This window comes from Pelecanus crispus, chromosome Z (assembly GCF_030463565.1).
Source record: "Pelecanus crispus isolate bPelCri1 chromosome Z, bPelCri1.pri, whole genome shotgun sequence".
Classification (NCBI taxonomy): Eukaryota; Metazoa; Chordata; class Aves; order Pelecaniformes; family Pelecanidae; genus Pelecanus; species Pelecanus crispus.
In genome coordinates, this window is record NC_134676.1 from 44,558,925 (window position 1) to 44,847,282 (window position 288,358).

At 41.0% G+C, this 288,358-nt stretch overlaps 1 protein-coding gene across 2 annotated transcripts; it reads left to right on the plus strand.

The window, feature by feature from the left end:
- Positions 1-16,448: 16,448 nt before the first annotated feature.
- On the plus strand, positions 16,449-219,271 carry NTRK2 (neurotrophic receptor tyrosine kinase 2). Of its 2 annotated transcripts, XM_075725955.1 has the most exons (17): positions 16,449-16,657; positions 33,649-33,723; positions 33,959-34,030; positions 41,130-41,198; positions 44,954-45,108; positions 58,389-58,525; positions 61,509-61,641; positions 63,187-63,486; positions 68,412-68,444; positions 73,528-73,628; positions 74,895-74,994; positions 136,454-136,642; positions 169,781-169,911; positions 176,171-176,343; positions 179,947-180,181; positions 218,058-218,216; positions 219,086-219,271. In XM_075725955.1, exons 1-17 carry the CDS (start codon positions 16,449-16,451, stop codon positions 219,269-219,271), a joined length of 2,457 nt encoding a protein of 818 aa, XP_075582070.1. The 2 variants fall into 2 exon arrangements, with proteins under 2 accessions (XP_075582070.1, XP_075582071.1); XM_075725956.1 differs by lacking the exon at positions 68,412-68,444.
- The last annotated feature ends 69,087 nt before the right edge of the window (positions 219,272-288,358 follow it).

The following is a 288,358-nucleotide window of genomic DNA, read 5'->3' on the forward strand; positions in this document are numbered from 1 at the left end:
AATATTATTTGCCCATTTGCTATCACTGTTAAACAAAATGCCTCGAAATACAGAATAAAGGAATCAATAGGAATATGTCAGCTGTGCTCAGCTTCATCCTGGGAAATGAATGAATGAACATATCATGTTACAGAAGAGTGGTGATGTGAAAGGAGTGCGAGTACTTTAGAGGACACGCAGAAAGCCTTCCTATTTCTGATGAGGGATTAGTGGCAGCTACTACCTCTTAGCATAGTCTGGTGCAATCTGATGCAGTTTACACCCTGCTACCAGGTACCCACTAACGTAGTCTCCATGCATTTCATCCTTGAAGACTGAATAATTGGGGGTTTTTTTGTTTGTTTTTACACTATGCCAGGAATCCCAATAGCATTCTTGCACTTTCCCTTAATGATGAGAGCTTGTATCTGTGCCAAGCAATTTGTGATATCATTTGTAGGAGTGGATGCCATACAGAATGTGCTACACTAATGCCTCATCTCAAGCATACCAGTAGTACAGTGACTTTCTTTTAATTAATTATGATGTCAGCTTCGTGTAGGAGGCCAGCTCGCAGCCTGTAAGCCAAACCTCCGGGTTTCTGATCCAGGAAAGAGAATCACACCATGCACAGGCAAGCAGTATTTGATATAGTTATAAAAATTTCCATGAGTTTGCTCTCTCAAGATAGAAACCTGATCAACACTTACGGGAACTTTTATTCCTTGGTGTTACAAGGTCTGGTCTGCACAGGATAATAGGAATGCTGTGCACACAAAGCATGGGAATAAGTCATTAGAAAACCCATTCTGCTGAATGAGATTTAAATTGCCCCAAAATAATTTCTAAGTATTGAAGGTGAATGGGGTACAGGGATGGAGAAAAAAATTAACAAAGTGTTTGGAGATGTTGTTCATTTCTCATAGTTCAGGTGCATCCTACTAGAAAGATCTAAAAAAATTTAGAAATAGCATCCATCAGTCCCCCTGAAATTTGCAGAATCTCACTGGCTTCACACTGGCCCTGGGTGACTGAAGTTCAATTCTGACCCTGCAAAAGTTGGTGAAAATTTTCTCATCTGTTTCAAAGCAGTCAGAATTTCCTTTATAAAGTGTAATTAGGGATGTTGATTCTGTGGCTTCATATGCTGCAAACCACACCTCTCTAGTCTGCTGGGAGGAGTTGTAGGAATGCTTTTCTTTGGAGATAGAGGCTGCACTCATGGGACAAAATGATGCTTTTAGAAAATACTTTTATTTGCAAAAAGGAGTAAAAATTAAAAAAATAAATAAACAAGAAAACCCAACCAACAAACCAGCTCACACACCTGAGTGCAGTGATGCAGCTGGTTCTGGGTTTGTTACCTGGCTCTGAACTCAGGTATAGTTTCTTGGGAAGTTACTCAACATTGCATTTGAGTGCCTTGATGACCACTCTGAGTTTGGGAACTGGGGCCTCTGATTCTCTGGATTCAGCTAGGGAATGCTTATTATCTTGGCAACTCTTTCTGACAGGAGCCATCCCATGAGCCCCACTGGTTTTGCTCTGGTCACCCACTCCTCAGCACCATGACTAAGGGTTACACAGGTGAACCCTCAGGATCGCCTGAAACTCAGTGCCTTAAGTAACTGCCTTTCATTACAAGGGATAATCCCTACAGTATTTCTTAAGCCTCACAGGAAATATAATTACATGGCTAACACTTTTGCCTATTTTTTCCAATATCTGTGTCTCATTGTGATCCCAGAACTCCCCTCTGCTATGAGGTAACATATACCCAGGGACTTTCAGGTGATGAAATGAATGATTTACAAAATCTAGGATTACTCTAAGGCATGTATTTTGTATTCACACTCATCCTTACTTGGAGGTCTTTAAATGGCATATAGCTAACCTCTTCTTTCAGCAATCCAGCAACAATACTCGTTCCTATTTTCAGACAACTTTTATTTAGAAATGACTCCATTTTGAGACAGAAGTAAAAACTCTTCTGCAAAGATTCCTTGATTTCATATGGAGTTACAGTATATCTTCTTTTGCTTGTACACTAAGAAAAATATTTCGAAGACTGTGTGTATTGGTAGTCCCTGATGACAACTGCCATAAAAACATAATTAAGATGGGGAGGATATCATTCCTGTAGTTTGCTATGACGTTTGTAATGTAGTGTAGTTTAGAAAATGTACTGTGGAATATTGTCTGGTGTTCTATTTCAGCAAAGTAAGATGTTCTTACTAAACAAAACTGGTGAGCGGAAATCTTTGCCTTGAGATGAGCTAGACTAGCACCTCTGTTTCCCCAATTAAATCTTACTGCCTCTGCTTGTATTTAGAGGAGCTACCATGACACAAAAGTAGGGTAATTCGTGTTTGAGCCAGGTCTTTTGTCTTACTGTATCTTTTGTGACAAGCACCGTTCTTAGCGCCATTATTGCCAGACAAAGAGATACTGACACTGTCGATAAAGACAGCTTTGCAGGCTCAGCACAGCCAGACTTACTTTGGTGCCCCAGGCCTCTATTAAGAACACTCCAGTGTTACTCTTGTGTTTGCAGCTGGCATACCCTTCTTGTTATTTGCTTTGTTCTCCTTTAAGCTGGGGTTAAAAAGGTGCCGTATTTCCTTATTACTTTGCATTTCTCAATGTTGTCACACTCCGCAGTCAAAAAGCACGCAAAACCTCAAAAGAATCCACCTCCTCGGACTGAGATTGAGCTTAAAGGTCAAACGGTCAATTATGTGCCTGCAGCAACCCATTGGGCAATTTTCCAGTTAGTAGGTACATCCACTTTCACAGTGTCTGAAATTCAGCGGGGCCAATGTACACCGCATAAATAAAAAGCTAAGGGATGCTCTGGGAGATAAGAATTTGTCTTTTATAAAGGGAAGACACCAAAGAAATGGCACAGGAAAGGGAGTGGTCTGTACCGAGATAAGAATTGCTCCTTCATTTTTTCTCCCACTACTCCAGAAAGACAGAAACTTCTTTAAATGAAGGAAAAAGTCTGGAGAATTCTCATTTAGCAAAACGGCAAACAACCCTGGACCCAACCCTGTATTTATGTAAACATGGAAATGACTTGGAAAAGAAGTGTTAGGTCACAGGTTTGGAAATTAGAACATTGGATATTATGATTTTGGGCATCAGTAGGGTAGAAGATTAGGATATTAGCATGGCAGTGAAAGTAAGTCTGTTCCTTGCAGTAGAGTTTCTGGTGCTGTATTTAATGTGATTTTAGATGTGCCAAGTATTGGTGCTTCCAGCAATTTTCTCTTGGGAGACTGTTCTACAGCCTAATAATTATCACTCTGAGGCAAACAGTCTCTTTGCTCTTCCCTGCCCTTGCCAGCTGAATGCTATCTAGCAACGCACTTCAGCGAGCTCTGTGTTCTGTGTTCAGGTGTCTTTGTGGGTCCTTAAAGATGCTCTTGATTTGGTGAAGTCCCCTTGTGTTTAGGCTCAAGTAGGAGGCATTTCCAACACTTTTTTTTCTTTCCCCAGGATATGCTCTACTTACTATTTTCCAAGTCCTTTTGAATGGCAATTGAACGGCCTGCTCAGTTTAACTGAGTCACCAGCATGGATAATGCCCAGGATATGCAGACGATTGTTAATGATGTGCTGACTCCACAAAACCATTGTATCTTAGGAAGTGGAAGAAATCCTATCCCTTTTAATAAAGGGCAGCCTGCTTTTTACACTTTTGTACAAGTTGTTGATCAAGACATTGGTCTTCGTATGCCTCTGTGAATTCTCAGGAATCATCCCAGATATTCAAGAACAGGAACTTAATTCAAAAGCAAGAACAGTCAAAACACATTTTCATGGGTGCTGCTTTGCTTATAGAAGTGTGCGATTTCTGTTTTGTCAGCTTTAAATTGTTTGCATTCTTGTGCTTATGGTCTGCTTTTCTAGGTCGACAGAAATAACACACTTAGTATTAGTGAGTTGATCTTAGATAAATTTTACAGGATAGGAGCTGGACCAGTGTCTTCTGGGATACTGCTGCCACGGTAATTCTCTTAATGTCATAAATAGATTACATAGGCTTCTTAGACTATAAAGGTTTATATGCTTGGGAAGAATAATCAAATGGGTATATCTTACTGTAAACAAAAGTGGTTTACATATTTATCATAACAATAAACTATTAATAATTTAATCACAAACTCATTTTGTTACACCATAATTTTTATATCATCTGTGCTACCACTGTTTACATTTACTTCCTATGTATCTTACCTTTAAAATTAAATACAAATTTTAGAAATCCAGGTACAACTGAGGAAGCAAGGCAGACAACTTCTTTTAACATCAGGTCAAAAAAAGAACAGCAAACATCAGGCAGTCCTACAAGATTTTAAACCCTCATGCAATTTGAATGTCATCTTAATGATGATACAAGCTTTGCCTATCATCTTACTGATCATACTCTTAGTATTTCCTTTCTTGCTTTTCAGAATGGTGGCACTTTTTTCCACATGTGGCTAAGTCTGTGCTGGCCTGCCAAGTCAAATAAGCTCCTGAAGCAATATCTGAAGATATTTTTGAAGATGTTTTAACGATAATGACCTGAAAAGATTTTTTGGCATTCAGCTATACCAAATGTGTTGTGCAAATTCAGCCCCAGATTTTCATTCGTTCCCTCACCACACTGAAAGTTGCACTGAAGCTGCAGTGAACTTTCACGTGCCCAGATTTATCAAACCACAGTAATTACCACCCATGTACTTCAGTTCTTTGACCCGCACTCTGTGGTCAATTAATAAATTGACAATCTGTTAGGCTGTTTCACACTGGGATTGAGTAAGGATGACAAGGAAAGGGCCCTACATCAGTGGTTTCCTTTCAAAGTACACTTAAATACCATCAAATCCACAATCAATGGCAACACACACACATGTTTAACAAAGCTTTTAACCTTTTAACCATCAGGCCATCTGCCTTTCAAGAAATATTGCTCTTGGTTCAAACAGCAAAGCAAGGGATTGTATACATCCTACAGGCTCTTATGACTGGAATCTGTAGGTGAGTGAAGCCCTGGGAATCTCTTCAACTGCCCCATCCCCTCTCAGGTAAAAAAAAAAAAAATTGTAGGGACTACTATGCAAGAGCCATCCCATGAAACAAATGCAGTCAAGACACAGTCTGATAAATAGTGATGGGAAGGAAGGCTAAACTGGGTTTCAGTGACTCCTCCTGAGCCTCTCCAGCAGAGCTGATGTGGGTGTGGGTATATACATAGCATGAAGTCAGACGTGAGACCCTTTTCCTTAAAGAAGGGATGGAAGACAAACCACTACTGTTTTTGAACATAAGCACCTTAGCGTCCAAGCCTAGTCACACCAGCAGCAGCAGCAAAGCCAGAGACACCTGTCCCTGGCTTGGTGGAAGCCCTGTAGCAGCAGCAGGATGTAGACTGGCCTAGACACTGGGGATACCAAAAATGAAAGAGAGAGTACATCCAACTGTGAGTAACCTGTATCTGCATTAAAGGGCAAAACCAGGACATAAATTGGGTTCAGCCACGTGTGAACCATGACTATAGAAAGTTATTCTTAGCTACAAAATACCTGGGTAATCCCTGGCTGATGTGACTGCATAAAACTCTGATGAGGCACAGTTGTGTGCCAGGAAGAAGAATGTTGCAGAGGACGTGTCTTGTCCTGACTATAGGAGCTATAAGAAAATGCTGCACCACAAGAATTGTGGGATTTTGAACACTGGTGAGCAGAGTACAGGGGAAGAAGGGATTACAGGAGTGGGCTACATGAGCTTTAGGGCTAGATGCTGGATGGATTTCAGAACCGGCTTGGCTTCCTGAGGGTATATGATGTCTTCAGCCATTGATCAGGAGAGGGTGAAGGATTTGAGTAGCTGGGATTCAGCAGAAAAAATCCAATCAATTACTCCAAAAGCATCAAAGCCCCCAAGGGCAGGTACTAAAGGCAAAACCAAGGCTGAATTCAAGGGAGGTGTGTGTCTTGGGAAACAGACACTTAGTGTTGTTGTTCAACAGCTGCACAGTTGACAAAGTAGTTCCACTACACATAGACATGCTGAAGAAACAATCATCTGCTTGGATCAAGAAGAAAACTAAGTGCTACTGGCTATTAGTCAATGAAATTAACCTTGTAGATATACAAACTGTATTGGAGTATGATAGACTTGAAATTGTGGGGGATTTTGCTCACTATTGTTCTGGAGAATGCTCTTCCAAGCCTTTTACACTTAATTGACAGAAAGAAAAGATGGCGAAGGCTGGTAATCAAGAAATGTCTTTTTGCTGGACAGTCTGATCAAGGAGTCAAGGTAGTTTTGTCTGTAGTGATTGTAATCTCTAAATATTTACAGGAACATCAACGGATTTCCCCAATGGATCATTCAAAGGCAAAAATCCATCCAGGATCGGTATCCACTTAAATATACTTATCTGGAATAAAACCTTCCACATCTAGATAGTCACCTTGTAGTCAGTAGAGAGACAGACACTTTCAGGACATGATCTATCTGACCTATTCAGACATTACTGTAGGATGAGGTATGTCAGGCATTGTCCATTTCTCCCTATTAAATATAAAAGGAACATAGAGTGATGCTGTGAAAGTGTACATGTAATCAGATGAATCCTGCCACTAAAGTCTGCTTCTGTTGCTAAGGAAAATTTATCTCCTTCAGAAGATGATTGTTCTTCAGGAGAGGTCTTCAAAACAAGATTAAAATGGGCACAGTTAAGAAAGGCTGTGTTTGTTTGATATCAACAGGTTTAAAACTTCTGGCTTGCTTTCAGCTTCTTTTCTAGGTGCAGGACCACATTTCTAACAAAAACAGAGAATTCTTGCTGCAGAGGCGAGGCAAACAGAAGTAACCAGTGGTAGTTGTGAGGAATAAGTTAAACCTGTGTAATGCAGACTTCATCTCTTAGGTGTGGGGAGCAATACATCCACAGTAGGTGTTCCCATTTCCCTGTCACAGGCTGAGTTCATCTCCTGTTATTTCATCTGCTTGTATCTTCATCTGGGATGGGCTGAAATCCCTGAAATAGCTGTAGAGATAAAAGATCTGGCAAACACCTGAGAAATGCTGATGATGTGCCACTGGCATTGGCAGTTACTCCATGCATATATTCGTATTTACCTAAAAAGTTTAGGAGAAGGCCTATGACATGAGTGAGGTGTGGTACCTGACCGTAGAGGCCCAGGAAGAAAGAGAAGCCATTAAGAGGTACTTCTGGCAGGAACAGATCCCAGAGAGCATTGCCTATGTAAATAACAAGTAAAAGCACCAGTGTCTGAAGAGAGAAGGTGCTCTTCAGGTAGGATGAGTAATGAAACTGCAAATGATGGAGGAAAAACAAGTTTAAATGCTTTATATTGGCACCCTCAATAGAAGGTCCTGAATTTCCTCTGCAAGTTGCCACCAGTAGAAAGGTTACTAAAATCCATTTGGAAGGAGTGAAACATCCTAAGATGCAGGGATCCAGCCAAAGAGCTGGAGCAGCTGAGTCATTAAGTGGAAAACAGTGCTTGGAAGGGCCATTGAGGCTGGCCCATGGCAGGTTCTCAGACATCTGCTGAGTTCAATCTGCTAGTGGACAGAGAAAGACTGAGCCATCACTCTTGGTTTATGTGAAATTAGTCTAACCCAAAGACCAATGAAGTCAGGGAGACATGATGATGGAAAGATGGACATTTGGGTCTGTCCTTAAAAAAGGGAACACAATTAACTGGAATGCAGATTTTCATTTTAGGTTTTGAAAGTGTTAGCATAAACTATGGCAAAAGAAAGCAAACCTTAATCTTCAATTTGCATTGACAGAGGTGAGTAAGGAGGACCCAACCCTTTCCTTTCCTTTCTCCTTTTTTGCTCTGTAATTCTTGGATGAAATATTCAAGTGAAAAATATATTTAATGAAAGTTCAGGCATCCACATACAATTTGAAAAAAAAAAATGCAAATGGGAACCGAAAAAAATAAAATATTTTGGGCATGAATAGAGTAAATTAATGAGAATTTTCATACATTTAGAAAAGATATTCCCTACAAAAACCTCAAGCAAATTGCACTGAAAGTAGACATCTACTTTTGCTGCATTGTCAGTTCAGGCTAACAGATGGAACATAAGGCCAAGGCTAAAAAGCAAACAGCAATGCTCAAACAGCATTTAACTGCTGAGGACTAAGCTGTGCAGGATAGATAAGCTTCAGTTAAGGCAATAGGAATCTTTCACTGACTTCAGTTTCAGGACCTAGGCTGTAAGGTGAATTCACCTTAAATGAATGTGAATACTGTTAACAGTCAACAGACACTGCTTCCTGTGCTGAATTGTACATAATGTGCTTCATGCAATAAGGCTGGCTGCTTGTGGGAGGCAGCTGGACACTGCCTTTGCTAGATATTTGGAGAAGATACCAAAAATACTGAGATTAGTTTATGCTAACACTTTCAAAACCCAAATGTTCTCAGATTGTGAACTTTTAATGACATTCTCTGTGAACAGAAGGGTAAGTATCAGCTCTTTCTTTGATCCAGATGTTGCCAAGCCACAAGGCAATGCTGTTTGTTTGAACTTCAGAAAACTGACACCAAATGATGCCTCTGTCTTAGCTGGACATGACAGTGTGAAGAACCAGTGTTATCTGAATCTTGTGAAAAGGATTAAGAACCAATGATGATGGTACAGCTTAAAATGTCTCCTGCTCCGTGTGGTTGCTGTGGGAAACCGAGTGGAAGTACCATAGAAACCCACAGAATATTATGTAAGAGAATCCCTCATGCCCTGTAACCAAATCTGGGTGTTGCTGGTAGGAAAAGGCTCCAGGGGAGATCAGAAAAAGATCACAATAACTTGGTGGCCAGCAAAGGACGCAGAAAATAATCAGCAAGGGAGTGGTTTTATCCATAGTTGAGGGGGGGGAGAAAGTGAGAGAGAGCAGGGTGGGAAAAAGTATTAATCAAAGGGATCTACATAGCTTCCACTCTAGACTAAATCCTGAAATCAAGCGTGAAGAGGAAAGCCTCCAGATGATAGCAGAGTGGCTTAGCAGCAAACTTGTCAATATGTTTTCTCAAGTCAGGCCAGAGGGTGGCAAGGAATTTTGTCAGCATCAAGAGATGATTTCATAACCAGGGGGAGAAGACAGACATTTTCTCAGAATAGAGTATTTTACTGTTCTGTAAAGGTCTTTTATAATAACTCTCCTGTTTTCCTCTTGCTCATTCTTAAAAATAGTTAATATCATGTAATGTCTTCTATTGTATAGAAGCTGTCCAAGCACGTGTAGAATATCAGTGGACACAGGCAGACAAAAGGAAAAAGAAACTGCTAACAAGTACTAAATTTACATAGTATCATCTCTAGTATGAATATTCTTAATTTAACAAAAGAAAAAAAAAAAAAGAAGAATGCTCCTGTATACATGATTTTCATATGGAAGGAGATTAGATTTACCAAGCCATTCACAGTATATTATCCATAAGATAAGTGGAAGAACTACCTCCACTTACAGCCACGGTACTGACCACCGGGATCGCTCAGTCCTAAATTGATCAGTTGGAAACTATTTATTTCTGACCTTCTAGGTCTCTACTAGTTTGACTGCTTATCTCTGCTCATGGCTGTTATCTATGCCATTTTGAGAAGATGCATGCTCAGACATCGTCAGTAGTTTTGGAACAGTATTACTGTGTAGTGCCTGTGCCATCAACAATAAGCATAGCTGTACAAGCAATATTTTCCCTTGGAGAAACAAGCCTTATAATGAGATTTGACCTCAGTTTGAATGAGTCACTAGCATGGCCATGACAAGTGTATCTGCATCATAAATGAAATGATTTCTATCTTGAGCAATGAACTACAGCGCTTTCTTTCTTCAGGTCAGTGTATTGCATTCTATTGGCCTAGAAGGACAAGGAGTCAAAAATCATGTTCGCCTCTCACTTGAAATGATCTTAACCCCATAATCATGAGCAATGCACATTCATGATATGTAGTCTATGTGAATGGGGAATGATAAATAATGAGAGTAGCAGTCACTCAGTAACTTCTGATGCCAACTGAAGTTGGCTTGCAATGTTCCTATAGCTAAGTTTTCAGATTATTTCTGATCCTTTTAATTAGTGTACTGGAGACTGGGTTTCCGGTAGTCTTTTTTTTCCTTCTTTTTCACTGATTACTGTAAACGAGGATTCAGAACATCATCAGCTATCACGGCCAAAAAACTCTTACTGTTTGGACTGCTTTTCTGTCTGTCAGATTTTTATTATGTCATTTTATGTTGGCATTTTCCACCCGTTGAACCCTTGTAATCAGAAAGACAACAAAATATGTGTGTGCAAACAGGCATACAGACAGACAGCTGGATTATCTGAGGGAGAAACAATTTCTGTGAACTGAACAAGTCCATGCATTTGATACAAACTTAACTTGAACAAATACTGTTTGACAAAACCAGCAAAACAGAACATTAGAGCTGACCAGCTGGTTTGGGATTCTGGTTGCTGCTGTCTTACTGGTAAACACACCATTTACGTTTGCTGTCAGAAGGTGTCCAGAAGGCGGTAAATGGATAGTTGCAGAATCAACAAGCTGCCCTCTTTGGCTGGCTGCAGAGATACTCAGAAGAGTGGTGGATAAAATAGACTGAAGTAGGGGTAGGAGCTTGCAGTGACACAGAGAGGAGGCGATCAAGCACGGGGTGGAGGAAGTAACCCTTTTCAAGCCCTTGTTCTAGTTTTACCACCTTCGGGATGATGATTGCTCTCATAGCATTACCAGAAAGATACTTGTGGAGTCCTGCCAGCCAGAAAAAAAGACTGCTGCCTTGGACTTAGGCAGCAGAAAAGGGAGATCCATGCTCCTTGCAATCATTACTTTTACTGCACCCTCAAAAAAATTTTTTTTTATAAATGAGGAGGGTCCTTCCCTTCACCCTATGATGTGATTGCTTATTGATGAAAAGAAAGTAGTGCTGCTCTCGTACCAAACAAACATGACCGATGGCTACCAGGAACTCTGTGATTAGTATCTCCAGCCATCAGACAGACATAGACTATGGGCCAAGAGGCTGGGCAAAGTGCCTTGCCGTCATTAGGTCATGGGGGAGGCCACAGCTTTGAAACCCTGTGAGGATATGAAAAGTGACACTCTGCGGCGTGAACAGTCCCCCTGGAAGAGTGATTGTACTTGTAAGGAGGTCCCAGGTAGACATCTCAGGCAATATCGAATTAGACATCTCAGGCAATATCGAATTAGACCCAGCCATTAGACCCTCAAGCCCTCATTTAATTCCTTGTTTATTAGAAACATGGTGGTTACAGTTAACTTCTCCTTCCCCCTTCTTCCCTCTTTCCTCCTTCCCAAAATAAAGAGGTGTGCTAATTTTCTTCAGCACAAGGTGGCAGGATTCAGCTTCACTTTAAAACCAATAAGCGCTGAACAGTGCTTGAAATAGGTAAGGTAAAAACGCTTCTATTATTCAGTACTGCAAAATCAGCGATGATCAAGTAGCTAGATAAATCTGCAAATAGGTGGAACACTGGAAATAACAAAAGCCAGGCTAGGACAGTCAGAGAGTGCCTCATCTTTGGAGGAAATTCAAAAAAGGGCTCTGTGGAAGCCAATTTTTGTCATTGCGGGAAAAGATGTGGGAGCTCTGGGAGGAGAGGCAAGCACATATCATAGAATCATAGAATCATAGAATCGTTTAGGTTGGAAAAGACCTTTAAGATCATCCAGTCCAACCATTAACCTACACTACCAAGTCCACACTAAAACAATCGAGGGTAGACTAGACTAAACCATGTCCTGAAGAACAGTTATTAGCCCAGCAGATGCTGGAGATTTGAGTTCATATGCTTGCTCTGGGTCATGGTGCAGCCATGTGCCTCTGACCATAGTTCTAGCTTGAATGCAAGAAAATCTTCACGTGGCAAGTTTCATGGGAACCAGGATATTTCTCTGGAAAACAAAAGGTTTCTGATAAAAACAGGAGTTCCTGTAGCTGTCCAAGCTCTCCCTCTTGTAACAGCTAAAAATCCCCAAACTGTAAGCGAAATGTAAGCAGTTTATTTCTACACAGTTTTGGTAAGACTGGTCTTTCTGTATGCACTCCTTCGGACAGGATAGGATACCCCAGTACACACACAAATCACGTGACCCTTACCTTTTCCCAGACTCTGTTGTATAATTTCTTATTCCCCCACTGAAATAACAGTACTCTCACAGGGATTCTTCAAGTTTTGAGCTACTGCCTCTTTTGCAGAAACCCATGTTTGCATCTTTTCAGATATTTACTATAATTTTTGTGCTATGATACAAAGATAATTTATGTACAGTGTATGAGTTACAGTTTCAGAGTGATCAAACTCAATTTCAGGATAGTAATTTCAAGAAAACACTCTGAGTATTTCAGCATCTTCAGGTTTTGCTTCTAATACCTTCAGATGAACGTGCCTTCATAACTTTATCTATGGCAATAAAAAACATGAGCAAAGAAATAGTGTATTGCAAGGGAACAGAATCTCTGGGAGGTCGTTAATTTGTTTTCACCTACCTAAGGCAAATCTGACTCTACTTACCTGCTCCAGAGACATGCTCCCTTCACCTGCTCTGAGAAGGCTCTATTGCTCAAGATTCCAGTGTTCTCCAAGGTGATCTATTTATCGTGCTTAACTGTCTTTTCCATACAAAAGTTTTTGTAATGTAGAACATGAATCTTCCTTGCTGTAAATCAAGAGCATTACTTATTGTCCTATCCCATAGACAAGGAAGAAATTTATTACCTGTCCCTTTGCATACCCTTCCACATATTTCAGGAGCATTACTGCACTTCTCTTCAGTCTTTCACACACTGAAGAAAGCTAGTTCTTTCAATCTTGACTCAGAGTTCATATTTTCTAGCCCTCTGATCACACTCTGTAGCTTTATTCATATTTTCAAGTCTCTGTTCTAGTTTTGCCACTTTCCGGATGATGTTTGCTCTCACAGCATTACGAGAAAGATACTTGTCTCCATTGGTTTAGTTGTGGCTCTCCTTTAAGTAATGGTTCATAGCAAGTATTCGAGCAGTTCTTTCCTACTTTCTTTAATCTGTGAGAAAACCATAGAAGAATGGTGTTACCTTTGTAAATAAAACTTACCTATGTAGAAATAAAGTCACAACTTATCGCAGCAATTCGTTATACAGCCATCCTTTTGTAACTCTCAAATTAAAAGACTCAAAGCATCTAGCTGTGCCTATTGAAAGAGCTGCTGTTTCCCCCAGTAGGCCAGCAATGGTATTTCTTGGTGGAATATTCCCTAGCTTTCATTTTGGCAACTTTGGTTGCCTTAGCATACTACCCTTTCAGTTTGTTATCCTCCCACATTCTGCATACCCCCCACACCCCCACCCCCCCCCCCCCCCCCAGTCTGTTTCAATTATATACTAATTTTAGGGGGGAAATAAAGCTTTAACAAAATTTGGTATTTTACCAACATGTTTTCACACCTGGCCATTTTTGGCATTGTCACACAGAAGTCTATGTGGGTAAGTCCCAACCCTTCTAAGAAATGATTACTGTACAACTCACCAACACCCTTGTGAGAAATATCTTTGAGTTGCAGAAAATACAAACTGATGTTTACCGCAACAGGTGATAATACCCCTTTCCAGCATATGCTCTAGTGTTATCTAACACTTACCTGCAGCCTTATGAATTCAAGGTCTTACCTACAGAACTTTACTCTTCCAACACTTTTGAAATATCTAATTAGCCAGTCTGAAAGTTCTTTGACAACTTCTGCTTCACAGAATCACAGAAAATAGAGATATGTCTGTGAAGTAATAAAGCCCACCATGTGCCCATATATCATTAGAAAACTGTGAGCTTATTGTCATAAAATCACTAGGAGTATTATGATGAGTATTTATTGCCTGAAAGAGCTGATGTCTTTGCATTCATCGAGGAGAGAGAGAGGGGGAATTAAGCAAGTTTTTCAAAGTTGTAAGCAGACTTGGCTGGAGGACAGTAATGCAGGTTTTGCAGCAAACTTTCAAGGTTTCAAAATTTTACTTCTGTCCTGCATTAGAGACCTTTCTCAACTTTTTTTTGAAAATGGAATCATATTGCAGTTTACGCTATTAATTTTTCTGCTTCTCATTTTCTCTTAAACACTTTCCTCCAAATCTTTTAAAAATCCCAAACTATTTTGCCCCTAGAAAATTTTTCTACGCAATTTTTATCTGACTTGCTATCCTTCTATAAATATTTCTGTTCAGAGAAATATTTTATTTTTAAGCTATTAGTGCCATTTTTTTCCAATTTTGTATTACTTGTAGACAAAATGCCTTGTGCTTGAATAATGTTTTTTACGGTCCTTCCATGTTTTTATGGTGCATCATGTAGCCTTGTTATTCCTTGGGACTCTCTTGATCTCCCTTGTGTTTTATTTAGAAAGGATAAAGTGCTGAACTTGGTAAGGAGGAGACATATTCTGAGTAGAAGAAATGTATCTATACAACAATTTTACTTGAATTTCAAATAAATTTGGTTTAAATATAATAGCATGATTGACAATATTTTCAGTTGCATCTCTTTATCTAGTCTTCACTCATTGGCTTATAGGAAGGTATAAATCAGTGTGTCAGCTAGGTATGGCTATGACTTTATGAGTAGGATGATCTTTGAGAGCAAAAACAGCCCTGCCTGTGACTGTGTCAGGCCTACAAATGGACCCAGTAAGAACTGGATTTTTCTGCAGCCCAGGCAAATGCAAGAAGAACGGAGTGTGCTTTCAATTAATAAGTGCCACATCAAATTGATTCCTGAGCATTTTCTAACAGTCTATTGACAACTTGCTCTGTACCTTTGCGACAAAAATTCTGTAACCTTTCTTTAATTCACCCTCATTCACTCCTTTCAAAATAGTCAGCGCAGGTAATGAGATAAGAAAGGACGGTCAGCATCTGTGGATGTAATGGTGCAAGGGTAGGTAAACAGCCTGCCAACCCAAAACAAGGACTGCCTGCCATTTACCGGGACAGAAGGAACACGGTCTCAGAAATGGCAAGGCAGGAACATCATTTCCAGGCCCAGTTTCCCAGACCAGCCGCTCTTTGCACCTGCGAGTATGTGATGTAGGTACGTACGTAAGTCAGACCTGCCTCAACCTCGGTGCACGGAACCGGCAACCCCTTGCCCCTCCCCCCCCGCCCCCCCCGCAAAGCTGGACCTGTACTGGTGCATGGGGCGGTCGGGGGTTGATTACCCCCCCGGCTAATTGCAGGCGCTCCCCCCGGGCCGGGGCCGGGCCCGCAGGGAGCGGGGCGCGGTGCAGGGCGGCGGCGGGACGCGCGGTGGCGCCGGCGGAGCGCCCATTGCCGGGCACTGCGGCGGGCTCCCCCGCACCGCCACCGCACCGCATCCCCGGCCGCCGAGCTGTTAAGGGAAGGACGAGGCGTTTTGGGGAAAGAACAAGGCCGTTTAGGGTCGCTCATCCGCCGCCTCCCGGGGCTCTTGCAACAGCCCCGTTTACCACCCGGTGGCGAGGTCCCGCCCGGGCGGGGATGCCCAGTGCCCCTCGGCGAGGTGTCCGTCCCCGACCGGCGCCCGGCGGGCCGGCAGGTCCGCACCGACGGCGGGGCGCTCCCCATCCCGCGGGGTGCGGATCTGCGTGTGTCTGCCTGTGCCTGCGTGTGCGTGTGTACGCGCGTCTGAAGGCTCAGGCGCAGACCGCCTATTGGTATCTCCTCTTCAGCACCCTCCCTTCTCTCCCCCTCCCCCCTCCCTTGTTGCTTTTGTCTTTTTTTTTTTTTTTTTTTTTGGATTTCAGGCTCATTTTGTGGAGTTTCTGCCCCTCTCTGCGTCAGTCCCACGTCACTTCGCCGGCAGCTCCCCGGCTTGGGCTGGAGCAGGAGCCGGGGCTGCTTTATTATCAGCTGGAGGGAGGAGGAGACGGTGCGTAAAGCGGCGAGCACGGCGCCCCGAGCCCCGCCGCCGCCGCCGCCGCGGGCTGCGCCTCCCTCCCCGCCCGCCCTCCCTCCGGCGGGCAGCGGCCGCCCGAGCCCCCGCAGGTAGGAGCGCAGCCTCCGCCACCTGCCCCCGCCGCTCCCCGCGTTTTGCAGCATCATCGGGAGCCGCCGCGGGGGCAGGAGGCGCCGCTGTCCGCCCGCCCGCGGGGCCGGGGGCAGGTGCCGCGCCGCGCCGCCGGCCCGCCTCGCCCCTCGCCGCCCCGCTCCCGCCGCAGCGCCCGGCTCCGGCTCCCGCCGCCCCGCCGAGCCCCCGGGCGGGCAGCGCCGCGGGGCGGCTGCGGCTGCGGCTGCGGCTGCGGCTGCGGCTGCGGCTGCGGCGCGCCCATGTGAGCCCCGGCCGCCGGGTGCCCGCCCGCGGCGCGGAAGGCTGCGCAGCCTGCGGCCGTGCGCCCCGGCAGCAGCGGCGGCGGGAGCAGGGGGCGGCCGTCGGGGCAGCGCTGGAGTGAGCGGGGGCGGCATGGTGTCCTGGCGGCGGAGGCCGGGGCCCGGCCTGGCGCGGCTGTGGGGCTTGTGCTGCCTGGTGCTGGGCTGCTGGCGGGGCGCGCTGGGCTGCCCCGCGTCCTGCCGCTGCAGCTCCTGGCGGATCTGGTGCGCGGAGCCGGCGCCGGGCATCGCCTCCTTCCCCGTGCCGCAGCGGAGCGCCGAGGGCGAGAATGTCACCGAGATGTGAGTACGGCCCGGGCCCGGCCCGGCCCCAAGCCCGGGCGCGGGGGCGGCGGGACGGAGCGGCCGGGGGACGCGGCGGGAGGGGGCGGCGGGCGGCGGGCAGCCGCCCCGCGCCCAGAGGCACTTGCTCGGCGGGCGGGTGGGGTGGCTGGAAGCCGGAGAGCCCGCTGTGATTTGAGGCTTTCCCGGAGATGCCGCTGCGAGCCCGCGCCGGTGGTGAACCCGCGGTGCCCGCGATGCGGGAGCCGGGCAGCGGGGCGGGAGGTCGGCGCGGGGGTCGCCGCGGCCGCTGCGGGAGCGCCGGGCAGCCGGGGAGCCGCCTCCGGCCCCCGCCTCTGCCCAGACCTCACCTCTGCGGCGGCAGCAGATCTGGAAGCGGGGTGTGTGTGTTATTCTGTTTATTTTTATTTTTTTTTTTTTTTTACTTTCGCTCCCTCGGTTTATTCCTGCGAACCGAGAGTTTTGGTGGGTGGCTCCCCCCCCCCCCCCCCCGATCTCTCCTATACACTTTTTCTATTTAAAAAAAAAAAAACAAACCCAAAAAATCCCACAAACCACAAAAGCCAAAAAGGAAGGGGAAAAAAAAAACAAACCAGAGGGGATGCGGCATATTCTGGTGAAAGGGACCGCAAACTATCTTCCCTGCCCTGGCCATAGGCATGCGAGCTTGCTTTGCCCTTCTCAGTAAGGTGGCTGGAAGGAGAAAACACTGAGCCTGCAGAGGAACGAGCATTGTGCTGTCTCTAAGCAAGCGCTGGAGGATTAGGAAACCGTCATTAATAGTGAGGAAGGTGCAAAAAGTTGGTTTTCTTTTCTCCCTCTTACCCATGCGTTGCTTCCATCCGTTTGCCTGCAGACGATATTCAGCGATGGAGTTCTGTAGCTTTTCGCCTCCAATCCTTTTGCAGCTCTGTACTAGTGGCGTCCACATACGTTGCCTGAGAAAAGCTGCGAGGGCTCTTGCTGAGCAAAAAATTTTGGATACTGGTCTCGTAGATGACAGATCAGGGGAGAAAAACCTTCTAAAGCTGTTTTGTCCATCTCCATATTTCCCAGTCCCTGTTGTTTCTGGATTGTTTCCCATGAAATTTTTAATGTAAAAAGATACCGGAATATTTTCCCCAAAATCTATACAGATTTTTCACTTGTTTTCATTCTCCATCCTTCTTCTCTTTTTCAGTTTCCTTTAGAAACGGTATAAAAATAGCATGAAATACTGTGTGATTTTAGATTAAATGCTAGCCTTTGGGCTACCTGTCTGCAGTTTGATGAAGTCAATTTGCTGCATTTCCTTGCGTGTGTTTGTGGAAAAAGCTGGAGACATTCATTTCTACTGCTCATATACGGCCTACCTCTGGTAGATTTTTAGGACTTATGATAAAGAAATAGTCTTTCTGAATTGTTAGAGCAGTTATTGTTTCAGATGTTTGTTTAATAGTCTGCGGATTGCTTCATTAAAAAAAAAATTGCTTTGAGTTACGCATCTCTGCTCATTTTCGTAGGCATTGCTAGCCTTATTATCCGATACTTTCAATTTGGAGGTAAGAGAGCAATTTCGCCCTAGAATTTAAACTCTGTTTAAAAGGCCAGGGGAGAAGACACATATGTAAATACGTATTCCAGCCATGATCAACTTAAAACATGTCTAGTCATTTTGCATTGCTGCTTTTGGTTTTCATTTTCCTGTGTTTTTTGAGCATCGCTGTCTTTACAGTTCTTTTCAGTTTTTACTGTATCATTCTGTGACATTGCATGTTGTTGTGTTTGGTGATCTAAAAATAGTTTTGAGTCATGGATTTCTCAGGAGATGCTGTTGCACGTATTTAAGATGGTCTTTTCATGCGTACTTTTAACATAAAACACAGAGGCCCTTTAATTAGTTTGTAGGCATAAATTAAGTATCGGACTGCAGTAGCTGTCACGTTACTTCATTGTGGGAGCTCAGTAAACAGTAGATATGTGGGGAAGCGGTTCTAATGTGGTAGATGCAGATTGTGGAAATGTTTTTTAACACCGCACATCTTGCTTTATTCTAGCTAAGAAACAGGTTGAAGAGGCTGGGGCATTGAATTTTACTTGGGACGTTTCAGGCCTGATCTTTCTCTTATGTGCTCTATAGATACAGGAGCACAATTCCATTGGTCTCTGGTGGAATTACTCTTGGTACAAATAAGAGTGAGAAGAGCATAAGTCAATTAATTTTTGGTAATTTATTCCCATTTATTTCCTGCGTGTCTGTTGAAACCAAGCCTTCATTTGTTGCTTGCGTCCTGCTCTAGATGGGGAGTGGATCCCGCAGTCCTAGGCAAACCATCCACAGGCGCCCGGGGGCACGTGGGCCGAGTCAGGATCCTCACCTGAGCCATGTGCACTGGGAGTGCTGGGGTAACCGCGTGGTTAGGGTGGGCATGTGAAAGCCGTGGTGGTGCAGAGGGTGGGCTGCCGGCCAGGTGGATGGCACCGACCAGGCAGGATGTGAGCGGGCAGCGAAGGGCTTCCCCTTGGCGGGAGAGAAGGCTGGGGTGTCGCTGGTAGGAATAACAGAGCTGCCGTCCCACACATCTGGGCAGCCTCCACCGCTTGATACCCAGGTGCTTCAGCTCTGTTTCGGCATGTAGGTAAATTGTGGCTTAGAGCTCAATAAATACTCCTCCCAGTCCAGCTATTTCTTGATTCCTGGTTGGATCCCCCATCCGAATCTACCGAGAGCAGCAGAGAGGCTTCTTCACAGCAGCAGCAGACCACTTCTGCATCAGCCCTGTGAGGGCCAGCTGCTGAAACTTGGTGTGGGAAGGCATAAGACTATTTATGCCTGGTGCTTTTCTTAGTCATCTTCCTCACTCTTTCCCTTCCTAATTGTTTTTGCATAGTTTAAGGTGAATAAAAGACGGATTTTGAAAATTCTCTGTCTCTTACGAGATTTTAGATTTGTCCAACTGGCTAGGGTGCCGACAGGGGCTGGTCTTTATCTGGAAAGCATGTGCCAGCACTAAGATTGCTTATCATAACAGAGCTTAATCATAATAATTGTTTGGTAGTTTTGATATTATTAGAGATAAATTGAACTCTGGAGTGAGGTCCTCCATTAAAATCATGGTATCAGTCATCATCATTAAGAGCCAAGGACCAAGAGTGGTGAGAGCAAAATGAGTACGTAAGTATTGTTAAATCCGTGCATTGTAGGCACAATAGCAAATAAGTAGTCCTTGGTGAGATCACTCAAGCAAAAAAATATTAATAGGATAGTAAATGAGTCATTTTTGAAGTGTTAAGGACTTCTTGTAAAAGAACTGGTCTAATGTTTGCTCATTAAGTAAAATGTATTGTTAGTATATTTCAGTGTGTATGACTCTTCAAAGACTTTGATTTCAAAGTGTCTTCTTGCAGTGCAAGTATATTCCTGGCCTAGTTTCACACTTCTGGTATCAGGTCATTAGTATGTTGACTTATGATTATTCAGGTGAATGGGGTTTGAAATTAATTGGTGCATTTCAGGAAGAACTGCTTGCCAACAAAATAGTAGGTGACTTTTAAGCTCTTGCCTATTAAAAGAGAGGTGATTGTGTATTGCGTACATTTCAAAACCACAAAATAAATTTCTAATGCAGTTATATAAAGCACTCCAGAATTGTTAACAAATAAGACACGATAAGTAATTTACAGAGTAAATTATTTAACAAGTCATGTGAGCTTGTGCTAAAAAAAAAAAAGGCATGTTTAAATTCATAGGAAGATCAGAGCTTTCATTTTGGATTTCTAGGCTGTTGTAGATTTAATATGATATAAAACAGTCCACAAGGCCCCTCAACCCTCAGCCCCTTCCTCCTCAAAACAACTTCTGGCTGTGCAGCATTGCTATGGCTTGGCTGGACTGAAAAGTTATTTCTGGTGACTTGGAATTGTACAATAAGACACGAGGCATCAGGCTACAAATTATTGAAGGGGTTTTGGACAGTAGTGATATAATAGCTGCTTTTAGGAATTTGTCCCTTTTTTTTTTTAAATCTTCCTTTAAAGATCTGGGTAATTGGTTAAGGTGAATTGAAAGTAACAGTTATGAAAATCAGTTTTGTAATTTCTAGGCTCTAAAAATACTCCAATTATCACAAAGCATTGGGGTTTTGTATATACTGGGGTTCTTTTTTTGCTCCCAGGAAGCCTTTTGTATGGATTGTTTTAGTCCTTGCCCTTCCGGTTGATGGGGACTGATGGGGCTCCTCGGGGTCTCCATGGGGGCTGTCTCCAGCAGGCTGAGACGAAACAGCTCATGCTGGAGGAGGGCAGCATCCTTCAGGAGGTGCTCAGCGTTGGGCTGGCACAACACTGCCTCTCCCTCTACGTCTCTGGACACTCGAGTTTTAAGAGAGGTTTGGGATTTAAACACTAAAAGCCATTTGTATGAATTCAAGGATTTGGTCTTGAATACGTTGTTTTCAAGAACATTCCACTTCTTTCCATACTAATGAGAAAACAGAGGGCCTGGCAGTCCAGCCTGCGATATCTTTAGGATGGCATTTTCCAGATTTCTCAGGTTCTATTTTTTCTTTATTATTTTTATGCTGACAGCATAAGGGAGAAAGTAGCTTAGTAAGATTCTAGATCCCAAATCATTGTAAAGCAAAAACTTTTATGTAACCAAACAAGGGCCTTATTTCTGCATTTTGTATTTAAAGTAAGAGGGGACACTGCCCCTACCCCGTTCTTTTTGGATTGCAGTTCTCTCTCTCCCATTTGTCATCTGTCACTGAAAGAATGTCTAACAATATGTCAAATGAAGGTGGCCATCCAAATACCTTGTCCAAGATGGATGAGCGTAGCAGGTAATGAAGAGCAATAAAAGATGAAAAACGGAGGAGAGAACTCTAAAATTGTCTCAGTGCTCTATTGATGTTAAATGTATATTTAGCTTGTTACATCTGTTACCTCTCTTTGAAAACTGTCCTTTAAAAAGTGGAGCACTGATTGTATGACTTTATTAATTTTCTTGAATTTCAAATGGAGAAATAAATTCATAGAGATTTGAAAACCACATCCCTGTACTGCCTGGGATGTGAATACGCTCTGTTACTGGACGCTGTTTGTGTTTGCTAAGATCTCTTCATCCAAATGTATGTAGGCACATAGCTGCTATTAAAATAAAATATAATTGGATGCACCTTAGTTCCTGTTCTATTGTAAGCCTGTATTTTCAGAAACTGCATAAAGCAAGCCAAACTATTCCCGCTCCTGAAATATGCATATGGAGATCCTGTTTCTTACATAGCTACTATTAACCATAACATTGCACAACTGTAATGGACTTATGGGAAAGGAGCCATGCCATGGAAATTCTGTTGTGAATATGCAATTTTTTTTATTTTCCTGGAAGAAAATGACCTGCATTGAGTGTTGATCATCGACAGAAGTTATAGCTGAAACTTAAATACATTTAATACCAATTCAGCTATTGTTGTTTCTGGCTTGTGCTGTCATAGCTAGGATACGTTCTTGAAGATCAAATTTCAGGTCAATATTCTTTAGTTCCTAGACAAGGCCTGAAGAAATGAGATTTTTTTTCAGAAGTAAGAGAAAGTGGAACGAGGCAGGCCCAAGGCATTTTCAGAGGCAGTTTTAAAGTCATTGTAATCTCTGAATGGTGTGACTTGAACCAGCCTTTTGCTAAGCCTGCTGGTCCTGATCCAGCAAGGTACTTAGATGGCTTTTATTTCAGGGGGAAGCTGAGGCTGAGATTCTGGCCTTTTTGAAGTCAGTGGCAAAACTGCATGGAATTATCATTTCACCAGGGTAGAGTAGTTTAGAGGGCACATGTGAAGGATGAGAAGAACTTTGATTCAAGCATTCTCCTGCCTGCTTTAAGTTTGGAAGAGAAGGGGCCTGTTGCTCCATTATTTGATATGATTTTGACTTGTGGCTTTTCTTGGATCTCAGGCGTTTTCCTACTGTGTGAAGACTAAATATGTTGAGGCAAGAGGAAGTTGAGATTGAGTATTTTAGAGGGGTCTTTTACAAAATATTGGATAATTCTGTGTTGAAATGAACCTGCACCTCCACGTGCAAAACAGCAGCAGCCGCAATCACTGTAGGAGCTTGTGCTGGATCCATAGAAGATATACAGTTCACTGTATACAGTTGTCTGATGTATAAATAAAAGAAGGGCAATACATTAATCAAAGCGTGTCCATTGCTGAGGCAGAAAAGCAGTGAAATGGCAACACTTCTGAGTTCCTTATGGAAGAGTGTCGATAGAGCTCTAGTTGGGGCTGGGCAAGTTACCTATTTTTCCTCTTTGTTTCACAGGTGAGCCAAAAGAAATCTGCCAGTTTTAGATTTAAATGAAATTATTTTTACCTTTTTTATTTCCTAACCATACATGTAAAAATAAGTAAGGCCGTATTCAGCAGATATCCTGTGAAGTGTGGTGTCCCACATAGCACAGTCAGATGTTGTATTCCATATGAAGAGTGTACAGAACGTGACTTTTCCCATTCTTTTGCAACAACTGTCTGATTTTCGGAATGCCAGATGGCACAGCGAGCATATGTGGATAAATCATGTGCACATACTGGGCATGTCAGACTTCCTGGGCATGGACTGGGAGACTCTTCACAGCATGTGCTGCGGGTATCATGCACTGGACTTACTAATCATGTCTGGGACTGTCCCAGGCCTCAGCATTTAAAACCTGGCAACTCCCTATGAACTGTGTAGCGAAGGCTCTTAACTCAGCTGGCTATTCTCCTGCCAGCAATGGAGAGCCCGCTTCTTCCAGGAAGTGATTCAGGAGGCTAAATTAGGTTCCTACTGCAAATTACCTGATGGAGGCATCCCCTTCTCTGTCTGCTGAGTATAAGAAAACTTTGGGGACTTAGTTCACTGGGGTGAGTGGAAAAAGCGAGACCTTCCTTTTAGAGAGCAGCGTCATGCTGTAGAGTAAGATGTTTGTGTGGTCCCAGACGAACCGTTTCAGCAACACATGTGGGGAGCTGCTCTGCTTGAAGCAGAGCATGGGTCTGAAGCAAGGTCTTGCGTGTCAGCATCTTAACTACTATCCTGTATGGTGTACACATGTGGGCTTGCCTCAGTTCTTCCTGTCTGAGTCACCTTACTTGGTGTGGAGTATTTACACGTGCTTTTGGGTCAGAGAGCAGGACAGTCTGTTTAGCTAAGCAACTGTGATGCTTATTTGTGTAGTGAGACAGCTGGGTCCTGCTCCTACTCCACTGAGTCGTCAGTTGCAGCAAAAATTAGAACAGCACGAACAGGTAAGGTTGAGACTGCTTTCTCTGAGGTTGCTTTATAGTATGGTACTGTCTGAGAGACTGGAATCACATTCCCTTAGGGAGAGGAAGAAATTGAACCTGGTACTCCTGGACACTACTGGAGCATTATTTCCAACATTTCTTCCAAATCTGTGGTCTTCTACCTCACACAGACATGTCTTTTTCTTTCTTTTTTTCTTTTTTTTTTTTTTTTTTTTAAACAGATGAATCTATTTGGTGAATAATGGTCTAGTTCAGGAAAGTGAAATCCCTTAACCCCCCCCCCCAAGTGGGTGAATAGTCTACTGCATACTCATCTCCTACTCCCCCCTCCAGTCTTGCCTCTTCCTAATTTTTAGAAACAGGTTTTCGAACACATTATGCATACTGTGATCCTCACCTGGTAAACTTGTACACACTACTCTCCTTCTGGGAGCAGTTCTCTTGACTTCATGGGACTAGCTATGTAGCGTGCTTAAGCATATGCCAAAGTATTTACAGTTTAGAGTGGCAGCAATACAAGTATCTTTTGAAGACTGTGTATTGCACACGTATTTATACATACATACAAAATTTTAAACTTTTCAGGTTAGATTCAAATAAATTTACAAACATTTTGAATTGGCACAAATCCACATGTGACATCAAGGCACCTAAATAGAAAAATATTAATGCTGGATACTACTTCTGCACTAGACATCACTGCAGATCCCAGACCATGTTTGTATGCAGCGACTTTCTTGTTGCCTGGAGCCTGTGTCATTTGGGGGATGTGGACCTAGGTGGCACAGCTGCAGAAATAGATACTGCTTGTCCTGGAGGTGGGCATGGGTGGAAGAACGACTGTCGATCTTCCCTGCCCTGAACGTTTCTCCCAACCCTCCATGGCATTCATGTCTGCATGGAGACAGGGCAGTTGTTCCTTCTGTTTTCTTGGTCTGGTTGTATGCATAGTTTTCGCATGCTGTATAGAGCACTTCTGCATATTCTTACGACTTTTAATGAAGAGTTTAACTTGAAGCAGTTTTGCTCTTTACAGTGGGTATCTAAAATGAAAGGTTTAGGAGGTGAGAGTCCTAACAGCTGGAGGTATCATCAAAATGTCTGCCTTACCTTCTATAATTGCAGGTGAACACTTCATCACACACATCCTGGGGCGGGGGGAATGCTGCAAAGGTGTGTAGGCTGGAGGAGTGCTGAAAGGCATGTGCAGCGTTGTTGTGTGGTCATGAGAACCATAAGGAGAAATGGGCTGGCAGAGGAGAAAAATACTACTCTACTCATAAGCAGTGGTAGGGACAAAAGCTGTAAAGGTGAATGAACAATGCTACGAAAAAAGTGGTGGGTAAGGAGAATGCAGCTTTGCAGAAATAGTGGAGTTTGAAGACTACTGTTTGAAGACTACTGTAGCAAAGATTGCAAAAGAGGTATATGCAGGGTTAGAGTTTAGTTTGAAGGAAAAATGGTAGAGAAGATGATCTGACACTTGAAATGATGTTAAAATAGAAAATTAATGCTTACAAAAGAGTATATTGTCCTAAAGTATAACAATAAACACATCCATAAGTCGGTTTGTAAGTAAAGTTGATCTCACTCTAGAAGAGGCAATATGTATATGTCAGGCAGCAGAACGAACAGAAATACAAAGAGAAACCTGAAAGACAGACACAGGACACTTGTCTGCGTGTACCACTGCAAGAGAGAATTTCCCCCAAATTAAATTTGCCAAGTACAGGAACATGGAAAGTTATGGAAACAGTGGCAGCAACGTGGCAGTCAGCATGAGTATTCAAAATACTCTGGATACTAACAGATGCGCAGAAAGTGTAATAAACACATCATTATGTTAATATATGCAGTGTAAGTAAGAAACTACTTATATTAAGTGAAGAACAGGATTCCTCAAGTGAAGAGAAAGTGCCTTTTTTAGGAATGCTAATGGAAGAAGCTATAAATTCAAAAGATTGGCCAATTAAAATGCGGAGAAATGGACTGTACAGGACAGAGAACAGAATGGAAATAAATGTGATAAAAGAAAGTGAAATAGGGAACTGTGAAGAGCACATAAATGTGGAAGAGTGAAGAGTGCCTCTGAAAGCCTTTAGGAAAGAAGCAATTTTAATGCTGTTGAAATGGTCTCTGAAAAATGCATTGGTTATAAATAGTAAGATTAGTGTTGACATACAGAAGGTGGCAACCTGTTCCGGGCCTAGAAGAGTGAGGTAAACATTAAGAGAGTCAATACTATGGAAAGTCAAAAAGATAACTTGTAACCCTTTTGGAATGCTTTGGTAACATAATGTGAAGATGCATTCACGTATGTCTCCCCTTAAAAGGCAAGATACAGCTTGGAGAAGACACAGATCTGTGATCAGGGCTATACAAGATGTTTCACAGGTCTTGGGAAAGAGGCTACGAAATCAGTTGTGAACCATGGCAGCAGATGGTATCATTTGAAGAATGGAAAAACATCTGCCAATTGGGTTCTCTATGTAATAATTGCAGAGAAAAAGGGTAAAGATTATGACTATGTGTAGACTCTCAAGACTTTCTGAAAGAAAATTTTTGCTGGCTTATGGAAAGGGGAATATTGTTTCAGATGTCAGGAGTCAAATTATTCAGCAAATTTCACGCATTAACAGGATATAGATGGATTTTCCTGGATAGATGGCTTCAAGTTTTGCACTTCATCATGTGAAAGTACTACCTTTTGATCTGTATTTGGCATGAGGTGTATTGCATGCAGTGAATGAGACAGTGGACAGTATAGCAGGTATGGACATATGTCTTAATGATCCAGTGAATATCAGAGCAGATTGAACAGAGTGCTTGACATTCCAAGAGCTTGTTATTTAAAACTGAATAAAGCTACGTATTAATGTCAAACAGTGGAAATAATATATGTGGGGGGAAGACTGACCTCAGAGGGTTCTTACGTTGAATCAAAGAGTCAGGGAATATTGAACATGTCAAAACCTGGAGATAGGAAAAAGATTTAAAATGTTGTGAAGCATACTTATTTATGTCAACAAGTGCTTATCTAACTCTGAAGGATGTGCTAACTCAGTTAAGACATCCCTTCCACAAAGTCACTGCCTGAGCACAGGCGCCTGGAAAGAAGAGAATCAAAGGTTTTGGCATCAACCAAGATGCTTTAATGTTTTGATTCACTGAGGGACCTAAAAAGATGCATATAAAGGATGGTTAGGAGCAATCTTACTGTACTGTTATGGAACTGATGTTTTGCCATTCTTGTTTGCATCAAGGCCAGTGACAGCTACAGAGGTGGTATATGCAAGTGCTGAAAAAGAGAGTGGTTGTGTTACCAGTCTTCGAAGAGTCACCATGCTAGGTGGTTCTGTAGGAGAAAGAAATGTCACATATATTTGTTTATATTTATTTATTCCTTTGAGATGCCCTTTCTTCCTTGCAAGCCAAATGATAATAAAAAAAAGATTAGTCTTACGTCTGCTTTCTGTCGAGAATTAATGAAAAGCCACATTCACTACTCTCCTTTTGTATGTTATTTAATGTGTCATTTTTAGTGTATATGTTGTAAAGGGACTGACTGTACAGGAGTTTAAGCCTCTTCCTAACAGTCTGCAGAGATGATTTCATACACAGTAAATGAAACATGTTTTGTAGATAAGAGTAAGGTCAGTGATTAAGACATATCTTTTTGAATAAATAGGTTATTGTCTGGCCCACTGATACTTTTTTCTCACTATATCAAGGAATATCAACATTTCCAAAACATCTTTGCTAAGGAAAAGCTAGACTGTAGCTGTCAACTGTCCTCTGGAGAAATGTCAAAAATTGGTATCTTGGTGAAATATCAAATGTACGAAATTCATGGACCTCAAGGGGGAGGCCAGGTCTCTGAATGGAGAAAATAGTTAAAGAAGCTTTGCGTGCATTTTGGGGAAAGTAATTCTGAAGGTGGAGCTCATCAAGGGCGTGAATCTTAAATCTGGAAAGCTACATGAAACGTCTTGGAAGTTTACTTGATTTGGTAGTCTGCTATTTGAAGAGAACAGAACAAACACCTTGAAGCCAAAAAAGAAACATAAGTAAGCCCAAGGGTGCATTACGTTTCATTTCCCCTGCCTCTAAATATAGCAACTGTTTCCTTAAACTCTGCATTGCAGGCATATTCATTTATTTTTACTTTTGCCTTCATGTTTGCACACTGTAAAGAGGGAACTAAGGTTGGCTGGCAAACCGTGGACTTTCCATTTTGCAGGGACTTGTAGTCGTAAGCAAGAGTATGGATTTGCTCTTGCAGTACCAAAACAAGATTGGGATCTCCACTGAATTCCTGCTTTCTCCTGCTTTAAGATGGTGGGTTGGTGCTCATTGTTCAGGATGACAGCTTTGGAGAAGCAATGCCCGATGGCAATTGTGTACTACTAATTGGATACTACTAACTGGATAATCATAGTATATTGGCACGGAGCAGAATGTCTGAGCCCTGCCATCTCCTGGCAGTTGATGCAACCACACATCAAGAACAGGGAATTCTTGAAGGTAACAGTGATCTGTGATCTTGGCTGTGAGATGCTGAGTTCCAGATCGCCCTGAACAGTGTGTACCTGATGTGGGTTATGTGTAGTGAAGGATTTGCTCAAAAAATAGGCGTGCCTGTGGCTGTAAAGAAAGATCCCAGAGTTAATTATGTCAGCTCCAGGGCTGCTGTACTGGCACGTGGCGAGCTACCTCCTGTATTCTTCTGTGACTCATGGTTAAATACTCTAAATGGGAGAGAAAAAACCCCTAAAGGATGACTTAAGGAGCCTGTGATAGTTGCAAACCATTTTTCACTCTTTGTGAAATACAGAGTGATTCACAGTTTAAAAAAAAATACCACCACAGCACTTGCTCAGAATTTGTCAGGAGAAACCAGACAGCCAACGAATCAAGCACCTGTTTGTAAAATTGCTGAATGCTAGGTAAGTCTACAGTGGACTAACTCGACCCACTGCCTCTTTCCTGAGTTACAGCATGCTCTTTTAGCAATAGAAATTCTGTTTCTTGAGGTTGGCCTTATGAGTCTGGCACTGATGGTACCAGATGGAGACAGCAAAATAGCATAAAATAATTGGAATAAGCCTGCATATCTGTAGAGAACTTCTCGCTTGTAGGTGTCTATATCGTGCTCATTGCTTGCTGTTAGAGGTTCCTTCCTAGGGGGAGCTTGGTCCTATGTAGAAAGATTTCTTGGTTGAGCAGAGATTATATCATTGGTCCCTACATCTGTCTGAAACCTGGCATTCCTGATATGCAACATTGTGTAGCTCTATGCTTCATTTTAAAACTATGTGAGTTCACACCCCTCGAGCATTATTTTAAATTTGGTTTCAGAGGGGGGCTGCGAAGGAAACCCATTTGAATCTGCCAAGTTTCATCAAGTATTGTGTCAAGCTTACAAATGTTGCATGATTTTGACGCATAACCATAAATCAGCCCAGGTGTGCTGAAAATGTCCCTAAGTTTTAGCATACCTTTTGATGAACTTGGTCTGACACTTGAGTTTGTAAGAAAATACAGCACTAGGGAACTTTGCAGTGTTTCATTGTCCATGTTACCATACAGCTCTCACAGTAGTGTAGACTAGGGACATGTATGACCTGTCATTAAATGGCAATTCATCTACTGACAGTTCAATGTCTGGAGTGTGCTGCCTTTTTCCCTGAAGATTTAATGAAAAAAATAACTTGGAGTATAAAGTTGTCCCAAAATTAAGAAACATTTCACCAGGGAATGTTTATTAATTTTAAAAACTTTTTTCCCATCTGTACGAACTAGAGCTAAACATATAATTGATTTATTTTTTGGAGTGTTTAGAAAATATGTTTCCCATAAAGGGAGTTTTCTGGCAACAGAAGTACTTCTGGAGCTGAATTACAGTGTTACTTGCTTGCATCTATGTTGTTAAGACTAGCGTGCGCTAGTTTTCCAGCATGTCCTTATAGCTCCAAATGGACTAGTATGCCTTAACATACATTAATCCAGAGGAAATAGAGTAAATCAGATAAGTTAGGAAGGCATACTTGTGCTGCCCATTTTTTTTCAGGTTAAGGAAAAGATTTGAAAGTTAGAGTGAAATCCTTTTTTGAGCTATTGAGGCAGAAAATAATCTAGACCGCTTTAAAGACCAGAACCTGCTTTCTCTTCATGCTCTTGCAGTTCAGAGGTTGCTTCACTGACATTATAAAGACTGTATCCATAGTCTTTCACATATGTAATGAGCAGAAGTGAAGACCACCCACTTAAAGGAGAACTTATTTGGAGGAATTAACTCTTTTACGGTAGGATTTAAAAATATCCTTTCCAGAACATTACAGAAGTGGTGAAGTATGAGTGTGTGACATTATCCAATAGCTTCTGAAGTGTGCTGAGATGAATGTGTTATTCTAGGTTGCAAGGTGCAGTCAGTAGGTGTGTGATTCTGAATGCCTTTATTGGAATTAACCAGTAGTTTACAAAGGGGAGATGAAATTAAAGGCCTGAAAACAAATACTGTTTACTGATGACTCATTGAAGGAGAGGCAGAATGCTATAGTACAATCAAGCGAACAGTATTTTAGGCCGCTGAGGGTTTGGTTTAGAGGCAGCAATTGGTATTTGTGAGCTGATAAGTGTGATCCGGCTGGGTACTACCCAGCCAGGTTTTGGTGGTGCTATGCTTTGCTGCGGTGTGCTTCCAAGCTCCTCACGTGACTTCAGCCAGCCATGAGTCAGGATGTTTTTCTTCTGTGCTACAACAAAAACGTTCAGTTAAAGAACAGGGTGGATATTCTTAAGGGCAGGCAAGCAAATTACATTTCTCAGCGTCACCCACTGCAAGTCAGAGCTTTTAGAGTATTAATGTTTGATGATAAGTAACATCAAGGTAGAGTAGTTGTGAAGAAGGTAAAAATAGACTTCATTTAGGGATAGGTTTTATTTCAAACCTTCCTCTAAATTAAACAGAAGAACAACTTCCCCTTACCGTGTACAGCTACAGTCATCGTACTCCTGTATTTCTCACTGCTATGAAATAGCTGCAAAGGCTTAACTTAAAACAGACTTGTTAAGCAAGTAAGGAAGCGTAAGAGGACGTGACCTGCTTATGGTGAATTACATCTGTCCCCTCTTTCTTCAAGGATTTCCAACTGCGTGAAATTTGCTTTACTGTCATGTTCTGTACTGAGAGTGTTTTTACAAATGTATTGCAGAGCAGTTATGAGTGATCATTTTGAGTTAGTTGCACTTAGTCAGAATTTCTTCTGAGTCCCTAGTTGAAGTGTGGTTATGGAAAATCAGTGGTTTCTTTTGGTTCTTTCAGTTAGGAACCGGAATCATAAATCATTCACCATAAAGAGACTAATATCAGCTCAGAGTAAGGTATGCCCCCCCCTTTTCTTTTCAGGGATGCAGTAGGAGAAGGAAAGAAAAGATCATAAATTCTTGCTGCTTCTTATTCCCAAATATCATCCTTTTGGTTTGTTCCCTAATGGACCAACGCTGATCTTTTTATATAGATTGTGTGCTCACACTCAGATCTTTGTCTGATGTAAATTGTGGTAGCTTCATTGACTTCAGCAGAGCTGAGCTGTTTTACACTGGCTGAGGCTCACCACAAGATGTAATACACTAACATATTTCTGTGCGACACTGTAAGTTATGTCAGGGTCTGGAGCTTCTTGTAGTGGGAGGTTCTGGTTAAATGTTTTTATGATTAAAATTGCAGTGTCAGATTTGGATGGGTGATAAGTGCGTTTTACGCGATGGATTTGCATTCTGGCAGTGTTCGTCAGCGGTTTTTTGATGGCTTAATCTTCAGCTAGTACAAATGGTTGCTCAGTTTCTTTTCTTTTACTCTTCTGAGTCTCTTCTCCCTCTGTGTTTCTCTGTCCTTTTTCCTCGATTCCTGCTCTTCTGTGTTTTCCCTGTCTCTGTCTGGTCTTGACAGGATTCTAGTTGGTTGCACACTGAGGGCAGGATGAGGAAGGTAACTTTGATACCTCTTTCATAACTTTATTTCAGCATAATGAGGTCCAAGTGACAGAGAAGGTGATAATTAAATCATGAGTTCTTCAGGGCAGGTTCAGAGGAAGTATGATCATTCACTTGCAGGACTCTCAGGTGGAAGAATTGATAGTCTTTTATAAAAACTACTTCATTGCTTTTACTTGGCAAAACATGTAAATTTACCAACCAACAAACAAAAAAATAGGTTCATAAGCCCCAAGAGAGTAAATCAGATTGCCTTAAATAATCCAAGGAAGGAATAACAAAATATGAAGGACTCTATTAGCTTGTAATGTGTTAATCTTATCCTAAGAAGTCCTGCAGAGCAGTCAGTGTCGTATGATGCTGTAGTAATGTGTTTTGTCTGGAGTCATGCATTGTCTTTTTACTAAACTTCTTTTTCCCAAGGGACAATGAATCCCATTGGGGGAACTTTTTGCTTTTCCTGGTACTTGGCAAGAGCATAGCCCAAGTCAGCTTTGCAGCTTTGGAGGACAGCCCAGCCCAACTTTTGGGATTCTTAAGCGACTGTTGGGATGTGGGCATACAGTGAATTTCTCTAACACACCAGCTGAGGTAGATGGGTTGCCTTTGGGAAAGCAATACACCTTTCCAATTCACCAGAATTCCCTTCAAATAAAAAAAAATGCTTAAAATGAAGACAAATTTTAGTCTAGCAAAAAAAGTCTCTTTCTTTTTAGGGAAGCCTGCAGCTTTGGTTAGTTTTGGATGCTCATGAAAATACAGGTCCATCTCTGTTTAAGTTTTTCTGGGACTGGGGTTCTCTTTTGAAATGCATGGACTCTTTAGTAAGGCATCTCTTACGTCAGGCTTACTTTTCTGCTGATAATGTCAGTTGAATTGCCGTTTCCACTGATTGTTTCTTCCTAGACTGCATGATTTACTTTTGTGAAACTTTTTTTCTTGCTGCAGAAGAGGTAACAAATTATATATCATCCCATGAATTATCTGTAAAACATTTTAATTTCCAGTCTGTAGGATGTCACTGGTTATTCATAGATCTCACATGATGATAATACAAAGGACCGGCTTGCATGCCCACATCCTTTTGGGGTTCAGGCAGATATTTGTGGTATGTGAGTGGACTCAGTGCTTTGGTCTACTATGACAGTTTCTCTTCCCTTAATTTCCACTTGTGTATGTAACATCATGAAGTACAGCCTTCCTTTCCTCAGTTTTCTTATTGCCATACCTTGTAAATAGAACTGAAACTACTTTGTGGCAGGGAGAAAATCAGTTGAAAAAGTGATTAAGTTAACAACATGAGATAAAAGACTAGGGCAGTCCAATCCCCCCCTCAGTAAGTGGGAGTAACTCCACTGCCAGCATTAAAGTTGGCCCTTTTGCTGTTGTGAAATCCATGAGGTAGAGAGGTGTGTCCTGGAAAAAGGTGACACTGAATGCAGCTTTATTTACTGTGCCTTCAGGGTGACTTGCTTCTCTGATGAACAAGGCTTCATTTCCCCTGTGTAAAACAAGTATTTCTCCTCCAGCCCTGTCCCACAAAGTACCATTTAAATGATGGGGAAGATTTTAAGGAGCACTTTTGCTCTGCAGATGCTCTAACTAGATCTTAGCGTTAATTGTGATAGGACAGCAGTCACTTCTGACTTTCAGACATCAGTGCTTTATCTCTGAACAGTCAAAGCCATGGAAGGATCCACTTTCATATTTTTTTCTGTCTTGCTTTTTCAACAGTTACATCGCAAACCAGCGAAAATTAGAAAGTATCAACGACAATGAAGTTGGATTTTATGTTGGACTTAAAAATCTGTGAGTATATAGGATGCATATTTTATAAAGCTATTTTTTCTTTATTTCTTTTATAGAAGTATATAGAGACCTCATCAGAGTGTAGGCCTAACTTTGTGTTATAGAGGACAGTTGTAGATCTTGAGGTTCAGCCTTGCTGAGGTTTCATCCACATTCTTATTTTAACCATTATTATCGTTATGCTTTCCATTATATTTTAAATTAAATATTCTAACGGTTTTATGTATTTTCACAGGACTGTGGTGGATTCAGGCTTAAGATTTGTGTCCCGTCAGGCATTTGTGAAAAACGTCAACCTACAATACATGTGAGTAAGGATAGCATCTGCCTTCTTAGTCAAAACTGCCAACTCATGTTAATTTATTTAATTGTTAATTTATTTCTCTCTTTCACCATTTCCTTCATAAAAGATGTTTTCACAAGACAGACTTATAATGGTCTTCTGTCATTAATAGACCCTAAATAAGATATTTACGGTAAGGAACTGGCATAAAATAGGACATGTACGGTAAGGAACTGGTGGATCATAAGAACATAACGTGGCACAGTAAAAAGACTATCCAGTTCATTATCCTGTCTCTAACAATGGCTCTGGCTGTGTCTTTTGTGGTAAGTAGTGTAGCACAAAGATTGCCTCTCTCAGCTAAGTGAGCTGGTGCCGAGGTTCTGATGTCCAGACTATGCATCACACTCAGTGACATGGGTTTGACTAGCTCCAGTCTGATTCAACGGGCTGAACATGTTTTATCAGCTGCAGTGCAGTAGTGTATACGTGGAGCACATCTAATGTAATTTGACCAGTGTGCGTGCCCAGAGACTGTGGCATGACTGTGAACTTAAGTCCTGTAAGGGGGGATGGTCAGAAGATTCACTCTGGAAGATCACTCAAGATCTGAACTAATGCACCCAAAGCAGAATATAGGAATGAGGTTACTTTCACACATAAATGCAATTTGTGGTTCATGAACTTCAGGAAGCAGAGTTGGTGCCTATGCAGCTTTTTGACTGTGTTTTTCTAGATTACTTACACTTTAGATTTAGAAAAGGCTGAACTGATCAAAGTTCTTTATAAAAGTACAGAGAAAAATGATCAGCTAGAATGAAAAACTTTGTTTCTTTTTAGTATAAGTACATGTCCCTGAAGGACTGTAGTCCCTTTTGGTGGGACAGACATGGAATAGCTCACTTTGCTACTTACATGGAAAACGGTGGATCTAGTCCTACAAAACACTGCGATTATGTGAGAGACTCAGTTCCTAACAGGTACCCTGTTTTAGCCAAGTATTCAAGTGTGTGTTTCAGTCCATCCATCTTTGTTAGATATATTTAGCACTTCACTTAACCCCTTGCTTTTGTTAAAGTCCTAATGAGATCGGGAATACATAAGACCAAACCTCGGGCTTGTAAGATACTTCCTTGTGATATGGAAGAACTGTTGAACTGAGCACAGGGCTGATTGCTTTGCTAATGAAATGGAATCACTTTCTGCACCTGTGTTTTCCAAAGAATGTCAATTGATTCATGTAAGGAAGTAGATGGTGAATGTCTGTATCTGCCTAAACAGTAACCGCTGTCCTTAATGCAGAACAGTCACTGGAGGAGTGTGAACCAGATCTTGTTGGCCTATGAGGCTTGCATATTACTTCATATAGTCATTAATTAAAGTCAATAGCTTTTACTATAATCAGCTGGTGATAGATCTTCTAGAGTGAATTTGTGTGTTTACCTGTGTAAAATTGTTCAGTTGTAATGGTTGTAAAAATGAAATTCCATAAAGCCAAGTGCATATGCACTGGCTGTGGAAATGCGCAGTAAGAACTTACTGGCTGAGAGGTGCATTTTCAGAGGAAGATTTAGTGGCTGTGCTGGGACGGAATCTCAGTGTAATGTGGTAGAACAAAGCAAATTCAGTCTGGAATCAAAAGGAATTTTGTGTTAGATTTTTACATATTTTCCCAGTTACCTTAGCTGCTGGGAAGGCATCTGTCGGAATACTGTATATGGATTAGGACACTGAATCTACCCGTCTTGAAAGATACTACAGAGAAGAGCAACAGAGCTATAAGGAGCTTGTAAAGCAAATAATTTAAGGGGACTCAGAGGCTAAGTATGTTCAGTCCATTAAAGAGAAGACGGAAAAGCAACATACATCTTCTTATCTTTAAAAGAAGAACAATTATGATGAGGAAAGCAATCAGTTCTCTCTGTGACCATGAGAACAGAGTGAGAAAGAATGAGTTTAATTTGGAGCAAGGTAAATAGATGCTTGGAAGACCGTCCCAGCTGTATGGGCAAGTAGGCACTGCAAAAGGTAACTGAGACAATTGTTGGGATCCTCTTGATAGGCTTTTTTCCCTGTTTCCTTAGGGAAGTGGGGTTCATGCAGTCACAAAGTGTCTCTGTCCCCAGTGGTTGCTACTAACCAAAACTTATACAGGTAAACAGGTTTTCTGAAAATGACCATTCCACAGAACAGGGAGACCATATTACAGTTCCCACTTAAGGGAAAAGTATCATTGTGCAGGTATGACCTGCAAGGCACTACAGAATCCATGTGGACAAGATGTCTTTAAAATACTTGAGCCACAGGCAGAGCTTCAGATGGAGCATGCAGTCAAATGCGGAATATGTATCTGTTGGTAAGCAGGCTTTACTAGATCTGTAGTTCATGAAGCTGCTTGTTAGAAACAAATTAGGCTGACTGACATCTGTTTGGTTGATGTACATGGAATCCTGATCCAGAATACTTACGTTATGAATCAGGAGCTTATCCAGTCTCATAATGTGTTTTCTTTTGGTGGGCATTTAGTAATGTTAGCAGGCACAGGGTAAGCCTAGATAAGAAGGAAAATATTAAATGGCACCACCTGCTCTATATGCACATGACAAAGCAGTAAGTATGGAGGCATTTTTTGCTGAGGCCGATCTATTATCCCTGCAAAAAATGCATTTGTTTGTTTTCTCTAGGAAGTCTTGATGCACACTAAAATGTTTCTGAAAGCCCCAGTGAATCAGTGCTTCTTGTCATCAGCAATAAAACTCCTGTTGACTGCACTGGGAATGAAGTGCAGACCCTGTTGTGGCTGGGACAGTGAAAACTATTAAGAGTTGAAATAATTTCACTTTTCAAGAGTAACCTCTGAGTACAGGTCTTTGAGAAGTCTTGCATTTTATTTTGAAACAAGAGTTTGTTACTACCCCATAAAGAAAACAAAAACTTAGACACTTTTCTGAAGACTGATGTAAGCGTATAAGCTTTAATTTTGCTAGTGATACTATTACAGTTTTCTTTTTCTTCTATGAAAAATCTTTTGATGTAGTTAAGGAGCTTTATTATATGAATGTAGTATTTATTTTATGAATCATATGAGAATACCAGATTATAAGGAACTTATTAACACACATTTCCTTAAGCCCTTTTTTGTCATTACCTTATTTTCTCAGCCAAACTTCTGTAGTCCAGATATCTTTCTAGAATTATGTATGATGAGATTTGAGTAATAACATAAACAACAGGAAAATAAATGCCCTAATAGGTATTACTTAAATGTAGTTAATAGCCTTGCTCATCTAATTCTGGTATTCTCATTGACCTTAGACTCAAATTAGTCAACAGTTGCATTTAACAAGCTATTAAACAGTCCCAGTTTAGTAGTGCTGTCATTTATAAACTTATCTGCTGCTAACAGTAATTCGAATGGACCTGTGTAATAAACATGCATGGTGTACTGTCAGTACCTTTAAACATAAAATACATTTCACAGCAAGTACATATTTCCAAAAATGTTAAAAAATAGCTATTGTTACATTCCAGGCTGTGTATACTTGCATTGCTGAATCATAGATTTGTGAGTGTAGTATATATACAGCTCTAGGTATTAAAATGTGTTTCTGTCTCTGTGATGTTCAGGTGTAGGTAAGGCAGTGAAATGAAACCATTTGAGATCTTGCTGCAGATTTTCCCTTGCTTGAAGACAGGGCTGGCTCCAGCCATAGGCAGAGCAGGCAGTTGCCTGTGGAGGGAGTCTGAGCGTAGCAAAATGGCCATTTCTTCACCTCTTCCCCCCAATTCTCTTTAGATCTGTTCCCTCCTCTTCCTTCTTGCCTCCCCTTGCCAGGACTGCTGTAGGCAGTAGAGCTGTGCCTGTGTTGCTAGCTGTGTGAATATTTGTGCAGCTTCTCAGGCTGCTTTTGCACTCCTCACATTGCCACAGGTTTGCTTTTAGCTGAATGAGAGCTAGGAAGTTTAAAGTGAGCTTGATGCTTGTGTATAAAATACAGGCGCGCTTTTGGCTGGATTTGGGTCCTCTCCTTAGGTATAGCTTTGGAGGCTCTGTACTCCTGACTTTTTTAAGAAAAAAGGCTTTAGAACCCCAGATGGATCTTCTTTGGGCTGCTCACCATGATCTTTTTGTGTGTAGTTGAATTGGGGAACTAATTTATATTCTCTTTTCATGGAAGTGGAAGTGTGGTCCTTAACTACTCTATAATAAGCCTGGTAGTGATTTTTTCACTTAACATGAATTAAAGAGACCGCAGCAGGCATCTCTATAATCAATATAAAGTGCTCAGTTTATGAAAAATATATATAACATTAAATTTACTGTCAAAGTATCATTTAAGGTGATAAATCTGTAACAGTGGTCTGAAAAATTTCTATTGAATTACTTGTCAACTTGAAAAACCTTAAAGCACTAAACTACATGGGAGAAAAGGCTGCAGTCTTGGAAGCACTAAATGTTTCAACTGATGATCAAGAATATAGGCACAGGAATTTTTTTTTTACTTTTCTTACCGCTCTTACTTCCTTTTCCTGGTGTGTATTGAGCACAACTGGTAAAATCTGAAAAGACAATTAAAGATATCAAGGTGGTTTTGGTTTTTCAAAACCGGAGTTATTAAAAACAAAATAATGACTTTTTATTCGTTTGATAGTTTTACTTAAATTATCAGTCCCATTTTCTCACTGGCTCACATGGAGTCATTGGTACCTGCACAAAACGTTCAGAAAGTAACATACCTGGTGATATTTGGACAGCAAGTCTGGCTCATGAATCTAAGCAAGTAAGGGCTATTCTTCTGCCTAAAGGTTTGCAATAATCCTCCAAAAGCAATGACTGGCCTGAGGCTAAGTGACAAGAAGATACAGCTATGGTAGCACCTGATACTCACAGTCTGCTGTCTGAGTTCATAGCTCTGAAGCAGGCAGCTCAGCACCTCACAAAGAGATGGGATGAGTTAGATGACCATGAGTAAGTGGGGTAAGGAAACATGTAAGCAGCCAGGAGGAGATTTTTAGAAAAGACGGTACTTCAGTCCTGCCTGTTAAGTAGGTGGGCTGTTATGTTCATGCTGCATTGCTAACAGCAAACCCTCTCCCAAAATCAGTCCTTATGCTTTTAAGATATTTTTTAAAATTTTATTTTTAAGGTGTTATTTTCTTAAAAGAAAAAAGAAAAACTATCTCAGAGGATGGCTGGGGCTCTTACGTAAGATGGTTGTGGCCCATTTTCAGATTTGTATTGTGATACTTCGGTATTTAGAAGGTGGTGGTGGTAGTGGTAGAGGGTTTCAAATCCCCTTTGATTTGCCTTGGTCTGGAATCAGAGCTTGAGCCTAGCTCTCCCATTAGGGTGCCAGGGAAGATCACAGAAAATGAAATGGTTTCAGCTGGACAGAGACTTCCATGAAGAACCCGTTGTCTGGTGGTTAGGGAGTCCTCCTGATACAGAAGAGCAGGGTCCTCTGCTGTGTGGAAACCAGGAGTCAAACCTGGTCATCACACGACCTGGAGTATGTTACTTCCCAGTAGAGTAGTGAGTGGCATGGACACCTGTCTGGAGGTAAAACCCACTCTGTATCTGGTTGTCCTTTGGGAAAGGTAGGATTTAGTTGCTGCGCATGTAGAGGAAGCAGGTGCATGCCTTCTTTGGTAACACCACAGGGGCATCGCATGTGCTGCTTGGCAGTGTCAGAACTGGAGGGGTTCTCCTGCATGGCAAGTGAAGAGTTGCCCGTGGAAGGATGGGGCTTGATGTGCTTCACATTGCCTCGGTGCTGGAGACAAAAGCCCAAATCCATATGAGGCTCCAACTTCTTTCTTTCAACTTCCCAACATATGGCTTATCCATATTAGGGAAAAATCATACTGGCAGTTTTTACTTAAACACGTCTTCTCTCCTATGTGCAAACTGTATGTTATTTTTGATATATCCCACCAGGGTCCATGAGACGTTTCCACCAGCATCTGCCATAGGGCAGTCCAGTTCACCTGCCTAATGAAATAGTAGCTGATCTGTTTTATTCTCACACATGAGGACTAGTTACTTCATAAACTTCAGGCTGTTGTTTGTCAGAAGGAATCAACGAGGAAATACAGTAAATAAAATCTCTTAAAGATTCTGTTCTAAACGTTTGTAGAAGATCCAACCTGTAATCTCTCTGAAAATTATCTTGTACTCAGAGATCAAGGACTGAAAGTTTGGGAAGTAAACACTGTGTTCCTTAGGGGAAGAAAAAGGAGGTTTAATCCCTTGGTTTTAAATGGTTTTAAATACAATGCAACTTTAACTATGGAGCCCCTATGGCGCCTTTATAATACCACATAAAACTCATGGTACTTTGGCTCATAACACTGATTTGCATTGTACTGCTGGCAGTTGTACAGTTTACTGCTCTCACTGCCTTTAATTGGTGGACTGATAAGACTGTAGAAAAAGTCCATTATTTTGCTTTCAGGTGGAGAAAGCAATTTTGTAAGCCTGGGAGGGGAGGAGTATTCCTGATTCAGATGAACATGTCTTTGCTCTGAATAATGGGAGAGGACCTTTCACTTAATTACCACTGGAAACCGTAAATGCTTAATTGACATAAAAAAGTCCAATATAGGCATTTTACAGTTTTCCTTTTGATCTTCCATGTGGGTGCATATTGTACATGCAATTTGAGAAGAATAACTAAAAGGCTCTGATGTGGATGTGTGCTAGCATGTGAGGAGGGCTTATGTGAGTACAGAGTTTGGTGCAGCATCAAAGAAAGGGATACACCCATTTCACTTATGAATAAATTGAGCATGTAATTAACACCTGGACTTTACAAAATACTGTTGAAACACAATTAAATCTGCTGCTTTCCTGCAATGAACAGAAATGCTAAAAGTGAAAATATTGACCCCTGCTGAGTTTGATTTTGAATGTATTTGACTTTAGATGCAGACTGGATTCAAGCCCTTGTAACCCATCAAACCATAAAATGAGACTGAACACCATTTCTTTACAAGTGAAGTCAAAGGAATAAGGGCTTTTTAGAGCTGGTTTGAGTTCTGAATTTTTTTAAGAGGCAAAAACTGTATTTTCAGTATAAGAAGCAGCAATACTAATTAATGCAATCTTTCTCTTTTCCCATAGCAATTTATCCAGAAACAAGCTCTCAAGTTTGTCCAAGAAGCCTTTTCGCCATCTGGGTTTGTCTGATCTGTAAGTTGTCATTTCTTAAAATAAAGTCTATTTTTGGCTGGAACGGAAGAACAAGACTTTCAAGTTTGTTCTGTTGAAGGTAGAGGTCCATCAATGATTAGGAATGAAATTCTGATCCAAAGAAAGCAGCAATGCTGGACACTTAAATACAGAGAGATTTTCATTCCAGGGCTTCAAGAAGGTCAAGTGTATCTTTTGAAACAATGTAGAGGTCAAAATAGCTTCTTCCTTTCAGCTTTAAAATATTTTATTGTGAGATTACCTCACACAAAACTACTGGTGTTTGTATTAAATATTTGAGCTAGTAAAAATACAGCCTTCTACAGATCTTCAAATGAAGCCTCTCATATTCTTATATTGGCCCCACAGCTGCTATGCTTATGGTTGGCTATTGAAGAATATTTTTATTTTCTCAAATTCTTTGAGTTGCGTTATGCTTTATATAATCATTTGGTAATGAAGCACTGGTAAACATGTATTTGTTGATTGTTCAATAATACATTTTTATCCTCTGCTCCATCAAGCAGAATTTCTGTATTGGTGTATGTTCCAAAATTTTGGTCATCTGGTGCATTCTTTGCTAATATGTGGGACTGCAGAGATCCTGCAGGAGCTTTGGGAGGGCTGGGGCTGCAGAGGAGAGGGAGATTGCTCTCCCGGAGCCCAGAGCAGGGTCAGAAGTTGTCCAAAATGCCAGCCCAAGAATTGCAACACCAGCCTTGCAATCCTCCACCTCTTCTGCTGAGCTTCAGCATGTGAGAAATGAAATGAGCAAATCCCAGTGCCACAGTCAGAGGTTATTCCCCTTAGGTATGTTTTGTTGATAATTAAGTTGGTATAATCACTTTCTTTACAACCCAGGGAATGTTGCTCACTGGAATTTTCTGTCCTAACTTGGTGGTCACCAAGCACTCTGATGGAGAGACTAGCTAGTTGCAGAGGCACTCCCATTGCTGTATGCCCTGCACACATCTGTTGGTTCTGAACTCCCTGTTTCTTCATATACTGTATCAAGTCCCTTCCAAAAAGCCATTGTTAGTCTGTACTTGGCTGTAGGTTCTATGTTTTGTAGTTGTCATGACCTCAAACAAATAGATACAGGACTCAGACCAGTGCACAGTGTGAAGCTTGGGCTTCTCCCAGTTTCTCTAAGCAGTCAGTGGAGAAACGGAGTCATCTTTGACCCTCTCCTCGGGTTGCCAAAATGTAAGAGTGGGTATGCTCTGGCTTCGGAAGCATGCAAAAAAAGAAATGACTGCAATGTTGAAGGCGTACTCTGCTCACAGTTTCTTGGAGTTTGTCTGCTGCCAGTAACAGGTTTATTCCAAAGCACAAATCAAGCCACTCTTGAATCTCTCCATCTCAGGTGAACAGCTTCTTTTGTTCAGAAACTTTTGTTCAACTTACGTTCAGAACAGGCTCTGGGTGGAGTGAGTGCTTACAAAGATTTTGAAGGAGGACAATGTCAGTGTTGCTGATCTTCCTGAAGAATTTGGTTTGTCCTGGGCAGAAAGAAGTAAGAAAGGATTTGGGACAAAGAGTGAGAGAATCAAATGTTACAAATACGTGATAGGAATTATGGAAATGAAGTTTAATGAGGCACGGAAATAGCACTTAGATGCAAAACAACTGACCGATGTGAATTAGGAGTGAATATATTTGTATTGTTAATACCAGAGTTAAGCAATGGCCATTCAGTGTCATGGTAGTAGAAGCAGGGGAATGGTACAGGGAGTGAGCCAGACATGGAAAAACTGGATGGTGTGAAGGTTAAACTGAGTAGTATTTGAGGTATGGAGGCAATGTGCGATGGGGGATGAGTTGAGAGAGAGACAGAGGATACAAAATTGAGGTGGAGTGTTGTGGGCTTAGGAAAGGGTTGGAGTGTAAGGATAGAAGAACTGAAGTTACGCAAACAGAGATTGTGATGAAGTGAGATATACAGATGTGGGGGAAGTGAGGGAAAGAAAGTTGGTGGGGGGGAAGCAAGAGTCTGAAGGGAGGAAAAACAGTGATAAAATTAGTATCAGGTGAACAATTCTGTTGATAAGTGGCTAATACATAGGTGGAAAATCAGAAAGAGGAGAGAAAGTATTGGAAGAGGAATCCGAGAGGAGAATGATGCCATAAATAGCTTCTGAGGAGCCTCCTCTACATGTGACAAGCAAGTGTCCTGTTGTTAGCACTTTTGTAAATCAAAACATAAAGGGATGAAAAGTTCAGGATAGGGTGAAGTAGGAGATATTCACCAGGTATTGTAGAGAAGGAAATGCTGCTTTGAAAGGCTTCTTCTTTTAGAACAAACTGCAGCTGCAGCTGTAAAATTACAGCAAACATGATAAAGACATGTAATTTGCTTTTACTAGGCCCTGGTTTCAGCTGGGCCACCATGCCTTTATCCAGCATCCTGCCTATGATGTGCCTAGTTCCCTTGGTGGGTTTAACACAAAATAAAACAGTGGAAGAAAAGGACTGCTCAGCCACTGGGCAAGGGAAATTTCTCTTTTTCAGGGAAGTTATATGATGAAACAGAAGACAGGAAGTAAATCTTGCTGTTCTGAAAATGCATGTTGTAGGTTTAGACCCAAGGGATACTAATGTTCATACTCTGTCTTGCACAAGCAGTTCTTGTCCATGCTGTGGTGATGTTAAAGTCCAGCAGGTGACTTCTGTGAATATAAATTGCTCCTTCAGAGACTTGCAAGAATGATCCCTGCATTAAGCTGTTAATCCTCAAAGAACTGCAGATGGCTTTTGGGGGAACAGGTTACAGCTCCGATAAGCTCAGTTTTTCATGATTTGCACACTTCATGTCCTCAGGAGGCATTTATGAGCATAGATTCTGTGAGCAACTTGAGTTTGGTTTCTGTACACTGAAAATAGCTGTGCAATTTTGTTAAGAACAGTTGTTCTTGTAATGAGATGCCTTAAACAGTCACTTGCACATGCTTTATTGGATCTCATCTATGCCTGGGTCACTTCTTACATAGATAGTGGGATGTTTCTGTTCATATTTTACTTGGGTGCTATTGCATTACATTGTTGTGTGGTTTAGTATAATTTAAAACTAGAATTTGTTTTCTAACCTGTGGTTTAAATTCCATGCAGTATACTGTATAGCTAGATGATACATTTCTCTTTCAGGGCCATGTTTTTAGTTAGTGTTTCTTCGTGACATTACCTAGGGTTTTACTGTGAGATTTTCTAGAGTGTTGTAGCAGATGAATTTTGAAGGTTAGGTAAAATCCTTTTTTATGATTAGAGTTTGTTAGAGCTTGCCTATAATCCATGACTGTTTGGCTCTATAAAGAATTTACCACTTCACAGTAGTAAACCATTTCTGGCATGATCTTTCTGAGGTAGCTGAACAGAGTCTCAAGTGTAGAATGGAGAAATTCTGATCTCTTCTTGACTCTTACGAAATAAAATGGAGCTTGATGGAAGGCCCAGGTCTCCATGTGCTCCTGATTTACACCAGTGAATTGGAGATAGTAGATGAGCCCCCTGTGTAATCTCTCTGATCTATGAGAGTCTGGATTCTTGGTGCAAAGAGAGCTTCATTCTCTACATGGAAGCCATTATCCACTTGCAGCTTGTATTGCACTGATTACTAAGGTTGCATTCCTTATCCTTCTTAACTAAAGGGTTCAACTTCTACTTTCACCCAGCTGTGTGCTTGGAGTCCCCCTGCCCCACATTTTTTCTATATGCACAACACATTCTGTGTTCTAAATAAGTTGTTTTTTTTGCTATAGGGTATTGGTGGACAATCCTTTCAAGTGCTCCTGTGAAATTATGTGGATCAAGAAATTTCAAGAGACGAAGTTTTACACAGAAACTCAGGATTTATATTGCATAGATGACAACAACAAGAGGACAGCCTTGCTGGATATGAAGGTCCCGAACTGCGGTAATACTCTTTTAACATACAATTACTTCTAAATTATTCTGAGACAGGAAAAACAAATATGCTTTTTTACAAGATACCTATCAGGATGACAACAGCGTTACTAAAGGAAGAGATTTCAGTGGAGATACTAACCACTCAGTGGTCTTTCACCCCACATGGAGTAGTTCTGGGAGCTTCACGTAAAGTTTTTTTTTCCCCCTTGATCCTTTAAGAATGTACCATTGTTCAAGTGCAAGAAAACAGAACACCAGCTGTAGATAACATACAAGAATTACATAAAATGCATGTGCCTTTGTTAAACTAAATAGTAGCGCTTCCAAGCTCAATAGACACAAAATTCTACCTCCTTGAATTTTTTTTCAGGTACTAATGGTTAATGAAGTCTTTATTTTCCTTCAAAAATACAAACTCTAGTGCTAGGAAGAAGATTCAGAAGAGCTGCCTGCTAATAGAGATAAATTAGCAATAGCTCTGTTCGTCACATAGGTAAAGCTCTACTGAGGTCACTTGTAAAGGCTGTGCAAAAGAGTCATAACAAGCTTAGGTCTGTAGCATTTTGTGGCTTATTTTTTTCAGTTAGCTTATATGGATCTGGAGATAGTGGAAAAATGATGTAACAATAAGCCTTTTTTTGTATAAAACTTTGCTGCCTGTATATGGTCCTGGGACAGCTGGTGAAAAGTTTCATTCACTAGTTGAAGAGATTTCTCCTCCTCTGTGTACCAGGGGCAGAGGCCAGGTGTTTCTGAGACAATGTGAGACCTGCTGGAGTCTGGAGTTTCCTTTGCAGGGCAGGGAGCTGGGGTGCCCAGCAGCAGGCATGCAAGAAGGAAAGGGATCAAGTGTATCCTCATGGAGGGCTGATTTGGATTGGGAAGGCTGTAAGTGAAGGTGAATAGCAGGAGGAACACAAAAATGATACCTTTTCTCCTTCTGCCTTTGCCCATTGAGTGTCCTTTTCTCCACTGCGTGTATGGAGGGTGTGACACCCTCTGAAAGCAGGTGCCAGCAAGGAAGAGCCATCAACGGGAGCTGCTGCAGATGTAATGTGCAGCATTTAATGGCAGTAATGTGTTTTATGGCCATGTATCATGCTGTTGGTCTTCTGTCCAGCTTCCTGCTGGGGCCAGACATGGTGCTGTATTCATGACAAAAATGATGCTAGTGTCTAGCATGATCAAAAAAAAAAAAAAAGCAACCTGTTTAGGGTGTCTTGTGAGCTGCACAGTTGGTTTCGTGTGCTGCAGGATCTGACTTACCTGAAGTGGGAGATGATACCAAGCTGAGCTAAATGGACTCAACCATCTGCTCCAGCTGGATGGACTAGAAGGGAGATTAATCTGCTGGGTGTAGAAGGGTCTGCTGGTGGACTGAGATCAGTTAGCACAAACCAGGAACTCTAGCATAGTATTTTGTAACATTCTTGGCTGGCACATCTGGAAGCTACCAGGTAGTTAGGATTTTCCTTCAAAACCTTTTGTTGTTAGATACCCAGAATTAAACCTATGAGACATTATTTCTCTCTCCTGAGTTCTTGACCATCTACAGTCACAACAGACTTGTCTCTGACCTCTTGATGCAGTGTAGGTACATGTGTGTGTACACATGCATGCATCCTGTGGGCATGTCTTGACTGAAATACTTGCCATGACAAGGGAAGGTGGTACTTCCAAATAGAGCAGGAAGAGGAGGACGAAAGGTGAGTATATACAACATTCAGATTGGAATTTGCAGTTTGTGGAATTTACATAGGGGAAACGTGCATTTAGCTGAAGATCTGTGTGGATGTCAGCACATGCCTGCAAATTATTTATGTTAGTTTACAGCGTCCAAATATGACGAAACTTTACATAATTGTTTTTTTTTCCTTTTTTTTCTTTTCTTCTAGTGGGTCTTTCCCCTTAGTTTACCTTTTTCAAAATGAACCAATGCAGGACATAGGTTTTTAATAAAGATGACAACACAGCCTTTCCTAGGCACAGAATAGGGAATCCCAGGTGAAGAGGAATGACCGTCTTGGTGAGCATGGGCTGTGTTCTGGAGGATACCTGGAAGATCCAATGCATGACTCTTGCTTCCAGTATCTCTGCAGATATTTTTCTGTGTTTAAAAGTACAAGACTTAATTTCAAAAAAAAAGACTGATGAAGCTGGTTTATTTAATTCCAGAACTTTCTGAGAGGCTAATAGGTAGAACTAAAATAGAAGAACAATTCAGCTTCTGACATGTGTGAACTTTTTTTCCTTTGAACTATGTGACATTTGTAGCTCCTTTTGATGTCAAGAGAAATTTTGGGGCATGCAGGCCTTTGAATTTTGTTAATAAAACATATTCTAATTTTCTCTGCTAATGAAATGGTTTCATCCCATCTCCCTGGTTTGTTAAATTTTTTTGATTTAGAAACTAAGCAAACATGCTCTGTTCTTTGTGTGCAGGTGTTATTAATTACTTCATAATATTATAGTAAGTGGCCTGTACAGTATGTGGTAAATGTCTTGATAATAGGACATCTTGCTACTGTGTGCTGTTAATAAATCTCTTGCTGGGAAGTTGGAAGAGGCCACTGTGGTTTCTTGATCATAAGGCTTTGGTTTGTTGGTAATTGATGTGAAAATTAGTAAAGTTCTGTGGTACTTGACTTATTGTTTATACGGTGGAATTGTTCATTAATGTGCTGATTAAAGGCTGGTTGCAATTCAGATGCCATCAGCTTTGTGATTTCTTTTCCTGAGGTTTGAAGTCAGGTATGCTCACTATCTAGAGGCTCCTTTCCAGCTGCAATATTAAAAGTGTCAATGAGTTGTTATGATGTTTGCAGAATTATTGCATTTGAAATGTATTTATGTATGATGAAAATTGTCAGATTCTGTTAAGTTTTAAATTCACACTTAATTTCTATGTCAGAGGTTTTTAAATTGCATCTACCACAGTAGTGTTAGTAGAGCCTTCTGTGTAGAGGAATGGTGGAGTGTAGTTTTGCCATTTTCACAGCATTTGCTGCTTGTCTGTACAACATGGACAGCATCACCACCTAGGCCATCCTCTTTTCTTTTTTTGTTTCTATCTGGTAAATAGCATTAGAAAATCAAGAAAGACAACTAACTAAATAAATACTTTGTTCTTACTACTACTTCTGTAAGCTCTGGCAGCAATTGCCACTGGGGTATTAAGTCCTTGGAAGCGAGGCATGTCCTGTGCCTGGGGTAAGGTCACTCAAAAGTCAGTCAGTCTGCAGATCACCTGGAGGTCACTGAATGCCAAGGAGGCAAGACCATGTCTTTGGGACAGGTTATTAAGGTGTTGGTTGCTCCGTCTGGTAGGCATTTGATTACTCAGCTGCTATCATTGAACTCACTGATACCGAAAGAAGTATTTTTCTCTTGTGGTATTTTTGGGAGAGGCCTGGCTTCTACAGCGACAGCTTCTGCAGTCACGTGTGGAATTTTTGTTGCTCTGGATCTTGATCTGGTAATGGCATTTTGCCTTATGTGGCCAATTTAGTTAATCAGATTGTTTTATATATGCTGGTGTGGTGCTTGATTTGGCTTTCAATTTTGCTTACTGTCCCAGCATTGTATGCTTATTTATCATACATTGTTTCTGCAGATGTTTTCTTTCTTGTCATTGGTCATGCATGCTAGCTAAAGTCTGCTGAACAAAGTGGCAAATTAGTCTCATGTACTAATTTGTTGTACATATAACAAATGTGTGTTCAGACTGGCTGTTTGTTTACATATGCAGCCAGTCAGCGGAAATGTTGTCTGGTCTAGGAACTATGGGATTTTATGAATGCTAACATTTTCTGTCTGTCTCTTCCCTTGCACATGAAGTACTGTGGAGTTGCTCTTAGTGCTCCTTCTTGTGTATGACTGACAAAGTTTCAGAAGTTGTAATGTAGAATTACAATCTAAAGACATGAGTTGCCCATTTCTTGCTTGGTTGGGAAAGCCATGAATTTTTACAGGCAGTTGTTCAGATGACTACAAATGGCCTGGACTGGATCTGGCTTAATTTCAGCCTCTTTCTGGTGATAGATTTTTGTCCTAGAGGCAACTAAGTAAATAGTAATACCAGACTGGAGGCAGGTGGTTATAAATTCTAAGGGGGGAGAAAAGGCAAACTGAAGGATTGATGTGTTTATTTCTTTGAATTTACAGAAAAGATTTGTTGTATTAGTGGGTCAATAAAATAAGCATTAGATCTTAGGCAATCACAGTACAATGCAGTCTAAAATCACAAGCAAAGGCATAATCCAGTGGGTGTTGACATTTTTTTCCATTATCAGCCAGACTTCACAGATAAGACTATCAGAAGGAGAACATTACAGGCAGAATGAAGTGAATTTAAAAAAAAGCCTTAAACATTCTCCATGTTTACCTTTCAGAATATTCATGGGCTCTCTAGCCTGTGTTTATTTTGGCTCAAGAACTATGTTATGCATGATGTATGGTGGCAAACTGTTGTTATTTTTCTGTAAGAGTTTTAATTCTTATCTGTGATCATGGCCTACATGAAAAATGTTTTTTATGAGAGTTTTGACAGTAATGGGGTTTCACTGTTGCTCCAAAGTTGAGTTAGAATGTTCCAAACTTAATTAAAACAATTTTCAGTATTCCAGCTTTTAAGTGAAAATAACAAATAATTTGTGGATATTTGAAGAGGCAACAGGAAGTCTCATTTTCAAAGACATGTACGTAACTTCCTTGTGAGTGTGCACACTTTCATCTGTTCAGCAAGCAACCAGTAACTTTCATACAGATGTCTAGACATATGATAGATAAATCAGGGCTTGTGAATATGCTAGTTGAGTGTATGTGATGTACGTGAACGTCTCATATTTTAAAAAAAAGCAGAATTTTATTTTATAAATCTGATTCAATTTCTGCTTTAACTTGAATGAAGCAGGTTTATAATACAAAGCAGGTTAGAAATAGAAGTAAGTCACTGTCTAAGGGAAAGAAACCTGTCTTGATCACTCAAGTATTGTTCCTGAACTCAGTGCATTTTGCAGCTTTGCAGAGGTACTCTCTATGCCTGACTTGACGCGTCTGTGTAGGTGTGGAGTAATGATCTACCAAGGGAGAACGGCTATCTGACTGTTGGCTGGCAATATTCTTACTTTGCTCTTACAATGTAACTAGGTAAAGACTGACGACTAGGTAACTGTATTCTGAAGTCTAAAGAAAGTACTATTTTCACTTTAAAGGTGGAGATGTTTCATGACGGCATCCCTTCAGCTGTATATTTGGTATGCTGTATACTTGGTATCAAGATGGAACACATCATTTTACTTGTTCATGTAGTTCTCTGAAAATGTTCCTGTTTCAGGATCACATTTATCACATTGCAATATTTGACAGGTCAGCATTGTTTTCAGGCTTTCCTGGACACACATGAAATTCCCCCAGATAAAGATACAGGAATTGCAACTGCATTACATGCACTTAGTGAATAAGAAGCCATTTGTTAGAAGTTTGCATAAGCTAGTTTAGGCCTCATTAACTTGCATTACAAAGGCTGTTTTGCTCTTGGTTTATCTGTTAAGCTTGTGGCTGCTGTATTCAGCCCAACTGCACTGAATGTATTTGGTTTTCTTTTGAAAGTTGTTGTGGATAAACTGAAGCTTAAATACCAGTTAAGGACAATTTCTCCAGATGCAATTTAATTTCCTTAACTATTCAGGGAATTTCAGAGAAAACATGGCTGGGTACCTTCAGGAGACTACTAGCAAGGGAAGTGTTGATAAGGTGGATAGCCTCTATAGAAACACCTAATCTGAAAATTCTTGCAGACAAACTGTTGATATTAATATTGGGGACAAGGTCAATTAAATGATTCAGGTGCTGCAAGATCCTTTCTTATTCAGCACCTTCCTACCAGAACCCAGATCAGGCCTAGGGACCTTAAGAGAAAGTTCCTGGGCAGAACTTAAGGAGCTGATGTAAACCTTGGAAACGTAAGCCCTTCATCTGGTTTGAAACATCAGCAGCAACCTTCAAAGCTTCTGTACAGGTTGACTGCAGAAGACGGCTTGCTGTCTAAGTGAATTTGTTCTGGTTCACAGCTGTTAGTGGTTTGTGCCTGCATGGCATTCTGGACGGCATTTGAAGCCCTGGATGGAGTGACAGTTCTGTGGAGGTTGTGTTTGTTGCTGTAATCATGAAGATGAGTTAGCAAGTTTTGTGGTCTTTCCTGCAGCACATGCTGGCTCTGCTTGCAGAAGTTTGCTTCTAGTGATAATTTCAGTTAAGCAGGGAGTGATGGAGTGTTTAAAGGCAAAGTACGGGTGTATTGGGTCTGGGAAAGCATACTTTAAAGACTTACTATCTTCCAGTAGAGGCTGTACTTGTTTAATTATTTTCTGTGAAGCGGAATGTGACAATCGGGCATGTCATGATTGGAGGCAGATTTCTTTTAATATTTTAAAATATTTGGGTGGCTCAGTGAGCTGCCACATCACTCATTCTGCTTCCCAACAGAAAGACGCTCCTCCATAGACTAACGAGGTGGGTGTTGTGAGTGTCAGATCTGGCATGGTAAGAAAATGAGAGTTGGACTTCTAAGAAGGTGTGCTGAGGCAGCAAGCACATCTAGCAAGACGAGGTCCAGAATGGCTTGTTCAGTGTACATATGCCTTGTTCAGTGTACATATGCCTTCCAACTGCTCATTAGGAAATGCTGAAGGCATGGGAAAGTCCTAAACTCTGGTCTGAATGACTCTCTTCAGGGCTTTGGCAAGGAGCCTCTATGTTTGGACTCAATCTCTCCCAACAGTAGGAATTTGTGCTTTTCCTTTCAAAGGGCATAACAAGAGCTGCTTCTTTTTTTTTTAGATTAAAAAAAGAAAGTACTGGCTACAGGAAGAGAGTTTATCATCCTTCTCTGGATTCAGGTTCAGTTCAGGAATCTAACCTACAACTTTGGGGATAATGTCCTCACCACCAAGCTGTAGAGTGTTTGAGACTGTTCTAGCTTAACCCTGTGAGACCTATACAAAATACTGTGGTCATTGTGGAAAACACTCATCACGATTTGCTATTCGACATGGTGAGCACATCTCTATTCAGTGGTGTTCAGTGTTCTATTCAATGGCTATATATTCTCCTGAAGAGTTGAAGAGGTTTTGGTCTGGGACAGTTTCTTTAATTTACATTATCACTCAGTGGGCGTAGTATGCAAATATGCTGGGGAAAAGGATCATAATCCAGGATTCCTTTTCCTCTTTCCGCCTTACACCTTTCAGATTTAGTGCCTTTATCCAAGGTAAATTTCAAGTTTTGTGGTGCATGATGGCCAAGTTACAGTGGAGAAATGGAGAGTAGTGCCTGGTGGTTAGAGTAGTGAAATGAGAAGTTGCGGGCTTCTCTTCCCTGTAGCTGGAGAGAAAAGTGAGCTTTGGGCTCCAGAAAAAAGAAGATATATGAGAGGTGATAGTTTTTTTAAATGTTCCTGATTTCTGCTAATTGTGTATTTTATTTGCCTGACATTTTTTTATTTTTCATTTAATATGGTTGTGGTTGTAATCCTGGAATAACTTTTGTGAGATTTCTGCAATTATCTCTATGTATTGAGCGTTTTGATTTTGTGGTTGTGCTACAACAGGAAAGGGAAACAATGTTTTATGTTTCTTTCATTCATGATTTGCATGTAAACTTTTGGGGTGTCCTGTTTATAGTGCTCTAAAGATGCAGCCAGGCTGACTTCTGGCCCTCTCGTTCTACACATTTCAGTGGAAACATGCCCACTTAGTCCATAGCTGAAATTTGGCTCAGAGCTTGTTGGCTGCACACAGTTGCTAAGTGAAGCACAGGAGGTGTATCACATATCCAACAGCTCCTAGTTTTATAGCTAGAATTACTAGAAAGTTTTTTGCTTTGTTTTTTAAACCCATAAAAGTCCATAGGAAAAGACCTTTGGAATTTGTAAACATTCCTGTATTTTCAAACAAGGCAGAATTTAGTAGAAAGATACAAGAAAACTCTGTTTTTCTTACCTCTTACATTGATACAACCTGTTTGGAGCCAGTAAGACCTCTGAAATTTGCAGATCCATGTGCACAGTTCTTAACAAATTAAGTTAAAGTCTTAAACATCCTGTTTTCAGGCTCCAGACAGTACAAGTAGTGGGTGTTACCAACCTGTAGTGCTGTAGTGCTGTAATTAGTTGAATGTTTTCTCCCTAGAGAGAAAAAGTGAAACCAGGGGACCCAAGAACCTTGGACTGTATTGAAACCTTATGTGAGGGAAGCTGAATTTGGGCCACTGTATCTTAAGAATTACAGGGGATAGTTTATAAATCAGTGGTTCTGGTAGTCTGCTTTTATATGGTTCAGTTTGATACACAGTTGCTGGCTCACTATTAATTTAATCATTCTGGGTCTGATATTTTTATTAAAAAGATACTTAATGATTTCAGGTAATGACTGAAATGACCTTATTAAAATTCAGATGCCGTTGGCTAGTTTTGAGAAAAATATTGAGAATTTTTTCTTCGTAACTCCTTGTTCTTATCACAGAACAGGTTGACCTGCAAAAACGCACCAAGCAAAAAAGATGTCATGGGCCATATTGAAAACCATTTAGTAACACTGCATCAAGGCTAGACTCCTGGGAGTTTGTCGAGAGGCTGATGAAAATCAGGGGCTTAGTGTGCAAAGGATGGCATAAATGAATGCAATATTGGATTTACAGTGTTCTCTCAGGTGCTCATTTCTTCATCATGTCATTTCATGTCATTATTGAGGCTAATTGACCATATTAAGAGAATATTTTGGTTAAGGTTTTTGAGCAGCTGAATAAATCCCAGAACTGAACAGCTGAAAGTCGAAGCTGAAAAAGTCAAGCTGGAAATAATTTTGTAAAAAGTTTTGTAACTGTGTAGATAGTTAACCAGTGAAACAACATCTTGGGTGTGATGGTGGATTCTTTTCTCCTTGCTTAAGACCTTCTAAAAGTTGCTATAGTGTACTGGCTAGAGCATTAGCTTGGTGCTGAGAGTTGAGTTACAGACTACAGACTTTGTATTAATACTCAGTTGTTTCTTAATTAGGTCATTTCCTTCCTTTGACATATAGTGACAATCTGGCTCTACCAAGGGCAGTGTTAAGTTTTCTGTAGAAAGTAGTAAGTAGCAGCATGAAGACTTTGAAAGCCCTTTAGGAATGAGGCACATTCTTTTTATTAATTTCGATTGACAGTTGTGTAGCCAAATGCTGTAGTAACCTTTGAAAATTTTATCCAAAGTATTTGCTTTTGTGATTGCTGAAGTCCCAGCTGTGCACAGTGAAGATATGAGTCATTCCCTAGTGACGCTTGACAGTTCCACAGTCTGATGGCCTTGGGCCATCGGTTTGCACTAATGATGGTCTGTGAAGGTCAGTAGCCCCTCCCCCTGCTTAAAGGAGGGTTTGTTCCTTCTAAAACATGAGATGATATTTGGAGATACTCGGCTGACATAAAGAAGTTCCTCCTGCTTGTCTCTGTTGTGTCCAGTCGTGCTAGGGTGAGGGAAGTGACTGCTTATTCTAATCCAGAGCTGCCTATTCCCGGGAATGTTATCAATTTGAATATACGAACAGATATTCTGTAAGTGGTGACATAACATAGCTGTTATACACCCATACATAATGAAACACATGGACTTTAGTGTACGCTTTCATCTATTGAACTACGTAACTATCTATATTACAGTTTAAAATTCTCAGTAGCAGGTTCTGTCCTCCCATTTTTGTAAAGGTTGAAAAGCTTCTTCTTTGAGAAGAAAGGGGACTTGAGAAAACGAAATGAAACAGAGTGGTCTTAAGAAGATCATTCAGAAACTCTCTTTTCTATGTCCTATCAGAACAGGAGAGCACTCAATGAATTTGAGTGTCACAAATTTCAGAACTGGTAAAAGGGCATGGCTCTTGCATACAGCCTGGCCAGTATGCCTGTGAAACTTACTGCTGCAGAAGGCTATTAAGGCCAAGAATATAGCAAACTTAAAAAAGAAATCAGATACTAGCAGGGTTATTCCTGATATCCAGAATTATAATAATTAATGCTATCAAAGTTTGAAAGAGATATTGTGTTTCGAGCTTTGGGGCACAGGGTAATCTCTGTCTAACAGATATCAAGATGAGACTTGTGGAAAGATGATGTCATGTCTACCGTGCGTGGGCTCTTGTGCTACAGTCTAAACTTACTTTTCTGGCAGTATACAGACGTATTTGAACCTGTTGTCTGATTGCTTGTATCAATTACTGTATACAAAGTCCTTTAAAATGTACATCTGTATCAACAGAAGTGATAGTCATCTAAAACACTGTATTTAACCAAATTAAGTCAGGAGTAAATGCAGCATGGTTGGATATCTTTGTTTGTGTAGGTGTGAAAATGCTACTGACTCGTATAAATGGTCTCACATTACACTGAGCGTACATACTGAGCATATGTGTCTGTTAGGGTGCGTTGTGGTTTTTTAAATACAGTTATTTTTCAGTACAGGTTTTGCTGCTTAGTCTCATTGCTTTATTGGTAAGCCCAGTGTATCATGTTTTCTAGATGTGAGGTCTTATGCTACTGTCTGCTTTTTCCAAACAGAGCTACTTTTCAACTAGTGTGCATCCTGCTGTGGAGCAGTCTGGTTGCCACTGGAAATAAAAGCCAAAATGACCTTGCAGTTAAAATTCATGATATTTCGTGAAAATTCAAGATATCCAACCAGAAAAAATAAATCCCAAGGCAACTCTTGTATGTGTTTCCCACCCACCACTTATGACTGGGAAAGGGAGTAAAAGAAAACACACACAATAATGTGATTGTGATTATTCTATTCTATTCTATTCTATTCTATTCTATTCTATTCTATTCTATGCTATGCTATGCTATGCTATGCTATGCTATGCTATGCTATGCTATACTATTTATACTTTTTTGCTGCAATGTTTTCTGCTGGGTCTTGCAAGTGGTTTGTAGTGTAGCTTTAGGAATCTATAGAATAATAAGCACTATTATTTTATACCTTCTGGCAGGATACAAGTATGATGTTATCTGTTTCCCTGAGATACAACACCAACATGACATGTGCAGACTTTTGCAGATAAGCAGAACTAGGATCTAATTCTGGGTGGGAATCAGAACCAGTACCAGAGGAATTAAACTTCAGTTGCCTGTCCTGTAAATAAACACACTGCAGGAAGAAGTTGTCTCAGAACTTAACATCTACTAAAGGACGGCTCTAAGGGACCAAAGTTGGTTTTATTTTTGCTTACATGAGAGGTTTCATGTGAAATGTTGTGTTAGTAGGAACTGTGCAGGCTTGCACAGTGAAATGCTAATCTGTCATGTAGACCTTGTCCCAGGTGCTAGGGCCAGGAAGAAGTGGGGAGATTTAATCTCTTTGCACGTTTAGGTCTGGCAATAGTAGTTGGAATGGTTTTCAGAGGTGGCGTGGAAGTGTAACTTTGTAAAGCAAATGATCTCATTACTTCTCTCCTTGTTCCTTAACCAGCAAAATTAATATCCAAATGTTCCCTAAGATTAGTTTTATTTCCTGCCCAGCTAGTTGACAGACACTGCTGAGATTTGAATTCACAGCAGGCGAGAGCAGATGGCTACCTTCGCTAACAGATTAGTGCATCAAAGCGTACAAACTGTCCAGCTCTGTCTCAATAAACTTCAACATATGATTTATAAAGTGAACATAATAGAAGAAATCCATGATGCCTGTAACAGGAATCATATTACAGCACTACTTAAAGCTCTGGGAGAATTGCCTAAGCAGTTATTGTATACTTGTACTGATCTTCAAATCTTATTAGGCAAGAAAGCATTGCCTGGAAGATGATTTGTCTTCTCTTTGGTATTACTTCCTCTCATTTAATTTCTATTGAACTAATTAAACTTAAAGGGCAATTTCCAATACATGTAGCTGCTGTTGAAGTTCTAGCAAATATATTGTGTTCATACTGATTTGATGGTTAATTGTTTGTATGGGGCTTTTTACATAAGCAAAAAAGTCTCTGCTAAACTTCCGTACCTGCAAGTCCATGATGAAACTACTGTACTCTTAACTAAAAGCAAACAAAAAAAAAAAGAGAACTGTTGTTTCAGAAAAAGAAAAGTCATTGCAAGATCGTGCATACATATCCAGCACAGCAGATAAGCTTGATTATTTGAGATGATAAATTGCAAGTAAAACTTGCCTGGAACAGTCGATGAGAAATGCCTCACAAAGGAGGCCAAGGCTTTTTACAAAGCGTAACAGCTCCAAATGATGGCACAGTATCTTTTGAGAAAGGTATGATATTTCTAGCATGTTGCATAATTATTGGCTATGTAAATAAACATGAAATGTGAGGTCCTCTGTGCCTGAAGTCTATTGATATTGCTAGCATTATTTTTGAAGAGGGTTAGTCTATAACTCCTCCTGGTTTTGTAAGCATTCAGCATATATTTACTCTTCGGGAAGTTTCCATTGCTTTGGGTGCTGAAGAGTGAGGTACAGAGTGATTTATAGCTCTGTGAGATGGAGGGTGGGTCCTGATTCTTGCAAAATCTGGACTTGTTTCCTGGTGAGTGTTACCATCTCACTGCTTTTCTGCTTTCCTGAGGACAATAGCTAAGTCTGCTGAGATGCCTTGGATAGCAGCTCTGTGCAATTGCTAATTCTCTCTTCTGTCCTTTGTCTCCTCTGGTTTGATCTGTTCAGTGCTCTGTTTCCCTCACTTTGTACTTAAGATCTAGGTTTTGCCCTGCTATCTGTGAGCTGTGTCTCTGTATGAGAGGGTGGGCTGCAGTCTCTTGTGTGATATTGGGAGCAAATGGGATTTTCCTGTTAGTGTTGTGGAGAACAGTGGGAATATCACAGTGTCAGTTTGTGGAAAATAGAGGTTGCTTTGCAGCTGTTACAAGGAGACAGATTAAATTTCCTGTTTTAAAGAATAAGGGAAGGGGTTTTTTTTCATTTTGAAATTAAAAACTGAAGTTAGCATAACTTCTGTTTGCCCTCCTGAAACATTTCCCTACGTAATTAGTTTAATGTATTTCCACATGCAGTAATGTTTTCTTAGGATGTGAAGCGGAGGAGGCACAGAAAAACCTTACGTAGCAGCTTAAAGATTGTATTTATATGTTTCCAAAGATGATGTTCATACTCCCTGACTGAACAGTAACCAACCACAGTGAATATCTGATTTAGTGGTGTTTGCTTGCATTTATACAGCTTGCTTAGAATTGAGTGGTGTCTATTTCTGTCAAATACAAATGCAGGTGGGTTTTTTGTTGTTGTTTCTATTGTAGACTTGCCCTCAGCAAACTTAAGCAATTACAACATCACCGTGGTGGAAGGAAAGAGCATCACTTTGTACTGTGATACTACTGGCGGGCCACCCCCTAATGTGTCCTGGGTGCTCACTAATCTTGTTTCAAACCATGAGGTAAGTTTCGTATTCGAATACATGACGATTCAGAAACAGGAGATACCTGCTGAAGGATGGAATGAAGGTTCATGTAAACTTTAGTTAACTTTTTATTAAAAAGATGAAATAAAAAATTAATGTTGGGATTACATTTATTTCTGAGTTACTTTCAATCCAGGGTGACTGCTGCAGTGTTCTTGGACAATGGCAAACATTTGCTCCTCGAGACCCTGATTTGCACTCTGGTTTTTGGATGTTCACTTGTAAATGAGAGTACTGCAAATTTCTGGAAGTAATGTGGTGAATCGGGATACTGAAATGCAAGGGCTTTCTTATTATCACTGATACCTGCATACAGAGAATAAATCTAATCTACCCTAGGAATGAAAAAAGCTTTGTGTCTCTAGTTTTATTATATTTTCATGCCAAAAGCTTGGTGTGTTGGAATTTGTTTGTAAATACTTTGTGGCTTTTTAAATTTTCCTTCAACAAACAAAGCAACAACAGGAAGACTTGGAAATTGAAGTGCAGGTTTTACTAAAAAGAATGGCAGTTTTTTTAAATGAAGTATGAAGATGTTACCTCAATAAAATCATCTAGGCAGCGGGAATTTTGTTTTCTGAATTTCTTATTCTGTGTCCCTACTTTAGACTGTGTGCACACTGGAGGTAAAATGATTAAGTTCTTTCTGATGGAAGTGTTGTTAAGGAAAGGAATATAAGCAGATCTTCAACATGCAACTGCTGACATCTTGAACTGCAGTTATTTACACAGTGGGCAAGACCCTTTGTTATTTACAATTTTATGGCATTGGCTTTCCTACATTCATGATGGTGCAGACTGCCTAAAGCTTCCTGGTCTGTACAAAGTATGGGATGTGTACTTCCAAAACTGTTCCCTAAAACTGTTCCTGCAGTGCAGAAGAGACAGGACCTCTGGGGTCTCATAATCTTTGTACATTCTGCCTTGAGGTCATTATATTTGGCCTGTATAGAATTTGACTAGCCTGTCTTTCAGCTCTCATAAGTAAGAGCTCTGCAGAGCTCTAGTTTTATTTTTAAAATTTTCTCTAATCTGTAAAACTACCCAAAGGCATCAGTCGTCATCAAGAACAAGAAATTAAAACAGTTTGGGGAACCTATGCCAAGTTGTGCTCTTTCTTTTTTTTTGTTTTTTTGAGTTGTGAGCCAAAACAAATGTGGGATGCTGTTCAAAAAGTGAGATCACTGCATTTTTTAACCCTCCTATCTTTGAAATGCCATGGTCAGTTTGCCTCAAGCTTTCCAGAAATATTCTGTCCTGGCATAACTTTGTCTTGAGATTTCAGAGGGGCTCATAATATAGGCTAGCTAAAACCTTAGCCATGGAGCACAGTAGTCTTTTCAGTAGCAGAAGAATGAGTGCCTTTTAAACCTCATTTGCCATTCACAACTATCCTTTCCTTTTCTATGAGTGTTGTTTTTGGTTTCCTTTCTCTCACATCTCAGTTTCTGCCTCCCTTTTCTTCACCTCCTGTGCTGCTTTTGCCTGTTTTCTCTCTCTTTCCTGTTTTACAAAGAGAGACATTACCAAAAGTTAAAACTAAACTCTAGTCCTGCAAAGTTAACTATGTTCTCAGTTTCTGTGCTGATGTATAATCTCGTTGATGTTGGTTAGATTTTTCTTGCTCTAGATTTCAGCCCTGAGCCTGTGATTGAGCCTCTCTGCTTTCAGTCCAGCTTTGAGCACTGCTTACCTCTTAGAGTTGTGCATAGAGACATGTGCAATGGGGTGTTTGCTTTTCCACTCACCTCCCCTAGTGTCACACTGAAATCAAAGGGACATTTAACTTAAGTGGAGTTAAGGTGTCATCTCGAGGTTCAAAATTCTGGTCCCACAGGACTGTATGCAGGAGTGTTCCCGCATGTCCCCATTGCCTGCCACTGAAAGTATCTGTGGTTTTACAGATGCGGTGTGTTATTTGTTTGTGTTCTGTGCACCACTGAAGTGTATGTGTACCCTGAGAAAAGTACTTTAAAAGTATTTTTTAAAAATTATCCTAATTGTTGTTTATTTTCTGAATGTGTTTTGGTTCCTTTTTAACAAAATAGTCTCATGTTGTATGAAAAGTTCAAGTATGGAAATAGTAATTATTTGGAGATCATATGAAGGACCTGATTTAAGAAAACAAGAATCTTTAACAACTAGCTTTTTAGCGCTTTTTTTTAAATTCAGCCCTATTTGCTTTATTCAGTGTTGCATAGCTACATATTCAGTATGGCATTGAAGGCTGTAAATGGGTACTGAGCTTTCTAAGAATCGTAAGAATCAAGATTTCTAAGAATCATAATTCTTACCTTAATTAGCCTGTGCTTAAACACATAAACCAGTATTGGGGCAGTAACTTAGGTAGTAGAAGTTCTGTAATTTCTTGTGGAAGGTTTCATGATAAGAAGCTTTCAAGAGAAATTTGGCTAAGGAGGAGGAAGAAGACACATTGCTGTGTAGGTGCAGTAGAGCTCAGAAGGCAGCAGGGGAAGAGATGTCAAGCACAAGTGTAAAGGAAAGAGACAACAAGGAGTAAAGCAAGGATTGACCAGAATATAGGTGGAAGAAAAAGTTCAAGGGGAGCAGGGATAAACCATAGAAATCAGTCATGAAGTGTAAGAGAGGGATGAGCAAGGATATGGGTAGAGAAAAAAACATTTGTGTAGAGAAGAAGAAGTGTTTCAAAAAAAGGCAGAAACTGAAAGTGACAGGACAAAAAAATGGTTGAGTGCCGTGTTTGTAGCAGGACTTTTGGAGCTTTGAATCCACTGCCACTGACAGTTAGAATTGGTTCTGTTGGTGTTTTGTGTCTGTTTGGATAACACACTAAAGTAAGGCTTTTATTAACTGTGGACTGATACAGCTAAAAGGAAGGGAAAATGAAAAATGCCATTCTGCTGCGGCCAGCAGTTCCCCCCTTCCTTGTTCTTTATGCTGCTGTTGACACATACATGTTTTTTCTGATCGCTTGTAGAGTGACACAAGTAAGAACCCTGCCTCACTAACCATAAAGAACGTTTCATCCATGGACAGCGGACTGTGGATTTCCTGCGTAGCAGAGAACATTGTGGGAGAGGATCAAGCCTCTGCCGAGCTCACAGTATTCTGTACGTATGCAGGCCTCCACACAGCTCCCAAGGCCAAACTGCATTGGCAGCAACTGTTTTGGGTATAAATATTTTTTGGGCACGCAGGTTGGTGAAACGAAAACCCTTAAGGCATGTGAACTATCTACTGCAGTTAAAGCTGGGAGTAGCCCAACCAGCAGTCTTATTTATCTTTTTCAGCCCTGCCTTCTGCAAAAAATGTATTTCTAAGTACTTTATCTTCCAGTTAGAATGATCTGTGAGTAAAGGTCTGAAACCCAAAATACTCAATGGCACTGTCAGTGTGGGAAGGTTTGTAATGGTGTGCATGTACATAGACACTGTCTTAGGAATTAAGAAGTGTGAACACATCAAAAGGCTCATAGAACTAAGAGACTACAAATGTTTAAGTTCTTATTATCTAAAGCAACAACTGCTTTGTTCAAAAAATAACACACTTGCAACATTCGTACTGCCAGATGTAAATTTATTTGTCATAGCTTTGAATAATATATTTATTTTTCCAGGCCAAGGAAGGGGGAAGGGACATGTAGTGTAGAGGCTCTGGCTTTTTAGATCTAAGATGCAGCCTGAATTCATTTTATGTGAATTAGACAGCATGTTTTCACAAGTTGCAACCCTCTGTTTAATTGAAGATGGGAATGGAACGCTTTGTAGATGGCAAACTTTGTTCAGCATGTGCTCGTGACAGAGTGAGCTAGAAAAATCACTGTACATGTAGGTTTGTAGGTTGAAATTGGATGTATAATAGCTATGGGAAGGGACATAAACTAGAAATGTTTGAACAGTGTAAATGAGATTCTGAGCTTGGCACTGCTATGAGTGATAAAAGGGAGTATAACTAGATGAAATTGGATGCAGTTAAGAATAAGTATCAAGGAAAATTTCCCAATAGTGAAATAATGGGCAAGGTGTTGGAATAATCTCCTGAGGGAGACAGAACAAGTCTGCAAACTTGAGGCATTTAGCAGGTTTGAACAAAGAATGAGAAAATGTGTAGTAGAAAATCATCTTTCCCTGACAGAAGAATCCAGGGAATTAAGTAATCTGTTCTGGCTTTGATTCTGTGAAGAAAATAATCTGAAAGTTTGGATTCCTAGCTGAATATATTTCCAGTACTACTTGCTTTTGGCCAACTTTTAAATATTTTCAATACTGTTGTGTTCCTGCAGCACTCCTCTGCACCATTTTTTCAGTGGAGCAAAGCTAAAATGTCTCTCTGCCCCTTCTCAGTGATCCAGTAATTGAACTTCCCACACCTTACAGGGTTTAAGTGATTTAACAGGTGTTCAGTCTTTGTCTGAAACTAGTTTGTTTTGTTTCTTTCTAAAGAACGGCTTCATTTCAGTTGTGACCATAGTACCCTAGGCAGAGCAGGTGGGTTCCTGTGTGAGTATCCTCCAAATAGGTATCATTCCTACTAATAACATACTTTAGTACTGATGAATGAAAAATACTTTGCTGATAACTCTGGGGGGAGGGAGGGAAGGGAGGAAAAACATGTTCAGAATGTTCTGATCTTCTTCACTCTTTTTTCCAATATAGTTGCACCAAATATCACGTTTATTGAATCTCCAACCCCGGACCACCACTGGTGTATTCCATTCACTGTGAAAGGGAACCCTAAGCCCACATTGCAGTGGTTCTATGAAGGGGCTATACTGAATGAGTCTGAATACATCTGTACTAAAATACATGTAATCAATCAAAGTGAATACCATGGCTGCCTTCAGCTGGACAATCCTACCCACCTGAATAATGGTGCTTATACCTTACTGGCAAAGAATGAGTATGGAGAGGATGAAAAACGGGTTGATGCTCATTTCATGTCAGTGCCTGGAGACGGTGAGTATAATTTTTTTTTATGTTAGCAATTGCAAATTGATGAGACTGTGGAGACAGTGCTCCTGGCCAGTTTAACTCTATTGGAGGAAGCTTTTTATGTGCTTTTTTTTTTCTCTGAATGAATGTCTGCAAGATTAGTTGTAAAATAATGTTTTTCTTGAGCATTTTCTTCTTGTTTATTGCTTCTCAAGGGAGGCCACACTAGTGCTCTGTAAATCTTCCCTTTGAGTAACCATGCTCAATGACAGCTAGGGCTAGTAAAAGGTTGTTGTTTCTGAATTGTTTTCTCAAGCCTCAGTTCTGATCCTGGAAAGCACTCAGTGCCAGTTCAGCCACCCTGTAAGTTTTCTGCACTGCATGTGAGCGCAACTAGGCAGTGTATCCAAGGACACAGGGGATGCCTATGCAGCATCTAGTGCCTTGTTGCAAAACCAGTAGTGTAGTTCAGTGAGTTGATGATAGTATGTTCTTCAGGACACCAGAGGGAGCTGGAGAGAAAACAAGTAACCCAGAGGCAGGATGGACAAGGTCTCAGGACCTCACAGGCATTTCGATGTCCAATTCCCATTTGTTTCAGTGGAGGCTGGGCACCTACTTGCCTAGCAATATCTGCACTCAGGATGGTTGCTGTTAAATATATGCATCTTTAGTTGCTCTCAAGGCTCTGCCTCAGCCCTCCTAAATGTTATGTGAGCAGGCTCAAGGTGGACTACCACTTTGAGCTGAAGGGACTACTATAAGTGATTGATGTTCACCGTGGTTTGATCTTTTCCCACATCTTCAAAACCATATGTGAAGTGACTGTAAGAGTAAGAAGGCATACATGTAAGCATATTGCTGTATGTGGAAAAAACTCTGAGTGGACCTTGCACAGCTGGAGTGGAAATAAAGGCCTGTTTTTGCGCAAATAATTGCACAGTCATATCTGAAAATATGAGCATGTGTGTACCTTTGGCTTTTTAGCCATGGGATATAAATAGCCTTCTTTTTTGAAACAGCAATGTGCAGTGCTAATATTATCTGGCAGGAAAAAAAAAAAGCGAATCTTTAATTCTCTCTCCTACATTGCAGGCTACAGACAGTAAAAATATGTTCTGTATTTAATGTTTTTCCCTATCAGCACAGTCTGCTGTATGGAGAGAATTGGCAGGTCTTTTGCTTTCCCACCCTTAGAAGGAGAAGGTGAAGAGCTGATGCAATCAGGCTTTATTTACTCCTGCTGTCCTTAGTACTCCTCTCCTCTTTTCTCTCTGGAGTTCTTCCTTAAATAGACTCATTACAGAAACATGCCATGGTTTCAGCTAGTGGCATCCTCTAATACTGCATTATAATGGTTTAGTAAAACAGTTCACCTCAGAGATGTTCGGTGTACAATGGAGGTTCTCTTACACCCTGATTATTTAATATGAATCAGGCTTCATTTTCTTAACAGAATAGCAGTATCATTTTTTGTCTTTGATCCAAATCACTTCTACTATTCTGTTTTTCCTTTATGCTTCTCCCCCATACACTGAAAATTTCCCAGTTGTGGCCTTTTAAATCAGTAAACAGAACTGTAGGTATTCTCCAAATTAGAAAGACAGCATTATTTATTTGTTCCATCCTCTTTATACCCATAAGGAATATAAGTCTCCTAAGATAATCTGTGCTGTGTTCTTTAAGCATTTCCCAATCTCTGTGGTGGATTAAGCTTCACAAAAAGAGTATAGAGGAAACTGGACTATGTATAGACAGGATGTAACTGCATTAGAAGTCAGTTCATGCATAGTGGATGGCGCCAAACCAGTCTTAAAAATTAACAATGGTGGAAATTGCTTACCTACTTAGCCTCCTCAATATTGTTTTTATCAGTGGGGCTTTTTCCTATGAGAATTCATGGCACTGAGCTGTGGAAAATGTCACAACATTGTTGTCTCCTTCACTGAAACTGGCATAAAAGCAAATGTTAAAAAACTAGAATCCTCTGTGCATTGTATTACAATTTTTGTTTTAGACTATTACTATTTAAAGCACTGTCAGGCTTTTTCAAACCATTAAAAAGCTTTTTCAGTGCTGTCGTTACTGTGTAGTTTCTTCTTTTGGCCCACATATTGTACAATGAAGCATAAAGATTAAGGCCTAGGCCCTGGTATTACGTTCATTTCCATGCCTTCATGACTGAATTAAATACCAGTCCTGATATTTCATGGGGTGCGGTGTACTCACTGAGCTTTAAACTGATTCTCTGGTTATTGCATCACTCACGGGCAAATGCTCTGAAGGTAAAAACAAAATAAAATAAAAAAAAACACCCCTCACCTGTAATCCGTATGTCTATCTAAACTAATTAAAACTAAGTCTGAAGCATGTTCTGTCATCAACAGTGTAATACTCTACTTTTAAAGTTGCATCAGACATAATGAAGACATGATTTGTGCTAAGATGCTCTCAACTTCCAGCATGCTACTTGCAGAACATTTTTCACGGGTCTGAGGACGCAGGCATAAAGGAGAGGAAAGCATGTACCACAGTGGAATTTGGATTGAGTTAATGATAACACAGTTAATGTAGTAAATTAAAACTTTGTTTTAGCCTGGAAGAGTACATTTCATATTCTCTTAGCTAGATTTTTAACTAGCTATAATCTACTAAAGTTCTTGGATTCCTGTGAAGCTGTTCTTGCTGAGGATGACTTGATTATTTGAAACAACATTGCAGCAAACAGTAAGCAGGAAATGTTCATGTTTTATTCTGGAGGCTGTTCTCATAGTTGATCCAAACCAGCTAATGAACGCGGGAGAGGTTTTTACCAATAATAAGTATTTTAATTAAGCTTATTCATCTGCCAGTTCTCTAAAAACAAGCTGAAGGAATCCAAGTCACAATAGTATCTTGTCAAAGTGAAAGAATATGTTAAATACACCTTAGAAGGAGCATCTTTCTTGTGCGGCATAACAACATGGGGCTGTTTTGCAGAAGTATGTTTTTGGATTGAGTCTTTTGCTGCTGCTTTATTTTGAAAATGTCAACTTTATAAAGAAAGAAGCAAGTGAACCAAGTGTAGTTGATGTAGTTCATAAAAATGAGTGACTAGGGTAAGTCTCTTAATAGCTTATTTACACAACAACGTGTTCTGCCAGGGACCAAAGCAACAATGCTGTTCTGTATTTGCCTTAGAAATAATTGTGTGTAAATGTGCAAAATTGCTGTCATGAAGTTTAATGTTAAAATAGCTTCCACTGATGTTTTGATGATTGAGTAGATATGTTTTTATGTAGGGAATACTAAATAGAAATTCGGGGTTTGTCCAGCATCTTGATTTTTGCAGCTTTATTTCCAATGAAGTATTTAGTTATATAAAAGGTATTTGAATGGAGTTGATGACTTCCTAGTTTATATCTCTGGCAGGAGTTAGGGGTTAAACTAATCTGATTCCTTTATCCCAGTTCCAGTAAACAGTAACAAAAATGTTGCCATTTAACTCAGGAATAAAGGCCTGGGAATTTTTTTTTTGGGTTCCCCACCCCCTGCACTCCCCTTCATATTACAGAAGATAAATTAGAAATACTGTCTTTCAGCAGATGGATGTTTTATACTGGAAAAACTGAATCCATGAACTTTTATGGACAGAATACCCTAGTCAGAAGGGTTGAGGACAGATAGTACAAGCTTTCTTCACTTATTTCTTTCTGCAGATCGACATGACAGTTCTCATGGGGTCTATTAACCTGTATCTCTGGGTACTAGAATATCTTCAACTGCATTTAAAAATAAACCTAATTATCTGCTGCCATTCGACAAATAGGTTGCAACTCTGTTTAGTATTTTCAGCACAGATTTTCACATTGTTGACATAAGCAAAACCAATGGTGTTCTGGTCATACTTCACAGTGGCTTTATGCCAGTGTAATGCCACTGCTATGGATTTACTGTATAGTACTATAAACAGAATTACGCTTTTTGAAGTTTGATTGATCTTCAGAGATTTTAACTATCTGTTAATTTTATTTCCAAACCAACAAAAAGAAAGAGTGAAAATATGGAAGAGATGATTAGGACCCTACTGCATAAGCTATGCTATAAATATGTTATAGACTAGAATGAACGGATATGTTGAAATACAACACAAGTATCTTTCAAAGCGTGAATAGTCTAATAGTACGCTAATTTCAGTGGGCGTTCTGTGCATTATGCTCCCATATGTGCTCAGCCTTACATATGGGCAGTAATTAGAAAAAGCTGCAAACTGGAACTAGTAAAATTTAGAAAAGTGTAGACTAGACGGGTATCCATTTGCTTGTGCAAAGGCTGGCTTCTGAGACATCTGACTCTTTTGGTAAGAGTTTTGTCTGTGTATCAGCTGTGCAGCTGGCTTCTTGGAAGCATCCTTTTACAGAGCAAATGAAATGGTGCTGCTTAGGTCATTGCTACCTCTAGCCCTTAACTTGCCAGCCCACAGCTAAACTGGTTTGCTCTCACGGTGATTTAATAGCAAAATTTTTTGGCCAGGTAAAAATCAGTGATTGTTGATGCTCACTGAAGTCTGCTTCCACTTAAGGTCAGGGAGAATTTTACCATTGATTTTTCAACAGGAATAGTTATTGTTGCACTTATTCCAGCTATACACTAACAGTGGAAAGCAGAGTTTTGCCCAGTTGGGAAATTCGCCTGAGTTTGCCAGAGCTAGTGCCCTGTGCATTAGCTGTTCCATATGAAGCAAAATATTAACCTCTGGGATAGCTCTAAAATGGTTGTAAACAAAATCTGATAAAGAGATACTGCAATATATTGATGTTGCTTTGCATTTGTGTAGGTACTGATTGTTGTTGAAAATAACGTGTCAACTCTTAAAAAAATTCCTAAAGAAACTCTTATTCTTTCAGCATTTGCAATCTATTTACAAAGGCTTTTTCTTTTTTTTTTTTTTTTCTCTTCTCCATGTACAGGTAGTGGCCCAATTGTGGATCCAGACGTTTATGGTATATATTTGATTTCCTTTTTCTTTTCTTTTAATGATAGAAGTGAGAAATGAAGGAACTGAATCCATTAAAAGATTGAATGTCAGGCTCAGTTAAGTTGAAATGGCACATATTATAACACAATTCTAAAAGGTACTTTGCATTTTTGGTTCTTCTCCTGCCTTGTATTATTTAAGATAGATGAGGGCAATATGACGTTTTACTTACTCCACTGCTTTTGATTCACGTTAGGAAGCAACATAAATCCATTGCTACAAGTGGTTGCAGTTGATCCTGTAGGATGACAGCTGTCTGGTGTAGCTCACAGGCATGAGATTTGTGAACCTTTTGGAGGCATTTCTTGGAGGAAAGAGAGTTCGTGATTTCTACTTATATAACTTAATTTATTTTCTCAGGGATGATTCCATACTTGTTTTGCCTCCAAAAATGTACCCCTAAATCCCACTTAAAAATGAGGTTGGCACAAGTACGTTTTGCTGTAGGCAATTTATTTTGCTCTGTCCGCTCATTTGTACCTTCCCTTAATCTCTCTTGCATAAGCAGACCATCAGCTTCGTGATATCTGAGTGTGTGCCAGAAGATCTGATGACACAGTGTTCACATCAATTTTTTAGTTAGGCGAAATGTTTTGGTCTGTGCCTAGTGAAAGCCTGTGTGCACTAGAATAGAAGCTGCAGAATGAAAAGCAACTGGCTAGTTTTGCGTAATACTTTTGGTATACTTCTGGTGAGTAGGAAAGGCTATCCTAACCAACATACCCAAACGCCCTTTAGCTTCCAGCAGAAGCTGGATCCTGTTTGGAGTACTTTTTATTTGGATGAAATGGCCCATCACTCAAGTTTCCTTAAGCTGATTTAAATGTTATTGCTTTGATTCCATTCCATGTCATTAAACTTTAGCAAATGTGCAATTGAAGCATCAATTTGGCTTTAAGTGCTTAGAAATACTAAAGGATAGCTTCCCCTCCCTCTCTTTCCAGATTCATTTTTCTTAGGGGGGGTTGGAGGGTGGGAAGGTGGTGATGATTTGCACAATTTCTTACATGTGTTTTATTATATAAGCTGTGTGCATGAAGATTTTGATTCTGCGCTGTTTATCGAGGTCCTGATGCCTGTGTATGGCTTTAACCATGTGAGTGCTGTGCTTCCATTGACTTGGGTAGGTTTCTGCTGAGGTGTGCGCTTCAAGTTGCGCTAGCGGATCACAGCCTGCAAGACCTAGTCCTGATGAAAGCAGCCTTCCTTCTTTTTCCTGGCTTTTCTTTCTGCTCTTTGAAACTGCTGTCTTTGATCTTTGTTTCAGTGACTCAGTGCTTGCTTTGAGAAACACTTTGTAGTCCAGAGTGTTTCCCTAATTATTCCAAATTCACAAGTCCAGTTAGTGAGGTGAATAAATGAGGCTGGCTGGAGAGTCTAGGAACTGATAGACTTCTTCGGAGAACCACTGCCTGCATGGCTGACAGTGGGATGAGCTCCCCCCAGAGAATGAGTGGTTTTCGTAGTTTTTTATAGGCCACTCTATCTCTATGCTAACCTGTTTACCCAAAACTTAGGTTATGTTGGAAGGAAGATCTAAAGCACACCCCTGCCCCCGCAGCCTTCCCTTTAAAACGCATTTTTCAGAGCCCCCTGCTAATCGTGTTGCAAATGTGCCCAGTGTAGTGGGTAAAGACGGCGGCAGAGGATTTGATCCTGCTGGGCGCTGGGCCTAGCTGTGTGCCTGTCAGCCTTTTGGCTATGGGTAGAGTTAATAGGAGCTGCAAGGTACTTCCCTGCAAGCTTTGGGGTGCCGCAGGGCCAGGGGCTCCCCGTGGGTCGCAGTCAGGGCAGGGCCTGGCAGCCAGGCTCGTCCCACCAGCCCAGCCCGGAGCAGGGCAGCCGGGAGGCCCGTGGGCAGGCCACAGTCCCAGGGATCGGGCACTGCCCTGGGGCTGAGGCCGGGCCACGGGCCCACGGCTGGGCCCGGCTCAGCGCGGCTCATGGCCGGGCAGGGCCGGGCTGTGAGGAGATGGAGACGGAAGCGATGGAGGGCGGGGGACCCCGGCCTCAAGTACCCCTCTGCACGGAGCAAAGCCCTTTGTAGCTGGGTTGGTCTGTCCCTTGGGAATTGACCTTCTGTGTCCTGCGCTCCACGTGAGGCGATTTCCAAACATTTTCTGTGAAGTGTTTTGAGCGTGCAGTGGGAAACGGAAGAATTGATGAGGTCGCAGCAGGCTGCGTGACATTGTGTTTGCCGGCGGGGGGGAGTCCCGGCTGCACGGGGCACTCTGCCTGCTGCAAGTGTGGAGCAGTCACCAGTGCCTCCGGCTCCCCTCGCGGAAAAGGCAGAGGGGAGAGGCTGTCCTGGCCCCATCTGGGAAGTAACTGAGAGAAATAAAGTGACTCACTTGGGGCTGAGCAGGAAATCAAACGCAAAGCCAGCTTTGTTGGCTCTGAGTTCATGTCTTCGTGCCACGCTGCTTCTTCTAACATGGTTGTAAACATGAGAGAGACAACATGGCCTGTATCACCCATCCCCGCAGAGGACTGTGCAGAGTGACCCCCCCGGTGCTGGTGTGACTGTGCTCCTGTCTGTGTCCCAGCCGCTGTGCACCTTGTGTGTAAAACGGCTGCAAAAAAAAAAAAAAAAAAAAAAAAATACTGCCCGGCATGAGTTGCGATTCACCACACTTGGCGTAGTCACAGGTGGCTGTGTGAGGTTCGTGGCCCCGGAGAACCTGGCCCTGAAGTGATACGCGTCCCACATATCAAGAGGCGTGACCCTGTCTGTATCAGAGTGCTCGATGTCTATGTCAGGATTTCACAGTGAAATGAACAGGAATTTGTTTAACTCAGAATCGCCCAGTTTTGGCTGGATAGCTGATGTGCGTATTTACCTTGCCTGGCTCACCCACTTCAAGAGGCTTTGAAGATCTGGCACGAGTTCAAACGCAGGCGCTTCACAGTCACACAGCGGGGAATGGCAGTGCAACACCAGCGTACCGACGTGGCCTTAGCTGTTGCCCGTTTTCATATAAAAGTGCATTCAGGGAGTTTACAGACCAGACCTGAAACACTCGGCACAGTTTTCATTAGTCCTTCAGGGTGTGATTTCCAGGGGCTTGGTACAGACGTGCGCATAAGCAGAACTGCAAATAGTGTTGGCTTTTGCCCACCGCTATTTAGAGGTAAAATTAAGAGCAAAAAATTTCCCTCTTGAAAGTTTGTATAACAGAGCCAGAGCAGGAAAGACTCTAAATATTTGGTTTTTATATTGGTCTTATAAAGCTACCATAAATACAGGGCTGGTCAAAACTTACCTTTGTAAAGATTTTCCCAGCTAATTGTAAAGGAAGGCCCATTTTGTAGGTGGAGATACTTGTTCTAAAGTGGGCTCTGCCTGCAAATGAATGAAGCAGAAGTCTCCTCCTTTGCTGTGGCAAAGTGGGTGGTCATGTTGGCGGATGGTCTGCGCAGCACCTTGTCTGAGTGTCCAGGCTGCTTGCGCAGGTGAGCCATTCAGGCAGGGCTTGTGCTGCCCAGAGTACGGAGTGCTGTTTGTTTGCCTCTCACTACTGTTCCAGCCTTGCTGCATAGCAAGCTGTAGGCATAGAGGTGCAGTGACGGTAAACGACCAGGAAATTAAATTTTGTTTCTCATGAAAGCTCTGTATACTTAGTACGCATTTTGTCTTGAAAGAGTCCTGTCCTTCAGCATGCATGGTGTAGAGCCAAAATAGACTACCTGAGCTGCTTAGGCAACCTGACTGTACTGACTGTAGCACTGGTGCCAGAGGTAGCTGCGTAGCTTCATATACCAAAAAATCTGCAGCCCTGCCGAGTGCTTTGCAGAAAGCAAATGTGTTCATGTATGCATGAAGATCAAAAGCCCACTGCAGCTTGTTGCTAGCATTGCCAGCTGAGCTCTCCAAAATGGCCTTGGGAGCTAAAGAAGATAAACTCCACTGAGGTGCAGGCTCTCCCTGCCCTTGCTCAGCAGCAGCTCTGCATTCGGAAGAGTTCCTGCCTTTGTAGTTAGTGAGAGCTATGCCTCTGTGCTCAGCTTTTTCAGAGTTGCAGTTCAAATTTCATCTGTAGGCTTACAGCACTGATTTTAATCGAAATGTGTAAAGAAATACACAGTTAATTGCAAATTTAAATTACAGTGCTGGAGGTGCATTTTGTAATAGATGCAGTTATTGCCCTTGTTTGTTTCTTTCATCTGCACACATTACAGTCATAAAATTGAAACGTTATGCATATTTCCAGATGTAATCATAAAATTATGCATTTGTTATTTTAATGCATGAATCTCTAAGTTCATTTGTATATTATTTAATTCGTTGTATCTCATTTGAATAGTTTTGACAGGAAATTATGGACTGTAAATATCTGCGTTTCATTTTTAAATAATTATAAATAATTAAGCCATGTTCATTCTTTTTAATGGTTCTGGATTCACCCCTGCAGATCTGTCAGTGGAATTATTTTGATAAATCAAATTTGTTCATACCATCTCAGGCACTTATTTTTTTAAAGGTTTACCTGTATGACAGTTTATGATGCTAGCCTGTAACATCTGTGCACACAACAGTATTTTTTACTATTTTTTAAATGAAGAAAACCAGCTATTTCACATTTGATAGTAATAAACTAGCTAAAACCCCATCTGCCAAGTTCTTCTCAGCTAAACAAAAGTCCCCAAGCTAATTTCTAAGACTGTTGTATATTTGGCTGAATGCAAGGCTGGAGGAGCTCAGCGTAGAGGGCAGTCTTTCATTTTTAATGGGAAGTCAGAAGTGCATAAAAATAGCTTTATGGATGGAGTTCTTATTTAACTCTAGTTTTTCCAGTAGAGATACACATTGTGGTGTAGATCATTTCTCTTTTCAGTTTGCCAGTCATGACACATTTGTTCGATTATCTACCACAAGGATCCCCCCAAAATGTTCCAGCCATGTTAGCAATTATGTATTGTTCCCAAAGAGCTCAGAGTGCTGGGAGTTGTTAGTGGCCTTGCCATCTTACAGAGCAGAAATAATAAAGACAACCCTTTCCTCTGTAAGGTTACAAAATTATAAAAGCAACCTTTTTTCCTTTCCTAAGAGTATGAAACCACGCCTAATGATCTTGGAGACACCACAAATAACAGTAATCAAATCACTTCTACGGATGTTTCCAACAAAGAGAATGAAGATAGCATCACTGTAAGTATATACATTGTTTCCTGATCTGTAATCCTGGTGGGCTTTCTGGCTATACAACTCACAAAACTGCAGAGATTGTAATAGGACCCTGAGCCACCAGAACACTGGAGCTATTACTGTGTTGTGATCAAAACTCAGAAAAAATGGGAAAAAAAAGAAAATCAATGCTCCCCACTCTTGCCCTCCCCCCCAGTTTTGAAAGAGTGAATCACTTTTCAGTCCAAGTAGAATGGCTCGTTATTTTGTTTCATGCTTTTCCGAACAACTAACTGCTTTTTTAGCCTAAGACTTTGCTTCTAATTTTAGCCAAGGAGAGCAACTCTTTATTTACAAAACAAAGCCATCCAAGGTAATTTGAAGATTGTTGTTTGAATTCCAGTCCTGGAGTCAGCTCCTCCTTACAGAGAGGATGTGCGGCAGCGAACTTTCCAATTCTAATTGTATGTTTCTAAAACATGATTTTGTGTAGGTTTTTGATAGAATAATTTACAGTAAATTTTAGTGTAAGTAGCTGAATTGGTGGGCCTCCTCCTTTGCTGCCTTGCCTCTCATGCTTTCCTGAACTGAATTGTCAGAAACAGGTAGTGGGTGGCTAGCCTGGTTGATATTGCATCCTCCCTGCATCAGTGACTTGGTAAAGCAGCAGGCAGTGGACATCATGTGCATTCGTGAACCAGAGAGCACACTGTGAGTTTGGACACTCTGCTAGAAGATTGGGAGGATCCCAGACAGTCTTGTCTCATCTGATAACAGAATCATTGAATATCTGAGGTTGGAAGGGAACTCTGGAAATCCTCTGGTCCAATCCCCCCTGCTTAAAGCGGGGCCAGTGTGGTTGCTCAGGGTTGTGTCCACTCTGGTTTTGATATCTCCAGGGATAGAGACTCCACAGCCACTCTGGGCGATCTGTAGCAGTGTTCAACCACCCTCACAATAATTTTTTTCCTATGTGCTTTTCTTATGTGTTTTCTTATAACATGCCACTCTACTGCAAGGGAAAGGGGTGATGTGCACTACCTCCCACCTGCCTTGAATGTGTAGGATGTTGAAAAAGTTGTTCTTAGAGGTGTCTGAATCTCTGTTCTCTGCAGGACAGAAGAAACCTCAAGAAGCGGCTGTTTTCTGTACTCTTTGATCTGAGTGCAAATGTTTCCCAGTTGAAGTGAATTTTTACCTAACTCGTCTAATCTGAATGTATGCTTAATGTCTTTGAAAGTAGTTCATGAGAACAAAACAAGCAGATCTGTTTGTGTCCTCTTTTTTTAGGTGTATGTTGTGGTGGGAATTGCAGCACTGGTGTGCACTGGCTTAGTAATAATGCTCATTATTCTGAAGTTTGGAAGACACTCTAAATTTGGGATGAAAGGTAAGCAGCATTGTGTTTTATACCTTCCATAATTGTTGTGGGTTGTATGAGCTGATACTATAGGCTTCTGCACTGAGAGCAGTCAAAATAACTAGATTAGGTGCCATCACATTTAGTGTTTTGTTTATTCATCAGGTAAGTAAGGGCAGAGGCAGATGTAGACAGTGTAGAATTTTGGATCAAACTCTTCTCTTTTTTTCTTATGACAAATCCCATTTCTCTCCCTGTTGCTGCAAAGCCCCCTGGGACACTTCTTGAAGTAAAATATTACTTGAGTCAGTGTAGGTAGGAAGAAGATAAGAAATGAAATTTATTCTGATATGAGTTTAATTACAACAATTTGACGAGAATCTATGTTGTATGCTTCAGACCATACTACAAATCTCACATTAAGGTGAGAGATTCAAAGGGAAACAATGACAAGAGTGGAAGGTGCATTTGCAGTGGATCCTGTCACACTGGTGCTTTTCTTGACAGATGCATTTTCTTGGGCTTCTGTTTGTATCTTGGGAAGTAGCAGTTGGAGAGAGTGGCAAGTGCTCATGTCCCCATGGAAGGGGGAAATCTCAGCCCTTCCATTTATTCGTTTATTTATTTTACAGCCAGATGGAGGTACGTGCAACATGGAGGTACCTGCGACAACTCCATTACCATATTATTTCACTGATATCATCAGTCTGTGTCTGGCGATGTGGGTGAAACTGTATTTTAAAAAAAAGGAAAAAACCAGTGCTTTCTTGTTGGGAGGAGTAGAAGGTGCTTTGCTGTGTGCTAAAGGAGATAAGCTTTTGTTCTTAAGATGTGTAGTGGAGGGTCTGTGGAGAGAGTGGTAAGTAATCTTTTGGTAGGCTCTTGTTACCCATATGTCCTTCCTCTCAGCTGTGCTTATGACATAGCACCACATGGATGTGTATTTTGGTAACCCTTTCTTGTTCTTGACAAGTGCGCTTTTCAGAGATATCTACTGTATATTTTGTGTTTCTGTATTATGTTTAGAGGAGAGTTCCTGGAACAAACAAGATTTGAGCAGAGCAGAAAGATAGTCGGTGCAGATTAGCTTGCTGGGATGGAAACCTTTTCTCTCACCTCCTTCTGATATGACATAGTCTCTACTCTTTGTGGTAGCATTAGAAGAGGACAGTCATTGTGAAAAATCCTGAATAGCAACATGGAGCCAGCAGAATAGAGCTGCAGAGTTTTGGCCAAAGACTAGAAAAAACCTTCTGCGACTTAACAACAGTTCAGTGTAAATTTTATTTGTGTCTGAAGCTTTCTGAATTGCATTTAGAGAGCTGAAGTAGGTGGAAGCTAAATGAGAGCAACGATGAGAAATGTCTGATGTTAGCTCTTTAAAGCTGAATGCTTGTTAGATTTTTCAAAATTTGCATTAAGTATTTCAACATGACATTATTGGAGGAACTAGGAAGTAAACTCTGCCCTAAGGGAGAATGCAAAGACGTATTTTGTGTGGTAACATGTTCAGTTACCTTCCAGGAGGCTCCTTATACGACGGTTGTTTTTTAGTATCTGCAGGTACAACTTTTCCCAGGAAAATAATGCTCTTGCATGATCAGTAAGTTTGACCTCAGTAGTTTTTTGTTGCAGAATTGTCCATGTAGATCATATTTTAGTAAGGATACACTTTTGGGGAAATGACTATAAGAAATTATGAAAAGGCAGCGACCTCATATATGGTGGTTATTTTATTCTTTAAATTTGACCAGTGATGGTTAGGAAGATCAGTAAAATGAATTCACAGTTCAAGTACACTCCTTCAAAAACTAATCACAGTCGTGTTATGTGTGGTAATGGTGAAATGTCACTGTGAGCTACAAATAACTCTTGAATGTTTCATTAGAAAGAACTGACCTTCAGTTGTCCCTGAAGTGAACCTCAAACTTCTTCAGTTTGCATTCACAACTGAGCTTTGCAGTCTGGATCTATCCATAGTCCAAAGTCCCAGAAACACTCTCTCCATTTATCATCACCAGTATTATTGAATTTATATTAAAGCAATATTTAAAGACCTGAGATTAGAACACCATATTGATATGTAATAGCCAGACTATTGTTGTAATAATAAAATATTACCTGCTCTGAAAAGCCTGCAGGATAAGTATATCCTGAGAATTCATAAATGAAAATAAACAACCTGGAGTATTTGAGCATGAGAAAAGTAAGGCAAAGGTGAAGATAAATTTTTTGCAGTCAGTATTGATCAGTACAATACATTTAGAATGCGTATCTTGGAAATTCTGAATAAAAGGATCAAGCCAGCTACCTGTGAACTCCTTGAGTTATTTGCCATTGAACTCAGTGACAGCAAAGTTAGTCCCAGCTTAGCATACAGACATTGTGTTATAATTCGTGGTGTAATAAACAATCTTAGTAGGGAAGTAGGAAGGAATGAAATATCCATATTGACACTGAAAACATATATAAAATGTGATAAAAAAGTGTTCTTTTCAAATCTTCCCCAAAATATTAATGAATATTTTGCATTCATAAGAAGGAACTTCATGCGTTACATCAGGCAGAAATGTGCAAAAGGCTGTGCTTCATTTTTCTGTTACCTTGTGAGAGCACAACACAGTCACCTCAGACACCCTGTCATTAAATGTCTCCCCACCCTTTTTCGGCAAGGAGTTTGGAAAAGAACAAAGTAGTCAGTAACTGGAGCAGTCAAACTGGCACTCAATGGTATTTTTCATGTAACTGTGTAGTAAGAGGGAAAAAATGTTCAACTGAAAATCAGAAAAAGAGATGTGTAAATAGGCAATCAGCACAGTGTGTCTTGTAGGAAACATCTTTATGTAAGGGGTGAAATTTTCACCCAATTTGGGTTCACAGCAGGCATCTGTAGGTTCGTGAAGACACTGTTTTATTTTTAAATGCCAGTTTATCCTATCTTTTGCACGAGCATCATCTTCCCACTTCTTAGACTGTGCCCTTGCTGAGTCCTTCTGTGCTTAAAGAGGTTGAACATGGTTGGAGTGTGGGACTGACAGTGATAGCATCCCCAGAAAGAACTGTGGAGCGGGCAGTTGTGTCTGAGCTATGCTGCATCAGAGCTGATCGTACCTGGAAATGCTACACATGCTGAAGAGCTGCAGAGACTGCCACAGAGCTCACATGCCCCCATTGTCTTCTTTCCATTAGTGTACTGAGCAGAAAAGAGTCCACTTTATGTGATAGGGAGCACCAGGTCCTCTGGGAGCTTCCAGTACTTTGGCAGTACTGATCAATGTCTTATGAAGATCTGTTGAAGAGCTGTATAAAAATAACTTACCCTATCTTTTGGCTTCTCTCTTCATTTTGTGTATCTAAGGTGAGAGGACAACTTGGGATATGTTCTTTCACTCAGTTACCTTTCCAAATTCTAGTAATAGAGTGTTTTTGCAGGTAAGGATGACAAACAAAGCACTCCTTCACTGCCAGTAACAAAATGAAAACATTTTGTTTGTGATGTTCTGGATTCTGGTTAAAGTTGGGTTGCACCGTATGAGGCAATTGCTTTAATTCTTGCCTTTCTTTTTTTCATTCTGTCTTTTAGAGCTAGGGGAAATAGCAGGTTCTGATGATTAACTTCAGGAAAAGTCTTCGTACAGAACTGGTCTGTGATCTGTGCTACAAGAGACTTAAAATGGGGCTAGTACAAAAAAACCTGTTCTTTCTACTCTGTGGAAAACTCTCATGTTGTGCTAGACTTCCAGACTTCCATTGCAAAATTCATCAGAGTAACTGCCGAAACATAATTCTCTCTATTTTTCTGCTTGTGTACATTTTAAGCACTTTCTTACACAGGGTCTGTTGATAACAGCTTGGTGTGTGAAAAGCTGCTTTTGTTTGCTTGAATCTGGAGGTGAGTTTTTTTCACCCTTGCAAGATGCTGCAGCATAAATGGTGAAAGCTTCAGTTAATTTCTTAAGTGTATTCATTAAGATTTGTGCATTGCTCTTACAAAACACCTTGGCTTGCTTGCTTGCTGGAGGATGTGAAAGTGCTTATGGTGGGAATTCACTGAAGGCTGCCAAGACAGCTCTTATCATTTTTGTGTGTATTTCTGACTCCATCTAACCAGCTTATGAAACTGAAAAACAACAAGGGAACTGGAGTAGAGAGGCAGAGGAAAGTTTGTGAACTCCCTGAGAGGATTTGTGGAAGAATAATTCTAGTCGTGTTTTACTCTATCTCCCGTGTTGAAAAACAAATGTAAATAAACAACTAGTTGCAACATAACCAACCTGATAACACAGTTAGTAAATGTTAGTATAGCAGCATGCCACTAAGCATGAATGGGAGTATGGAGGAAACTGATGGAAGATAAATCAGTGGATAAAGTTTAAAATAGCATAATTCAGTTAGAAGGATGAAAACATTTTTGCTGATTTGAACTGTAATAAATTTTAGCACAGGGTGTCCCTATGCCAGCAACAAGGCAATATCCTTAGTGCTCCTTCCTTGCTAGGAAAGCTGGAAGTGGATAGTTACGGACAAGACATTATCACACCTGCTTTACTGTAGAGATAAATGGAGTTTCTGTAGGTTTTACCAAAACTAGAAAGGAGAGAGAACCCACTCCTTCACAACGCAGCCCCTTCTGTGTTTTAAGAAGCTAACAAATAGAGTCCGACAGAAGTAGAGAGAAACATAGGTGTACTTAATCCCTTTGGAGTGAGAGGGGTTTTTTTGAATGTTTGTATGAAGTTTCTGTCAATGCTTTGAGCTATGTGCAGTAGTGCAAAGGTAAGGGAACAAACTGAGTCTGAAACTGGCATCATACTTAGGCAGTGCCAGCTATCTTCTCCTATCTGTGGGCTTGGGTGTCACACTTTGAAAGGTGCTTCTTCTTCCTCCAGTGCTCTCTGAACTACCTACCATGTCTAAACATAAGTCCTGACCATGAATGCTTTGCCCCTTTTGTGGTCTTTCAAGTCTGTGCAGTTCAGGGTACAGAAATTTGTCTTTCTCTGATCAGGTAATGAGATCTTAAATGAGATTTAAGAAAGAAAACAGTGTCCCTTTTAGGATGAACACCCACTACCTTTCCTTCAAGCCCTTCCTAGCTGCTTGTCGTCATTTTTAAATGTAAGTTTAAAATTTGGACTATCAGTCAGGATGCTGTGCTCTTTCACCGAGCTGATTAAGTGATGAACACGCCCATGGATTTTGCCTGCCAAAGTCATAATAGGGTATTTTCTCCTGCTTCCTGATAGCTTTTTGTCTTAGGTGATTCCTGTAACTTTTGTGCTGGGCCATGAACGTCCTTGAAAACTTTTTAATTAAAAGCATTGGTTATTCCAACAGGGGCACATTCATAGTTGTGGAATATTTTTTTCCTCTCTGTGTGTCATTCACTATATTGTTTTTGCTTGTAAACTCTTGTTACATTTTGAGCTTTGGTCCAAAAGACAGTACAGGAGAGGGCAGCTTGGAGCTCATCTTCAGTTGCAGCGTATTTCATAGAATCATAGAATCATCGAATGCTTTGGGTTGGAAGGGACCTTTAGAGGTCATCTAGCCCAACCCCCCTGCAGTGAGCAGGGACAGCTTTAACTCAGTCAGGTTGCTCAGAGCCCCATCCAACCTGACCTTGAATGTTTCTAGGGATGGGGCCTCCCCTACCTCTCTGGGCAACCTGTTCCAGTGCTTCACCACCCCCACTGTAAAAAATTTCTTCCTTACATCCAGTCTAAATCTACCCTCCTTTAGTTTAAAACCGTTACTCCTTGTCCTGTCACAACAGGCCTTGCTAAAAAGATTGTCCCCATCTTTCCTATAGGCTCCCTTTAAGTCCTGAAAAGCTGCAATGAAGGTCTCCCCGCAGCCTTCTCTTCTCCAGGCTGAACAACCCCAACTCTCTCAGCCTGTCCTCGCTAGGAGAGGTGCTCCAGGCCTCGGATCATTTTTGTGGCCTCGTCTGTACCCGCTCCAACAGGTCCATGCCCTTCTTGTGCTGAGGCCTTCAGAGCTGGACGCAGTACTCCAGGTGAGGTCTCACCAGAGCAGAGTAGAGAGAATCCCCTCCCTTGACCTGCTGGCCATGCTTCTTTTGATGCAGCCCAGGATATGGTTGGCTTTAAATAGTCATGATCAGACAGAACGATAAAGCACTCTGCTTTTACCTGCACAGCACTGTATTTAAAGTTAGGTAAATATGATTACATGGGTAAATGAGGGTTAAAGACCTTAAGTCATCATGGAGGACTTGTGTCAGAATGACAATAATGCTTTGTAAGGAGGCTTTGGTCATGTAGTTGTACAGTGTTTCTTACCCAAACTAAAATACTGTAAGACAAATGAGAAATACTGAATGTGGCAAGGGATGTAAAGAATAACAAGAAGGGCTTCTGCAGGTGTGTCAGCCAAAAAAGGGAGGTTAAAGAAAGCGTACCCCACCAATGAATAAGAATGTTGACCTAGTATTAACAGACAAGGAGAAGGCTGAGGTACTCAACTTTTTTGCCTCAGTCTTCACCAGCAACCTCTCTCTTCACCCCTCCCGAGTTGATGGACCACAAGATGAGGACCAGGGAGGGTAAAGCCCCTCCCACTGTAAGGGAAGATCAGGTTCGAGACCACCTGAGGAACCTGAATGTACGTAAGTCTATGGGACCTGATAAGATGCATCCTAGAGTCCTGAGGGAATCGGCTGATGTGGTTCCCAAGCCACTCTCTATAACATTTGAAAAGTCATGGTGGTCAGGTGAAGTCCCTGGTGACTGGAAGAAGGGAAACATTGTGCCCATTTTTAACACAGGAAGAAGGGAGGACCTTGGGAACTACCAACATGTCAGCCTCACCTCTGTGCCTGGGAAGATCATGGAACAGATCCTCCTAGAAGCTACGCTCAAGCACATTTACCTTATTGCGGCCTTTCAGTACTTAAAGGGGGCCTTTAGGAAAGATGGGGACAATCTTTTTAGCAAGGCCTGTTGTGACAGGACAAGGAGTAATGGTTTTAAACTAAAGGAGGGTAGATTTAGACTGGATGTAAGGAAGAAATTTTTTACAGTGGGGGTGGTGAAGCACTGGAACAGGTTGCCCAGAGAGGTAGGGGAGGCCCCATCCCTAGAAACATTCAAGGTCAGGTTGGATGGGGCTCTGAGCAACCTGACTGAGTTAAAGCTGTCCCTGCTCACTGCAGGGGGGTTGGGCTAGATGACCTCTAAAGGTCCCTTCCAACCCAAAGCATTCGATGATTCTATGATTTATTGAGGCTTTTGCATATTCTTTTGGATGTAACTTTAGGGCCAGAAGGAGAAATCTTTTCTGTCTTATTTGTCTGTAAGTATATACCAACTGGTCATTGTATTCTCTGCTTTAATACATTCTACTTGACTCCACATTGTTGTGGGAGAGGGAGTGATTTCAAAGGATTTCAAAACAATCCCTGCTTCATTCACATTGCTGATTGAAGAGTTCAGGTTTTGGAGAGTATAGATGATTCTAAACAAGTGGTTTGAAGTACTGATATGGGAAAAGGGAGAGCTGTTCTGTTTCTTATTAACTCATGTGTTACCACATTTCTTCCTGAAGCAATTGGGTTTCTTATAGACTAAGAGAAGAATGAAATGCAGTTAGAATAGAAGAGCTTTTACTCCAAGTACAAAATAAAAGCTTTGCATCTTCAGCAAAGACCTGCAGTTTGACAAATATGATCTAATGTTCAAATTGGTCTGCAGTAAGCTTGCAGTGAGGGCTTCTTGGACAATTTTACCTTGTTTGCCAGGTAATTAAGAAGACCGGTTTGTAGCTTGGGAGTGTGCTTACTGCCTGACCTTCATCAAGTCACTGAAATCCTGAACTTTTTGGGTTTCCATTTGTACCTATAGAAGTGATTTTGTGCTGTGTTGTACCTACCCAAATGCTGATTCTGTGGGCGTCGATCCTTTAATAACTTTAGAACGTTTCATTATTTAGTCAATGAGCAGAATATAAAAGAAGGATTAATTCATGTGAGTCAGTGTCGTAAGATAAGATGTAGAATAAAATGAATGTGCTCAAATCCGCAGTATTTTTAGTGAGTAGATATGTAAAGGCAATGGTGATATTGCTCATCTGAACCACACACAAGAAGCTGTTTTTATTTTTTGACCTTGGCATTCCAGTCCCTGCAGTCATGGGCAGATCATACAAATTGTCTTTCTGAGGTGCATCACTTGTATAATGGGGGCAGTAATATTTACTTATCACATGAACATTTGGAAGATACAGTTGTTAATGCTTCTAAGTACCTTACTCTGAGGAAGCAAATTGCTATAAGTGCTTCAAAGAACGTGAGTTCTCATGAACTGATCTGCGAAAGTCATTTTGTGTGAAGGATTTTACAAAGATCTTAAAATATTTAAGCTACCATTCTCTTGTGTTCCAATAAAGAAAAGAGGTATCTCTTAAAGCATTGTTTTGGGGCCGTGGCACCCTATCAGAACACACTGTTAGGCATTTCTGTCTGTCCATTGTTATTATTTATATAAAATTTGGTCTCAGCTTTCTGTTTCTGTCTGCTACTAGTTTTCCTGAGTCTGATCCTAAAGCGCAAGATAGAAGAGAGGAATGTAGCTCTGGTTCTGTAGTAGGAACAAGCCAATGGATGACATGCCCCATATATAACAAAGGATTTAGGGGGACGTCTCAGATCTGAAGCTGGGGAATTTTTAATGATGAGATGATGCATTTGACTATGATCTCCTTTGGTTGCAAAATTCAAACTCAGTTGTAATGATTGAGGCAGTAAAGGAGTTATTAACTTGTTGAGAGCTTTCATGATTCAGACTACTATACTGATGGATATGAACACAGGAAAAATTACCTGAGGTCTTGTGTCTGTTACTAGTAAAAATATATGGAAAGCAAGTGTAAACAAGTACCTGTTGTATTCCACTTCCCCTCCCCCAAAAAGAGGTATACAAGCAGGTGATAGGATGAAGGAGTGCACATGTGTGTGGTGTGCATGAAGTGAGGTGAACTGGAGAACTAGGGTGATGCTGAATAGAGGACAGCTTGGAGATGAAATGGAAAGAGACTGAAGAGAAATGAGACTAATAATGGATGCAGTGGAAATGAGGAGAGCTGAAATCATAGTTGCCAGGGCTCTGCCATGATAGGGGCCAAGGCTCACAGGAATAGCACAGCTCCTAGATCAAGGTAGCGGCAGAAGAGAAGAGTCAGTCTTAAAGGTGTAAACTGCAGAGATCCAACCTGTGTTCAGTCCACATAAACATTTAATTTACTAGTCTTTTATTTTACAGAGCCCAGAGTTTCTCTTTTAGTTTCTTATGTGCAAAGGGTGAACACTTACCTGCCTCTATACAAACTTTTGCCCATATGCAGGTCATGCTGTTTTGGGAATGCATTAGTTTGTCAGGGCAAATTGTGGTTTAGCCCACAGAGAATTTTAGAGAGAAATGAGACTGGATGTAGGAGAAAATATGAGGACGAGAGGAATGGGAGGTGGGAGAGAAGGTGGGTCATAATAACTAAATGTTTACCTGTAATCAGAGTGAGATCAGGCACAAAGATAGGTTGGAAGAAGTATTCAGATGTGGGGAGTGAATAGGAACAAAGAAAAGGAGCAAAGAATAGCAAAGCCAGCCTTATTTATTTATTTATTTATTTATTTATTTATTTATTTATTTATTTATGAGTGGCCCCAATTCTCCAATGCTTTAAGCACCGTTTACTACCAAGTATGTATGTGCTTGGTTTTGATTGCCATTTGAGGGAATGTTGAGGCTAGATGATGCTAGAAAACTAGATGCTAAAAACCAAGCAGTTCTTAAACAGCATAAGGGGGAACATGAATAGTAGATAAATAGAAGATATTTCTGGTAGAGGTGAGGTCCATTGTATGATCTCCAGCTAGGAGAAAGGCTAATATAGAAGGGGCTGCCAGCAGAGGTGCTCTTAGAGGTTGCTCCTGGAGGCTGGTCCAGCTTGTACTGGCTCACCACGGGGCAGCTGAGGCTGGCAGGCACTCTGAGAGCGTCTAGTCCAACCCACTGCTCAAAGCAGGGGAAGCTACTGCAGGGTGCTCAGGGTTGTGGCCAGCTAGGATTGAATACCTCCGAGGGTGGAGACTCCGCAAGCTCTCTGTGCAATGTCTCCAGTGTTCAATCGCCCTTACAGTACAATTTTTTTTTCCTTATGTTTAAATTAAATTTCTTCTATTTCAGTTTGTACCCATTGCTGCTTGTCGTGTCACTGGTCATATTGACTCACACTGCAGAGGAACAAAAAAGGGGTACATAAAGGTGGCATGTGGACAGAGACACTTTCTGAGCTGTTCTGTGTTGCCTTTGAATACTGGTTTAATTGTGAAGACAGGGAAAAATGATAGGTTACAGTAGACCACATGCTATTTACAGTACAGCGACATCTTTTTCAGGGAAATTATTTGGCTCAGGTATGGGACTCTCAGCTGAATAACACCACTGGGGATTACAAGTATATGTTGCTTAGGACTTCGCTCCACTCCGTTTACAATACCTGTTGGATTTTATGTGAATTTCCTTCCATTTGTGTTCCTCAGCTTTCAAAGACTGATGCAGCATTCCTCCTCTGTTTGAGTTGCATTGATTTCTGTTAATGGCTCTGAAGTTTGAACCCTTTTTTTTTTTTTTTTCTTTTTTCCTAAGCTTGGGAAAAACCCTGTGCTTGTCCTGAATAGTAGATAATACAATTACTCTGCTTCATAAAGTTCTGGTTTTAAATGCCTAGCCATGTTAGCTACTTATCAATTCTGTTAGTAGATGCCGAGATCTTAATACAGTTGGAGTTCCCTTTTTTGTTTCATTCTTGTAAAAGAATTCAGTATTGAATTTTGCACAACAGGGGAAGATTCACCATAGGCTCAAAGCCTGGCTGGCACAGACCACTGTGCTGTAGCTCTCCTCACAGCTGTTGTCATTCTGCTTCCTGCAGTGGAGCCATGTCTTTTAAAGTAGCATGGTCAGAATCACAAAAAAATGAAGACTTGTTTAAGTATGTTCCAGGCAAATATGTGTGTCTAAAAAAGCTCCACAAACAAAAACTGCTCAGAGATTCGATACGATTTTTAAAGTCTCCTGATGCTTATTTGAACTTTCCCCAAATCAGGAAAACTGCTTGTTCTTTCTTGCCCAATTTTGCAAAAATGCATAGGAGTAGTCTTTTATCAACAGCTTCCTTTAATGCATCTGAAGATGCCTTTGTTTTGTTTGTACAGTCTCATGGCATTACACTGTTTGCATCTGAATATTTGGAAAAAGCATCAAGAATAGGGTTCTTTTTGCCAGGTTCATGGCATTTCTTCTTTCAGAATGAACAAGAAGTGCTGTAAAGCCATTGTTGCAGCAATGCTGTTGCTGCTTAGGAAGAAATGAGGAAGTACAAAAGTTCACAGGAATTAAGAAACATTAAGACAAAAGGTAGCCAAGCTGTTTGAATTTCTAGTAAAAGGAACTTTTTAGGTTTTGTTTCAATTCTGGGCAAAAGTTCAAATAAGATTGTTTTATTTGAATGAATGGGTCCTTTTTATATCTCTCACACACATGCCCCGATGCATGTTTATTAATCTCTCATGATATCTACAACCTGGTAGCAGCTTTGTATATTGGCTGTTGACGCAGCCCCACCACAGCAGCCCGTGAATTCCCCAAGGTGTTTTCTCTGTGGGTAGCTGAACACACCTTTTGCAAGTGACTCATAGCTGTTCTCAGTTGTTCTCTTCCTGGAGATACTGTACCTCCCCAGTGCTTCCTCACTAGTGCAATATAAGCATGCCTCTCTGCCTCACAGTGCCCACTGTTTTAGCCTTTTGCGTTTATTTACTTAAAACATTAGGGCTATATTAATTCCTCAGCCTGGATTATAATCCAGTGTAAGGATCAGAATAATGTATTACAAATAATGCCTTTTTTCCCCATAACTGAGTGATGAGGTGAAATGTGAATGGTCTTCTCTGTTTCCAAGTAGCTTTTTGAGCTGCCCTCAAAGCCCATTTTCTCCCAACACCTGTCCTGTATCCTACATAAAAATCAGAATTGCCTTTTTAAGCAAGAGTCTCTCATTCTCTCTTTTTTGTCCTCTGTCCTGTTTTGTCCCATTTAATGTTGTTCATTTTGCCAGTACCAGAAAACAGGAAGAATTGATGGCAATTCCAGTATGGAAATGAGAAACCAGATCTAGCAAAATGAGATCAGTCTTATTTGTTTGAGATTAAAAAAAAAAAAAAATAAGGTGGGGTTGGGAATCTTTCTGTTTTGTTCTGTTTGATTTTTTGGAGTGTCTTAAAAAAGGCAGCAGAGTGGGAGCAATGTAACAGCGTCCTTTATAATGAAGTAAAATGGACAAACTATTTAGTAACTATTTATTTATTCTAGGTCAGTTTTATTCTTAGTGTTAAAGGTTAATGCCACTGTTTCTTCAACTGCCCAGTGTAGCTGAATGCCTTGGAGCACAAAGTGGAGTAATACAAACATGAAAGAAGTATTTCTAAAAAGTCCTTCATGTATCCCTGATAGATGACAAAGTATTTGTCGTGAAGCTTGACTTCTTCCTGGCAGTTCAGCCAGCCAGTCTGACTGTGTTCCTCTTCCCTCTACCAGCCTCTTCCCTTCTTGCCTGCTCTGAGCATTGATGGTATGATAATACAGAGCTGGCACATCTGAGGACTCAGACCTTTTCCCTCAGATCCATTTTGGATTTTAATGCATCATCTTCATGGAGTAACAGGAGGGAAGAAGATAGCCTACAGTCATGGCACTTTAGCACAGCAGGGCACAGTCTCTGCAGTGCCACAGCTCTCCCGCAGACAGTACGCAGAAGTATCTGCAGCTGGAGGAGTTCATTCACAACTGTTGTGATGAGTGCCTATGTTCATGGATCTGCCTCCACATTTGACAGGGCCAGCCCCAACAAGGGCATATGCCCTATATGGCCTTGTAAAGTAGGAGAAATTTTAACTTTGGTTCTGGTCAGAAGATGTTGTGAGTAATTCAAACTTGGAGAGAAACACTCCCTAAAAATCAGTGAACTGAGTTACAATAACCCGTTGTTTCACCTGGGACGGCTCAGGGACAGGAGCTGGTAGCCACAGCTGAAATGTGTGTTACCCAAGGGCTTCCAAGGTGGGTTTGTGCCCTAATCTCTCTCTGTTTGTACCCTTTCAAAAAGTTGCATTTCTGAGATTTGTAGGAATAAGCAGCAGCAATGTACCTCACAGATATATTCCTTTTTCCACAATAGTGTCTGAATCAGAATTCCTTGACATCCCTTAATTTTTTGCAGAGGGCCATTGTAGTGTTCCATTCCATGACCTCTAGAGCTGCCCTGTTACCTGTCCTTTTCCTGTGGCACATGGGGATGTTCACTAAGAGCAGCCTATGTTTTAGGTGTTCAGCTGGCTCTGATGCAGTTGCTCATTTGTGGAATGTCTCTCATGTCCTAGCTTCTTGAGGGTCAAATTAAAACCAGCAGTCAAATTCTGTGTTTGTGGCTACTACCAGCTAAATATTTCTGCCCATTGTCATTCCCTTGGAGGTTTCCCATGAGCTCTCACAGCCCTCAATCATTTTGAAGAGCAGTAGATAGCCTCCCCTGCTAAATTTCTCTTTTTCTGTGCTTCTGAGTGCTAGCTTGCCAGCTAGGCAGGTATCATAACTGCTTCTCATGATGCCTGAAGCTTGTGCATTGCAGCTGCTCTTGCAGTGGCCTCTCCCTGCATGCTCCAGGCAAACATTAATGCAGGCTATTCTGCTGCCATCAGAAGTCATGCAACCTGCCAGTGGCACAGTAAACCCCAGGTGCCCTGTGGGTGCAGGTTGTGAGCCAGCTGAATGGCACAGGGCCTGTTTCCTGCCCAGAGGCTGTGCATTTGAGCGATACAGCTATTAAGCATGAAGGCATCACCTCTGGCACATGAAATCTTTGGGCTGCAAAGGTATTCTGGATAAGTGTGACTATGTGCTTGCCTTGTGCTTACATCAACCTTCAGGCAGATACTTTTGGCCCCTGTCAGAGGCAGAGCAATAGATGTTCATTTGGTTGGACTGACGTGGCTGTTCTTGCGTTCTACACCTGCTGCACACAGGAAGGCTGGCAAGGGATAGAAAGTTTCCTTCTTTCTGTCTCTTGAGCACCCTGTTGCTTTGCTAAAGAAGAGTATAAAATAAGTACACATGGCTTTATTTTAGCAAAGTAATAGTTTGGAATTTCTTACAGTTGATTTAGGGTGCAATTTACCAATTCATCAGGTGATCTAGCATGAGTGCAGAGGATCCAGAGGAAACATTCTTCCTTTTGCTCCTTGGGTCTTGCACGTGGCATATGCTACAGGCCATGCGGTGTGCACAAGAGGAGCATGATAGCAAACCAGCAGAGAAACTGAGGAGCATTTATACTTTCAGGCTATTGAACCATACTGTCCCGAGGCCACAGAGATACTTGGATAGTTTGAACCCCTGCTTTTCCCTTTGGTGCATTCGGACAGTTCCTGAGCTCAGGTCAGAGTCTCTGTGTTCTTGCATAGAACGGAAGCGTCTGTCCAGTTGCATGGTTCAGGCCCAAATATGCCAAATTTGATTCATTAGGAGCTGGTATTCCTGGGAGAAGGGTGAGACTGTTCTATTCTGCCTTCCTGTACCTTCCTTCTGCAGCAGCAATCCAGTGCAGTCCTGTTGTTGCCTGTGGCAGCTGTGGGCTGACAGTTGTACCCTTGTGGTGCCAAAGGGAGAGGAATTCCTACCGCGAGTTTGCAGTCTTTATGCAACTGGCTGTGACCCATCTGTGTACTTTGAAAAATGTTGATGCCACAGTAGACATTCACTATTAATCACAAGGGCATCGCCTGGCATTTAAGTGCTTAGGTACTGCAGTGATGGTAACTTTCGCAAACTGTGACTTGCTCCCAGCAGTCAGGACAACATTTTTGCTAAGAAAAAGCTATGCTTCTACAAACAGGTGCTTTGATTGCATACCATATAAAGCTGAGCACCATTCTCACTGACCACTGCCTGTACAAAAAGGATGTTCATGTGCACTGTTGTGTACACCAGCTGGCCTTGAAACAGTGGTGTTTTGCCACTGAGCTCCCATACTTTGTGCACACTAAATTAATTCCTGCCATTTATTGTTTGCCTTTTAAGTACAAGGCATAGAGCTTCTGAGAGTTTCCCTGTGCCTCTTCCAGCTGTCCTAACTCCCAAGTTTACTTAAATTTTAATTAGATACTATAGAGTTATCTACTGAAATACCCTGTCTTTTTCCAACTCAGTCCATTGCAGCTGACTATTGATAACTGTTCTCCTCTGTTACAATCCTGAAAATGCATTCAGGACAGTGAGCAATATTATGGAAACGTTTTAATTGAAATGTTTTCTTCTAGTTAAACAACTCGGTCACCAGTTTGTTTTGCTTTAGTGTGAGGGGGAGAAAAAAAGAACCTCAGCTACAGTGGCGACTTCAGAATTCAGCCTTTCTTACTGTTATGTAGTCAAAGAGCTGTCTTGTTAATGTTTAAAACTGAAGTAGTGTCCTTGCTAAGTGGGGGGATTTTAGAAAGGGGAGGAGGAAGTGGGCGGTATAGAATGGATGATTGGTATCTAAAGATGTTGGTATGCTGATGGCATCCTTCATTAAAAAAAAAAGGTCAGTGAGCCTGACTCTTTTTTACACAAAGGCCCCTTTATGCTACCCTGCTACTAAATGAGTGTAGATGGGAACTGGACTCATTTAGGTTGATGGCAGTTGGCATTTCTTTGGGGAGAGAAGTGCAGCAGGCAGAGGTCCTGCGGTTGGCTGTGTCAGCTTCCATGTGCATCTAAGAAAGTATCTTTATAGTAACATGGGAAACTAAATCCTCCCAGAGAATAGGTGGAACTTAATCTTGGCCTTTAGCTCCTCAATTAACCTTGGCACTGTAATACACTGACCTCTGGATGAGGGAGGCATCTTAGAGTGGTTCTTAAATAGCTTCTTAAATAGGGGATGAAATATCAGTGTTTTGCTAGAGTACTGCTTCCAGCCACCATGGCAGGATGTAAAAAAAAGGTAACAGAAAAGAGCCCTAGCTAATAAGGTCTCTCCTGAACCTGCTCTGGACAAGATATGGACCAGGACCAATTCTCCTAGGTGAGTCTTAGCCACAAAAAAGTTATGGAAGAGGGAGTTTAAGGAACTGAAATTTCAGAGGGTGCCCTTACCTGCCCTTCACATGTGCCTGACTGCATTGGCTGGTGTGTGTGGAAAGCACAAAAGGTTCAACAAAAAATATTTGCTGAAGTCAGTAAGAAAACTGCATGTGTCTAGTGGTAGGTATGAACGCAGGTTGTAGCCTGAACTGGTGAATCCTTTTTACACAGACTGGGGGGTTCATGTACATTCATGTTCATGTTCATGTATGCTTACATATTTCTGGTGTGGTGTATAGCCTGTCAGCTACAGGCAAATAAGTATCTTCCTAAATGTGACTCAGAATCGTTTTCTGCTTTGTTTAACACAACTTTATGGTGTTTGAATATTTTTATTTGTCCAGTATTGTCATAGTTTAGTCACTTAAAAACCAAATATATGGATTTTGGAAATACTTCATGGTTTCGCTGCTTATGATTCACCTTTTGAAATGTGATTGTAGCTCTGGCACATTTCTATTGTTTAATTGCACTGACAGGGTTGCTAATAATGGAAAATACGTCTACAATTTTAAAGATGGAAAGATAAGAAAAGTGAATTTTGCATGGTTTTGCATGATTCCTGCAGCCAGGCTGAATAGATTTGGTTTTCCTTTTCTGCAAAATAACGTTTTGTAGTTCTTTGTGTAGATTATTGTCTGTCTTCAGGAGTAGTACAGGTGGTTGGAGATTCCTTGTACTAGCATCACCTTGACCGCTACTTTGAAAAGAAAGTTACGTTTTCTTCTCTTCTTTCTGAGACTGTAAGGAATTCAAAGATCATTTTGTAAGGAAGTGTAGTGTGTGGCAGTTTGGATTGAACAAATAGCTCTAAACCATGAGTCATGCCAAACTCCTAGCACAGAACGTGAATGATGTGTTATGTAAGGGTAGTAGAAAATACAGTCATGGGTCAAGTTGACACTGAGTAAGGTCTTGGATGCAGACCAGGCAGATTGTAGCTAGAGGGCTGATAGTCCAAGAATAAGACCAGGTGAATCTCTTGCAATTCATTCAGTGAGAAATAAAGGTAATAGTTTGAGAGACAGATGGGATTACTTTTTTTTTAAAAAAAGGCAAGATCAAAGCCTGCCTTTGTTGTGGGAGAAGGTTGGGCTAAGTGAGAATCAGTAGAGAAGAGCAAGGGAGGGGTGAAAAAAGAGGTAACGGAAACTAGGAGGGGAGATCTTTGGGTCCAAGTGAGAAAGCTAGAAGTGGTGAGCAGGCAGGGAATTTCTTAAACTGTGATGGGAAAAAGGAAAAGGTTGTAGTATAGTTAAAGAAAACATTGTCATATAACTAAGGGAAAGCAAGCCAAAGAAGGCAAAAATCACACCCTTTTCCAGTTTTGTACTGGAAGGATTGATTATATTCTGAGTAGAAAGAGAAGAGCAGGAGGGGATTAAGGTAGGAGCCCAAAGTTGTGGAGAAGTTGCTGGGATTAAAGAAGCAATATTTAATTATGTTGAGGAAGGTGGGAATAACTTCTGTCAGTTGGAAGGATGACAGAAACAGGGGTAGTGTGATTTCTTGTCCAGCTGGGAGGGTCAGGGAGGTCCCAACCTGGCTTTGAAAGGGTGGCCCCTGATGTCATGGAGAGGAGCAAAAAAATCAGTGGGAAAGGAATGGAGAAAGGAACAAATTGATAACCCTGTCCTATGAAAGTAAGAGAAAAAGACAGTGAGGGGGGAGGATTAAGAGCTGTGGAGAGTGTCATCTCTGATGAACTCTGGTGAAGTGAGAGAAAGGCCATACGTTGTGTCCCAGAACAACAGTGTAAGAGTTTGTTCTAGGTCAGGCCAGTATTGGGAATGCATCCTTTACAAGTGTCTTGCAAAGTTTGCCAGACCTAGTGCAGTCACCATAACTGGGGCCAGGAGCTGCTCTGAGCTCTCTAAGCGTGGAGTGAAAGCTTGGGAAGCTGGCTTTTCTCTCCTGTCTGACTGCTGCCAACCTGAAATGAAGCTCTTGCAGTCAGTGGAACTGTATGGTTGTGAGGCTGGTTTATTAGTGTGGAATTTGATACCATAGAATCATAGAATCGTTTTGGTTGGAAAAGACCTTTAAGATCATCCAGTCCAACCATTAACCTAACATTGCCAAGTCCACACTAAGCCAATCAAGGGTAGACTAGACTAAACCATGTCCCAAAGTGCCACGTCTACCCGTTTTTTGAACGCTTCCAGGGATGGTGACTCCACCACCTCTCTGGGCAGCCTGTTCCAATGCTTGACTACCCTTTCCATGAAAAATACCAGAAGGTATGTATGTTTCAAAATATTATCATGGGACTGGAGGAAGAAATCTGTGCTTCTGTTGTGAGCGATGTTGTGCCCCTTAGCTAGTAACAGCGTCCTACAGTCACCTGTCTTTTGACCCTCACTGAGTCCACACAGTCGTGAATTCCTGTGTACCTTTTTAAGAAAACAAAACGAAAAAGAAAAAATATTTAAACTTCAACTTGGGATGACCCAAGGCCAGACCAGTGGCACTGAAAAACAGACAGCCAGGGCCAAGAAATGTGCTTCTTGTGCTGCAGCCACTGCAGAATCAAAAAGGTAAGAAGATGAGAAAGCTTGTTTTGCAAAGCTCTGTACAGTGGCACTCAGCCTGGCCCCTAGCTGGGACACCTCTGTTAGCAAAGATTTACTTAATCTGACCTGTGCTATTCACATGTGGTCACAAGATTGGATGTGAACACATCAAAGAATACCGTAACAAATGCAAGCAGCAGCCAGACTTTCTCTGGATATTTCACGGAAGACAGTACAATTAAAATCATGAATGCAGAAAAAATGAGGCCTCTCCCACCCACCATATGCAAATAATTGTGTACATAAAAGCAGCTGATTAGAAGTGTCGATCAGCTCTGTTAAATCAGAGGGATGGCTAGTTGTGTCATGGTGATGAGTGCTGCAGGGTTCAGCCAGCAGTGAGAGCAAACCTCTTTGCCCTAGCCTGGCTGCCACGTCCTGTTGCTTTTTCAGCACCAGAAATGCCACTGACGGAAATAGGAGCTACCAGTCAGTGCAGAATAAGCACTGTGATAGACTCCACAGATAATACATTTGTAGTGTGCATGGAAAAGGAGAATTTTGCCCTTGGCCTGTAAATTACAGACTTATGCATAGGACTGTATGCACCTTATTTTTTAAAGATCATTACAGGTCCTCTCTGATGTTAGGTGGCTCTAGTAGTTATAGCCACGACTGTAAGCTTGTTTTACAGGGGAATGTTCCGCTGCATTTTACTCCTCCTTGATTTTGTATAAAGTCTACGGGACTGAACAAAACTACATAAACAAAAGTGGGAAGGTTTGTAACTCTTTGAAATGTAAAGGGAACAAGATATTTAATAATGGTCTTTTATTTGGAATATTCTTTTTCTGTTTTTATCAGACAGAATTAATTTATAGGTCTTACAGGCCCTTGGATATAGCATTTAGATACTGTCCAATTCATGGCACTGAAACACCTCATTGTTCATTACCTGTATCTTATGGAACAGGCAATGGTAGAGTGAAAATGTAAACTGAACAATAACGTTATGAATGATTCTTCTCTTCCTGTATAGCATCATGTAATTCCTGATGTAAAGCTGTCCGTCGCCAGATTCTTGCTAAACTTACGGTGTGGTCATACTGCAGTTTTGGACTAACACTGAAGATGCATTTCTGGCTTTATTACAGTGTAGGTTTGCATGTTGTCCTTACATGTAGTCTGTCACTGTAGTCCACAGCTCTTCTCTTTCTCTCTTACTTCAGTGAGTGTCCTTACCATTGCCTAGCTTTTTTGTTCATTCCCTATGATCTTTTAATCTTTTTTGGATGTTTTTTCACTAGCATACAAAAATGAGAATTTCCATGGTGAGCAGGACTGTTACATTTTAGAGTTTAAGACAAAAGGAATAATCTCCTTTTGAGTGTGATTCTGCAGTATAGAATTTTTCATCACCTATACACTTTGTGTAAGATAATGGTTAGCATTTTATTTTATGACATTAATTCAGTAATCATCAAGTATAGAAGAGGCACGATTACTCTAGTAGTTTTTTTATATCCTGTTACTATAGAAGGTACCTGAATTTAGTTCTGGTAGTAGTAATTCTTGCCTTTGTCAATGTTACCATATAGTCCTTGAAAAAGAGGGTATTTCTAAGGAAGATTTCTAATCTCTAGACAGTGGAAATATGGGTAATTAAATAGGCAATTAAAAGGAAACTGATCACATGGATATTTTGAAAATAGCCAACTTCCTACATATGTGAACTCACTGTCTTTGACAGCACTGAGCACGCCTTTGTGCAGATACAGCCTATAGACTTGCGCCAATGCACTGCTGTGTGGCCGGGGGGACAGTAGTGGTGCATTTATTCCTTCCTGTAGTGGATGGTAAACAGAAAAATCTTTTCATATTTGCACCTTGTTGGTATACCTTTCTTTGTTGAGCAGCATGTCTGAGAGGAAATGTCTACAGTCAATGATCATTTGGCTCTTTGATGGTTTTCTTCAAGTTCTCTTGGTTTGATTGATTTTAAAAAAAAAGTCGGCTTAATAATTTTCCAATCTTTTAACATGGTTGATTTGTTTAATAAAGGCATTTTGAAATCAGAAGAGCAGTTCTATAACCTAGATTATGACTCCTCTATAGAAATACATTAATAGTTAGAGAATGATTTACAGTAGGACTGCTAGATGAGTCAAGACCGAAGGAGGAGCTTTCTTTGTGTTGCGGTAAGTAGCACAGTAGCTGGACCTACCCAAAGAACAGCTATTGGAGACAATTTGTAGGAAAGGAGACTTTAGAAGGAAAACTGAAGAATGTATTGAGGAGGGAAAAGTCATTAAGGAGGAGGACGTAGTGAAATGTAAGATAAATGAGAAAATTATCATACACCTTCCTATGTATCACCTAATGGTTGGCTTTCTGCTCCCTGTTTATACTTCTATATTGCTTTAGCGCTTATCAATACAAAACCGTGGTTATTTGGATTTTTTCTGCCACACAAGTTACAACTTTTCACATAATTTTATTTCATTCCATTCTATGAAAAAAACCTTTTTTTTTAGGGCCAAATGGTTATTCCTTATAGAAAGTATGCTCAAAGGCTCTTCAGTACTAGGAAAGATCCAAAGACTGGAAAATCGTGTTCTGCATCACTGGGTACTAATGAATGCCTAGGTAGAGGCACAGGCAATCAGTAGCATCTTTTAGTTGCTCACAGTAATGAACGTAATAAGTGTAAACACATACATATATATGTATATGTAAAAATATATATAACATGTATGTTATTATGCATTACATCATCTAGAGTACACAAAAAGTGACACCTTTGAGTTGTTGCCTAGAGGTACTTCATGTTGTCTTGAATGAATTTGCAGGCTTTTTCATGAATAGTTTGTAAATGTGCTGGTTTTGAGGAAGCCTGAAGAAAGATCCACTTGGAGATGTAAAAAACTGGACTTAGGAGCGTGCTGTGGGAGCTCATTAATGATTCAGGATGGTTGGTTTCAGTTTCCCCTCCTTCCTTTCACAAGGCAAAATCCAATCAATACTTCTCTTTCAAGGTCACAACTGCTGCTTGGTCTCTGTCCTTCTCACAACCCTTGCCCAACCATATGAGTGTTTTGGAGTATTTAATTACTAGTTTAATTGGGGTTGTCATCAATATCTCTTAGCATAGTCAGGCTCAGACAGAAAGCTGTATTACTACAGGAGAGGGCTCTGCCCTGATCCAAGTGCAGGGCTGCTATGCTCGTGAATGGCTTCGTCTCAGTCATGAAAAGGGCTTTTCTCCTTCCTTCCTATGCCCAGTAATCCTGTGGATGCATTATGGACAGGAAACCTGTGAAACTGTGGTATAGCATATCTCAGATATTTGATTTTGCAAGATTTGTAAAGTAGAGTTGAGTTTGAGAAAATGAAGTTTCTGTCTTTTTGAGGGAAAGGATGTTTCCACTACACGGGCGATGATACTTCTTAATGTGGTTTGGCAATTTGTTCTCCAGAACTGCAAGTGAAAGGTATATTTAAAAAAATATTAATAGGTTTTTTGTGTACTTTTTTTGGTACCTTTTTTTTCTTTATTTAGAAATTGGTTCGATGTAGACTAAGTAAACTTGTTACATACTTAATAACTAACCTCACTTCCTGAAGTTATATTGTAAATCCTAAAGGGAGTACCAGATTCAGTATTTTAATTGCAGGAAAGGAAACAATGTTCCTATAATGGGGGTGGAAACCTTTGTCCCTGTAAAATAGCTTTCCTGTTTTGAGAAATATCATAAGCAGTCACTCACAAATACAGAAGAATATCTTAGTATCTTAGTATTTTTTGTTTGGAATTCTGTTAGAGTATTCTCTCAGCCAAGCATTTCCTTTCTGAATAGGCTGCTAAAATACAGGGTTGATGTTTTGTCAAGAGGCAAGCAAGGCTGCCTTTCCTCACTTACATGCTTCAGTTTTCACATAGACAACATATTGCTGAACAGGGTCTGCTTTTTAAAATTCTATAATTTAAAAGTGATATACAAGATCTGTTAACTTGAGTAGAATGAGCTGGATGTATTTGTAGGAGCTGAAGAAGTTGGTCCAGTATAATTTTTATGTTGGCTGAAAAATAACAAATAGAATTTGGGGCATCATCTCTTCCCTCTCCTGCTTTTTAGGAAAATCTGGACAGGGTAAAGGTCTGAAGTCATGACAGAATTTGGACTTACCATAATAATTTCAGGAGCAAGCTCCTGGAGGTCAGCTTTATTGTAGAATATTATGAACACAGTTAATCATGCTTGTTGAACACAATGGATCCAAATTTGTGTGGGTCATAGTCCCTAATCAGTCAAAGAATGTCCACAGTTCACTTTGCTCATTCTGTTGACATCATATTTAATATGGCTCAAATCAGTTTTATATATATTCTATTGATTTTTTACTGTTCATAAAGTGTTAGTAATAGAAGATCTATTTCTCTTGCTTTTTTGTGTGAGACTAGTACCTTAATGTTAATATAATTTCCAAGGAAAAAGCTGTTCAGTGAGTCATGTGAAATATGTTGGAGGGAATTTGTATACACATTTATATAAATGTGCAGCTAGACACATTTTCAAGCAGTGTAATTTAAGTAGATGATTTAAGTTGAGCCCTGCCATTTGGCTGGGGTTTGCTTTTGTATGTTTTTTATTTTTAGACGTTTGTCTCTACTTTTAATTCATAATGTATGTCCAGGTCTGCTGGCCACAGATCTGTTGCCTTTGCATGTGAAGTTCATTTTTTCATGTTGCAAAGAATACTTAGCACTGATACCTGAAAACTCAGGACAGAGAGGCTTGAATTTGCAAATCTTTTGGTTTATGTTCATTGTGATGCCTCATGCTGAACCTTGGACTAGAACAGGAGGAGATGTGGAAACCTGTTGTTTTGCTACATTGGCACCACCTGCCTTATAAGAACCAGTGAGGGAACACCAGGATCTCTGGCACAGCAGACGGCAACTTGCAGAGAAGCTTTAGGCAATGCAAGTTGGTGAGAGGTTTCAGTACTGGGGGTAAGGAGTAGGGCCAGGTGCTGAACAAGCTATTTTGATAGTAGGTCTTCTGAGGATTCTTTAATGCAGTGAATTACTGACTTCGCTGTTAGTGAATTGGGTTTTTGTCTGTGTATGATCCCCAACAAAAGCAAAAACCCCAGACAAAAAACACAAACCCCTAGCACAAAAGTGCTCCATGCAGTATGACTAAGTATTGACCCTTGACTTCAGTGGGGGCTATCTGTACATTAAGTTCCTCTTTTCGGGCCAAGACCAAGAAGAATTTGGCCAGTGACTGAAGAATATCTACTCACTGCTTATCATAAAGTGTGATATTACAATTTTTTCATAAATATTTTTAAGCCATGCATATTTCTGTAGCTCTAAAACACATGTGCAAGCTGTGTCTGGTAGAGTCCAGTCCAAAAAGTATCAATTAATAGTGACAGCACTCCTCATGGTACAGATTGTTAACTGTGAAAAATGTGAACTGGGAACAATCTAGAAGTATCACAATGGATGTTTTCTCTTCCGCAGAGTAGGATGGAAAATAAAACAATTGGTGAAGAAATATAAATACAAAAAAAGAGTAGAATTGGCAATTGCAAACCAAATCCTTAACAATTGCATTAATGATAATGCATTCCATTCCAGTTCATGGTGAAGTAAAAGGAGTTGGTCTGGTAGATCAAATATGGCTTTCATTGCAAGACTGCGACAATGAAGGTGAGATGATAAAGCTATTCAGACTCCTAACCTATAAAGAGCAAAGACTGTATTGTTTTTAAATATACCTGGTGAATTTACAGAATTACTTACTCTTAGAACAGATGTCATCATAAAATACTACATTTCTTTTCAGTTTTATTTCCAGGATGTACCTATCCTGTTAGGTATATGTACATGTATACATACATTTTCGGTCGAAAAATATATATGCAGTCAAAATTGTTAATAATTAATGATGCATGTTAGGTTCCCTTATGGATCTGGGAAGTTCTTTTTGTGTCAATGTCAGCGCTTTGAACAGGGCTTGAAAGGGATTTTGTTCTAATGAAGTATTTGATAAATTGGGGTGGACTAAATAACAGTGTGAGACTGTAACTTGCTGTCTTGTTTTGCTTATTCCAACTACATTGTGAAGCAGTTGGTAAGAATCCATTTGGTGTAAGCAAACCCAGCTGTATATCTAGGGAAAAGTCCCAAATATCATGTTTAGACTAGTGTCTTTAGGTGAGTGAGGTTTGGTTTTTTGTTTTTTTAAGTTTGCTAACGTTTTCAATCATCGTCTTATTTTCCAGTCCAGACAAGAGTAAAATCACAAGAGCTCTCAAGTACCTGTTAATACATTTTTCAGAGAGAATGTCAAAAATTGCTTTCTGTTCCATCAATATTGATTCATGGCACCAAGCCTAAATAATTAGAACTGGCCAAATACCAGGCTTTTGTGTCCTACATTAACAAAATTGGTACAATTATTTTGAAAATTATTTAACCAGTTGCAATACTAGCATGCATTTCACATAACTGACTCACCTCCTCCATTGTACTTCAAGTAATCAGAAATAACTGAATTCTGTATTATCTGTTAAGTAGTCTTCCTGGAGAGTAGGCACAGTGTGTGGTTTGCATGTACTATATAATTTCACTTGGTTCTAGGGCAAAGCACAGCAGTGTTTGAGGCTACCAGTATGCCATCAAAGAAAATGGGGCTAAGGTACATTCTCTGTCCCTTAGGGAAAGGCATAGATCACGTCCATACGTTTAAAACTCTCTTCTCTCTCATCCCTCAAATAATGTGGTCTCATACGTACTGTGTATTGCAAATAATTCCTGACCCATGCTTTCCTTTGAACCGTACTGGGGCATTGTCTGGGGGACTGCTATTAATCTTACATAGATTAAATAATCGTGGCAAAAAAGAAGATACACCCTTGCTCAAGGCTGTGCTCTGTCCTTTTTTTATTTACTGACACAAATGTGCCCTAAGCCTCTTTGTCTTTGAAGTCATTAGCTTAGTAGACAGGCCTGGAAGCAACTAGTCTTGCACATCCCATTTACAGTAAAGAGTTTTGGGCTTGCTAACTACTGTTTGGATCTTGTTGTGTGTCTGTTCCACATCTGAATTCACACAATTACTGTGGTAGGGTGGAGTCATTCAAGCTCTAGTTTGCAGCAGCCTTGCTCCAAGTAAGTCTGAGTTTATTTTCTGGGAGGAAGTTGGGGAGGTGGGGGTGAGATGGGAACCCCATCTCATGAAAGTAAGGCAGGTGTAAGCCCTGTTGCTGATTTCTTTCTGCAGTGGCAGTAGCACAAGTGGAGAACGTCACCTTGGCCAATGCTGGCAGCACCATGGCCAAAGCATTGCCAGGTTCTAGGGACTCCTGACCTTTGATTGCTTCAGGCTGGGGCCTGTTTGGTTTCTGGAGCCCAAAGGTAGGCAGTCATTCTGTTTGCCTGACCAAAGAAGAGCCAGGCGTGTTGATTTGGCTGTTTATTGATTGAAAAGGCAAGGGGATTTGACTATTAAGACTGAGGACTCTGGATTTCTTAAACAGTGCCTTTGGGGGGTTTGTCACCAAGTAAAGCATCAAACTCTCTTCTTTCAGAAGAAATATCTCTCATTTCAAATGCATTTCAAGCATTTTGTTAACCTTAATATGGCTACAAGACTGTGCTTTCTGTAGAAAAAGAGAAATTCAGAAAGCACACCCTGGCAATGCTACAGAAATAACTGAGCAATAGCACCATTCCTTTCCTGGTTCTGTCCCTACAAAGTTATATGATGGTAATGTGTTTGGGAGTGGTTTTCTTTAGTTGGCTAACAGGACAAGAGCTTGTTCTACATGCACAGAGAGGGAAAGGATATTTCTATTGCTGTTCACACAGCTTGGAAAGTTATGTTGCTAGTGCATCAGTGGTAGCAGACAAATAAGATTCAAATAGGATATATAGCATATATAGCATACTGTGTAGCAGACGTGGATGAGAAACCCAGCAACTCCAGTTGCAGGAACACAGTTTCAAATAAGAGAACAGTCTTACTTGCTGATAGCCTCCCTTGGCAGTTGTGGCAGTAAGCAACTAAATGTGGTAGCCATTATAGACTCATGTCTAATTTATTTCATGTTAATTAAGTTTATAATTACATTGTATCATTTAGTAAAATTTTTTACTTTCTCCGGTAAAGTTGCTGAGTCTTCAGATGGGGCTTTTTGGCTATAATTTAGGTGCAAGTAGCCTTTTAAATATAGTATGTGTTTTCTTCTGTCAAAAAGGTGCTGTAAGAGGTAGCATTCATAAATACAAAGAGTGGGAGCTTTCCTTTTTCCCAAGACCATTTTCCTTCTCCATTCCTTGGTGTATCCTGTGAAGAGTGCTCCTTTGAATGGAGATCCGTTTTGTGCCCATGTAAAACTGAGAACAGAGTGGAGCAAACCAAGGCCAGACTGGAGTAAGTGCACATTGTTTTCACTTTGGCTCCAAGCAGCTGTGGTTCAAAAGACTCAAACTGCTTCATTTAGTACTGTGTCATGCAGTATTTTTCCTTAAAAATATTCTCCATTTTCTGTGTTTGGGAGGAATCACAGGGACATTCACAGCCAGGCAGTATCTTTGGTGTGATTCCAACTTATTGCAGTATCTGGGGAGAAAGAAAAAGTCCCTGGAGCCTTGGAAGAGATGCAGAACCTGAATGTATATAGTTCAAGCTGCCTATGAAATGTGTGCCAGACTATGGGATGACTTTTCAGGAGTGTAAATCCAGACCACAAGGCTCATGAGGAAACATCCCATGCCTCATCTTTCTCTTCCCTCAAAGCCCATGTGTTGCTGTGAAGGAGGACTGATGTAGATAAGGTTCAGTGGAAGGCAACTGTAAGATTGTCTCTTCCCTGTGCTGTAAGGATTTGTGGTAAAAGATAAATAGCAGGGCTTTTGGGGTATTTTGGGTTTTTCCCTGTGGAACCTATGTCTTAAATTTCCTATCAGAAGAGAATTTACGGGGTGAAATTCTTAAGCCAAGATTGTATCAAAAGGGGGCAGTGATCTCTGGCCCTGAGACCATGCAGTCTGCACAGGATGAATGAAAAATGCACAGAAATGATGTAGTAGTGTTCATGGAGCAAAACAGTAACTGGGCAAGCTGCGGTTTGGCTCTTCGTTGCTTGCTGTCAGTCCATTATCCTGATGATTGACCACGCACAGATCAGGTTTTTAAAGTTTTTTTAATTAATTGCTACATGGAAGTGCTTGAGTAGTAGTGACTGTAAAGGAAGGCAGTTGAGATTAATGAAGTAAAAAAAAAAAAGAATTGTTTTACTAGAGGCACTCAGTGATTAGAATATGCATCTTGTCAGAAGTATTCACACTTCACAGACTCAAGGTAAAATGTCACAGAAAGGAAGCTGGAGAATTGCTCAATAACAGCTATGAGGCCTGTAATGATCAAAGGAGTTAATATTGTTGTAAGGCAGCAGTAAGCAAAATAATCCCATTATAAATGAATATATATGCTATAGTTCCATAACTCTTACTGTACTGGAATAAGCAACATTATTTCCCTAATTTGTATATAAAAAGTGGCTTGCCAGTTCTTGTCAAAAGGCCATATATTGAAAATGTGGAATATCTATTGATGCTTGGAATTATGCAAGCTAATACGATGGTAGAGTTGGCTTCAATATTCAGATAGAGGCAGAATGGTTTCAAAGTTGACAGTGATTCTCTTTTTCAAAGGGTAAGATATAATTATGCTGTGTCCTTCATGTGCTCTGATCTTCTTTCTTGTGGCTGTAAACTGACACTTGTCAAAAGTGTATCTGTGTAGTAGCATTTCTGTATTTTACATGCATACCAATGAGTGTATTGAACACAAATGCTAGGGAAGTCATAAGGTAAACAGCCTTTTTTCTTAACAGCCTTGACTTTCCAAGTACTTGCAGAAAGCTTTGAGAAAGCCTTCCTTTGTATATTGATTGATCTCTCAGGCATACAGTGTTTCATGCAAATGAAGTGTAAAGTAACTTGCAGACGTCCATGGTTTAAAATCTGTGTGCAGATAGTAATGGCTATGCCCTTTCCTATGAACTGGGTTTCTATAAAAGTGTACTTTCTGTGGTTCTGTGGCGAGCTGCTGTTATTGCAGAGTTCTGTTTCTGAGTCTGAACAGTTGCTTATTCACACTCTTTCTTTTTCACTTTAACCTGTCCCTGAATTAGAAGCTGTGCAAAATATATGCACTGACTAGCTCTGAGCACTGGTGATTTGAGCTTCAGCTTTTAATGTCCTTGACCCTCACTAATCAATAGCAAGCAAAACAACTACTGCATCAACAGCAGTACTGTAAAAGGAAACGTCTGTTGGATACTGTGCTGGGAGAGGTGAGGGTAATGACTCTCCTTGAGAAAGATGCAATGTTTTCTTCTTAAGAATGCTGAGCTCCAATGTTTGATTTTCTGCTGCCTGCTTGGAAAATGAGCATATCTTCCAATGTATCACAGTGAGACATAAAATAAAAACTCCAAATCAGACTAAGGAAAAACAGATTAAGATATTAAATGATCCTTGTTAGCAACGTAGAGGACTGTTAGCCCACGATATTTTTGGCCTCTAAAATGCTCAGTATACAGGTCAAGTTTTACTATCTCTTGGTTCTAACTCATTTCACACTAAGAACAGCTTTATAGGGTTCTATACTAAAGTACACATAATTCTGTTTGACCCCCTTTCTCATTTTATGAACCTGTAGATCAATGAAACAAACCATTAAATAGATTGAATGCTGCCTGCAACACTAATGTTAATGGCTCCAATTTTATCAAGCCCATTTGGAAATCTCATACAGGTGGCAGCCTCCATAAAATGACAAACTATGTATCCTTATCTGTGGAGCATAAATTTAAACATTAGAGGAAAAGCTAGTGATAGTGGAAAAGAAATCTTGGTAAAATTTGCAGTATTTTGAAGTTTTGGGTTACTATAAATAGTCCTGAGGTTAATATGATATTGTGTTGTGTACTACCTTCCTGTTGTAAGCAACTGGAGCACATAAGAGGGTCAAGACTCTTTATCTTGATGTACAACTTCATGGGGTAGACTGTTTAATCTCTTCTGGTCCTGGTTTTTCCAATTACTAAGTAAATTCAGTTATAGGAAAATCTGACCTGGAAAGAGACGTCAATGTGAAACTCAGATCCAGAATTTTCTGTGAAACCCTGGCCTCTAATAACTTAAGAATGTGTCCGAGTCTGTGTATTTTTAGATCTTTGGTTTTCATTTGTTTGTCTTCTATCCATGTTTTTATCTTTAGGTAAAAAAAATAATATTTACGTATGTCATTAGAGCTCTTAATGACATGAATGCACAATACTGTCTTAGTGCCTCATGAGGTAAAAGTGATGTTTAGAAATAAAGAAAAAGTCATATTAAATGTTTATGTTACTGTGCTCTGAAACACGAGGCTATATTGAGCCTGGTGCATGCAAAATCTGCAAAATCCTAAGAAAAAGTATGGATTTCTTCAGACAACTTTATCTTCTCCTGCTGTGTAGGCATTGCTCTAATGAGGCAAGACATTCTTCTTTGTGCAATAAGCATTCTCCAGAAACCTATCCAGGAGGCTCTCCTTGCTTTCCAATAAAAATGAGGTGACATTTTGTGCTCATTTTGCCACAGTGTTAGCCAGCACTGCTCTTTGAAGCAGTGGCTCAGATCCAAGAAGCAAATAAAACTAGGAATGAATTGTTTCATTTAATTTTCTACTTGAAATCAGAAACTGACAAATTTGATAAGAACAGCTTTTTAGGTAATGCAACTACATCTTCTTTTTCCTCCGTTCCACTCAGCAATCTGAGCTTTCTCCATATAAATCAGTGTTCATTTAAAAAGACCAGAGATACATGTTGTGTTATGCTTGATTTCCTCCAAGCTGGAAAAAGTAAAAATGTAAATCGATTTTTGATTCAAAATACTCTGTTTGGATGAAGGCCTCAAGTAACATTCTGCTTAGGATAAACCGTATGTACTTGGTGAAGAGAGAAAGTGTAACTAGACTTAACATCATAGAAACTTTCAGTTGCTCAGCACTTCTTTGCTTGTGCTTTCCCTTGAATGCTTGGATTTACGTACCTGATCTCCAAATTTATGCAACTCATGTAGAGACATATTTGGAGAGTGGGATGTGAGTATATGTAACTTAGTTTTGAATTCAGTTAAGTCATCATTACAGGAAACTTTTACTTACTCTGGCAGAGTTTGGGTCAGGTTTGTAATGACCAGGAAATTTTGCCTGCAGACCTCCAATTTATGTACAACTCATCAGAATATATTATTTCAAAGCCTGTTGCAGTAAAAAGGATTTCAGACAACTAAAATTTATCATCTTGCTTTGTGAAAAAATTTTGGAAGACGACCATGTCATAACTTTTTCCTTCCTGAGTGACATAGGTGAAGGCTTGTAGGGAATATAGCCAGTGAGAAGAAGCGTCATCAAGACTGATTGGAACAGGTAGAAATGGACCCTGTGGATGTGTGACTATCCCCGTAACAGTGGTGTTCCCAAATATGGCAGTGCATTAGATGTTATGATGCCATTAACTGCTCAGCTCTTGTGTTGTGTGCTGGCTAAAGGCAGAAAAAAATTGGCTTCTTTACATATAAAAAGGATCGTGTTTATGAAAGGCTCTTCTTTCAGAATGGGTTTAGTGTGTATAGACATACAGCTTTTTCTGCTATTATACTTTTCTTTTTAGGCTTTCTTCTCTAATGAATAGAAAAGCTGAAAACAATTGGTCTTAAAGGCATTTTATCCAGCTCCCAATGAGAGTAAACTCTTAGGAAGTTACAAAACATCAAGTATCTGAGCTACAGATCTGCAAATCTCATGAGATAGTCAGCTGTGGTGCTTCCAGAAAGCCAATTGTAGGATTAAAAAAAAATCCTCACTGTTGGCTCTACTGGATCCATATTAATAACATAATTCAAACTACACTTTATGTAGCACATTATCTTTGGGGGAGAGTAGTGAGACTTAAATTTTATGTCCCCAAAATAGTGTACTGCAGAATCATTATAATGTTTGTTTTAAGACTAATAATGAATACAGCGCTCATTTCAAAACTCTCTGAAGAGCTGATATTGGAAGTAAAGTATCAGCAGGTTACATTTTAAACTACTTATTATTTTCTTTATTGTCTTGGGCACATTTGCATCTGAGAGAGACAGATACATAATGTTCCTTTAAAGGATGAATGAAGTTCTGTCATTCTTTGTACAGGGAAGATGGATAGCTTTTTTTCTCTCTTCCACTTTTATTTTGAGTTTTTTATTTTAATTCTTCAGTGTACTTTCCTCTGCAATTCTGAGTGGCAGCTTATATAACAGCAATATCTTTTTAAAACTAATATTAAACTCAGAATCCAGTGCCCTGGCCCTGGGAGCCCAAGTCAGGCTTTGCCTCAACCTGCCTAACTGACTCCTTTTGAACTCTGAGAAGCCAGGTGAGAGATTGGTAGTTAGGACATGAGAAATCATCTTCTAAATACCCACTGCCCACAAAGTTTTGCCTCTGTTAGCTCAATGACTCCAAACAGTCAGAGAGCTAGTGTACAAATTAAGTTCAGACTGCCTGCTGCTTAATGAGTTGGTAGCTTTTTCTACTTTCCCTGGAACCATTTTTTAAAAGCAGTTCAGTTTCTGCATCTTTATATTTCAGTCCTTTTTCCTTGCTCCATTTTAGCTGTGTCCTGTCAGAGCCTTCCTATCTGTTCCCCTCTCACCCCCCACCTCCCCGCAATTATTCTGTATTTCTGTGTCGTTTTCTTTTCTACGTACTTTACCTGGTTGCTTTCCATGTTTCAATGAATAAAGTCAATAGGCACTTCTTTTTTTTTTTTACCTTTTTCTTCTACTTTTTTTTTTTTTTTTTTTTTACTCCTTTCTATTAACCATTTTTTCCTTTAAAAGATGTATTTATTGTGATTAATTCTTGTGCCTTCAATAAGACTTGCAGGACTCCCTTGTGGACTTCTTGACTCCTGTAGACTGCTCAGATCCTAGGTCTGAGTATTCTTCCACATTGGTTGTTTTAGACATCATTGTTGACTACTAGAGTTACTAATATACATGCAGATGCAGCTAAGAATACAAGCAGATCTATTGTCTACCTGTGTTTTGCATAGTACTGTACACTTAGTAGTAGTTCATCAGTTAACAACTTCTGAAATGAAAAGTCAGAGGTGACTTTAAACACAGCAATGTGATTCACTGTGATTGCCGCAGATGAGGTAAGGAACCAACTAAAAGGCCAGAAAGCTTTCACTTGCAATGATTTGCTTTCTTGTTAAAAGTGTGGTGTAGATGTGTGGTTTTATGTAAATACATATATCTGTTCTTTGACTTAGTGTCCAAGACTGTATGCAATCTCACAGATTTAAGAAAACAAAATTCCACAGAAGAGGTCTGAATGGCCTAGGAAATTTGAAGGGAAGGTAGCGACCATGCAGTAGCTTTCAATTCTAGACTACCAAAACCCTGATGATACTTTTCTTTTTCTGTCTAAGCTATAACTTCCAAACACCCTTCAGAACATTACTTAGGAGATAATTATTAACTACAGTGACTCAGTAAAACTACTGCAGAAAAGCCTGGAAAAGCCTGCCACCTTTGTACCATGTACAGAAACAGATCTTCAGTCTTCCTCAAACTCTGTTAGATGGAGTTTGCAACATGCATATACAGTCATGAAGGTCAACATATTTTACAGCTGTGCATTTTTCTTGACATTACAGTAGGTTTTCAGGGCTGTGATGTTAATACACTGCGTCATGAACTGGATTTTCAGTGACACGGTTTTCCTTTTGAATTCTCTCATTGAGAATTTCATGATAAGGCAGAACGATGTTAATTCACTTTAAGATATTTTATGTATGTGAGAGCAGGCAGTAGAAGTAGCAAGGGCCTGAATGATGTAAGCTTCAGTAAGAGCACAGATTCCAACAATAATGTAGTGTTCCTTACAAATTCTTAAGATACTCATCACTGCATGTGGATATGACTGTAAGAAACTCATCTTCTCAGTGTCAGTCTAGCCTAGAGCCTTCCTCTCCAGGTAAAACAGTCTCTGTACAGAAGCCTAGCTGTTCTGAAATGATGTTTACTTCAACTGGTACTATATTTTTGTCTGTGAATTAGCCAGGTCCCTTTGTTTTTTCTTGATGCCTTGCACTAAACCTTATCAATTGTTTCAGAGAAAAGGAATTTTGCCACACCCTTTTGGAAATGTGTAGTTGCCCAAAGGTAGCATGTTCCGCTTCTGAATGTGCTATTACCTACGTTCAGCGTACAAGTACTAAGAGTGCCTCAAGGTTAGAACAAGCAAGAAAATGCAATGTAAATGAATTAGTCATTATTACTTAATTACTATCAGCCAAATTCAACTTCTCTTGAAACTGATAGCATAAGTCCCATTCATTTAAGGCAAATCAAGATTTGGCTCTGAATTGTTGTTTAAAGTGTTGTGGAATATGGGTAAGCTTTCATTCTTTATAAACATTGAGAACTTACTAAACTAAGGTAAAAAAATCCCCAAAACAAACAAACAAAAACTACTGATGAATTTTACATTTGCAGGATAATAGTACAACTCTCACATTTTTTTTTTTCAAATGTCATTAGAACAAGTAATGGTGACTGTCAACAGTGATGTACATAATAACTCAACTGCATCAGATAACAACAGACTGGGTAAGACAATGCTGTTCTAGGAAGTATTTGTGCTATAGAGTCAGATAGTTGGATTTCACAAAGGGCCAAACAGCCTTCTTTAATGTTCTTAGCCATAGACGGTCAGTTTTGGGAGATAGGTGCACAGGGTTTCTCCTTCATCTCAGAACAGAACATGACCCACGGGTTTTTACTTGTGTTTCAATGTGCCATCATATTTAGTTGTTGATTTTTACGTTCCTATTGATATTTAGAAACAATAAATTTTAAGATAATTAACTTATATTTCCCCCACCTCAACTTTTTTCTGCCATTACAAGGTCATTTAATGACAGTAAGGGCAGGAGCCTGTAAGGGCAGGAGCCTGTTTGCAGCAGGCAGAAAGGATGATGTGCACAGAGCTAAGGCATGAAACAAGGGTTGCAGAGGAACCTGGTGTTGTACTTACAGTAATTCTGCGGTATAGCGGGGTTCCCTTCGCTGAGTTGGTGGACCATACCAAAGACAGAGAACTTGTTTGTGCACCCAGGCTGTTCACCATAGGCCTTTGCGCAAGGCAGGACACCTGACTGAGGTTTTTCTGACCAATGCATAGTACAGTCCCTGTTTGGAGAATTCTAGGTTTATTGCATTACAGCTCAATATGAATATTTTGATATGTTGAAAACAAATGAGTAACACGCCTTACACATTTTTAATTAACAAATAAAATCATTGGCCACAAGACAGAGCTAATGTTGTCATTTTCATAAATTCATGTACAGTTTTTATTTAACATTTTATGTATGCTTTAAATGCACTTCATGTTTATGTGTTTGATTGTGGAGTATTCATTTGTGTTTGGACTTCTGTATTAATTTTTCTTGACTTTTTTTTAAAGCATGATTTCTCATATTTTATTTTGTTTCTTTTAGGTTTTGTTTATTTTCATAAGATCCCACTGGATGGGTAAATGAAATAAGGAAAAGATGAGAGAGGGGCTGTTGAGCTTGTGGAAGCTGTATGCTGCACGCTAGGGAGTGGACAGTGTTCTTGCCCAGTGAAGTGCCACCTCCCTTGGACTTCTCTTTTAGACATTGGTTATGTTTGGAGAACTGTAGAAGTACATTCAAATCAGTAGCTGTTTTTGCAAGAGCAGGGCAAAGCCAAGCCCTGAGGCAGCTATAAAGCTCAAGACAGTCCAGAAATAAGCTATCACACTTTTTCCTATTGCCTTGTCCTCACTGTGTCTTCCAAAATGACATTGAGATGAAATTACATTATGTTCTTTGCTCTGTCAGTTTTTTTCTGTTTGAACTTAACTGGAAAGATGTTGTTTTTTAAATAATATTTATCAAAGATGAACTGCAAAGTTGCTTTTATTTTATTGCATTAGTGGCTCTGCAAAACTTCTACAAATGCTTAATTTGAGTGTGTGTGTAAACTCATTAATTTCAATACGAATGTTCACATCCTTAAAGTTAAGTTCTTGTATATTTTCAGGATATAGCCTTAAATCCTAAAGCAGTAAATTGCAGAGCTGGCCCTGCAAATCGTATTTATTTATGTGGTTCCACTGACTTTACCAGGAAGTTGGAGAGTATGAGCTGTATACAGAAGGGTGGCAATACTGCGTTAGTGTGTTTGGGTATTGAACCAGTGCCATCACTTACACATTGAGTTAGGTCGTGCTTATTCAATAGAGCCCCTAAGTTTGGGTAAGTGTACAAATCTTTAGTAGGCTGGAATGCTGATTCTAAGCCAAGAGCAAGAATAATCACACTGTATGGTTGGTCCTTCAGACTGTATACTTACAGGCCTATTTAACTGTTCATATTTAACTCTGAAGTACAATTCAGACTATGCTTCAGTATGCTTCAGAGGAGAGCCTACTCTCTTCTGAGAAGTTTACTGTAACAAGTAAAGCAAAGCAAAGGCACAAGCATTTTGCAAGAGCAGGGACTGCATTTAGATATAGTGCTAGACATTCATTTTCGTGCTATTTACCTATCAAATCCTGAGTTTATAATTTGATCTTTCAGTTTAAGGAATCATTGCCAGAAAGGTGAAGTTTCTGGTTTTTCAACCGAGAGTTAGCTACAAAGACTAGAGGCAAAAGACTGAGATAGATTATTACATTTCTATGCATTTTGATTACATTTCTGAGCTACGGTTTGATTTAAGTTCCTTACAATTATGTTTAGTAAAAAGAAGAGATGGTATTATTTTGTGTCTCCTGTATTTGCTTTTCATTGTTTTTGCTTTTTAATTTCAGCCATTTTCATTCTTCCATTGAAACACTGTTGTCTTTTCTTTTGCTGTGGTCTTTTACAGCATACACTCTCCTTCTCTTTCTGTAATACTGGATTGACTCTTTTGTTCTGTCTCCATATACTTCCTTGCTTTTTGCCTTTTAAGACTCTTAGTCCTTTGACTTCCTTCTTGTGTTCTCTTCAGTCTCTCACATCCAAGTTCTTTAGTCCTGCTGTGCTCGTTTTGGAAATATCCCTGTTAGTCAAGAAATATGTCCCCATTTGCATTCTTATAGGCCTATGTAGTGAGATATTTCCTTTCTCTTGCCAATGGCTAGGGAAAGGGAGTTGCAGTCGCTAAAGTGCTTTCTTCACTTCTCCAAAATCTGTCCCAAAGATGTGTTCTTCTCACCACATTAAAGAAGAGGGCAGAACTGGAAGTCTACTGATGACCTAGGAATCATGGTGTCTTTGTCACCCTCCACATACTGTGGTGATTTGGGGAGGGATGGCAGCAATTAAGGGTATCCATCATAGTTCCTCTTTGAAGTTACATGTCAACAAGTGTTCTGCTGTTCCTCAGAAACAATATTAGGAATGTCTGCCCTTTTTCCTCCTTAAGTCTATGTGGACATGGTCTTATTTTAGAGATATATTAACATTTCTGCTTACTGATTCTCTTTTAACTTCCTTTTATTTTCTTCTCAGACTTCTTGCTTACCCATGAATCTCTCCTCCTGTTGAAATAATATCTGATGCCATTAGGCTGATTCTAAATCAATGGAGAATCATTTAGGTCAGGAATATTTGTACTAAAGTCAGTGGAGTTACATCAAATGTAAGTTCGATCATGAGCAGAGCTTGACCCAGTAGCCCAGATTCCAGTCTTAAGTTTTGCTGGGACAAAGCCAACATATTTCAGTTATGTATTCCCAATTTATTGCCAAATAAATGAGATGAGAATCTGAACCCTTTTCTTTTGGCAGGGAAAAGGCAAACTTGCAGAGCTGGAATTTGGCAGTTGATTTTTGAAATATTTAATTTTAAAAGGTAGTACTTTCTGACTCATAATATTTATATGCATAAATGTGCACAGTTATTGATTGGGGATTCTACATATTTTTTTGTAAGTTATTTTGTAGCACTTTGCAGTTCATCTTTATGGTATAAGAGTAGGTTTGACCTTCAAATATTTCAGCATGTACTGACACAGTATTTTGGATTTTATGTAATCATGGAGGTAACTTTAATAAACCACAACTGATTTATGCACCAGTGAAATATATATTTTTATATATATATATACATAGTAGAATATCCTTCTTACATATTTTGTACTATATCTTTTATATTATCCACTCAGTGCACTATTACTTGATGCGGATATTCACAGAACCTTTCGAATTACAGCACGTGGTTAGTTACTAATGATGTCTTAATGCAGATGTTTAATGCTTGATGGAAAAAGACTACGTGTTCCTAAAATTGTTTCTTTTCAGTGTGTGGACAAAGCCTCTTAAAAGCTAAGGGAGCTAAACTTTTAACATGGAAATTATAGTACCCACTAGCTCCTGTCTTTCAGCTTGATTGTAAGTGACATTGCTTGTAACTGTAGAGATTCTGATCTGCCCAAATGGTGTTGGTTTACAAAGGGCTCAGTTAATTACAAATTCTTGACCTCCTTAAAATAAAGTGAGACTCGAACTAAGAATCATGCAGGAACCATTAACATGGTAAAAATTGCTGAACATCCAGGATTTGACATTAAAAAGCTTTTATATTGTTTCACTGAGCAATAAAAAAGGCTTTGAAATGTCTAAAGGCAGAGTTGCTATTTTTTTCACTGTGCCAGACATGAAACTAAAATAAAAGCGTATTTCTAATGTTCTGCTAGAAGTGGTTTATTTATACTAGAATTTACTTTAAATTGAAATTTAATATACTCAGAGAAATTCTGAGATAAGCTGTTGAGCAGTTTGATGGGCAGATTAGCTGGGGGAGTGGAGAGCAAGCACTGCTGGGGGTGTTTTGGTGTGAGGCAAGGCATATCATCTGGTCTGTTAAATAAACCTGTTCATGTTGAATTTGGTGGAAGTTTGACCAGAGGCCAAGCCTATGTTGCAAACAAGCACATTGTTCCCAGGCAGAGCCCAGGGTCTGTGTTGTGCTTGCTGCAGCTGCCTGCCATGCCAGATGAGGTGGGGGCCCTCATGAAGGCTGTTTCTACAGAAAGGTGTTTGAGGACCATATCTTTTTTTGATGGGAGTCGTGGGAGCTCACTGCCAGTACAGACAGAGGCAGCACGGCAATATGTGTGTGTCTGAGTACCCTAACCTGTGCAAGACAGTTCCCAGCTTTTCCGCTGCCTTTGACTACCAGCTGGATCTCTTCCATGCAGCAGTGAAGAAAACCAGTCATTTCGGTGGGAGCAAGATCCTTGGGGGCAGCAGACAGTGCCAAGAAAACCTGTGGACAGCTAGTTGGAAACAATTCTACTTTAGATAGTTCTCGCAGTAATTGCTCTTTCTTTTTTGGCTGCCGGCAGAAGCACTAGAAATCTATTTCTTTCCTAGGGTGCAGCCAATCCCTAAGCACAGTTTTTCAAAGATTAAAAAACTTATGGAAGATTTCCGTGTAAGAATGACCGGTACACTTCATACTGGCTCTTTGCACAACAGCATTCATACAAAGATCCAGTTTCTCAGTCCCATCACCTGGCCATCCATGATAAGCTGACAATTAATCATCAGCAGGAAGACCAGCAGTTTGTTTGCAGCTGTTTGAATGCCTGAAAACTTGCAAATGGTTTGTAAAGTTGGAAGCCTTTATCAGACAGATAAAAAACCACATCCTTTCTGACATCTTTTTAATTCAGCCCTCCTTTTTCAGTAGCATATTTAACATTTAAAATAATCTGAAAGTCATTAATGGATTGGGCAGCTAAGTATTTTGTTCATGTTCATTTCAAAAGAAAACCCCAGAAGCTTACCTGAAGGTTTTTAGTATTTTCTTCTTCTTCTTCTTCGTCTTCCTCATCATCATTCTGTCTGGGTTCTTCTCTTCCTTCCAATTTTCAGTGGCTCTGTCTTTCCTTCTGTTCTTGAGAGAACTCAACATCCTCCTTTGTGAGCTGTGGTGAGCTCTCTTCTCCATGGGGTACAAAGGTGCAGAGTCTTTGAACATCCTTTTGAAGGGCTTTGCCATCATTATGTGATGGTGTAAAGTATTCCAGATTATAATGTAGGCCCACATTGTGCCAGATTTTGTCATCTGATCTCCACAGTTCATGGATGGTTGGAAGTACTGAGAACTATAAATACAGCAGCTTAGGGAGCACAGAGGATATTGGTGCTGTGTATTTCACATGTTTCACAGCCCATTTCATTGTCCCACTTCCACAGGAATGTGTATCCCCAAAATTTTGAAGCTGGCTTCCATTTGTTCTGCTTTTCTTTTGTACATATAAATTAGATCTGCTGTGAAAATAGAAATGATGGATTAATTGGAAATAAACATAGCTGTTTAGTTCCACAAGCATGTGGATTGTATGGTCGAACTTGTAGAAGATCTTACTGTCTTTTAATCAAACCTCAAGGTTAACTGGTTAACATATTTTCATCAAAAAAAGATAGATTGAAAGAGCCCACATTAGAGTGTATATTGTTTTGATATGGACATGCCATATCCTTCTAATTTTGATAGCATCCTTCCATGATTTGCTGTATTTTTGCAGCTGCAAGGAGCATGGTGGATAAGCACATGCATACTGGCCTGGAGCAGTGTAGGACCAAACTGCTTTCATTTTGAAGAGGGCAATTCCCCCATAGCCCGAAGAGGCGGCAACTCGCAGCAGTATTACTAAGCAGATTATGTCTTAATATAGAATCATAGAATCATAATATAGGAGGAAACGCCCCTCATCGCATACACATTTTCACTGCAACTTTGTTGCTCAGCTGGAATGACAAGAACAACCATATAGGATTTCACGGAACTATCTGATATGCACGCAAGTAGAGGGTGAAGTCATGGCTGCCTTGTGATGGCTTTGATTTTTCTTTGATGTAAGCAGTGTAGGGCTCACTCCTTAGGCATATCCACAAAACAGGAAAAGAAATTCTGATTTTTTCCTGATTTTTTTTCTTTTTAACACAGCTATTTCATTGATATTACTGGCTTTACTTGTGTGAGAGCAGAATTGGGCTGCCATGCCACTGCCCAAACACGAGACCAGCGTCTTTGGCAAATACATCTGAAATGTCTTCCACCGCTATTCAGAACCCTGTGTTCCTTGGTCTTCCTTAGATTTCGGGTTCAACTTAAAAATAGGAAGAGAGTCATTCTGTTGGTATCAAAATAAGAACTTAAGCATTCTGTACTAAAATCTATTTTTCATGTTGAAAAAAGTAATATTTTAAATGATAGCACAAAAACGCCTTCTACCATAACATAACATCACATCATAAAAAAAGTTTGCTGTAATCCATCAGCAAGCTGTGAGTCTTTTCTCTCTCTCTCTCCCCTCTCTAATTCCTCATGTTGAAACTGTTTTATATTTCTTGTAAATAATAGACAATCATGGTTTTTATTCCCAAGTACTACTGTAACAGTTTGGACAATTTATACTTACAAAAAATATACTCGACGAACTTACTTTTAACAGGCCAATAAAGTTTTATAATTCATTATCATTGTGTCTTTCACTCTCTGTAAATTGATCACATCCAGTATTTCATTAGAAATTGTGCAGTGTATTGGAAAATATGTGAATCTTTGAGTTCCTCATCTGTTATCTGTTGTTATAAATGCGCTTTGTTTTCTGATAAACAGTGAGATTAAACTCCTTAATTATATTTTTATGGCATCTTGAATGGTTACCCTATTTAAAAAACACCTTCTGCCCCCCCCAAAACCTGTTTGCAATAGTTTTATTTCTATTTAATTTAATTTAAATGTATGTATGTTTAACATGTATGTTCAATCATGTGTCATTCAGATCAAATGACTACATATTTGGCTGTTGGCCGTAAGACAGCAAGTTTTACATGTCAGCCCCTGCTTCATCTACTCAGAACTTAAAGTAGAAAAAGTTGGTTGGTTGACTACTGAAGTAAGCTGTGCTGATTTTCCACACTATTTTGAGGAAACATAGTGCTGTGATTTGAAGGGTGTGTTTTGCTTTGGGTGTTCTGGTTGTTGGCCTGGACCACCTGGATTTCTTGACAGACCTAATGAAACAGAGTACATAAGAATGTTGAAATGTCACAGTTTAAGCCCAAGTTTTTCCCTTTTTTGCTTTTTACTAGGGCATGCGATAGCATATTTTCTGATGAATTTGATTGCTGTATTTGGACTATAGCTGATGTGGATATTGCGTTACATGTTCATTTTCTTGCTTCTGAAATGTTTGGTCACATTTTTTCTCTTCTGGGAGCTCAGCGCATCTCTGAGCATTGTACCAAATCTGCTTTGCATGCTTGTAGGGAATTTCAAATTTTTCACCTATTGGCACAATTGTGATGTCATGTAGTGTATTTTACATGAATGCTTTTTTGTCCTCATCCATGTAAAATAAGCTTTTGGAACTAATTTGATGTGTCCTCAATGTCTAGAAGAAACAGGCTTGATGTAAAAGGTCCATTCTTTTTCTAAGAGAAGCTTTCAGTAAGACTTGCTATTACAGGTAAATTGTGATATTGATTAAGCCGGTAGATACAATTATTTTAAAGAAAGTATTCAAACAATATGAAGTATTAGATTCATGAAAATGCTTTACCAGGTAGAAGAATATATTGAAATTGTGGTGTATTGGATATTTTTTTGAGTGGTAGCAAGCTTGCCATTGAAATACTCTAATATACGGTTTGCAGCCTCAGCAGAGCATGAAGTTACTATCTAGGGAGAACAATCAAAAAAATGAAGCTGAGTAAAGGCAAAAGTGAAAGTAGCCATTTACACTGCCCAGGAAATTAGGAAGTAAACAGGATAAGAAGTAAGACATAAAGTCTTAATGGTTTTGATAATCTAAATTAGTGTAAAAATGCAAACAAGTGTTCATTTTTTAATGAACATGAATTGTAACTTAACAGTATTCTTGTACAAGTAAAGTCTTTATTTTGTTCTTTTAAATGAGAAAAAAATACAAACAGCATGTGTTGGATATTTGTATCTTGAGAAATTGTTATTTCCATCTAATTTCTCCATTAACATACTGAAAGAATAAGAAGTTAATTTCATAGGTTATTCTATAATTCTGTTACTATTTTAAAAGTAAAATGAATTTAAAGATCACCTTTCAAGTTGAGCAATTGATTTTTCTTCCCATATTATGTTAGTAATCAGTCTACAAAGCAAAAATATAGAGCACATAATAAGCAGTTCTTTATATATTGCAGTTTCATGGGAATGGCTGCAAAAAGTCACAAAATTCTTGTTTCTGATATTTAGATAATTCTATTGAAAGACCCTTTTGGCAATGTGTTTTACCTATAAAAAGCAAATAGAGTGCACGGGTTTCTTCACTACGTGTTCTCTAGTTAGTTTGCTGAAGGTGACCAATACTTTAGATTTAAATTATAATGTTTGGTTTGGCTTCCGAGTTACTATCCAGAGCTCTCAGACTTTCATCATGAGAGCAGAGTTAACAATAAAGGAGCCAGATGTCATTAAGGTATATAAACAGAGAACGGAGTTTCAACTAAAATAATCCCCTCAAAACATAAAACAGCAGTTCCTAGTGTGTAATAAAAGACAAGTGGGTAAAGAGAATAGAAAGGTGCACTTGACAGAGAGCTGAAGTGAATTCAGACTAGAGTTCTTGCTTGGTGCACAAGTTGATACTGCATTTAACATGAACAGCTTGCTCTGGTAGTTGAAAACCAGTAATTTAAAATTAAACACCTGTTTCTTTTATTTATGCAATTTGCTTTTCTACTGTAGTTTCCAAATTCATAGTCTATTCCCATTATGCCATTCTTATGATGCCATTATTGTGTCTTCATTTTTCATCATAGCAAACTTCAGATATAGTTCCTTAATACATTGCAACTGTAATAGTAAAATCCCAAACAGTGTCTCGGAATAAACTAGAATATGAACATGGCAGTGTCTTTCACAACTGCATTTACTCTTGCCGCATGGAAGTGCTGTGCTATTTACACATCCAGAAGAAGCAGAGCATTCAACTGGCTGTTACAGCCAAGACACCTTCCCGAGAAAGCTGATATGCAAAAGGAGAATGTGCAAGTGTGTGTTGGGAACGACATACCGATGACACCACAGATCATATTTCCGCAATAACTCTTAATAGCTAATACTAGGTATGAGAAGTTAAAGAACAGAAAGTGATGAAACTCTTTGCGGCCAGGTGGGCAATTGGTTGTGCAGTTTCTTGATTAACTAATGTGATTGCACTGAAGAGTCAGCACGTTTTCCTCTGGAAGGGTTTTACCACAATTTCAGTGTCTACAGCATTGAAGTTGATGGTGCTTCAGGAATGGATTCGTCATCCCTGCCTCAGGGAACATGATCCAAGAAAACATCTGGTTCTATATAAACGTTTGTCTGAGGGCTGGGTAACATTTTGTTCAGTTTGTTGCCAGCCCATGCTGAGTTTCTGTAATGTCTTTACTCCAGCAGACATCCCAGCATAGACCTTGCTGCCTAAGCCAGAATTGCCTTTTCTTTTTCTAAAGATGCATGCCATGTAACCAATTTTAATGCTTCCTCATGAGACCTAGCATGATGCTGAGGTCAGAGCTTAGAAGTTCGCTCACATTCTTCCACCCCAGATGGTCCCAGAGTGAAGGTTAATAGGGCTAGCCATGTCAGAGATTCCTGGTGCACTTGTACCTAATTAATGCACAGTGGTAAGAAGTTGTTTCACTTCTGTTAAATGTCTTAAGACTCCTAGGAAAAATCCAAGGACTGTATGTACCTGTACAGATTAACTATTAGAATTAGAACAAAATGTGAAGTCTCAGTAAGTCTGTGCTTTGTAGAAGAAAACATTTATGTAAGACTCCCATTTTCATTCACATTCAAAACGGTGTACGTTGCCTTAAATATGAGAGACAAAAGTGTGAAAGAATATCGGTGTTGGCTTCCTCATGGTAAGCCCTGCTCATTGATTTTTCTGTTAATGTCAGGTGATTAGATGAAAGTCCCAGGAAGTTAGTTTTATCTTTTATCAGCCAAAAGTAACTTTTTGGCAGTCTGAGGTACTACCTCTGTGTTGCAATACAGCTGTCTGCCTGTCTTGGTGAAGCCTGTCTTCTGGGAAGTAGCCCAGTGATAGATATCTCAGTCACTGATGGGTCTTGTGAAGGCTTTTGCCACACAAGCAGTAACTCTGTGTTATTACTAATTGATCAGCTGTCTCATTTTTCAATACATGTAACGTTTTTTAAATACAACCCAAATCATCAACTCTGCATTTGTTTGCTTATGAGAGTATGAATCCAAATCAGGTAAGTTGACTGTGAATTGCCTGAGCATTTCCTTTCTCCGGTAACCACCAGGCATTTGAGGTATGTTTTTTGAAGCAGAATGCGCAGAGACCAGCTTTCTACTTGCTGTGTGGTATAACAGGTTACCTTTTCCCATATGTCAGCATTGGTTTTCCCTTGGGAGTTGGCATAATCTCTTTCCAGGTACAGAGTCACACTTTATCACTCTTCATCAGTGTGTTAAAAAAAGCCTGAAGGGCCACGTGCCTCTTCAAGAGGAAGGCACAGATTTATCATAACTGCTTTTCCTTTCTAAAGAGGATGCCAAGTTTCCATTCCCTGCTGCTGCTTCACACTTTGTTGGAATCCAAATGTATATATAACCCTGTTGCTGTTGAACTTGACTACCCTGGGACCTGGTGAAGTTGTTACCTGTCATTAGGAGGTGATGGTGTTGCCTCTGAGGGTATTTGTTCCTAACTGTGGGGCTCTAATATTTTTTGCTCCTGGGTTCTGGTCTGAACTTTGCCCATGGTGAGAGCAGCTGTAACCACTAGTGATTTGTAGATGGCCCACATGATAGGAGTTTGATCAGTGATTGCCAGGGGACAGATACTCATGCCAGGAAAGGGCAACCTTTGGCAGACAAAGCAGAGAGGCTGAGGATTGATGGCAGAGAGACTCAGTTATCCTGTCATCAGTCTAATTACAAAGGGTTTGATTGTCTCTAGGGCGGGAGTGGAAATTCTGAAAAACTTCTGATGTCTTTTTCCCCATTTGGAGATATGCAGGTCTTGCTTTGGGTGCCATAAATCAGGCTACTGTGAGATTTATTTGTTTAATACAGACTATAAATGTAATTTTAACTTGTTGCATTCATAAGGAATTCCATCCGCATGTTGCAGGATGCAAAGAGTCTGTGCAGATGCTTGCCTGGTTACACCAGAGCCCTGGCTCTGACCCCAGATAGAGCACAGTATTGTATTCCCCTATAAAATAAATCAGGGGCGTTTATTCGTCTGAGATTTTTGTCATCACTGCAGTTACAGACAGGAGAAATCACGCCCGCGTGTGTGGTCCTGCCTGGAGTCACATCCTTCTCTTACTCAAGCAATTTGATCTGCTTCAGGATTCTAGGGAGGGCTGTTATTGTACCACATGCAATTGTTCCTGAGTAATGTGTAACTGCTTTCTTTAGCGTTCTGAAACTTTTTGTCATTGCTACCTACACATACCAATTGCAAGTGCACAGCTTGTGCAGCCTGATTCTCCCATGTCTTTCCTTGCATTGCATTTATGTTTATGCCATGTGACTGTAAAATGCTAACAGATCAATCTGTCCAGCAGTGAATATATCTGCATGGGATGCAAAACCATGAAGAACTCAAAATCAGTAGAGACTGAGAAAGGTATGAGTCAGATCCTTTAACCAATTCACATCAGCTAAGAGACCAATTTAAATATTTGCCATTCGTAAGTACTACTACTCCCTACTATTTGGGAATGGTAAATTTTAAAGCTTGAAATTCACTGTCTGTGAACATTTGTAGGAGTAAACATCTTAGGTCTTGCCAGACATTTAACATAAAAAGGAAATGCCAGCAAAGTGAAGCAATGCAATTTTAATTCCAAAACTGTAAGGTTTTTGTGGTGTTTAATCCGTAATAGCCAGATTCCATGTAAGATCTGTATTTATCTGTAGTTTCGTTTTTTTTCTACAAAAATGATCTTTCAGGAGATTATGTAGGAGTAAAATAGTGCTATATATTACAGTTTTAGTCATGTGTTACTAACAGAGTGAATAAAGTAATCTCCTTTTTTACTACTAGTATTGAATGAGTTTATGTACGATACATACTTTGAAACTTGCTTTAGAACTCAGATCAGCGAGTTTAATTCAACAGGGCTAGCTTATTTTAAATTCAGGATCCCAGTGTCTTTATGCTGGTGTTTGAATCATTAGTTCTGTATTGATCTTTATTTTGCAAGTGATGGTGGACTCTAAAGATATATTTTTTCATGAAGCATTATAAGAAATATCCCTGGATGTGAATATTAGTTAATTTTTTAGCAATAATTGCTTGGCAATTTGAAATGAAATTGGTGCCAGATGACATTGGTAGTGATACAAAAGATCAGAAATCTGTTGTAATGATACTCTTGAAAATGAAGCTTCATTTTAAAAATGACATCTGTAGTGAGATTCTACATTATTCTTGCTTTGTCGTAAAAATTTAAATGGGTGAGTAGCTCAGGACTTAACTTATGCTTCATTTTGCAGGCTCATTAGGTAAATAAGCTGTTTCAAGTTGTCATATCTTCGTTCCTTGGGTTTTGCTACGACATCATGAAAACACGGAGAAATTTGCTGGTAAAGTAAGAAAAGTTGGTACTGTCTTAACAAACCAAATTCTAATGCCTCTGGAAACTGCACTGGAGAACAAAACTATCCCAACCACTCAGCTGATGAACTCTGTACTTTTTTAAAATGAGTTTCTGTATCCATCTAAGGTAACATGACCAAGTGGAGGGAACAGCCAGCAAAACCCAAGGACCCTGAGGCAGTGCAGCATCCCCTTCCTGCAGAGCCAGGTAGCGCCCTAGGGACAACAGGCTCCTCTGGTTACTGGTGCGGTCCAGCTGCCCCCGGCAGAAGCCCAATTAAGCTGTTATGTGTTGGCTGCTTCCTGCCATCTCTTCTGAGGTGTCTTATCTCTGTGGCACTGAGCCCAGCTTAAAGCCTCCTAAAGGGGTGTGCGCTCAGGCGTGCTCCCAGTGCTGGAATGGCACAGATACTGTGGATGGCTTCAGTAGGTTTTTGTGATGATGTGTGCTGCGCTGCCTCCAACTAGTGCTGTTTGCTAAGGATCCAGGCTTGCTTCTTTGCCCCTTTCCTGCTTCTTTTGGGCCTTAAAGAGGAGGAGGGAAGGGAGATACTGCAGGAGGGATTCACTTCTGCTGGCTCCCAGCCCAGCTTTAAGCGCTCTCCAGCAAGCTGGCTTGTCCGCCTCGCATCCAGCCCTCCTCTGCAAGTCCACGTGACTGCGTGAGTGAAAGGTGAAAGACCAAAATCTTGCTAGTTTAATAATTGCAGCAGCACCATACTGAAAACCTAGTTCCGTAGCTTTTACATTTCTGCAAGCATGCAGCAAATCGTACTGTCTTTAATCCTCTCCCTGGCAAAACTCCCACTGGCTTCAGTGGGAGTTTTGTCTGAGCATGACCACAGTTGGAATTTCAGGTTTTGGTCCTATATTAATTTCTTAGCAAGAAAGAGAAATGGATTTTATAGATTTTCAGTTAAACATTAGGAAGACATGAAACTGTCATTCTCTATAATGTAGCGGTACAAATATGGGCAATTACCTTTTTGGCATTGCCTCTTGGGAATAATACTGATCTATTACTTTAACCCATTCCTAACATAATTCATGTGCAGCCATATATTAGAGATGCTGCCTTTCAGTGACACAACTGAGTGCCACAGCAGCACAAGACTTCATTTGCCAAAAAGCTTGTCATAATTCTTAATAAAAAGACAGCAGTCCTGTTTCCACTGTCATTCATAGGGATTTTGCACCATTGTCAGTCTAGTAAATGACTAAATGATATTAAGATGAAGGGAATTAAACTCTCGATACTGGTATTTCACTTTTTCTGTTCATAGGATTTCATGCTGCATGTTTGGTTTCACTCTTTCACCCTATTCGCAAATTGGTTTTTCTCTACATTTTTGATGAACTAGCTAGTTGGAGCTTAGCACATTATTTTGGGTAAAAAAAAAAAAGAAAAACCTCATCTGGCAAAGTCAAGTGAAGAGTAGAAAAATCTTTGGGGGAAATGGATTCTTTCTAAAGACTGTGAAAATGAAAAACTTGCAGTTTCCTGAAATTATGGTATAAATGTGGGGACTCCAGAGAGTGAAATACTAAGTGATTATGTTCCTGCACTGAAGTATGATTCTTGGTTATTTAGTATTGGTGTGCTTGAAGTGAGGGTGTGCATTTTCATGCATGTGGGAAGTGCATGTGTCTGCCTTTTGCAGTCTGCTCCTTTGAGACCTGTTTTTATGTGACCATTGCAGACCCCAATTTTGAATCTAGTCCAGTGCAAGAGGGGAGTGTGGCTGTGCATGGTTTGTTTTGTTTTGCGGTCTCTGAAGGCACGAAGATTGTTTTTACAGATCAAGTCAGAGATAACACTAATTAGGGAAGTTTATATGGTCTTCCACTTCAGTTGGTGCTAATGTTCTACACGTGTTCATTAGATTCATATAGAATTACAAAACCATTTTATTCTGCTTTGTAGTATTTGCTTCTAATGGTGGTCAGGAATAAGGCTATGTTATCAGCTTCCTTTAGCAGTTCCTTTTTGAGAGTATTTGATTCCCATGCAAATCTGTTCTGATAAATCTGTTGCTAAGAAACAGCCATGACTGAATTTTTGGTGAAAGAGGAAGTTACACTGAGAATAAATGAGTGTCACCCTAAAATACTTGAGTTTAACAAGTACTAATGCTATTTAAGGCTAACATATAAATTACAACATCACAGGAGGCCATGTGGACAATTGGGAACTGAATATTACAAGGTGATAGGAAGCTGCAGAGTTAAGAAATCCAGGGAGATGTTAGAAAAAGAGAGGATAGATGAGCCAGGTGGTCAAGAGAGAATCAGTTAAGAAGAGAGAGGCAAAACTCTTCATAAAGGAAGAAGTGAGTAAATAAGCAGAGGAGGCACATCAGAAAAAAGCTAGGGGAGAATATGTTGTATTTAGAAGTAGTAGAAGAAGCAGAAGTAATTTATGAAAATATGTGCAGCATCTTGAAAAAAGAGAAACACTGCTTTATTTAGAGCCCTACAGAATAGAAACAGTGATGCTTCCAGTATTTTAGTAATACCTCATTGTGGTTTTGTGACCAGTTTTGTGACCAGTTTCACAATTAATGCATCCATTTTCAAATCTGCTGTCGCAAAACTGTCAGACCTTGGTTTGTAGTGTGACCACCTCTGGGATGGCTGAGCTAGCTGCTAAGGTGCAAATAGCTTTCAGTATGAGGCATTTTCCTGCTTGCCATAGAGGCAGTTTCAAGGAAAGCTGGCAGGAGAGAGGTGACAGGAGGAATCTGCAGCAGATGAGGCATCATGTGGCAGGGAGGAGGAGGTGTCTGTAAATGGCAGTAGAGGATCAACATCTAGAGGCAAGTCAGTCAATTTGTGCAGCTAATCCCATAGCTTGTGAGTGATGCTGCTGGGACAGAAATTTGACATGTTGCCTTTCTATCTGTAAGTGTCATTTGCTCCACTGCAGTAATTTTTAGATCTGCTTTTGAAGAGGGTTTTGAGTATGTAAGGCTTCACTGCCTTAGGAGTCGTGCTTGGGGAAAAAAGGGTGTTGTTTGGAGGTAATTCTGCATCTTTGATGTGAAGTGTATTGGCAGGGATATTGCTCCAAACAGTCTATTCAGCTCCCTCCCATCTCCAAAGGTGAGTTGTTTTTTAAACAATGTCCCAAAAGATCTAATTGAGCATAATCCAGAAGTCTGTAACAGTGGAAATGGAAAGTGAATAATGGAAAGCAATTGCTTTTCTTTCCTCTATGATTTCTTAGAAGTGCACAAAACCACCAGATGCTAGAATGAGTCTGTTGCTAAGGCTATTCCACATTGGAGAACATGGCAGATGCTTCACCTGGGTATCACAGGAATTTCTAGTGACACATGATTGCTGAGCACCAAAAATCATCCCAGAAGAAGGTTCTGGCCAGTCTTTTGCCAGGCAGCAAGGTTTTCTGAGCAGGGGCTGTGATGTCTATTTGAAGGCCAGGGAGGTGTACAGTTGCTGAGTGCTCTGCAGACAGGGGCTGTAGAGAAAGGCACTGAAATGGCTGCTGTGGCAGAGACACAAAAGGAATCAGTTTTACTGTTGCTAAGTAATGGTATATAAATTGGGATAAAATGTCAGGCATTGATGCTCAGGAAGGTAAGTAAGCTGTCTCTTGCTTTGTGCTCACTGAGGGCCAGTTTTGGACAGCCTGTCTTCTGTGCTGAAGCCTCCTGCCCTTCCGGCAGCCCTCTTCCAAAGGCCAGACACTGCCTTCTGAGCACATGAAAAATTTGGGCCATCAGGACCCAAAGCTTGTTCACCAAGGAGAGAGTGAACTACTTGACAAGAAATAGATGGTGGAGTGTTAGTCCACCGTCTTCCCCTGCTCTCCTCTTCAGGTGTAGGTGAGCCTTTGAATTTTGTTTTTAAAACCTGTTTTCAAGGATGGGGAGTGTTTGGAGATGAAGAGGAGCCAGTCCAAGTCAGTGCAAGTCTAAGAAAGCTTTAGTTGGGCTGCAAGATCATCTCAGTGAGAGCTGAGTAAACAGCAAAACCAGATTTCTGCAGATGTTGTTTACAATTTTAGCATGATGTTTGGGTTGATTGTGTATAATCATTTAGTTTTGCTTCTTTGCAGATTGTCACGTTTAAGGTCAGCTAGTGCGGCTGTAAATGAAAAATGAATTGGAAGCTATTATGCTGGAATGCTTGTTGAGAACAAATTGAGAGATATATTTCAATGTAGGACAGTGTTGACTTCATAATTCATGCAGTTTTGGGGGCCTGGAACAGTCTCCCACTCAGAAAAAGTGAGAAATGATACAAGACTTTGTGTTGTAGTGTCATGTAGGTAACACTTCCACTAATGAAAACTCTTCAGAAACAATTAGGGGGGGAAAACCCACTGAAATAAATTGTATATAAAGAATGCAATTAAATAATGTGTGTTCTAGTAGAATAACCCACTGTAGACTGTGGATTCATACATCACTGGTGTGCTTCTCACCTGACTAAAGCTATCTTGATTCTGCACCCTGGAAAACTAACTTGCTAATGCATTGAAATGTATGTACTTTATTGATATATGCTATGTATTTGTTGGGCTACAGGCCTCATTCAGTTCTGAGTAGACATAAATCAACATTTGAAGAACCCAAAGTGTTTTTGTCATTATGGAAGATTATGGCTGAAAAGGGACCTTGGAGATTCTTCCCTGTCCTAAGCTTGTATCAACTATACCTGTGTCTTTTCTGACAGGTATTTTCCTGATGTGGCTTCAAGATCTCCAGAAGTGGAGATTTCTGAGTCTTGTATGAGCAATTCCAGTGCCTGAGGATGTTTTCCTAACATTTTATCTCAGTCTTTCTTGATGCACTTTTGCCATGCAAGTTTTCATTCTTATCCAGCATAGGCATGAAATAAAGGTTATTCCCTTCTATCAGAAGGCTATCCTCATGTACCTCCTCAGATCTCTGTTTAGGATAAAAAAAATCCCAATTCTTCAGTTTTTCCTCAGGTCTCTGAATACTTCTAGATTTTTCTATACCATGTTTCCTGCAGATTTGCTTGGGTGGGAGAGGCCTGTAGATAGTATCTCTGTACTCCCAAGAAATAATCAGGGAGGGTTTAAAGAAAGGAAATAGTGTCATTAGTAATGCTTTAAAAAACAAAAAAACAACACCCCACACACAAGCAACAAATACAAGTTTAATACCAGGGAGCATTTCTTCACAATCTAGTATCTGCTATGTCATCTAACCATGTCTAACTAAATGGAATGTGGAAAATTATTCAAGTTGACTACTCCAAATGGCTTTGCTGTTCTCTCAGATAAAGACTGACTGCCAAAGCAGCATGGGGAAACTTGTGTTGCTTCTGTACACATTGTATTTATCTTCTAGACAACAGAGGACCTCATTCGCAGTCCTAGAAATGGGAATGCTAACACTTAGATTATTTATGAGAAGTGTGGAGGGAAGCAATTGTTAATTAAATAGTTTTTAAATGAAACAAAAGGCAACAAGGATTTAATTTTGGGTGAATTATTCTTTTTTGCTTGATGCCAACAAGCACATTCCAGCTGGTCTTTTTTCTTATTGCGGTGATTTTTCACTGTAGTATTTCTGAAGGATTGTAATTTTACCCACGTTTCCGAGATATCCAAACCTGCAGGTGGCTATAATGAATGGTCTTGGTGATCTATATTAAAAAAGATAAATCATTTTTTCTTTTCTTCTTTCATATTTTCTTCTGCCTTGTATCCTTACTTCTCTGGCTCACATATTCATATTGATTAATACACTACATCCCTGCTAGATTTTTGTCTCAGGTCTGTGTCTCATTTGACTACCAACAATGAGAGGTCATGAATTCCTCACTCCTTATGATAGGGCACATCATCTGAGCTGCAGATACTGCAAATGTGTCCATGAAGCAGTGGGCAGCTATATAGACACCATTTATTCTACAGCTGAAGGAGAGCTGTAAGTCCTGAAGGGCTCCGTAGTTCGACAGCCTGTGCTGGCAGTTTCTCTCAGGTCCTGGTCATGACTTTGACAAAGATCCCACCTGCAGCACTGAGGAAATCAGTGAGCTGTGCGGAGCTCCTCCTGTTGTCTCCAAATTTGGAATAATAGTAGCATGTACCTCACCGGGAATGACCTGTGAGGATTTATTGGTTATGGTGCTTGAGAGTTTGAAGATATGTACCAGATTGCAGTTGTGAGATCTGTTATACAAATGCCTTCCTTTTTGGCTGAAAGGAGAAAGAAATGGGCAACCTGTGTGCCTCAGGTTGAGGCTTTGTTGATGACATCCCTGGGGAGAGCTGGCCTTGGAGTGAGGCTGGGGCAGAGTGGGGGTCACGCACCTTTTGTCCTGCACAGACAGTACTAGCAAAACCAGTATGTATTAGAGACCTCATCCTTTTTTGTACAGGGTTTTCCAGTGCTGCAAAGGAGGTTTCTTGGCTGAACTGCCTTACCAGTCTGTCCTAGACCTAGACACCTGTGTCTTTGTCCCTGGGTCCTGTAGGTCACATGGTTTTCGGGGAGTGACTTGCATTATGAAGGGGTCCCCTAGGTTATCCTAGGGAGTTCTCCCTGTTTGGAAACCTCCTTTGCAGAAACTATGACCTCTGGAATGCTCCAGGCTTGTGTGTAAAGGGATGTGTGAATGCGTGCGTACAGGGGAGTATAGACAAGGTTGTGAGAATAAAGGCAGCTGAAAGGAACTGGCTGGGATTCTTTCACAATCATGCTACAGAATAAAACCGAAGCAAACAAATATGCAGCTGTGGTTCTTATATTCAAAGCCACAACAAAAAGGCCTGATGAAATACTTGAGAGGCTAAAATCTGTGCGCAGTCATTTCAGTGGAAATTACCCAGATTGTGTGTTTGTTGCTCTCTAGAGGAGTTGCGCATTTGAAATAAGTTTTCCAGCAAGAGGAACATGCATTTTAGGGGAAAGGCATTTAAGTCAGTATGACTGACCTTTTGACACCTAGCAACACTGAAAATTTGGTACTGTAAAGCTGAATAACATACCTATTATTTCATTAGACTCAAAGGTATGCATTACTTAAATTATTCTATGTAGGAAATAAAATAATCTGGCACTGTAGCTTATTTGCTCTGTATGAAAGTGATACAGTGATTACAATGCAATTTAGTCTTCTTGTGAAGATACAACAAATGAGGAAAGAAAAAACCATTGATTTTTCACATGAAAACAAAAGCAAACCACCTTGGATTCTTGATCACCCAAAGGAAACATTACGTCAAAGTGGTGTGGCTTCATGATGATTTTCAAACAAATGTCTCCACTTTGTTTTGCAGTGGTTGTAAGTGAACAGACTCCTAACGGCTGCTCCCTGAGTTTAAACATTTCTTTTCAGCCACTTACTCCTGCAAGAAACCTCCAAGGAGCCCCCTTCTGTTATTCAGAGATTGTTAGAAGTGCATGCTGACAGGGAACAGCGGCATTTGTCTCCTGGGTGTGGGGAAGTTCTCCAGCTCTCCGTTCTGGTTCCCCTGACTTCCTGGGAGCATGCTCTTGGATGGGAACTAAACTTCTTGGGCAGTGTCAGAAAGTTTTTCTCATCTCATATATCAAGAAGCAACAGAGTACAAGCTTAAACAAGCACTGGTGGGTGCAAATCAGTTAAACAGATTAATGATACCTGTCAGAAGATGTGAAATTATTTATCCTCTAAACATCCAAGCCTGGCAAGTCTCAGTTTTCTGAGTCACAGACTTGATGTCTACAGTGTGGTTTTTGGCTCAGTGTGCTGCACTGGGGTAGAAGGACATGCACTGTTTGAGCTGTGAAGAGCAGTGTGCTTCAGCAGGATGGACTTGGGTATAATGTTGTTTGGGGTGATCTTAGTCTTGTTTTTTCTCCGCCACAAACAAAGGAGGATTAACCCCATAATACTCATTTCACAACTGAGTGTGACAGTGACTATTGAGATGACTTCACTGAGGGTAAGACTAATGGCTGTTTTCTGGGGAGCTGGCAGGGATGGGGATATGAGGCCAGAAAGGTCGTCTGGAAGGTGGGGAGAGGCAAGAAATGGTATTGCTTCGCACAGCTGAACTGCTGAGAAAGCATAGGAACACCTTGCCTGGAGCTTTCCCTCATTAAAAGCATGCATAGCAGCTGCAAAGCAAAGACCATCATTTTAATAAGCCCACTCCAGATTTGCAGAAGAGTCTGACTTTACTTTGAACAGCTTCACCAAACAAAGTGAGACTAAACTGGTTTCTCTTTGGGAAGATTATTCAAAGCTGGCTTTGAATTTTTTTCCTTGTGTTCTATTTATGCTTTTTAATTCAATTCCTTGTATTCAGCATGCAGCATTTTAAGAGACCAATAATATAAAATAATGTTTCTATAATTGCATTACTTTCTATTATGCTAGGCTCTCTTATCCAGTCTAATAGGATTGCATAAACATGATTTGATATCACAGTTGCATACAGTTGTTGAACTTAGGAATGCAAAGGAATATTCAAAGTAAAGTTTATAGCACCTTAGGCAGAAAAAAAGTATGCCAAGCCATGATTGATGAGTTGTCTTCCAGAGGGAGTGAAAGATAAGATAGCAATTCAAGAGTTAAGCTAAAAAGATGTCTGTTCTGGTAAGAAAGTTGGATCCTAGCTTGATAACAAGAAAAATTTAATATCTATTCTTGCTGAAGCATAAAACTTACCTTTTAGTCATACAGAAAAGAACTTAAAATCTACAGCAAATATGGGAGTCTCATGGGAAAAGAAATCTTGTGTAATTGCTTTTTCAGAACAAGGTATTTAACTAGTGAAAAAAAATACCCCTCCCAAAAGGAAAAAGAGAGAAAAATCAGTATGGCCTCAAAATTCAGCAGAGGTGATGCTGACTGATGTGACATGCACTCATTGTTCTGTTTTTGACTTGATGGAGTACTATTACCATGTCCTGGCGCACACTGGTCCCTGTTCCGAGAGGAAGTAAGAAGAACCAATGCTAGTGCAAGGTCAGTTGAGAAGTCTTCCTAGCATTGAACGTCATTTTTCATGGAAGGAGCCATGGTTATTAAGGCGTCACTGCACAAAATCATCTCTATAAGCAATCTTCTTTACCTGAGCTGCCTCATAACACTTGCTAAGCAGATGCGTCCTTGTAACTACACAGCTCCAACCACAAAGCTAAAATCAGCTGTTTTTTTGATAATTATTACTCCTATTGTTTCCCAGTGTGCCTAAGCCATTAGTAGGGACTTCAGGGATAATTGGATTGATGTGTGACACACAGAAGTGTGTTGCAAGGAGGATGCAGGATATTGTAGCCCCCAAGAGATCTTGTTAGAGCTTGGAGAGCAAACATGCAGAGCAGATTGCTTGTATCTTTGACACAGTAGGTGGAGGGAGAAGTAGATGGACACAGTGCTCTTGTGACCGTCTAAACTAAAGTCTGAGTATATGTGCTTGCAAGGCTGTGCCAGGTGCAAACAAAACCCATATGTTTTTTCTGATTCTGCATTTGAGAGCCTCTCCTTTTTATTTTTTGCTGGAGCCTGCTTAGCTGAGTCATGCTGTTATTCACTTTGGGACTCTTTCTGTACTTTGATACATGGGAAGGTCATGTGGATTATTCCAGTGGCAGCCGGTAGTCAGATGTGTTGCCACAGCCAGCTACCTAAGTATTAGCAGAAGTCTGAAATAATGCAAAGCAAAATGTAGCCCCAACAAATAGCAGTGTAGATAGGTCTTGGTAGCGTGCATATTAAAACTGCATTAACTCTGATGGCAATAGGAGCAGCAGGAAAGGCTATATTTTATAATCGTGAAACTCCTTCTCCTGGCCAGAAATAGCAGCACACCTTGAAAACAGATAGTTTTATTAAATTTTGTTTCTAAACCTAAGTAAACTCATGTTTGTTGGCACCACCGACATCAAGGACAGTGCAGAGAGGTACTGTTCAGGAGGTAGCACAGAAGTAGGGTATACTTCAGGGAGGGGTGCTGGCACTGGTGAAGGTAAACCATGATGCCACCCCAGCAGTATTTGATTGTCTCCAGTTTTCTGTGGGATGTACAGTAAGAGAAGTTTGCTGTTTCTGCCTGTCCCCATACCATGTGCCGAAGATCATTCACAACCTATGTATGGGAGGTATTTATTATAGCTTGTCAGGTTTTGGAAACTTACAACTGATTTTCTTATATGTCACCACTTTTTTCAGAGCAACGCTGTTTTTTGTACACAGAAGGGATTTTTCTTGGGCCTAGGTGATGCAGAATGGACAGGTTTTTAGCTCAACATCAAAGAGAGGAGGAATTCAGCCCTGCAGTGTACAGCGCTCATGTTTCTTCTCCAAGGTGGACTACCAGTTCTCATCTGGCTCTGGCTTCTATCTTCTTAAGATAAGAAATATGGTCTAAAAATGAAATCAAGTGAAGGTGTTGGGTAGCACATTTGAAGGCGGAGAAGGCCTCTGGAGTTTTCTTACAAGCTCAATATGGCTGTGAGTCAGCTATTAGCAACAGCTAATGGCTATTGACAACCCATGATTTTCACACCCACCAATGACATTTTGTCTAAAATTTTCAGATTTCAGGTGTGAAACCAACAACAATTTTATAAAAACCAGAATCAGTAATAGGTGACTGAGGGTAATTATCATACTCATTCTGCCTTTGACAAGTAATTCAATGACCCCATTTCATCTGGATGAAACCACACTTTAAGGCGCTTTAAGAAATTACCCTTCAGTTTGAGCTCAGTGCATATTCAGAAAAGGGCAGCTCTAGCTTCTTGTCAGCACAGGTGATGGCCTCAGCTTGCATCCCAAAAATGGTTTTTCATCACTAGAATATCAGTCATAGCCAGGTGCAATGCTGGCCTGTAACTGTAATGTGGCTTAGTGCATTCAAAAAATGAAATGTAACTTTATGGTAAGTGCATAGTCTGGCAAATAAGCAAGTGTGGAAACAGTTTATGTACCAGTTTGCTCACATTGACGAAAAGGTCCCAGCAAAGGGGAAGTTTGAAAGGATGTGAGCTCAACTGCCTCTGATACACAAAAATTTCCATCTGTTGAATTCTCATTGTCTTAATTAGAGAAGAAATATACAGGAAATAGCATTTTTGAACCCAAACAACTACTTCCAAAGACCATTGCCTGAGCTTATTACTTGCTAATACGTGAGAGGGATCACTAAGTGACACAGCACAAAGTTCCCAGACTTGAATTTTTCTTAAACTGTTTCATACTGCCAGGAATTGCTTCGGAAATCACCTAATTTTCCAGGTTTTCTTCACCTACGTCAGAGAGCTAAGTATACTTGGAGCCTGCTTCATACCACACAGAAGACTGTAGTTTTTACCAGTTAGCTTAACTAACTAAATAGATTTACAGAACAATTGTCTACTTTTCGCCTGCAGCACTTTGAGGTTTATACTGATTGAAAAAACAGTTCACTGTACAAAATTGGGTCTTGGAGTAGTGCAGAAATGATGAACAGAATGAGTTTCTATTCATTATCCCACTTTCACGTCTAGAAATGTGTAATGGTCACTTTTCCTTGCCATCACCACATGTGTGGTGGAAGCAAACGATGACAAAAGAGCCTCCTGTGCAGCAGGGAAGAGCAGGGCTGAAAAGGACTTAGAGACAAGCCCCTATTAAATTACACAGCCAAGAGAATTTGCCCATTTACTTTAAGAGAAGGGATTTGACCCTCATGCTAAAGCTATATTAGTGTAAAAGGACTTTATTTTCCCAAGAAAAGGTGTATTTGTCGGCCTGCTTTTTGGAGCCAGTAGCTTGACATTCAGAAGGTTTAGAGACATAAGAATGATGTCTAGAAAAAATTGAATGCAGTTTTAAATGGGTTTGTACTCTAAATGCCACTGCACACAAGTCTCATGCATCTGAAAAATGTGCTGTGACTTCACGTAAGTATCTTGTGTGCCATCTGAGGGACCCTTTCCCACAGTTTGTTAGGCTCTGCACTTCATTAGAGAAGTCTTAACCAAAAACTCTTAATCCTGGCAGCTTTCCTAGTAGAATCAATCTTTTGAGGATCTGGGTGATCAGTAATGACAAAACCAGCCTTGGTATTAGTATTTCACTTGATAAATTGCAGAGATCTAGGCTTCACTTACATTTGTCAACAGTGACTTTCCAGTAAAGTGCAAGGTATTTGAAAAATTACCTCTAATGTTTCAGGCTAGGGGGGGAAGTACTTTTTCAAACTATGAGAACGTTTCCCTCATGCACCATTAAACCAACTGGGGAGAAAGGAAAGGAGGACAGGGGTGGCAGTACACTTGAGTCTCTAAAGGTAGGGTTGAATAGCCACATGCCAGATTATTTAAGTTTTAGTCTTGTGAGCCATGCCATGTAATGATAAAGTGTTTTGGTTAATGATACAGTGAGCCACAAAAGAGTAAGAGTTTCTTTTCTTTAAAGCTGCCCTTTCTTGCCTGCCATGTCTGGGACTGTTCTAGTTCTCATCTTGTTCCTTATTTGTGTGTGTGCTATGCTGGATCCCACCCACCTTTTGCGCATATCCTCAGTGATGTGTCTACAGGACCTACTGCTAGTCCCCATCCTCTCTCTCTCTCTCTCTCTCTGCATCCCCCGTCTCTCCTGCAGACACAGATGCCACCTATGTGGCGCGTTACTCAACTCTGTCTTGCCTCTGTACTGTTCCTTTTGTGCAACCTAAAACTCAGTCTGGCTCTCCAACATTTTGCAATGGGGTGATTTGCAACAGCTTTTCATCATCCTCAAGGTCCTCTCTGCTGCCCCCTTCTTTGGGGGACGTTCTCCCCACCGGTCACTGCTGCCCGCAGGCTAAACGCAAGTGTTGTCTGAGGATGCTGTTCCAGGATAGGCACTTCCAGAGGGCAAATTTTTCCATCTGTTTCTAGCATTGTCTTTTGATTGTTACAATTAGAAGATATGAATGCCACCCCAAAAAGCCTGGTTAACATTGATAGAGAATGAAGTGAAATGTGACATGTGTGACCTCTGCTGGCTTTTCAGTGGGGAGATCAGCCAAAATGTTGTTGCTGCTAAATGGTAATTCTGGTTTTCTTTGAATACTGGATGTAAACTGGAAGATGTAATGTGGAATTTAAATGGCAGGGTTAGATGGCAAGAGTTCAGATGTTACCTGTGCTGGTCGCACTGTTAGATCAAAGGTCTCTGCAGCTCACAGAAGGGGAACACTGCTAAGCAGGATTTTTTTTTTACCAATTTACAAGGTTTTTTCTCTGTGGCACTTCCGTTAAAAATATAAAGCACAGAGTGAAAACAAAACAAAAACTATTACTGAATTACTGATCAAAATAAACCTGTTTCTGGAAGGTGACTAGACTCAGGTATGGATGGGGGAGCCGGTGGGATGTTCCCCTGGGCTGGATGAGCCCCTCTGTGGTGACCTTAGATTTCGCAGTGGGGTGGGATGTGTCTTTCCCAGTACTTTTCTCAATGTCTGCTCCACACCTTCCATGACTGTTCAAATTGTCCTCTGGATTTTGGCTCTCAATCATGTTGTCTTTCCGAAATTACCAGCTTCCCATGTCAGGGTGAGCCCATCTCCTCTGTGTCTTTTGTCTTATTATAATGCCACCTCAAAGGTGGCATTCCAAAGGTGGGAAGGCATTCCCCAAATTTGTGACAGTTACTGCTGTGTAATCAAAGTAGGGCATAAGATAAAAAAGTTAGTGCATGTATTTCATAGCTTATTTCTGAGAATGACAGAAGGAGTTCAACAAATTTGGAGATTTTTCCCAGTGACATGCTGGACCCTGATGTATTTAGTCTAGGTGTTCTATCAGTACAAAAATTTGCTTCACATTCCAAGTCCTAATGGACAAAGCCACTGTTCTCCACCTGCACACAAACGTATAAAATTCCTGAGGTATGGTCAACAAGGTACACAAGGGGAGCTGTTTACTATGGGGATGGAGGACTAACTGGTCAAAATAAAAAAAAAAAAAAAGGAATCGTCTGAGGGAAGGGAACCATGTGCTGAGTTACATGAAAATCTTTGTTTCTAACTCTAGGTCCTTCTTCAGTTATCAGCAATGACGACGATTCAGCTAGTCCCCTCCACCACATCTCAAATGGCAGTAACACTCCGTCTTCTTCTGAGGGCGGTCCTGACGCGGTCATCATTGGGATGACAAAGATTCCTGTCATCGAAAATCCCCAGTATTTTGGAATTACCAACAGTCAGCTCAAGCCAGACACCTGTAAGTACAAACAACTGTATGTGTTTCAGTCATTCATTTTACCTGTGCAAGTGCTGGGGCTGTTTAACAGAGCTGGCAGAACAAAATGCTCTAAATTCCTGGGAGTTGAATGTTGGGGTTAAAATGTATGCAATTTGTTAAGGTACATGGGATGAACCGCTTTACATCTGTCAAAGCCAAATTCAGCCCTTGTGATGAGTCAATGAAGTCAGCAGTGTTACGCTTAAAGCCCGATCCATATTCCATCAAAGTCACTGGTAGCCTTTCCATTGATTTCAGTGGTCTTTGGCCGGTCCTGTGCGCTGAATGTGTTCTTGGGAGAAAATAAATCCTGAGTCAGAAGCAGAAGGCAGTATTGCTACATACACACTGCTTTTAAATTGATCTTATTGGCAATTAACATAACCTAACTTTGAAATCTGAGTATCTCTAAAGCTATAAGAAAGATAATGGTGAAAACTTCCATTCTTTTAATTTCATTGTATAATTCAACCTCTACAGCTGGAAAATATGTTGAATATTTAAAAGTAGAGCAGAAGGTTGCATGATAGACAATAAATGTCACATACAAATTCTTTCATGTTCAGTTAGAATCAGGTGAAATGTGAAAAAATACTGAGTTAAACATAATTAACTATGAATGGTTCAAAAAGAGTGTCCCTAACTTCAGATGCTGCTCTTCAGACCTAGTAACAGTTTTAGAATTGGACATACGAAATGTTGATTTTTGAACCAGTGATTAGCATTGCAGCAGATAACTGAAAAAATACCTAAAGGATACTGTCTTTAATAGTAACTGCACTGCTACTAGTTTTCATCCGTACATTAAGGTCTTACGTGTTTCAGAGAGGGTTGTTCCTGCCTCTTTTTTCCTCTTTTTTTTTTTGTGTGAATTTCAGAATGTACATACATTTCTGAAGTGTTACTGGAAGTCTGAACTGTTTCTCTGGGAAGTCACTCTAGAGATTTGTAGTATAGCTGGTGAGCATTAGGCTTGCAACTAAGGGACACTGTATCCTATCTGTATCCTACCATGAATGATATCGCTTCATAGCACAAACTGTAGTCTAGGGGCTTACTGCCAAGGCCAGAAGCTTTTGCCTCCAACTTTGCAGAGCTTAAATTCTGTAATAGGAATCTTTCTTGACCTGTGCACAAGGGCATGCATGCATCTGTGTATGCATGACTTCTAAGGTTGCAAAGACTGATGCTGAACGACCTGTGTATCTTGTGAATATTAATGCTCACCTATATCTAGATTGTTGCACTGAGTACAGTCCACAGAAGGCTGCTGCTGTAACACAACAGAAGGCCTTTTTCTGCCTTTTTATTGTACACCCCTGATGTTTGCTCCTACCATAGTTTTTTTGTGTGGCACTATTTTGTGGTTAGAAATGCCCTGTTATCTCTTCTACCAGAGGATATTTGAATAATCTGGCCTAGCATATGCAGTGGGATGCGTAAGGTAATCACTGAATTGCTGATACTTGGTCAGCACAAGGAAAATGTTATACAGATGCATTCTGATTAGAACATTAATTCCTGTGAAGAATAGAAGCTGCTAGGGAATCAGAAATGGGCAACATGCCCACTAGAGCTCTCTAATGTTATATAAAAGGCCATGCTTTTAAATATGAGGCTACTGTACCTCCGTTCCCAGCTGCATTAGACAACATTATAATTGTTTAAATAAACATCAGTGACTACAGAGTATTTAACTTTCAGCATTAATGTTGAAAAAACATATGTGCTGTTCTGGGGAAAAACCCAAACTGTACCAAAACACAGAATTCTCTCACATTTAGTAATCTGCACATTAAGTACAGACACATTAAATCATGGCTGACTAGTGCTAAGTAGGTCCCGATCCTAAAAATACGTAAGTCTGTGTTTGGTTTTGTGTGCTGCAATGAAACCCACATGGTGTCAGGGAAATTAATCACAGTACATGAAGTTCAGTTTGTGCATAAATGCTTGCAGGATGTGGCTGGAGACTTTGCTATGGTGCTCTGGGAAGGTGATGCTGATGCTCTGCATTCTGCCACATTGCCATGGTGGTCACAGTCTTTGTGCTTTTCTTGCTTTAGCAAAGAGAATCAGGTAAACTGTGGCAGTGTATAAACCAAGGCAGATTTCTCCTACCACACTGAGCATCTGTCCAATAAAGAGCATAATTAAAATTGTCTCACACAAATATGGTATTCCCAGAAATAATTTCACATATGCTCTCTTTCCATCTCTCTCACTTGCTTATTATTACAGAGCTGTACTTGTCCTTTCTTAACCTGCCAACCTCCTCCTGATGTGTATATCTGGTGTTTATAAACGTCTAAGCTAAGTAGCTCTCATACCTTTTTCCTGTTTACAATAATGCCAGCTCCAGATGTCATCTGGTTTCTCATCTCCAGCAAGATAATTAACATTTATGTTTATTTCCTATCTGGTCTAAGTTCCATTGTCTGCGAGCATTAAACACAGCAACCACTGACAGTCATGCTGGAAAAGATTCTTATGTATTTAGTGTATGTTGGTCTGTGGAAGGAGGTGAGACTTCGAGCTAGGTGAAACTGTACACAGATCGTATTGCAGCTTTCACAGAAGTTGGAGTACGCCTGCTGTGAGTAGCAAGTGGAGTTTCTTTTTTGTTATCTACTTAAGCCATATTGTGACTTGTCTACAGCTAACCATTTCTGAATACAGCATATCAAGCTCCATCACAAAGCATTAGAAGTTTATGTGTTTAAAAGAAAACTAAAAAGTTGATTGCCGTCAATTTAGTTTGAAATCCCATAACTGTATCAGTAAATGTGTACTTGCTACTGAATAACTAAATCCCAAAGAGTGATGGCTTCTAAAGAGTCAGTCTCAGGCTAAAAGTTATAGCACTTTCCTTCTCTTGAGAGACAGCTTTCAAGGTGGGAAAAGGAAACTGAGGAAGACCAAAGACCCACCAGGAGATGAGGTTCCAGTCATCACTCAGAACAACTGAATTTCTGTCCCAGGTTTCAGCACAAATGCTTATCTGTACCTATAATTGACATAATGGTAGAAAATTGCTTTTCATCTTCCAGCTGGAATTGGCTGATATTTCCCACTCCAGCTGCTCATCGTCTTAACTACCCATTTTCCTCACCAGCAAACCCACTGATGCTTCTTCAGCACTTGTCTGTCTGACACTGTATCCCAGCACTCCTGGCTTTTCCTTTCACTGCTATGTGTCCTTGGTTGCTGCTGGCTGGTGAGCTCATCTGCCACTCCCAATACCTGGAATATTTCCACCTTGAAAGTTTACAGTCTGTGGTGCACAGAGATGCTTCAGACACGTACCAGACTTCTTAGTTCCTTTTTGTGTGAAATTAAAAGGTATTTCCTCTTTGGCAGTACTTGGCTAACAGTGACAACTCTGGTTTCAGATGTGTGACAGAGAGTCTGCAGCTTGGACATGATGAAATGCTCTTTGCACTTAAGTCATGATAAACCAGGTTGTACTGTATTAGCGTCAGCCTGCAAATGTCTTGCCTGACAATTACCAACACTGTTCAGTTGTCACTGTTGAAAATTGGGCCATAACTTTGTAGTGAAGTAACATCACCAGGTGCAGAAACCTTGCATGGATGGCAAACCTTGGAAAGATTTTTGTCCCCTGAAATCAACTGGATGATCTAATATCTTGTGGGCATAGATGCTAACTATTGCTAGATGGTTAGCTTCACTAATCTTAGGAGCTGTCACAGCCCCTAAGCTATTTGGTATTTTCATTAATACAATGATATTTCAAAAATTAGTCTTCTACATCTCTGCACAGAAGTTGTAGTTGCTAAAGTTGGTGACCAAGCCTTCCAGACCTGTTGAAACAGGACGGAAGAAACAAAGCCATTTTTCCCATGAATGGCTATGGACTTTCTTCATTCATCACTTAGCTTGCAACCCAGCGCTTGAAATATATCAGCCTATTACTATTACATTTCCATGATTAATGGTGGAAATGCAGTCAGTAAATAACGTTGCTGTGTTGGTAGTAATGTGAAAGCAAAACCTGAGGAGAGGCTATGCATAAAATGTCAGTGGAAGTGGCCAAGTTGAGACTCTCAGGGCAGAACTTGGGTAAGAAACTGCTTGCAGGTGGTTTTGGGATTTTGGGAATCAAGTTGTTCTCTGACTCTCACCCCAGCAACCCCCACCCCTGCCCCATGAAGTCACCATAGTTGTTTGGGTGCAACTGAAAGGAAGGCTGGAGCTTTGCCCTTTCATGGCGAGGTTTGCAAGCTCCAGGTTTCAGGCCTCCTAGGGTGGATAAATAGCAGCTGCACTGACATCAGTTTGCACTTCCCAGCTAATCCATACTTGCAACTCATTCGATTTCATCCCTAAAGATATTATTAGTGATGGAAAATAGCATACTGGGCAGGCTTGTTGATTAGTCAGTGGGTGGTCTAGTGGCAAGGTGTTTTCAGGGGCTGGCCATACATATAGCCATTGCATTTCAGATGATGTGGTGTGGATTGTGGCTTTCAGATGGGAAATTTGGGTATGTAAATAAAGTAGTCCTAATATTTTGTCTGTATTTCTGCAGTTTGGGATTGTGTTCTTTTGAGTACAGGAGTGTGAATGTGCAGTTTAGATAATAATTATTGAACTTCCAGTCGGCCTCTGTTAGGGAAAGTCTGCAGCTGATTACAAGTTGGTAGAAATCATTTTTTTATAATTAATTTTGATTTATTTTGCTGATCTGAAAAACTGAATTTACAGTCTATAGCTACAGTTCCACAGTAAAATTGCTAATTGCATGTGTGATGCTAATTTTAATGGCAGAAGTTTTGAGAGCATCCCTCTTCTATCCCATTTTGAACACTGAACTTTTCAATTTATGCTTAGGGATTTTCATTTACATTTTAGGGATTGTTACTCCATTTAGTTAAAGGTGATCACAGCCTTTTTCTGACCTTCCTTGTTCTTTAACTATAGATTTCTTTTTAACATATACATAGCCAGGCTTTGGTTATCCCCATTAGGCAAGAAAATTTCAGAAATGCTCTGCTTCAGTACACCACCTTCTTGCATGATTTTTAAGGGAGAAAAGAAATAGGAGTTTTACTTTTATCATTTTATGATGACTGCCACAGTACTGGACTTTTCTCTTTAAAGCCATAGGTCTTGGAGTCTGGTGATGATGGCAGATTTTATTTTAGAATGAAAAAAATGTGAAGAAAAGCTTGAGAATGTGAGCCAAACCCCAGAAGGATGAGGAAACAGAAAAAAAAGGTCTGGATTTGTTTTTCTTCTGTTTATTACATTGTGATTCTTTTTAAACTCAGTGTCACGATTTGGGAGCATTTGAGCATGGCAGCAGCATGTGAGGGTGTAGAGCTGGCCCCGCTCTGCCAGCCTGGGGAGATGGCCCTGGCACAGCCACCGCAGAGAGCAGAGGGGAGCAGCCAGATACCAGGACCCGCTGAGTTGCATTTCCTCTCCCAGGCTGTTTGTGGAAGGGTGCAGCTACTTCAATACCCAGTTGTTTCCATGGCTCTGACCACTCAACAACCCGCAAGGCAGATTGGTTTCTCTTTGTTTTGGAGTAGGCTGACAACCCTCTCCCCAACTCTTGGATCACTAGCAACATTTGGTGTGAAAAAAGAAGTAATTGTCTGTATTTCCAGGGTAGGTTCAACAGAAGGATGTGATCACCCAGTTTGTATTTCTCAGGCATCCTTGCCCCAGGAGTCCCACAGCAGAGCCTGGCCCCAGCTCATGTGTTTCCTCACTGGGTGCATGGAGTCTCACTGCAGAGCGGGGATGTGAGAGTTTGGTGATACAAAAGCTGCAAGCAAAAAGGAAGATTCACTGAGAGAGCCTCTGCACTGCATGGGTCTGCCAGGCCTCTGACCAGAGCAGCAGATTTGTTCATTTTCACATGCTGCTCATCCTGCACACACAGTGTCCTGTAGAAAACAGCAATGTGCAATGAGCAGACTGCCTGCAGTGGACAATCTCTATTTGACTTTATTTCCCCCGTAACAAATTATGGGGTGTTCCAGTTTGTATCTGTCACCCTATACTTTCCTACTGTTTTGAGGTAGGGGTAATTTTTGACACACATTACAAGTTAAAAAACAGACTGAGTTGGTCCCTATGCATGGAAGAAGGGTCTCCCAAGAGAAACACTCTTGTCAGCATTTCCATCTCTTTTGAAAAGGTTTTTTATCTAAGTGACCACAAAAGAAGGGCTGCTGTAGTGGTTTCTTAACCAGCTAAGCCCTAAGCCTGAGGATTTTCCATCAACTCCCAAAGTTTGCAGAGCTGAAAATTTATAAGCAGCTCATTTTCCTGTAAAAGACACCATGACCTCAACAGCCAGAATGCAGAGGAGCAAAACTGATGAATCTTAGTGAAATCCAGACTGGGAGGAAAAACCTCGCTGTCCAGGCTGAACTTGCCAGTCTTGACATTCATTGGTAGTTGGGAGGCAGAGGCTGGGAGACTTAACAGGTCACTCACTTCAGGATCTTCAGATGCTGAAATTCAAAAAGCTTTAGATGCTGAAATCCAAACTTGAATGAGGTGGAGATTACAAGGAGGAATATACATATTACATTTACTGCTTGTCCTGATCCCATTGTGTGCTTTACTCTGGAGATATTTTATTGGATAGGTAAATGTATGGGAGATATTGGCTGAGTAAAGATAAAAAGATATATGAAGGTATCTTTTATCACCTTGACTGAATACTTTTGTAGTTTGATTGCATGTTTTAATCCCTGATTGCAGTCACCATTTAAAATGTGTGTCTTTGCAACTGTTCATCACATCATACATATGTCAGAAATGTCAGCCATATACATTGGTGGTGTATTTCACTAGCTGCATTTGACTTTTGTTAACTGGTGGGAGATTTGTCTCCCAGACCATAGCTTATTGAGTCTCAGACATTTTTCCCAAAAATGTTGTCATGTTTTTCCTTTGCCAACAAATAAAATGTAACAGGGAATAAATAAATTCATGAGAAATTAGATTTTTTAACTCCTGCTGCTCAGTCTGAGATTGAGCAGACCCGCATTTTTTTTTGTTTTCCAACCAGACAGAAGAAATTCTCCCAAAGGCAGAAGCCTTCAACTTGAAGAGCATGGGTTTTTACCTCCTTAAAAATTCAGAATTGGGAAGAAAAGAATATTTCCACATTTAGTGTAGAGATGAACCTATAGAATCAGTTTTGCCCCCAGAAGTTACTTGTGTTGCAGTCTTGATCTGTCCATAGAGTCCGTTTACATCTAATAAAAAAGGCAAGAAACGATGCTTTCAGCAAAATGCTTGCATTTCATCACACAGAATGTTGTTCTGTGACCTGAATATTTGGTAAACTACTTGCTCTGAGAGTCCAAATGCTGGAAATGCAACTGCAAGAAAGAACAGCTTGGGCTCTGATCTTTAATTTATGAATAGCATGAGTGTTTTATCACCTGGAAGTACAGCACATGAAAAATACATCTGGCTAGATAGTGGATGTTATAAGGAGATCGGAGCAATGAAGATCCAAAGTATGCATTTCAACTACAGAGACAGAGTATGAGGCAAGACAGCATGAAACATGCACTCTGAGGAAAGTGTCCAGTTTCAAAATTCAGTTAGAGCATGCACTTTCTTGTGTAAATTTTCAGGTGAACTTCAGATAAGCATCAAGATCAAAAAACCCAGCATGGTGCTTTTTTAGTAGGTGTAATCTCAGTGGCATCACTACATTCAGTTTGTCATTTGACAATACATCTGTATCAGAAATACATGCACTATTTTGGCACCAAAATATGTAGTTAAATCAGTAATACGTAAATGACAAATAGCACTGTATATACTGTAACGATTACATTCTGCCTTTTAGACTCTGTGCTGCGTACTAAGTTCTATGGATGTTGATTTTATATACAGAAACCTGCACATGTATGTAAAAGCATAATGGGAAAATAATATGATGGAGGTTAAATGGGTAGTATTTATATTTAAGCTGAATGGAAAAACAAAGTGATCCATTGTGAAAACCTCCTTATCATGAACCTCAGCATGGGAGCAGGATTGGGCCTTAGATTTATTCCTTTGTGTCAGTGAGAGTTTTGGCTAAATAAGAAATAGCGATCCCAGGGAAGCAAGATAGTATAAATAAGAATTAAATGGGAAATTTTAAGTCTAATAAGTACTAAACTACAAGAAAATCAGAAGTAAATCAAATAACTTTGTAGCCAAAATTATTTCATAAACCCTACTTCTAATTTTCTTGAGTTCGTCGCCAAGGAAGTGCATTGTTATTAAGAAACATAAGCATGTAAAATGCATTTAGTACTGAGCACAAGCGCACCCAAAGATGAATTTTGGGAGAAAATGATCAGGAATACAGTTGTCCACAACAAGCATCAGGTTAAGACCGGGTAGTATTTATTGCAGTTGCAGTGTAAGCCATGTTGTTTTTCAGTTGTTTGTAGCATCTTCACACCTCTCGACGGCAGCTGTCTCTGAGGAATTAAGGCTGTCAGTGCTTTGAGACTGTAACTTTTGAGAGCAGTTCAGCAGTTCTGTGTCCTGGAGGAGACTGTACCGTTGGCTTTGCAAGTTTGCACATTTGCCCGCTTCAGGGAGGCTCCAGGTAGCAATGGGTTACATTATGCCTGGAGCTATCAGAACTGCAGAAGGGTCCATGGTCCACTCTGAATATATGCATGCCCCTCCTATTTATATGTTTCTGTGTACGAATGAGGATATATTGGCTTGCATGGCAGCCCATGCACCCAGCAGGAGTTCACCTGCTCTGACCCTCACTTTCCAGTATCATTTGTATTCTGGCTATCAGATTCTGCAAGAAAGGTGCTTTTGCTACTGCATCCCACTCACCGTAGATCCACAAGGCTGGGATGCAGAAAGCTTGTGCTCCCCCCCCGCCCCATCTCCTCTGCAAGCAGGAGTGCTTATCAGCTGCTCTGGGGTGGCTGATCTCCCAAACCTTTTTATTCTGTGGTCTGTGCAGCTTGATTATCATTCTGTGTTGAGAAACCTTTCCCAGCAAAAATGCCACCAAAATTCATAATGTCCAAGTATGTTTGGTTTGGTTTTGACAGGGTTTTGCTGAGGAGCTCCTCATTGTCTCAGACTCAGCTGCATGTGTTGGGCATAGGGTCACCAGCAGCAAGTGGAACCTAACAGCGATTTAAAATGTCAGAGAGAAAAGGAACATGGTTGGTAATATTCTGTAATATTTTTTAAACAATTTTTTTCAGCATTAACTTGTTAATTAAACCCTCAACAGGCTTCTCATTTTCCACAACAGCACTTGGGGAAAAATGATAAGGCTGGTTTTTTCTCACTGGAAAGTGTTTAATTAATATACGCATTTTAGTTTAGACATATATTCTGTATAATAAAATACCTGAGCTCAGCTTTTTTGACATATTTAAAAAATATGATTATGCGGGTAGACAATTCCAGGAACACACTTCCGTCATTAATTAACACAAATAAAAACCCAACTGCTGAAACGTTTCTTTATGAACATCTTTTAGAGCCCTCCCTTTCTCACTTTCCCTTAAGCTAGTTTTCTTTCGGTTTGTTGGACAGAAGCAAGAGCACCTTTCAGTACCAGCTGCTCTCTCTGCCAAGGATGCTGAAGGGCCCTGTGCTTAGTGGGACTAGGACCGAGAGGTGCAAGGAGAGACAGGCAGCCCTTGAGCTCAGTAGTTTCCAGGCTGTGAGAGTTGGTATGAATTTCTCAGCCTGTGGTTGAGCAGGACATTCCACAGAGAACCAGTTATTGCCCTTCAAAGGCCAGTATGTGGATTAAGTCATGAGGCATACAGATCTGGTAAGAGGTGAACACTCGCTTGGTCTTATCTCTACCCCATCAATGCCCATAATAATTGAAGGCTATTATTTGCAGATTGAGGGGGAATCACTGTGATTGAAGTATAAAAACCCCGCAGGGAAAAAAAGTGTCAGATAACCTAAGTCAGGACCCTGCAAAGAGGTCTGAAATTGTTAAAGTTCTGTTGATGAAAAGTTGTGCAGTACCTCTGGCTAGTGACTTGCTCATTAGCTTTTGGGGGCAATTAAACATTTAAATGGAAAACATATTGCATGGGGGTATGTGCATTTAGAAAAAATATGTGGTTTATGCATACCAGTTATCACCTGTTTCTTTAAATTGCAGCGTTATCTCTGTATAACTAATAATCTCTCTAGGGATTTTTTTTTTTTTAATTTCTGCACTTGGGAAATCCAAATTCCATTCTCAGATGTCAGCTGGGCGCATGAAAGGAGTATCTCAAAGTCATTCAGGTGCTAAATCAACAACTAACTGGTTTTCTAAAAAGCCCCTGAACACCTTGCAAGTGTAAAGTCTGGTCAGTAGAAATCAGAGTGTTAGTCAGCTTAGTACTTTGGACAACTCCAGTAAATGATTGCTTCGCCGTTAGCTACCTAAATGCCTTTGAAAACTGGCTGCTGGAAACTCTGTTGAAAGTTGGTAATTGTACAGGTTACAGAGTGCAGGAAAAGGCTTTCAGTCTCCAAGAGGATCCCTTGAGGGGCACTGAGTTGTACTGGAGGGTTGGAGTCAGAGTTAAGGAGTTGGGAAGTGAAGCTGTCTTCACAACGGCACTTCCCCTCTTCCCTCCTCCCACCTTGGTTTGTTTCCCACAGCACTGGAAAGAAAGAATGGAAAACGAGGTGGTTGTCTCTATCACGTGGTTGTTTGTTTCCCACAGCACTGGAAAGAAAGAATGGAAAACGAGGTGGTTGTCTCTATCACGTGGTTATTTGTTCCCAAGAATGGATAGTGAGAAGCCAAATCTAACTTCAAACAATCTCCAGTTTATATAATTGTGAGGGAAATACAGATCTGACACAATTTTCAACTACCGTTATGAATACTTCTTTGAGTTACAGTTTCAGTTAGAAACTTTCTGAACTGAAGCCATTCCCACACAGCTCCTCTCATTTCTGAGTGTTGCTTAGGATTTGTTTAGATCTGGTTTCTTAGGCTGTCTTTCAAGGATGTGCTCTCATTTTTTGGTGCCCACAGCATGGAAGGCCTGTTGGCTGTCTTAACAAAAAAAAAGAAATAGCTGAAAACAATACCCACCAAGCAGAACATGTCCCATACAAAGTAGGGAGGAACAGAAAAAGGGAGAAACAAATGGAAAAGAAACAAAAGAACCTCAATCTCAGCATTTGGCAAAGAAAGAACAATACATGACTGATTTGCTCTGACCGCTTGTGCAGGAGGACATGATTTGTCTTTTCCCTGTTTTATTCTCATCAGAAGAAAAGCAACTGTTTCGCAGTATTTGCAGTCTCCACTCAAGAGGCTGTTGAGACTGGAATAGCAATGGGATTGCCTCCACACAGAAATGCATTGACCAGCACTGTGTGGGAAAGCTTGAAAAGATCCTTCTTGGGTGGTAAAGTGCAAGGCAGAAGCTTAGGGGCTCATTCTTCATCCTCTAATTTAGAAGTGGAAGTACCCTGTTACACAGGGTTGCTCTTTCCAGGACTGTCTGTGTTTTCATGTGCTTGTGATGCTTCAGTCCGTGAAGTTCACTTGTGCAACAGGGTGTGCACAAAGGTGCTGAGTACTCTTACGCAGGTGAGAGTAAAATGATTTGTGTTATCATTGTCCAGCAATGCCATTCCTCTCTATGATGATGGTAAATTCTCACCTCATTTTGCATATGGTATCTGCTCAGTTCGGGAATGGACAAAAAGTGGATCTCAGTAGTAACTTTTCTGGTACCTAAAAATGGCTGATACTGTACCTATTAGAAACCCTTAATCAAGTAAGTATCTGATAAACCTTAAGGAATATATTTCTTCCAGGTCTTCCAACACGTAGAGATTGGCTTATGCTCTGTGACATAAAGATTTGATGTCCTTTTTTAAATACTAACTGTGCCTAATAAACCAGCAGATATTCCCTGTATGGTATGTAGCAGCATCTCTCACATTAACAGCAACATATTTCTATCCTCCTGTGTCCAAAACCCTCAGGACCAGGAGAGCAGAGGAGAAGATGCATCAGAAGCAGCTAAAAGGCCAGAGGTTCATAGCTTGCTGGCATCCCCAGCTGTTGCAGCAGAGAGCTGACCTCATCTGTCCTGGCAGGCAATGACGTGAAACAGCGTTAGCATCATCAGAGGTGCATTAGTGCCCTGCACCCAATGTAGCGACTGGGGTGAGCCTTTGGTACTGGCCCAAGGGCTCTGAACCCCCACTGCATTCATGGTGTGCCTGAAGAAGGGACTCTGCAGCAGAGGAAGGTTTGCTGTCCTTCAGCTCCTGCAGCCCATGGCTGACTACTACTGCCTTTGACTTCAGGTTGCATAAATTCTCTGGCCTTCACTGGGGAGGTTGGATTTGTGGGCTGGATCCCTTCAGCTGCCACAGGCAGCCCCAGCAGGCATCAGATGTAAAGCCCAAAAGCTCTGCGCTCAACTCAGTCTTGCAGGAAGAGTCCTTCCAGTTTTGTGCCTAGCCCTGAGAAGAGACATCAGGTTCATGTTTTCAGTGAGGTGTGGTTTCAGACATAGTAAATCACAGTCCTCATCCTGAAGGTGTGGTATAGGAGCACAGACTTAAGCCCCAAATTCACATGGTCCTTCCTGGAGAACATATTTCCTTTTTGTCTTAGCTTTTGCTTCTGGAGAGGAAGGCACAAACCTTTTGCTTTGCTTGCAGGTGCAATGAATCCTTCTGAAAGTTAATCTGAATTGAGCTGTTTGCAACAATCCTTATTTTACTAGAAGGTGACTATTTCCCAGCTCACTAAAGTCTTTTGCATTATGTGTTCTGATGTAGCACGTTTCCTTGCTGGAACTGGTTTTGCACATTTATCACAATGTTGTATTGCACTTTTAAGGTTACAAATTTTTGCCTCTTTTAATGGCATTTTAGAGAACCCTGAAATTGTTCCACACTGAGGAATAAACACAGTGCAAAACAAAGTATGTCTTTCAGAAATGAGGAAGAAGAGAGAAGCTTCAACTTTTCTTTGCAGTGATAGCTTTCCTCTAGAGGCCCAATCAGAATTTCCCATTTTAATCAACATGAGTCTTTCCAGCCTATTGATCTCTGTGTGTTTTGAGTTTGGCCTCAACAGCTGAAACAGGACTGTGGTAAATGGCAACATTAAACAAACTGGTAAGAGAGTTATCTTGGACTGGTAAATTTTCTTGATTGCAAGATAGGATGGTTTCAAGATAGAACAAAGCACGCAGGTGTTCATGGCTCCCTCAAAAGACAGCTTTGCCATCTCAACTTTGCAGCTTGTGTTTATTGACAGAATACGTACACAGAAGTACATAGAGCACTTTCTATGGGAAAAGCACAGAAAAGCATTGGGTGTTTTTCTTAATAATGGAGAGAAAGTGTACAGAGAAATCTTTGAATTTTATTTGTTTTGGTCTAGTCTTGGGATGGACTCTCCGCCAGAGTGTGCGGTATTTATTTTTCATCATATATAAAAGTCTGTGCCCACCCACAGTGAGTTCTTGGCCTCATCAGACCAGTTGTCCCATCCAAAGCTGTTAAGAAACATTTTGTTACGCTTTCGCTGACCTTTCTCTGTGGGACCACTGTGTACAAGCATACATGTTAAAAACCACAGTATTTGTTAGCTAAACTGTCTCAAGAGCTGTCTTCCTGAAACTTTGATTCTTCCACCTCTGCAGCCAAAGGCTGTGCTGGGGGACATCTGAATGCCTGAGAGACTAGTGTCTGCCTTATGATAAAGAAATACAGCAGCAGACTGCAGAAAAGTTGTGTCAGAATAGGCCCCTGAATGTTTCTCCTCTTACAGAGGGCTTTTTTAGGTATCCCCCTCAGAAACACAAGATGAATTCCAAGAATTGCTAAGAACAAAGCTGCTGCAGAATCATATCTTGGTGCTGGGAGTTTTCATTTTTAAAAAAGAAGGACAATTGTTTAAATGGAAACGTGTCTAAGGAAAGATAGCAATCCTGGGTTTAAATCTTCCCTAGATCTCCACACTCTTATACTAAGAAAAGGAAATACTACTTTCAAGCTTGGGTATAGACCCTCTGTGGTCACAAGCTGCCCATCATTCCCTGCACTGCTTTCTGCTGGCAGATCCTTGGAAGCTGTGTCAGTGCTGAGCTGGGCTTGTAGTTTTGCACGGCATGTTAACTCTCTGGGTAATCAGGCTAAGAATGCCATAGATCAAAGCCTATTTGAACACATTCGAGCCAAAAACAGTGAGCAGTTTTCTTTGTATCTCAGATTCTGTGACGGAACAAGCTTTATCTAACCTCATCTGTGACAAACCTCATTGTGTCTGACAAGAGTGTATTTAGAATTAGCTTTTGGGTTGTTGCTTTTAAGTAAACTAATGAGCCATTTAATACTGTGCAAGCTAAGCATTTCTGCATCCTGATACACTTGAACTATTGAGGTTCTTGGTGTGTTGTTTAAGTTGTGCAAGCTGTAGGATGACTGTAAATAAAATCGCACTTTTGGGCAGCTCGTACTCAGTCTGATCCACAGAAGATGATGGTTTGATTCACAGGAGACAAAAGCGTCTTCTCCCCTCCTCTTCAATCCGATGAAAGGTGGTGGAGCAAAGCATCAGGGAAAAATAGTGTAAAGAAATGCGCACTGTACCCATACATGCAAAAAATATGAAGTATATGAATATATTAGGTGTCTTAATATGATGCTCTCTTCTAGCAGGATTACGGAACAAAGGAAAGGCAATGCAGACACTTTAACATTTTGCTTGTTACCCTGAACAGTCAGCCACTCTGTATGGACAGAATTCACTGTATGTCCTCAGGCTTTGCTACAGGGAATACCTCCCGTGTTGCAAACATGGAGAAAATACTCTTATTTCTAGATGTTGTTTAAGCCAGTAAGCATATTGTTAAGGGTGACACTGTTCTACATATGGCATCATAAATATAAACTCTGAGACACAATTACTAATAGAACTCATTAGATGGGACAAAACCAAACCAATATCACAAAGATGAAGCAGATAAATCATGCTCAGACAATAGGGAAACTGCAGGGAAAATACAAAAGCCAGCGACTTGCATGTATCCAAGCAATAACCAGAGAGGGCTCCAGTAAGAAGTGGCAGCCCCTGAGACAGTGATGTGTACAAATCTCCCTCTCCCAGACAAAGAGAAGGAAGGAGAGAGTGGGGGAGGAAAAAGGAAATAAAAGATAAGACAATCAAAAGGGTAGGCCTGTTGGTCATTTACTCCAATTAAGCCAATATTTTGCAGCTGTACTGCTCCAAAGTTCAAGCAATTTAAGTTACTACCTGGGTTTTGCCCTTCCTGACAGCGTGACTTCAGGATTTGGATTCAGGGAGCAAAAGGATTTGGGCAAGTAGGCTTTGCTTTTGATACATTACCTGACTTGTTAAAAGCAGCAGTGTTTGATTAAGGATCTTTTTAATTGCCTTTCACTGGGCTGATGTGTTCATCGAGCCTTCCCTCTTTTCTGCATTTCATTCTGACAGCTAACTAATTGAATATCCAGGTTGGGTTGGGAAGGGAATTTTATCCACATGCCTATGCAGCCTCAGTGAAGAGAACTGGAGGTCGGCATGGCAGGGCCTTGTATCTGTAGCTTTAACGGTTTGTTTATTTGGTTTTATAGCTTTTAAACTCATGTTTATTGCTTCTCTAAACGTTCAGGAGGGAAGTCCTCTTGAATGACTGATGGCATTTCATTATGGTCATAATTATGAAATGTCTCGTAACTTTGGGGAGTCTGAAAGGATCAATAGAGTACAAGACAGCTGACAAACAAAAAGGTCTTTTGGGTCATGGTTTGTTTCTGTACCCATCCATGCCCCGCAACTCCAGACCCCAGCTGCTACTTGTGCTGCTGGGGATAAGAGAAGAAAGATTATTAGGGTGCTGGGATAAGGGAAATGTAACAGCAGTGCTTGTGATTATCAAAGGGACGGGTTAGTTAAGAGATACCATGATTTGCATTGGTTGCTGAAAAGCAGAGGAGCCATTCTGTGGATTTTCTTTGTATTAGGAATATTAATATAACTGCACCAACCTTACTGAAGGTGAGATGGCCCATCATAATCCAAATGGTGGGTTCTAGCACAAAACACTGCTGTATGCAAAACTTTTGCTCTTCCAAAGGATTTGTACATTGATAAGTATTTGTAGTAGCATAGGAATTAAATTGTAGAATCCTTCTTTGATGATTATATTTTTGGTCAGTCTGGGAGAGCTTTTCTGAGCAATTACTTTTAACTCACAGCATTCAGATCAGGACATCAAGTTTGTCAAAAGTCAGTTGTTTTCAAATCTTGGGTTTTGTGAAACTTCTGTAACTTCATTAGATCTTGCTTACAACTTTGCCATGCTTAAAGCTGAGTTTTAACTTCCATTCTCCGCATCCTTTCCACTTGTTGTATGTGATTTTTATGGGATAAATTTCCAGGGAGACAAATTTGGTAGCCTCTGGATAAGAATGAGGATAATCATCAGTGGAGCAATGTGCTGATGTGCAGGCATCCTGCGTAGGCTTCTGCATGAGATTGGCATCCAGTTCTTCATCTGATGATAGCTTTGAAAGAGTGGTTCCTCCAACGTAATGCAAAGTGAGAGAGGAAGGTCCTAGTGCCTTTACCACTTTGTACAACCAGAATAATGCAGCCATTACTGAATTATTCCATCTTCAGTACAACTCCTCCCCCTCCAAAGTTCAAGCGTAATAGCTGAGATTTTAAATGCACAGAAGTAAAGCTGTTCAAAAATAGAATTTTTCTCCCATGGGAGATTTCAGCATTTCAAAATTACTTTCTGCTTTAAAATCATAATGCAAGTTAAAGCAGAGGGCACTTGATTAAATTTTGTCTCAAGTTTCAAATTTAAATGTTAAAATGGAAAATTCTGCATCTACAATAAAATTTAAATAATTTGGTATTTTAAAATGAAAATTTTGTTTGGGCAAATACTTCAAAATTATGGGCAAGATTCTTCTTGTGTGTTTCATGGGGGGGAAAAAAAAAAGCTTTTTTCCACTTTGGAATGTTGAATTTGATTCTTTGTTTTAGAAAGCCAAAAAGGTAACTGAAAATGAACATTTTTCTGCTGCCAAATCTTTGAAACTTTATTTTACGCCATTAACATTTTTCAGTCAAATTTTTTGACTGGCTTTATGCTGAAGTCAGTGCTGTAGGAGTCAAAATTTTCAATGTCCTGACTTGTGTTCGATTAATATTGGGCACGTTTTCTTTCATTCCTACACCTGTTTCCATTAGTTTTCTTGTTGAACTTACCTGGGAAGGGGAGGGACTCTAAAAGACAAAAGTGGTTGTATGTAACTGCAAATGATGTCCAACAAGTCCAAACCTTCTTGGATTAAAGGGTGAAACTCCACTGAAGTCAATGGAGCTTTAAATATTGGCACCAACAGAAAATTTGTCCCATGGAGTGCAATTGCATTTTCACATCTTGAATGCTCATCATTCTCACGATAGACATCACAAAAGGAGTCCTTGAAGTCCAGAAGCAAGCACTTCTGCATTTATTATTTTCAAAAACCATTTCCTCAGAGAGGTCAAAAGCTCTTCTCATCACCATAGGGAGCCCATAGGAATTTCAGCGTTCTGAAGTATGACAGGTATCCAACTGCATTAAAATGTTAACACTTCTTTTTTTTTTTTTTTAAACCATGCTTTGGTTTTGTCATGAATCAAAAGTGGTGGAATCTAATTATTTTTTGATTGGAAGGAAAAACATTCCAGAAGGAAAAATGTCACATTAAAATCGGATTACTTCCAACTAATCCATAAAAGAAATTCCCCTAGTGGAAAGGCCCTGTCCCTGTTTGGTTTGTATTATTAGTGTGATGCTATAATACCATTTTTATACGATATTTTTGGCAATTTTTGGTATTTTCTATGCAGAATCTATAATTATAGATTGCAGGTTGCTATAAGACAGATGTTTTCTCTTGCTTGGCTGTACGTTAAAGCTGGAGTTTTCCCTCCTTGCCTGTGTTTATATTTTTCCTTAAGGGCAGAGAACAATGCAATTATTTATTATTATTTGTGTGTGTAACTTTAGAGCCCCAAGGTCCAAACAAGAGCTCACTGTGCAAAGCATGGTGGGACTCCACAGCTGCAAATAACCCCTGCCTGAAGAGCTTTTGGGCTATGGCCCCACTCCTGTAACCTGGAGCTAGTTGGTTGGGCTGTGGGCAGGTTACAGACCTGGGGCTTCATGCACAGGGTGAAGAATGGGGGAAGGATGCTTCGTTGTCCTGCCTGCATATGCAGGGAGCCCCAGGGATTAAATCCCTCACCCCAGCTCACGCAGGAAATCTGTGGCCGACCCTGAAGTGGAAGCCAGATCTCCTGCGTGGCCCCCTCGGCCCCTGACCCATCCGTCCTTCCTCCCTGGTGTCATGTTGGCCTCCAGCGCAGAAACTTCTACCTGAGGAATTTTCCATTGAGTTCTGCTGCTGATGAGTTTCTTTCTCACCAATAGGTGGAAACTGACAGCCCGGTTTCTCAGGTGACACAAGGAACGGTTCTGCCATCCCAAATGAGGCAGGAAAAACATCACGCAGAACAAGGAATTTTCCATAAGAAACTGTACCATAGCAACTGAAAAAGACGTTGAAGCACATTACACTTTCTCAGCTTGTTGCAACCTGTGCTTTGATGCAACAGGACATCAGAAAAGTGAAGACTTGGGGTTTTTTGTTTTTCTTTTCCTCACTTATTTCTTTGGCCAGGAGAGTGATTGCTTTAACTGGTGCTGCTTGATCATAATGAATTTATTGCAAAATTGTGTAACCTTTCCACATCCGTCTCCAAAGTCTGTGCCAGAGCCTGTGTTCTGGCATGCATTGTCATGCTATAGCTGGGGTGGGTGAGGGAGCTACATCTGCAAACTTCCATAAGAGATCACAAGCTTTTGAAATTGTAGGATAACTAACCAAATGGGATGCAGAAATATTTCCAACAGGCTGGCAGTTGTGCAATATGTGGCGTTGAAATAAAGTTGAGTCACTAAGAAGTAGTGATAAATAAGCTAGCAAAGTTTCTGTCTTTTTTTCTAAGCATACCCCAAATATGATTGTCTAGTGTAACAGAAAAAAACATCACTGTGCGGAAACTAGTGTCTGTGATGTTGGTTTGGATATGGACAAATTCTTGCTGCACTAGGAATAGCATTTCATTCAAATGTTGTATAAAGTCTTTAAGGGAAGTCTTTGCAGGGCAGATGTTTAGCTTGTTCCTGAGCAGCTTTAATAGGCTGTTCAGGATGAAGACATCTGAATTAACAGGACCTAAAATGCTTAAATGAGAAAACAGGAAAAAATCTGATTCACACTACTAATCAACTGAGGTCTGGAGATTCCCTTTCTTTTGAACTGGAATAGTTTAGTCATCTTCTTTTTTTTCAGAGTTCATACTGCACCCTGACCATATTTAATCTCTCCCTTGTGTCCTTCTCAAGCACATCAGCAGTTCAGTCTTGCGCTTCTCACTGGAGACAACAGACTCCATGGTGTCGATGATCGTCCTCTCCTGTGTATCTGTTGATATGAATTACTGGGTGGAAAGCTGTAGCATATAGCACACTTGCTACATATGTACTGTCTTTTCATTCAAACTCACAACCTGTCCAATTTCTGAGGTATTTCTGAGGCAAGATGTACCTCTTTTCTGTGAGACTGCTTGTTTCAGGTTCCCCTCAATGTCAGTGACAAGCCTGTCACTGATTTGGGAAAGTTGTATCAGACTCCTGCAGAGCTGGGTTTGAACTAAAAACACTGTACTGGAGCAGGAGTCGTCCCGGTAGTCCTTAACTAGGGCTTTCAGCAAGGTCCGTATGTGAAAGCACAGTACGCTTTGTGCCGTAGCAGGGATAATGCAGGTTCTCGAACCACTTGCTCCCAGCTACCACAGCTAGCTTTCAACTTGGTTAACTGCGGGCAAAAATACCATTTAAAATAGTCTTGAGAAGAGCTTTTTCCCAATGATGTTGTTTGGATGCTTAGCTAGAACAGCCCTCATTAGGATGCAATTTACCATTTTCCCCAATTTCCACAACAGCTGGCATTTCTCATGCCTGCTTGGCACAATATGAAGGAAAATTATTCCAGTAGCTCCTGTTCAGAAATCTTTGTTTACATTTATGAAGGTGTGGAAAGGGAGCTACAGCAAGTAGGTTTGAAGTTCTGGTTGTGGTATGTTAATCCCTGAGGGCCTGTTTATTTTTATGTAGGATGGTACATAAAAGACTGTAAACTAACATATAGACTGGAATAAGCAACGGATTAGGGCACTTAGCTAAGCAGCAGACCTCACGTTTTCTTTTCTTCATGGCAAGTCTTTTTTTTTTTTTGTCTTAAATTAGGGGATGCTGTGAGTTTCTTAATTGCTTTCTTCAGCAGCTTCTCTTTGCAACTGTTAATTTAGAAGGGCTTCACTGAGTTTCCCAGTTTACATTTCATGAGTGAGAGCAGGGTTAGTTTCATGGCATACAAGAGAACACTGAAGGCAGTGCAAGAGAAACAGTGTTGTAAAATCTTTTTTTCCAAATGTATTTTTTTTCTTTCCAGTTGCTTTTATTTTTGACGGTGTTATAATGCACTGAAACTTCAAGGAGGCCAGAATCTGTAAATTGCAGCCAAATCCATACCTAGAGATGTTTCCACTTGAGATCTTGAAAGTAAGAAAGTGATGGCAGCAAGGAGTTTGGGCCGTTGTTTTCAAAATATACCAAATAAGAACTTTATTGAATACAAAACTTACACTTTACAGTTTTGTGACACTGTCCAAATAGAAAGTAATTAATATTTAAAAATCCCCCACTATTATGAAACAGGTAGGTAAGCATTTCTGGCCTTATTAGGTCAGAATATATATTCCCCCTTAGGTGGGGGAAACAATGATAACGGCATTCACTCATCAGAGCTGTTTGCCAAAGCACTGATGACAATTACCTTTTCACCTCTGTGTGTGTGTGTGTGTCTAGGTGTCAGAAGCAAGCAATGTTGCCTCTCTGTGGTTTCTCTGTAAGGAAAAATGCAAATCAGTAATGGTTATTTTCACAGTTAGAGTCTGTTATATTCTTGGAACATGTGGCTGAATTACTGTTCTCCTATCAAAGCAAATGTTACAACAAGTGAAGAATAAATGTGACAGAAGCAATGGTGAAAGCAACACACTAGCCTGTAAATTAGTTGAGTTGTATGTGGGAAAACACTGGGAAAACTACCCAATAAATCTTGAAATTGATTTATAAATAATGATGTTAGCTTCTGACCCATCCTCTTCTTAAAATTCTGACCAGAAGGGCGGGCTAGAAACACAGAGTCCTGGAAATTGCTTGAGGACCATTTTCTGGGTGTTGGACTGCCAAAAGGCAAAGTAGCCCTCCAACTCTTCAGACAGGCTTCAGACCAGTCCCTCCTAAAAGCAGGTCTGTACTTGCCCTCCTGCTGGTGGTGGTCTTGCAGGAGGCAGCAGTTAATCAACACTGCTTGTAAAGTGGTCTGTTAATGTATCCTGATGACATCTTGTCTGTAGGGCTAACAATAACGCTTTGTGTACCTCAGTGTTGTAGTTGAGTGCAGACGGCATGCATGTCAATGGACAACACCCATTTCCTTAGCTGCAAGTGCCAGTTCCGAGCAACTTGAGACAAAAAATCCAGCTGTTTCACTGGTAACAATAAAAATGATGGTAATTTTTAATATTTCTTTTACTGATAAGCATGTGGGGTATTCTGCCATTACAGTTCAACAAATGTAGCAGCCATTTGTGTTGGTTACTGCTATTTAAAATGCTTTCCAAATACATGAGTATGTAGGCAGCTGGTATTTATTGCTCTGGGAGAGAACTTGAACTTCAGAAGGAAGGGGAGAAAAAAACCTACATTTTGCCTATCTTTGTTCTGTGCAGACTACAGTTGCTGTAAATACCATGATGTACAGTAGTTGGAATAAAACAGTTTTGTTTTTTAAAAACAACAGTCATATAGACGCTAGGTGAGAAGAGAACTTTTCTGGTCCATGCATTTTTGGTTTATTGCAGAGACTGCCAGAATTACATTTGCATTCATTTCAGTCTACAACCAGTATTACAGAAGATTCAACTGTAAGTACTTTCCAAATATAAAGAGCACAGGGGAGAAAGGTGACTATGATTTATGGTGACATCTATTAAACTTTTACAGAGTATCATACGTGTGTACTAGCTATCACCATAAAATTAACTGATACTAATTGGTCAGAGCTGCCAACTCAGTCTGCTTATGGGTGTAACATTCTTCTTTAGGTCACGTTCATTTTACTGACATCGTATGTCAGATCCTGAATAAAGTTCATTCAGCAATTTCTGCTGTTTTTCTTGTTTGCCCTGCTACGTGTGTGTGCTGCCATCAGTGAGAGTTCATGTCTTGGAAAAGACTGGGTCTGTGCGCTTTGGGAAATACGTGTCTCGGGTATCTGCCCAGTGGCCACTTCTCCAGCAACAGTGGGGCTGTGGGAGGGCATCCTTTGATTGAATCATGCCTGGTGTTTTCCTCTTTCTTGGAAACTGACTGAAACAAAATGTTCAAAGCTCTTTCTTCCTCCCTTTTATCTTTTTTTTTTTTTTCCCCCCCCTCCCTCTTTCTGTCTTTCACTTCCATCCCTCAAAAGGCTGTAACTGGGTTCATTATTGTGTGATAAATCAGCAGCAAACTTCTATGTGTTTTGCTTCATTTGGGCAGCTCCTGTTCCTTAGTGACAGCTGCTTGGCTCAGCACACTGTAATTATCAACTCAAAACCAAGATGCTTTTAGGTGCTGAAAGCGTATTGGCAGAGACTGAACTTGTCCTCAACCTTGTCATGGGCCACAGCTTTAAAAGATCCCATTTAGTGGTTGGTTGGTTGTGTTGTTTCTGTTGGTACTGGGGCCCTGACAGTTCATTATCACAGTGGACCCTGTGGGAAGCTGTTGTTATCCTAAAGGAGTACAGGTCTTTGTTTTTCATTAGCTGCTGACATATCATATAGTCAACTTTTGCTTAATCTGTGTTAATTCTCTTTCTGTAAAATAAAGTTTTATTGATATGTGGGAGGGGATTTATACATGTTAGTCAAAATTTATGAAGCCCTTATTTAAACAGATGTCTGAAGGGAGCTTTGCTGAGAAACAGACCTGTTGGTTTGTTGTCTGTAGTGGAACCAAGACACTCGCTGCTCCTACTTTAAGCCTACCTCTGCTTGGCTTGCTGGCTGGACAGGTGGGCTACAAGCTGAGTGAGTGACTGGTGCTTAGCTGTCTGCAGCCACGGGGGCATACAGAGCATGGCACTGCCTCTGATCCACTGAAGGGCAAGCGGCCCTGGACTCTAAGTTGTGCAGACCAGTTGCAACGGGCTGTAGGTAGTTGGGGCTTTTGCTCCCTCACCAAACTTGTTTTAGCAAAGACGGAGGACGACTCCTTATTTGTCTGAAATGTAGAGGAACATAGTTTCAACTGACAGATAACACAGTCCGGAGCTCAAGTGAGTGGAAGGAGATTTCTCATCTTCTCTGCTAGATCTGTTAACTAGATGTGTTCGTTTTCATGTTACATGAAAATAGCATGCAGATCCAAGAGGGGAGAAGAGACAATACATGACATTTTTTGCAAAAGAAATGATCTGGGAAAGTCCTGCTGTTACCATTGTCAAGCCACAGCTTGCTTTTCTCACTGTATCCATGGGGCAAGTTGGGGTTTCTATCAGGACAATTAGAATAGGCACCTGTCCTGCTGCTACTAAAAAAGGCTTTGAACCATTCTCAAATCCTGCTGGGCTATAGTTCAGTGCAATTTACAGAGCAGTTCCCAGTAGGAGCACCACTGTTTGCCTAAGCAAAGCTCAATGCAAGGGGCATGACACAGTCTCATTCGCATCCTTCCTGAGGATTTGGGGAGATTGTCAGACCCTGGAGAATAATGAGAAGTCACCCAGGCTGTAGAAACCTCATAACCTTTACACATGGAATAATTTGTGTTGTTATCATACAACAAACATACACTTCATGGTCTTAGTCCTTCAGAGGATGCAAGACAGAAGAACCAGGTCAGCAGAGGAGGTGATATGTAGTCTACGATGTAAGCAGATCTTTTTAAGCTTTAAAAGGAAGCATGTGCTATGTTCATATGGAAACAGAGGAAGAATTTTTTTCCAGTGCATGTGCAACAAGACAAAAGAAAAGTCATCTTTTCTTTGCAGTTGTTGAGGATCTGATCCTGAAAAACTCTGGGCACTTTCAGTCTTGCAAACCCGTTGTGACTTCATTTGTATGACCTCGAAGTGAGAATTTGTAGGGCTTTTTGTTTGAAGCTAGGACAATGTAATAATCTTTTGACTGCTTTGTGGCTGCAGTAGAGGTATCTGGCACAGCCCAGCAGTAAAGACAAACTTTCTGGGTGTACCTTGCATTCATACGCTGCCAGTTACAACTGCCTTTGTTACCTGTAAGCAATGGCATTCTGCAACAGTAACAGGGGCCAAAGGCGAAATGCCCTATGGGGATGTAAGCCTCTGTAGATGGCATGCCCTAGCAAAGAGGTGTACTAGCCTGTCAGTGAAACAAAAGCAGGGCAACAAATGCTCACCATGGAAGAATGCAGAAATGCTGAAGGACAGCATATCTGTAAAAGAGAATAGCCTCTTTTCCAGGTCCGTTCACCTTTTACAATGGTTTGGCTCATCTCCCCTGTTGCATGGGGCTTTGGGGCAGTATAAGGGTTAGTGCTAAGCCCTTCTGCATCCCCAGAGGGCAGAGGGCAAACTGAGGGTCTTTCCTTTTCAGAATATAGGAAGACTCGAGACTTGTTTTCTCTCCTTCCTGCTGATTTTGTTTCTTGGTGAATAATACAGGGATCTGATCAAAGGGCAAGGAAGGTTTCTTCTTTTGTTTGTTTGCCATGCCTGATGTCTTTATGTATCTTTTCTGGGTCCTCCCGGGAGATAACCAAACCTGTAACTTTTCTGTGTATTTAAAGGCCACTTATGGCAAAACGCAAGAAAGGGGGTGGTACGCACAGAATCATAAGAGCAAGTAAACACGTAGCAGCAAAGCCCTAACTGTGTGCAGTTAAGGAAGCAGGCAGAGACTGAACCTTCCTCTAGGGGAGGAGTTTACCTCAGTTGACCCAAGGAAAGCAAAACACTGGCATGCATAAGATTCAGCTTTCCTCATGGAAAGTTACACAGTGTGCTGCAGCCTGATAGAAGGTGCTCTGAAGCAGGACAAAAATTATTAGGGAAAGGGTGAATAATATGCTTAAAAGTGATACATAAAAGACTGGGTTCTGTCATGCTTCTACAACGTTTTCTCTAGTTCCCTTTTCTATGCACAATTAGCTGCAACAGGGCAGACCTACCTATCTAACATGGCAGATCAGGTGCTATGCTATCTTTTCGTAAAATAGTTCAGCAAAAGTTAAAGATTAAGTATGTGCTGAACTTTTATATAAGGGGATAGCATTTGGAACTGTGAGCTAAGCACATGGTTTATTCCTTCACAGGCTTAAAAGCTCCATTTACTTTTCATATTTCCTTTTGAAAGGCCACCAGTAAAACCTTTCTGTCCTCCCTTATATAGAGGTACAAAATTATTTCCTTTTGCTTTTAAAATGAGAAGAGAAAAAGCAAAGCAGAGAAACCTACATCAAAAATAGGGCAATCTCCTTTGAATTTTACCTTTATACCCACTTAGGCCAAGCTTGAATATCACTTAGTCTTTGAATGTATAATGTTTCTTTCAGGCCCTGCTTCTCAGACTGGCATCCTGGGATGCTTTTCAGCCTATAGATGTTTCTGAAAACAGAGATAGAAAAGAGTTAATCCTTTTGAAGACAAGTATGTTTATTAGCCCTTCTGCCCCGCAAGCATCTATTATATGAGATATGCTACATGGTACTTCCCCATCCTTTGCTGAATGCTTCTCTTTCTGCAGCACAGAAGTTACCTAAAGATTAGTATCATGCTGAGGGAAAGGATTTCCTGGTCTGAGCTAAGAGGAGGGTGGTGGTGGTGAGATCATTGTCTCCAGTTAACTTAAACATGGAAGAAGGACCAGAGGTTTTGTATAGCAACTCATGCACAATAGCCTTCAAGTTTTATAATCATTAATCTTTTAGAAGAAGTGGATTGAGATTGGCATTTACAAATCAAGTGTATACACATCTGCAAAGGCAATGTTTGGTCAAAATTCCAGCACAGTTTTCTGCCTAAAGCTGATTTAGCATACTGTGCTAAAAAGCTGTTAGTAGGCTGGAAGCAGCATAGAAAGAGAAATGCAGAGCAATTAGTATCTGCTATTTATTCTAAACATAGAGCGCCAAATTTAGCTTTCAGTTATTCAGATATATTCCAATTGTTTTAGCATGTAACAGATCAAATCTGTATTTAATACATATTTATAATTGAAATAAAAAACAGTTTCAGGTTGCTAAGGCTTGAGGGCCTTGTGTAGCTTAGTTTTGGTATGCAAGGGCAAATTCATGCCTGGAAAAACTGTCAACTTTATTATTCTTGTTTTCCTGAAGGGTGAATTTAGCTCATAAGGCTCATGCATTTAAAACAACAATAGCATTGTTATTATACTTTATTATTAAGTAGTTCTTATTTGATTATAGGGATCTAATCAGGTATGGTGATATGCCTATGTATATCCAAATTGAGGGGATCTTGGCCAACTAAAACAAATCAATTACCATAACAAAAGAATAAGATAAAACACCTCACCAGAAATCAAATGTTAACCCCGAAAGACAGCAAACACTTGAGTTTCAGTCAGAGAAGAGCCACGCCAGCTACAGTAAAATGAGTTTACAGTGGGCAAGAGCTGTGGTACCCCTGCCACTGCGGGCAGGTAGGGGAGGACTGGGCACCCTCCCAGGAGATGCAGCACTATGTCACAAAAGGAAGCCTAATTCTCAGCCAAGACAACGGAAACTCTGAGTTTTTAAGTATAGGTCCTGCGAGGATTTAAGTTGTAAACGAAGCAACTGAAAGGTTAAGCTGCAGCAATCGCAGATTTATTGTATTTATCCTCCAATGTAGCTCGTGACAGCTAGGAAATCCCTGGGAATTATGCCATTCCTGCGAGTGCTTACAGGTTTGCTTTTCATAAATGTCTCCAGTTCTTCCAGGAAGACCACTGCTTATTCAGCTTGCCCATTAATGTCTTCTCAAGGCCCACTTGGGGTCTGATGCCTGTGAAAAACCTGGCAAATCACTGATGACAACTCAAGGATAACTGTTTTACAGTTGTTGAATTAAAATATTCTTTTTCAAAGAAACAAAAGAAAATTCAAAATTATTCGGAAGCCATACTAGTACAGGTAATGTGACAAGGCCCAGGTGCCTTTCTTACCTGGTTCTTCTGTGGATCCTCCATACTCAGTTTTCTACAGCCTGTACCAGTACCTGTCATCTAGAGCCAAGTACCTGAGGAGTGGGTTTTCTGTTGGCTTATTTTCCATCTGTTAAAGAGGTGTGAGCTGAATCTCAGCTGTGGACTACATATATGAAAACATGCTGCTTGGTTTTTTGTGCCTACAACAGCTGGGCACCGGTCTTGCATGAGAATTTGTTGCTGCTGCATGGTAAAAATTAAACAGCAATAGCACTACACAAAAATATATAGAAAATAGTAAGTAATGAATATCGTATGGGATAAATACATCAAATAATCAGAAATATACTTCCAGAATTGAGCTGGCCTATTTCTGCATCCAGGCAACGCTGACAGCCTAAAAGGTTACCAAAAAAAAAAAAAGAAAAAAAAAAAAAAAAGAAAAGTGGTGGTTGTTTGCTTTTTTGTCATGTTAGGGAGTAGATACCTCAATGTACCAAAATTTCTACTCTGGCAGTAGCATGCAGAACTGTAGATATGCTGCTACTGTAGAAGCCGATGGCCATCAGGCTAGACTTGCTGTCTGCTGTTTGTAGTGATTTTGTAGTGTCCTGCTATGGGATTCTCTCTGAAATTCCACCCCTCCTTTTATGTGAATGACAAATGCTGTACAAATTTGGTATAGTACCTGAACAATCACTCAGCCATTTACACCTGTTTTTTCTAGCAAGATCTTAGAAATAGTTTAGTCTTCGCAATTGCAAGAGAGATGGTGGGAGAAGAAATGAAGAAACTTGCAAAATGTCTTTCTATGGCACCTCATGCCCCATCACAAGCTGAGTCTTTTCTGTGGCTGCTTTTTTCTTAGGCAACTGTAATTATGTTTATAATATTACCTTGCCTGGTTACTTAGCATCTTGAAAATCCTCATTGTCTTCCCAGAGTCCTGGCACAACACCTTTCATCAGGACTGTTCCACATGTGTACCGCTAGCAAAATTTTGAACAGTATCCTGGAAAGCAGACTCAGCAGATGATTTAAGTGGGCATGCAACACAACAGGTTCTTCTAGTGTTGATAGTTCAGTGAGCAGTGATGATGGAGCCTATCTGCTGTGGCTCTTACTGTCCATCAAGCAATGACTCTGTGTTGCAGCCTCTCCATAAGGACAGACCTCTCCTCTGCTCTGCTGTTCTCATAAAGCATATGGGAAGACATCTGAAACTTACAACACTTGTGATATTGTCATTGGGTGAGGTGTTCAAGATGAGACACACTCATGCATACCACGTAACTATGTAATTTTTGTGCTCTTTAGGAAACCCAGCCTTAAAAGGACTAGTGTGATCTTTGGACATGCAGAGATATAGGGAGCTGATTTTATGTTTTTATCAACAACGTTGTGGAGAGTGATACAAGAATGTGGCTTCCAGTTGGGAAAAACAACTGGAAACAACCTCTTCTAAAAGGTTGTTGAAAATTTTTCCAGAGAAGAGACATGAAAATGACTGGTGAACTGGAGAAAATGTTTTCCTGGGAGGAGCTTCCATCTCCTTGCCTTACCAAGAAGAGCAAGAAGAGTGCTGCCAGACCTTGCAAGGCTGCTCAAGCTAGCAGAGAAAGCCTCCTAAAACCCGAGGGAGATGCAGCCAGACAAGCTAAAAATTAGGAGACAAAGAAAAAGGCATGCATTTTTTTTAGCAATGAAAATTATTACACATAGAACAAGTGAATAGTTCAGACTTTCAAATCAGGACTGGCACAGCTGCTTTCTGGAGGTAGTCTCCTGCCAAGCACAAGTCATTTAACTGAATACTATGCTCTGTGCTGCGTAGAAGGTCAGTTTAGGTGGTGTAATGGTCACACGTGGTGGTAAAATGTTCCAACCTATTGTTTGTGACCAAGGGGAAAACACTTTCACGCTGTCACAGCATTTCACTTTTTAATTACATGCAGACACATTTTAATAATTTATACTGCTAAGTGTCCTGCTGTCTGGAATCAGTCACATTCAACTCAGTGAATTCAATGTGGTGAGGTGATCCCGAGTTGCCCGTTTTGCTGGGACCCACTCCAGAACGTGGTGTGACCCTCTCTGTTCAGCCTCACCACCAAAGGTAGGTCACCTGGGGAGTGCAATCACATGCCTGCAGGCAGTGTTTGCAGGATAAGGCTTTGATGTGTCATTTCCAGTGCAACGTCTTGTTTATCAGTGAGTGGAATACCTAGAAGTGCAGCTCTGTTGGTGGGATGTCTCTGAGACCTCAATATGAGAAAAGAGCCCTTTTCTGCAGTTGTGCTCCCTGTTGCCATCTGATTCCCTGCAGTCATCCGTGGGAGCCCCCTGCTTCTGTGGGCATGGCTGTGTGGTTATTATTTAACACCCCTGCCTCTTTTCAGCATTTACCTTTGTTTAATTTGCTCAGTCTCACTTCATATTTTATGTTTAATTTTCCTCTTAAATGTTTCAACTCCACTTAGCTGTTAGCTTAATGTAAAGTATTTTTTACAGTAATTAGACAAGATCTTTTAAACCAGGGATGTTGTGCTCCTAAAAGTACAAATGGCAGCTCAAAGGCAATCACCATTTAGAGTCAAAAGGAGGAAAATACATAGCCGCCCTTTGAATGTTTGTGTGTCTTTGCCTGTGAGACAATATTATGAGACCACTTCTTTGGTAATTCAGTTATCCCACCTCTTTGGCCAAATTCTGCTTTGTTTCTTCAATGTAAATCCAGGATAATCTCTTGGACTTCAACAGATATAATTGGCTTATCCTGATACTAACTGAAAGCAGATTTTGACCTGAATTTTTCAGTGTATCTCCTGCTGAAATCTCCTCCCACTGAAGATGGTGTCATTATGGCTGGGGCCCTGAATGTGCTAAACGGATTTTTTCCTTAGCTCATATTTCCGTCACATCATATGTGTTTGATTTACTTACATTGTTCTTATATTTAATCTCTGCCCATTTAGTCACATTTACTGTCATTTTTTATTTGTTTAGTAACTCGGTGCAGCTCAGAAAGGTAACAGGGATGGCTAGAGCATGACAAGTTGCAAATATATTCTGTGCAGATCTCTTCTGCAGCTTGCTGTGTTTCAGTTTTGACAGTTTGGTTTATGGGATGGGTTGTTTATTCAAATGCTTGGTTTATATAAGAGCATTTAACAGCAGCTGTAAGTCTACTACAGAGAAGTATTTGATATGTTTCTTATTTATTTTTACTCTATTGTTTGTGAAGTCCTGCAGGAACTTCACAAAAACCTTCGTACTGATAGGGCCAACATTGGGGGTGGGCTGGGTTCAAAATGGAGAGGACCCACACAAAATTGAGAAGTTGACTGTGTTTCATCACGGGGTCTTTGGCGGCTGTGGAGAGAACCGAGTGAAAAACTGCCTATGCCGGAGCTTCACTGCTGACGCCAGTAAGACAGGATCTCAGCCCGACTCCCTGTCTGTGGGCTTTGTTTAAGACAGTGACACTGGTAACGTGGAGCTGAACTTCCCTCTCTAGGGAAGGAAGAGAGGCATCTTCCTGGTGATACTGGTCAAGCAGAGGGAAAGAGAATTCCCCAAGAGGCAGGATTGAATGCCAGATTTGGCAAGGGGTAGGGGAGACTGCTCATTTATTAGAAAACATTTTTTTTAAAGCACAAGTCATGAGTTGTGCCATGATCCTGTGCTCAGGTGGCGTGCCGGAGCAGCAGTCCTCCCTGTGTGTCTGACTTGTTGCTGGTATTAGCAGAGGTGAGGGATGCCAGTTAACTTGCATACATGAGGAAAAGGTGTGTTTTGCTTCAGGCCTGTCTCTTGCTGACTGCATTTTGTGCTTTATTTGAAAAGCCAGCGCTGAGGAGGAAATGCAAATAAAAAGCAAATTCCTGCTGACTGCAGGGGAGCTGCTCGGGTATCTTGCCAAACAAAGCGTACCCATATAAGAGCATCAGCACAATAAAACTTAATCTTATGCTAGACCAGAGTTTGACAAGAGTGAAAAACATTGGTACCTTGCATGTGTACTCAGTTATTAGTGGGATGTGCGGCCTCTGCCGGGAGACATCAGAGGACAATGCCTCCTCTGCTGTCCCTGTCCCCTGCTGCAGGGACAGGAGCAAGCCCTGGTGGGTCTGGTGTGGCGTGGGGAGAAGCTGGCTTTCCTCACTCCACTCCCAGGATGTGGTGGGCCTGCTTACACACTGTCCTGGGGGTTTCTGGCAGATGCCAGCTGGGTCTGGTGGAGGTCTGCTGCTTGGGTGCGCTGCCCGTCTGGCAGACTCATGATGGAGGCAGCTGGGGACATCTCTCACTCTCCTGGCTTGTTCCAGCACTGGACTCCCCTTGCATGCACACACATGGATATGAAGTGCATTTATATGCAGTGCACTCAGGTTATGTTGCCATAGGCTCAGGGTGTGGGACACATGTATTTTTGTCTTGTAGACTGTGGGCCCTTCCTCCAAATGCTGGTGACAGCAATGGGGACAGGCTGTGCCACTTCTCCCCACTGCTGTTAACAGCAGCACTCCATTTTCCATCTTTTAGTAATGGAAGCAAGGTGGTTTCTGCTTAACTGGTCACCCAGGTTGGAACAGGCAGGTGGCCAAGCGTGGAGGCAGGGGTTGGTGTGCATCTGAATATATCCTGAATTATTGGCAGGGTTCAGTCCTGGTCCCTGCAGTTAAGCAGCTGAGGTGAGATTCATGCCTTTGCAGAAGCCGGCCTGATGCCTGTGCACTGCTATTTACTTCACTGTGATTAGGATTTATGTTGCAAATAGGCTTTGTCCAGACAGGGTTAAATTTCAGGGTTTGCAAAAGCAGCTACATGCACTGAGGTTAAATTCTTCAGTAGATGCTGACTGTTTTGTACAATTTCAGCAGCACAAGCTGTCAACCCTGTTGAGTTGGCCATTTAAACTGCCCTTACAGCTGCTTTATTTAGCTTGAACATTGCAAATTGATAATGTATTCTACAAAATTTGGTACAGTCTTTTAAGTATTAAATCTTCTAATGGAAGCTTGTGCTGAAAGGAAAATGTAAAATGAGTTGAACATAAATGCTCAAGGACTTTAATGTCTGAATCAATTGATTCTGGGCAGCAATTCAACTAAGGATCTGTCCACTACGCTGACTAAAACCTTTGTCCATCTTTTATTTCTTTTACTTCAGAGCAATACTGTACATCGTATTTGCGAGAACAAAATGTCTATCTTATTGTAACTGTAGTATAGCAGAGGGAGGGAAAGCATTTGAACAAGTGGTAGGAGAACCAGAGAGTAAGTTGGATTTAGTTGAAAGCGGGCACATTTTGTTTTCATGGATTAGGTTAATTTAAAACTTTTTGGCTTTGGACGAGAGAGTTCAGCTATTGTTAGAGGTACAAAAATAGAAGTGGTGTGAGAAAGGTTTGGTTTGTTTTCTGATTCTTTGTCTTCCTGTTTTTAAAAAAGCAGCATTGGCTGTTAACGTATGCTCTGCAGCAGTCATCCTAACATGATGATAAATGGCCTTTTCCCAGGTGACTCTTAATCCCATGTCTTCTTATCCAGCAAATGCACTACTTTCCAAATATAAATATATAAACTTGGTCTTTTTGGACAAAGCACTAATGAATGACACGTGAGCAGTTTGATTCCTTCCACAACATGTGCCCCACTCTACAGGCAACCCTGTCTCCATGTAAGCATGGACCCCATCCCATCCTGGCCTTGCAGCTCACTTCTGACCTCCATTTTGTCTTCTCTTCACAGTTGTGCAGCACATCAAGCGCCACAATATCGTTCTCAAAAGAGAACTGGGAGAAGGAGCCTTTGGGAAAGTCTTTCTGGCGGAATGCTATAACCTCTGTCCCGAGCAGGACAAGATCTTGGTGGCAGTGAAGGTAAAAGGATCTAGGGTTTCCATTATTAATTCATGGTTGCAACTAATGCTATTTTATTTGTAAATGATCGTGTTTGCCTATTCTGTAGCCCAGTGTAACAGCTCTGATATATGTGGAAGGGTTCACAAGGCTAATGGGGTGTTAAGAGTATGTGATATTTGATCTTGCTGTGGATTATAAAATGAGAGCTGAATTTCATAAGGAAAAGGGGGGGAACAGAGTGTGTCACAAAGGGGCAAAATCTTCTACGATCTATTTAAAATATAATTAGTGAAAAATAATGTCTAGGTCATTAAAAATACATGTGACGTGTGTGTCTAAAAAAATAATCTATTACTAGCTAAGTGAATAGGTTATATGTATAATTGCTAGTCAAAGAATGCCTTTCTTTTTCAGAATTGTGCCATTCTTTTAGTCAGCCACTGAAATTATCTGTGGGTAATTGTCATTAGTATAGCTGCCAGGATTGTTGTAACAAACTTGTGGATAATTATTTTCATGTGCTGTTAAACACCGGCTCTGTGGAAATCCAGAAGTCATGATATGTCAGACCTGGAGGAGTGTTTCTTGATTATACAGCTCCAGTCAACTCTTCCAAAATACAGTCCAGAGGAGGAGAAAACTACATGGAAACAGCCATAACCTTGGAGTTTCAAGTATATAGAATAGTTCTCACATTTCTGGGAGGAAAAAAAAAAAAGAGATTTGTTTGGTTCTCCTAAAGGCCACAGACTACACGGTATGTTGGGAATCTGCCAAGGGTTAAGAAGATTTCCAGCTTGATCTCAGAGCTTGGACACCAAACCTGCTTCACTGTACCAAGCCTTTTCATCCCCCAGAATGGAAGGGCTGAGGTTGGTTGTTGACTATGTATGCTAGAAAACAGTATCGGTGAAACTACACTCTAAGAGTTTTCAAAGTCTCCTTGGCAACAATCTCCATCTGTAGTGGTCTGCCAAAAGCTGAACAAGGTGTTCAGCATTTGAACTATCTCATTAAATGCAGGAGGAATACACATTTAGAATTTGGGCTGTGCCTAGGGATCAGAAAATAATTTTATGTGACCAGTAACAATTAGGCAACAGTGCATACATCTTGGATCAAACCATACAGTAAAAGAAGTCGAGTAGATCATCTTGAATTTGGAGACAAGAAATGGACTTTTGGATCTGGCAGTGAGAGAACATGAAAGGAGGATGGACTTCTAGAGTGCTTTCTTCCTCCATCAAAAATAACAGGTTTTGGGGGTTTGCCAAGGTTACAAGCTTTTTGATACTTGTGAGTTGTTCAGTCACGTTGACTGGTGAGAAAAAATTGAGGCCTGAAGGGATGTATCATAGACAGGAGAAAGCAAGAGATAGGAGATGACAAAACTAGATCTGAATGAATTTTCTATTGTATTTTGGTGAAGCTAGAGTGGAAATTGCCTTTCCTCTATCACTTCAGGGAACTGCTTGATAGCAAAATAAAAGTCTTTCCACTCGCTCCCTTTGAAAGTTCTGACCAAATGGAGCCTAGCACTTCTGCCGTTAAATGCTGCGCCGCGCTCGCTCTCTGCTGCTCTTTCTCAGTGTAATTCACAAGGAAGAGCATTCAAGCCTTTAAAGGGAGAGATGTCTCCATAGATTTAGATGACAAATCTATCAGTTTTCTGGAACAGTTGTCATACCTTTTTTTTTTTACCAAATCCACTCTTTGTAGCATTCTTAATAAGGAACTTGCAGGCAGCTGTTGGAAGAATTACCTCTGGGGACAGGTTATGCCCATTTTATGTTTCTCGCATTGGTTCTTGAAGATGTGACTGGCTGCTGTCAAAGAGAGAATTTTTTGGCAAACTGTGCCATTGGATTGATCCCCATATAACTGAGGGGTTAATTGCCTGGTGCTTTTCTCTTTCACTGTGGTACCAACTGTAGCTCACAGGTATCCTCCAGTCGCAGTGGAAGTCAAGGGATGGGACCTCACTGATGTGCAGAGAGCTAGCCAGAGGCTTGTGTCCGGACCCCACTGCTGGGCACAGGGTTTGGCAGTAAAAATGTGTGATTTTTTTTTTTTTTTTTTTTTTTCCTTTAGTCTTAGAGAAGCAGACCTGGATGCTAGCAGCGGAGGGCAGCTCCTCCTGGCACACAGCAAGGGCTCTAGAGAGCTTCACCCCCGAGGGCAAAACCACAACACACCTGTCTCCATGAAATAGATTCAGTGAGCCTAGTGGGAATGTGTACTCGGTGAGGAATAAGGTGGTGCCAGGGGGATTTTGGCAGTGAGGAGTCACAGTCTCACCTGCACGGGGTGGATCAGGATGGCTGGTGGTCCCCACTGGCTGCCTGTGCCTGCTGGTTGCTGGGCAACTGCACTGTTCACGCCTGGCCCTGAACATCACTCCATCTCACTCAACATGCATCTTTCTCCTTTTCTGCTGGCCAGTATCTGAAATGCTGACACTGCTGCAGCAAATTATTTAGGAGCTAAGAGGCCCAGAAAAATCTGGAAAGATATAAAATCAGTCTTAGCATAAACAACCCAAAGTGCTTGAGCTTTTGCTCCTTGGAAGAGGAGAAAGACAATCTGTTTAAATTTGTTTTGACCATCAGGCTTTTTGAGGGGAGCACTGAGTGTTTGGAAATGCTTTCTGTGGATCAAACTGTGTGCATAGAGAGCTTAACCACAGGTTAAGCTGTTTGCATGGGCATTGTACTAGCCTTCCCCCCAGGTGAGTTTGTACATCACACCAGTACACCATTTGCTGCAGGCGCTTCTAGAGAACAGAGGGCAGAGGAAGGAAAAGTTATCATTTCCTTGCGGGCCATTTTGCCATGCCTGGATTGGTACTGTCTCCTCATAGGGTTGGATCCCCAGGCATAGTCTTGCACTAGTTTAACCTGGCTGGAGCTGGAGGTGAGGATGACTGTCAGGGCACAGGTTAGCAGCTGCCTTTGGCTCCTCTGGGAGGTTAGAGGGGGATTCACCATGTGCTGCTCCAGGGTTGTGCTCCGTAGCAGACTGCTGTGTGTGTGAAGTGAAGAACGTTTCCACAGCACCTGCAGAGGAAAACCAAAGGTTTCCAACTCTTCGGGTCTTCAGTTCAGAGAAGGGTCAAAACCACCCCTTTATTTCTTGAGGAAATGTACCACTCAGCTCTTGTATGGTGATGGGGAGCAGTAGTAAGGATTTCATAGGGGAAGGCTGAAACAGTATAAAGGACAACTGTCGTGAGAGTTTTATTACCAAGTCATACTGATGTTGGTGAGAGCCACATCCCCCTGCTCTTTCTCTGACTTGCCCGTGAATGCAGCTCTGTGGTGTTGGGATGGACTAAGGAGCTGGTGGTTTGCACTCACTACAGAGCATGGGTCTGCAGAGACCAGATGGTACGTGGATACCTGGGCAAGGGCTCTGTGGAGGAGAATAAGCATGGGGTGGTAGTCCGATTGTCACAAGGATGAACTCAGCAGATGTAGAGCTCCTGTAACATGCAGGGGTCCCTCTGTTGCCCACCAGAGCATGTCCCTCCTCCGTAGCTGCTAGCCTGAGTGGTTGGAAAGTACATGTGGTTGTATGTCAGCTCCTACTTGGGAAAAACTCCTATCAGCTGGTGAGAGTGCTTTGTATGCAGAGCTTTGGCATACTTGTCAGTAATGATAATAATAATGATTATGGCTTTTTCTTTCTTTGTGCTCTTACGGTTTTATTTTGGTTTTATTTTTTCTCTTGCACTGAGAACAAGCTAAATGCATTAGTCAATGTCATTTCTATGTAAATTCTACATACTTACTAATTTTTTCACTTTCCAGTCTCCTCCTTGCCTGACTGTGTCATCTGTGTCAGCTATCTCTCATGCATTGTGTCTATTCTGAGCATTGCATGGAATAATGAAAAAGGGGTTTTGCAGTGGTGGGTGACAGAAATTCAAGTCACCCCTTGGTAGTAGAAACCTTGCCTGACTTTTACCTGCGTTTGAGACCTTTCTGCTTTTTGCTGTTTGACAGAAAATATGTAATTGCCATGGCAACTGCTCTGTCATATGATAATTTTGCTGTTTCTGTGAGATAAAAAGCGTCTTCTGAAATACACAATATGCCATCCTTACAGGGCAGAGCTGTCAGCATTCTTACTGTCTTTCCAGGGAAAGAGCCTGCTGGAAAGAGTATCAGCCTATGCTTCTCCCTGTCATTTTTTTTTCCAGGTTGCTATTATTTAAAAATGGGTTTTATAGGAATTTTTTTTTCTAATTCTGTTGTTGAGGAGAATTACAGTCGAATTGCTTTATGCATGAAACCACCAGAGGAAACTCAAGTGACAACAGAATTGTTGCCAGTGATTTCACTATATAGCGTAGATTCGACTGTGGGCTGGTGCCTGCATCATGTTGAAGCATTGTGCCAGAGCCTGAAAGCATTGGAAGACATTTCAATTTCAGTCCTTGCTTGGTTCAGATGTGACTTTGTGGGGACCACAGTGGGGAGCCAATTTGATATCCACCTTAGATGATATATCTGTGTATACTAATATAGCATAGCTTGTGAAGCTTTGATGGTGCAGTATCCTTGTTGGATCATTATTAATAAAACTTGTGGAAGAAGGGTTCTGGGCCTGAAGACACAAAAGGTTCATAACTGGGACCCCGAGGGAAGGGAGTGGCATGAGTGATTTCTGTTGCCTCTAGGATCCATAGAGCCTGAAATCCACAGGGAAAAGCCCTTGAACTTGGTAGATGGCTATCCAGTCTGCCCTGTTCCTTGTCCCCCGATCTGAACCGTATATGGTAGCTGTTCATTTTTCAAGACCTGTGGTTGCAGTTTCACAAGTAAAGCAAGTGTTTGACAGTCATCTCTTAGTCCCTTCTTCACACATGCATATGTATAAAACTAGAAGAGTGGACAGAATTGTCTCTGTTAAAGAAAAAGCTTGAACAAACCATGACCCCTGCAGCTAAAAACTGGGTTTGTTGGCATAATGATTGTACAGTATCAAGTTGTTCTGTGTCTGTTCTGATGAGTGTTGCTGGTCCCATGTTCTGTATATGAATTCAGGGTAGAAAATAAAGTGACCAGATGGCCAGGAAAAAGCATCTTTGATTAAAACAATGCCACTACTTTTGTGTCTCATCTTCCTTTGTATTAAGTCTAGGTGTATTTAAAATCCAGAGGTACAGAGCCCATACATTAGTTTCTGTGAATAATAATTTGTGAACATTGGTAACCTGCTATCTTTCTCTCACTGTTTTAAAAATATTGTTTCAATTAGTGTAGTGCAACCACTGTACCTTTTGAAAGTAGAGTGGTTTATTGTCAATTATAATTATTCCTCATTTAATTGGTGTCAGAATTTGCTTTTTTTGGTGCATGAAAGTGTTTCCTTGCTTAGGAAGTGTAGCTCTTAAGAAGAGATTTGAAACTGTCTGTGTGTGGCAGTTAAATTAGCATAATTTCATTATACAACATTTAAGGCTCCTATTTGATCCAGTGTTGATATATTTCCCTCAAAATGAAAATATGCAAGAGTTTAGAGCTGTATAAATAAAAGGGGGGGGGGGGGGGGGAGAAAAAGTGACACCCCAGAATTCTGATCTGCATCTACTTCCTCTCTGTCTATCAAATTAGGATTGATCCTCCAATTACTTATACATATCCTTAATCTTAGGCATGCAAGTAGCTTTATTGAATTTCAAAGGGGTTTCTGGCTGAAGTCTCAGGTTGTAAGTTCTGGCCCACGGATGTACCCTTGTATAAATCTACCTAATGTATAGCACACCATAGGGGCCAACATCAGCAACAGTGACATTATTAACACCAAAGATGCATCTACATTCCCACTAAGTATTTTAAGCGAGCAGAGTTTTATTTTAAGGAACTTCTGAGAAAGGTAAATACCAACAGGATACTAGGGTTTGCCTGAGTTAAATGCTAAAGGATATGAACCAGCTGTGTACTAATATATTTTTTTGATAAGATCAGTTTATTTGTTCTGTGTTTGGAAAACACTTGGCACAGGAAGATCAGTAAGATGAGTATTCCTACATCCTCTTACAAGAAAAATCATTGTTTGGGATGACATGTGGCAGGAGAATGAAAAATTGTACTGCTGTTATTTAATTGCACTTAAACATCACATCTGCATTTCTAAAAGAGTTATTAAGAAAGTACTTCCTCCACCCTTTATGCAGTAGAGTGTCCTTATCTTACCCTTACAGTGCCATCCCACATGTTCGCTACCTTCTGCAAACATCTCCCCTTCCTTAAGTTTTCGTTTTCTCCATCAGACGCTGAAGGATGCCAGCGACAATGCCCGCAAGGATTTCCACCGCGAGGCAGAGCTGCTAACTAACCTGCAACATGAGCACATCGTCAAGTTCTATGGCGTCTGCGTCGAGGGTGATCCGCTCATCATGGTCTTTGAATATATGAAGCATGGAGATCTTAACAAATTCCTCAGGTAAATCCACAAACATATATTTTGCTGCTGAGCCTGAAGTGGGCAGAGAAAGTAGATGTTACTGGTACTTCATGTCAAATTAATTACTACCACTGGAAAATGCTGATAATTAGAAGTGCAAGTCTGTGCAGCTCTGGTCTTCTGTACGGGGACATGGGACTCATCATTTCTTCGTGTATTTGGAAGTACCATTAAGTTAAGCCTTATGCTTTGCACCAAAGGAGTAGGAACCAAAGAAATGTTGTTTCCAATATATTTCAATGTATTCTGAAATGTTTGGTTATAAATCTTACAGTAGGAATCGTTTTCTTGCAGGCTTTCTGGTAGCACTTGGGAAGATCCCACTCAACACCTATAGCTATCTGTAGGCGTCTAAGAGCTTTTGAAATCTAACCCCTTTTCTCTTCCCTCCTCTCGGTGTTTTGGAAAGACTGCCATTTATCTGAAGCAAGAAAACTGTGATCCATGGAAACCTCAGTGCAATGGAAAATGCTACATCTTGGGGTCTGGATTAGGGCTTTATGTCATAGTGCTGTTCAGGAATGTGCATCAGAAATTGAAATTTGTTAGTAAAGCAGTCACAAATAAATAGAGAATACCTAAGGTTCACAATAATAGGTAACTCATGAACCAGGAAGTTACGAACAGTGGCCTTGTGTATGTGCCATTTCCACTAGCCTGCACTCGATATAAAAATAAGCAGTTGAGACAGCTTTTGCTCCTATGTAAAAAAAAATTTGCATAACAGAATGTTCTTTCAAGGTCTTCTATGTCATTTTCATCAAAGGATATCACAAAGGCATTTCGATGTACTGAGATCTCTCCTGCCAAAGATAACTAGGGGTACCACCATTTTGGAAAGACATCTGTGACCAAGCTGTTAAACAATCAAAACTGATGTCCCTTTAAATGGGTTCAGATTTTCTATCTGACTGAAGTGGCTAGTGACTGCTAGTGTTGCCATTTATGCATTTTTGATAGCCTATGTGAAATGAGTTTGCTGTCTTTCTAATCTCCGCTAAACAAATAGCTACACCGTAAAAGCAAATGACATCAACAAGCAGCCTCCCATATTGGCAGAGCTGTCAGGTTTGGCAGGGAGACCAGGGCCTGAACTGGGGATGCAGAGCAACTGCTATTACTTTTCCCAGACTGATTGTCTCTGGCAGAGGATTTAAGTATATTGTCAGAGCCATGTCAGGGCATTTACATTTGCCTGATTGGACCTCTGCTGTGGACCAGGAGAGAACTGCAGTTTCCTAAGATGTCATCCCAGTACTTTTTCAGAACTTTGAATTTCCATTAGAAGAAGCCAGATTCACAGCTGATAAGAAATAATTTCTTATTTCATAAGAAATACTTACTCTTTGATTCTTTTTGATTGGCCTTTTCTTACCTCGTAACTCTGATTTTGAATTATTGTACAGAAAGGTAGTTTAGCAGACAGTATATTCTCTACTTTAGGTCTTCTCTTTTTTTCAATTATTAATCAGCCCTTGTCTTTAGAACATAAAATGATTATGCTGGGACAAGCTGTTAAACCTAAGCTCCAATTTGTCATTCCTCTCACATTTGCTGCAGCTTGTGCTGCAGATCAGAGGTTAGTTGTAAGCGGGCTATAAGAGCCTGTATTTCTTACCCTGCAGCGCCACCAAAGGCTGTCGGGGAAAAATGAATCCAAAATTTAACCCAAATGAGCCTTGAAGTCTGCATGCAGCCAAATGCTATTTCAGATCTAGGACTAAAGCCTCAAATTCATCACTGCTCTGTGCTTGTTCTGGCTAGTGGAGGCTGATGTGGATCCAAAGAAATCTCTGTCAATGTTCCTGAGGAGCACCTCATTTACAGCCAGCGCCAAGAGGACAAGGAAGGTGGATGGAGTGTTACGAGTAATCCAAAAGTTTCATTAGATACAGACCATGTCCTCAAGGAACCTAGCAAAAGGTGAAGAGTTCTTTAATTTAGCAGCTCAGAGCTTCATGTCTGAGACCAGTCATTACAAAAATCTATGCAATGAAAAGGACCAGTGCTTTTCAATAGGAATTTGCCTGTGGGTCTTGGTTGGAGATTTCTTATCCTTATGCTTATTCCCCACAGCGCAGACCAGTTGAATGGCTGTCTGCGTGTGCCCTGTGGCAGAGAGCTTCTTTGCCTGGTACTAGATGCAGTCCCAGCAATGCTACACACCCTCCTTCCTTTCATTCTCACATCTGTCACTTTGCTCATGAAGTTCTTCCCTTGGGGCAATTTTAATATCATGTTTCTAATAGGTAGTGTCAGATTTGATCTCACAGATTTTGATTAATTTGCAACTCTTTTCCAAACTCCTGTGCCCTTCCCCTAGGGACGAATTAAGGCCTCACCTCTATCGATTAGAAAGGTGATTCGCTGAAATTCCTCTTTGTACGAAGGAAGGAGTTTTGAGAGAAACTAAAAATCAGTTCTAGAGTATTTAAAAAAAAAAAAAAAAGTTGAGGAGGGAAGAGGAGAGGTGGTCTCTTAGATAGAATAGTCTGCAGGAATGGAATAAAAAAGGCTTCTGAATACGCAGAATAATGGACTGGATGGAAAGGGATATTCAGAATATTATAAGGTGTATCAAATGAGGAATGATTACCAGATGACCTCATTAACTGGACAGGGGTTAGCTAGTAATGCTTACTCTAAAGTGTTGTGTGTAGGAATGTTTATATCTGTATCTTAAAGATAGTAGGATGTTACACATATGTACCAGAGCTAACAAGATGGGTGAAGCACATGTGTTCCAGTACTTCGCTGGGCTTTCCAAATGCAAAACAGCTCTCTGTCTGCTACAGTGTATAGAAGTTTCTCATTAATCAGTTGATTATTGCATCTTAGGGACTTGCTAGGGCTTGAAAAGCTCGTATTTCTGAAGTTGTTAAGTTGTTCCAAACAGCGTGTGTTTTGTGTCCTCTTCCTATAGTCAAGAATTCCCATCTCAGCCAGGCCTCACCCTTGGTGATGAAATAAGCAAAAATGGTTTCCTGCTGTGCATTTGGATAGGAAATTAGAAGTGTAAATCTAAAATTGCTGCCCTTGTTTCTCAGATGGCGTCTCAGAAGGAAGTTAGCTCTTCTTTAAGAAAAGCTGGAAGGGTCAATGGCCGGGCTTGCTATAGAAATCAAGGAATACTGGTCATAGGAAAAGTGATGCTGTGCATGCCACTTCATTGCCTTTCACTCTACTGCCTTTCACTCTTATAGAGTGATAAGGTTTTCCTCAGTTACCAAACAGCTATGTTTGCCAGCCTTTCTCCAGAAAAGATTACTAGAATGGAACAGGAGAAAGGTGGTGGTTTTGGACAGAGGGGTATTATTATGAATGTATGTACCTTATTTCCATAAGGAATATATCACCTGTTGTGTAGTGCTCTTCACACCACCTGTCTTTCACACAATGGAAGAAAACAGTGAATGAAAAAAGCCAAGATACAGTTTTTTCCCCTATTTCACCAAAGAATTTGTAGCCCTTTTTGTTATTATATTTGAGCAAGTCAGTTGTGTGGTTTTAGGCTCACTAATGCCTTTCACTTTTCCAGCTTACAAGTGGTCTATCACTTAATCAGCTTGTATTTTGGTGCAGGGCACATGGACCAGATGCAGTACTGATGGCAGAAGGCAACCGTCCTGCTGAGCTGACCCAATCCCAGATGCTTCACATTGCCCAGCAGATTGCAGCTGGTATGGTTTACCTGGCGTCACAGCACTTCGTGCATCGGGATCTTGCTACCCGGAATTGTCTGGTTGGTGAGAACCTGCTGGTGAAGATTGGGGATTTTGGCATGTCTAGAGATGTGTACAGCACAGACTACTATAGGGTAAGTGAACTGCTGTAGTTGGTAATAACTGAGGTCTTGTTCAGTCATCTTACCACATTGATGTGACTGATGCTGCTTTTACAGTCGACCCTCTGTCTGTCAGGTAATTTAGAGGCAGGCATATGAAGAACCCGGTTTTGAGTTACATAGTTTTGTTAAATTTGAAGAGAGTTGATCAGAGTAAGACTGGAATGTCCTGTTGTTTATAAATGCTGGCTTTATATTCTAATAGTAAATCATAGAAAGGTCTTTTTCTCGGGGCAGAAATTTTGCATGTTTGCTTGGCTTTAGTGAAGAAGAAGCAGCAGCAGATAAAAGGGAAGAGTGGGTAATCAAATTTGGCCCAACACTTTGAAGTTACTAAAATGTGTTCTTATATATTGCTAAGACAAATGGAAATTGTAACTCTCAGGTATTGTACAATGTTTCAGTTTATTAGAGGAGGTGTAAGTACTGATCAGCAGCACTGGACCAGTTATTTTACTCAGGAAGAGACTAGGTGAGAAATTTTTCTATACTCAGCACTTGAAAGGCTGTCAGTAAGTTTTTCCTGCCTTAAGGCATGTCTTTAGTCCTACTGCTTATGGTTGAAGAGCTCTTCTGTGGTGGGTAAGTGTAGCCCATTGTGCTTGTTCATTCTGACCCAGGCTATTTTCTCTGAGGTTGGTGGCCATAAAAGGAAAAGGCTTCTAGGATCACTAGGATAAACAGGACTGCGTACATTAATTACTGTTGTTGATGTTGTCTTTGTACTATGTGGCAAGTCATGCAGTTGACAGCATTTGCTGTTTGCTACTGTATTTGTAATTTCATGACTGGAACTGAAGCCATCAGGTGTTTGTGGCTTGGGGAAGGCAATCTGTGGCCAAGCAGTTTATAAACCCTAGAGTTTATCCTGTAGGATAAGCCACTCAGCATCTTTAAGAACATTTTCTGTATCTGCCTCTTACATGATTTGTTGCCAGTGAATTCCTTATAGATAAAATGAAGGCCTCTTCCTTAGCCACCCAATGTGGGCTGCTGTGTCCTTAATGAGAGTGTCACCCTAAGTGTCAGTGTTTGTGGGATGCCTGGAAAGAGATTGTCTCTACGTCCAGCTGCGGCTGGACAGCGCAGAGGAAGCTACACACAAGAATTACTGTTATTTCACTTAACAGCTGAGAAGTAACAGTCTCCCCTGTTCTTTGTCTTTTCTTTCAAAAGGCAAACCTGTACTTAGTAAACATACAAGCCACATTCCTCCTATATTTTGTTATTTTGGCAACTTGGCACTTCAGGCTATTTGGTTGATGTAAAACAAGCATGAGTGCACTTCAGAACTTGGAAAAACAGATAGAATGGTAATTACTGCCTCTATTTGTGTTTGTGAGGACACCAGTGAGCACCAAAGCACCAGGTTTCTTGATTTTGTATCTGAAGTATGAGCAATACTTGGGACTGGAGGCGTGTCTCTGTTCTGTACTGCAGTGAGACTGGATTTATTTACCATGTTCATCACTACACTTAACAGTGAATGTCCATGCTTAACAGTAGGTGTTTGCAAAGGCCTTGACAGTCAGAGGCAGCATTTTTGAACAATAAATGCTCCGCTTATTTTGGGAAAAAAATAGTAACTCCTTGCTGCAGAAAAATACCTGCAAAAAGGGATGGAAGCTAAGTAATCATATGGGCTTCCTGGGGATGACTGAGACCTGGCACAGGCATGCGATAGTGTACTGACTCTGGCGTCATCTTCTTACCTGCTCACATACCCCTGGGTTTAATCCCTGAGTCTTACACATGAGCACTCAAGCAAAGCATCTACCCAATGAAGCACAAATTTAGAACAGGACCCATGACCTGGAGAAAGCAGGGGTTCACCAAAGGAAATTTTGGGTAACCTGGATAGTCCTTGGGTACCTCTCAAAGAACCTCATTCAAGCGGTACACTGCTTTTCTCATTGCCTCTTGCACAGAATCATTCTCTTCTTTCCTTCTTTTCTCCCTTTTCATCACCTTTTTTGAGGCTAAGGGAGGATCTTGGGGGTCCAGGGTGTAACAGAGAAGAAGAAAGAGGGAGTAGTGTGAAAAGGGTGCAATCATGGATGTGAGAGAGGGAATGAATAAGGCGGGAAATATAAGTGTAGAGAGGTGCTTGTAAGACACAAGTGTGAACGAAGGGAGAAGGAGGTAGACAAGTGTCAGAGGGGATGAATGAAGATGTAAAGTAGCATGGCTCCATCCAAATTGATGGTGTAAGCTTGCAATATGATGGATGGGTGTGAAACTTAAAGTTGGGTAGTTGCTTGTTCTGCACAGTGAGAAAAACAAGAAGGACCACTTCTCTGGCCCCTCATGTTGCAGCTGGCTTGTAGCTGGTGCAGAGGAGGGGCAGAGCCACTGCCATACCACCATATTTCACAGTGATAAAAGTTGGAGGTTACAGTTGAGCCTGTGAGGTTTTGGCCTGCCCTGCTTGGGCCATATGTGGGCTGGTCAGAAGCTGGTCATGAAACAGTCAAAGCTATGATGACTTTCCAGACAGTTGTCTGGAGAATTATATCCATGGCAGGCCTAAGTAATGAAACTGTCAGTGATGACACTGGTATGGCACTGACCTACCATACCTAATTGTTTATAGCAGGCTAAGTCTTTTTAACTGCTCAGGCTTAATCACACACATAAAAGCAATTCTTCCCCAACCTTGACAGCTTTATCTGATGTTTGTTGGAAGGGTTTACACAGCTCCAAAAAGCTCTGCAAGAAATGGTTCAGCATTTGTGTTTATTAATACACTGGAATCAGTGTTTTCGGGATCCTGCCATCCTGTCAGGATGTTAGATTTGCCCAAGATGATTATTTATAGCTTGCTTCTGTAAGATAAGGATGATCCCCAGTCCTTGTTCACTGTTAGATTGTTAATGACATTCTGCATTGAATCAGCTCGGTTGTTAAGAGATGCTTCGGGGAAGAGGGGGAGAGAAATAACCCCTGGGCTGGAAGTATATGTGATGCGTGGCCCTGATTGCACAAGCTTTCCTTTTTCTCCTCTGTTCTTTTTTCCTTTCTTTTTCATCGGGCAGGAATCTTGTGGGTGGGGGGAGCTCTGGTGTACATGCTAGCATTCAGTGTAACAGCAGTAGTTTTCAATAGTAGGACCAGATGAGCCCAGGGAGATGAAGAAACTGCAGTGGCTTTTCTTACCCAGCACTGCTGTCCACCCCAGGCCAAACTAAAACAACTGTCAAGTAATTAGTTTGGTCTGTGTGCCAAACACTCCAACGACACTCTGCTGCACTGCAGTCCTTGTAGCACAGTGGATCATTTCACAAATTTATTTACTTGCAGAGCTTAGGTCTCAGGTTCATTAGGGACTTTTACTTGTTTTGTTGATGGCTGGTTTTTGTTGTTTGGACTCCCAACCCCCACAGGTCAGGGTTTCCCATCTTTCCCTCTGATACCCAAGTAGTGTGACTCAGCAGCAGCTTTCAGTGGCTTATTGATGCTGAAGCATGGGAACAACTACTTTGCTAATATTTGTTCTTGCACTCAGAGATAGTATATCAGGTCCTTTATAGGCTTCCAGTTCAGGTTTGCAAGTGGTTGCTCAGTACTTGGTCTTAAAATACTTTTCTGCATTTCTTTATCATAAGCAAAAAGCTTAAAAAAAAAAAAAAACAAACCAAAACCCGAAGGTCATCTTATCCCAGTACTTAGAAAAATTTAACAGGGATATGCTTTAAATATCCAGCCTTGTCAGCCAACTACAGACTTGAGCCAAGATTTTGGATTAAACTGTGATCTCACCAGAGTAAGCAAGAGCTTTGCCATTAACTTCATTAGGACCAGAATTTAGAATTTCAGCCTTCCACATTTTTATGTTTGTCCAGTGCAGGATAGAGACTCTGTTTCTGGTTTAGATTTATGGAGCTCAGTTGTGTAATTCCTGTTTAGCTCTTGTATAATATATTTGCCTTTGTGCAACAGTGCAAGGAACAGTGGAGAAAATAAGGACTCCTTTTCTCTGCTTGTACAAACCACGCAAGGATCTGTCAAAAGACTGGAGTTGTTAGTGAGACTTCCATCTTCCTTTAGGCCCAACTCACCCCAAAGGGACAGAGAGGTTCATAAGTCACAAATTAGTTTCCTCCACTTCTGGCGCAGATGGGGCAGAAGAACCCAAGAGGATGTGTTTCTGCATAAAGGCCAGTGGCCTGGTTTCTCTTTAAAATCTTCTGCGTATTTTGTACCATATTTTGCTATTTAAAGAGAGCATACCATGTTGGATTGGGAGAAGCAACATAGATTACTCAGCCCACGCCTTCCACTCTTGCAGGAAGCCACACAGTAGGTGTTAAGGGTAGGAGAAGCTACAAGAACCTCAGACCTCCTCAAGCCATGTGGAAAACCCCAACACTCATTAACACTTTAACCCCTTCTATATAAGGCACCAAACCCCATAAAAATTCCAGCCTGCCAGGGGAAAAGAGGAGGAGACATCAAGGGTATCAGCAGTGTCCTAAGCCCCTAAAGAGAAATTATGTTTGGTAAAAATTTCTGAGAGATCTTAGGAAGTCAGTCACACCTGACACGCAACAGGAGGTGACAGGAATCCCCATCAGTCTGTCTTGGTGAGAATTACATTCTGAGCTGGCAAACTGTATAACGTTGTGAGTGCACAAGCCAACTGCACCAGCCTGTGCCCTTACTGGGCTTTGGTGATGCCCCTAAGAGCAATTTGGCCCTGTTGCCTGTCCTCAAGTACCTAAGAGCAGTGTGGGAACCAAAGTTGACCCAGAGCCAGATCATACAGTAAGAGGGGAAACAAAAATGCAGGCAACCAACGCAATTCGTGAAGAAAGACTTCAGTTAAATAAATGAATATGGAGCAGCCTGCAAAACGCTGACAGGCTTCTTAAAAGTCTCTCAGGTATATGACAAATTTGGATAGCAGCAGTCTTGTGTCTCTGAAGCTTGAATTTCTGTACTCCTGGATCACTCCTGTCCTGTCACACAGCCCCTTCCATCAAAGTGGATGTTGCAAATAAGGAGGATGCTGCTGCCAGGACTTTCCCCAGAAGGCTGCTGCACAACCTTGCTGTCCTAACGGCTGCAAATATTATCAGCAACCTGAATTAACTCATGACCAATGTACACCTACTTGATCACAATATTATCCTCCCTTCCTAGCCTTTATGTCTTAAGTGTATTTAAAAGAAGTACTCCTGTCCCCTCACAGATGGTTTTGGAGGGTTAAAGAAGGCATACTGTCAGGAGAAAAGGTTCTTAATTTTTCTTCTCCTCATAGTAGCCTTCTCCCATGACTTTCAGTGTATGAAACAGCAGTTGCAGTGTCACTTTCTGGTACAGACATCACTAGGACTGTGAGCAGTATTTTCCAAATGAGATTTTGCCTGTTCTTGGATCAGAGGTACTTCCCAGCCTCTAAGGAAAACGTGCTGCACAGTACATCCTAGGCTTGCATAACCTGTGTCATTGGCACACAGTCACTGTATTGTCAAACAGTGCCCTGGGCCACTCTCATCTTCCCCTCCTTCCAAATGAAGAACATCCCCTTTTTTTGAAGTTTTTGGTTTCAATCCCTCAGTGAATGACTTTGCAGTTCATACTGGCACGTTTTGTACCTCTAGTGGCTGAGAAAGCTTGTTGTCTCTCTCTTATTTTTAGCTTGTTTGGGGACTGCTTTTTTTTAAAATTTAAATTCAGGTCTTGTCTAATTTGGTGGTGAGTAAAGAACTAAAGAAACAGAATCATGGTACCAAAAAGTAGACAGCTGAGGGAGTGAGAAAGATTTGTAAGGAAGTTTGCTAGATTTTTGTGGCTTTGTTTCTTAATGTTTTGTTTCTTGATCACTTCTATTTAATATCAACATTAAGTGAGTATTTTGGGAAAGGATGTCTTTTTAAATCATAGAGTTCCCATGTGCTTTCAGTTAAGACGTGAGAAGTTATTACACTTCTTAGCCTCCCAGGAAGACTTCCAGAAAAACTAAGGATTACACAATTTGCTATTCCAGGCCAATTTTAAAAATACCCAGCTTTCAGACCTTCTCTCTACATAAAAAGGTCAAAAACCCTTTTGAGAAACTGGTTTGACACTTGGGAGTATTATAGTCCTCAGCAAACAGTCCCAGTTCTGATCTCTGCTGTTGCTTAGCAAAGCCAGAGTAGCAGTTTGAAGACAGTGAAATAACATTAGTATTAGAGTAGTGAAATGGCAAAGAGTATCTTGCCCGCTAGGCATAGTCCTTCCTTCATGTGTGAACCTAATATTGTAGAGTGCTGTATTTCTGGCAACTGCATAATACACTTTTCTGGTGATTCTCTATATGAAACATTTGCTAAAAGATAGCGCTAGTAAAATAATCGCCAGAGAGTGATCTTGCTTAAGCTATTTCCAGTACCAAATGCCTATTTGCAAAGAGAATTAATGCATGACAGCAAGAAACTAAAAAAAGAAAAGGCTGGTTTATCATTATTTGGGCTGTAACTAGCCAGGCAAGCACCACGATACAAATGTTTACAGTGAGGAACAAGTGTCTGTCTATTCTGAAAGGGCAATAGCAGCAAACACCTGCAGGTCTCAGCTGTCACTACAGAGATGAATACCTGTGTGGGGGAGTTTGGAGGAGGCTGCACTAAAGAAAACAAGAAAGAGTTACTGAGAAGTCAAGCAGCTTGTCAAGGCATCCTCGTAGGTGTGTGTATTGAATTGTCACAGTTTGAAGGCACAGTTTGAAGGCTTTTTATTAGCTGCTATTTTTGCATCCATTGCTCAAAAGGAAATTATCTGCTTCCCTACATGGACTTCTCAGCTCTCCTCCTCCGTCAGAGGCTCATTGCATCATGTGTAGTGCTGGGGAGGACAGAGGGTTCCAGCAGCCCTGGAGGACGTGCACAGATGATTTCATGCAACTGGAAACAATACAGGAAATAATGGGCCAGCTAGAGAGATGTAAATCCGAACTAGCTGCCTTGAAGTCAGTGCAGTAACTCTGAACTTAAAGTAACGTAATTGCAAGCAGAATTAGGCCTAATGATTTTAGAGGGCCTTTAGGAGCTTCCTAAAGGTCACCACAATGTCAGCATTTAGAAACTTGTATGCACCAGGACATGGCATTATCCTGATGCTGAAGGATTAGCAGCATGGCTTGATGCCTGTTACTAGTTCATGCCAGAGTATATTCTATTGTATGCAGGATGCATGCTCTTTCCCCAGCTCTTACTTACACATCTCTGACTGCTGGTGTTTTGTCTGGAATTGCAGTTTTCTAACCTGCTGAGTTCCACACGGAGAGACCAAATTCAGCTTTGTCTCAAGCAAGTACAGTTCCATCTTTTTTAGCATGGCTGTAGACTTAGTCACTTCCCAAGTGAAGTTTTCTCATCATCTTCACACCAGGGTCATTGGTCTTACTCATAGTTCTATTCCCATCTGTTTTCACTGCCACAGAGCCTAATAGGGGAGTCCAAGAAAGTGTTCCATATTAGTGCTAGGAGAAGGAACATCAGATGTCCAGCATGTGTAATGTGCTGCATTTAACAGTGAGTTCTTACTAAACTCCATCTTGCAGGGTTAATGACAAGGTGGTAATACAGAAAACAAGATTTTTAACTGGGAGGTTGTGACACTGTTTTGCCAGATTTAAGCCCCCTCTCACGTGAAATGTGCTACTGGGAAGCCAGCTCCATGGTTCCTGGAGCACATGCTCCTTCGGTCTGTGAGATCAAAGAGTGTAGAGAGGGCAGAAACAGAAAAACATAATGACTACGTTGAAAAATGGAGCTGATTAAAAGACTAACTAGAGTGGAGTGACCCTGCTTCTGTGACCAGTCACTTGATTACCCGTTGAATTTGGGTGTCTAATTATTTCTTTGTAAATCCACCCCCACTAGATTTACACTAGTGTGGTTCTCGTGCAGGATGTCAAGAAATAGGTTCATCTTGAGAAAATAAGTTCAGCCAGGAAGCAGCACCTAGAAGCATATGCCAGGAAATGCAGAAATCCTGTTGAACTGCACTGTAGCTAAGAGCTCTGAATGTATGTAAATCAAAACCCTAATCAAAGTGTTTGGAAATTTTCAAATGGAAAATTTTCCCTCTGTTTGCTTCTGTTAAAAGCCTTGAAAATTTACTGTTTGGTTCCATTTTGGTTATAAAACAGATATTACAGTTTTCAAATGGATGGAAATTTTGGGTTTCCCACCCCATTTTTAAAGCAGTTTAATGGTGTGGTTTTCAACGGGGTTACTCCTGCTGTATGCATTTGGTAAGAGCCTTAGGATCCGTATGCATGCCTATAGAATAGCAGGAAGTTTACACAGTCAGCATCACCGGTGGCTGACACAAGCTTTTCTGTTGAGGGGCTCTTAGCACAGATGTTCATTAACTTAAAAAGTCCTTTTAAAATTACATATACAAAACCGAATCATTCTCAAAAATAACCACGCATATGGATATAAATTGCAGGAAAGCAATGATTCACACATTGAAATTAGCTTTACGAACCACAATTTGGAGAGCTTTGCAGAACTCTGATCAAAATCGGCTCATTCTATTAAGTAGCAGCACAGCCCTACAAAAGCATTTTTGCAGGTGCTGAAATGATTTGACCACTGTTTAGATGTTTAGCTCATGAGAGGACCATGTCCTCAATCCCAATCCTGTTCACAGTTTGATGGATTGTAGTTAGAATGTTGGTGGAGGCTTTTTCCATTGACTTTACTAGAGCAAATGTTTTGTCCAGGGCTTTAAAAAGTGAAAAGTTTACGAGCAACATTTTCTAGAGACCAGGCATAGAATGGCAAGAGAAATAATGAAGTGATTTCTGTACTTTTTTTCTTCCTGGGCCATGTCTTTGTGCAGACCATTAATGCCATTTAGCAGTTGTGGGGAGGAACCATGTGTAAATATCTGGAGAGAGAGATACTGTACTTAGTGCTACAGATTGTCACTCTTGGCAGGAAAACTGCAAAGCAAATGACAGAACTCCAAAGGTTAGTAGCTGAAGCTGTTGACTTTGTGATGTGTGATGCACACAGTGTGAGGAAAAGATGATGCGGGAACAAAATGAGAAAAAGATCTCTGGGAGCACTGTGAGCAGTCAGAAACTGGAGCGGCAGCTCCTGGCTGCTGCAGAGCACTGGTGCACCTTTTGCGACCGCAACACTGCCCCTACTGATGGTGGAGACAGGACAGAAAGGCCACCCAGAGGGAGCAGAACTAAACTTGGGAGTTCTCCTTTGAGGACTGATCACAGAATCAACTCCCAGCAGAGTCTTTGCAGGCTTCCAGCTGGAAGGTTTTCTTATGCAAATGGCCTCTCTCCTTGCAATAAGGAAAGCAGTTGCTAGGCAGTTTTCCTAAATATGCATTTTTTTTTTCCTGGGCCCAAAGGACAGTTGGCACTCTTTTGGCTCACAGAATTCAGGAAGCGCGGAAAGGAAGAACTAGACAATTAGACTATGAAGTGCTGTGTGTAATGGGATGGACTGAGAAGATGAGAGGACAGCATCAGCTAGTAGTAGGGCATAGCCTACGAATCTGGCTCTGTAGATTGGTGCATGCATAGCAAAGAGCTACTGATGGTGAGCGGAAATGCAACAAGGGAAGCAGTGTGTTACTGCAGGTCACTTAGATCTTCACTGCTGTCTTGGTCCTTTGGCTGTCTGATGGAGCACCTTGCCAGCTAGGCAACTTGCATGTGTCCACTCCAATATGGAGAGGAAGGGAAGTCATTAGCAAAGACTTGGGTCAATCTGAGCCTGTTGTCATCGGTGACAGACAACATGGACATACTTTAGGTTACCTATGTAGTTGTAATGCATATGCCTTTGTGAAGCCTTTCCAATATCAGACATCCTGAGTGGTACTGAAGTTTTTGACAAGTTGTCAGGAACAGCTCTCCAACCTTCCCAAAAGGTGAAGACCCCAGAACTTGATTTTGCATCTTGCAGGCTCAGTAACTTTGTAATTAGACTTCAGAGATAACTTGGCTTTGCATTAATCTAGTCTTACATAGAGCCAAAACACTTACAAAATGCTGTCAAGCTTCTAGCTGTGGCCTAACTTTAGGAAGAGATGAAGATCTGATTTAGGGTGAGTGAGGGAATATGCATCTGATATCAAGGCCAGACAAAAAAAATTAGAAAAGATCGTGGTGACTCAAATGCTTCTGTCTCCCAAATCTGCAGAAGAAAAGCCACATGAGTCGGAAGTAACTTTGTTCTTCCCAGTGTACTGAAATGCTTTCAAGAAATATACCTAGCTTAATACCCTTGAATTTACTTTCAGAAGTTACTATTTGTTTGTCCCTTAACAGTATCCTTGCAAAGGTGCTGTCCAGCCCTTGAGGATTTGAAGGGCATGCATTAAATTTGGTATACAGTTAGTTCCTAACTCTCTTCTCCAGTTCATCTCATCCAGGGCTTAATGTTGCAATAGTGATATCTCATGCCTTTGGTTTGGGAGCAGAGTCAGACCCACTAAAATGCTCAGTTAGAGGTGCCAACCCTGAGAGGTAATGCAAATGAAGTTTCAAAACTATTCCCTTATTTATTCTTATACCTTTGTGTTGTTCTCCGTTGAGACATAAAAGCTATCTTGTGTGTTTTCAAGCTATTCCCCCAACACATATTTATGTTGGTCAAAGGTTTAACATGCTGAATAGATGAGCCTTAGTTTAAAGCCTATGGAAGCGTAACTTTGCTCAAGTTACGTCTTCTCTCTTTGCTGATCAATGTAGTTAGCTTTTAAATTGTATTTTAATTCTTGATTTGGCCTGGAATAATCATGCTTTTAATCTGTTGTGGCATTTTTTTCCTTTGGGCAAATTATGAGGAAAGACTGAGTTTGGTTTGTTTGCAGAGCTATGTTCCCATGTGCAGTATGTGACCAGGAACTCTGCAAAATTGGCTGAAACTGATCCAAATGGGTAGAAGAACATAGGCAATCAGAATATTTTTTGAGATTAATTTTACTTCTGAGGAGTTTGCCTAAACCACCTTATTCAGAGTTGAGTCATGAAGAACAGCGATGTGGTAGGCCCCAGGTTACAGAAGCAACTAATGAATGGTCAGCAAGGATTTTCAAGAATCTGTATCCTTGCTGATACAGATGAGACGAACCCATTTTCAGCAACATTACAGAAAATACATGTGCTGCCATTTTTTTCCACACCAGGAATGCTACAACATTGCTAGCTCTAATTATTACAAGAAATCATTAGTTTAATCACTTCCCTATCCATGAACTCAGAAGAACAACTTAAATTCTTACACTTAAACAGCATTCAAATGCTGGATTCTGTAAAGTGTCTTTTCCTTCCTGGGCCCTTTTGCTAAGGGCAAGAATTGTGAACAAGAAGTATAATGGGGCAAGATGTGTATAATCAGGAGGCTAGAGCGCTATTCAAGCAAAAGGTCATTACTGTCTCAGAAACAAATGGGTATGCACTGGCATGATTGAGAGTGTAAGTGAGAATTTTGTAAGTATAAGAAGTAAGTCTGGAAAAGCCCTTTCAGCGGGAGCAACACAGAGCACAAAGAAGCCTAACTACTTTCAAGGTAGAGATGGATACACTTTGGAAGAAGCTTAAATGGCAGTCACCCGTGATATTTGGGGCTCATCAAACCCTACTTCAGTCCTCTGTTCCACATAGCTGTGTTCAAGCTTTTCTCCACAACAGTGAGCCCTAGAAGTGAACATTTTTAAATTAATGTCATTTCAGTTATTCACATAACTACATGCTTAGAAGCCAGAACTTTAAGGAAGAGTTATAGTGGGAGACTTTTCATAATAAAGTAAAAGGCTGCAAATCTACATCTACAAAAAATAAGGAGCCTTTGTAATAAAGGAGTACATAGTGAAAATAAAATAGATTAAAAGCCATTTAGAGATAAAGGAACCTTGAGATTGCGATACTTTAAAGCACAAAGTACTGGGGTTTTTTTCTGTTGCTATTGAAAATGCATATGATCTAAGCAGTTAGTTTTGTAGCCTACACAATTTTTATAGAAGACAGAAAGACACTGGTACATATTCAAAGAATGAAAACTTGTCCAGCTTCCAGACCCATGAGCAAACTGGCATTGACATCACTGGGGACAGGATTTTTACCTTTATCCTTATTAACTGCAAATTTTTAGTGGCCTTATTAAATGCAAGTTTTTGCTGTATCTAAAGGGTGAAAAAAAAAATCACATCAGCCTGTGATCTAATCCTTGCATGCCACACCAGCAAAACATTTGTTTGCTTCGTGGAAATGTAAGTTGGGTTTTTTTCCAGCTGATACGTAAAATGTGATGCAGTGTGATCCTCCCTTAGGAGATTACTTTATAACATCATTTAGTCCTTTCCAAGGTGTGTGTGTGTGAAGGGAGCCCTTCAAATTATTTTATGACCTGCAAGATTATGTCTCTATAGATCTGGATTTAATGGTGTACACAGAAAGGCAGTAATCTTACCAGGGCAAAGAAATCACTCTCATTTTCCTTCTCTTTTTCTTTTTCATTTTCTTCTTCTATTTTTTGGTGACAGAATTTTAGGAAAGATAAAGAACTGTTCATTAAATATATTGCCAGATACTCTTTGAAAATACATCAGTGTTGCAATTGTTTCACTGCCAGTATAAATATAAAGGGGAAAAGAAAGAGGCAACATGAATGACAGACGTGACGATTACAAATCATTTGTCCTAATGTTTTTGTCATCTACCTTCCTCATACTGCCTCAACCCAATCCCACAAAATAAAACTGTGATGTTATCTGGAGAATATAGATTTTTTCCAGATTGATTTACCAGATGCCTGTCACCACCAAGTCACTTTGAAAGGCTAACTGATAGGCTGGGCTCTTTGCAAGTTACTGCTCTGCATGCAGTCCTTTTGCAGCTGATTATGCTGCCAATGTTATTTTCTGCCGGTGAAATTTACTGGCTGGCAGTATCCTTGTAGGAGATTTTTCTTGCTTGTGAGCTAAGCGAAGGGCAGGGTCCTGCATTCTTGGCAGCTTGTCATATGCATGAGCTGTTTGTTTTTTGGATTCAGCAAGCAGAGTTTTAAATCATCTTTAGCAAAACAAGACACAGAGAAAAAAGAGAGATCAAAATAGAGCTGAATATTTCATGTCATAATTTTGGCAGCATGTCTCGTCTTGTCTTATATATTGAAAGCACCAATGAAAAAAGGAATTTTGCAGTTTTCAGTTCAGTGACTTTTCCATGCTCCTTGAGTATCCTCACATATTCTAGGACTGGTCTCTCATGCCGTATCAGCCATTTTTTAGAGAAAAGAATCTAGTGTTGAGTAGTTGTGTGGGAAAGCATAACCACGTTCAAATAAAGCTCAATGCCAATACACAGTGAGTGGAATGTGCCCCTCAGCAGAAAGCTGATAGATACTACTTTGAATCTATAAAATAAAGCTTATATGTTTAAGATATACAGGCCCAATGTTGCATTTTTTTCTGCAGAGGGGAATTCTGTTGAACGTGATCAAAAGATCCATCTCGCCCAACTCCTACCTGTTTGCATAGATACACACGGTTGTGATTTTTTACATCAATTATGTTTGGCGGAACATACAGTTTCAACCAACAACTGTTTCCATGGCAGTTTGGAAGGGGACAAAACGGTGGGTTTGGAGCTAAGCCAGCTTGTGTATGCCTACATATTATGCAATATTAACCCTTTTGTTTTCTGTCCCAATCAGCTTTAGTTAGTAGAATAAAACACTAAGTAGAAAAGGAGGAAACTGAAGGTTGTGCTGTACTACACGCAGTAAGAAGCCCTTCAAATACAGCTTTAAGCACAACTAAAATGGCATAAATGAGGAAATATAAAGGAGTTTCACAGAGAGGTTTATACAGCTCGACTGTGCAACATGAGACTGAAGGTATGGCTAGTCTGCAGGCACTGCTAGCCTAAAACTGTGACACAAGCTGGATGCAGACTGCAAAGCTATTCAGAAGCAGGGTGAATGCTCCTTTTCTGGGGTGTACGCTTCTCTGCCTGTGCTATTTACAAAGTCCAAGCTAGCTCCTCCAAGCTAGCTAACTCCAAGGTAGCTTATGTTTATATGTTCTCAGTTGTGTCATTAGGAATATGGAAAACAGCATTATGCTAATTAACACAATCAGAAAAAAAAATAAATTAAAGAATGCTTCTTGCCTAGTTACTCCTTTTAACCTGGCAGTATTTTACAACATCTTAATAAATTTCTTTAAGATAAAAGGCAGCAAAAATAGCAAATGGAAAAGGAATAGATCTGGATCTCTTTAGCCTTCAGGTTAAATGAAATAGGCAATTACTCTGCACCTGTAGTTGAATAATTTCCTATTGTAATTAAAGCTTGGAGGGGTAGTGATGGATTTAAAAACTGCCTGGGATTCTCAGACCTCCTGGAATAATTGTGACCTCAAAATTTTGGGAGAACCTGTTTTCTTACTGTCCTTCTACTGCTGTTTCAGATGGTCAGCTCTGAGAAATGGAGGGAACTAGTTGTTAGGATCTGCTTAAGTACAGGGTAAATGTGGATTTTCTTTAAATAAAGGTGCAGAAAGTGTTGGAAATTGTGTCCCTAAATCAGAGGAGAAGATGAATTGCTATAGAACCTATTGCTATAGGTTGCAGAACTCTGTTTGACTTCACCTCACAAATGATGCTGGGAGTAAGCAAAAACACACAAGAGGGAAAGGACAAAGAGGGATGCAGTGAAAAGTGCCAAAAAGCATTTGAAATTGACTTTGAAAAGAATATTAAAATAAACAAGAGAAGGTCCCTTGACTGTTTAAATGTAAAGAGAATGAGGAGGAAAGTATCGCCACTACAGACGTGATGATGTGGGAAGGAGAGTTAGTTTGGCCTGGAAGCGAAATTAATTTTTAACATCAGGTCCTGAAAGGACAGTGGTGAATATGAAGATATAGGCAAAGTGGCTAATGGGACTGAGAACATGAAAGCTAAACCTGAAACAGGCATAGAGAAGAGGTCCTCGAACAATGTGGGATATGGACAGCCTGTTTTATGACAGGAGGCAGAGTTCAGCAAACTCTTTAAGCGGCATAAGCCAGCCCTGCTGCCCAAAGAGAGGGTCCTTTTCTCCTGCTAGTCTCAACATCTAATTTCTGCAGCATCCTCTTTCCTGCACCAGCACAGGTGTTGAGACTAGCAGGAGAGCAGAACCTTCTCTTTGGAACCAAAACTACTGATTGTGTCAGAAGTATTTGGTTTGGCGGAGCGCCAACATGAGTAGCAGTTTCAAGCATAGATACTTCATTTTGTCCAGATCAGTTCACCCCATCTTTAGTTTGCACAGAATATTCAAAGTAAAGTTACTAGCATTTGTGAAAGAAAGCTCAAAGTGGCTGATTTTTCATGGCAAGGAGAAGGTTTTGAAGATAAAATATTTCTTATTTATGAAAATACTTGCCAGTAGCTCTGCACCTCTTACTTGTAACTTCTTAGCTTCTCTCACTGCTTGCAAAACCACACACACAACAGAAAATCAGGCCTGACTTTGTGTCATGTCAATGACATTGGGTAAATCTGTTGTTTAATTCTGCATGCAGTCTCCCCTCCCTTGAATTTGATTAGGTTTAATTAGACTTTAACCCTCCACATTCCAGGCCGTTTGGGTTCTAGTTTTACAGATGCTTCTGTGTGACCATAGGCAAAGCCAATACTGCTTTGACCTTGTTGTTTTGCAGTGTCCTCCATTTGTTATTAGGTAAGTCAGAAGAAAATTTTAGAGGATGAAAGCATGTAAATAGTTCTTCTTCTGCTCCATCCGTATCTCCCTTCTATTTTCTTCACATTTTCATTTTTTTCAAGAAGCGTGACAATTTGAACTTATCTTTTCAGTCCATGCCTGTCTCAAAAACATGAATGGCTTCTATTTGTGACAAGGTTTATTATGACCCTTGCTGATTCAGCAAGATGGAAGTTACCTCCTAGGTCGAAAAGCTACAGCTTCGCATGCGAAGTGGTAAGAGCATAGGGGCTTCATGTTGGATTATGCCACGTTCTTACTGGAGTTTTAATGTATAGCAGATTCATCACATTCATTGTTGCATATCATATGCCCTGCTCCAAACTTCTTCCACAGAGAGCATGAAGCCATTACAACCTTAGCCAGTGTCTAGGGCTTTCAAGTTCTGAAGGTCTGTTCAAGTGCTGGAGATCCCCAGTATGATGATGAAGGGAGCAGCAGTCCAACACTGATACTACAAACAGAACACCCATATGGCAGTCTTACTGAGTCTTGTGTGGTGGAGATGGGGAAATGGACAAATGCTAATTTTCCTGTTGGATATAACAGCAGAAGATGTAATAAAGCAACCCTATACTTGTTATTGTCAAAAGGTGAATGGTATTTTTCTCTCACTCCACCTTTCTCTGCAACACCTAGAAAAAAAGAGTATTCTGTTAGAAAGGGACCAATGGAAGTTGCCTTAAAGTTCACTTAATGGTTCATCCTTTCTTCTGTTGCTGAGGCTGGGATGAGGTTGAATAGCATCAAGATCAGTTGCTTGATTTCCAGCAGGTATCTGGGTGCATTGTTCTGGTCTTGCTCTTCATTGCAAGCATTGGGAGCCTTGAGTAGCAGGAAACACAAGTCCCAGGGCAGTAGTGGAGCTTTCGCTCCCCATTGAAATCCCAGAGAGTATCTCTCTGCAGCTGTAATTTTAATTATATAGGATGATCCTCTGCCTTTTACAGAGCAACTACTGAGAATTTAAAAAGAGTCTGGAGACTTCTGGGGACAGACAGGTTAAATTATAGTTATTACGAGGCAGCTATTTCAAGGTTACTACCCTCTGAATAGCAAATCCCTCACCCCCATGAAACACAAACAAAACAAAAAGTTTACTTGTCCTTCCAGAATTCTTGTGGCATTCGACTCATAACTTGCAATTTCCAGCCCTTCACCTCAAACCTTTCTTCTGCTTTGTAGAAAAAACCCTGATCATTACAGTTTCTAGTATGTCAGACTAAGGTCCTGAAATTAAAAGACACAGGTACTCATTTGGTTTCAATAAGTTTTGATGTGTAAATGCTAAAATCAGTTCTTTCATGTATGTGGAAAGAGCAGGGGGCTGTACATATCCAAATCTGTACATTGTTGTTTTGATGGGGGTGGGTTGCTAAACACTTCCCAACATAAAATGTCCTCATAGCCTTCTCCACTGCATTGCTTAAGATTGGGCTTGCATGACTGCCTAAGCCACTCCAGCACACTGCTGAGAAGGGCTTGGCTCCCACATCAGTATCTGGAGAAACGCAGGCTATGTTCCCTCCTGCCACAGCTCTCCCATTGTATTCATACCAAGGCAGCGTATCCTCCTCCTGGGCATCCCACAAGTGGGATGAGCATCTGTTGTTCTGAAAGTCAGCAAAGAGGCAACAAGTTTGCTGTAACCACTATGCCAATGCTTGGTCGCAGTGCTGACCCATTCTACATTCTTTTAGTTTAGCAGTTCAGAGACAGCGTAGTTCGTCCGGTAGATGAGGAACCAGGTGTCTCTGCTGCAATTTGAACCTTCCATGGTCAAATCCCGTTGCTGACACATTGCAGGGAACTGTTATGTTTGCATAAAGTTAGATGTGGAAGAAGTTAGGCAGGTGGCCACACACTGAGTTATGAGATTAAGAAGAAATATGTAACAGTCCCCTTATTTGCTGAGCACAGTCTAGCAAATGCACACAATCAAACAGAAGTTCTGTGGAAAAACATTATTAGATCGTGTAATTAAAAACGTTTTCCATAATGCCTATTTAGATTGCTGGTGGCAAACAAAACCAAACAAACAAAAAACCCCTTATATATCATATATGTGATATAAAAAATATTTATACAGAAATAATACAGATGTAAATGTGATCAGTTGCACCGATGAAGTATATTCACAAATGCTTCTGCCTTATCCACTACCCATAAGCATGTTTGCCCACTCAGAAACCCAGCTCCCCAGGACTTGTAAAATGCCAAAGATCTTCCAACATTTCATTACATTTAATTCAACATGCAAGGGAGATTTTTAATTTCCCTGGGTTTAACCCAGTCCTCCTGATGTGAAATGCACATGGTACATGACAATAAGCAACAAAGTGAGGTGCAAACTGGGCCCATCTTCAAAATTAGACATCTCATAGGTACATGGGGCTCTCCATTCTGTCCTAATTCTCTCTGACACGGCAGATACTGTCCCAACTGTCCTGACGTGCCCAAGCAAGCTCAATATGCATGTGACTCTCCAGCCTTTCTAAGAAATGACTGAGTGTGTTCTTAAGTGTAAATTGCGTTTGCTTGTAAGCTATCTGCCCTATCTCCAGCCATTTTTTGTGGTCATTTTCGTATGCTGTTCCAGAATATAATCTGTGGATGAGGGATATTAGGGTGCATTCCTGCCAGTTCCTGTTACTATCTGTTTATGAGCCAGTTGTTCATGAATTTGTCTAATCCTTGTTTGCACCTACTGATACTGTCTACCTTCATAACTGTGGCAGCAAGTTCCAGAAGTTTAATACTCATTATGTAAAAAAATACTTACTTTTATCTGTTCTGAACTTATCTCCTACTAATTTCATCGAGTGTCCTCTTGTTACAGTATCTCAGACTTTGCTAATAGCAGTTCTGCAGTTGTGGCTGATTGACCTCACTTTATCCATCACTTTAATGATTTTGTAAGCCTCAACTTATGCATTTTAGCTGTCCTTTTCTGTGCCTCTCCAGTTACATTACATCCTCCTTGAGCTGTGGAGACCAGAACTGCGCACAGCACTAAAGGCTGTGGGGGACCCATGGCTGTGTAATGTAGCAGAATTTGCCTTGTGCCATGTTGTTAGTATCTGTGCTGGTGATGCTCAGTCTTGAGTTTTTCTGGCAGCTGCTGCTCGCTGAGCTGTTGGTGTCAAGAGATGGCTCCAAAATCTCCCCCCTGAATTGTAGCTGCCAGTGCTGGGTGTAAACATAGGTTACTAGGTTATTACACCTGTTTATCATGCATGCAGTTAACTGCATTGAAGCTCATCTGCTGCCCACTCTCTGTTTTGTGAGATCCTTCTCACAAAAGCCTCTCCAAGAGCTTAGTATCACCCCCACACTTGGACTAATTGACAATGTCCTCCTGTCTCCAGGCTGCTGCTGATGTTGAATGTAGCTGGTCCTGACACTGACCTCTGGGGACTCCACTGCTGCCTCCTCTCTATCCTGAGAAGTGACCTAAGTCACTAAGTCCTAATTGCTGCTTCTTGTCCTTCAACCAGCCTTTAGTCATAAAAAGGCCTTTCCTAAACCCTGGAGCAGCTTAGTTTTTTTAAATAATCTTTGATGTAGAGCCTTATCAAAAGTATTTTGAAAATCCACATATGCTTTTTCTGCTGGATCACCTTTGTTCACATTCATCCTGACTCCCCTGTGGGCCACCACTAGGCTGGTAGAGTGGGATCCCTTTCTACAGAAGCTTTTGTTTTCCACTCCACTCAGAAAGATACAACCAGCCTGTTTTTATCCACGCATCACCTCTCTGGCACAGTTGCTCTTTTTAATGATAGTCACACACCTGCAGTTTCCCACCTGCATACCTTCAGACTCAGGTTAATGCCATTTTGTCCTGGTAACATTAACAACCAACTTCTCTATTTGCTTGAAAAAAAATCTTTTTCCCTTCCCGTAATCCTCTAACATTGTCTGTTTCAAACATTATTTCTTATTAATAAAATCACTCTCAGCTGTGTGAGAGGGGAGGCTTACACAAATGGTACAAACCTAGTAAAACAGTTTTCTCTCTTAGGTTAGGCATTCTTGTAAGTGACTTGCAAACACTCCTTCTACACTTCTTCATCTTTTATGCGCCAATTTGTGCTGTAGTAGCAACTCATGTGTGACAGACCTAGTGTAATAAAATTTATAATGGGGCTGTCCTCTTCATTTTCAAGTCAGTGGGAATTCTGTCTCCTCGATGGCAAGATCAAGTGCAAGACAACGTAAAGTCCCTAAAAGAAAAAAAACAAGCAGAAGTTTCCTTTTGCTGGTCTTAACTGAAGAGGAAGTATCCCTGTGGGAAGCAGGTTGGGCTGTCCTTAGTTGCCATGCCTAAGACCTGGCTCACTGTGCTCCCAGCCCGCACTGCGACAGATCCCCCTGCCTCACAGGAATACCAAGCAGGGCCTTTGCTGGGTGTCTTGGGTACTTCAGCTCCAAAACGCTGCACCCCTTCACGGCATGGTGCGTTCTGACTTGGATCTGAAGTAAATTCCCAGCATTAAGCTGGTTGTTCAAGTGGTTGAGACAGAGAATGAGAGTTGAAACATTTGTTACATCCCTTGCATGAGAGGGTCTGCCTGGAACATAATCAGCTCCATCTAATCTTCAGAAAAGTGCTGACCCAGTCTAAAATTTTCCAAATGTCCCACTAAAAGAACAGCGGGGGTTTTTTCTTCCTTGTTTTGTTTGTTTGTTTGTGTATTTTTGGGAGCACGCCAGTTTTATTGACCTTCTGAGGGCTCCCTGCATGAATAAATCATATCATGGGGAACTTTGCTTAGAAAAAAGGAGATTCTCCACTGCTGGCCTGAAAGCTTACAAGGAGACTGGGTGCGGGTGAAGGTGTCCTTCAAAGGCTGAAATTTGGGTGCTAACTCAGATTTAAGTGTACATTCATCTTGCCCCAGAATGCCCAGAAATCCTCAGGAGGACGAAAATGCAGTTCCCATTGCCACACAGCCTGAAGCGAGGTCCAGAAAGTTTTTGGACACAGAGCTGGAGTTGAATTAGGTGGCTACCCAGAAAAGCCATCAGCACACACAGACGGTGCCACAAAGGCTGCATTTCCATGCGACTGCAGTCCTGCGGCTAGCCTGGGAAAAGGAGGCAGGACTGAAAGGCTGGGCACAGGATCACAGCCTTATTGCCTAGGCAGGGGTTTGTCCTCTGCCAGCTTATGCTGTGGAGGGCCTGAGGCCCCCTTGAACCTTTCGCTCACTGTAATCAGCACTTTTCCTGGCTACAAACAGTCCTTCAGATGTGGCAGTCATATTTGGGATTGTCAAAACCCCTTTGATGTCATGGCCTGTGCATGCATTAGGGGTATTAGATCCAGACTGTAAGTGGATGGGAGGAAGGGGTTTGAGAAGCATTTGAAACATTTTTCTTCAAAATGTGGGTAATTGAGGGTTAATCCGGTTTTCCCCTGAATGTCTGCTTTCTTAAGCCTTGTATGTGCTCAGCTTGTGCAGTACCTTGGCAGAACAGCCCAGACCCATTCCTGCCATGGTCAGCATTACCCCTTCCCACTCCTCTGCCTTTACCTCTCCTCGAGCATCCCCTTTTTTGAGCTTCACCACCGGAATCTTCTCCAAAGGTTGGAATGGCAGGTTCAGGGCGTTTGGAAGCTCAGTTTCCATGGCAGCCGCGCTCCTCTGCTCCCAGACAGCAGCTCAGGAGGAGACAGGAGGGAAAGCAACAGAAAGTCATTAAATGTGCCAATTAGTATGCAGGGCCAGGGCTGCCATGGCAGGCAGTGCTCGCAAAGGCAGGCAGTGGTAGGGGTGCCCTGGCTGCACGGCAGACCAGGGGAAGATGGAGTCACAGACATTTGGCTACAGCAGGCAGGAGCTGAAGGGCAGCTGCCCCTGGCTGGGGCAGGAGGGAGGCTACCACACCAGACACATACCTGCTCTCTTACAGATGAGCTCTCTGGCATCATTCACACCTGCAAGATAAATGCCCCAGAAATAGGGAAGCCACTGGTTTCCTGTTGTGCAGGAACAGGGACAAAAATTACACATTCTGAAATTGGTGCATTTGATAACTAGATATCACAGTGACATTCAGCTGGAGAACTGCAGAGAGGGGAAGGAAATGGGGAACTTAGATGAGGATACGATATTTTCTCTGCTGCCACTTAGCTTGTAGCACATGGCAGGAGATGACTTTTAGAAAAGATGCAGCTTGGAGACCAGGGTGCATTTTCATGGGAACAGACAACAGGGCTCTGCCAGATTACAGTTTTGATGCTGAGCGACATGCTGCCCACTCCTGTAGAGCAGCCGGTTTCTGTTGGACATAGTCTTTTTCTTCATTTCTTGGCCTAGTCTGGTGGGTTTTTTTTTTAGATTTCTCTGTTCTGTTAAATGGTTGCAATATTTTGTCCTGGATTGACAATGTGTCAGTCAGAGCTGCATGTATTTTATACAGCTGTACAGGAGCTATAAATGTTTTGCGATGTTTCTGAATAAACAATGCAATGTGACACTCAGAGATTGTTCGAGGGATTAATTCTGTTGTGATACAGATGTGCTAAAACATTTAATCTCTAAAAGGAAAGTATTCTAAGTATCTTAATAGGACATTGACTGGTGCTATTTCAGATTTTGATTTTCTTTTTAAAAACTGCTGAGTGCTTTCTCCCATCATTTCACTTTCTGTGGAAGGAATCTGCCTAGAGAAATTTCAGAAGGATTTGCATATTAATTAATCATTTTGTTCTGCTTGGTTTTGTTTAGGCTGTAAGGTAATCCATTCCCTTCCCAATATATGTTTGTTCCCTATAGTATGTTTTAGTGCTTTATCTGGGATCCAGTTGTTTTAAGACATGATTTATTGATCGTGTGAAGCTTTTTTTGTTTTTTCCTGTGAATCTCTGTAAAACATGCCTTCCTTCAGTGCAGATCTTGAGTATCTGAGTTGTACATGGAGTGGTGTTGAGCAGGGGAAGAATTCCTCCAGGAATTCCTCCTAGAAGTTATAATGGAAATAATCTAGAGACTGGTGGTATTGCATTGAGCTGCTTGCTCCTCATGCTTCTGCCAACCTCTCACCATGCCAAACTGCCCAGGGCATGAAGCACACTGGGAATCCCCTGGAATGCCCACCTCATACTCAAGGAGGTGCCACTGTCTTCAGGAAGCTGCCGTCCAAAAGCATAATGTTCCCTTCTGCCTCACAGCCCTCCAGCAGCAGACACTGCTGAGATTTTTCTTAACAGACCTCTGTAGGTCTTTGCTTCACCTCAGAACCAATTTAGAGGATGCACAGTATCAAAAAACATGCTGTAGAATGTGTGACCTAAATTGAGTATCAGTCACATTTTATTTTTAATTATTTGTGTACATTTTGTTATAAGTTTCCATTCAAATGGAAATCTTTTGGGAGCATCTGGCTGTTTCGTTTTGCTGGAAAACACCAGCATTTTTCATTTCAAAATTTCTTGCTCAAAACTGTTCCAAATATTTCATTTTGTGAAAACGTTCACTACTTTTGATTGATACAGAATGAAAGGCATTTCAAAACATCAGTAATTCTCACGAAGAGCAGAACTTCTTTTTTTTGACCACTGTGGTTTTGTTGAATAAGCTAATAAGGTGACTGTAAGTAGCCTAGGGAGAAGTTTGCATAGATCAGTTTGGATTTCTTGGGAAAGAGAAGTTGAAAAGGAGATGTTCTCAGCCCAGGAAGAAGTAAAAGGTGAACTTTGCTGCTGCCTTGTTGAGTTTATCCCATCCTTACACTCTGCTGCTTCTGATACTTCTGAATCACAGTGTATTAACGTGATAGTCAAACGTTACTGTGATTCTTTTATCAATCAGTCCTTAGAATAAATACAACCATCTCTTCCTTTACAGAGATAATTCTTCTCTCTTCTTTGTATTGGCAATACAGAACAAAAAGGTCTAGGGCTCAGTTCCACATGGGCTGCTTCTGGATACTGTTGCACAATATAAAAATACTATCCATTTCTTTAGAATACTAGAAAAGGTTGAATTCTAGAACCTGCATCCCAGCTCATGCTTACAGATGCAGCTCTATCTTCCATTTAAGTTAGTGCATTTTTTTCTCTTTCTTTGCATACATAATACCTATTATTCTCATAATTAACAGTGATAGTATTTTATAGTATTAGCACCAAATATTAAATTTTAAATACGTTTAATTATTAACACTCTTGAAAATATTAATAAGAAGAAGGTTCTCCCATGATTATATCATGCTAAAATTAATTATTCTGGAGATGAATTTGTGGCAAATACACTTGTAGTGACTGGCATCCATCCCAGTGCTAATAATCAGCAGAAAGTGTATAGTAGTTCTTCCCTTGCCCTCCAGCTGAAAGCATGAGAGACTTGCATGGCATGGCCCTACAGAGATTTATTTCACCCTTAGTGCTGAAGTGTGATCACAGAATGTAAGCCTTGGACAGAAATAATAAAGATATTTACAGGTGCTGAACTTACCAGTTGTGTATTTCAACTTAGGCTACTCAGAGAACAAGGACATGGATAGTAGTGATAGAGGATTGTTGGCCCAGTGTTAGATATCACAGAAGAAATTCCTGGCACAAGTGCAGAGTAACCAAAAGCTGTACTTTGCTGCAAGACAGAATGCAAATACATTAACTGTTTTGGAGGAAAGAACTCCCTGTGGTGGTAGACATAATCCCAAGACCCCTAGAGATCTGGGGTCAGTCTGCGTGCTGTGGTTCTTTCCCCAAACCTCTGCCTGAGTTTCACCTAGGGAGAGCCAAGAGTCTGTGGGCCCTGACTCAGGGGAAAGCCCTATTTCTGGTGGTGACAGCTGAAAAGCACAATTTCGTCAGGGCTTTCTGACAGCCACTCACAACCTGAAAATCCCCCAGGAGTTGGTGGAAGTTGCCTTGTCTCCCACCAGTAAGGGCCCATGGAGTTCTGCAGGGCAGTAGTGTTCTCTTGGTTCTGCCTTACTGTCTTTTATTCCCTACCCCTCTCTTGTGGAGGAAAAGCAAATGAGCTAGGACACTGCATTTTTTCTGGAAAGGTGAAATGTTATTTGTTATTCTATATAGTGTTCTTTTTGGCAGTGTTCATTCTGAATATTGCATTCCTTTCGCTGAAGCAGAAAAGGGTTGAGGCTTCTCATAACTTCGCAGTGTTTTGACTATAGGTCACCTTATGCAGTAGGCTCTTAATGTTGCTGAGTATTTACTGAAATAACTGAAAGGCACATGCAAGATCAAGGGCTGAAAGAGTCTTCCCAGGCTTCAGCCCATCCATAAGGGGACTGAGTGTAATAAGTAAGAGGGTTATGTGGGTCATAGTGCTCACTGATGACTGCTTGTGTGCTTACTTATTCGAGACACTTTGCAATAGATAGAAGGCTGACTGGTCATCCATTTCTGCATGCCCTGATTTATGCTTGTGACCATTTTGCTTTTTTCCCAGCTTCTGTTCACCCTCTGTGCTCCTCCCATTCCCACATGCTGTTTTCTTTTCTGTTGGTACTCATCTTGATTCCTTTCCCAATTCCCCAGGGCTAGGCTGTTGAGTTGTTCCTTCGTTTAGTAGATGCTTCTTCATTAAAGTGCTCCTGCTGAGCATAAAGAGGCCTTTATCTGAGTAAGTGCCCATCAGGGGGAGTAACCCGTATTAGGTTCATTTAACAGGGAAGGTTCTCCTCTGCTTTTTCTAGAGCCAAGACAGTCTTGGAGACAATAACTTCCTTCTGCCGTTATTGTTAGACCTGTCACAGGAGGACATGGACGCTGGGAAGCTGTCTGACCTGAAAGAGTAAGAGGTCGGATTGAATTTTGTTCAGGAATTGTCAGACATGATTCCTGTCTGATAGAAGCATGGTCTGTATTGGCTCACATATGATACTCATTGTTATCTCTTCAAAACAGGCAAAGAAAGTATATGTAGCATTATTTTTGGGTTTCAAATGGCTAACTCCCACTTGACTGTTTCCCTAGCTCAATAATTCTCACGGAAAACTGGAACCACCTCTCGCTCTCCAGCGAAGGTGTCATACTGACCATAATAGTGAGATCTCAGTAAGACTTAAGTACCCTTACCAGATACACTGCAGTGCATTTACTATCCTGCTATAAATATTATTCTATGTAACTAGATGTAAATAACATGTCAAAATTAAGTGGCATACATTTTGTGATGCAGTCTTCATGATCTTGCATTAATCCTGTTCCTTCACTACCTAGGTCATGGTTCTCAGCAACAAGAGCAGCCAATCACTCGTACAGGGATACCTATGCAAAGTGTTCAAAAGAATTGAGAAACAAATTAAAACAGATCAGATACACAGTTCAGCGGCTTGGAGGACATTCATTTAAAATGTCAGTATTCACATAGAATTGCCATGGTCCAAGGCACCCTCCTTTGTCAGTGTTAGCCAGTCAGTAATAAGCTAACTGATAAAATGAACATGAGACTTTTATAACACTCATTTTAGATGTCCTGGAAGGCTGGATCATTCGTACAGAATGGGTCTTGCACAATACAGTGGGTTTCCAAACTCAAAATCCTTATGGTAGGAGGAAGATCCTTTCAGGAGGTAACTTAGTGGTGCATCTGTTTTTTGTTAACAAAAGCCTTTTAGCTAGCTCAATGACTGAAGTGTCTTGAAGGACAACTCCTATCTGGCAGGGAAGAAAGGAAAATAAAATGGGGCTGCAGCCTAAGTATGGGGTCAAGGCTAATGGGAACCCCAGAACCACCTCCTTCCTGTAGGCCACGGTGAACCATGACATGAAAATATCCTGATGGATACAAGATCCAGGGATGTTTTCAATGGAAATAACCACAGAAACCAGGATGCAGGGTTAGGTGAAGGTGACAGCCTAATATACAGAAAGAATAATAGATTTGCCTGGCAAGAAAACAAAGAAAACTATACACTAAGGCCTGAAGCACATAACATTTTAATAAGAATGTCATTGAGTGCATTTGATACTCTGTGTGGATCATCCTAAACATGTCCAAAGAGTATTATAAAGTAGCATGACTTTAAAAGGAAATGCAGACTTTATGGAACAGTATTTCAAAAGTTTTCATCTGAAGCAAATGAGAAATATTCTGAAGTACAAAGACTCACAAACAGTACTAGGACTATAGTAACCCACTGTCATATAACCAAGTTAAAGTGCAGCTGCTATGGTGAGCCCATTTGTAATTTTTTACAAGTGGCTAGAAAAAGTGTTTTTGTTATGTATGACATGTACTGCAAGGGCGCGTTGGAGCCTCGTGCAGATCAAGACTTTGTTGACCTAGGCATTATACAAGCATAGGTCAAAAAACTAGTGCCAGCCTAATTTAAATATGACTTGTTTTAGTACCACATTTTCACAGAGATTGATTTGGGAGTCCTAGCCTGAAGTAGTCCTGAACTGTCCAAAACACTGGGGCTGTAGACAATCTCAGAAAACCCCACACATTGAAATACATTGTATTAATATGAGACATTCATTTCCCATTTGGCTTATTTTGAATGTCTCCAGGGCCTCCTTGAATCTGGGCAACTCTGGAGTCTGGGAATGCTGCATGTAAGATTTATATTGAAGATCATATAGTTGACCTGCACTTTTAATAATAGAGGTCTCAAAAAATTAAATGACTGTTGTAGCTACTTCAGTGTAAAATTGCAGCCTGTTTTTAAAAAAATGGGGCATCTAACCTTTGAGCTCTCAGTTTTACTGCAGATCCTACTTTTATTTGAGCAGTGAAACTAAAATTATGTTTATGCATTGATTTTGAATTAATTATAGTATTACAGCAGTACAGCAAGGAGAGGACTCAATGTTTGATAGGATTCTTATTCATCCAGAGGAAGGTGAGCATGCATGAGCAAGGAACCACCTCAGTGCTGCATGGTTACAGTAAGGAGTAGCTTCATCCTAGGAGGAGGTAGAAGATTTTCCAGAATGTTCCCATGGGGCACTGCAAAATGTGTAAGGGAAAAGCAGGGAGAGTAGGTGTAGCTGTGGGTTTCTTTCCCACCCACCTCTTCCCCTTTGTCCACACACCACTAGCATTTGGTGAAGGATGTGAGGAGTACATTGCACAATCCGTGGTGTGGAAATACGTATGTGTGAAATCTTCAGAGAGCCCTTACCTTAAATGCAGCAGTGCTGGTGCAGAGTCCTAAATCCTTTCAAAGATCTCTGTGATCTTCCTCTGTTCCCCAGGATTGCCTAATAATAAGCAAGTTCAACAGGCTTTATGTCAGAAAGCCAAACCTCAACCCTGATGACATGCCATCAGGGAGTAGACCCACCTGGGGAAATTTTAGGGGGCATTTCTTATTAGACTGACACCTTCTGCGAATGCTTGCATGTCAGGAGTTTATTTCATCTCATTTTAGAGGCAGAAGGAAAGATGCTTCGGCATCACAGGCAGAATTTACAGCTCAGTGTTGGTGTTAAACAAACGCAGTCGTGTGAATTCCAAGAGCCATGGTATACACAACGCAGTATAATGTTTCCCAAATGGAAAATGACAGTGCTGAGGGTAGAGACAGGCACTGAAAAGAATTAAGGAAAAAAAACCAAAACCAAATATGAAACCAAAACCCAAATTTGTAGTTCTAAGTCTTCTGCGGGTGTAAATTCTCCCTTTACACCGGTGTAGAAATTCAGCCAAGAGCTATAAAATGATTTCATCGCTGCCTGGGCTGCACTGTCTCTTGCGTCCAAGAACAATATTTTAAGCATGTCTTGAAGAATAATTCAACATATTAATTTGATAAGAACAATTTAGAATTTTGCAAGCTCACAGGAATGAGTAATTTTTTTTTTTTTTGTAATAGCTGTTACTGGTATTTTTAATGATCATATTGCATGGTGTTTGATGGATGCCTCATTTCAGAGCAAATGCCTGTTTCAACTCATAGAATGATGTCATGACACAAGTGAGAAGACAAAAACTAGAATTCATGGAAGGAAAACAAACAAAGGTTTTTTTATGTTCTATTTTAGTGAAACTTTTCTCTTGCGTTTTCCAGTTTATGTAAACAAATTATGGCCCAGAGAAAGTGAGAAGCAGAAAACATCATCAAGACTGCCAAAGAGAAGGAAAATGAGTACAAGGACCTTGCCATTGCCTTGTTTATTTAGCATCTAGCTGAGGACCAGTATAATTTACCCTTTCTCAGGTCCCTGCCAATGTGGCTGTCTATCTGCATAGACATAAATTAGCCTGTTGACACTATCAGTGTAGACATTCCCAGTGCAGGCACTGAAGACAGATCAGGATTGTGGTTGTGATTATACTTCTCCCATGCTCTTTAGGCAAGTAGAGATAAGTCTTCACAGAAAAGAGCAATTGCTCATTCTCTGAAACAGTAGATTATTGGTCTTCCTTTGAATTCATGAATCCTTGCTCTGCCTTCTTGATGCTTCTGGCTGGATAGAGTACATCTCTGAACTCTGTTCAGGCAGTCAGTAGTTGACAGATTTGATCTGACATGACTTGCCCAGCATCATACAGGTAGTCTGTGAACAAGCCAAAATAGCTGACATGAAATGGTTGACTTATTTCCCTTTGGCACTGATGGCTCAAAAAAACCTCTTTCACTTGTGGGAAAGGTGTGGGAACTCAGTATTTTGCCCATATTATTAGGATTTGTGAAACTAAAGACTCATTTTGTTGCCTCACATATGTGTGGTGGTTTGTTAATCTTGGTATTTGTAAGCCATGTAATAAATTAACCACTCAGGGAAAGGGGAAGAGGCTATCTAACAAAATTCAAAGAACTGGAACATCTGAGACATTTCAACTAAAAATTGTGGTGCTTCCATGCGGTGTACATTATAGAAACACTTTTGTGACTCACAAGGGAGAAGTAAAGCTACAAACCAAGCTCTGTTGTTCCCCTGTTCTCCTGTGATGTAATTTGACATGACCGATAGAGCCAGACATGCTATGTTAACCTACAGTAAATTTGAAAAAAATGTGGTTTTCAGTAAAATAAACAGGGGAAAAGATTGTGATCTCTATTACTTGAGAAATAGCTTTCAGCCTTCACATTGGGAGTGGAGATTTCCTAGTGAACACAAACTGGTTTATGTGGTATGATACTTGGCTTTCAGAGTCTGCCCTCGAGTAACTGCTACTTGATACTGACTGTGCAGTTCAGCTAGCATCTCATCACATTACATATTTAAATTTAAAAAAGCAAACAGAAGTTAGGATTTCAACGATGGTACAGACCTATAGCGTCTAGTTTTCCAGTGCATATTAAAGGTTATTTTTTAAAACCTGCTTGGCCCTGGCAGCCAAGACTACCTGGGACTAATATAAAAATGGAATTCGATATTTTGAAAATTGTTTGCTTTGAAAATCAGAAAAGGAGTAGCTGTAGTTCACTAATACTGCATTGCAAAATTGTTTAGCTGTTGACTTGGACACATTAGATGATTATCCCAGAGCTTGTGAGGATTTTAACATGAGTTGTTTCAGCTGCTTGTCTGCTGGTAACTGATACCTCTCTTCATCCACTGGTATAGCCAGCAGACATTCAGGTGTGGAAATAGCGGTGGGGTGTAAGTGGTACAGCGATGACTTTTTGTAAAGCAAAACACAGGACTTCACATGAGCTCAATATTGTGAGTTGCAAGTCATGCCACTGGAGTGATCAGTTGCTATGGCATAACTTGATATGGCAAATGCGGAGAATACAAGTTGTTTTAGAAAGGAGAGGCCATCTGGTTCAAGTGCCAAGTCTTCTTTGGCTTATGGTAATCCCATCTCCCTGCTTTTTCACCAAGGTTCTGAATTCCCATCTTCACAAACGAATCTAGATGTCCACTGAATTAATTGAAATACAGTGTTCAAGTTGTCTTTCCTTTCAATTTACCACACTATGCCTTCCTTTCTTTTCACTTAAATTATCATTTATTGTTTAACACTAGAAATTTTTCTCATTTTAAAGTAAAAGAAATTATATTTTAAAGGGATAGACCTTTTTTCATTCATACACACTTCATCCTGGGACACCAAAGAGCTGTAATCTGTTACTTTTCAGTGCTGCAGATTTCTACTCAGTTAACTTTCCTTCTGTCCCTCTGATAGCGGGCATTTCTTTTAATCAGAGATGTGAATCGTGTCACCTTCTTCATAGCACTCATCTGATCTTACCTCCAGGGCACTTCATCTTCCTTTCTTGGAAGAGTAAGTGCTCTGTAATGGAGTAACTACTACAGTTTATTAATTCTCCTGTATATTTGGCTGACCCAATATGATACTGTGTTTTGTAAAACACAGCAATAGATACAATTTCTGTTATTCTTTCAACTTAGCATTTGGGAAGGTCTTTGGAAGATACCAAATTGTAAGATACATTAGGTCATTCACATATTTTAATTCCATGTGGTATCTCTCCTTCATTCCACCCTTTTGGCAGAATTGTTTCTAGGCCTCCATAACCATTTCTGAGAAGTTTGATAAGAATTGCATATTGCAATGTGTGGCCCATCTACCTAGTAACATAGGAATAGCTTCTCCAAAGGCCCCTCTAGTCCAGGATCCTGTCACTGTAACCAGTGCCTGCAGAATAGTGTGAAAACAGGTTAAGCATATATTAATATTTTCCTTATGTATTCTCTTAGCCTCCAGCACTCTGCAGCTCAGGTGCTTCCTGCGCCAGAGATAGTACGTATGTGGTTGATAGCTCTTGTCAGAGCCTCTTTTTGATTGTTATGAACCTGCCATTTACAAATTTCATTTGTTGTCTTCTGGTTCTTGCGTTATGTGAAACTCTGAGTAATTGGTCTTTCTTCATCTTCTCCATACCACTCCTGGTTTCGTAGAGACTAATGAGAAGAATTTTAATCTCCAGCGGCACGAAGTCGGCACACACTGTAGAACTGATGTTGCACAACTGAAGAGAGAATTTCCAGTGTAATAAATGTTGTTATAAATGTTGTTCTAGACATTGTTTCAGTTTTCTGACAAGACAACCAGTAGAGTTAATTAAGAACTTTAGACATAAGCCCCTTTTGAATAGAGATGAACTAAAGCAGGGTTAAAAGTGAAAATGAAAGGACGCATCTCTAGCTATTGGCTACTAATCTGCCTTATTTCATAATTCAGTAACCTCATGTGCTGGAATGGTATGGCTTGTTATGACTGTGAAAATAATATATTGCTTGTCTGCAAGTGGATATGGCTGGACTGATGATATTTTAAGAGGAGACATTCATTTTGTCTGCAAGGCCAGGGTATGGAAGAAATGAAAATAACAATTATTGATTTTTTCTTGTGCTGAGACAAATGTTTGCCAGCATTTTATGAGGGGGAAAGAGCAGATGTTCACCCAGAGAGGAGAGGTTTTCAGTTTTAGCAATAAGACATAATAATTTTTGCAGACAACATTTCTTTGCAGTTATATCATCCTGAGATGGGGAAACAAGTCAGAAGACCAAAACATAAATAGTAAAAACTACCCTGAAATGCTGTAATCCCACAAGTATACAGGATGCTTTTTTAGGAGGGGGTGAACAAATGAATCAAAAGGTGCAGTTTGGTTCCAGTTTGACAAACTAAGATCCAGTTGCTTTAAAGAGACTGAGTATATGCTGTCACATGACAGTTAATTTAATTGTATGCTGAACTGTGTTGCTGCTCTCAAGAGTACCACCCTGAGTTGCAAAAGGTCTGAGATCAGCAGGGCTTTGGAGAGATGCAGCAGTCAAGCCAGACAGGGCATTGGGCAGGATCAGGGCTGAAACCCATGGGTTAGTCATTCAGGTTCATTGGGCTCACAAAGTAAAAAGATTACTTTTATCCTGTTGGCAGAAAAAGCATCACTAGTCTTTAGAGAATATACAAAGCACTGACACATTACTGCAATGTCACTCTGTGGGAATCGTGGGAACCTGGGAACACTGAACGTAAATGAGGAAGTCTGTTTTCCAAGGCTATGTAGTTGGTTGCTGTGCTTTTTACTGCATGAATTCAGAGTAATCAACTACTTAAAGCCAGAAATTGAAAAAAATGGGGAAAGGGTTATGTAATACAATGCCTGCAAAAGCTGGAGGTCGGATTTGACATCCTCTCCAGAAGTGCTGGAGCCTATCCAAGTATGGCCACCAGCAGGAAGAGAGATTACTCCCCATTCTGGCTAGTCCCTGTCATGTCCTTTGGTGAGCCCGTGCAGCACCCTGTGGCATGGCTCTGGAGCTCCAAAGCCTACTGTCATACCCTCAGCACTGGAGCCCCTGGTGCTGCTATGGTAAGACCAGGTTGCAGCTGACATGCATTGCAAAAGTGTGACCAATCCATTCAGCCCTCCCTCTTCATGGTACAAATGAGTAGGGCATAAAGCTTTTGTGAATTGATGTAGTGGTCATCTTAGCAACATTATTTCTTGTGCCTTTCCCAGCCCATGGCTTGCATCTTATCTGTGCAGCCTCACATACAGCCTGTTTCTTCCATATCTCTGTCGGTTGGCTTCCCCCAGCTCCACCCACAGCCTCCTGTTCCCAGCAGGAGCACAAGGCTTCATTTGCTCATTCTTTGTAAGAGAGCATACCCATTTGCTCACAAACATCGGGCAGTGGGGCTTTGGGTTCCCATGGCAGTAGGGCAGTAGAAGTTGAAACAGTGATCAGGGCAGGGTATCGACATTGCATTTTTAATTGCATTTTTAACTGGCATAGGGAAATTGCAGTGCTGCCTGCCTTTAGCTTGATGACAACCAGCTGAGGGCTCTTCTCTGCAGCAGTAATATTAATGTGCAAGAAAGCTGGGTTTACCTTGGATGGATGGATGGATGGATGTGTGGAGATCCTTGGGCAACAAAAATCACTTTCCACAGAATTTCATACTACAGGCCTGGTTTCCTTCTTAAAACCAAAATTTCTGCATTACACAAGCCTCACCATTTCCTAGTGCCTGTGAAGCAGGATAAAGAACATATGAAGCCAGAAAGTGAACAAACTAGAATTAGGTGCCCTGCTTCAAGGCTAAGACATGGTGCTTCTAAAGCAATCCTTGAAGCCTGACATTTGCAAATAGATGGAAACAATGTTCAAGGTTGGCTTATCTGGCACCTTTCAAAGTGCTAAAGTCATTTTAAAGATGAGTGCTGAAAGTGGTGACAAGTGGAATGACATTGTATTGTTGAAAGTGCAACATTTCATATGTGGAACAGTGTGGTGGTTTGCCCTTGGAAGTGCTTCTTTGGAGAACGTCATAGTTCACTGATCTGGCATAGCGGTCTCCTCCCTGTGGATAGTTTGCACATTGCAGAAGCTAATTCATTAGGCTTTCTGGTTTAGATTCTAGCCCAATATTGCTAGTAAAAGCAACTAGTGAATATAATACAAGGCTACAGCTGGGCTAGGGAGCGTTTGCTTTCATAAACTGACATTTGGAAGCAAGTACTTAAGTCCCAGAAAGGATCTGTAGAAGTGCAATTCCAAATAAAAAGGAACCACCATAATGTAGCTGCTTTCAGGTAAGCATCAAGAAAATACACCCTATTTTGTATCCATAAAATGGTCATTTTTGCCGCATTTTTACAGCTACAGTATGGATTTTAAAGTGGTAGCATATTGAGTTAAAACTGTAACGCTTTTAAACCTGTCATAACCTTAGCTAGACTGAATATAAAGGTGTTATTTACCTGCAACTGCAGTCTGCTTCGCACACAACCATTTTAAAGTTATGTGTATCACGCAGCACTGCAATTACAGGCTGCATAGCAGTGAGTTTATCCTGCAGAATGCTGATGATATCTGAGAGCTGTGTAATACTTACGTTTCTTATTAACACATATGCAGAAGGCATCCCTTTGAAGCACTCAGCACCTTTAAAGTTTCATCAGTGTAGTTCTCCTTCATTGGTCCTTCTTGGAAAACACCCCTTAGCCTTGCTGAGAGTTTGGCAACAACAGCAAAAAGGCACTCCACCTCTATTCACTGCTATTATGGCAGAACTGTGGGTTCTTGGACTCAACAGTCCAATAAAGATCGAAAGAAGTTCACAACTGTCTGGCAATTTGTTTCAGGCATCCTGCGAACAGTGGTGTCAAGTCCTGGGCTTCAGTTCAAGAAAGCTCTGAAGCATGTGCTTTATTTTAAGCATATACCTAACACAGCCCTTAATGCTTTTCTGAGCTGAGTGAATGTTGACTCAGTAACCACTGGTCATTAATAGAGAAGGAAATGTGCATTTAGAAAAAGTGCCTTTGGCCAGGCCCTGACCTGTGCTTTTGATGTGGCTGATGAAATCTGAGTTGAAACTGAATGTGCTCTTGGACCATGGGTAGATGCTCAATCTGCTGTGGCAGGTGATGCTTGGTGTGGCACAGACATCCTGTCTTCACTGCAATGCCACCTGGCAAGAAGAGCACCCCTTATAATACTTTTATTGATACTTTGCAAGGCATTAAATATTATTTTGAGAACAGTGCTGAGGCGTTGGAAGTAACTTTGCCTAAAATGATTGATATTGGCAATGATAGAGATGGAAGGACCTCAGGACTTGGCGGTCCTGGACAAGTACTCTGCCCAGTGAAGTCTTCTGCCTTCAGGGACAGAAATGGACACAGCTCCAGGCAAGATGATGTGGGAAGAACACCAAAGAGCCCTGTGGCTCATGCTTATCTGTAAATCAAATTCTTGGTGTCAATACTGATGAGTCAGTCTTGCTATGACTGCAAAGAGATACAGTTAGGTCTGTGATGTTACAGATCAGTTCATCGCAGGGCCGTCATTTGGTGGCAATTTATCATCATCACTGTAGGGGTGTGTCATTCCTTTTACTGAAAGACATTGCAAACTCAGCATAGAGTCCTACCACAAATACACTGTGGTTCTGTAGCAAGAAACCATGGGAAAAGAAGATTTGGAGAGTGGGGTTTTTTTAATTGCTTTTTCAAATCTCTTGATGTAAGATGTGACAAATAAGAAAAAATAGAGACACATATTTTATTGTTTATAGCTTTCATTAATTTTTAAGGAATGGGTCAAAGAAATTGCTGAAAAGAACCAGTAGCAGAGACTATATGATGAGCAGATCTAAGAGCCATTTTAATATTTGATGAGACCAAAAGCTTCTCATCACTAACCATCTTTTAATGGCACTTGCCCTTTGTCTGGGTGTATGTGGCTGCATGTTTCTAAGGGACTGACTTTTCTGCCTTTCTAATGAAATACCTCTCAAGCTGGGGTTAAAAGTGGTGGTTTGGAGCTCTTTGGTTGCCATGTCAGTTTAAGTTATGATAAGGTGGGAAACTGAAGCTTTGTTTGCGTCTCAGTGTGTTCATGCGTTACTTCAAACTCTCCACATCGAGTAACTTCTCAGTCAAAGAGGATTAAAAATACTGATGCACAGAGCCTTACAGCCAGTCTGCCTGCCAGAGGGGTAATCTGTAACACAGGGATGAATGGGCCAAATTGAGCAAAACACTTAAAAATATGTATCCATTCTCTGTCAATGGAGTGCTCACGTGTAAGTTAGGCAGAAAGCCTCAGGAATTGGGTCCTTTTTGAATGGCTTTGAAACCTGTGCACAGCAACCTGCATTGAGTCAGAAGCAAATCTGCAATGTAGCCAGGAACTGAAGTCAGAAGCCCTACCTCTCATTCGGCATCCAAACAAAAAATACTCCTCCATTGCTCACGTGACATCTCATGTAGGGGGATGAGCGGAAGAGCCTAGTAATAGACCAAGTCCATGAAAGTTTTAACATGACTTTCTGGTTTTATGGAGTCAGTAGTGAGCATTGACTTGTAGCAATGTGTGGAACAGGGTTGAGCTCTCACAGCCGTAGCTGTGTTTTTGGTATGCTGTGCTAATGCTGAATTACTGACAAATAGCTGGAAATGGATGTTCTGCGTGATTTAGAAATAATGTGAACCCTGACTGAACTTCTGTTGGGTTTTCCTTCCATTTGCTGTTTCAACATGAGAACAAGGAGGGCATTATTTATAACAACAAATGTAAAGTCCCACAAGGAGAAATGATATTTTGAATTGACAGAATCTTGAAAGTACAAATGTGGTTTCATAACTGAATACATTTTCAGACAGGAAAATGAGAATTAATCAGAAGTTAGATGTCCTTGAAAAAGCTTTCCCTTTTTTTTTTTTTTTTTTTTTTTTTTGTAACTTCCTTGGAAATATTTGCAGCTGTCTTGATGCAAAAGTAATCAGATTATCTGTGTATCTCTATCACTGTATTTCAGCAGTTACACTATTTTAAAAGTACTTGAGTGGATTTCTTCATTGATATGATCCAGTCAGAATGGAACATATCAGGAACAATAAATTGTTTAGAAACTGGTAATAAGAGATTTTTTAAAATTTAAATTAAGGTTAGGAAACCTGATTTTAAGGAAGTATAGCATTCTGAGGAAAATTAAAAATGTTCTAAGACTTTCAGAAAGGCATTCGTTCAGTGAAAGATCCCATTCAACATGAGTTGATTTGGCATAGGAGTCCATGTCCTACAAGTTGTATATTATCAAGGGAATATAACCAAAGGACTGCCTTTTTTTTAAAAGCTGTATAGGACTGGATAGTTTATGTGGAATAAAATAATTTGATGCATTAACTTTGGAAATTATCAACAGAAAATAGCATTGCTTTAATTCACTCAGAATTAGGATATTAAACCATACAGATCCTGATCCTACTGTGTCATACAGTCAGACCACTGTGTATTCATGGATTTCAGTTTACATTGCTGAGTTTCTAGGAGAATCATTAGCGTAGATTTCATTGCATGAATCTTGTTTGGTTTCCCAAGTGTTAAAATGGAGAGTAAAACTGGCCTGATTTAAAGTGGGTTGGTAGGCTAAATTAAGTAATAACTTTATAGAGCTTCCTGTTCCTTGGGTAGGGTGTGCAAAGTAAATGTTAGAGATGAGTTTGCACTTCAGAAACAATGTCTTTGGAGATTCTGTTGAGAAACCTATCATGGTAGTGATTGTTGTTGGGAGAGAGGAGTTTGGACCATGAATCCCTGGTTCTTAAAAGCTCCTCAAAGTGAATGGTATCAGATAGGAAAGAGAGAAACCATGGATTCTCCTTATTTAATTTCTTGATGCTCTTCCTTGTGAGGGACTGGAGGAATTATTTCTGACTCTTTCATTTTTTTTTCTCAGGTTGGGGGTCACACCATGCTGCCCATTCGTTGGATGCCTCCGGAGAGTATCATGTACAGGAAGTTCACCACAGAAAGCGATGTCTGGAGCCTGGGGGTTGTATTATGGGAAATCTTTACCTATGGCAAACAGCCATGGTATCAGCTCTCAAACAACGAGGTGTGTGTAATACATTCTCAAACTCATTCTCAAACTGCACTGGGAAGGCTGGCACATTAACTGTTAGTGTTGCTTCTCTGAAGAAGGGACAGGAACAAATTTATTTAGTAAAGGCAAATCCCCTGATATCAGGTATTTATGGTATTGTCATGAACTTTGTGGTTGAATTTCTTCCTTTTCACCCTTTTCTCCCCAGGGTAGATGGAAGTTGTCCAAACAGAACTGTATCAGTTGGAATTTAGCTTTTTCTTTTGTATGGCATAGAGTCTGCTCTGGGTATTGAGAAAGATCATGAGGCAATGCAAAGGAGCTTAGCTGTCTCCTGAATGGACTTTGGGTGTTTTCAATTCCATATCCATGTCACGGTTGTAGAGTGACTGTCCAAGACCATTCTTGGATAGATTGAAGTAATCTGGAGATCTCTTGATTTCCAGGCAGTCACAAGTAACCCCTTCTCAGAGATTAGCCACAGTGATACTCTTAAATTTAAGGAGGGAGGGAAGAAGAGGCACTGATGTTCTGAATGAGGAAGGTGAAAACTTAGCCTCCTTCTGAGATGAGGTGAGGTTGATGGATGGACAGAGAGAGGAGGTATGGGATTACTTCCTGGCTATCATTCCCTCATGAGTGGAAGGGGCAATGTGAGTGAACTTCACATGAGTGAAGTTATTGCTCCTTGACAACTTAGATTACAGTGATTTTTCCAGATCACATCCTGCTGCTCATGTGTCTACCTAGAAACACTTGTCAGGGCTGGCTGGGTGACTGCCACCAGTGGGGCTGCTGTGGCGATTAGAGTTAACTCTTCATGGATGACCCCCACATAGTTGGCACAGCTGTGCTGATCCTTTCCTTGTGATTTCTCATAGGTGATTGAGTGCATCACTCAGGGCCGAGTCCTGCAGCGACCTCGCACATGCCCCAAGGAAGTGTATGACTTGATGCTGGGCTGTTGGCAACGGGAGCCTCACATGAGGCTCAACATCAAAGAAATCCATTCGCTCCTCCAGAACTTGGCCAAGGCATCTCCAGTCTACTTGGATATTTTAGGCTAAAGTCTCCTAGCATTTCTTCTTATGGGCTGCGGGAATGAATGTGTTCAACTGCCGCTGAACTCCATTAAAATGTATTCTTAACTTTGACAGTATTAATGACAAAGTTGCGGAGAAGCTTTCAAAGGGCAAGCAATGCGCACTTCTCCATCTGTAGACACAGTATTGACTTTTTAGACATTACTGAGATGTATCTCCGCTCTCTCTCTCTCTTTCTCTCTCTCAGTTTCTATAATTTTTTTCTTCTCTCCTGTCTTTCTAATCAATTTGGCTTCTGCATTATTGTAACTCTGCGTAGACAAAGGCCTTAAAAACCTGATCTGTTATATCAGCAGACTTCAGTTTGCCCACCACAACTAACAATGCCTTGTTGTATTCATGCCTTTGATGTGGATGAAAAAAAGGGAAAAATATATTTGACTCGAACTTTGTGATTTCTGCTGTACAGCTACTGGGAGTTTCTATGGATTCACCTCAATTTTTTTGCTTCGGCATGTGGGTGGAAAAAGAAGACTGGTGTTCTCTACATGAAGCATGTTCCTTGCGGAGATAAAGCCAGATGGAAAGAAGACAGTCTTGTGTGATACACTATCTGGAGAACTAGGGGATCAGATGGCATCCAACCCCACAAAAAAACACTGCAATGATTTGATGGAAGGCAAGAGGGGCTTTTGCACTTTCCCTGAAGAGTCTTTCTGAGGACTAAAGGGATTGTTCAAGGAGGTGCTTTGCCAGCACCTTTCATTGCCAGATACAAGTAAAAGGGAAAAAGATGCTGCCTGCACTGCACACAATTACTCTACAACATGATAAACTAAACACATGCCCTTATTTTGTCTTCTGGTAGGATATTGTCATGCCACTGGTATAAAAATGTTCTCCAGCTAGTCTTTTTTAATAAAGGCTGAAGCTAGGCTTATTAATGTACAGTATTAATTTCAGGATCACATGTTGAAACTAAGGATTTTGATAAGATAGGACAAGCTATAGATGCTGGGGCAGGTGTATCTTATACTGTGCTTGTCCAGCAGCATATCCCTTCCTTCCTCAATCCTTTTTCATTTTTTTTTTACCGTGCAAGCAAAACTGTGCATGGTCTTTGTCGATTAATGCCCTTTGTGCAGAAACTATCACTCATCTTGTAGTACACCCTAGTAGGCATAGCGAACTCATAACGATATAACTTATATTTCATTAGAAGGGGCTAATGGAGGACATTAGCCATGCTAAAATGCCTTTACAATGTTACAGATACAATAGGCTGATATAACATGATCTAAAGCACGGAGATCACTGGCTATGTTTGAACCATGGCAGGGGATAGAGATCTCTAGAGAAAACAAATTACTCTGAGTTTATGGCTTACTATTCAGAGTGCAAAGCACCCTGAGCTCAGCACCATGTTTGTATTCGTACTAGTGCTGTCATTACCAACATCCACTCTTTCTTAAATAATTTGTTTTTGGTTGGATTGGCATTGTATGTGTACCACATTTGCATGGCCACTGTGTTGATGACAGCTGCATGGGCATACCTGTTATTTTTCAAACCAGAAGTTGACGATTTCAAATTTAGAGTTAGGATTATTTTTATTATGAATTCTTACAAATGAAAACCTACCTTACCTGTTCCTCAAGACTTTTGCCTCCCTCTGTGAGGGGGCGTTACTGCAAAAAAATGATCTTTCTTTCTGTTTCCTCTTTTTGTTATTTCTTATTGATATGAGCCAGATCAAAATAGTCCTTCATCTTTGTGTTGGGGATATTTTATTTAATAAATTAAGCATTTTATTTTTGTAAGTGTTCCCATAGCACATTTAATATATAATTCGCTCGCATATATTATTTATTGAGGCACTTTAGGTTTTTCCTTCAGAAGCTTTTAGAGCTAGCTCATAAAGATTCTGAACATTTTCAAAATAAAACAGTTCACTGGACACTGATGAAGTTTTACCCTTCTCAATGTCATTGAAAAGGCAGCGTTACAAATAAACATGACAGTGTAACTATAAAGCCATACTCAGTATTTCTTTAATAAACTAGATGTTATTTCTTAACCGCTACTGAACTGGAAACACACGAAAAGCCAGAGGAAGATTCCTACAAAATGGGCCTTAAGATTTTATCTAGACTGTATTGGAAGTTCACACAGAAAGCTAGATAAAGACTGAGCATCCAATGAAACCCATTCTTTTGAGAATCTGAATGTTGTGTTTTAAAGGAATTTGAAATTGATTTTCAAAATAACAGTGGTGGAAAAGAAAGCTGTCAGAGTCCGCTCTTACTGTGCATTGGGAGGAGGCTGCAGGCGGTGGAGGGGGGTGCTGCTGTATTCTGTATTAGTTTCTAATGAGCTGAAGAAAAAGGCATCTGAGATGCTGCTTCTATTGGAAAGCAGGCTCCAGCCTGAAAGCAAACAGGTGGGTTTTGCAAGCACTAAAAGAATGTATACCAAAAATAACCACAAAACCCTGAAAATGTACTTAGTGGCATCTTCTTTTTGATTTACTAGTGAGACTATTAGAGTAATTTCAGAGAATAAATAGTGTTACAATGCATTGTGCAATAACATAGCAGTATGTTAAACTTCTAAAGGACCAAATGTTCTACAGAGCCACCGCTATGGATAACCTTGACCTATATCATTAATGTTCTTGATAGTGCATAAAATGTATAATCACAGTAGACAAGCTATAAACTGTAGCTATACATAGTTTACGTTTGTTCATGAAAAGGTGGGTAAGTGTAGCAGAATGAGCAGAGAAGAGGAAGAAATATGTTCAAATCACAATGAAGGGTGAGTATATGTGCATATTCATCATGCTTGCACTGTCAGCTAAATCGTGTACACTGAGTAAATATGACAATCAGGCTCATTTAAAAATCTTTCTGGACTGTGCTATGAACTGATCATATATATAATATATATTATATATGTGTGTTTGCATATGGCATATATATATACACACACATAGCATATACATGTATGCCTATGTCTGTTGTATTTTATTTATATATGTGCAGACATGCATGCACATTATGTATGGGCTGTGTGTATATGTATAAATTTACATACACCTACGTTATTACAAATGATGATTAGAGTGCTATTAATAAATTGATAAGGTCTGCTGAGTAACCAAAATAATTTTTTTTTTCTTTTGATATTTCTTTTTCTATGTTTGTAAGATTCAACTTTTTAACTGGTGTGCAGCAGAGGCAGTGCTAGAATGCCAGAGATATAACAACAAGCACTTTTCTTCCCCAGATGATTGCATAAAAACATTTCTTCCATTCCCATCTCACTTGTTGATTTCTTACAATGAAATGAACAGACAAGCTTCCAAGCTCAGAAAACAGAGTTTGTTTTACTGTCATTTCTGGGTTTGTGCTATTGTTTATTGTCCTAGAATAACAGTGCAGCTCCATTAGTATTTTATACGCGTCTGCAGTAACGAAATAATTCCAAGAATGAGCTGGACTATTCAGACTGCAACACGACTTGTAGGACAATGAGAACACCAAAATTCAGCAGTAATAATAGCAGCATTCGCCACACTCTGTCCTTCACTCTCAATAGATCTGCAGAACTCAGAACTGGCCATGGAGAACAGATACTTGTAAAGCAACAGCACCCCATGATGCATGATGGAGTGTACCCTTTTTAAAAGGACTTCATTAATTTTGATTTGTAAAACAATATATCTATATATTGTCTACAGTTTAATAAGTAACTGCCTATTTTTTCTCTTTTTTTGTCCTTTCTTGCTATTTCTTTCTCTCTTCTTTCTCTTTTCCTTTCTTTCCTTTTCTCTTTCTTTTGTTCTTCTCTTCCTTTCTCTCTCTTTCTCTCTCTCCCTGTACCCCTCCCCACCTGTTTGAGAGATTGTTTTTGTTGTGGTTGATGTAGACTTTTACAAAACACTTTAAAAAGGAATTAAATATCCCAGTAAAATGATTAGGTCACTGGATGACTAAGGTACAATGCGTATATGTTAGAACAAGTTGTGTCTGGGTTGTTGCAGCCTGTAACTGGATTTCAAATACTGCTATGAAATGTGAGGAAGGGGAGTGGGGAGGGGCTGGGAAACAAATCGGGGTTTCTAATCAAAGATGAAGGTTTTGATAGCACAGGAAGTTGTATTTTCTTGTTTTGAGAGCTGGGATGAACCACTGCTGCTTTGAATCAAGAGGTCCTTTAGAGCCTTAGTTAAAACACCTTTATTTGGGTGGGGCGGGGGGGTGTGCTACATACATCACAAATATGAAGCAAAAAAAAAAAAAAAGTCTACATGTTGCAGGGAAAACACTGTGAATTTCACAATAGCAACCAAGTGACTATTTTGCCATCTTTTAAACATACGTCTCAGGAGAAGAAATGGGAAATGATGGGTGTGTTATTTTTCCGTCTATGCATTCTAGACCAGGTCTGTGGGGGTTTTTGTTTGCTTGTAGAAAGTTCTGAGTGATGACTGGCTGGTATTTTATAAACACTGAATACTTTGGGCAAGGATAATAGAAGCTGCTAGTACTGAGGCCGTTTGATTGGAATATGTGAGAAAACAGAGATCAGTTTGAATCTTTCCAGAGGCCTATATCTTGCAGCTTGTATGTATCTTTCTGTAACTTAAAGAAAAGCAGCTAAGAATGTTTTATATACAAGTAGTTTAATTCAACACTGATGTTTAATTCAACACTGATGCTTAATTGAATCACCAATAGAGAGAGAATCAATTAATTATGAAGTATTTGTCCCAGCCCTGCTCTCCACCTATACTTTATGTATATATATATTTTTCTAGATATCGCTCTCTTTGTCACTTAAGGTAAAGAGGAAGATATCTACATATAAATATAAATCTCTATATTGTCACCAAACTGTGACCTGGTGTGTAGAGCTACCTTTCTCCTTTTTTTTTTTTTCTTTTTTTTAATGTGATGTCTCCGTGGAAATATTTAGTGGTTCTTGTTTTGCAGTTTGTTATAACAAGTCATTGCTTTAAAACTTTCATTGCATCTTGGCTGATTTCAAAGTGATGCCTAGGTATCAGTGTTAAAAGTTTTGTTTGTGAATCATGTGACCAGCTTCTCTCAACACGACATGGAAAGTCTCTTGTATTACAGTGTATTTAATAAAAATGATGTCTTACAATAAACAATGTCATCCAAAAGAAAGACAAAATTATTACTTTAAAAAACCTAAAAATTTCATGAAGTATTGTGTGCTATTTTCTTTTGTTTGAATACCTTTGTTTACCTCCATTCTTTTTGAAAAGGATGAAATTAATGAGCAGTTTGATGTGCTTACAAACATGACATATTTGCACTCTAAAACTCTGAATAAAAAACAGATCACTGAACTCTTAGTTGATGAAAGAGGAGACCCATAGTAATAGGGCAAAGAAATATCCCATCTGAATGTGATGACAGACTCCTTTTCATTCTTTGTTTTCCAAATGAAGATCCTATTTGAATGCTTGTTCATTTGGGGAGTTGGCTTAGCAAATACCTGTTTATCTTCTAGCAGGAACAGGCCTTCAGATATTTTCTGGCTTTTTGCTGAAAGTGTCCCTCAAACCACAGCCCCATTAAAAATGTGGTTCATTCTTTTTAACCCATGTCAATCTAGAATTAATATATTGTGAACAAATATAGTATTAAATCCAAGTCTTTGAAGAACATGATTAAGATTCAGCATGCAGAGTGCTTAGACATCCAAAGGAAGGTTCAGCAACTTGGTTAAAGGTCTCTCCACAAAGTACTGATCTAAACCAAGCCCTTCAGGGTTAGAATAAAACAGGAGAGCCACTTCATGACTGCATCTGCTTCCCTCTGCCAAGAGACCTCTCTAAGATTAGACGAGCTGGCTACAAGCATTCAAAAGGACAAAGGAAAATAATCCACTGAGAAGAAACCTCAGGATAAAGTTTGTCCAAAGCTGTGAAAATACCCTTGAACCACACTAGAAAGATTTGTTGGCAGTTCATGTTCATCCAGTGACTTTAACTGCCTTACCTGCTTCAATGGTAAAATCCAGATGCCTTCCAAACTTGGTGGGTTGTGTTGCCATCCCAAAATGAAACACCTCACTGCAGACAACTGGTTGCAATGAAGACTGTTTGGCAGCAGCAAGAGCTGCAGAAACTCCCAGAACTGAGCCTGTGTAAGCAGCCCCATCAGGGCCCGTGGACAGCATCAGCAGTACACTCAGTATTTTTGCAGCATTGCAACAGGGCAGGTTAGTTGTTCCTCTCCTATGCAGCCCAGCCCTCTCAAGACTACAGTTTTAGCTTCCTCTCCCCAGCAGCCTTCCCACCTACCCATGGTGTCCCATAGCTCCTTCCCAGCTCATCCCAGCCTTCCCTGATGGGCCCTTGGGCAGGTAGGTGTTGATACATGGATACCCTTGCTCATATCTGGTTGAGGGAGGAAGAGTTTAGTGTGTTTTCCTGTCTTTCCTCCCAGGGCATGTGTGACCCTGCAGCATGCACCATGTTGCAGAGCAGCAGCTTGACTTAAAAGTAATGACTGGTGCCGTTTTTATTGCCTTCTGCTCACTACAACTGTGAGGGTAAAGGTATTAGTTCAGACTGCACAAAGGGGCTTGCAGAAGACCCTTTAATGAGGCTGACGAGCTTCCTGATGCTCAAAAATGTCAGACTTGGTAGCTTGTTTAAGGCCATTGGGTTCCGCTGCAAGGTGCACAACCAGCCAAGCACCCTCCCGTTTGCTGCTCAGCAACAGCCTTACACAGCCTCACAGCAGCCCAAGACCTGTCAGCTCATCCCGTGCCTGCCTTCTGCATAAAATCCACAGAGAGTTGTGAAATACCTAACAGGCCAGGAGGGGATATGCAACACAAGTCCTGCACGTGCTTCTGCTAAGGCTCAACAAACTTCCACAATTGATTTCATGATGAAATCTTTGTGCTAAATGCTTCATATAACTGGAAAATCAATCATCTTGATCACTATATTATTTTTAAAGTGATTCACAGTGCTTATTGATTACTCCCATTAGTGTTTTTTAATGGCTATAATAATTTATTTTTAAATCAGTGAGAAAGTTTATGTTACAAAGAAGAATGATGGCCCTAGAAAGGATGAATAAAAATCTTGGATGTCATTCGGACAGAGTCAGGAAGACTCTACTAAAGCAGCTCACAGGTTAGCTTGCCAAAGCAGCTTATTAATATTTATCATAAACCATAGGTTCTGACAGGCAAGACTTCATGCAAGAAAGAAAAATATTTGAAGTAATCACCTGAAGAATCACCCAACTCATTTCTATGCTAAGAGCCCTGTGCTTCAACTTCTTGAGGATGCTTCAGCTTCTTGATCTGCACAACACACACAGGGTCCGTCAGCAACTCCTACCTTTTGAGAGTTGAAGATTTTAGAGCTTGGGTCTATTTTTATCAGTGATACAATGAAGAATACTAGTTTGAAAAACAATTGCTTTACTTTCTTGAGCTGATAGTCACATCATGCAAAAATATGTACTGTCACAAATTATCACAATTTGAGCTAAAACTCAGCCTAGACCAGGGATTAAGAAAGATGCTCAGAACAGAAGACCTTGTGCTCTTTTTGGCTGTGGTCCGTATTAAATGTTAAGCAAGGAAAGGAGAGATGGATGACAGACAATCAGAGAGTAGGTGAGCAAACCCTTGTTTAAAAGTGATGTAAATATTAGATGTGTAGTTTTGCTGTCCCATGTCTGACCTTAAAGACAAATAAAACAGACATTTGACAAATCTTTTACACATATTTTGAGCACTTCCAATACAGAAGATGTTTCTAGGCCTACCAGTGCTTCGTTATTATACAATGACTGCTAGTCTCATAGAAGGTCCAGGTTTGCCACTCATTTCCCTGATTTTGCTTTTTTCTTTTTTCTGAAACAGTTTGTTTAAATACATAAGAAATGATACTGCTGTTCAGTGTGTCACAGCATGGGCAGAGCCAGCTTCAGGGTTAATTAATCTGAGTTTGCCAGCTAGCCCAGTTAGAAACTGTTGGGAATGGATAAGTAATTTATTGGTGATTAGCAGAGAATAGGAATATTGACATAGGTAACTCCCAGGGCAGCCTCCTGCTCAGGGTAACACACAACCTTTTCTGGAAGGTTGGGGCTGCAACAGGAATGACAAGGCATCTAGCACCTTCTCATTCACAGTCTGAAAAATGGTTTGTGATAGCTGATCAAAGGGAAAAAAATCTCCTCTCTAGAGCACCTGTCTGTATGCCTTTCTAGCCAGTGCTACCAGCCCTGATCCTGGGTAACATTTAAATTGAAACTTTTTTCTTCCCCAACATGCATCACCAGGGCAGAGCCTTCAAATTTGGCAAAGGCAAACAACTGCACCCTTGGAGCAGACAGTTCCTTGCCAGTTGGTTTTTGCACCTGTAAGTGTCGTTTAATTTCTGTGCCCTGATACTGCAGAGAGAGCAGATGCTCTCAATATATGTGACAGCAGGTTTTATTTTATAACAGTTTTTATTGTCCATGCACTAGAGAGGAGAAAAAACATGTAAGTGGGAGCCAGCCCAGGCTGCAAAGCTGAGAGAAGCTGAACTTGTGGTCTCCAGCCCCTAAGCAGTGCCTGTGGCACCTACCAAGGAGCAACATGGGAAGATCTCTTCTCAGCATGCTCATGTCTTACCCCTGCAACACAAACATTTCCTGCTCCCCTCATACCCCACAGTATGGGAAGGATAGACCAGCCTCAGCATGGGTGTCCCCACAGGGGAGAGCACAGCCTTGGCCCTCAGGCTCATGTGGCTTTTGGGGAAAGTCCTGGCAACCAAGAAGTCCCTGTCCCCAAGTGCCTGCATTGGTTGGATTTCTGCATGTCCACATCCTGATAGAGGTGATGGGCATGATTCCTCTCTGCTGGCAAATGCTGGGTCGAGTGCTGACAGCAAGCCTTCTGTCCATCTGCGGTGAGTCGGTACAGTCCCACAGGATGCTTGTGGAGATGTCATGGTGAATCTCCAGTGTGAGCAGAGTGTGTGTGGCTGTGGACAGCCTGCAGCCTGTAATCCTCCTCAACTCTTTCCTGAGGCCTCTGGAGCACCCCAGGGCCAACACTGGAGAGGAGAGTGGGAGCACACTTTCACCAAGGCAAGCAAAGTGCTGAGCATGCAATAGTCTTGGTCTTAGGCAAGTGGGAAAAGGTGTTAATCACTGTGACGGGAATTGCCTGTCATCCTGTTCATCACAAACACCCTGCACACAGCTGCCCACGCTCCCATCTTCACGTGGTGCTGTGGCATCAGAGCACCAAGCCAGCAAGTGGGGTGGCTGTGAGGGCTGCAGAGCTGGCTGTCTTGGCAGTGGTGCACCTCATGACCGTGGTGCACCTCCTCAGGAGTACATCCTCTGTTTTGGGTGGACCTGCTGTCTGGGGGATGCCACACAGTGCCACTTGGGCAGCCCCGTGTTGTTTGCCATGCAGAAGGCTGGCAAGTGGGCTTGGCCCTGGATCTTAGTCTTGGCCATTTTTTGGGTGCCTTGTGCAGCTGTTTGCCTTGCCCCCAGCTGGGGGTCTGGTAGCAGAGAACCAGCTGGGTCCCAGTCCTGTGCCAGGAGGGGACCAGCTCCCTGGCCCCAGGCACTCACCTTCTCTCTGCAAGGCACTGTTCATCTTCTTTCTGGCACAGCAGCTGACAAATCACCCAGTGGCATAGCTTTAATGATCTTGAGATAGAAACACTGAAATACCTGTCCTGGTTTTATTGCACCAATTAAATCTGCTTGTAAAGGGAGAACCGATATACCTTGTCACAGAGTTTTTATTATTTATTATTATTTATTATTATGTATTATTATTATTACTACTATTGATTTATTTATTATTTATTATTTACACAGTCCTTGGAGACACATGCAGTCACATCACCTTTCACTCATTTGTCTCATCCAGGTGACCCCCTGGATGGCACCAGCAGTATTTGCACCTGTGTGCCTCACCAGTGCAGGCTCTGGGCGCACCCACCTCAGCCCCATGCATTCCCACCACTCTTGCTGAGGTCGGTTTTGGGAGCCAGCACACAGGTACATGGACAAACCCACTGCCAGGTGCCCCAGCCAGTGCAGCACAGGGCAGACAGAGGTGCAGTCCTGCGCTCCTCACGCGAGTCACTGGTGCATTTTGGTTTTGCTGCGGCTGATCTCTATTTCTAAAACTGGCTTTTTATTCAGCAGGCGATTTTTTTGCAGCACTTGAGTTAGTCTATTAAGAGCACTGCTGACATCCCCAGCTCCTATAATTAATGTTTCAAGAAAAATCACGGCCAGGAATGGCAAGTCTTTAGGAGAAAAAATAAGACAAACATATGGATCTCATATCCCCTGCTCCCCTCTCCCACCTCATCCGTGAACACGGGGGTTTTGGCGCAGAGTCTGTTTGTCTTCCAGTTCCTCCAAGCTGTTACACAAGAAAGAAAGTCTCTGCAAACAATCCATTGTAAACCCAGGTCATCTCTTTCTGCTTCTGGTTTTTTTGCACTGCTTTGTGATTTGGGGAATTACGTTGACAAATGTCATTAGCACCAGTAATTTTTAGCAACCCAGAATCTAAAGAGGCTTGGATGAGGGAAAGCAGATGGAAAGTAAACATGGTGCCTCCGATACCACAGAGGCCACTAAATAAATACACACTTTGCTTGGTTAAAATAACACCTATTGGCAGTAAGTGTTGCTGTTTTTTCAGCAGTGGGGAACTAATCACTCTGGCAAGAGCTAGGCACTCTGCAAGCTGTTCCAGTGCTCTTTTGGCTCGCCTTGTGTTGTACAACCTCACTGACTTCCATGCTAGACAATCAGGTAGGGATTGGAGAAGTCTGCAATATCAAACTGATATTGCAGGTCACACTGTTTTCCCAAGATGTGCAAAATCCTATCTCACCATCATACATGTTGCTTAGAGGTTATTTTCAGACTAGATTTGCTGCTAAACACCTACTTGTGAATGTGACTCAGGGCAAGGTTCAAAGATGGCTTTTCCAAGCCAGAATGGTACATGAGGCAAATTCGGCTGCCAGCTCCTTTTGGACAAAGTCAACATTTCTTTTAGAAAGACAGAAATACAACCAATGGACATGAAAATTCTTGATTTCAAGTTTGTGGCAACAACATGCCCAAGCTGGGTCTAACCACGATTAGCAGCATACAACTGCAGAGCTGGTGGCTGTGGGGGCTGTAAAACCCAAACCAGCAGAGAGCGTGGGCTGCCATAACAGGGATTTCTCCTGGGACCCTTCCCAGGGATCAAACCCTGCTGTTGTTTTGCCTTTCAGAGGTCAAAACCTGGGGTGCTCAGGGGAGCAGGTGTGATGAGAAAGGACTTGAGAGGGAATTAGATAATCTCATGCCAGCCTAAGAAATCAAGCCAGGGTCAGCCAAAAAAATGCTAAAATTGACAGGCTGTGGCAGTATCTTGAAATGGTAGCAAAGCTGTTACATGCAAATTGAGAACAAGAGTAGTAGTGAAAGACAGCAAAGTGCGCCTGACGTTACATTCATCTTTCCGGCTGTTCCGGTTACCTGCTGTATTACTGATGGCACTGAATGACACTGTCAGATGAAGGTAACCCTTCCATGCTGTTATTCTCTCTTTAAAACATACCAGTGATTAAATCTATGTGGGCAGCCAGCATCTGGGAAACTAACACAGCACAGATTTGCTGAGTTGTACCTTAAAAAGACACTACCAGCTGCCGCCTTGCCTCCATTCTCGCCCTGCAGTCAGTGATTCCCCAGTGAGCGGGACACTCGACAGGAGACGGACACACTGTCTTGTTTTCTAGTGATGCTTTGATGAGGTTAATGCCGGCAGCCTTCATCTCACTGGCTGCCTGAAGTTCAGTTTCTGCGTCTTCCACTTCTGCTCTGACATAAAGCTTTTGTCAAGAGAGACGAGTTACCATGGCAGTGCCTCTAAAATAGAACAAATCCAACACACATCAATACCTGTACAATAAATACAATAAAGTACTACTTATAATGCTTTATTCTGCATTCACTGGGTAGTAATTTGTGCAAAGGGCTGCAACTAACTCTTTTTCATTTAATTATGGGAAAGCAATTCTTTAAATCGGAAATGCTCTGTGCTTGGGAAGGAACACAGCAGAACTGCCGAGTGATTGAAAAGACAGCTCCGGTTTTTTAAATTAGAGTCACTAACGAGGTTGCTCTTCACGGAGAGGCTGATCTATCTCCCCCTGACCATACTGGGTGCTGGGTCAGGCCCATATTCTCAGAGAAGGGCAGGCTTTTAAGGGGTTTTAATCAAGCTGTGTTTTATTTTGCAGGAGATCGTGGTTGGTATTCCCCATCACTGCAGGCTGGGGCAAAGATCTTGGCAGGTCAGGACACATGGCCGTAAGCCAGGTAGAGGGAGCTCAGCCAGGTTCCCTTCCCTGAGATGGGAGGCATTCAAAGACAACTAGAAAACTGGCTATATTTACGCGGATGTAAGACCAAAGCTGTGATGTGATGCGTTTCCCACCAAGGTGTGGGTCTTCCTGGTTTGGGCTGCACATGTCACAGCCATGCCAGGCCGCCAGAAAAAGCTTACAGAAAATGCTCGGTTTTGGATATCTCCTAGACCAAGAGAATAAATGTTCTGTGCCTCAGACTGGAGTACATGACCCAGTGTGGGTGTTCCAATCTTGTTACTCAGTGCTGGGAAGCCCTTGCATCCCACTTGATTGCTTCTGATGCCCTGAGGCTTTCACACTAAAAGTGTTCTTCCCAAGCCAGTCCAGACCAAGCTGTTATATTACTTTGCTTAGCTGAGCGCTATAATTTTTTTTATTTTTATTTTTTTTATTTTAAAAAAGACTTGTATATCATGCTTTGGCACTTTTAGAAACCCTGGCAAACTGGTTTTCTGGTTCAGTGGTTTGTTGCTCTAGTTGACTGTGAGCAGTGGAAAGTCTGTAATGAATATCTATGGGGAAACCTTTTCCCTCCCTCCAGAAATAAGTCATAAAATTTCCTTTGATGCAGTGAGTGAGACTTGCAAGAGGTGAATTTATGTTCAGATGCTCCGATGCCGGTCTGAATGATTTGGTTGAACGAGCATGGGGGTGTTGTTCAACCAATTTTCTATTCATTTCCTCATTCCTCATTTAAGTAACTGTTGTACTGATGCTAACACACCTGCATAAACTTGTCATCCTGAAGACAGGGCAATTTTCCTGGCAGTACTTTTGAACCCAATTCTTTCTGTTATATTCACAGTGAATAGCATTTACTGTTGCATATGGTGTCAGTGAATGAGGTCTGTAAGCCAGTACCATAAGGACCTCTGCCTCTTGCATCTTCACTGATACCCGCCACAGCAGTATGCTCAGGAAAAGATTGTCTTCTCATGTGCTTATTCCTCCTATTATTATAACAGCTCATGCATTTAGGACTGGAGTTTGGTAGTTACATTTTTGAACTGCTGCAACACACTCATGATATTCAGTAAAAAAACAATGAATTATTAAAAGGATTTTAAATAAATTAAGATGTGAAAAAAGTGTCAGTGATGCTTTAAATTGTGTCTCAATATCAAGACAATACTGCCCTTTACTTGATGGTGCTAAAAAATGCATTGTTTCAGAGAAAAATTGTCACTTCCATGCAGTTGTGTAACAGCAAAAAAAATAGCAGTTATATGAAATATAGCAAAATACAGGCATACCCTAGGAACAACCAAAACAAGCTTCAACAAAACACAAGTGAATCATTTCAACTGTATGCACAAAAATGCAGAGATAGAAGAATCCGTGTAGCCCTTATAACATTTCATAACATGATTTGAACTTACTAGTGACAGACTCTTTCTTGTCCTTTATAACAGACTGTCCAGCTCTTAAGGGCAATGTAATTTTTTTTTAACAACTAAAATATGTTTCTGGTAAAAGAATTCATATAAGAAACCAGTCATAGTCCAGAAGCAAAGCTGGCTGGCTCTTCATTAACATTTTTCTGTTGATACATAGACTTTCTTTACAACTAATATTCCTAAAACCAGATACATATATATCATGTCCAGAGAAGGGTAACGAAGCTGGTGAAGCATCTAGAGAGCATGTCTTATGAGGAGTGGCTGAGGGAACTGGGATTGTTCAGCCCGGAGAAGAGGAGGCTGAGGGGTGACCTTACCACTCTCTACAACTACCTGAGGAGGTTGGTGTTGGTCTCTTCTCCCAGGTAGTTAGCAATAGGACGAGACAAAATGGCCTCAAGCTGCATCAGAGGAGGTTTAGATTGGATATTAGGAAAAATTTCTTCATGGAAAGAGTTGTCAAGCATTGGAACAGGATGCCCAGAGAGGTGGTGGAGTCACCATACCTGGAAGTGTTCAAAAAACGGGTAGACGTGGCACTTTGGGACATGGTTTAGTGGGCATGGTGGTGTTGGGTTGATGGTTGGACTTATGATCTTAGAGATTCTTTCCAACCTTAATGATTCCTAGTTTTTACTTTCATTAAAAAATAATCCAGCAGCCAAGCCAGGAAAGATGAAATTATTACTTTATCCTTAACTGGTTTAGTGGTGGATTTGGTGGTGTTAGGTTAATGGTTGGACTGGATGATCTTAAAGGTCTTTTCCTACTGAGATGATTCTATGATTTACAAGAAATGTCTTTTAAAAGTGTAATTTTCACACTAATTTCTCTCTCTTTCTGTGTATATGGATATATACACATACATACATATATTTTTTTAATCACCTCTTTTTTTAGCTTCTGTTCTGTCAAATCTTCCTGAATTCTGGAAAAGCTCTGATAGTGGAGGTAGGAAGGGCGTGGGAGAAAGCTCCAAGTAACGGACACTTCTGGGGCCTTAGGATGAGTGAGCACTTTGAGGAGTTCAGATAAATCTGCAATGGGTGCCATCCAGTAGTTCTATGGAAAAGAAAAACAAGCAAGGCCAGGGAATTGTAGGAGAGAGAAGGGAGTTGGAAAGATGAAATACACAGAAAAGTATAACTGTGTGATATCTTTACACTTTCAGAATTTAAAAAAAAAAAAAGAACCAAAATTGGTTTGAGGCATCTTGGTCATAAAAGAAGAAAATCAACATGGACGTGATTGGCTTTTCCCCTCTACTTTGGCCATTGACTTGATGAAGATGGTACAGGATGAGAGACAACTGGTATTCGAGATGAAAAATTGCCTGCATAGCTGTTTGGTTGTGGAATAGCTGTTTTTATTCTAACAGTGAAAGTTTATAGTGTATGCTTAGTCTTCCAGAAAAGTGAACCATCCACTGGTGTTTTCTTATCGTTAAGAGGTGGTCAGGCAGTGCCTTAAGGCCTGGCAGAGCTTTCCTTTAAGTCACTGGAAATCTTCCTGTTGATTTCAGAGAGCTCTTAATCTGACTACTGTGAATATTATGCTTTCACACACCCTATGCCTGCAATAAACTCCCAATAGATACAAAGCTTCCACCAAAGAGAAATACTGAGACACTCTGGATGTAAAATTATGTCTCTCTAAATCTGGGGTAATGACTACTTTGTTGCTCAGTTCATCAACAATGCTAGCACCAGTGTAGGTAGGAATTGGTATGAAAAGGATAGAGAAGGAACAGAAAATATTGTGTCCCTGAGTAAATCTTTACTTCTTAAATACTGCATGCATCTCAAACAGTAGTGTAGAACTGAAGACAATTCAAAGAAGAGCCACAAAGAAAATCCAGGTTATGGCAGCAGCTATCATGCAAGAAATGTCTCAGTAGCATCCTAAATACGGTCCTAAGTCTTCAGACTTCTGGAGGTTACCGTGAAGAATTGACAAATCCTGAGTAGCATGATGAAGGTGAGTATGGCATGATTATTCATCCTTTTTTTCAGATACAAGTGCTGACACCCATCAAAAAGAAACAGGAGGATATTCTGAAAGCAGCAAGAGAAGATCCCCCTCCACATCTGCAGTTTAGCGGTGTAACATGGCCAAAGCTCCTTGTGGGCACCAGGAATGAAAGTGGGTTCAAAAGTTGTTGGACATATTCACTGGAAGAAAAATAAAAAAAACTTTAAAAAGTAAGGTATCATCTCTGACTGGGGAGGTCCCAGTTTATAGCTCACATGAGGCTGGGAAAAGATTCTGGTTATTACTATGTGTTCCTCCTGTCTTTGCATTCTTCTCCAAGCACCTGCCACGAGCAGCCCCTGGGATGGGGAGACCTTTGATCTGTCAGGGTACAACTGCTCTCACCTGAATATTTCTAAGAAAGAGGGGTTGGGATGACTGCAGCTGTGGCTTTCAGCAGTACGATTTCCAACAATACGAGTTTCCCGTGAATTATGAACTATCAGTTGCAATACTAACAATGCTCTTTAACATCATTGGTATCTGATGATATTGTTTCTGAAGTGGAATTAGATTTTTTTTTCTTTTAAATTTATATTTTTGTCGATGAAGCAAAGAGAACCGACAATGAAATTTCAGGCTGAATAATTAGAAAACAATAACTATGTATTCCAGCAAACTTAATCTTAAATTAAATGTCCTCAGACACAGTAAGTATGCCACCTCATTAAAACGGAGTCCATGCTTTACTTCTTTCTCTCGCTCATGAGCATTCTTTTCATTTTTAATGGTTTTTATATAACTGTTTTTCTATTTTCTACTTGTTTTTCTCATGTGAAAGGTGCTTACAAGTAACTGGAATCCATAGTGAAAGTGACTGTAGCAATATGCAAATTACCAACAAGTGTACACAAAGGAAACAAAGTGATGGAAGAGAAAAATTTGTGCTCATACTTTTCAGTTATCGTCTAGTCATTTTCTCTGAGATTACGCAGATGCTCAACTCTTATCCCCTAAGTGACTTAAAAAAAAAATCTCAGGCAGGTGTTTTTTGTACCAATGACAGGTTAAAGTCCTTAGATGGAAGTGACATTAAGTGAATAGTTCCCCTACTGAAAGTCAGGTGAAAAAAGCGCTGCACATTGTGTGATCTCTGTTTGGATCCCTGTGCTGCTTGACTGCAGTCCCCTGAACCTCCTAGGCTGCAGGGAGCAGAAAACAGTCTCTGCTCCAGGTGGCACTGTCAGTACCATCCCAGACTTCTTATACAGTGAGCTGATCACATCTGAATGCTTTCAAAGCTGTTGATTATGTGCGGGGAGCTGGTTGCTAATATACTGTATATACCTTTATAAATACCTGTCTCCATAGCACGTAAAATGGGAAAAGGGTGACATTCCTCTGAAGTGATGAGCAGGAGAGGTCACTATTATGTTCACTTTTGACATTTTAACTAAAACTAAAGCTTCTTTTAAACTTTTACATGCTTATTCCTGTGTTTTTTATGCCACTATATGTTCATCTCCAAAGTGAAATAAATAAAACACTGTCTTTTCCTGAAAGCTGATAAGTCTGGGGTAGAAAGAAATATTTAAGACATTAATTCCAACATAAAATTATCTTCCAAATTATTAAATAATTGATGATTTAGAAAAATAAGGTTCAAAACCTAAAAAAATACCCTCAAAACCTGCCGCTGTTTCTTGGCTGGGTATTTCTGCCATGCAGTACAAACCACAGTGAGTAAACAGAATACACATAATTATTTAAAAACAAAAATAAAACTAAAAAAACCCCAAGTAATAAATAACAGCCACTTCACTGGTGGTGCTGAAGACATTCTTTGGATGAGAGCTTCAAGCAGAGGTTTGCATTGAAGATGGCTCCTCCTCTGGTGGGGATAATGTTTATCCCAGTGCATCAGACAGAGACAAACACAATTTATAAATGAGCAAAGATTTTAGTCTGTAGTGGATCCTAGACTGCTTATTTGGGATAATGTAATTAATAAATAAAAATAACAGAAAAGAGTGAGGGTGAGTGAGCCTTATGCCACCAGAGAACATTTTAAAATCACCTATTTACAAGAAATCATTTAAAGGCTTGGGCTGACACAAATGAATAGTAAATACCACTAGTTCTGTCTGTAAAACATGTAGCTTCTTTCCAAGGAAGATGGAGTCTGATATTCCTGTAGCCTGATGTTTGTTTCTCTTCAGAAACACTGTTGAGCAAGAGTATTGTTTATTCGTGATGCTTTTGTGGTCTGCTGTTCTTCTAATCTGCCCTTTTGCTTCTCTGCTTGCTTGTGTTGAGTTCTGAGTTTGGGTAGATAAATAAAGAAAAAAGCATGTGTATGAGTGCATGAAGATTTAGAAGAACTGGAGGATGTAGGTGCAGAGGATTGCAGATAGGGTAGCCCATCTCAGCAGGAAGTACAGGGTGAATCAGGCAGGAAGGGTGAGAAACCTTAGCAGCCTGAGAAAAAACTACCAGTAATGTCAGAAATCAGGTTTCTGTGAAGAGGCACTTCATTGTCTTAAGTGACTGGGACATTGCAGGATGTTTCACACTGTGCAAGTCACTTGTGTTCAAGGCAGCAAGGGATCAAGAGTATTTGTAGATACCACTAACAAAGGCAATCTTACACAGGCATAAGACAACCAGCTTATGTTTCCTATTTTAAAAAGCCACCATTCACCCTGTTAAGCTATTTATACAGTGACAATACTCTGAACAGGGAGATAATTGTGCTAAGAGTTTCCTTATGCTGTGCACTACATATATATTACATGCCACCTACATTGTGTGTGGCGGACAACTAATTCATTCCCACCTGAGCTTGTGTTGAGGTTTAACCTGGCAGGCAGCTAAACACCACACAGCTGTTCGCTCACTCTCTCCCTCCCCAGTGGGATGGGGGAGGGAATTGGAAAAAAAAGTAAAATTCATGGGTTGAGATAAAGTCAGTTTAATAGGACAGAAAAGGAAGGGGAAAAAAAAGAAATAATAATAATATACAAAATAAGTGATGCACAATGTGATTGCTCACCACCCGCTGACCAATACGCAGCCAGTTCATGAGCAGCAATCCCAGCCTCCTGGCCAACTCCCTCCAGTTTCTATACTGAGCATGACATCATATGGTATGGAATAGCCCTTTGGTCAGTTTGGGTCAGCTGTCCTGGCTGTGCCCCCTCCCAGTTTCTTGTGCACCTGGCAGAGCATGGGAAGCTGAAAAGTCCTTGACTAGCATAAGCAGTACTCAGCAACAACTAAAACATCAGTGTGTTATCAGCATTCTTCTCATCCTAAATCCAAACCACAGCACTATGCCTGCTACTAGGAAGAAAACTAACTCTATTGCAGCCGAGACCAGGACACTATCCACCCCTTATTCTACACCATCTACATCATGCCCAGGTCTCTACTCTTTCCAATAAACTCCAATTAATTACCACCACTTTTCCTGTCTTTTGATATATACACACAGATATCATTCCCTTAGTCTGTGGAAGTCCTTTATCTCTGTACTGACTCATGGATGGCGGCAAATGCCCTGTGGGGGTGGTTGCAGCAATGGAAGCAGAGTAACAGGCAGCGCAGAGGCAAACCTATCTGGGCTGCTGCATTGTGACAAAGTATTGCTCCCGGGGTAGAGAACCTGGTTGTAAAAGTACGTCACATAGATGTTCACATACCCAAGAGTTGGGCTACTGAAGAACATCAAAACAACCAGCAGGTGGATCAGGACGCTAAGATTGAAGTGACTCAGGAGTAGGAACTGTGTGAATTATTTATAGCCCATGAGACCTCAGGCCATCAAGGAAGAGATGCAACATATAGAATGATAGAATAGAATCATAGAATCATCTAGGTTGGAAAAGACCTTTAAGATCATCCAGTCCAACCATTAACCTACACTACCAAGCCCACTCTAGACTAATCAAGGGTAGACCAGACTAAACCATATCCTGAAGTGCCACATCTACCCGTTTTTTAAACGCCTCCAGGGATGGTGACTCCACCACCTCTCTGGGCAGCCTGTTCCAATGCCTGACCACCCTTTCCGTAAAGAAATTTTTCCTAATTTCCAGTCTAAACCTCCCCTGGCGCAGCTTAAGCCCATTTCCTTTTGTCCTATCGCTAGCTACTTGGGAGAAGAGACCAACAGCCACCTCACTACAACCTCCTTTCAGGTAGTTGTAGAGAGCGATAAGGTCTCCCCTCAGCCTCCTCTTTTCCAGGCTGAACAACCCCAGTTCCCTCAGCCGCTCCTCATAAGACTTGTTCTCCAGACCCTTCACCAGCTTCGTTGCCCGCCTCTGAACACGCTCCAGCACCTCAATGTCTTTCTTGTAGTGAGGGGCCCAAAACTGGACACAGTATTCCAGGTGCGGCCTCACCAGCGCCGAGTACAGGGGGACAATCACCTCCCTGCTCCTGCTGGCCACAGCATTCCTGATCCAAGCCAGGATGCTGTTGGCCTTCTTGGCCACCTGGGCACACTGCTGGCTCATGTTCAGCCGGCTATCTACTAACACCCCCAGGTCCTTTTTGGCCAGGCAGCTTTCCAGCCACTCCTCCCCAAGCCTGTAGCGTTGCATGGGGTTGTTGTGCCCGAAGTGCAGGACCCGGCACTTGGCCTTGTTGAACCTCATACAGTTGGCCATGGCCCATCGATCCAGTCTGTCCAGGTCCCTCTGCAGGGCCATCCTACCCTCGAGCAGATCGACACTCCCACCCAATTTGGTGTCGTCTGCAAACTTACTGAGGGTGCACTCGATCCCCTCATCCAGATCATTGATAAAGATATTGAACAAGACTGGCCCTAAAACAGAGCCCTGGGGAACACCGCTCGTGACCGGCCGCCAACTGGACTTAACACCATTTATCACTACTCTCTGGGCTCGGCCACCCAACCAGTTCTTTACCCAGCGAAGAGTATGCCTGTCTAAGCCGGGAGCTGCCAGCTTCCCGAGGAGGATATTATGCGAGACGGTGTCAAAAGCTTTGCTAAAGTCGAGGTAGATGACATCCACAGCCTTTCCATCATCTACCAGGCAGGTCACCAGGTCATAGAAGGAGATCAGGTTGGTCAAGCAGGACCTGCCTTTTGTGAACCCATGCTGGCTGGGCCTGATCCCCTGGTTGACCTGTACTTGCCATCCCCTGGTTGACCTGTACTTGCCCATATAGATGGGCTCGTGATCGAGGGGTGGACTTAACTATGGACAGTATTGCACAGGTTATTCATGAACATAAGACACGTGCTGCAATCAAACAGGCCAAGTGGTTCAAGCCCCTCTGGTATAGTGAACGATGGCTAAAATATAAATATGGGGAGGCCTGGCAGATTGATTATATCACATTCCCACAAATCTGCCAAGGCAAGTGCCATGTGCTTACAATGGTGGAAGCAACAACCGGGTGGCTGGAAACATATCCCGTGCCCCATGCCACCACCCAGAACACCATCCTGGGCCTTGAAAAGCAAGTCCTGTGGTGACATGGCACCCCAGAAAGAATTGAGTCAGACAACAGGACTCATTTCCGAAACAACCTCATAAATACCTGGGCCAAAGAGCACAGCATTGAGTGGGTATATCACATCCCTTACCATGCACCAGCCTGGGGGAAAATTGAGTGATACAATGGGCTGTTAAAGACTACCCTGAGAGCAATGGGTGGTGGGATATTCAAACATTGGGATACACACTTAGCAAAGGCCACCTGGTTAGTCAACACCAGGGGATCTGCCAATCGAGCTGGCCCTGCCCAATCAAAACTTTTATGTACTGTAGAAGGAGATAAAGCCCCTGTAGTGCACATAAAAAATATGCTGGAGAAGACAGTCTGGGTTACTCCTGCCTCAGGCAAAGGCAAACCCATTCATGGGATTGCTTTTGCTCAAGGACCTGGGTGCACTTGGTGGGTGATGCGAAAGGATGGGCAAGTCCAATGTGTACCTCAAGAGGATTTGATTTTGGGTGAAAATAGCCAATGAACTGAACTGTGTGATGTTAATTGCTATATAATACTGTATGGCATCACTTCTATGGTTGCTATATGCCCTATCAGCAGTATACAGTAAGAATCACCAAGATCAATGAAGAATGAGCTTTAATAAAACCAAGCAAAGTGCAGCAGTGATGGAACCAGAACTGGCTTCAACATGCAACAATCCCACACCGCACACCATTTCTCCTGCCCCAAAAGACTGTTATGACAGATGGAGCCCAAAGTCATGGACTAAATGAACTCAATGGACATTTTAGAGGGATGGCTCATAGACTGAGGGAAAGAAATCTGTGTGTACATGTCAAAAGACAGGAAAAGCAATGGTGATTAATTGGAATTTATTGGAAAGGGTAGATACCTGGGCATGATGTAGATGGTATAGAATAAAGGGTGGATACTGTCCTGGTTTCTGCTGGAATAGAGTTAGTTTTCTTCCTAGTAGCAGGCATAGTACTGTGTTTTGGATTTAGTTTGAGAATATAAGCTATAATTCATCCCAAGCATGTGAGCATTCACTCCTTTTCCCATAAGCAGAGCTCCATGCAGAAATGCTGCAGGATGGGATATTGGCCCTAACAATCACTAACAAGTAACCAGCCCATAATCTTCTGAGACCATCCCCAAAGTAGAAACTTTGATACAAGCATTGTGCTTTTTTAGTACAGTGAGATGGTACTATAGTTCAGGACTGCATTGCCATTACTAATTGAAGCATATCCAGATTTCTTTGTCATTCATGCTGAGTAATAGCCCTGTTCACTGGATGGCAAGGGTGCTAGAGCAAAATTACTTAACAGCTGGAATTAACGGCTTTTCTAAATGTCTGTATCTGTAGTACCTAAACCAGAAAAATGATGACATGCCTCTGAAGCTGTGAGCAGGACAGCTCACTATTACCATCACATTTGACACACTAATTTAAACTAATGCTTGATTTAAACCCTTATATATTTATTCCTGTGTTTTGTATGCTATCATTTGTTCTGCTGTATGCTTTGATTCATCTTTCCTAACTATCAGCAGAAAATAGGGACAGATTGATGTAGAGGCAGAATGACACCAGTAGGAGCAGGGAAACAGGGGTATCATGCACAGCTGCACACCCATGCTTAGAAAGTAATACAATGAAAACATCAAGAACCGGTTATCACATCGATTCCTAAATCATACTGCATTTTTTTTTGGGTGTTGGTCTCTTCTCCTAAGTAGTTAGCAATAGGACAAGAGGAAATGGCCTCAAGCTGCACCAGGGGAGGTTTAGATTGGATATTAGGAAAAATGTCTTCACAGAAAGAGTGGTCAAGCATTGGAACAGGCTGCCCAGAGAGGTGGTGGAGTCACCATCCCTGGTAGTGTTCAAAAAATGGGCAGACGTGGCACTTTGGGACATGGTTTAGTGGGCATGGTGGTATTGGGTTGATGGCTGGACTTATGATCTTAGGGATCCTTTCCAATCTTAATGATTCCTAGTTTTTACTTTCATTAAAAAATAATCCAGCCACCAAGCCAGGAAACATGAAATTGCTACTCTACCCTTAATTGGCTTAGAGGCGGACTTGGTAGTGTTAGGTTAGTGGTTGGACTGGATGGTCTTAAAGGTCTTTTCCAACCTAAATGATTCTATGATTCTATGATCTTTTATCAAAGTAATCACAAATCTGTCTACAACCCTTCCTGCCAGTTTTATCTTTTGCCCAGCCCAGAAGTGGCCCAGGGTTTCAAACACTGCTTTGCCCAAGTAAATAGGGAGAAGGGAGATCAAAGGTACATGAAAAAAATAAGCACATTTTAAAATGTTGTAGTGCTAACTACTTTTTCTTAGATGTCATTCAGCTGTCATCAAAATAATAGTTTAGAACATTACCAGAAACACTGTAGAAGAAAATGAAATTAAAACTGAAGAGAAAACATTAGCTGTAGCTGCAGCAAGTGAAAATTTCCTACTGAAAAATTTGGTACACTGAGAAAACCATGCATTTTCCAAAGTAGTAACTGTATTTTTATCTTCATCTATTAGTTCCCTCTAATTAACACAAAGGCTGTAATGGTCTGTGAAATCACCTTCAAGAGGACAGTGGCCCTCATTAAAATCTTAATTCTTTGTTCACAGAATCTGAAAAAATCTCACCAAAAAGACAAAGGTTAATACTAGATTAGCAGAAGCAGCAAGTTTTGATTGGTAATCTTGAGAGGTCTTCACTAGACACATTACATAACATCTTGTCAAGAGCTTAATTTTGGTTTAAGACAGTTTGAAATCTTTTTTTCTCTATTTTGGCCTTTTGTTTTTGTTTGCTCCTAGGGACATAGGAACAGCCTGCTGAGTTCATCTGCTTTCTGTCAGTCAGGAATGTCTCTATACAGAGCAGAGAGAAAGGAACATTGCTAATGGAAAATAGTGATTTAAGAAGAACAGCAAAATTATTCTAAGCATATAATAAATCCTTCTCAATATTATTAAAACCACTTAAAATAAACTATTTAAAAGAGTAATTAAATCCTTAAAACAGGCCAGATTGAATTTCCATTTGCTTTTGTATCATTCACTTAAAAGTGGCCTAATAACAATTTTTGCAGAGATGTATAATTTTTCCAGAAGCATAATTCACAACCAAACAAGTTTCTTCCTTGCTTAATTTTTCCCAAAATACTTCAGCCTGATTGAAAGAAGAAGGACTAGTAATGGTAATCCAATTAATTTCACCCACTTTTGCTCAAGAACAAGACTCCATAAATGTGGACCTCAATGCAGGACTATTATTTTCAAAAGGATTTGAACATTAGTTCAAATCACCCACGGCTTCTGAAATGTGGTGCATTTCCCTGATTAGATTTTTAAAAATTGTACTTTGTCGATGGCAAAGGATACATTTAAGGAAGGTTGTCTTTCTTCTAGTGAAAAGCTTGTTGACTTTTTAGAGTGCAATTCAATTGCTGCTGCACACCATTCAAAGTGCCCCCCAAAACTTGGAGACAACTATCACAGTCTTACTTTCCTTCATACATGCTTTCATACTCTATAGAGAGAAGAAAGCAGAACAAAACTGGACTTAAGTCAGTTGTCTCACTCTGGTATGGTGCAGAGCGTGTGCCAAAGCCCATGACTTTTAAAGCATGTTAATTTGACCAGAGCCCAGGGAAGTCCATAGGACCATTTGCAATTAGCTGACTGGCTTGAAGTCAAGCCTCAAATCAAATGAGACATTAGTAATCAAAAAGGTATTTAAGGATGGTTTTGCAGTTACATTTTATACTTATAAGTATTTTGGAACTGTGGTATTTCACATAAATTTAAAAATAAATATTTTTCCAGTCATTTCTGAAAGAAAATAACCATTTTACTTTTGATTCATTATAATACTTTGCATTTTTAATTGCAGTAAATTTTGGCAATTGCAAAAAAAAAAATGTGCATTTTATACCAGCACAGAAAACCACACACATGTCTATGTGAATCCATAAGTACCATTTAAATTTTTCTGCTTCTTGTTGCATTCAGCATGTATTTAATGTAATGGCATGTGAAGTGTAAAGTAGCCAGTTAATTTTTTTAAAGTGAAAGATAATTTATCAACTGTATTATATGAGCAAATATGCCTGCATGTATGTATTTCTACACATTTAAATACAACAAGCTAGCAGTGACTTTTGTGGTCAGCAAACTGCATCAGACTGTGATTTTGAATGTAACTAAGTCACCTACTTACTCACATGGAGAGCAAGAAAGGATAATTGTGTTAAATAATTAATTATCAGGATGAAAGTGTAACAAAGATATCTGAACAATAGGGCAGAATTTCAAGGTCTCATCTGGAAATAAACTGTACTAGTGCTTTTGCTGATTACATTTAGATATAATTTCCAATACATTAGAGAATTTGCTATGCCCTTCAAGAGCTGGGAAAGCATCAATTCAAGGCACATGGTTTTGAAAGTATTTTAAATATTACCAAGGAGACAATTTTCTTCCTGTCTGATGATGTGCTTTTGGCTCCAGTATCAAAATCATTATATGTTTTTTGCAACCATAAAGCCGTATCAGAATGCCTCATCCTTCACAAATGCAAGTTAAACTTCACTTGTTATTAAATTTGAATGAAAGGAGATCGCTAATTTCTAACAAACTTGATGGACGTCTGTCTTTGTTGTGATGCCTACAGAAATTGAATCTCTTAACAAGTCAATCAACTCTACACAGAAATGCTAGTATAAGGGAGAGCTTGAGGGAGAGCTTGGTAGGATGAAGAAGAAAAGCATATTCTCCATTGCACAAAGCCCCTGAAGCAAGGACTAGCTGCCTGATGAACGAAAAGATGAGATGTTTTTTCAAATGAGACAAACAGCCTTCAGGCAGAGTGTCCTTCTACCTAAAATACCTATTTTTAGGATATTGTTCCACAGGGTTTCAACAGGGCCACGTGGCCCATTCAGCATGGAGCTGGAGCAATGCCACACTCAGGTGCATGTGTGGCCCCACAGATATGGGTACTAGCTCACAGGCTTCCCTAATAATGATTTTGGAAAATAAGATCATTTGACAGATGCACTTGTTGGGGGAGAAGCTAGCCAGGACACTGAAATCTCAAAGACCTGCTCCAGAAAAACAAACAAACAAACAAAAAGCCTGAAAGCCAAGGCCTATGTACCACTGCATTGTGCTGCTCCTGACCTGTGTGGGATGCCAAGTATGAACCTCTTCCCAGACACCTGCAGTGCTGCTGGCCCTGAAATTGTTCTGGATGCTGCCGTCGCAGTGAAACTGGAGTGGGAAACTCAGAGCCAACCCTGGTTCAAACAGGGAGCTAGCTCATTAGGGCAGCTTGTGTGAAACAATTTATGAAGTTTGAGGCCAGAGGGGACCATTAGATCATCTAGTTTGACATTCTGTACATCACAGGCCATTACATTTCATCTAGTTATGGCTGTATTGTGCTCCATTAACTTTGTTTTATTTATGTGTGCTTTCCTGTAAGGCAGCTAGACTTAAAGTCAGGACAGGGAGAGGTGGATACTTGTCACTTCCCTTGGAAGTGTGTCTAACAGCTGGTCCCTCTTGGATCAAGTAAAGAAAGGTGTGTCCTCAGTTTTAATCTAAATACATCAGACCTTTTCCCTCATGCTGGCTTTATTGTGCCTTTCTGCACTAAATTAAAGATCCTGTGAGCATTGCCTATTTTCCTTCCATCATCAGATTATTTCTTGTTTATTCGCTTCAGTTGTTTTCTGATAAGATAAGCCGAATTTATTACATTTCTGTCTGGAAAATGCTGTACTTGTTTCAGCCCTAGTACCAGTTTTGTATTTCTTCAGGTTTTTTTCAGTGTCATTTTACAATTGTGCAAAATTCTCCTAGTAGTCAGCTTTGTACTGTACAGAGAGGTAAAATTACCTTAATCTCTTCTCCTATTCACTTCTTCCTTGTTCATACACTCAATGCTCTTATTAACTTTGTTATCACATCAGTGGAATTTCTCATGTTGAATTGCTTTTTGCATTGTGTCCCCTAATGCCCATTCAGGGCCATTGAGCCCAAGGATATGTTTTCACATACTCGCAGGACTGCCTGCCTTCTTTGCTCCTAAGCATACAATCTAGCACTTACCATACATTTTATTTAATAGCCCCAGGGTCCTGCTGTATGGATTTTTATTTTTGTTATCACTTCACTCCTTTCCATGGTGAGCAAACTATCAAACTCTACAGGACCCTCCTATAAATGGCGTCTTTCAGCCTTATGCCACCAGATGATCACATCAGAAATGAAAGTGCTAATGCACAGCAAAGTAACTCTGAGGTCCCTGAATTCAATGCCTATTTGTGTGCTTGGTCTTGGCAACCTCATGCATTTTCAGCTCAAAAGCTTAAGACTAGGCACAAAAATTTAGATCTTGTGTGTTATTAGCATTCTTAGTTTTGAGTCCTCCATGTCTGTGAGGTCACTCTTTCCATGCTATTTCTGTTAAGACTGAAAACATGCAAAGAAGAAAAAGAAGACAATTGCATATTCAAATTAGCATGTAAGATCTTAAAAATAAAACTACTACTGTATTGAATTGGAGACCTTGATGGACTCAGAGAAGTCAGCAAAACTACAAAAAGTTACTGAAATGCTTTCTCTTAAAAGCTCCTATTTTCTCAAGTAAATTTAGCAAGGCCAACATGGTAAACAAACAGTTAACTGGAGATAAGCATCGTGGGATTTCTTTGTTCATGTCAGTTTGTTCATCCTGAACATAAGGTCAATGCCATGATCCTCCTTTTCTAAGACTACAGCACTCTCCTGTGAAAACAAGAGAAGTTGTGGTTTATATTTATATTGGTCACAAAGTGGAATTAACAAACTCGGTCAACATCATGTCCCATCACTATAAAGCTTATTTTATTCAAATGCATTTGTGTATCCCCCTTTGTTTCATGGAGGTGTACTTCAGCTTTTGAATGCATTGCTAAAAAACAGGAGACAATGTGCACTGAAGCTGGAAAAATCCCATGCTTCATAAATCAAGGGGACAATCTGGCCTTCATTATGGAAAACTCAGGGTGAAATCCTGGCTCCATTGAAGTCAGTGGAAAAACTCCCATTGACTTCACAGAGGTCATGGTTTTGCTTTGCTTTCTAATGTGAGTGTTGGAGATATTAGTCTGCGCCTCGCATGTTTTCCCAGGTTGTAGGCTCACCAGCCTTCAGCCTGCAAAGCAACAAATTAATTGAGACGCATCCAAATAATTGTCATCTTCTCACAATCTTCAGTGTCTCTCTTAGGGCTAGTTACAAGCTGCACTCCCATACTTGGTAATAAATCCTGATGTTTAGCTAACAGACTGCAGGGCAGCATTTTGTGAACTCTTTCACTTCTCCTTCTCAAGAGAAATATCTTTTCCCCACTCCCACCAAGTTTCTCTTTCACCTCTCTAGGTGATGGGCCTGGGATGGAGGGTGTGGGTACAGGGGCAGCCTGCTTTCTGCCCTGGCATGTTAAGGCCTTGGCGAAGCAGCAGCAGCAGAACAGCTTTACTCTGTGATGGATAGATGCTTTCCTCAGTGTATTGCTCCCAGGACACATCACGGGAGAAACTCATGATGCCAGATGAAGGGATGGAGTAAGAGTGATTGATGCATGTGTTGTCAATTGAGTAGATGCACTCACATACTTTGGGTTAAAAAACATTACTACCAATGCTCGTTACTCTGAATACCCTGTGGGCATGCACACCTATTGCAGACAGGCTTTTCTTTCAAGGTCTGTCATCCAAAAAAGCTGCAAAAATCTTTACGTGCACAAGAAGAAAACAAAGATATGTTTGGTGAACAACTTAAGAAAAGTGCTGTGACAGGGAACCACATCTGGACAGTGCACATGAGGGCTGATACCATCTGATTTCCTGCCACAGAGAAGTACTGGGAAGGGTAGGGGAGCAGGGTGCAAGGGAGCAATGCTTCCCTCAGACCTGCTCCTGGTTCTCTGCAGCTTTGCACCTCATTTGTTGCTTGGCATCTCATTCTACACCTCCTGGTGCCTCCCTATAGGTACCTGTTCAAATGAAATGCTACCTGAATAATTAATTATCCTTCTGGATCATCCTGCTTGTTCTCTTTGATTTATCAAAAAAAAAAAAAAACCCAAACAAACCAAAACATAAAAGGGCAGGCAAGTCCTGTCAACAGGCACAGAATGACATTTCTCTTGTGTTTTCAGCTGCCACTTAAGAATATGGTGAAGAGAAAGCACTGGCAGTCTCCTCCTGCTGAGCCAGGGATTAAATAGCATGCTTGGACGCAGGAGACCTGGCCTGGAGTCCTGCCTCAACAACATTCGGAGCTTGGATTAGAGACAAGTGCAAAGCTTATAAAATTCTCGCTGCATGCAGACCCTGCATGTTCTTGTGATTTTTAAGTCCAAACCCAAAACAAAGCATTTCTGTGCTTCCAAAAATATTTCTTTATTTTCTTTTTCTTCAGCCAGCACCGCTCAACAAAGTAGACCTAACTTCACAAGTCGCTTCAGCTGATCCAAGACTTAATCTGTGCAGTGCTACATGAAGCAGAGCAGTGGCCAAATCTCCATTTGGTATTAATCATGGACCCTCCATGTAAGTCAATAGCCAATGCGGGTAGACATCAGCTTTATGGTCTGGTTCATGCTATTTCCCTGGTCCTATTTACACATGCCAAGTGGGTACCATGAGGCAAAACAAACACGGCCCCAGATTTACTTCTCTCCGAGTAGTAGCTCTGTGCAGGAATATGCAGAGGCAGGCCAGGCGCAGACTTTCACTTCTGTCGTCCAAAAGTAGAGTGTGAGCTCTTTTTCCTGGCTATACTTAAATGTTAAGAGAGGACAGAGACTAATCCTAAATTGATCCAAGCTGCACGTATCTTATTGCAGCTGTCAGGGTCTCCTGGGATTCTCCAGCAGTCCTAATCTATGCAGGTCCAGGTCCACTGCTGTCTACAGGACAGTTTTACTTACACTCACAAAGGGTTGCTCAAAGTTCAGCCCTTTATAAATACTTGGTTAAGAGATACACACAAAGATGCTGCTTATAATGACTGAGAGTAGTTAACTCTGCGTTGTTACAAATGCTGGCTGCCCATGGGGGGCCATCCCCTGACACCATCAGTGTGATCAGGCCTGGTTTTGTACAAGACTGGAGAGCGTTAAAAGCAAGGAGACACCTGGAGCGGCCGTGACTTGTACATGTATGTGTGTGTGTGCATGCAAGCTGAGGGATGCAGGCAGCTTGGGGCAGGGGGCTGCCTCACCAGCTTTGCCTCTCCCCTCTCCAGAATCTCTAGATTGCGCAAGTGGGTGTGAGAAAATCTGGCCCTGAGCCTTTGTGGATCTTTGGTTATAGTCAGGAGACCATTAGCAGTAAAACTATTAATCTTCTCATAGACATTTAAAGAATAAACCACAAACCACACAATAGCAGCCAGTAGGGAGGGATGAAGCATTAAAAGGGGGTCTGTCTATCAGAGCTCCATGTGAAACCACAGCTGCAGGGATCAATGAAATAACAGTGAGCTGTGATCCTTGCACCCCCCCTGGCTCCCCAGCAGGGCCAAGGTTAGAAAATGAAATGTAACCTTCAGGGAAGACATGGTCTTGCAAATGCCCCCAGCCTGTTTGGCTGCAGGGAGACTCAAGGAGCCAGTCTGGCCAGGCTTGGGCAAGGGACATACAGAAAGATTCAGTAGTGGGTACAAGGTTGGGTCAGCCTTGATTAGGCTGTTGAAGGTCTGTTCCTAATGCATATGATGTAAATTAATTAGGTTTAGTCTTTGATATGACATTCACCATTGAAGAAGAATTCTTCCAGGGTGTGGCTCTTTCTGAGGAGCACATGAAGACCTGTTCAGCAAATGTGCCATTAACTGGTACACTCATCTACCATGTACACCTGATTTTTCTCTTTGGTCTATTTTAAATATTATTCACTGATGATGTTGAAGCATTATGCAGTCATTTGGCAGCTATCTGGGAAAGCAGGAATTAGCATGTAATATCACTGAAATGCTGGTGTCCTCACCCTATCTGAGCAAAGTCTATGTTGTTAGGCAGCTTGATTTCCCCTTCCCATTACACCATCTCCAGCAGAGCAAAAACAACTGGCCCTAGTCCTAGCCCTAAGGCAGTCAAGGAGGAAATGTGAATAATGTAAGCAAGGCAAAATCTCACAGTCCAACAAGTTGAAAATATTGGTGACTTCCTCTGGTTTCAGCTGAGCTTTTTGTCTGTCTTTGTATTGTAGGACATCTTCTCTTCTCATAGCTTTGTCTTGACAGTGGGAGAAGTCACACAGATTGACCCTCTGCCAGTATTACTTAGGAGGATGGATATTTTCATAGGGTCAAGAGGAAATCAGAAGTCAGTGATTTTTGCTTACCTCACTGTCTCTGAACGTTTGCCCACTGGTGGTATTTATTTCAGCTCCATGTAAAGTAGGGTGGGCTCCTGCTTGTTGAGTCTATATGTCTTCATAAAGCAATGGTTGGGTCTTCAAGATCATGGTACGTGGGACATGCACACCATACTCAAGATGTAGCTGCATCTTGAAGTGCAGCAGAAGGGAGTTGTATAGGACAGGTAAGCTAGCGGTGCACTGATTAACAGGGACAACAAAATCTGTCCTAAAACCAAGGGAAACACTCAGACCATGGCCTGTACTCATCTCCATCTTACTCCTGCCACAAAGATTTCTTGACAACCCAAACAAGAGAAGTGAGGTTTCTGTAGAACCAGTGAGATTTTAGATGCAAGAACATAAGTACTATTCAAAAGAAATAAAAACTGTCTCTAAAGAAAAGCTGAGGGCATCACTGATTTGAAGATCAAAACCATCTCCTATTTTCTTATACTGATGTGAACACAAGCCCACATGTTCAGCACAGCTGATTATCTTTCTTGCTGAACATGAAAAGACTGCACATGCACAGAGGGTAAGAAACTAATTATCCAGACCACTGGTATCCAAGATACAGTCTATGAAGATTAATGTTTGCATTTTCCCTTGGAGTGAGAGATAGTGGCCTTAAATAAATGGCACTGAATTGCAGTAATGGACAATGAAAATAAATCAGTTTCCTATTTCATTTGCAGCCCTATTATATAATCTCCAGCTATCTCTGAGGTGATTTCCACAAGTGGCAGAATATGGTGATTACGCCTGGCTATGTATTGAAGTTGGTAACCTCTTCAACACAGCAGTAAAGACTACAACACTACCGGCTTCTGCTCTCTGAAGCCCTGCCCTCCCTTTCCCCAGCAAACCCAGCACCAGCAGCAGTGGGAGCTGAAGCGGCAGTACTTGAAAAGGTCCATCGGCCTTCCCCATGCCTGTTTTTGACCCCTGCAGACAATGTGATTGCTCCAGTGGTGGGCGATGGGAGCTGCAAGAGGGGTGATGGGATGGAGGGAGGGTTCCCTCGGGAACCTGGCCCATGTGCAGGCTGCCCCATCCCAACTAATTCCTACCTGCTCTCAGCCAAGTGGGTCAGACTCACAGAGTCTGACATCAGTATGAGGTGGCAAAACCACTATGTCCCTGAGGGCAAATCGGCAAGAACAGAATTCTTCCGGGTTTGCCCCTCATTAGTGATGGTCACTGCTTGATAGCAGTCTTCTCAGTGTATGAAGTTGCTATGCAGATAAATGTGGAAGAAGGCAGTAAGGCCTAAAACTGGTAGACAACTAAGTCAAAATACAATTAAAAAAAAAAAAAAATGCAGTGAGCAGGGACAGCTTTAACTCGATCAGGTTGCTCAGAGCCCCATCCAACCTGACCTTCAATGTTTCTAGGGATGGGGCATCCACTGCCTCTCTGGGCAACCCAGAATGCTTCACCACCATCATTGTAAAAAATTTCTGTCTTATAAAAATTTCTTCCTTAATTGCATGTACAGAATGCAGCCTGAAATGAAATGGCTTTGAAACCCAGGCCCTTTTTGGAAAAGTGCTCCAACAGTCTGCTCTCAAATTCAGAATTGCATCTAGAACATCATCTATAGTTATTGGCCATCTTAGTGTTGCCCCAGAGGTTGCCTGAATGAGCAGGACTGGAGAGCTGATGTTAACAATAATTTATAGATGTATTTTTGCCAGTCTGGAGAGGGAAAAAGAGTATGAGTGGCACATTGCAGGTGATACTGGGGCCATGCTGCAGTTACCTTTCAGTTTAAATAGTTTTGGAAATGGTCTGTGTGGTTTTTTCCTTGGTGCTGGGTTGTTGGGGTTTTTTTTAGGATTTTTTTGTTTTGATTTGTTTTAATGTTATAAACTGAAAGGCGTTTATTTATGTCTCTTTGTTGGTTCTTAACTTGAGTGTTTTATGTGCTGTTGCCTTCTTAAGGAAAATTACAAATGAGTGAAGTGACAGCCATTGTACTGATCCTTAACAGAGCCTGAAATGTGATGTTTCAGGATGTTGAAGATGATCAGAGCGTCAGGGCAAGCAGCGTGTTGCAGCCCTGAGTCAGAAACCTATTCCTCTGAATACACATTGAGAAAAATACCGATAACATTGAAACAGAACATCACTACCTTTCTATGCTTGCATCTTATTTTATATGGCCACTACACATTTAATCCTTTGGTTTGGGGCTTTTTCAAGGGGTGTGTGGGAGTACAACTGCGTGTATGTGTGTGTATACACACACTCTCATATACAGATTGCTGTCAGAGCTATTGTGCAAGCGCACATTGTCTGGCTTATCAGCTGTCACAGGCACTTGTTGATTTTATTAGCAGACCCAGCCAAATTAAAAAAAAAAAAAAATCCAAACAATCTGATGTCTGCTGTACAGATCCATCACTCCATCAAATGACAGAGAAGATTTTTGTGTTGGGATATTTATTGACCTCAGATCTCTGAGACCCCTGCCCATTGTGTATAAAGCATGAAAAAGGAAGAATAATAGGTGTTTGGTCAGGTAGTTACATACATTGATTGGCATCTTTTATTGCTTGTCTTCAGGGCTAATTTAGCAGCACTATAATTTGGTGGCACTAGTTTGTGAGACAGTAAAGAACATATTAATTTTGTCAGACAAATTTATGATTGTTTGCAAGCTGTAAAAAGAATCAAAACAACAAAAGTTCATTCAGTCAGTATTTTTTTTAGGTTCTTTACAGAAGGAACTTTTGGCCATAATGATAAGATAATTAAGAAATTAACCATTCTGGTGGGTACTAAAGCCTTTCCAAGAACTCCACTGGGTACCAGGGTGCTTCCACAGACACTTAGGTACATTTTACAAATCTGTCCATGTGTCTTCTCTTGTGTTTGTACAGTATCTACCCCTAAGGACAGAAAAGGTAATCTTAATATCAAATTATTAAAATATTGGATTGCACAGCCATTACTGAAGTGCTCATTAATTGCTGCATTCAACAGTATTTTTATTTACCTTGAAAACTCTGAAATACTTCTAATACACACAGAAGTATATGAAATTTAGCTAGAATGTATTTCTCTAAAAATATATCAACAAATCTTTTGTACAGCAATATCCTTCCTAACTTCTGACTTAGGTAGCACCAGGTAAGCTTTAAGGTTTTACTGTTATCTTCTTATTTTTTTTTCCTCTTCATTTTTATGAAGTGATAAGGAAATAATATTCAGGATAAATAAAGTAAAATCATTGCTGGTTGTCTTTCTTTCACTCCTACAAAATGTCTAGGCTTTTAACCATAAATTAACTTGCAAGCTCCTACTACAAAAGATGTGTGTGCCTCAAATCAACCACTTCCCTAGAAAGCTGATGTATAAATGTCTTATGGATTCATAAGATAAAAGAGCTTTTTTGGGTGCATTGTCTAGTCTAGGTGAGCAAACAAGGTTTCTAATGTTGGGCAGAGCATACTCAATGGCCCATGATCAACCTCTTAGAAATGTTGCAAAAAGTGTCTTAAAATCTCCATGTATGGGAAAATCCAGTGGTACACTGTTTCATTGGTAAACACCCCTGGTGTTAAAAACATGACTGATTTTTCATTTGCCTTTTTTCTCCTTCAAGTTCCACAACTGGATTTTCATCTGCTTCTTTCTTACCAGTAGAGTCATGAGGATTGTCTTACATTCATGTGTAAAATACAGTGGTGTTGAACAAAAGAAGTGGAAAGCCTGAGTACTGGTGCATGTTTCTTGTGCAGGTTAATATGTCTCCCAGTCTTTCCTCAATATTAGGTAAACACATAACTTTATACAATTTATGCATTCTCATCTTCTGCTCAATTTCCAAAAATAGGTGTTCCCTGCTCAGCTGAAATGGTAGTTCCTCTTATTAAAAGCAAGAAGCTTGCTTTGATCTTCCACTGCTTAAGCATAATTGAGTCTAGACAACCTTCCAGCTAGCTTGTCCAATTTATAAATGGACAAAGAAGGTACATACTAAATGTTTTTAAGGATAAATAGACCAATATTTAAAAAGCACTAAGAGCCCTTTCACTCAATATGTTCCCAGAACACTGTACTATTTCCAATTATCCTGCTTTTCTTCAAACCTAGAAACAACAAATGAATAACAGATGTCAACTTCTATTGAAGGCTACTTACTGAATGCTAGCTGCTTTTGCTTATTGGAAACCCTTTTAGAATGATTTCCCTTTCTTTCTGTTACCATGACAATATTTGGCCTAATCCCATGGCTTTTTTTCACATCTAAGAACACTGTGTAGGCAAGTGGAATTATCATCAAAATGAATCCTGTTCACAACTTATAATGAATGTCTTAACTGTGCCCTTGTTTGTAAGTGTTACATTCTTAGTATGATTCCTTCAGGAAAGATAGTATGGAAAATACAAACATTTAACTTCCTTTGATTATGAATAGTTGATTGTTCCCTGGCTGTTGTAGCCTATGCATCACGTTGGTATGAAAATACTCTCTTGTTGTGTTGAGAATGTTTTGCTGTCCTACAATGAGACAAAGTTACCCTGCCACGCTTACCTTCTTCTTGAATGTGTAAAGATCAGCCTCCAAATTTATCTAGATATCAAAAAATCTATCCAACCTATCTTGTGCTCAAAAAAAAAAAATCTAGATTTTGTTTCTTTTTAAAACAACTCCAATAGTGAAAGTACATTAATTTGTAAATATAAATGCTAGCACATAGATCTCTAGCTGTCCTACCCATAAGACCTCTCCATTCCCCATCCCCAAATGCCTGCGGGCTAAATTGTAGTCCATTAAAAAATAGGCTTCTTAAAACCTTATGCAATAGAGCAGCTAATGTGGGGAAGAGGTACATGCACCGAGTGAAATGATATCTGTAGGAAATACATTTTTCTCAGTTTTCCTTTTGTATGCTAGCAAAAAAATCAATTACATTATTCAGGGTCACTTATACATGTGGAAATCATTGATGTGGATATTGAGAGGAGTGGGAGCCTGTGGTATAATCGACATAAGTTTATTTAAAAAAACACCTGTAAAGATAGCTTGATATCTTTTCTGCTGGGGTCACAGGTTTGACTCTTGAAGGTAACACTGTTAATGTAATGTATTTAGACTTCTGTAAAACATTTGGTTTGATACCATGTGACATTTTGATTAAGAAATTAGAACAATACAAATTCAACATGGCCCACATTAAGTGAATTAAAAGCCAGCTATACTATTTATTAATGACTTGGAAGAGAGATGAAAATCTTTACCAAGAGAGACAGCAGATGATATAAATATTGGGGAGAGCTAAATAGTGTAGAAGACAAATCACTGAGAGAGGGAGTGACCTCAATCACTTGGTAAACGTGTCTGCCCAAACAAATGCATTTTAACAGAGCCAAATTCATAGTCATAGAGCCAAAATTCAGCCCATGCCTAGAGATCGGGGCAGATCGGGTGAAGATGGTGGATCTGGAAAGGTTTCAGCAGCCTCAGTAGACAAATGGTTCAGCCTTTGTGTTTGACTCCCATAAAGTCACTCCTGGAATACTATGTCCAGCTCTGCTTTCCAGATCAGAGATGAGCTAATGGTGTGATCAAAGACAGGAGAAACACACTTTGCAAAACTACCCTGAGGACCGTCACCTATTTACTGGATTGAAAAGAAGGTTAAGGGTTGATGTGCTACGAAACCTCTGACTGCCTGTGGGAGGAACGTACATTTGCTGTGTTTAGTCTGTTGGAGAGAAGTATATGTCTCAATGCCCAGAAGCTAGAACTAGCCAAGCCAATGTTAAAAATGAAAAGGAAAATCAGAGCACTGAACATTATTGACAGCATTGAAAGAATCTGTGAAAGGCTGCAGTAGATTCTTGATTGCTGGTAAGTTGAAGTAGTGTTGAGATGATTTTCTAGAAGTTACATGGTAGTCCAAGCAAGATCTGATACAGGGTAGTCCTCTGATCTACATAACACAGGGAACAACAATAAGAAATTACAGTTTTGGCCACTTACAACATGTAAAAGCAAATCTAGTAAATTTGGCCCTATTACCAGCAATAAAACAAACAAAAATTTCTCTTAATGGTAACTTGAGTCATGAACTGGAGTGGTGCCTATACATGTAAGGCAAAATCCAAATAAAGAACTTGGATCTCATGGCACCTGGGAGAATGACAGACTCCAGCTCTCCCCTGTACTCTAAACATTGTGTATCAGTATATAAGGTACAGCAGACCCATTCTGAAGTGAGAACTGGAGGCCAGACAAGATTCCCACAGGCATCTCGGATGGCATTCAGCACCTATTCTTAGGCACCTGAATAGGTCCCCGAGTGTCTAAATCTCTTAAAAGACTGAGCTTCAGGCCTTCCTCCCAAAAGCAGGGCTTTTGAGCAGAGGAGACGGAGTAGTAGAGTTTGTTGTCAGACATTGCATCTACTGCCTCCTCTTTTTGCACATGACACCTGTTGAGAGACTCCTTGCTAAGTTCTTTTCATTTTCTGTGAAAAAGTAGCAAACAGGATACATTCAGATCACTCAGGTTTGTTAAATACAACAATTCCTACTTCTATTAATAAATGAGATATGTTGTACTAATTAGATAGTTTGCTGGTTTCAAAGAATCTTTCAAATGTCACATTAATACTCAGTTAATTATTTTAGCTTAAAGAGGAGTATTCCAGGTAACTGCCAGATTTACATCTCTCTCTCTGTGTTTAAAGACCTTTTTTTGTGTAATGTAGGATGTACTTTCCATTTCAAGTGCTTCATTGTGCTATTTGTTGGCCTGAGACAAATATTATAACTTACCAGCAAAGAAAGGGCCATTTCCAGGTCATTTTGGTGAGTAACATGCTGGCACTTTCATACCTAGTTTTTGTGCTAATTCACAATCTCTAACTAGTTCATGACCTTTTTCTGTATGTCTAATATGAAAGTTATGAGCCCCAGAGGAACACTTTGTCTTAACACACGCATGCATGTGTCTGTATGCAACCGTATCTGAAAATGTTAAAATGTGTTCCAGAAACATGGTCGTCTTTGGGGGAACGGGGAGAAGCAGGTATCTTTGGAAGGTGAAATCCCCATTGATAAGCTCACTTAATCCCTTCTCCTTGTTAGCGAATGAGCAAAAGCCCTAAGTCCTCAACCACTGGCGTCCAGACAGCCTCCTGCATGGTCCTTTCCAGCAGGTTCGTTCCATGGATCTTTGAGTCTAAAAATTCCTCTGGAGAGAGACCAACTCATGGTCATTTCATGCAGGTCGACACTTCTTGACACTGTTTAACTTGGAGCACTTGGCATCTCTTGGTGACTCAACTTGCTGCTTTTTTAACAAGAGAGAAGCAGGTCACCCTCAGACTGTGATGCCACCCATTTTAAGTCCCAATTTGTTGTTTTTCTGTAGTGTATGGAAATTAAACCTCATCATCTTGTGTATACATTTATAATATCCTAGCTTAGATGACCATCTGAAAAGCCTGGTAGTCCTCTTTGGAACTAAAGAGTGGGCTGGGATGCATAGATACTCAAAAAATCCTAAGTGCCAACTGTAGTGAAGCACTTACAGTACAGAACCTCCTATACATCTGTCAGTAGACATTGTCATTATTTATTTTATATATATATATATACACACACATATGTAGTATGTATGTATGTACATATATATGTGAACATTTTCATGTTATGTATTTTATGTACATATTTATAGACACACATGCACACACACGTAATACACTAAAAAGAGCACCTGTATGTCATCCTAATGAGTTTCTGACAATTCTTAAACAAGTGCAAACCCATTCCTTTTTTTTTTTTCACATTGATTAGCAATTTAAAAACAGATTTCCTACCAGAAATTTCCCATTCCAGGAAAACAAATGGGCTTCAAGTTACAACCTGAATATAATAGTGAATGCTAATGTTCTAAGGGTACCCTGACATTGCCGTTACACAGCTGATGACAGTGTCGAAGAGCATAGCAATCTAGTATCTGTCTCACTCTATCACTGTAGTACCAAAGCAATGTTGTGTAATAAGCATGGGAGGAAGACCGCCTTTCTAAAAATGTGAATGAGTACTCAGTAAATAATGTTCCTAAATAAGACAAGGACACTGTGGAAAGAGACCTTCCTTCCCACCTCTTTACTTTAGTCAGAAATCACTCCATGTAACTGCAGGAAGGAGTGTGTTTTGTCTTCAAAAAATGTGTCTTTCAGCTACACTTAAACCCGTACCTGTGATATATTAAGTAGATGGACCAAAATGGAAAGAAAGAATTCAGTTTAATTTCAGTCTTCACAGTATCTCCTCTAGTCAACTGTATTTCTAGGCTTAGAGGCATATAGTATTTTGACGCAGGAAAGAAACACGTCTATGTTTTCTTCTGGAACACAGTTATTAACTGGAGCTTGGTAATAAATTTTGACAAAATTACTTGAGTATTAAAGGGCTTTCCTGAAACTGCCAGTTTTCCTGCCCTGACATGAAGCCTAGATTTCAGAGGTGGCTAGCGCAGAACTGTCTTAGAGTGGTACATTGCTGTCTTCAGACACCTGACACAAAACATGCTTGCAGCAGCCCAAGGCATTACACTGCATTATGTGCCCACCTGTGGTATGTGGGCAGTCCCACTGATTTCAGTGAGGCTACTCATGTTCAAAGTTGGACCAGTGATTAACTACATTTGCTGCATCAGGATCCACTGTGGCTTCAGACTGGGCTCCAAAGCTAGGGAAAATGGGATTTTCATGTTTTGTGGTAACAGGAGGAAGATGTACTAGAATCAGAGAAAATGCCTATCATAAAGAACAGTCTAGGTGACTATTTTTTGGTTGATCTTAAGCTACAGAAGAGGCTAATGTCTGAAAATTCATCTATGTACTAAGAAACAGCAAAACACTTACAAGCCATTATACATAGAGGATCCAGGGCTCTCCTCTATACAAGAATTATTGTTATTCTGTGTACATAAGGCGGAGGGGGGTGGGGGGGTGGGGGGGTGGGGCGGGAAGCAAAGCAAGAGACAGGAATGGGGGCTGAGGGCAGAGGAAAGGACAGAGAGTTATAAGTTATAGGAAAATGCATTATTGACAGTTATGTGGATCAGTGTAGACAGAACTATGTGGCTTCTGTTCCAGTCAAAGCCGCAACTTGCATATGACCATTGGTCCTGACAGGGATTACCATGATGGCAAATACTGACCTATCACTACAATAAAAGCAACAACTTGATGAAGCAGGTCAGCTAGCCCACCCAGCATAAAAACTCATTGCTTATAAACAAAGCAGCTGGCTTCATGGAGGTCTATTAATTTTTTTGCTATCCCCAGTCATAGGCTAGACACCTACCACCTCCACAGAAAATCTAACTATGTCTAACTCTGTTTGGCATCCTAACAAGCTGCAGTGGTTTTACCTGACTTTGCAAAGGCATGTCAAAGTTCTAATTATTTTGAAGGGTACACAACAATGCACTTCAGAAGATGACCAGGATTATTGCAATGGCCTGTAATCTCATCTCAGAAATTAGCTTTCAAGCCTGCGATCACAGAAATATTAGTAGAGTGAACTAAATATATTCCAACAGTACTGTTTAGTATGATTTCAAACATGTAAAAGCACAAGTGTTTATGTGTGGGGGGGGTGAACTTATATATGTGTATGTAACTGCATTGACTATATGCTTGTATTTAAATATCCTCAATGGTTTGCACAAAAGACTTTGAAGAAAAGCTGTTGTTCCTTCCAGAGAACTACCTGTAATGTATCGGGTGAAACTATGTCCCCTTTGTGTGAATTACAAAAGTCCCAGCTACACTAGTGCCAACTCTATGCTTTTTTTGTGTCCTGAAAGGAAAATAAAGGCTTTTCTTACATCAGGAATAATGAGTAGAAGATGATGTCAAATTTCTGTTCCAAAAGACAAAGATATAGAAGGATTTTCTTCACTGTCTGTGAAGCATGAAGACTAAGTGCAATCTGTGCCTCCTGGTTGCAATGCATATATCTAGAATAGTATCCATAGTATTTTTAATTTCATATTTGATATTATTCATTAAATGGATTGTAACTTTACACTTAAATCATGTCAGCTATAAGTAAGCAACAACTAAGGCATGGAGGTATTTCCCAATTGATAGAAAAAAACCCCAAACCACCTTGTAAACTGATCCAAGAATAGAATTCCCAAGAAATAGCTTTAATAGCTTCTGTGGCATTAGAGGACATGAAAATTAAAATCAGTTCAATATTTTAGATTTATTAAATCAATTCTTAATGTCAGAAGGAAGCAAGGCACTTATGCAAGGGTCACTGTAAACATCATCCTTGTTCAGATTTGTCTGCTTGTTCCAGTGGGGTTGTAGTGATTTCCACATCTGCCAGACTCACACAAGGCATAAGAGTAGGTGTAGCTGCTTGTCATGGTTTAGCCCCAGCCAGCAACTAAGCACCACGCAGCCACTCGCTCACTCCCCCTGCCCCGATGGGATGGGGGAGAGAATTGGAGGAGTAAGAGTGAGAAACACTCCTGGGTTGAGCTCAGAACAGTTTAATAGTTGAAATAAAGTAAAACAGTAATGATAATAATAACAATATAATGATAATAATAATAACAATATACAAAGCAGGTGATGCACAATGCAATTGCTCACCACCCGCCAACCGATACCCAGACAGCTCCTGAGCAGTGATTGCTGCTCCCCGGTCAACCCCCCCCAGTTTCTATACTGAGCATGACATCATACGGTATGGAATAGCCTTTTGGTCAGTTTGGATCAACTATTCTGGCTGTGCCCCCTCCCAGTTTCTTGTGCGCCTGGCAGAGCATGGGAAGCTGAAAAGTCCTTGACTAGCATAAGCAGTACTTAGCAACAACTAAAAACATCAGCATGTTATCAACATTCTTCTCCTACTAAATCCAAAACACAGCACTATGCCTGCTACTAGGAAGAAAACTAACTCTATTGCAGCAGAAACCAGGACAGTATCCACCCCTTATTCTATACCATCTACGTCATGCACAGGTCCTCCCCTTTCCAATGTGTTCTAATTAATCACCACCACTTTCCCTATCTTGATATATATACACAGATATCATTCCCTTCGTCTATGGCCCATCCCTCTGAAATGTCCATTGAGTTCATTTAGCCCATGACTTTGGGTTCCATCTGTCATGACAGTCTTTTAGAGCAGGAGAGGTGGTGTGCAGTGTTGGATTGTTGCACGCTGAAGTCAGTTCTCATTCCAACATGGTTTCATCAAAGTTCATTTTCATTAAGCTGGGCAATTCTTACTGTAATATGATTGATGTGGCATATAGCAACCATAACATACAGTATTATATACTTAACATTAACCTACTATATTACTATATTAACATTATACTATATTATTATATTGACATGCAGTTAAGAGATAACATACAGTTAAGAGATAACGTACAGTATTATATAGAAATTAATATCATACAGTTCAGTTCATTAGCTATTTTCACCCAAAATCAAATCCTCTTGAGGTACACATTGGACTTGCCCATCCTTTCGCATCACCCACCAAGTGCACCCAGGTCCTTGAGCAAAAGCAATCCCATGAATGGGTTTGCCTTTGCCAGGGGGGGAAGTAACCCAGACTGTCTTCCCCAGCATATTTTTTATGTGCACTACAGGGATTTTATCTCCTTCTACAGTACATAAAAGTTTTGATTGGGCAGGGCCAGCTCGATTGGCAGATCCCCTGGTGCTGGCTAACCAGGTGGCCTTTGCTAAATGTGTATCCCAATGTTTGAATGTCCCACCACCCATTGCTCTCAGGGTAGTCTTTAACAGCCCATTGTATCACTCAATTTTCCCCCAGGCTGGTAAGGGATGTGATACACCCACTCAATGCTGTGCTCTTTGGCCCAGGTATTTATGAGGTTGTTTCGGAAATGAATCCTGTTGTCTGACTCAATTCTTTCTGGGGTGCCGTGTCGCCACAGGACTTGCTTTTCAAGGCCCAGGATGGTGTTCCGGGTGGTGGCATGGGGCACGGCATATGTTTCCAGCCATCCAGTGGTTGCTTCCACCATGGTGAGCACATAGCGCTTGCCTTGGCGGGTTTGTGGGAGTGTGATATAATCAATCTGCCAGACCTCCCCATATTTATATTTCAGCCATCGTTCACTATACCCGAGGGGCTTGAACCACTTGGCTTGCTTGATTGCAGCGCATGTTTCACATTCATGAATACCCTGTGCAATACTGTCCATAGTTAAGTCCACCCCTCAATCACAAGCCGTTTATATGTTGCATCCCTTCCTTGATGGCTTGAGGCATCATGGGCCCACCGAGCTATAAATAATTCACCCTTATGTTGCCAGTCCAAATCCGCCTGAGCTACTTCAATCTTAGCGGCCTGATCCACCTGCTGGTTGTTTTGATGTTCTTCAGTGGCCCGACTCTTGGGTACGTGAGCATCTACATGATGTACCTTTACAACCAGGTTCTCTACCCGGGCAGCAATACCTTGCCACAATGCAGCAGCCCAGATGGGTTTGCCTCTGCACTGCCTGTTGCTGTGCTTCCATTGTTGCAACCACCCCCACAGGGCATTTGCCACCATCCATGAGTCAGCATAGAGATAAAGGACTGGACACTTTTCTCGTTCAGCAATATCTAAAGCCAGCTGGATGGCTTTCACCTCTGCAAACTGACGCGACTCCCCTTCTTCAGCAGTTTCTGTGACTTGTCATATAGGACTCCACAGAGCAGCTTTCCACCTCTGATGCTTTCCCACAAGAAGACAGGACCCATTGGTGAACAGGGCATATTGCTTTTCATTTTCTGGCAATTTATTATACAGTGGGGCCTCTTCAGCACATGTCACCTCCTCCTGTGGTGATACTCTAAGATTTTTGCCTTCTGGCCAGTCCATGATCATTTCCAAGATTCCTGGGTGACTGGGGTTTCTTATTTGAGCCTGTTGTGTGATTAGAGCAACCCACTTACTCCACGTAGCATCAGTTGCATGATGTGTAGAGGGGACCTTCCCTTTGAACATCCAGCCCAGCACTGGCAGTCGGGGTGCCAGCAGGAGCTGTGCTTCAGTACCAACCACTTCCAAAGCATCTTGAACCCCTTCATATGCTGCCAGTATCTCTTTCTCAGTTGGAGTATAGCGGGCTTCAGATCCTCTGTATCCCCGACTCCAAAACCCTAAGGGTCGACCTTGAGTCTCCCCTGCTGCTCTCTGCCAGAGGCTCCAGGTAGTGCCATTCTCCCCAGCTGCGGTGTACAGCACATTTTCAATATCCTGCCCTGCCCGGACTGGCCCAAGGGCTACTGCATGAACTATCTCCTGTTTAATTTGTTCAAAGGCTTGTTGTTGCTCAGGGTCCCATTTGAAATCGTGCTTCTTCCGGGTCACTTGATAGAGAAGGCTTACGATCTGACTGTAATTTGGAATATGCATTCTCCAAAAACCCACAAAGCCTAAGAAAGCTTGTGTTTCCTTTTTGCTAATTGGTGGGGGCAAAGCTGTTGTTTTGTTGATCACATCCACTGGGATGTGACCATGTCCATCTTGCCATTTTATTCCTAAAAATTGGACCTCCTGTGCAGGTCCCTTGACCTTACTTTTTTTGATGGCAAAACTGGCCTTCAGAAGGATTTGGACTATTTTCTTTCCCTTCTCAAAAACTTCTCCTGCTGTATTGCCCCACACAATGATGTCATCAATGTACTGCAGATGCTCTGGAGCTTCACCCTGTTCCAGTGCCATCTGGATCAGTCCATGGCAAATGGTGGGGCTGTGCTTCCACCCCTGGGGCAGTCGGTTCCAGGTGTACTGAACACCCCTCCAAGTACAAGCAAACTGTGGCCTGCACTCTGCTGCCAAAGGGATTGAGAAAAATGCACTAACGATGTCAGTTGTGGCATACCACTTGGCTGCCTTTGACTCCAGTTCATATTGAAGTTCTAGCATGTCTGACACAGCAGCACTCAGTGGCGGTGTAACTTCGTTCAGGCCACGATGGTCCACTGTTAGTCTCCACTCCCCATTAGACTTTCGCACTGGCCATATGGGACTGCTAAAGGGTGAGCGAGTCTTGCTGACCACTCCTTGGCTCTCCAGGCGACGAATCAGGTTATGGATGGGAATCAGGGAGTTTCGGTTGGTGCGATATTGCTGCCTGTGCACAGTTGTGGTAGCGATTGGCACCTGTTGTTCTTTGACCCTCAGCAACCCCACAATAGAAGGGTCCTTTGAGAGACAGGGCAAGGTGGACAGCTATTTGATTTCCTACGTCTCCAAGGCAGCTCTACCAAAAGCCCACCAGTAACCTTTGGGGTCCTTGAAATACCCTCTCCTAAGGTAATCTATGCCAAGGATTCATGGAGCATCTGGGCCAGTCACAATGGGGTGCTTTTGCCACTCATTCCCAGTTAGGCTCACTTCAGCTTCCAGTACAGTTAGCTGTTGGGATCCCCCTGTCACTCCAGAAATACAAATGGGTTCTGCCCCTCTATAGTTTGATGGCATTAGGGTACAATGTGCACCGGTGTCCACTAGAGCCTTATACTCCTGTGGGTCTGATGTTCCAGGCCATCGAATCCACACAGTCCAGTAAACCCGGTTGTCCCTTTCCTCCACCTGGCTGGAGGCAGGGCCCCTCTAACACTGGTCACAGTATTCATTGTTCACTTCTTGTAAATGAGAATCAAAAGTCCCTTGATTAAGATGGTAAGTAAAATTAGCCCTCTTACTCTATCTGGGGAACTGCTCACTGGAAACTGGAGCTGCAATTTTCCTGGGAGAACTGCCTTTTGTAATAGTTTTTCCTTGCAACTCATGCACCCGTGCCTCTAGGGTCGAGGTGGACTTTCCATCCTACTTCCTCATGTCCTCTCCGTGATAACGCAGGTAAAACCACAGGGTGCCCCGTGATGTGTATCCTCTATATCCTCTCTCTTGAGCATAAGGATGTTGACTCCTGATGTTGAGATACTGGTCCGTGCAGGTGGGGAGTAGGACATATCCTCTCTGAGTTGTTTTTCCACAGCCAAGACACAGGCCCGTAGGGAGGAAGAGATACTTTCTTCATATTCCCAGAGTCGGCTAGCCACTTCATCCACCATTGGTGCCTCGTCGTCTTTCCAGGCCAGTATTGCCAACGAGTTGGCATACGATGCTGGTGCGCTCTGTAATGCGTTGTGTGCACGTGACTTCATCTGGATCTTTGGGTAACTGCTCATCATTCAGGTCATTATAAATCACCTCCAGCACGCATAATTCCCTCAGGTACAGGACACATTTCTCTACAGTGGTCCATTTGCCTGGGCGGTATATAACATCATCCTTGAAGGGATACCTTTCCTTCACGCTTGACAGAAGTTGCCTCCAGAGGCTGAGCATTTTTGTCCCTTTTCCAATTGCTTTGTCAATGCCCCCTTCCCTAGAAAGGGATCCCAGCTGCTTGGCTTCCGTACCCTCTAAATCCAGGCTACTGGCCCCGTTACCCCAGCATCGGAGCAGCCAGGTGATGATGTGCTCGCCTGGATGATGACTGAAATCTTTTTGCATACCTTGCAGCTCACTCAGGGACACGGATCGGATGGTTACCATCTATCTCATTTATGGGTTCTTCCTCCTCTGGTTCTCGTGATAGCCCTGGTTCATCTTCATCCCTTACTAAATGAGCTGATTTTCTTGTGTATTTTTTCTTCTGTATAGGGGCAACTGATACCGGTGTGGGTTGGTTCTCTGGTTTAGCCGTAGTGTCTGTCACTGGGGTTTGAGTAGCCGCAGTGCTAATGGCTGTGGTTGGAGCAGCCGCGGTGCCTGGGGCAGGGGTTGGAGTAGCCACAGTGCTTGTTGTTTTGTCATCAGATCCAGAGACCTTCTCTTTCTTTTGAGGGTGCTGATTAGTGTTGACCACAGCTCGATAGGCATGGGCCAGTCCCCAGCATGTTGCAATGATTTCTGTCTCTCTGGAGCTACCAGGGTGACAACATACTTCTTCCAAATACTTTACTAATTCTTCAGGATTCTGCACTTGTTCAGGGGTGAAGTTCCAAAACACTGGAGGTGCCCACTGCCCTAGGTACTTGCCCATACTATCCCACACACCCTGCCACTCATAACTATCCAGCCTTGGGGTAGAAGCAGGTTGCAGCTGGTAGAAGTCATGCAAATCTGCCAGACCTGCATAGCCACCAATCTTAGGTTTTTGTGTAATTCTCTCTATTTTAGTGTTGGAGCATTTTGCCAATTTTTATCTACCCACCTTCAAAAAATGCTTGTAAATTGAGACCTACTATTGCTGTCATTTCATTCAAAGACACAGGTACCAGTAAAAAGACACAGGACAATACTGTCAGGGTCTGGGCTGTAATAACTTCTCCCTGGCCAAAGGGAAAGTCCACAAAGAAGCAGAAAGTTGAAACTGGGTCTTTCTGAATCTCAGTTAAGACCTGAGCTACTGGACTGTGTTTTATTTCTGTATGCCTTCATCCTCTAAAGAATTGCCTGAATTTACTTCTATGCCCCTCAGTTTCAATGGGCTTGATGAACTGCAAAACCGAGCACACATATAAGCCTTCACCTCTGACAGTTTAGAAGAGGAATACTTTCTAAAGAAATACATGAGTTACAGAAGGCAAGATTTTGACATCCATCTTCTGTGAGCCTAAAACATGCAACTAACAGGAACTCATGCCTGGAAGGAGCAAAACTTCGGTATTTCAGGGATGATTTTAGCAAATTAATTATTCAAATAGTCTTTAAGAATACATGTCCGCAGGATCCTTCTTATGGCTTCCAAAAAGTTAATTACTGGTGAATTGGAGTTTTCTCCTGAAAGGATTCAAGCAGATGCATTAGACTTTGTGGGATCTCCACTGTATCTTCTTTCCATCTTGCATGAAGGAAGGTGGCTGGAGGCATCCTGAGGAACCAGCCAGTGCTGTGAACAAGTGTGAAAAGTTCCTGCTGCCCATGTCAGTGCTGGAGCTGGCAGTTATTTGCTGCATCCAAAGGTACTGTCAGGGAATCAGCTGTTTGGGACTGTTTTGTGGGGGGATGTTTTTCCTCTTCAGAGAAACACAAGTGGGCGTGCTGAGGAAAACAAAAGATTTGGGTTGAGAACTTTTACTTCTAGTGGTTTTCGCTGAGCCATTCTAAATTAACAAGGAAGCTCTTCCCTCATAGTGCTGACAATAGCTATTTAATCTAATTGTTGAAGACATAAAGCAATTTCCATTCCAAGTACATTCATTGACATTCAAATTACATTATCTTACATTCTTTCACTGGTCTGATGAGGAAAAAAAAATAGAAAAAGATAATTTAAATATGTCTGCTGGCATCAGAAAAGCTGGCCCAAAAATTTGAGGGGCGCTCAGTGGACTCACATCATGTAAACTCTAATGTTGCTATGCTTATACTGCTGTCTCTGGTTATGTAAAATATTAGGGTTGGAATCAGGTCTGCCAAAAAATGAAGTTTTGGAATGTCCAGAATAATTCTTGAATTTGTGTCTAGTTTGTCAAGTAGCTCAAGCTGAAAGAAAAGAGATCTTTTCTGGAACACAGTGTTTTGACATTTTCAAAGTGAGGTGTTTCAATTTTTCACTCTAGAACAACATTTTGTTTCAAAACATACCTATCACTGACACTTGAAAAGCATTCAAATACCCAGAATTGAGCTAAACATTTTGTTTCAGGTCAAGAAAAATGCCTTGTTCAATTCTTGATCTTTTTTCCTTAAAATATCAGTTATTTCCATGATGTTTCTCATGCAGACAATAGGTAGCTAGCCGGTCCCCTTACAATCTGAGGTATGCAGTTGGAGAAATTTTCACTGCCTTAAGGAAAACCTGAAGGGAAACCTGGACAGTTTTTGTGACAGTAACATAGAAGCGTGTTGGGGGGGAGAGAACTGCAGGAGTTTTATGCCAAATCCCTGACATTACTGTTCGACATTGGGATGATCATAGCATCATAGAATGCTTTGGGTTGGAAGGGACCTTTAGAGATCATCTAGCCCAGTCCAATGCCTCTCCATAAAAAAAGCGCTGAAGCTTTTAAAACTGAAGGGAAGACCTTTTGCAAATCTGGCTTAAGAAACAAGAATGTCTTCAGATGTGATTTTTCATCCTCATTTCTTCTGTGAACACCTTTGTTCCCACAAGGAGAGAATAACACAAATTTTCCTTTTTAGCTGCCATTTATTGCTAGTGTTATGTCATGATAGATTGAACTACTTAATGTAGCATCATATGTGAATGAGCTATAATGAAACAAAAAAAATAGCAAATGAAGCTTGAACTCTTCAGATTGCATATTTAGGGTGAAAAGAAACTTTCAGATCAACTGTCTGTTCTTGCCTTGATCGATATTTAAAAGAGGCTGGTTTCTGAATCCTATGTTCTTACATTTCACATGATGGTTACCAAAACACAAAAGCACATTATAAGACAATAGGAGTGCAAAATGCCTCCTGTTTGATAAGATCAAGGACTTTAGAAAAAACAAATTACGTGACATATCCTGTACCTTACCTTCAAGGGAAATCTGGGACACTTTTTTTTAGACCAAAAAGTTAATACCATGTTGTTTAAAGGCCCACTTACTGTGTGACTGTAGTATATAATTTGTGGCAAATTCACCCTTGTGGTTATTTATAATCTTTGTAGAGAGAACATGTTTTAAAGAGTGGTTGGTTGCTATTCACAAATGTCACTGCTTTGCTGTTTGGCCACGTTTGAAGACAATGTACTTACACTGGTGATCTGAATAGCTGTTAAGTGCTATAAGGCTTTTTCTTTTCTCTTACAAGACACTATAGGTTAAAAATTTAGGTTCAGCTTTGCTGCTTGAATGGGCTAGGGACTGACAAAGATAGCTGGAATGAGACCAGATGCTGGGCAATTTTTACTGCCCAATTTCTCTGAATCTTTCAGGTTTTGTCAATCTTCTTTCCCTTGGGCTTTCATGATTAGAGAGTACAGCTCATTCCAAGAGAAGTTTTTCGGATGTGACTGCTCCTTTAATGAGACTAAGCTAACCCCCCTGACTTGTTTCACTTATAAACCCCGGCTGTGTTTATCGTGGTTGCCCTCAAAGGATTTAATCTGCTTACTCCCATCCTCTAGGAGGTAGCGCTAACTATACTGGCACTTGAATGACACTGTGTATGGGAAATAAAAATACTGGAATTGTATGAGAAGCAAATTAAATCTCTCTAGTGCTGCAAGGTCAGTCAGCCAAATGATCTTTCAAAACAAGTAACAGAAGAACCTCAATGGCTTCCTTGGGTGTAGTTTCTTGCCAACTCCGATCTTATTCCCACATGAGCTACAGCAGGACCCTGAACCCAGGAGGTGTAGGGCAAACCTGGAGAGCATTCTGCCATCTGGAAAGGGCCTCTGCCTTCACCTGAGATCAGACATGGGCAGGAAAAAATGATGCAGTAGAATAAGACACGAATAATAGAGCTTGTCCTCATCTTTCATTACAGACTAGTTAACCTAAGGCTAAATTCTTATGAGAATTTCCCCCCTAGACCCCTTTGGATTTACAGCCACCCTGAAGGATGGGAGCTTGCTGTGCCAAGCACTTTGCAAAGCTGTGGGAAGTAAATACTGGCACAGGAGGGAGGGAAGTTTGCAATCCACTGCATACAGATTGTTTCTGCTTGTATGTATGTGTGCAAAATTTTCAGTATTGCAAAGTGCCAGCAATCTTCTTCCCTCATAGGTGGATCTCTCCACTGATGTAGGCAGGGAGTGAGGAGAGCCATGAAGGAGGTGAGCTCAGGGAACCCCTCAGTGATGAAGCAGTGCTGGATGGGGGGCACTGGCACAGGCAGGGCTCGGGGACCTTCAGGTGACAAAGTAGGGATGTCAGCTCTGGGTTGGGAAAGGATTTGGTCAGGGACAACACCTCACAGGTAGAAAGGGCAGAGTCATGGAGGTCTTTGGAGAGAAGGAGGAGGAAACTTGCTGTGAGGATGCCCAGCTTGGTTTAATTTCCAAATGCATTGTCAGTAAAGGGTGTATACGGCTTCAACGACACTTTTAATACTCCTTAAGCTAAACTGAAGACCTGCTATTCTGATTGTAAGATTCATATTTGCAGTACTTGTTGCTGTCTCAGGTAATTCCAAAAGCATCTAAAGATTCAAAAAGAATATTTAATTTTTTTTTTTTTCCTAAGGCAGGGATCTGACATGGGATAATCCATACTTTATATATGATGTGAGGACACCTGTGAGAGCTCGAAGCAGTTCACCAGGAAGGTGCAAGTGAGAGCCATATAGGAATGGGTCCAGTGGGTTTGTGCTTTTTTCTGATGATCCCCTAAACCTAGTATATTAAAAAAAAAAATAATCCTGTAAGTCACACATTTCAGATAGACAGTAAAGGTATATGGCCTCAAAGGTATATTGTTTCAGTGATATTGAAATCTTACTGCGCAGTACAGCAAAAGTGTCCAGCTGCTTCTGGTAACTTCAGTGCTTGCTACATACAAAAAGATATATAAATGAAGTCCTGAGTCAGACTTGTAAGGGAAAAGCCACATTTCCAGGTGAAACGTTCACATAACAAGATTTTACTCACATCCCTTATCCGTAGCCCCAGGATGTAATCATCTGACTTGACAAAAATGCCTGGCTGTCCCTGAAGTGGCTGACATATAAGTCTGAAGTGAAGCAGTCCCATTGAGTGTTTGAAAGTGTTTCATTGATAATCCATAGCATCTCTTTCTCTGCATAGCTGGCATATAACGGCTGCTAATGGTGCATTATAGCACATAATGCACTTAACCATGATATTTCATTTTTTTAGGTGCTATTCCGTTGTCAGAGATATCCTATTAAAGCTTATCATTACATGCTTGACATAATTTTAATAGCTTTGGCAACCACATATATAAATAAATCAGAGACATACAGCAAGGTCTGAGCTGCTTTTCATGTCACTTCCTGACTTAATTCAAGACTAACTTTCCCAAAGTTATCAAAATGTTTACACAGTGTATAAGAACCAGCCCCTCTTTCCATTTATTTTCACATGTGTATGCAGATGGAGATCTCTCTCTCAAACTGGAGTCTGAATTACACAGCTAGTCCAAGACCCTGAATCAGCAGAAACTGAAGACCTTTTATTTTTGTAAAGGATGGTGCTATCAAAACAGGAAGAATTTGGCTGAAAGAACACTCTGTCTTCTATATTCCTTAGCCTCCCAGTTCCCATTGAACTGGTAAAATGTTCCAGGAACTCCATCTCCCTGGGAGGGTATGAAAATATACTGGGAAGATTTATTTAAAGAATACTACCAGGTGGCTTGAGATCAACAATTTGATTTTGTTTTAGAAAGAGTTGAGTGTGAGAAAAACTGGTATGAATGGGAATTCTCCCCTTCTCCCTCTCTCTCTTCTTTCAAGAAATGATAGATGAAGCACTGGCTCTAAAGAACAGAATATCATTGTGTTCATTTATGTGAACTATGGTATTCTAAGAAAATGAGACTTTCTCTGAATCAGGGGAAAAAATAACCCCATATACAATGCCTACTCATTAATTGTGACAAATACTAATAACTTGGATGGGGATGGTGAAGCTCAGTTTAATTCAAGTGGAATGGCAGAGCAGATTACCTAGCACACAGCATGCAGGAGCCTTCCTTGATTCATTTAAAAAATGAGCAACAATCATTTAGTTTTTTCAGCAGCATTATGTGGACTCCAGTCCTGTAGAGGACCATTTAGTAGTAAGAAAACACATCAATGACGCTCTTGGAAACAGTCTGTGATATCTACTTATCATAAATTAAACACTGTAAGTACATTCTCTTCTCACTTATTTGAACTTTTTAAAAACTAAATTATTACCTGTTAGTCTAACCTCAGTTCCTGGTAAAATAATGAAGACTATTATTAAAGAATAATGCAATCATCAGGCCTAGTCTACATGGGTTCACAAAGGGAAAGTCCTGTTTAACTAGTCTGAAACCCTTCTATGGTAAGGTCGCCTGCCTAGTAGATGAAGGCGAAGTGGTAGATGTAGTTTTTCTGGATTTCGGTGAGGCTTTTGTTACTGTCCCTCACAGCATCCTTCTGGACAAGTTGTCCATCTGTGGGATGAGAGTGTTCATGGTGCACTGGGTGAAGAACTGGCTGAAGGGCAGGGCTCAAAGGGTTGTAGTGAATGGGGCTACATTTGGCTGGCAACGGGTCACCAGCAGTGTTCCTCGGGGCCCAACTCTAGGGCCAGTTCTGTTCAATATATTTATCAATTACCTGAATGCAGGAGTTGAACGCACTATTAGCAAGTTTGCAGATGACACCAAACTGGGAGGTGCTGTCAATTCTCTTGAGGGACAAGAGGCCTTGCAGAGGGATCTAGATAGGTTGGAGCATTGGGCAATCATCAGTGGCATGGAATCTAACAAGAGCAAATGCCAGATTCTGCACCTGGGATGGAGTAACATTGGGCACAAGTATAAATTGGGAGAGGAGTGGCTGGAGAGCAGCCCTGCAGAAAGGGATCTGGGGGTGCTGGCTGGCAGCAGGCTCAGTGTGAGTCAGCAGTGTGCCCTGGCAGCCAGGAGGGCAAAACCCATCCCGGGGTGCATCAGACACAGCACAGCCAGCCGGTCAGGAGAGGCGATTATCCCGCTGTATTTGGCATTGGTGCGGCCTCACCTTGAGTACTGTGTGCAGTTCTGGGCCCCACAAATTAAGAAGGATGTGGCGGTCTCTGAATGCATCCAGAGGAGGGGAACAAAGCTGGTGGAAGGGCTGGAAGGCCTGTCCTGTGAGGAGCAGCTGAGGATGCTGGGTTTGTCTGGTTTGGAGAGAAGGAGGCTGAGGGGTGACCTCATTGCTCCCTACAGCTTCCTGAGGAGGGGACGTGGAGAGGCAGGTGCTGATCTCTTCTCCCTGGGATCCAGTGACAGGATGCATGGGAATGGCTCAAAGCTGCACCAGGGGAGGTCCTGGTCATTAGGAAGCATTTCTTTACTGAGAGGGTGGTCAGACACTGGAGCAGGCTTTCTAGAGAGGCAGTCGATGCCGTCGGTGTTTAAGAGGCATTTGGACAATACCCTTAATAACATGCTTTAACTTGGTCAGCCCTGAAGTGGTCAGCCAGTTGGACTAGGTGATCGTTGTATATCCCTTCCAACTGAAATATTCTGGTTTGTTCTATTCTGTAGTAAAAAGAAGCTGGGATTCTAAGAAGCATTTGTCTAACGCACTAATTCTCATCCTCATTTGATCCCATACTTCGACAGCTCCTGAATTTCAGCCCGAGATCCTTAGGCTGATTTGGAAAATTACTCTATTTCAACTGTACCATGTGGTTGATTGAAACCAATTTTCCCTGGTCTACTTGTCTTTCATTCAGAGCCAGTCAAAAGATTAAAGGGGCATTTTTGCTTCTGGCATGAAACAGAAAATTCCAGTTAAAATTGGAGTTGAAAACAACTATTTCTAAAAATTCTAAATCAAATAGTGCTCATTTTGTCTATGTTATGATTTTTAAAATATATGTTGATTTCTATTATAAAAGCAATAATGGCTTCATGGAGTTTTTCATTAACAAACCCTATAAACCAAATACTTAATAATCACCAAAACCTGCTCCAAATTGAGAAGCAGGTTAAAAAACCTGAACCATATTTAGAAAAAACTTTAAGTAGTTCAGTAACTCTTAATTATTCTGGTGCAGATCAAAGTAAGTTGTACTGAAGTAATCACTAATATATAACATGTACATAAATATAATATATGGAATGATCTAAAATACGTCAAGGGCTTCCATTGTATTTTTCTAAAATTAATAATCCCTCAACAATGACTGAGGGAAAGACTCAGTAGTGTAAGTAGTTTGAGTTATCTCAGGTTGTTTCACGCACCCATGCTGGAAAAAGCAAAGGATTACTTACTGTATTATTTCACTCCTCTGTTCTCAGACACATATTTAATTGCACTGCGGTCACCAGGCAATCTGCTTGCTAATATAATAAAATTGTTTGATAGCGAGAGTCCAGCTGACTTTTGTTTTAACATATATTGTGCAGATGCAAGTCATTGCTTACCTACCTACCTTCTCCCAAAGCACTGCATCGAGAGCACCATTGAATTACTGTCTCATCCAAAGTCCACAGTCCAGATCATAAATGTCTTTTTCATACATAAGATAAATGTGTGATTCCTGTTCATAAGTAAGCCTATATTTACCTTGCCAAAAGAGTCTTCATCTCAACAATGGGCAAGCTTCCCAAGGAACTGAGTTGTCCCTGTAGGTCACTTGCTTTCATTCTCACTGTTTCTTTCCTAAACCAGAGTTTTCTTCCCTCCTCCCAAGGCACATTTGCCTCTTTCCACATCTCCTCCTGCGGCTGGTTCTCTGCCTAAAAATCACACAACAAGTGAAGAGAACCACGGAAATGTTGGAAGAGCTGGAAGAGCACCAGCATTGCATGGTATTAAATAAAAGGTGTATTTAAGGTGTTAATGGAACATATTCCTGTGGGCAAAGCAAACCATGGGGATAGCTAAATTATACCATCCTGTCTTTAGTATTCTGAATTGAAAAATTCTTTAAGTTCCATGCCAAAATAACTGTGACCTTTATCTTCTGCTATAGCTTTAGGGCCTTTTTTTCTCACTTGTAACCACTTGCATTTCCACAAGGTGTGGAAGGCTGATTCGGAAAGGCTGTTACAAGGGATCCTTGTAGTGAAGGATCTCAAGCTGTAAAAACCAGATCTGTTACTCCTCCAACTGATATCAGTAGCAAGAGCAGAAAAGACCTTTTCTGTGACTATGAAATATGCATGAAGTGACAACCAGCTAAGTATGACAGCATTTTGCCTCATATTGTCTCAGAGTGCATCCAGATAAGCTGTGGTAAATTGAGCCAAGGCAATTTAAGATGCTGTACTCCGTGTGCTGGCACTTACCCTCACTGTGGCTAAGCAGGGAAAGACAGTAGTAAGCACAGGTTCCTTAGTACTGAAGTTCACAGCCTGACATACTAATTTCAGGTGCCCCGTGTCTTGTTTTCCATATGTGATGCCAGATGGATGCACTGTGAGAGAGGTCAATCCATGTGCTTTCAGGAAGGTTAACGAAACACAGTGAAAAGCAGATGGGAAACAGCATAACCCGTCTCATCCTAGTCCTATTAGTTACTGAGTGGTTTGCATCTCAGAAATACTTAAGATTTTCTGACACCTTTTTTTTCCCCCTTTTGCATTACTGTTATATAGCTTATTATACAAAGAACACATTGTCTTTTCTTCCTGAACTTTAACTTTGAACTACATTCTTGGCCAGCAGGGCAGTCAGTGGTAATGGCTTCCACAGTCTAATTATGTTTTGTATGGGATAATATTTCCTTTTATCAGGTCTGAGTTTGCCACCTTTTGATTTCTTTGAATGCTTCATTGTCACATGTGTTATGAGACAGGAAGGATAGACGTTTCTGTTCTGCTTTCTGTGTAACATTCATTATTTTGTATGCTCTTATCATGTCTTCTGTTATTCACAGCCTTTCACAAATAAACAATGCCAGCCTTTTTAATCTATCTTCCTAAACAGTGTTCTCATGTGCTTAATAATTTTCAGTGCCCTGCTCTGACCCTTGTCCAATTCTGCAATATCCTTTGTGTGAGGGGGTTCTGGGTGCGGTAGTTGAATACCAGATGAGGCCCTGACATCTATATGTATTCCCTGCCCATAACACAAAGAGCAGAAGTCAGCTTAAGCTGTTATGTTATGGAAATTTCATAAAAGACCTAAATTCATAATAGCCTAGGCAGGAATAATATTCAGCTTATATTCTTTTTATGAAAGAAATCTCCAATATGTCTTTATTTTGTGCAGCATTCCTGATGCCAGCTGTATCTGGAAATGCTTTATGGAATAAGAATCAGAACAAAAGGATTCTATAGTAAATAATGGCAGTGAGAAATGGCAGCTAAGGATAGATCTGGAAGAGTATTTAGACACGAAACTCCCATATGGTCCAAGAGAAAACTTCAGTTGCTATAGGTTGCTAAATGAGTCTATATTCTCATAATATTTCATCTGGTGTGTGTGCCTTGAAGGGAGTTTCCTGTTTGCCCCTGTTTACCGCAGTTTGGTTCTCATGACAGGACACTCTCATCAAGCAAACAAAGCAAGAAGAAGGTCAGTTTCAGCCACTAATGGGTGTTCAACCCACAGCTCCAGACTACAGCTGATATGAAATAAAGCCCCTGTAATGTATGTAGTGTGGACTTCAGGTCCTCTGCATCCCATGGATTGCTCTGCAGATGCATTCCTGTTGTGCTGCACTCCTTGCCACCACCAGCTGACCAGTGCATTCAAGTAGCTGAGCCAAAAGCTCAAAACATCCCATTACTTACAATTACGATCAACTTTACTCACATGAATAAGCGTCCCAACTCTGTCTCTACTAACAGGTGAAGAAATGTGTTATCATTGATATAGTCTGTATCAGCAGACCTTTCAGTGTTAAACCTCCACGTGCTGAAGGAGAAGAGATACCTGGGATGTGGAAGTAAGGGTTTAATCTGAGCTTGCTTAGGAGAAAACTCGATTTTGGCTGACAAGGCATTGAAGCAGAGCAGTGCTGGGAATGGTTTTGGGAAGTACAAGGAGGGACAGGGACTGTTTTTGGATACAGGGAGCACTGGACCACAAAACGCTGCCTGTAGTGAGCAGAGTCACATCCTGACTGTGGGTGCATCCCAAAGGAGTCGTGCTTGTGTCAACCTCCAAAATACTGCGGCAGGCCCTCCCATACTCCCCCAGCCACAGATCTGCCTGTGTGGAGATCAGGCAGGAGTTAATCCCATGTAGTGCCTGTGGCTTATCCTCAAGGTCCTGCCCAGGCCTTTCCTGCAGCAGCATGCATTGGTAGGAGGCAGTGCCAAAAAGCTGGGGGAGAAACCAGCTACGTGGGATCATACCTTTTGTGCACATTTGCAAACTCTTGTTACTTTGTCAGACTGAGAAGCTGAAAGGAAAAAAACAGGGGGAATGAAGATTAGAGGAAGGGAGAGGAAATAAAGAACAAATGCCAAGGGAAAATACCTGGGAATAGTAGGAATGGGGACAAGGTAGGAAAGGGATCACCTGGTTGCCACCTACAAACCCCAACAATTAGCAATACAGAAAAACTCCTTAGTTTAGTATCTTTTCCTCCAGACACAGAGGACAATGGAAATACAATCTTCTGTTTGCAAAGCAAAAGCATCAGAGGATAAAGATAGGGCACATATGGGAACATCTGCTCTTCCTGAAAGATAAGCATGCAATAGGATGGGAGCTATGACAGAATCACAGGCATCAGTTTACCAGTCATGAAGCAGGGAGGGAACTAGAATTAAAGGCAGCAAAATGAAGGGAAAGAGTCTGTTAAAAATAGCTACAAAACTGTGAACTGAGGGTGAAGCTTGTTCTTCTAATAATCCAGAAGAAATGTCCCTGTTTCTTCTTTACTTGTATCAAATATTAAAACAAATAGTTCTGCCAGTTCCAGTAAACCTTACTACCAGTGGTCAAAGGTGGGAGCAATACTAAGTGTTTACAAAGTGAGCAGATCTAACTGGATGAGAAGAAAGAAAAATCTTGTGTGTGAATATAAACATCTTTAGGATAAACATAAAATAGAAATAAATATAAACATATAGAATAAATGCATATTGGACAAACAGAAATATTTGTAGTATATAAACGTATAGTTATAGTGTATCATAGACAGGAATGGTATAGCTACAGACATATTGATATGTCTAGTTCCAATCAGTGAGACTCTTATGCCTCCACTCAGAAAAGGAGGGTGCTCTGATTAGGTAGGTGTGCCAGGCAGTCTGGGAAGGGATAAAATGTCCATTTAAGAGGTTTGGGTTTTTTCTGGAAATCTTCTGTAACTGCATTGCTTGGAGTATGTACCCTAAACCATGCTCTGTGGAGAATAAGGGCTGAGTATATGAGAGGAAAAACTGGAAAACCAAGTGAGATAGTAACAACAGTTAAAGTACTAGCATATTGAAGTATAAACCTAGTTAGCATGGGGGCAGTGGATACTTAAAACACAAGAAAATCCTTAAGATTTGTGATAAGAGAGAACTCGTCTATGTTCAAGTTTTCTACCTTAGCAAATGGAGGTCTATTCCAAAATGAAGTGGCTGTTTAAGACAATTATTAAGATTGTCTCATTTTCTGTATGTATACAGCAAGTTCTTGAGGCACTCTTCCTCTCTTTTGAGTCTTCTTGATATGTCATAACTATGTACACTAGGCCCCATGCAAAATATCCACTGGTTCATTGTATTTGAAAAATTATTTTGATCCTCTGAATAAAAAGCCATAGTCCTGTCCAAAGAAATACTATTAGTGGCAAAGGTCTTTTGGTTTAAATTTATGCTATTTTTTTGTTTTAGGTAAGAACTGTGCAACCACATTCACTTTCTAAATTTGATAGCACCAGACAGACATCTTCTAGTTTGGGTTTGATGGACTTGTGCAAAAGTAAGCACAAATGAACACACACACACATACTCTACATGTATATGCAGCAATTTGCAGGACTGGAGCCAAAAATTGGAGTATACTGTTAAATGTTAACACAAAAAGCAGCTGGAGGATGCTGTTTGCTGTGCACAGCTGCTATATGCATTGGTCTTACAAAACCCAAAAACGATGCCAACTTTTATCAAGTGCCATCTATTGGTACCTTCCTTATTTGCATATATATAAGTATGGCACGTGCTTGTAATGGTTCACTTGCAGGATTGAGAGATAAAAGACATAGATAAAGGGCTTTCAAAATGTTTTTGCTAATTCTTGTCATATATTATTACCATTTTGAGAGGATTGTACACCAAATGACAACTGTGGCTTCAAAATGAACTAAGTTTGGTTATGTTAAAGTGACATTCACATCCTTTTTTAACGAGCTATAATATTTTTGCAATTGAAAATTTTCCTTTTGATCAGGAAAATAGTCTCAAAATTACTCCCTTGATGATAATGTAACTGTGAGAAATCTATACTGATGGCATTAGAGCACAGTTATCAGCCTCTTGTTCATACTGTTCCAAAGAGTAATGGGATTTTTTGCAGTGATTTATCCTCAAATATTCTTTCATGGTCAGAAATGCCAGTCTCTGTACAGAATATAATGAGAGGACTTCTCATATGCTATTATCATTTAAGGACTTCACACAACCAAGTGAGGTAAAATTAAACTTACGTAATTATATCATCTAGGCTGGAGAGATCTCTCAATCATAGACTTGCTTAAGAGTAATCACTTCCCTGGGTTCTGCTTGCAGACAAGACATGGTATGACTGCTTGCATTGTGTTCTTCTTCAACAGAGCTGGTCGAAGACAGTTTGCGGGAAACAGAATTTTTTTTTTCTAAAAGTCACGTGACTGAAAATAAAAAGATTTTAAAACCAAAATATTTGCTCACTCACATGCACTCAGGCAGAACATATTATCTGCTGCCTGGGGCTGATGGACTAACTTGAGAAGTCAGTCCAAGAAATGAGAAGTATCAGCTTTTATGTTGCTGATTTCCAGGATTTGTTTGTATAGTTTAATTTTTATTTAACATTGAAGGGACAGAAAAGGGTATAAAGAGTTCAGCATTTAAGCTGTCATTGTCATGTCCTCATGGCTTTCATAACAATTCACAAACAGCATCTGAAATTGCTCAGAAACAGACTATCGTCTGTTATTCTTACATAGTTGGTAACTTTTCCCCATTGTTATTATATTATACAGATATTAATGTGGTTAAACCAGAGGTATTGCAGTTGAACTTTCAAACACATAAGCTGTTTTGCTTTATGGATCACAAAAAGCAAAACTTTCTAGTAAGCCATGTGACACTGTTAAAGGTAGATGAAGTTCTGCCCAGGACACTAAAAGCTTTAAAAACCATTGGAGCACTTACCTCTACTCCTTCCAGCTACCAGGAGGGCAGCTAACAATATCATTTACAGAGAAAACAGCTCATTTTCTCTCTGTCTTTTGTCCCTTGCTCCACAAATTTCATTGCAACTGTAAGTTAAAGCAGTGCTACAAAAGCCTGAAAAATATGAAATTTAATTATTGTACCTGGGCAATTGCAGTAATGAGTAACATGGGAGTTTAACTGAGAATAGACTAATGAACAGGATGTCTCTAATCTATCAAAGGATTAACCAGGGCTACGCAAGACTTGTGGTACTGCAGGAGGGTGCATAGACTAAGGTGTCAGCAAGAACTGGACACCTAATGCTGATAATAGCTGACATTTTAATGTGAGCTTAGGATAGGGATAAAGTAACTAATCAGTTAAAAAGTTAATGAAAAATGCCTAACGTGAGATTATAAGTAATAGGAGAATGTGTAATATTATGTCTGAGGAACCAGTTAACTACATTTTAAGGGAGAGTGCAGTTTGGACTGGCTGTCTTCAGGCTTTTGGCGGAGTGGAATACTCTATTACTGGTACATGCCCGAAACTGTGTTGGCACCCTGGATAAAGAAACCTGTGTGATGAAACTGTGCTGCATCTTTTTGGATGCCTGAGCCCAGCTGAGAGTGTCCAGTCCGTGAGCAATGGGCTTAGAAGCAGACTCTGGAGCTGTCAGCTGTGACCAAGAGGGCAGCACTTGTCCCCTGGGGGACAGCAGTCCCAATAGTCATGGTGATGCTTTTGGAGTAGGGTGATGGTGAGGACAGACTCAAGGGGAAGCAGCCAAGAGCAGTAGTTTTTTTTTTTAATAGACAATAAGGAAATCCAGGTCAGGGAAAATTATGTTGCAATTACCCCCATACGACTCTACTCCTTACATGGAGACTTATGAAAAAGTTTGGGATACAGATATGCAAAACAGCTAGATTGTGCTGAACTGTGTTAGAACCTACCAGGACAAACCCTCAGTAACCATGGAAGAACTCACTAATGGCCGCCTTTTGAGAGACAGTGATCTGCCAAAGGTAATTCATATACAGGGATGATTCAAAGAACTGTATTCAGCCTATGAATAAATGTGTAACTATTGCTGACTGTGATATATCTCAGAGAGAGAGAGAGAGAGACTGAAACTATAGGCTTCAAATCTAAATTGTATTCTTTGCTATGTATTCTGAGAATATAACCCACAGGTCTTGGTTTGATTACAGAGGTTTCTAGGATCCTTCTTCAAGGTTTAGGACCTTTCCAAAGCACATGGATATACTTCAGTCTGTGGTCTGCATTTGAGGCATGATAAGTTTTTCTTCCTAAATGTTTTTATGAAATTTTTACATGTGAAGCACACAAAAAACTCTATATGTGTGATGATGTTTTCAGCATTAATGCTTTAGTATAGTGGAGGAGAATGCTTTTGATGGACTGAAGAGATGAGAAGGAATGAGGAAAAATCCCCAAAACCCTTAGGAAGAACAGACTTGTGACAGGCAATGATAACAAAAGCTAAAATGGTTCCTTAGGCTTATATTTACTTCTGTACAACTGCATCCCTGTTTCACCTTGGTAGGGCATGCAGAAAACAGGCAACAAGGCTCATGCTTTACAATCTGGATCCAATTCTGAATTTCAAATTTTCAAGGATGAGGATAAAAAACCATATCTTTGGTCTCCTATCATCCTGGGCTATCTGGACTGATAGCAGGCTTCAAGTCAATCTTTGCAAGTCCCAGCTGTGCAGACACTTTACGGGGCTGCCTGGAAGGTATGGTGTACCACACTTCGGTCACAACAACCCCATGCAACGCTACAGGCTTGAGGAAGAGTGGCTGGAAGGCTACATGGCTGAAAAGGACCTGGGGGTGTTGGTAGACAGCCAGCTGAACATGAGCCAGCAGTGTGCCCAAGTGGCCAAGAAGGCCAACAGCATCCTGGCTTGTATCAGGAACAGTGTGGCCAGCAGGAGCAGGGAGGTGATTGTTCCCCTGTACTCAGCACTGGTGAGGCCGCACCTGGAATACTGTGTCCACTTTTGGGCCCCTCACTACAAGAAAGACACTGAGGTGCTGGAGCATGTCCAGAGAAGGGTAACGAAGCTGGTGAAGCATCTAGAGAGCATGTCTTATGAGAGGTGGCTGAGGGAACTGGGATTGTTCAGCCTAGAGAAGAGGAGGCTGAGGGGAGACCTTATTGCTCTCTACAACTACCTGAAAGGAGGTTGTAGTGAGGTGGGTGTTGGTCTCTTCTCCCATGTAGTTAGCGATAGGACAGGAGGAAATGGGCTCAAGCTGTGCCAGGGGAGGTTTAGGTTGGAAATTAGGAAAAATTTCTTCATGGAAAGGGTAGTCAAGCATTGGAACAGGCTGCCCAGAGAGGTGGTGGAGTCACCATCCCTGGAAGTGCTCAAAAAACGGGTAGATGTGGCACTTTGGGACTTGGTTTAGTCTAGTCTACCCTTGATTGTTTTAGTGTGGTCTTGGTAGTATAGGTTAATGGTTGGACTAGATGATCTTAAAGGTCTTTTCCAACCTAAACGATTCTATGATTCTATGATTCTATGGGTTACCTCCATGGTCAGCAGCATGGCATCTGAAGCAGGGAGCATGGTTGGAAGGACAGGCAGTCAGTGACATTATTTTGGCAGATACCAATGGAAGACTGAACTCCAATAGAGGCATTTTCTTGCCTTGTAATCTCTCACGTCTGACTAAGGCTCTGACTCTGCTAAAGCCAAATTGTTCTGATTATCCCACCATTATTTCTGTCCCTTTTGTCTCAGTAGGAGATGGTGTAATCCACTTTTAGTCACAACACAACAGAGAGAGAGAGGAGTCTGCATTGACCTCTGAGGCATTTCATCTAAGTTGCCTCATAATGCTTTAATGAATGTAATCTATGTGCTTACTGAAAAGTCAAAAACAGATTCCTTCTTCACTGGAATATCCTGCAGTCTAAGCCACATAGCAATCTGGTTTCAAGACAGTCCAGTGGTTGAACTGCAGCCTCTGTAGAGCTTCACAAGGAGCCAGACCTCCCAGGAGGAGTTGGGGGACTCTGACAATGCAAAGCAGGTGGCTTGGATGAGCCAACAGCAAAAAAAAGAGAGGAAAGTAGGGTTTCTTGCATGCCCTTATTTCTGTACAGATCCGTACCATGGTAGTCTAAAACCCAGTCTTACCTCTGATGTTTCAAAGGAATAAAGGGGACACTCACAATGTGTTGTACAACAGATTGAGCCTGTCCTTCTCAGAACATCTGGATTTATGTAAAACTTAGACAAAAAGCAATGAGGATTTGGCTAATGTTCCACACAGGATGAGTTTCACTTCACTCACATAAATCCTAAATAATAGGCTTTTATGGGATGAAGTGTAGGTGTCAAAGTTGAGGCTGTAGTGCTCTCCTTTCTAGTGCAGATGCTTCCAGCCCAGTGCTCAACAGGCAAGAGCAAGAGACAGAGTCTGCGTTCACAAGCACCTGGGTCTTTCCCCAGGACCACTGCTGAGGGCTTCCCCACTGCTTCAGGTGGAACGGGCAGTAAGGGTCCCATCTGGCCTGGAAGATGTGTTGAAGACCATTTGTCTTGCTTTGTTCTAAGAGCCGACAGACTGAATGCAAAAGTGTTTGCTTTTTCTTTTATGTATAAGTAGCAGATATCAAACTTCAGCTACTTGCATCTTTGTTTAAGTGCTGAGGACAGCCTGCAGACACCTGCGCCATACAGTGGGTTAACACATGGCTGGGATTATGATCTTTCTACCCAGAAGAGCACATCTAGTCTATAGCCATTTTCTGACCTGGAAAAAGACTAAAGTAAAACTGGAACTCCTGAGCTTTTGGGGGTATAACTGTCTGTACCACTGCTGCTTTTTGTCCCTGCCATGTTGCTGGGCAGAAGGTCTGAGCCAAACAGAACATAAATGTGAGTTCTGGCAGAGCTACAAGGAGGGTAGAGCACTGTGTGTGCCTCCTCATCCAAGCACTTAGTTCCTGAAAGCAGCAGCGGTGATTTTTACATTATATTTGTTACTAACACAATACTAACACAAGATTCACCCTTGCTCTCTCCCATTCCATCTTTCTCTGTTGATTCCACACACATATATGAACACACAGGAACGAAAGAACAAAATCCCATTATGCATTCATTAAAAGCCTGTAATCTAGCTGCAATTGCATTTAGTGGGGGCACACAAAAAAATCAATGCTGGGAGACAACCACTCCAAGGCTAAGTAACGAAAGGTCTTTGGGATGTAAGATAGTCAGAGTCTGCACAGAGCAGTCCCAAGAGCACCCTTTGGATGGTAGCATTAATTTCTGTAGTTACCAAGCACTGACAATTAAGAAAGAGAATGGAAATCAAGGCTCCACCTTTGTGAATGCAGTACCCGTCACAGATGTGGCCTTCTGTTAGCAATTACCTTGCCTGTATATACAGGCTGTAGTGGATGGATGGCATGAGGGCTCACAGGAAATACAATCTCTTTCTAAAACACAGACCAGAGTGAGAAAACCATGTGAAAAGTGCGTCCCCAGAGGGGACTGAGGGATGGTTGATGAATCAGGGAAAGGAAATCTGGAAAAAAGGGATCTTTCTAAGAGTTCTAGGTGTTTTAGGAATGTCCTTGGTGCGGGGGATGGTCAGTTCATTTCTCATGCAAGTAAAGGCAGAGCCACTATGGATTTGGAGGGGAGCTCTGCTCCATACCACTGTGGAGAGCAAGCTAATGACCCACTTTCTGAATATCACACTCTCCCTTTGTAGTCTTGACATACATTCACCCTGTGATTCAAGAGTACCTTTGCAGCACTGATAGACCAGCAGAGGTCTGAGCAATTGCTCCTTTCCACCAGCTTGGGCTTTGCACAACAGTCTGTGGGCTGAGAATATCTACCAGGGACCCTGGAGCTACATTTTGGGCTTGCCTTAACTATCAAGACATGCATCCTAGTGCCCTAATCTTGTGGTTGAATTGGGTTAGTGCCCTCACAGGAAAAGTAGAAAAACTCTGGAAAAGAGGCAAACAAGAAGCCATGTAGAAGCTGCTGAGGAGGTTTAGCTGCAGATGGCGAACCAGCGGGAGCCAGATGAGAAAGCTAGAGTCTACAGGACTTCCTGATTAAATTTACTGAGAAGTACGGTTTCAGATGATAGGGATTTGCATCTGCATGAGAGCAGTTGCATTTAGCCTGAAGAGTTGTATAGCTCAGCACAGTCTGTGGACCTTGATAACTCCTCTCTGCTCACACATGGGAGATTTCTTCCTGTGGTTTGGGATGCAGCTTGGGCATCCCCTGTGGGATGAGGACCTCACCAAAGCCTAAAGGAGACAGGCAGCAAGCAAATCTAAATCAGTGGAGCACTAGGATTCCTTACTGACAACTTCATGGTTTTGGTGCAGTGGGTCCAGTGCAAAACACATGATTTTGCCTGTAGTAGAATCATTGATTCAGAAACTATTGACAAGAACAATGAGCTATGAAACATAATGAACACTGACATCGACTCATGCTAGTGAAAGCATGTATGTATCCTAAATGACTATAAACATTTTCAACCTAGTGTTAGCAAGAACAATGTTAATAGCAACAGTGACATAATGGATGGGGGCCCAATACTCATCCTTCATTAGGAAACTATGATGGTACATGGAGAGATGTTCTTATATTTACAAGCCAGAAAACATAAATACCATTGATTTACTTGTGGTTTTCCCAGATAGACTAGACTGTCTAAAGATCTTCTCACAGAAATGAAAGCAATGGTGTCTGTAAAGTCTCACTAAGGATATCGCTCACATCTTGCCTTCAACCATCAATCACATTGAACAAACATCTTTTACATAGCACTGCACTGGCCTCACTGAGCCCACCTGAGTTGATCATCCAAAAAAATAATTCACTTTAATTAAGTTACACAGTTTTAACAAAAATACGGCAAAGACAAGGCATTGTTTAAGTAACATAAGGTGGTCTGGGCTGAATCCTCCAGAAAGCAGAGGTTTCAAAGCCACAAGTAAATGGTGAGTTGTAATGCAAATGAAAGCCTACGTTGTCATACCTTAGTCCACTACAGCAGTCATCCTGGAGTTGTCCTTATGTGACATGAGCCCTAGCTTCATCAATAGCTCATTCACTTCCAATATGTTTGTTTGAGAGGGAGAAGGACCCTGAAAAGGTACCAGTCTTTTCCAAGGGAAAAGGATGGGACAGGATGCACAGTGCAGGGAAAATGGAGCTGCACTATGTGGCTCTGCAATTTCAGTGCTGTCCTTTCCCTTTTGGCAGCCTTACTACCTTACAGAGGGTAGCAGAAACACAAAGGAGCTGATTCACGCCTGTGCTATGGTCACTCATGACACCCTGCTCCAAGCAATCCTCTGACTTGAAGACAAACAAACCATAGATGTGGCAGGCTCTGGAAAGAAGCAGCATTGGAACATTTCTTCACCCTCCTTCACTCCTCACTACCTTCAGCAAGGCTTGGAAAGCTGATGTGGCTAAAGGGAATACTAGGGTGACTGTGGGATAGACATGAAAAGAGCTTACTGAGAGGAAGGAAGAAAAATGGCAGGTGAGGGAGAGGAGTCACTGAAGTGGTATGGTACATGTCTACCTACTAGTTCTTAATAAAACAGTGAACCACACCTCAGTGAATCATGGGACAGAGGGTTACATTCAGTGCACACCCCCTTGCTAGTCTTCTTAGCTTGCCTTGGTAAATCTACATCCGTATAAATGCTTTGCTTTTGTATCAGTTTACACAGAATTATCATAAAGCACTATATCACAACACTCCTTCTTTACAGAAGTCCTAACAGTAAAGTTTTTCCTCTTGCCTGTTAGTCCTTTATTTTCTAGGATCAATGATTTTTAGTCTAGCAATTATAAAAAGAACACTTAGAAGCTTAATCTATACTCCCGCTATAATGCTCCAGATTCACATGCTGGTAACTTTAAAACATTCTCTTTCACAGAAGAGTGAAGGTTTTCTATGACCTACACTGTATTTTTTCCTCCTATTCCAATCTGACCAATTCTAGTGAGGGTACAAAAATAATTTTTTTCCTTGCCCTATGGTAATTCAAATCACCAAAACAAAGAGACTGGGATGTGAAAGGAATCCAAAAGAACTGTACACGCAGTCCCAAGTGCAAAGATAAGCACGTAGCTCCTGTCTGTTTCCATGAGATCATAGCTACACACTCCAAACTGTCCATGAATATTAGAAAATAGACATGAAGAAGCTCTCAAGAGGTCATCTTGTCCATGCACTTGACCCCAAAACAGGATCAGCACTCTTTTCTCATTCTTGAGAGGTGTTTATCTGCTCTATTCTTAAAAAACACCACTGGGCAGAGACAACACAACCTTTTCAAACAGTTGATTCCA

What these genes read in the sequence shown, in the direction of transcription:
- NTRK2 (XM_075725955.1), top strand. Translation starts at nt 16,449, where the DNA reads ATGGTGTCCTGGCGGCGGAGGCCGGGGCCCGGCCTGGCGCGGCTGTGG. An exon ending in TGTGGATCCAGACGTTTATG is followed by an intron (nt 68,445 to 73,527) that starts GTATATATTTGA and finishes TCCTTTCCTAAG; the next exon opens with AGTATGAAACCACGCCTAAT. An exon ending in AGAATGAAGATAGCATCACT is followed by an intron (nt 73,629 to 74,894) that starts GTAAGTATATAC and finishes CTCTTTTTTTAG; the next exon opens with GTGTATGTTGTGGTGGGAAT.